This window comes from Thermobia domestica, chromosome 9 (assembly GCF_964235325.1).
Source record: "Thermobia domestica chromosome 9, izTheDome1.hap1.1, whole genome shotgun sequence".
NCBI classification, from domain to species: Eukaryota; Metazoa; Arthropoda; class Insecta; order Zygentoma; family Lepismatidae; genus Thermobia; species Thermobia domestica.
The window spans coordinates 1582036-1870393 of NC_137462.1; the positions used below are offsets into that span (position 1 = coordinate 1582036).

At 36.6% G+C, this 288358-nt stretch overlaps 1 protein-coding gene across 1 annotated transcript; it reads right to left on the reverse strand.

Annotated features, from left to right (window-relative positions):
* Positions 1-14608: 14608 nt before the first annotated feature.
* Positions 14609-204488, reverse strand: tnc (tenectin). The gene is made up of 11 exons (XM_081770436.1): positions 204202-204488; positions 130419-130515; positions 90555-90623; positions 58238-58435; positions 51473-51618; positions 48204-48351; positions 45298-45570; positions 32968-37494; positions 29272-29466; positions 21078-25755; positions 14609-16789 (listed from the first exon to the last, which is right to left on the reverse strand). Exons 2-11 carry the CDS (start codon positions 130495-130497, stop codon positions 16693-16695), a joined length of 10410 nt encoding a protein of 3469 aa, XP_081626562.1. The 5' UTR covers positions 130498-130515; positions 204202-204488; the 3' UTR covers positions 14609-16692.
* Positions 204489-288358: the final 83870 nt, after the last annotated feature.

The following is a 288358-nucleotide window of genomic DNA, read 5'->3' on the forward strand; positions in this document are numbered from 1 at the left end:
TATAAGGTATAAGAGGTAGGGTAAAACCTCTCAACAACACCATGGGCGTCTCTGGCATGTAACAATTGATTGGAAGGTTAAATCAAAGAATCTTCTAGATCTCAACTAAATTTACATCAAAATAGTGAGGTAAATAGAATTAAAAACCAGCGGGGTCCGTTTCTATTGCTTGCAGAAAATTAATCTTAACATTATTCAAGCACTGGTATAAAAATACCGGTAGGTCACTTTGCTACTTGTTTAGAACTTTCCATATAAAGCTAATTTATACTTGTGAATAAATAATGATTCTTTAATTTCTCTTTTTTCATTCCTGAACCTATTACAACCTGTTTTATATTATGTGTATGTTGCTTTAGGTGAAGTGACAACCTGACATACCGGTACCCTCTTCTTGAGACTTTTTTGATTGTGTAATATATTCTTTAGTTTGGGTATTATTATTGCGCTTGGTTTGATATGAAGAGTCACATTCACACTAAGCACGATAAGTACGCGATTTATTTAGTAAATTAACAAAATAACTTTTAAAGCCAGTGAGATGCTTGTCTATGCTCTTTAGGGGAATACTGGAAGCAGATATGTCTCGAAAATGTTAACTTCAACGTGCAACATAGTACACATTTTTGTTTATGGGTTTTTATCGCCAAACTTTACAAGTGAACTAATTTGGTTGTTGAAGAAGACACAAATATGCGGTTGTGAAGTACCATAAAAAAAAAAAGTAAGTGTGCACATGTTATTTGAGATCGCCATTTTTAGGAAATTTTACACATTATGACCTTTTAGTTACTTTCAAAGAAACTGATTCACCGTTCAATCTAAAAAAAAAAAGAAAGAAAGAAAGATTATTTAAATTTCAAATGAATGGGTCCAATGGAAACTTTATATATCCGCATATTATTATTATTATTATTATTATTATTATTATTATTATTATTATTATTATTATTATTATTATTATTATTATTATTATTAAGTATTCTGCCTTTTGGGAGGTCCTGGCACTAATGAGGGTTTTCCAATTTTAGATTTAGGCCTGGAAATGTTTCTTCCATCGCGTTTCTCGATTTTCAGCTTCCTCTTTTAACTCCCAATATTTTCCTCTATTTTTCAAATCATTGATCACTTGTGTTCTTCTTCTTCCTATTCCTCGCTTTCCTTCCATCTTTCCTTCTATGGCGATACGAAGAAGACAACTTCTTCACAAGATATGTTCAATCCAATTGGAATTTCTACGAAAGATGTTGGCTAGAAGCTTCCTCTTCTCTCCTGTCCGTTTTAAAACATCTTCGTTACTCTTTTTGTCTATTTTATCTTCTTCATCTTCCTCCAGCACCCATTTCCAAGCTCTCTAAATATTTCTTCTTCAACTTCCGTAATGTTCAACTGTCTGAAAGATAAGGTCCAATAGTCAAATATCAAGACGTCACCAAATGACCCTGCAATACTTGATATAGGAAACTGTGGTTTGCTTACTTTGCATGGAGCATTTAAGGAATTATGCATTTATTATTCTAAATAATACTAACAGTGAAATTAATGTTAGTAGAATTGTAAAGCCAAATAAACGTTACGAATCTATCGTCGAGAAGTAACTTCCTACTAACTTCAATGCAAACGATTGTGTCATATTGGTTGCTGGAACTAATAATTCTCTAAAGCATCCACCGGGAGTTCGTAATGTGCCCGTATCTGTACAGAGGTTGTTCAGCCTACGTTTGGCCGATTTCGTTCCTTCCCTCTCCCGGGCAGAATGGACTCACCCGACCTGGCTCGTGGCGTCCTACAGTGTTGTGCAGTGGCTTCTTGGGAACGGAGTTGTTTTTTCCGCGCGGACGACAATAACGCACAAAACAGGACCATTGTTGTGAGTGTTGTGTTAAATTTGTTACCAAGTGTGTGGGTTTCTGTAGAAAACGCGCTTGAAACCACTGGCAAAACAAAAACATTAAAACAATTGTATTGTTTATCACCACAGCCTATATATGATTTTCCACACAAGCCAACGGTATGGTAAACAGATCAATTTTTGAATTTGAGATGCAAGTGAAAAATCAAGTTTCTGAAAAATACAATCATGTTATTCTGTTAGTTTAGCTTCACTACGTAGACAAGGTTACACTAGCCGTGGCTTGCACCTAAATGTACAGGGTACAAGTAAGATCTATAACAGGATTATTGAGGCATCAAATGCTTTTTAATAGGTTATTAACTCTGTAGAAAAAAATTATCTTCCTCAGAATGTTTCGATAAGTTGTAAAACAGTAAAGTAAGTTATATTTGTTCTGGTATATCTTTTAGTACTTCGAACTTAAGAGTCTTCATCCCGGCGAAATTAAAATACCGCTAATTTTACAGTAATTATGTGATATCTTCAAATAGATAAAAGATAATTGAAATATGGAACAAGAGCGCCCTAGACAATATTATTTTGCGTCAGGTACCGTTATCACAAGTCACCTAGTGGCTTTCCGTTTTCAGCTGTTTAGAAACGCGAAAATAAATGCCGATTTTCAAAATGGCTCGAAATCGAAAGCAGATAAGTGAGTCGTGATAACGGTTTCTTATGTAAAATAATATTGTTTAGGACGCTTTTGTTCCACATTTCGATTATCTTTTATCTATTTGAAGATATCACATAATTACTGTAAAATTAGCGGTATTTTAATTTCGCCGGGATGAAGACTCTTAAATGATATAGATAATAATGTAATTTGTCAAATTAATGTTTCTAATCAAAAAGTGCTAGATGTAAGTGAATCGAGAGAAATGAATCTCTGAATCGTACATCATAATGTTCAAAGGCCAGAAAATAAATTAACTAAATTAAAAGTTACTTTTGAAAAAGAAATAGTGTACAACTGATGTATAGTGCATGTCGGAGCATTGGTTGAATAAAGAAGAAATTGAAACAGTCCCACTTCAAGATTTTACACTATCTGCGTACTGTTGTAGGAAAATTATATCTCGTGGCGGTATTGCTATATACGTCAAAAAACACCTACATGTCAAATGGTTAAAAAATTCCCATCAATTAAACGTTAAAAAAAAAAAAAAAAAAAAAAACTTTCGAAATTGTAGTACTTGAATTTTGTGATCGTTGAGATATGTTTAAATAAATCCCAAAGTAAAGTCCGAGAAGAAAAGTTTTTGTTCACGAGCTTTCACGTTGATGATGGTCTGAAACAAGGAGATGCGTTGTCGCCATTATTATTCAACTTTTTCCTGGAGTACGCTATAAAGAAAATCAAAGATAGCAACCAAGGCCTAGAGTTGAATGGTTTCACCAGGTTATGGCGTATGCTGATGATGTAAATTTAATAGGGGATGATAGGAGAACAATAGAAAGAAATGCAGAAATCTTACTAAACGCTTGCAGGGACATGGGTTTAGAAGTAAATGCAGAGAAAACTAAATACATGGAAGTTCGTTAGGATCGTAATACGGCGAATTATGGATGCATTAAAATATCAAATAATACTTTTGATAAAGTGCATACTTTGAAATATCTAGGATATAACCAAAACCATATTCACGAAGAAATTAAATGTCGACTAAAAGCAGGGAATTCGTGTTATTATTCAGTTCAAAATCTCTTGTCGTCGCGAATTCTGTCGAGGAATTTGAAGCTTAAAATATATAAAACGATTATCATGCCTGTTGTTCTGTATGGTTGCGAAACATGATCGCTTAGGGATCTACTCTGAGGGAAGAACATAGACTGAAAGTATCTGAGAACAAGATCCTGAAACGAATATTTGGAGAAAAGAGAAACGGGAATGGGGAATGGCGGAAACTTCATAACGAGGAACTACATAATTTATACCGTTTACCAAACATTGTTGGGGTCATCAAGTCTAGGAGGCTCAGGTGGGCAGGTCATGTAGCCAGAATGGAAGAATGTAGGAACGTTTTCAAAATCTTAACTGGAAGACCAATCGGAAAACGGCCATTAGGAAGACCTAAGTGCATATTGGAAGTTAATATTAAGATGGATCTCGCAGAAGGAATATACAAAGTAGAAACTGGATCCAATTGGCTAAGGATAGAAGTCAGTGGAGAGCTTTTGTGAGCGCGGCATTGAAGCTCCGGGATTTATAGACCACAGAATTAGTTAGTTAGTTTTTAATCTAATCCTTATTTGTCTCTGACGTACACCAAACAGTAATGTCAGTGAGTTTCTAAGTAGACTAGAAACGCTTCTATCTGAATTCCTGTCTTCTTAAAAATCATACGGAGATATTAATATTAACTCTCTACGAAACAATAGCAAGGAAAGAAGATATCTTATTTTGCTTTACACATCGTTTAATCTGAAACCTGTTGTAAATATCCCTACCCGAATGGAGAAAATAAAAATGTCCGATCTCGATCAACTTTTAATACCACGCTATGATTTCAAATCTTATGTTGATGTATTAAACCTAGGCTATTCTGATCATATTGTTCAACTTCTGCATTTTTGTACCGAATTAATTAACAAAGAAAGCGCAAATGTTGAAAAAGAATGGTCTGAAAGCAGTGGCGGATGTAGCCAGGGGCTGGGGGCATAGCTCCTCCCAGTTTTTTGAATGACGAAAATAATTAAAGCTATTATTTATATACTTTTGAAAGTTTATATTAAACGATACTTAGAGATGTAAACAACAGTTTTACATAGGGACAGTGAAAAATGTTACAACATTATACTTATCTATATATTAAAATGCTAGGTTTATATGTTTGTGGTCAAGAAAAGTTTATATGTTTGTCTCCCAACCTTTCGACAATGAGATCTTGAAAACCACCACAAGTGCTAGAAACGTGCCGTTTTCACTGGTCGATTCCAAATTTTGTGTCAATAGTCTGATTCTAATTGAATATTTTAAAAACGTGGCCGTTATTTCTTTATTACATTTTTTTAGGTGTACACTGGAAGTGTTGATTTTTTTTTTAAAAAAAACATCATATCCGACGAGTTATACATCCCAACACCACAGAGCTGTATATCGGTGTTGTATATCTCAGGAGTTTGTTTCATTGTCAAATGATAATGGAAAACGAAGGATAACCATTTCTGAAATCTAAGATGAATCTTTAGCCCAATGAACACAACATATCACTGGCCCAATGAACACAACATATCACTGGCATTATAATTAATATTGTGTGTGTAATGTATTTGCTTATTACATACTGCATGTATAAATAAAGAAAACACTGATCATACATGAATTTTTTTATTTATTTTATTTATTTATTTGCCTGTTTTGCATACAAATGAGAGTATTCTCGAGCACGCATACAGTTGTCAAAATTACAAAATAATTACATATATGGTATAGAAAAAACTTAGATAAAATAATACATACATAACTAAGACTTTTATAAGCTTATACAATCATAATATAATTAACAAAGAAAAAAAACTTTTATACATTATCTTCAAAAAACTCATTTACCGAGTAGTAACATTTATCTACTAAGAACTCGTGAAGATCCGATTTAAACATAGAATATGATTTGTTTTGTTTTAGAAAGTCAGGTAACTTATTGAAAATTTTTGTACAGTTAATATATACACTTTTTTTGAAAAAACGAGAAATTTTGGGGGATAACATGCAAATTATTAACGAATCGAGTATTGTATTTATGGACGTTACTGTTTTCAATAAATAAGTGTTTGTTACTTACGGTAAACAAGATAACTTTATATAGATACGCACAAGGTAATGGTAATATTTTTTGTCCTCGAAAGATGGGCTTGCAAGAAGATTTTGGTGACAATCCAAACACAACCCTTAGTGCTTTCTTTTGTAAGCGAAACGTGCTAATACATTCAGTAGAATAACCCCAAAAAATAATACCGTAAGTTATTAAAGAATGGAATTTTGCATAGTACACCGAAACTAAGGCCTCTGTTGTGACATTACCTCTTAATCTACGGAGGCCGAAACAAATACTACTTAATTTTTTGTTGAGCTGAGAAATATGCTCATTCCAAGTTAGTTTCGAACTTATGGTGACACCAAGAAATTTAGTTGAAATAGAAAAGTCGACTTTTTTGTTATTTACCATTACGTAAGGAATAAATTTATTTTGAAGAGGATAATAAAAATTTAGCAAGGAAGTTTTATCATTGTTTAGAACTAACTTATTGTTACTTAACCAGTTACTTAATCGTGAAAACGCAGTGTTTAGATTATATTCAATATCATGTCGTGAGTTACCTGTAATAATAACATTGGTGTCATCAGCAAATAATACACATTTATTAGGCAACATTTCACGTGTCAAATCATTGATGTAAATAAGAAAGAGCAATGGACTAAGCACTAATCCTTGAGGTACACCAGTTAGTATTGTACCTTTATAACTACTAAACTTACGCATTTCGCCATTATTTTCGTTCGTAATTTGAACTATCTGATACCTATCCTTCAAGTAAGACTCGATCCATTTATTGGCAGTTCCTCTTATACCAAAAAAGCTTAATTTTTTGAGTAAGAGATCATGATTTACAGTGTCAAATGCTTTAGTAAGATCAACAAAGAGTTCAATTGCCCATTTTTTATTATTTATTGCATGCATAACAGTACTAAGAAAATCGAAAATCGCAGAATCAGTAGATTTGCCAGTTAAAAACCCATGTTGAGATAATGATATTAGATTATTGGAACGTAAGTAATTCCTTATCCTATTTGACATTACCGTCTCAAAAATTTTTGAAAATACAGATAAAACTGAGATAGGGCGATAATTCTTAATATCGTAACGACTGCCTTTTTTGAACAAGGGTGCACGATTATAATACAAGGTACAAAGATAATTTAGAAACGCCGTCTGTCAGATTATGCAAGACGCAGCAAAATTTTAAATATAATGCAATAAAACTGTTCAACTTGTTACCTTTACATGTACGTAATTTGGAAAACAAGCAGTTTGTTAAACACATTAGTAATATATTAATAGAGTATTGTATATATAGTATTACAGAATTTGAGGAATGCATTTGTAATCAATAAAATGTAAATAGCTGGTAAAAATGTGAGGGTAAAGTTCCGTAGACGACATACTTCCTTAAAGGATTCAAACATGGTAGCAGTAATCAACTAAACCTGCAATTACCTAATCTACTACTACTATCGCTACTGTTACCATTGCTATTGCTTCTAAGGATCTTCACCCAAATTTGAAAGATGTAATTCAATAGAAGGCTTAACCCTAATAATGGTAATAATGGGCTTTTTGTTTATTGATATGTGGTAGTGCCAACAATGTAAATATGAAGTATATTTATTCTATGAAGTATATATGTAGTAATACTTCTATGAAGTAATTATGAAGTATATATGTAAATATGAAGTATGTAAATGTGAAGAATGCAAATTGTGTTATAACTGTTAGTAATAGTTTCAATTAGTTATTAACTGTCAATTAGTAATAGCCATAGTTTCTTTTTTGTTACATTTCAATAATTTTTACAATTTAAATACTATTCTGGACGAAGTCTATTGCAACTATGTTGTCTAATGACTAATAAAGTATTCTATTCTATTCTATTCTATTCTACTTTAGCCACTTTTAACCGTTGTGGGAAAATGCCTGATTGAAGGGAAAAATTTATTACATGAGTCAGGTGAGGAGCAATTATCGAAGCAGATTGTTTTATAATAGTGGACGGTACTTCATCAAGACCTGCAGAACTGCTATTTCTAATCTTTCCTATAATTGCTAATATTTCATCAATAGTTACCGGGGTAACAAAAATACATTTTGGATAAGAAGGCATATTTGAAGAACCACTTGTACCAGCTTGGTGCGATAGAGCACCAAGAGCTACCTGAGGAGAAGTTATAAAATAATTATTAAATTTATTTGCAATTTCAGCAGGGTTTGTAATTCTTTTATTGTCAAAAATGACGGGATTCAAATTAGCAATATTACCCTTCTTTGTATGTAGTCCTACCGACTGGTGAATAATATTCCACATAGTTTTAATTTTATTTCTGGAGTTATTAATCATTTTCGAATTATGCATTTGCTTTGCTGTCTTAATAACTTTCTTATATGTTATCTTATATTTTTTAACGTAATTTCTGAATACATCAGAAACATTTGTATCATTAAGCAGTTTAGCATACTTAATTAGATTTCGTTTGGAATTACGAATACCAGTTGTAATCCAACTCTTCTTAATTTTATTACATTTACTAATTGGCATGAGAGGAAAAGCTACATTAAAACAGTGCAAGTATACATCTAAGAAGGAGTTAAATTTTTCGTCCATAGTGGAAGCTGAATAGATTCCATCCCATGTCTCAAGAGCCAACAAATAACAAAAGTAACTAATGTTACTCGGTGAAAATAACCTTTTTTCAATTCTGGTAGAATTTTGCAACACTGGTAAGTTAGTTGATGGAAGCGATAAGCTAACTAATTGCGCATCATGATCTGAATAACCTGGGTTGAATATTTCAAGTTTGTGGTTATGACACTCTCTGCTTACTATTACTTGATCAAGTGCTGATTTTCCAAATCTGGTAGGCGTATTAACAATAGCTTTGAGATTAAATGAAGTTAATAAGTTTTGTAAATCAGTTTTAACTTTAGTGTTAACCATCCAATTTATATTTATGTCACCACACAAAATGATAATACTGTATCTTTTGCACAGATGGTCAAGAAGTTCAAGATTTCTAAAAAATACCCGTAAGTTACCCGAATTAGATCTATAAATACTACATATACACACTTATGAGCAAGACTTATTGCAACTACTTCAAAGTGAAGTTCCAGATTGAACATCGATACATCAACTTCATCAGCATTTAACTTATTATGAACGAATATACAAACTCCTCCATGAATCAAGTTAACTCTTGAATAATGACTTACCAAATCAAAACCTTTTAATTTTACAGATTTAATATCAGTACAGCTTAACCAATGCTCCGTGATGCAAATAACATGTGCAGTTGACAACACTGTCTCAACTAACACATCCATAAAGTCCAGCTTATTGCCAAGACCCTGCACATTGTGATGAAATACTTTAAGCTGATTTACTTTACAGTGTTTTACTGTATTGATATCTGTACCGGGTTTTAGGCCTGTGTTCAATGATAAAAAATTGTCGTCTCCTACCTTAGTTTCCTTGGTATGTACAATCCGCGGCAAAAAACCTGCAACATCAGGATGTAAGTTTATTGTGAAACTACGCCTAACAGCACAGGGAATGAACATAACGTCTAAGTGGAACGAATCACGCCAGGATAAACCTCGGCCTCCTCCCGTGCACACTTATTTTGGAGCAAAAGACTTCTTCATTTCACAATAAACTTATATGTTCATGTTGCAGGTTTTTTGCCGCGGATTGTAGCAATCTATCCCAATACAACGGTATTGCAATGTTATCTTTACTACACCCCATCTCACACACAAACTTTATTATTTCAGCACAAACATATTTCTTGCCAAACCTATTTAGGTGTAGTCCGTGAATTAGAAACTCCAACCGGAAGTAGGCTCAAATCTTGCGAGATATTGAAAACAATAATCGAAAAAATATCCCCTTTATGGTACTCATTGCCGATTTTTATCAAAACGTCTTTCACTTGTGTCTATAAGGGACATGTAACCCGCCTGGGTTCGATTCTCTTGTTTGGGCAATGAAAATTTTTATTTATGGTAAACTTAGTGGTTAGAGGGAACAAGCGCTTCACTCCGCAGATAGTAATAGCTAGAATAAAAGACATGCAAACCTCCAAGTTGGATCACGAACCAATTTGAACTCGAACTGAGGTTGCAGTCGCGCATACCCACCGTCTTTGGTAAGCCCGTTAACATCTACAGAGTACACACAAGTACCTGATTATAATACCCACAATTTCGATAGTGATTCGTGCAATGATTCATGCTGAAACGATAACAGAGAACAAGACAAATACATGAAGTAAATTTTATTTGATTAAAAACAAATCATATATTGGATTTACTCACGTGTACAGCTTTTACTATGTTTTTATTGATAAACCTATTTGAGTATGTACTCAGAACCTTTTAGCCCATTTCAAATTTTATTTCAAGAAATAAAAAAATAATGAAGAAATTGATTTAAAAGAAATTATGTACCGTTGTTTTTGGCTCGGATTAATTTGAACGATGTATTAACACTTAACACACGTTATTTATTTAACACTTCACTTCACTGGACTGCAGATTGATGAAATTTGGGGGGGGGACCTTGGAGTCATTCCCTGTGAAGAAATTCCTTACAGATTCATGTTCTTATTCTAATAATTGTTTTCTGGCTCCGTCCTGGTTACTGTGGCTCAGCTCTGACCATGATTAAGTTTGTGACTGAATCAGTAAATATCGAATAAATTGATAACGCAACGAGTGGAATTGTTCCTGCTAACAACTCATGTTGTCTTACCATGAAAGCTGATGAGTTTCATAGCGAAAATTAAATACCTTTTTGAGAAAACACTTGCATTCCTAAATTTTACGGCGTGCACTTATATTACTTTGAGTAATTTCCTTTACTTTTACATACGTTCAAGAGCTCCGTTAAAATTTCACGTTGAGACAATTGCATCAGTCATAGTTCACATTTGCATAATTAATTCAACAACATTTTGAACGATGATCCACAAATTTTAAGATTTTCTTAACACACAATGCATTTCTTGGTTCATCTATGCAACCATGGCGTCACGAAGCACACCTTCGTGCGTTCAGCATCAAGCGTCTGTATTCTTACACCAGATACTGACCACACTTATTATTGAAAAACACTCTGATAGATAATATACATATTGTCGAGTTTCATCCTTATTCGCCATTACAGTAACATAATCAAAGTGCTAAAAGTGATAGGGATAAGCATCGATGATGCTGGAATTGATTGGACTATTTTTTTTATAAAGTTAATGCCGCTTTACGTTCCTTTGTGCCATGAGCAGGCAATGCAAGTCACCACTGCACAGCGTTGCCAACACATTAAAAAATAGACAGTATCATAATAAGGTTTGCGTCAACGTATAGTGCATGGAGCCTTATTCCACTTCAGATGAGACTAACTAGGGAATTCAAAATGGAATAGGAGTGTGGGAGGACACACGCTCACAATGTACAAATGTGAGATGTGAGGAATGACAAAGAGATACATGCTCATATGTGAATGATGCATTGTGTAGAGAGTGCAGGTTCAGCTAGAATTGGAAAATCCTCCAATAAAATGAAAGATATATCACAAGTAATTCGGAAAGAATCTGGAAAACGAAAGTCCTTTTCTACGATAACTAGCGTAGTTTACCAAAGTACAATTGTTAGGAAACCGACTGAAATTGCTACTGTTTTTAATGACTATTTCACAAACGTGGAAAAACTAACCACTAACAACGTGAACACAAAAAAAATATCCAGCAAACAATACGTACGTAGGCAAAATGCTAATACTTTCAACAACTCACTGCTTTTACATCCAGTAACTAGCCGAGAATTCATAAATACTGCAGTAAAAATAAAAAATAAAAGTAACTAGCCGAGAAATCATAAATACTGCAATAAAAATGAAAAATAAAAGTAACTAGCCGAGAATTGATAAATACTGCAGTAAAAATGAAAAATAAAAGTAACTAGCCGAGAATTCGTAAATACTGCCGTAAAAATGAAAAATAAAAGTAACTAGCCGAGAATTGATAAATACTGCAGTAAAAATGAAAAATAAAAGTAACTAGCCGAGAATTGATAAATACTGCCGTAAAAATGAAAAATAAAAGTAACTAGCCGAGAATTGATAAATACTGCAGTAAAAATGAAAAATAAAAGTAACTAGCCGAGAATTGATAAATACTGCCGTAAAAATGCAAAATAAAAGTAACTAGCCGAGAATTGATAAATACTGCAGTAAAAATGAAAAATAAAAGTAACTAGCCGAGAAATCATAAATACTGCAGTAAAAATGCAAAATAAAAGTAACTAGCCGAGAAATCATAAATACTGCAGTAAAAATGAAAAATAAAAGTAACTAGCTGAGAAATCATAAATACTGCAGTAAAAATGAAAAATAAAAGTAACTAGGCGAGAAATCATGAATACTGCAGTAAAAATGAAAAATAAAAGTAACTAGCCGAGAAATCATAAATACTGCAGTAAAATTGAAAAATAAAAGTAACTAGCCGAGAATTCATAAATACTGCAGTAAAAATGAAAAATAAAAGTAACTAGCCGAGAAATCATAAATATTGCAGTAAAAATGAAAAATAAAAGTAACTAGCCGAGAAATCATAAATACTGCAGTAAAAATGAAAAATAAAAGTAACTAGCCGAGAAATCATAAATACTGCAGTAAAAATGAAAAATAAGAGTAACTAGGCGAGAAATCATAATACCGCAGTAAAAATGAAGAATAAAAGTTCTTCAGGATATGATGAGGTTCCCCATAAAAATTTTAAAGCAATCCTCTTGTGAAATTGCAGATACTGTATCTTATGTTTTATAGCAAATAACTCATTTAGTACTGGTGTTTTCCCTGAAGCATTGAAGTTAGCAGTTGTTAAACCCCAATATAAAAATGGTAAAAAAAAAAAAAAAAAAAAAAAATCACATGTCGAACCAGGGTCGGACTGAAAAGCTGTCGGGGGCGCAGACCTTCACTCAACAAAACATCTATTGCAAACATAAAGTGAGGACCTTGGAGATCAAGGGATCTAACTGAGTTTTAAATTAAAGTTTATTTATGCCCAGAAATGATCATTTCTCCACAATGAAATATACAAACTGGGAGGTGAACCACGACGAAATCCACTCATCGGTAGACCCTCGAATGGACTGCGATGTGGTTTATCTTCTAGTTTGCATATTGTTCTGCTTGGAGTCCTTTTCTGAACATAAATATGCCTTATTGTAAACCATGTACAACTTAGATCCCTTGTATTCTGGGGCCCTCAATTGAGCTGTCGGAAATCAGTGAACTAAATGCATTTTCAAGCTATCAGCAACCACGAGTGAACTATGTAGTTTTTCATGATTTGTGATAAATTAGCACTTTTGGAAACAATGGTAGAAAAAAATCCGATGAAAAGGTGATGTAAAAATGTGATATTCTGCATTTTTTGTGGCATCTGATATGCTGAGCTGTTTTAAGTTTTACATATAGTTGTTGCAGCTCGAAAATGCAGTTCAAAGACATTCTTACCTTACATCTGAAGTATTTTCAATTTGCACTATCATGACAGAGTTTGTTAATTATGGCATCATTATCACTTTACTTAGATATCCCTTTCGCATTGTATTAACAGGAACGATTCAAGGTTGCCTTGACCGAGATTCGACCTTAGTCTAAATTTAATACTCTTAAATTAGGAAAATTCTTGTTCACAACTTACTTGTGTAAAAGGGACGGTAAGGAGGAATTTGTACACTTTAAAGAGCTCTGTATAAGGAATACATGCGATATTCATATATGATTTTGAACGCACACGAGGGAGAAAACTTGCAAAGTTTGTTTAATTTGATTTCCTTCATCGCTGGTTCAATATCGTCCCACCCTCTTTCTTCATACTCACTAATTAATTCCTCACTATCATACTCACTCAGGACACCTCCTTGCGATATCCTGGACCAAACATCTGCAATAATGTTAGTTTTTCGATAAGTTTCCCTTTATCTTTGCTGGGAATTAACTCACAGATTTTGTTCATTGCATTTGAGGGTAGTTCGTGTTAAATCAGAAAACAGGCTTGGATCAAAACACGCCAAGCTTAGATAAATGTTTTTGTTTCGAAAATCGGTTGGTCATACTTTGATTGATTTTGTCGAGGACAACATTGAAAACACACAATATGAAGCTTCTCTCTTCTGTACTCCATATGATTTTATGAGATACCAATTTACCAATCATTTTCTTTACCTTAAGTACTCATTATCGTAGGTGTTCTAGTGATGTCTTTTGGGGAAGTCATATCAATAAATATATTTTTGTCTATACAAACTAAGGGAAGAAAATTTTTCCAAATGTTTCTAATTCTTCTATATAACAGTTATTACATTAAGTAGTTTTCTTCCCTTAGTTTGAAACAATAGAGTTTGATTTTTCCACTGTGAATTGCCCTAAGAGCCACCACTGGCATTCATACTTGTAAACTCACTCAGTTAAATTATAAGTTGGTAAGTCCGACCTAGTATATTATTCCATAACTAGCAAGAAACCTCTTGGCTAGTTGGCGCATGCTTGGCTTTTGGCCTTCTACGCTTGCCTTCACTCAATCTGCCTTTTGTTGTACTTGCAAACGATATTTTAGATCATTCGCAGAGATCACTGGTCATTCATTGCCCATTGGCTTGTCGCCTACGTAAAACGCTTGCGTCAAGCTTGAATCGAAGACTGAATGCAAGGTTGCTCCCATGTAACTTTGTTACTGGAATCCAGCTTGCGGCATGCTTCCACACTTTCCAGTCAAGCCGGATGCAAGCTTACTCACTTCCAATGTAAGCTTACAACAAGCGGTTTGCAAGTGTCTCTGCTACTAGAGTTGCTTTGAAATAACCAGTGGGTAGACTTCGATTCAAAGTTCTCTATCATATTAGGATAGTGTAATGACAAAATTAAAACACAATGATATACAATTATTTATGTATATATAAAAAAGAGTTTTATTTCTAGAAACAAGTTGGTTCCAAAAAATAGAACAAAGGGCAGATCTCTTGTTTTGTATCATTGTACCTTTTAACCCTTGTATTTCAACACACAGACACAGAGAACAGCCGGAAGCACAAAATTGAATGAGTTAATACGGTTAACAGTGTGATTCATTATGATCAAAAAATAGTTTATTTTCTTGTTCAATCGTTCAAAGTAAGATTACATGTAATATACATATGACACGTGAGGGCTGAAAACAAGCAAACATGAGCACCTGGGAGCCGTTTTTGTTTCAGAATACGGATCAGTAAAACAAATATAATGGACTAGCAAAATGAACATTTGCAGTTAATGTAACATTGATACAGATTCTTGAACCAGAATACAAAAGAACAACCATTCAATTTTGTACAAAAAAATCACACTGGTTAAAAAAAAACACACATAATTACAACATGTATATAAATAGTAAAAATACTACTAGCTAAGAATTAGGTCACGAACTGTGCCCTTATAATGTACAAAATATTCTGAAAGTTCGAGGAAGAGAAACATTATGCTATTTTAAAAAAGTCCCCCCCAAGTAATCTTTGTCGTGACGTAAGAAAATATAAACGAAAAAAAAAAATAGCGACGTTTCTCTTCATCAAACAATTCAGACTTAAATATGGACGCCACTTGCGAGGTAAAGAACTAGTGTTTCCTCGTTTAGGAAGAGTTAATTAATCATATTCACAAAATGACTATTCATTACATTAAGTCATCTTTCTTCACCTTCATAACAAATAAATTATTGTTCTTAGAAAGGCAAGGAATTCCTTTAAACGAACACCTGCCCCCACAAGTCGCGTCCCACAAAAATTGTCGAATGAGGAAGACCATGGAAAATCTAGAGCCTCAGAAAAATTATGTTAAAGGCCATTTTGTTTTTAGAATTTATAAGTAGGAACCTGGCACATTATGTTTTAAGTATGAAAGAAAAATAGAAAAAAATAGGCCATTTTGAATTAAAACCCACCACTACAAAATGTCTTTCTCTGTAGTAAGCGGTGTATCAATAAATAAATTAGAAGTCGAAATACTTCTAAGATTAAAAATGATTTTCTTTCCTTGGAATTCTTCTCCTTTATAAACCTTTTTTTTCTTAAAAAAAGAAAAAAAATGGAGAAATATTACGAAAACTTTTAAAGGCACATTGTTTTCTCTGCGTGAAAGAAAAATCTTAAAAAGTTTCGACTTCTAGGAACACAGAAGTTGTTAAGTCGAGGTGTCCATAAACAAAAATACTAACAATTACTAACAATCAATATTATTATTATAATTTAAAATGTCCTCGACTTGAGTTCAGTCTAGTACTCTCTGGTATTTCGAAGTATTTTTTTTAAACTATTGCACGCAAAAATATAATTAGTATAAAAAAAATGGAGTAGCAAATTTTGTCCATGAGAATACTTTTGCTTAAATATATCCTTATATATGTATATGAATATATCTATATAAAAATTCCTGCTTTTTGTTGTGGTAAATAATGACACATACTCACACACCTATCATGTACATGTCACACAGTGGACAGTCTAATGCCTGTATCACTCCTATGCACAGTTCTTAAAACAACACGCTACAGGCGAAATATATTATATAAAAACAGGCGATAAAAGGTAGGAAAAAAAGCATGATTATGTATATATAGTCGTTTTTTTGGCACCCTAGCTGGTCACCTTGTGTAATGGCAACTCTCGAAATACAGCTGTCTTCTTCTCATAGCTGGCCTTTCATTGGATATGAAAAAATCTTTTATTCACGGGTAAAACGAGGGGACAACCTCCCCTATGCAGTGACTCCATGACCACTCATTGTTACACTACAACGAACATAGTGCAGAGTCCGTGGATCAACATCAAAACAGAAGTCACTTTGAAGTGTTCATGTACGCTGCTGAAGTTGAGCACTTAATTCATTTTTTAATTTTTTAAAAAAATCTTTTATCTTGATTTTCATTTTCTTTTCTTTTCTTTTCTTTATTTATTAAAAATAACGTCTTTGGGTGATGCACATTTTCACCGCCTTCTACTCGCTGCTTGGATCATCTTCCGAAGCATTGGTTCAGGACTACAATTCCTCGGTTCACACTTCATCTTGCTATCAGCGCCACACCTGCAAAATAACAAAGTTTGCGTTAAAATAAGTAAGAATGATTCTAGAGTGTTACCACGAGCACAGCTACATAAAGGCAAAAAGGGGCAAATGGCCTTAACAGATGAAACTATACTTGTTTAATAATTGCTACTGTTGTTATATAGGATACATAATGAACAACTCAAATGTATATATCTTAAGAGCCTGACATACTAAAAATAATACAAAATTTACCATTTTCCTTTTACTTGTTTTTCATAAGTGAAAGGAGATAATGAAATGCAACTTACCACAATCGTAGATAATGTTATTCTACAACAAAAAATTTGAACCTGAAGAATTTTCAGTGTTGCCAGAATAATATTTCCCCCAAAATGTAAGTTAAGGCAGCGACTTAAAGAACGAACTCAACTGCATTTCATTACGTATCATGTTGTCTTGGAATCCTGTGAACTACTTTTTAAATAATAGTTGTATTTAGTTTGTAATAAACAAAATAGTTTTAACATATAGTCATTGAAATTAAATAATGTTATTTTAAAAATAGTTGACAGAATATCAAAACAACATGATACGTAATCAAATGCAGTTGAGTTCGTTCCTCTAGTCGCTGCTCTAACTTAGATTTTGGTGGAAATATTATTCTGACAACATTGTAATTTTTGTGGATGGTAACACTGAAAATTCTTCAGGCTCATATTTTCTGTTGTAGAATAACATTATCTATGATTGTGGTAAGTTTCATTTTATTATCTCCTTTCACTTATGAAAAACAAGCAAACGGATATCTATGATTGTGGTAAGTTTCATTTTATTATCTCCTTTCACTTATGAAAAACAAGCAAACGGATATCTATGATTGTGGTAAGTTTCATTTTATTATCTCCTTTCACTTATGAAAAACAAGCAAACGGATATCTATGATTGTGGTAAGTTTCATTTTATTATCTCCTTTCACTTATGGAAAACAAGCAAACGGATATCTATGATTGTGGTAAGTTTCATTTTATTATCTCCTTTCACTTATGAAAAACAAGCAAACGGATATCTATGATTGTGGTAAGTTTCATTTTATTATCTCCTTTCACTTATGAAAAACAAGCAAACGGATATCTATGATTGTGGTAAGTTTCATTTTATTATCTCCTTTCACTTATGAAAAACAAGCAGTAAATGTTACATTTTGTGTTTCCTTAGTATGTTAGACTCTTAAATCATCCTGAAATATTAAAAATCCTATCAAACAGTTTTGATTCTCGTTGACATCTTTAACAATCACTTCACCGTTTAACTATTATCGTACATATTCCCGGCCTTTCTGTGGAATTCTTCTAAGAGAGAAAGTAATTGAAATCATCACATCTCAAACTTTGCTTCTGTGAACGGGCAGGTAATTGAATTAATGTTACCAAGAAAATTACACTATCTTCTTTATAATCAAAAGCAGTATACATTGTATACACCAATCTTGAAATAGTTAAAAATCTATCAACTTCGTAACTTTTTTCTAAAGGATTGAAGTTAATTATAGTTCGAGAAGTAAGGATTTTATTTACTTTTTATTTTAAAATGGTTCCAAACGAAGGCAGGAACTGCCCGTATGTTTCCAGTTTAGCACTGATAAGGATGTCAGAGCAGATCGAAACTGTTTCACAGAATTTTTAGTTCCCCGGGTACAAAATAAAGAGCCATATTCCGCAGCGGTTTGAGTCCACACAACACAAAATCTACGTACTGATACGTGATAATAGTCATAGCAATTAGAATTGATTTTTGTACGTTTTGCATAGTGTTACGCTCCACAGTGTTTGAGAAGGCTGATATGGAGCTCTTTCATGGCTAAGCGGTTAGCGTATGCACCTTTGGCATGGGAGACCCGGGTTCGGTTCCCGACAGAAGCTCATCTGATTCAGATTCCACGTTAATCAATAGGTCCACCTCTCTCACTGCTGAACAGGGCGTTAAACTCAAAATAAACTCAACTCACCTAAAACGAAGGCTGGTACGGAATAAGACCCAATATCCTTTATATTTGACTTCTGTACTTACTAAAATTTGTTGAGAACTTTGTAACTACAACTATTATTTCTAACAATAGCTTATGTTATTAAAGTGGTTTTATTTTTCTCTAATAACATCCGAAGTTTGCTGAGAATTTCGTTTTAAAAATGGTGCCAGAAAATGTTAGATGCTACCTTAGTGAGTACACATCACCAGGGATTTATTTGTAGCCAGGGAAGCCTGGGAATTTCCCCCCTTCTAAATTTTGACTTCCCTGTCTCTAGGTTTTATTCAGTCTTCCCAGCCTGGAAAGATATTTTGCCCCCTTTCATAGGCTATACAATCTGTTTTTAAAGTACAATAATTCAAGTTCATGTTTTAATAGCAATTCTTCATAAATATTTCCCCCCTTCTACAAAATTCACAAATAAATCACTGCACATCACAATTATTATTTTGTTTTATTTAATGTCATTCACATAAATAGTACTTTTATATATATATTGCAATCAATTACATATATTGTAAACATAATACGTTATAATCAGTATGTTTTCTGACATGCTCTATATCAAGGTGAAATTTGCAGATGTATTGGTACACTGAACGCAAAAATACAAAACAATACAATGTAATTATCTGGATTCATTGTTAGAATGTATATCCGAGCCTCTGCACAGTGATTCCATTTAAAGGTCTTGCCAGACAGAACTCATTTTCTCAACTTTCTAGCACAAGGTGTTAATCCATTAAACTGGAGAAATAGTAGGCGTATTATTTTACTTTTTTAGGTCACTAGAGAACATGCATTCTTCGATCTGGCAGCAGAGGGTCAAGAGTTTCCATCACTTGTATGTGCTTTGTCGTGTGAGAATACAATGCTCTGAACAAGAGGAACAAATTCATATATGTCATATATTGCAGGAAGCTCAAGTCTGTCTGGAAAGTCAAGTCTAAGGTATTATAGGTAGCATATCAATCAGCTGAAGATATGTAAAATTTTCCAGAAGGAAAGAGTATACATTACTTTAAAAATATAAATCAATACATGAGTAAAAAATGTGATTCCTTTTAGGATTTTACTTAGATTTTTAGTTATGAGGGGCAGCAACTGGCATGGTTAATCTTACTGTGCTCGATACATACTTTCAAGTACTTTCCTATCTTAATAGTATTTGCTGCTAATAGCTGCTCATGCAGGTGCTAATCGTATTTTTCATTAAGAAAGTGCAATAAGTCGAGTCACACTTTGAGTACTGTTGGACTATAGTCATGAGCAAAATGAATGCAGTGATACGATATTTAACTATGTAATTGAATCGTTTAATCATGTAGTGGCAAAAATGAATCATGCAGTCAATAGACCAGACATAACACTGACGTCAATTTGAGATTATTTTAGAAGTGATTTTGGGAAAAGATAGAAAGCATGTGGACGCAATAAAGACATTTAATGCTGAAATATTCTGTTAATTAAATAGTAAGATTAGGTTTTCTGAGAAGCTTGTAAAAAATAGTGGTACTGAAGAATAACCATTAATGAATGCAATATAAGTAAGATGAAGAAAATTGTTGGGTGACTCCAGCAGAGAAAGTGCTACAAATACACATGGCTACAGCTTTTTTTTTTTTTTTCTGGTAAATTCTAGTGATTTGATATGGGTTGCAAACATTTGGTGAATATTTCGTGAAAACACGCGGCTCAATTGTTAAAAAGATCACTAAAACTACCTACACCAAGAAAAAAGAAAATATTTCTTCAAGTCAACGATACATCGATATATCATTCAGCAGAAGAGTCAATTGATTTTCTCGTTGTAAATAAATTTAACGAAAGACAGTACACTAACATGAGAAAAAGATGTATGTCTTCCTGTTCGCGATTTGAATAACGCACCATGTTTTAGTCGAGCACTGACACTTGTCCTATTCAACACTTGCAGCACAATGACTGCACTTCTGTACTGTAGCGTCTTGAACACAAGCGCCATCTGTTTGTGTGAACCGAACACCAGCGTCACCTCTAGACTTTCAGACCGCCATCACTAAGCTTATTGCTTTTCGATATCTACGGTTTCGAACTTACTGTTCCCACTCTTTCGGTCCTCACTAACTCTGTCAATATGCCTAATATGTTATAGTTTATAGGACATGTTATTGCTTATCTCGGTACCAGGAATCACCTCCCGACGTTTGTTACATTAAGTTTCACCCTGTATAGAAACTACAGTATAAAAGGGAGGAAACCCGTGGTATGTAAACCCGATAAAAGCAAATAAAATAACAAATATGAAATATTACTTACGTGCATTGCAAGCATGGCCCTGACGCTGATCTAACGATCTCTCCAATCCTGTAAACTCTGTTTTGTATGTAGCAGCCTCTTGCCGGCCGCTTATAGAAGTACGATTGTAGACTCGGAGGCATTGTCGTCGTCGTCGTCGTCGTGGCGTTGATGTTTGTCATGGACACTGGGCACTCGTACCTCGGACAGCAGAATCCTTCGATTGGCTCCTCATGACATCCGGGAATGGGTGGTGGGCAACTCTGCTGGAGACAAATTATATCACTGCGGAAACAGAAGCAAAAGTCACAAGGATCATCTCGTGGGATTTGTTGGGCAGAAACGTATATTTTCCCTCCGTAGCGGCAAGTACCTGGACCAAATGCACTTTGACCTTCATCATCATAATCTCCTGTATATGGTGGCAGATATCCTGGAGCAGAATATTGACTGTCACCGCTTGGTGGTGGGAGATAACCGGGACCCGACTCAACATCAGGAAATTCTTCGTCTGTCTGTTCATCGTAAGGCTCTTGTACAAAAGGACTCTCAGAAGTTACTGGACCAGCTGGCAACTTTTCACTTGTAACTTGCGGAGGCGCCAATTCTTCATCGGTTCCACTCAGTTCTTCTCCTGGTATTCCAGTTGGACGGACGAAATCTGGTTTCTTGCTTGTGACTTCAGTAATCTGAGGTTTTTCTCTCTCAGTGGGACTCTCAGATGATAGTGTTTCCTCACTTGTGATGTCAGGAGCTCCTGGGGTACTGGATGAAATCAAACTATCAGATGGTAACTCAGTAGGTTGTCTTTCAGCTTCGCCTAGTGGAAGTGGACCTTCTGAAGTAACAGTTGTTTGTTCTGGAAGGCCAGTCTTTGATTCCGTTGGCACTAAATGTTCCGGAGTCTCTGAAGATATCCTGTCCGTTACAGATGGTTCTTGCATAGTAGGAGATACTTCCTCTTCAGATACATGATCGTCGTGTGTAGATACCGCCTGCCCTCTTTCAGTTGTTGACAGAAGGTCTTCAGGTAAACGAGCCTCTTCGGTGGAAACGGACGATGGCACTTCTTTCTCAGTACTAGAAACTTCTTCGGTTGATAAGTGTTGTTCTGTCGAAGCAAGTTCAGGAAGTTGACTTTCCTCAGTTGAGCTTGCATATGCGGGTTGTTTCACAGTTGTCGAGACTTCTTCCGGATATGATGTCTGCCTCTCTGTTGGCAAAATTTCTTCTTCTGAGGTGGTAACAGAATCTAAAGGCTGTTTCTCAGTTGACGAGACCTCACCCTCAGGAAGACGTCCTTCCTCTTCCTCAGTGGACGGCTGAGAGGTTCCTGAGAATAAGTGTGTTTGCTCCTTTTCACTGGATGAGGTTTCTTCCTCTGGTTGTTTGGTGAAAGATGGTTCCTTTTCTGTCGACGATATGATCTCAGGGAGACGATCTTCTTCAGTGGAAGAGGGTTGTTCTTCAGTAGATGAGCTGTGCAACTCAGGAATACGTCCTTCTTCTGTAGATGGTGTTTCTGTGGTCACTTCCACTAAATGTTCTTCTTCGGTAGAAACAGGATATGACGGCTGTTTAGGTGTAGAAGAAGCTTCTTCCTCTAGAAGTTGTCCTTCAGTAGGACTTGAATACGTCGTTTGTTTTCTCTCATCTTCTGGAATTTGTTCCCCTTCAGTAGAGCTTACAGGCTGTATTTCTGTTTGTGAAATTTCCTCTTCTGGGAGACGGGCTTCTTCTGTGGTAACAGGAATATATGATTCTTTTTCAGTAGAAGATGCTTCCTCTTCAGGAAGACGTTCTTTTTCAGTAGAGGTAGCCAAAGATTGCCTCTCTGTTGTTATTCCTTCTGCTTCAGAAATTCGGCTTTCTTCCGTAGACGTCTGTTTCTCCGTTGTTAAGAGCTCTTCGTCAGTGATTTCTCCTACAGTAGTTGCAAATTCTTCTTCCGGTGAGTAAGGTTTTAGAGTCGTTGCTGGTTGAGTCGGTTGTTTTACTGTCGTTGAAACCTGTTCTTCAGAAATGCGTTTCTCTTCAGTTGTTGTTGGATAAAGAGGTTGTCTTTCAGTCTCCTCCTCAGTAATAAGATTATCTAGTGTTGTTGCTGGTTGTTCCTCTGGAACCGAAGTTTCTTCTCCTGGTGGAGGAACTTCTGTAGATGATGGGTAAGACGGGAGTTTCTCTGAACTTGATATCGTTGCTGGAGTTGTTATTGCGGATGCTGTTGATTCAGGACCTAGAGTTTCCACCGAAGGAACAGTAGCTTCTCCAAAGCGTTCATCTAACACAACTGAACTTGCTCCTGGTTGAACAGTAGACCTGATCTCTTCGGGAACTTCAGTAGGTATCTCGGTTTCTACGGATGGGATTCGACTGTACACTGAAGTGGTCAATTCAACTTCAGGTTCTTTTGTGCCAACCTCAGATACTTTTGTCTCTTCCTCAGATTCGGTTGTCTTTTCTGGTTCCGTTATGTATTGAGATGATGCAGGTCTTTGTGAAGTGGACTCTTGAGCGAAAGTAACGGATTCTGGTGGTAAGCGTTCTGTTGTAGTAACAGTTTCCTCTGAAACGTTAACACGATGATCTGCGACTTCTAACGTTGGTCTTCTTGTTGGTGAGTCCGTATACAAGGTTGTTCCTTCAGTAGGACCTTCTGGTTCTAATGATGCTTCTTTTGAAGGTTGTGTAGATGATGAAATTAGAGTGGAACTTGCTTCTGACTCTTCAATTTTGCTTGGCGTCGTTGTCGGCGATTGAGCAGGTTCAACTGTTTCTCCTTCAGCCGGCTCTAGTCTGGTTTCAGTTGCTTCTTCAGAAGGTTCTTTTTCAGTACTTTCTGATGTAACTAATGGTTCCTTTGAAGTTGTTTCATATACCGTTGGTTCCGTTCCAATTTCGGTTTCTCCTTTACTTGACTCTGACGAAGAGATTTCACTTTCTTGGGTTGGGTATTCGCTAGCACTGGAAGTGACATCTTCTTGCGACGTGGATGAAATTGTCTGAACAGACAGAGGAGGTAAATATGTTGGTCCAGCAGTGGAAACAGGTATACTTTGAGTCGATGCTTCTTGTGCAGTCGATCCAGCTATTTCGGTGATAGGTTCTTTTGACTCCTCTGGTTCCGTTGAAGTCTTCACAGTTGAACCTTCAGCAGGAATCTCAGTTCTTGGATACTCCGTTGGTTCTTCTGGTATTTCTGTTTGAGATGAAGGCAATTGAGTAACCTCCTCTGGTTGTTTGTCGGTGCCTTCTTCAGAAGGAAGAGGTTTTACAGTAAGATCAACCAATGGTTTCTCTGTTCTCACTGTTGGTTTTTCCTCTGGTCTTTCTGTTTCTCCGGAAATTTCAATTCGCTCAGTCAAATATTCTGTGATTGCTTCCTCCTTTATGGATACAAATTCCGTACTCCTTTCTGCTTCTACCTCTGAAGCCTCAGTTGGTTTTACTGTATAGCTCTCCTCTGGTGTTTCTGTTTCAACACCCTTCTCTGGTTCTTCATATGTTTCACTTGTGGATTCAATCGGCGCTTCCGTTTCCAATCGTTCTCCTTCTGCGAGGGTTTCGAAAGGTATCTCAGTCTCCGCTTCTTGACCTTCTACACTTGGTTTCTTCGTTGTCTGCACTTGTTCTTCTGTTTTCTCTGTAGATAGCAGCTGTGGTATTTCAGTTTCTCCTTCACCGGAGCCCTCTGTGGGTTGTTCTGTCTTTACTTCTTCTGGCTGTCCTTCTGTTTGTGACTCTGCTTCTAATGGAATAGGTTCTATCGGTCTTTCTGTATACGGTGGCTGAGTTATTTCTTCCTCTGTAGACTCAGTTGGTATTACTGTTTCTGCTTTCGGTGTTTCTGCTTGCTCTGGTCTTTCAGTGTATGAAGCTTGTGGTACTTCTGTTTTCACCCCTTCTGTAACTTCTTCGCTTGGTCGCTGAGTTTCAGGTGAAGTTTCCTCGGGAGTTTCAGTGCCTATCCGTTGTGGTAATTCTGTCTCTGTTTCTGTAACCTGTTCTGGTTCTCTTTCTGGTTGCTCTGTTTTAACTTCTTCGGGTCCCTCTGTGTATGACACAACTGGACTCTCCGTTTCCAGTGGCTCTCCAGTTGAGGGTACTTCCGGTACTTCTACTTCAGGTTTCTCCGTAGGTTCTTCTGCCTCAACCTTTACCGTTGGTTCAATTGGTGTCTCTGTGTATGGTTCTTCAGCTTTAATCTCCGATTCTGTACCTTCAGAGGGTTTGTAAGGCTGCTCTGTAACTACTTTCTCAGGTTCAGTGATTCCTTCCAGTTCTTTCTGAGGAACTTCTGTTTCCGCTTCTGTGGGTTCTGCACGAGATTCTGTAGAAGATTCTATTGGACTCTCCGTTACTTGTTCACTCTTTACTGGTTCCTCGGGAGCTTCCGTCTTCTGTCCTTCAGCAACTAATTCAGGTTCTTTGGTGTACTGGGGTGCTTCAGGAACTTCTGTTCGTTCTTCTGTGGTTTCACCTGGCCCTTCTGTGGAGACAGGTGTAGCTACACTTCCAGGCTGAGAAACATGTTCTGGCTCCTGAGAAGAAGTCAATGGCTGCTCTGTGGCCTGTGGATGTTTAGGTTCTTCTGTTGAAACAGTTCCTGTGCGATCAATGTCTTCCTTAGTTGGAACTGCCGGAGCTTCTGAGGCCATCATATGGCTATCTGACTCCAAAGTAGCCGTCTCCTCGCCTTCTGCAAAATAAATAATAAAATTATTGAAGTCAAAATAGCCCTAGTTCTTTTAAATATAATACTCATCGCTTAATCATGTGCCTTAATACTGCTAACATTTTTGTATACTTTGAAAATAGAAATTAGTCCATCTGGCTATTTCTTCTGGCAGTATTGACAAAATATTGATATAAGATCATTTTGACAGTTCTAGTGACTTCGTTCTGTAGATACCACGTACGATGGGAATATCTTAAGAAACTTTTGAATAATGTTCCCTTTTTTCTTTCTTTTCTTTTTTCTTTTTTTTTTTTTAAGTGTTTAAAGCAAAGTTTAAACTAACATATTAGAACGATACGGGCTAATGTATCTGACATCCGAGCTTCCTTAACTTCTGCTAGGCACCCTAAGAGATTATGAATATTTTATTAGACCTGGTACGTAAATAGTGTAAGGAAGCGAAAGGTGTACAGAGATTATATTAGTGATTGAAGCCAACATATTACGATTAATCATCATTATCATAGGTATTCTGCCATTATTGGCAGCTCACTTGCTGCAACTGGGAAGCTTCCATGCTCCACGGTCTTGCTCTAACCTCTTCGTCTTCACGTACGATTTTTCTGTTTTGATATCGTCTATTAATTGTAGTCTCCTTCGCCTCCTCCCTCTCTTTCCTGCCACCATACTTTCTAGCATGTCCCTCATGATTGACTTTCTTCTTAGCCAATGTCCCAACCAGTTTCTCTTTCTCTTCTTAATAATATCTAAAATTAATCTTTTCTCCTCCACTATTTCTAACACCTTCTCATTCGATTTCCGCTCGACCCCGCTAATTCGCTCCATTCTTCTCCACACCCACATTTCGAAAGCTAGTCGTTTCTCATCATTTTTGTGTAATGTCTATGTTTCTGACCTATACATTACAATACTCCATACGTAGTATTTTGTAAGCCTTTTTCTCAACTCTTTATTCAAGGTCCCACAGAATATTTTCTTCCTCCTAAAGGCTTCTTTTGCCATTCTTATCCTTACCTTTATTTCACGTTCACACTCTATATCATTACTAATAATACTACACAGGTACCGAAAGCTAGTCACCTTTTCTAGTTTCTCTCCTCCTACTTCTATATTTGACACCGACCGCTTCGTTCGAATCACCATGGTTTTTGTCTTTCTAACATTTATTTCCATCCCATATTCTTCACAGCCCTTCCTCAAATTTTCTAACATCTTATTCATTTTCTCTTCATATTGTGCAGCAAACGCCAAATCATCTGCAAACCGTATACACCGAAACATTCTAGCTCCTACTAAAATGTTGTCTTCATTTTGTAGACTCTTTTTCACTATATCTTCTAAATAGATATTAAATAATGTAGGCGAGAGACAGGATTACTGTCAAATTCCCCTTCCAATTGCACTCTTCTATGTCATTTCCTTTCCTATTCTGGCACTTATGTAAGATAAGCATTCATATATTAAGATATGCATACAAAAATTTTGAAACTCTATAAATTTGGTAGCTTGAACCCCCTCCAACCGCTTGATGAAATTATGCGTACACTATTGTAATATGTTTATTAAAATGAAACGTTTGATATTATGTGTCCAGCTCTGTAGCTACGTAGTATATTAATTAACCGAATTTTGTTATAGATAATAACTCCTTAGCAAACGAGTAATCACTTCGAAACACTTAAACCGAATAGAAAAGTTTTAAGAAAGTTTAATATTACTGCATTTTGATTGACAACCTAAAATATCATGTATTCTGGTCGAAGTGTGAGAATATACTAGCGTTCCATAGCTACATATGTAGGTCTATTTTTTCATTTAAAATGAATCAGTGGCGGTTGATAAGGGAAGTCAAGCTAAGCGATGAAAATTTTTGTAATGTCCTAACTCTTGTGCATAAGAATTAAAGAGTATTAGTAAGATATCTTTCCCATGCCTATAGTGATAATATATATTAACGATATAACTTGTCTGACGTGTCGTCACTAAAGTGAATTCACATTTTTTGCTTGTAAAATATTCCGTGAACAGCTTAGTGTAACCATGTGTTTCAAAAGCAACTTGCTAATGATTAAATTTTACACTGCTTCTGTGGATTTTCTTCACTCGAGGAGAGAGACACTATTTCAACATGCAGGGTTAGTATAAATGATTCATTTGTTTCGAAAAGGCTATATTTTCAAAAGTACTACACGCACACCCATGAAAGATATATCAAAAGAACAGTAAACTCACTAAGTTTGTATTGTGTGGCAGCACGAGTGCATTATCTTTTCAATTTGGCCGTTTTTCTTCGCTGAGCAAACTGTGACTGACAAATACAGGGTTATTGTAAATGTTGGACCCATTTTTAAAGATGTATATTTATTAAAGTACAAATCCAAAATGAACAATCTATATACCAATGGAAAGTGGAAGTTTCAGTTTTTTTTTTTTTTTTTTGCAATACATTATAAATGTTCAATGTGTCCACCGTCTGCCGCACCGCAAACATCTATGCGATAGCTGAACTCGTCACACACACGAGCAAGTGTATCTAGTGTCACTGAGTGCACGGCAGCTGTGATGCGGTTCCGCAGATCGTCCAGAGTTATTGATAAAATTGGTGGTTCAATACCGAATTTTGTACGAAATGCCCGCTGCACTATAATTTGTGACTCACTTCTTGCGAACCCAAGAACGCAGAAAACCTCCACGGTAGCCATCTTACTCACAACTGAGAGGCAAACGAATGGCGGCCTATTGCCGCGCGAACTCTACCGGCTGCTTCGGGAACCACCATTGTCCACCGAAACTTTCAACCTTCCTCTTTCCATTGGTATAAAGATTGTTCCTTTTGGATTTGTACTTCAATTATACGAATTTTTAAAAATGGGTCCATCATTTATAATAACCCTGTATTACCTGGATATGTTGCAGTTGTGGCTGTTCCCGCAACTCAGTGCTGACTTCAGGGATTTTGTCTTCAAACAAGATGGGGAACCCCCTCATTGGCACATCCCAGTTCCTGACTACCCAAACGATAAACTTCCGCATCGCTAGATTGAGCGTATTGCTGAGAATGACCTAGCTTTGTGCCCCTGGTCTCCCAGATCTCCTGATTTAACACCCTACGACTTTTCTGTGAGGGTAGGTTAAGGACCTTGTTTACCTATCCCTACTACCACAATCTTTAGTCGAGCTCAAAAAAAGCATCAGTGCTGCAGTGCAGACAATTGACAGGACTACGCTACAAAATGTATGGAATGAGCTCGAGTATCGTCTGGATGTGTGTCGTGTCACCAAAGGGGCAGGTATTGAACATTTGTAAAGAGTTATAAACTTGGTGAGTTTGTGGGTTTTTTCACGTATCTTTCATGTGTTTAGGTGTAATATTTTTGAAAATATACCCTTTTCAAAATGAATGAATCATTTATGTTAGAAGTGTATTACTAAATTTTTATCAACCTTCAAACTTTTCATTGCGATAAAGCATTCGTCATTATCAGTAATTTTGGAAACAGTTAGGAAAATACTTACCGCAAACGTACATAGGACAACAGTCATCATTTTGAGTGACTGGTTTACAGTTCTTCTCGTAAGACGGTGGAGCCGGACATTCGACCATCTGGCAGCGAATGATACTTGATTGGCAGTGACAGCTTAACTGGCAGGGCGTCGATGGTGGAATGGAAGAACCATCTTCATACGTCACTCCGTCAACAAGGCAGCTTCCTAATTTCAAAGAATAAGCGTCGTTAACGGGAGGGATCAAAATAGAGTGAAATACATCCACTATTTACAAAGAAAGAAATTTGTTCAGTTTTATATTCGAAAGCGGCAGTACCTTTCGCTTCGATCTCTATTTATTTTTCCGGCTTAGGAACTACGAGTTTATAATTGAAAACACAGTTTATGATTGAAAACACAGTTTATGATTGAAAACATAGTTTATGATTGAAAACACAGTTTATGATAGAAAACATAGTTTATGATTGAAAACACAGTTTATGATTGAAAACACATTAGAAAATACAGCGTGTCCAGAAAAATACTATCATACATTAAAGTGTTATTACGTCGCTTTAGAAAATCGTATTTAAATGAAATTGGACACATTTAAAAGAAAAAGTTATATATTTTTGTGCATGTCAACAATGGACAACAATGGACAACAATATTGATAATAGACGGGATCAAACACAAAAAAGTAAATTCACTCATGTTTATAAATTAATGAAAGGAGGAATCAACCGATTTATTTTACACACCACAATCCTCTGTAGGTAGTATATTAAACAACTTACAAAGAGTGAAAAAAGTGGCTTGACTGGACGGGGACTCGAACCCGTGATCTCCGGCATACCGTGCCGATGCGTTAACCACTACGCAATAGTCGATGTTTACTTTGTGAATAGTCGATATGGGTTCATTGTTGGATATTTAGCAGACAATTGATGTTTCTGCTGGAGATCACTTCGGAAACTTTTATGTTCAACATCAGGCTCCTACACACACGTCAATTTTGCAGTGGTACTGTGATTTTGTGGATCGTGACTGCATATGTTATCAAAGGAAAGACCATTCAACGAGAGCATCTGTCAATGTGTGAATTGTGCAACAAGCGCGGAAGGTATTCGTACGTAGCTCTAAGAAGTCTGTCCGTAGAGCTAGTCAGCAGTTGAACACCCCTAAATCCACTGTATCTAAGATTCTGCGTACGCCACTGAAGTTTCACTCCCTACAAACTGCAATTAGTGCATAAATTGAAACCTGATGATACTAAAACGATTATATTTCTATGAATATCGTATTGATGTCTGCATCGCCACTCGTGACTCCCACATTCAATGTCTATGAGCTAGAGTAAAAAATATTTTGAGTTTTTCTTTCAAATATGATCAATTTCATGTAAATACGATCATCCAAACTACAATAGTATTTTTATGGACATACTGTGTTTAAAAGCAAGCACTTTACAAATGCTACATAGTCAAAAGAAGGTACTACATAACTCTAATACTGAAACAGAAAGATGCCATTTTTAAACAGTAACGTATGTTTATAGTACACCTGCTCGATACACAAAGCAATATTCTTTCCACAGAAAGATCTGATTAAAAGTATTTTTCTATGCTATTTTGTACCATTAATTAACCTGCTTTTTAAACTGAAAATTTGATTCTGAAATGCCACTAATTATATTCATGAGGCAGTCTTATCTTATATCATAAATTGTTGTAATTTACTCAAAAGGTTTCAGTAAAGTTCTGTACGTACAAATTTTGTATCAACTGCATCTCTATACAGGTTTCTGAGTATAAATTCTATAATAGTCAATGAAAAATATTGAATTACGATTATTTAGAAATTCATTCCAATTTTCATGCATAGGATGAACCAAATTTTAAATACGCTAGAAGCTGAGCATCATACTTTTTCTGGTAAGTTTTTTTTTTTTTTTTTTTTTCGTTTATGGACAGTGGTCAATAGTTATCTGAAATTCCGTTACAATTTTGCTCACAGGGAAACTATACATCTGAAATTAATGATAATTCTTATTAACAGTGCAACACACTTTCTCCAAGAAAATTTTCTCATAGTTTTGAGAAGGGAAATTGTCTACTTTACTCCCAGTCCCACTGGAAAGGAGGGATCTAGTTGTACTTCTATGTCACCGAGCAAAGTAAAAGAAAACACTGAAACCACATAAATCGATTACTAAAACTCGTAATACAAGTTAAGATTGTTAATAAATACTGGTAAGTTTATTATACATCTAAGCAAAATGTCTTGAATTAGAAAAACAAAACACTCAACAAAGCAACGTTTATTTTAAAATAATAACTGTTTAACAGTGTCGCCAACTAACAACATATTGGCTTCATGAGGCTCTGTAAAAACAAGAGAGAGTTGCATCTAAATATAACACGATCCCAGAAAATGGTTAAGAACGCTGATTGGCTGATCAAAACGAATTCAACCAACCATAACAAAAGTTGACGAAAGTGAAACGAAACACCACGGATACATTTCCCTCCCTGGTACGGTAGAAAACACAGCTACAAATTAAGTCTTTCCAATAACTTGCCCTACTGTTCGTCAATTTTAAGTCCTTAGAACTTAATTTGAGCCTAGTTTTCTACCGGACCAGGGAGGGAAATAGATTCGTGGTGTTTAGCTTCACTTTTGTCAATTTTTGTTATAATTGACTGAATCCGTATTGATAAGCCAATCAGTGTCCAGAACCATTTTTCGGGATCCTGTTATATTTAGATGACATTCTCTCTTGTTTGTACAGTGCCTCATGAAGCCGATATGTTCAGTTAGTTGGCGACACTGCTACACAGTTATTATTTTAAAATAAACGTTTCTGTGTTCAGTGATTTTTTTTTTTTAGTTCAAGTTATTTAAGAGAGCAAAGCTAATATGAACCAATAAGCAAAATGTGCTTTTAGATAAAACATGTTGATATTAGAACATGAAATATGGTAACTGAATGATAGAATGTACGTTTGTGGAGCCCAGTGCAGCTTGTGAAATCTAGTTTTGACCAAGCCATTTGAGTTTTGTGGTGGAGAATAGTGGATGGATTACAGTCCCTTTCAACAGCGATACGTGAACCTACAGCTTCACGTGAAATCTGAACACGTGAGCTCCTGGCGCGAATCAACCCTGGGTCTCCTGCGTCCAATATGCGAACGCTAACCATATAACCATGAGAGCTTTTGCGGTGGAGGAGAGACCTTATATTCTTATAACGCCGATGGTTAAAAACAAAAATCCTAATTAATAACAACAGTTCAACAATGATTAATTACCTAATTATCAGGATTATCAAAGTCCAAGTTTTCAAACCAGCCAGCATCACAGTAGAATTTAGAAATTTAATGCTACTTCTTACTTCAGATGTAAGTACCATTCATAATACTGACACTGGAAATTTCTTACGTATGAATTTTCGTAACTACGGGAATGTCTGTATATATGCATGGATCGGAGACGTGGATACTTACAAAATGATATATTCATTGTCATTACTCGTTCACTTCCATTAAGTTCTGTTGCTTGTGTCTTTTACATAATATAACGACTGAACAACTTTTTTAATAAAGAAAACAAATGCAGAATTTTTGTTCTTGATTGTACAGTTTATAGACCTAAGGAAAGTTTTTGCGTAAATATATATGAATTCCAGTACCAAAGTAATATATATTATTTTGTGTAAAATCTTACCTTCTCCTGGAATAGTGCCACCTGGTCTAAATACAGACGGTGGAGTGGTTGTTGTAGGACGTGCAGGTACTGCCGTCGTAACGTCACCTGGGCCTTCTGGTTCTGCAGTCTCTGACGGAGAGCTGATAGATTCACCCTCTTCAGTTGCACGCTCAGCTTCTGGACTTGCGGCAGTCGTAGATCCTTCAGATGGGTCGTACATCATAGTAGATACAGATGATGGGAATGTTAGCTCAGGGGAACGAGAGCTGGACTGTACGTCAGCCTGCGGTGAAGTAGTTGCTTCAATCTCGCCTGGAGCTACAGAAGCTTCTTCTCCCAAGTGAGGGACAAGGGAGGCTGCCTCTTCCTCACTTGGTTTCAGTGTGGTTGGCTCTTCGTGTCTGGTGGGCTGTGTGGTGACAACGACGCCCGTGCTCTGATCCTCACTCAGTGTTATTGCCACGGCAGGCTCTTCGGTTACAATGGGCAAGATCTCTACTTCCGTCGGTGGGATGCTTGGTCTTTCAGTCTTTGGTGGTTCTTTAGGCGGTTCTGTTCCTTCAAGCAACGATGATTCTGTTTCACCAAGGGGTACGGGTTCAGGCTGTTCGCTTGGCCCTGACGTTGACGCTGGTAGTTTTTCAGTAGAAGGAGTTTCTGCAGGTGGCCTTTGTGTTGGGAAATAAGTGATTTTTTCTTCAGTTACTGGCTGTTCTTCGGCAACGGATGGAAGTGTAGTGACCTCTTGATCTGTTTCAATTCTTTCCTCTTCCGTTGAACTTTCTTCCTCTGCTGAGAGTTTAGTAGGTTCAGGTACTTCAATTGTTGGTACTTTAGGAACTTCGGTTTCTGGAATTACTTCAGATTCAGTTGTCACCGGTAGTTCAGGAGCTTCAGTCTGTGGAATTTCTTCTACTTTTTCAGTGAAAAGCAATTCACCAGGAGCCGGAGCTTCTGTGTACCGTTCAGTGGACTCTGGTTCGGGAGACTTGCTGCCTTCATCGTAGGTTTCCGTTACTTTTGGTTCCTCAGCTTCTTCAATGGTTTCAGTACTTGATTCAGTCTCTATTCCTGGCTCACTACTTGTGCTTGAAACAGTGCTATAACGATCTGGAATACTTGTAGTAACTATTTCTTCAGGTTGTTCTTCTGTTACTGTGAGTTCTGGGCTTCTGGAAGTGCCCTCTGGTTGCTCTGATGGCGAAGTTTCTGTAGGAAACTCTTCATCAGATATTTTGTCTGTAACCACAGGTAACTTTTGTGTTGTTTCTTCTGGTTTAGACGTTATTTGTGATTCAGTTGACTCTTCACGGTCACCTTCTGGTTTCTCGGTTAACGACAATTCGTCCCTTTCTTCAGTTACTGGTTCTTGAGCTTCTTCGGGAGGTAAGTAGCCTGAACTTGTTTCTGTTTTTTCAGTTGATTCATATTTTGAACCTAATGTTGTGACCTCTCCTGACTCAGTGCTTATTTCAACTTGTTCCTTGCGTTCTTCAGTAACGTCTTCAAGTGATTCTGGTTCCAAACTAGTTGCACTTGATTCGCTGGTGAAATGAGGTATTGATGTGACTTTTTCTGGTTCTTCAGATTCTTTTTCAGTGGAAATAATTGGTTGTTCAGCTTCAGGAACCCCGGATGTAGATAAGACTATTTCAGGAGCTTCAGTTTCCACAGGAAGCCTTCCTTCAGTAGGTATGGGGCTTGTTTTGTCTTCATCTAAAAGTTCTTTTGATGAAGTTGTAGCATATTCTGTCTCTGGTGCACCAGAAGTTTCTTCTGGCTTACGTGTTCCTGTAGACTCACTTTTTGTAGTTGTGACAGCTTCGGTTGGCTCATAGCTTTCAATCTTGTCAGTAACAGCTTCCTCAGTTCTGGATGGCGTTTCCTCGCTTTCACTAATGGACTCCACAGGCCCTTCTGTGGATGACGGTTGAGTTGGGACAGAAGTATCTTCGGGTCTTTTTGGTCCTTCCGTGGCTAGAGTTTCTTCATATTCTGGACTACTTACTTCCGTTCTTTCTGGACCCTCTGTCTGAGACGGTAATTCTTCTGGCTGCTCGGTCGTAAGTTCTTCATGACTTGGGACAGGCCCTTCAGTTTCGACAGGTGTTTCATCCACTCTTTCAGTTTGTGGAATTTCCTCAGGTCCTTCAGTTATTATTGGCTCTTTCCTTGCTGTTGTATATTCATATTCAGTTTCAGTAACACTTTCTATGGATTCGCCTTCAGTCGATGATGTTACTTGAATTCCTACTTGAACCTGAGTACTACTTGGTAATCTTCCTGGATAACTCTCAGTTTCAGATTCGACAGTTGAAACTTTTCCTAGTTCTTCCTCTTCCTCAGCTGATGGTAACTTCGTTGTATCCTCCACCTTCTGACCTTCAGTTGCGTATCCCTCTGAAGATGGCTCTTCAGTCTTCTGAGATTCTTCTTCGCCTTTTGGTGTCTCTTCTGTAAGTGATTCCTTATCATCATAAGTAGGCTGTTCAGGACCCTTATATGTGGTGGATTTAGTTTCTTCTAAGATTACTGGTTGCGTTGTGTATTCGATTCCCTTTTCGGTGGAGGCAGGAATTTCATCTGTCCGCGATGGGAAGGGTTCCTTTTCCTCTGGAGTTGTATCTGTTGGTACCTGTTCTTCTGGTGATGAAGTAGAATATTCTGGTGCTTTTGATGGAACACCTACATCTGTAACTATCTCCACTGAAGAAGTTTCAATTCTTCCAGGCTCTTGTGTCACTTCTGGCTCCTCTGAAGATACTTCTGCTTCTGTGGCTGTTTCCACTGAAGAAGTTTCAATTCTTCCAGGCTCTTGTGTTACTTCTGGCTCTTCTGGAGATACTTCTGCTTCTGTAGCTGTTTCCACTGAAGAAATTTCAATTCTTCCAGGTTCTTGTGTTACTTCTGGCTCCTCTGGAGATACTTCTGCTTCTGTGTCTGTTTCCATTGAAGAAGTTTCAATTCTTCCAGGTTCTTGTGTTACTTCTGGCTCCTCTGAAGATACTTTTGCTTCTGTAGCTGTTTCCACTGAAGAAATATCAATTTTTCCAGGCTCTTGTGTTACTTCTGGCTCCTCTGGAGATACTTCTGCTTCTGTGGCTGTTTCCACTGAAGAAGTTTCAATTCTTCCAGGTTCTTGTGTTACTTCTGGCTCCTCTGGAGATACTTCTGCTTCTGTAGCTGTTTCCACTGAAGAAGTTTCAATTCTTCCAGGTTCTTGTGTTACTTCTGGCTCCTCTGGAGATACTTCTGCTTCTGTAGCTGTTTCCACTGAAGAAGTTTCAATTTTTCCAGGCTCTTGTGTTACTTCTGGCTCCTCTGGAGATACTTCTGCTTCTGTGGCTGTTTCCACTGAAGAAGTTTCAATTCTTCCTGGCTCTTGTGTTACTTCTGGCTCTTCTGGAGATACTTCTGCTTCCGTGGCTGTTTCCACTGAAGAAGTTTCAATTCTTCCAGGTTCTTGTGTTACTTCTGGCTCCTCTGGAGATACTTCTGCTTCTGTGGCTGTTTCCACTGGAGAAGTCTCAATTTTTCCAGGCTCTTGTGTTACTTCTGGCTCCTCTGGAGATACTTCTGCTTCTGTGGCTGTTTCCACTGAAGAAGTTTCAATTCTTCCTGGCTCTTGTGTTACTTCTGGCTCCTCTGGAGATACTTCTGCTTCTGTGGCTGTCTCCACTGAAGAAGTCTCAATTTTTCCAGGCTCTCGTGTTGGTTCTGACTCTTCTGATGGAATTTCTGCCTCTGTAGCTATTTCCACTGAAGAGGTCTCAATTTTTCCAGGCTCTTCTGTTAACTGTGGCTCTTCAGAAGACAACTCTTTGCGTTCAGTACTTGATTCTGAAGTTTCCGGTTGAGATGTAGTTTTTTCTTCTGCCGTTAATTCTAGAGGCGCTTCTGTTGCAGGCTCTGTTTCTATCTCCACCTTCTCTCCTATGGGAACCTCAGGCTCTTCGGTCTCTGCCTCAACTGGCTGCGGTTCTTCAACTTCTGATTTTTCTGTATAAGTTGGTGGTTGTAATTCTTCAGAGGTAGAAGATTCTGGTACTTTCGTAGCTTCAGCTTCTAAAGAAATTTCTGTTCCGATAGCCTCGGACGTGAGTTCTTCAATTCGTGTTACAAGCTCTACCTCATCACTCGTAGACTTTTGTGTGGTCAATTGGCCTGGAAGTGTTACGGGTTTCTGTGTGGTCAATTGGCCTGGAAGTGTTACAGGTTTCTGTGTAGACGGTTCTTCAGATGCTGGTACTGGTGCTGGTGTTGTAGGTCCCTCTGATGACACCTCCTCGGCTGCTGTTGATAAAATTATTTCCTCCTCTGCTCCAGGAGAGGAAGACTTATCTTCCAGACGCGGTGTGGTACCAGAAGGTTCTTCAGGTAAGGAACTCACAGTGGACAACGCCGACCCTAAGATTAAATCTCCTGTTCCTGGCTCTTTGGGAGTAGCGACGGGTTCTTCCTCTCCTTCTTCTGGAACTTGCTCCTGTTGCTGAACCTCCAGAGGTCTTGCACTGGTTGTAGTCAGTAATGGCACAGTTCCATTGGCTACAAGAAACAGGAAGCAAAATTCAAATAAGTAAAAGTATAGATGAATTACATTGTACCTCAATATTAGTTGCGTCGTGGCGCGAGTGTCATCTGAATGATATAAAGAATAATATATACGTTTTTTTTTAAGAAATATCTGTTCCGAAAGTTAGAGAAATAATTATGTTAAAGTAAGAAATCATATATACATAGATATATAAAAAGGAAAACATATTGACAGGGGAAAGAAGAACTTCAGAAAAAGGTAATATTTTCCTCTCATATCATACATAAATTATATGAATAAATTATTTACTATACAACCATACATTTCTAGTCTAATACATATTTAATTATAAATAAAATGAGAACAACAAAGCAGACCTAAAGTAAAGCAATTCTAAAAAGCAGTGGTTTCTAATGATTGTGTTGAAGTAAAATCAGGATGAAATAAAACATTATCTTGTGTATTTCCGGAAAAAAGTACAAGCTAAGCCAACTAACATCTACAAAAACAGCTTTCTATTACATAGTATGTTGTTTATGTTTGAAGGGTTGTTCATTGGATCCATTTATCAGAAGTAGAAAAGAAGATGCTAACACCCAATAGTATGTTGTTTATGTTTGAAGGGTTGTTCATTGGATCCATTTATCAAAAGTAGAAAAGAAGATGCTAACACTCAATAGTATGTTGTTTATGTTTGAAGGGTTGTTCATTGGATCCATTTATCAGAAGTAGAAAAGAAGATGCTAACACCCAATAGTACGTTGTTTATGTTTGAAGGGTTGTTCATTGGATCCATTTATCAGAAGTAGAAAAGAAGATGCTAACACCCAATAGTATGTTGTTTATGTTTGAAGAGTTGTTCATTGGATCCATTTATCAGAAGTAGAAAAGAAGATGCTAACACCCAATAGTATGTTGTTTATGTTTGAAGAGTTGTTCATTGGATCCATTTATCAGAAGTAGAAAAGAAGATGCTAACACCCAATAGTATGATAGACGCATCCTAATGATGGAAAAGCGTTTTGATATTATTATTTTATTATTAATAAAACTACTATTGCTCAATGTTGTCAATTGCAGTAGCGTTCTAATGCGAGTTGCGGTCACTAAAAAAGTTCAGCACAAAACTCTCTGAAAAATCCACCTCACAATAAAAGTTAAGTATTTTTATCTTACATCGATCGTAATCAATAATGACACAAATCCATTGGTTACAAGAAGCCAGAAGAAAGATTCAAATAATTAAAACCAGTGGTCGAAGTGAGACGGTATGTGGTGGTATGCCATACCGTCTCTGATTTTTCAGTGATGAAAGCATACCACCTCTGGTTTTCACTGATCAAGACATACCGTCACTGGAGAGTACTCTGGTTTTTCAGTGACACTAAATATCTCTTAATAAATCCATTTTTTTACACAGTAATTGACGAATGAATTTGCACATAAAAATATTTTATTTCTTACTTAGAAATAATTTCTAAGTTGACAACACCGACATTTTTATCTTTTTCCTTCCTTTTGTTTTTAAAATGAGGTATCTTCAAAGAAGTTCATCTAGTTTATATTTTGATGTGCCTTATTGAATTGTTTCTTTCGTATGTATGTGTGTGTGTGTGTCTTATTGTCTTATTTCATATAGATGTCATGTTTTGAGCGGATTTAGGGGTTGTCTACTGTAAGGGCTTTTCTTCCATAGGTTTGGAATACCCCTCAGTCGAGTGGCGGTTCCTGGAGCTTTCCCGCAGGAAATTGTTAATATAAAAACTCGCTTTTTGAGCATTTTCGTGTATAATTCTCTATAATACAACATAAGGGATATTTTTGAATTTTTTACAAAGTTGTTGGCGAGAGATGAAAGGACGAGGAACCATACCTCCACCCAACCCCGTAACTAAAGTGAAGCTATGCAATGGTTTTCAGTCATTATGTAAATAGAAATGCAATCTTTTAGGCAACATACCCTCACTGTATTTCAACATTTAGATAGCCGGTATGTTGGATCAAAATCGTAATAAAACATACCACCTCTGCTTTTTTCCCCACTTCGAACACTGATTAAAAACTATCGATGAATTATACTCTAAATCCCCTACTAAAGCCCAGAAATCTAAATCCTAAATCCCCTACTAAATTATGCAAGTACAATGGAAGTCGTTGTACAGTCCGTTTGTTCTGAATGACTGAGATCTTAAAAGTAAAAGATGTATGACTGGCCAGGAAACGGACAGAGTAATATAGCAGTTAATATACCTGCACCTTAAGCCGAAAATCTGGGTTCGATTCCTAGCTTAATCATCCAGTATTTCAGTAATTAACTTGTATCTATTTTTGTATCAATTATTTGCTTCATTAGCATAATAGAACTACTGTCTATGTTTGCTTATACATTAGTATTTACTATAATGGGAGAACGAAACTTTGTACTCCAAATTGATCTTCACAATTTAATTGTAGGTGTGTGATTATTAATACAACATTTATTCCATAGAATATTACCCATCTCATTTTTAAGCAATTCATACTATAGGAAATTAAATAAAACATTGTTAACTTGTGTTGTGTTAAATCCTTATTGTTACCAATATTTCGTTCGCTTAATATCCTGCGGACATCGTCGGAACCTCAGCTTCACGCTCTTTCTACATCTTGTTGCTAGTTACCATCTTCTTTTGTTACAGATTCATGGAAGATGAATTTTAAGTACATAGAAGATAGTAATTAACAAAGAGATGTGGAACCCCGACGAGGTTCTCAGAATACCGTATTTATGCGATTCTAAGACGCAGTTTTTTGTCGACTTTTTTTTTTTCTTTGCCTCCAAAATCAAGGAGCGTCTTAGATTTGAGTTATGCAAATTTAGGCCAGATTAGATGGAGTTTTGCCAAAAATTGCTAATCCCGTTAGAAGGAAGATAGTGATGCTGATGAGGAAACATATGATGAACAGTAACGTGTCAGTGTTGTTTCTGTGAGTGTGAGTGCAAAACAGAAGAAAATAAACAAGTTTAAATAACTGCTGAATAATTATTTGTTTGTTTATTTGTGTGTGTGTGTGTTTGTGTCTGTATGTGTGTACATACTGGTATAATATGATAATATGATACCGATAATGGATTGCTATAAAACTGACGCAAGCAAATGTTTTACTATAATTACATTAAAAACAAAATACCAACAGACGTACATGAATACCGTAAATTCCAGCAGTAAGTTCAAGTTTTTTTTTTTTTTTTATTTTCTCATAACATTATTTGTTTTGCCATGTTTATTAACCCTATTTTTTTCATTCTTTAAAATCAATGCAATGTAGGGTTTTTTTTTTCGCCAAGGTTGCGTCTTGCATTCGATGATTTTTTTTTATTATTATTTTTCGTTCAAAAATTGGAGTGCGTTTTACATTTGAGGGCGTCTTAGATTCATGTAAATACGGTATTAGATGGGCAAATATCGGTGATAATGAATATTTAACGCAACACAAGATAACGAAGTTATATCTAATTTTACACCTTCAATAGGGCCACACAGTAAACGGCTTTTATTTTGATTGTAGTGCCTTTCTGCAGGTCGATTATTTTAACAAAGCTACGGATATTTCAGAGAGTATGTGCTGAACTTGAACTACCGAAGCCATCAAGAGTTATTGTTGTTGATTGGCCCAGAAGATAGATTCAGAAGAAACCATACCGTCGTGTTTGCGGTCCTGTCTGAACGATATCTCATTCACATATCTTATCTCCATATCTGAAATGACAAAGTCATCACTCATTACATGTTGATACCCAATATAAAAGATTGTCATCGGGAAAGACGTAGAAAAGAGTTTATTCTCATTTGCACACGTTTCGCCATCACATGCACACAGACAAACATACAGGTCACATGTATACAAGTGAAGAAATGTAAGAAATATTACTGGAAGAATTACGTTCTTAATCATATAAAGGATACGAATTTCCAGCATAAATAAATATTTTTAAAACAGGATAATATAAATTACAGCTAAAGAATTGGTCGTGGTGCGTAGAGATATACAGTATGTTAGAGTTATATGTTTCTTCTTAAAGCCACAGGCTCGATTATGCAGATATATGAGCATGATTATATATATGCCCGGACTCTGATTTCATCAACCTAGCTTTACCTACTCCTGCACTAGCAGAACTTTTACATGGTAAAGGCCTTTCGAAACTTTTTCCAATATACTTAGAATGATTGTAAAAATTAAGGAAAGGAGAAATTCTGACTCATGAAAGCAATCTTGACTTACAATAATGATCCAAAAATTATTCACTTTAATATTTACTTCCAGAATGATTCTCACATTTCTTCACGTTTCTTTTTCAGGAAGAAACATAAATGAAAGATAGATTAAGTGAAGATCTCGTGTGACCTTTTTACACTTCTAAGATTCAGATGTACGGTAACCAAGATAAGGAATAAAGTATATACATAATAGACAAGTATAACAGAAAATGTAAGAAATGTGCTTATTTAATGATAGTGTCAACAGAAAAAGAAGAGAAAATAATACAGAACACCGTAAACAAAATTCAATAAGTTCTATTATATACACAATATTATATACAGAGAAATTATTATTTATAAAAAAAAAAAAATTATTTCTGCAAGATCTTGTTGAATATACATAGCATTGTAAGAAGTAATCACGAAGTACCTATAATATTAGAATTGGATTATAATTAAGATATTTTTGGTGACATTAACTGAGATTAAGCACTTACTAATAATGAAAATTATAAATATTAAAGCTCTTGCAACAAAAGAAATACTGACTAAAGCTTAGAAACACATTGTATTTTAAGACTATTACGTGTTACAGTTTCTGATATCTACCATATGCTTTATCAGACACTGCATACACACTATTGAACATAAATGAAGGAGTGAAGAAAACTTATTAAGATCAATAAAGAAGAAGAATAGAGAAGCACCAAGAAGATTAATGAAGAGGAAGAAGGAATCATCTACGGAGACTGCGATATGTAAGAGAAACGGGGAAGAGAATGAAAGAAAGGATAAAGCAACATAAAAATGACGTGAGGAGAAAGAAAGATACCAACGCGATATACAAACATGTTAACAGGGATAAAATGGAAGTATTAGGGATAGAGAAGAGAATGATAATAAGGAAGTGAAAAGAAACAGATTGGATAAAGAAGGTAGGAAGAGATAAGCTGATGAACTGGACAAGGAGCTTACATATTAATGAATTATGGCAGAGAATTTTGGATAGCATAGACAGGAAGATGGAATTGAGTAAAGGACCTTCCTTATAAAGACCAAAAATGGCGGCATGTGATTGGTTGGAAAATGGACACGGAGACCTACGGGCTTGACTGAAGGCTTCAGCCAATGGAATTTAAATTTTTCGTAAGGATGACTTTATATATATATATGTATCTTAATTTATTATTCGATAGTTTGTGTCTGATGAAGAATATGGTAGAACACATATGGTATGGTAGTTTTAAAATATAGTGTGTTTTTAAGCTTTGGTCAGTATTTTTTTCGTTATAAAATCCAATCCAAAGCCATGGATAGTGTTATTATTCAAGTTCTCATCTAAATTGCATACTCACAAAATTACTCCTGTACAGTTTCGACAGTTCAAGTTACCCTCTTTTTCAACAGGACTTAGTCACTAACATGAACAGTAATTACTTCTATTAAAAACTTTTTTTTTTTTTTTTTTTTTTTGTAATGTGTGATAAAATTAAACTCAAGAACAAGAAAGTAAATAGATAAGTTTCATCTACCTGTGCGTATTATTTGTATTTTTAAACCTTAATGTATTAAACTCAAGAACTTGAAAACCTAATTTTTTTACGGGGTGTTTTCAGACACTAAAAACAAGAAACTTCTAAAATCTGATGAAATTCTGTTGAACTGCCGAAAAGATAGTAGCAACAACATTGTACAGGTATCATTTTTTGGTAACACGATTTAGATAAGTATTTGAACACTTATAATTATCATTATTTATATCCCATTGCATCAATTTCTTTCCATAAGAATATGTATTTACGAATAAATCTGAAATAAAGACAAAGAAATGTATTTGACAGTCAGGAATTTTTAAGTATGAGTCCTTAACATTAACTAGACATTGAAAGAACCTAACTTAAATATTTCATTTGTTTAATATATACTAACTATAAAAAATGTTGCATTAGGTAAATCTATATCTTAAGATAACATACTAACATTATCTCTATATTGCGAGCGGTGATAATATATAGAAAAAAATGTAAGCAAAAGGGTGGTACGCATTCAAAAAAGAAAGAAAAAAACTATATATATCTATAACTATATATATATATCTCCATCTTCAGCCTAGACAGAATTCGAAAAAGATTTAAAACGTGGGGAGAAGTGTGGATTGGTAAAAATGCTTAAAAAGGATTTAAAATCTTCTTGTTGGACATAAACAGATATTAATGGTGATTCACTTGTCATTGTTCCTTGTTGTTCACTGTCTTTAAGAGGATTCTTGAAATTAAAGAACCCTATTACATTCATAAAGAGAAACCTACACTCAATTTAGATAAAGGAGTCATAAATGCAATTTGGAGCAGTCTTTTTACTACATATTTCCGCCGTCTGGAACGTAATGAAAAAACAGTGAACAGCCAGTTACCATTAATATCTATTTATGTTCGACAAAAAGATTTATGCTTCTCATATTTTAAATCCTTTTTAACCGTTTTTACCCATTCATATTTCTCCCCATGTTTTAAATCGTTTTCGAATTGTGACTACACTGAAGATGGAGATACTGTTTTCCCAAAGTACTTCCTATGGAATGGGTTGTTTTCTGCAGTGAGTATTAGCGTTTTATTTACATTTTTTTTTCTGAACTTAATAACATGTTTAAGATAACACAATTGTTACAATATAGATATATATACTCATAATTAGAAAACCTAAGAACTGTGCTGTATAAGATTTGTTGTGATGGCATCACAAATGCCAAAACTACAACAACATTCCGCGAACTTTCTGATTGCTCCTCATATATATATATATACAAGGGCGCCCATGTTGTGGTTTCCAAGGGGGAGGGGGTAAGTATAAGCGACGTTTCAAAAATAGTTTCAAATTTTCCTGTTACTAATCTAAAAATTCTACTGGATTTTTGATATTCTGAAGTACAATTTCCTCTGGGGGGAAGCGCCCTACCTTGCCCCCCTGATGGGCGCCCTTGTGTATATATACGTATTTTAAGATAACATCCTTCAAAACAAAAATGTACTTAAATGTGTTTATCAATAACATATATATATATTTTTAATATTCAAGCTGAATTACTTTGATAAATATGAACACATTTTTTTTTCTAGCATGAACAAAAGTTTAGTAAAGTTTAATCAATTACCCTTTTCTACAGACATTAATATAAAATGTAGAATTCGTTAATTGTTCAAAATAAATTTACTTATCAATAATATTACCGGCTACAATAATATTAAGAATTTCACAGAATGTAAGGAGATCAGAACTCTCTTTAACACATTGCATTTCGAATGAGTTCAAACTTATTTAAATGTATTTATTAGCAAACTCTCAGTAAGATTTACGGAAATGGAAGTTTCTTTTCTCAGCTATGCGTAACGACATACTTTTATTAATTTTAAACGTATGCTCAACGATAAGATTACTTTGTCTGTAATAGATCTTACCATATAAAAAAGTAGATCAGCGCCAGACGTTTTGCTCTGATACTTAATACTCCACATGTAAGATGGTAGATCCTCTACATACCCTGATATCACTCTGGGTACATCATAAACTTACCGCATTCATATGCTTCTGGACAGCAATGTCCTTCTGGTGGAGGGATAGGCGTACAGTTCTTGCCCTCTTTCTCGAATGGAGTTCCACAGTCTTGTACAGCACACACGATGTCTCCTCGCATACAATAGCAGTGCTCGCAGGGGTTCTTGCTGTCGATTTGTGCCCCATCTGCATAGACCTCGCCCTCATGATAACAGTCAAGTGGACCTGGCGTCGTGGTCGTCAGTAGACCAGGCATAGTTGGTCGAACAGTTGTTTCCACCATGTCATAATCTACAAGAGTACATTATTACTATTAAATTAATAAAATGACAGATACATAAAATAGAATACAATGCAATAGATGTTTGTCCTCCGGTTTTATACAGAAAAATCTGACTCATCTACCTCTCTTTAAATAATCGTATTTTAATAAACGTAAGGAGTGGCGGCTCGTGAGGGAACTCACATCACTAAAAAGTACATTATTATCGCTACAACCTAAGAGGAAAAAAACAGTGGTGGAAGTGAGACGGTATGCGGTGGTATGCCATACCACCTCTGGTTTTTCAGTAATGAAGACATACCGTCTTTGTTTTTTCAGTAATCAAGACAATATTTAAACAGCCGGTATGTTGAGTCAAAATCATAATAAAACATACCGCCTCTGCTTTGTTTCCACTTCGAACAATGGACAAAACTAACCTAATATCCGAATTGTTCTATGGAACAATTAAAGCATTATAAAACTTTTTCCTTTAGCTTCTAGAAACAAATTGCAGTTTTTACTAATGTAACTGACGTCACGACTCGCCTCTGAACTTACATTATAAGAAATACATGAAAAAAATCACATTTACAAAGAACAAATTCAATTTGTGCAATTAACTTTCTACACTTAATTACAGATAGGACAATCATATAAATATTCATTGATCAATTAACAATAATAATATTCAGTTTCATTAAAGTTTAAATACTTTAGATTTAAACTTGTTTATTCTTCAATACTATGAGAAACTTATTATATAATGTGACGCCCAAAGAATATGAGAAAATGTAGTTGCAGAATTTTGTCTAATTACAAGTATGAATTGAAATGAAATGAAATGAAATGAAATTTTGAGATTTACGTCCCACGGTTATGCCGGTTAGGCTAAAGGAGACGGTGATAATGAGTAATGAATGAAATGGTGGAATGAAGAAAGTGGGAGGAAACGGGAGAACCCCGAGAAAACCCACGCACACGGTGTTTGTCCACCACAAAGTTCACTTGGCGGGAGCAGGGTTTGAACCCGAGACCCCTAGCACCAGAGGTGAACGCTCTACCACTGAGCCACCGCGGCCCCCACAAGTATGAATTGAATGTAAATGTTAACTACCTATCTTTTCTTTATAATGTCTTGGATAATATATTCTTACATGACGATATAGGACTTGATGTTAAGAAGTTGTTCTATTGTCTTTCAAATAGTACTCGTAGAGTGTATACCCCGAAGTATGATTCCGAGGTCCACAAAATTTCACATTGAATATCGAAAGAAAGATTCGTCAAACCACTATGCTTTTCCATAATATTTATGTTTCATTTCTATTTTTAAAAAATCTTAATAAAAGAAAGTTTTTGTTAAATACTGTAGCATTTCAATCAATACATGATTCAATGTACTGTTTGTAACATTTTTTTGTAATATTTAAATCAGTTCTAGCTTTGTAATAATCAAGTTACACCTTAATTGAATGCACTTGTAACTTTGGTATAAATTGAAGTACTAAAGTTAGTCTGTGAGTACGAACTATCGACGTTTTCTGTTCTGCTGTTTCCGATTTCTTAGCACTTGAGTTTATAAAATCTAGAACTATAAGGGTCTAATCATAGAGTGTAATAGCTATATATCAACTGAAGAAAGAGTTAAGAGTCTGATACTAAAAATAATACAAAATTTACTATTTTTTCTTTTACTTGTTTATTCATAAGTCAAAGGAGATAATGAAATTCAACTTACCACAATCATAGATAATGTTATTCTACAACAGAAAATATGATCCTGAAGAATGTTCAGTGTTACCATTCATAGAAACTACAGTGCTGCCAGAATAACATTTCCTCCAAAATCTAAGTTAAGGCAGCGACTAGGGGAACGAACTTATCTGCATTTGATTACATATCATGTTGTCTTGGAATCCTGTGAACTACTTTTGAAATAATAGTTGTATTTACTTTGTAATAGACAAAATAGTTTTAACATACAGTTATTAAAATTAAATGATAATGTTATTTAACTGAAAATTCTTCAGGATCATATTTTCTGTTGTAGAATAACATTATTATCTATGATTGTGGTAAGTTGCATTTCATTATCTCCTTTCACTTATGAATAAACAAGTAAAATTAAAATGGTAGATTATTATTTTTTAGTATTATTATTTAGTATTTCGTATTATTTTTAGTATGGCAGGCTCTTAAGCAAAATAAAAATATAAACAATGATAAGAAATCTTTATCTCCTGAAGCATTATTTGATGAAGAACAACATTCAGTTACATGCAAATTGTATCTGTCCTTTGATCTCAGCAAATGTTTTGTGTACAAATGGCATTTGATAATTTTAAGTATTTAATTTGTGTTCCAATAATTTAAGGTTCATGAAGTTATACGTTTTGTAGATTACATAGAGAGGCTACGGAAAAAGATTACTTCCTTGTACTCAGTGATTTTGTTTCCTCAAATAAGGAGACTCTTTATCACGTAATCCTCATAAAAATGTCAACTATTTCGTAAAGTTCCGAGGAAGGAGGCAGGAAATCTTCCAAACTGTATTCAAATTTCATAGAACAGAGGCTTAAGGTGGGTCTTTCTTTAGTTTTTATCTTAAGTTTAGTGGTTAATTTCCGTAATACATAGAGGGACTCAACGATTCACTTACCACATTCATACCTGACCGGACAACAGACGCCTTCTTGATAGACGGGGACACAGCCTTCGACATTCAGGGTGCACTCTTGCATCACACACGCGGTTCTGTTGCGGATGCAGTAACACAACTCACAAGGCTTCCTTGGATCAGAAGGTACCTAAAACAATGAGAATGTAGTCAGTAGAGACAACGTTTTTACAAGTATTTTGATTTTGTAACACATTATAAATCAGCTCTTTATCATTTACCTTAAAACTTAATTAGCAGAACGTAATAAGCACAAGACTCTTTTTAAGATTATAAGATTCAGTATGCAAATCCATTATCAAGCAAAAAAAAAAAACAATTCTTTTTTATTATTATTATTATTAATTTGCAGGCTACGTCTGATCTCAATAAGCAATTATAATTGCTATGACGATTATTGCAAGCTAAAACAGGTGTTGGTTTGACGCAAATGAATTTTGTAATGAGGCCCTTGGTATCCAAAACATAAGTTTTTTTTTTTTTTCTTAATTTCCTTAAGTTCACATCAGCCACTTTTGTGTTGAAGCCCCTTGTAAAATTTTCCAAGGATTCCTATGGGGGAATGAGATTTCCTTGAGTGCACATAAATGAAAAGATCGTTCATTTTACTATTTTCCACTCAATTTTCGTGTTTATAGACAAGTGAACAAGGTATATGCTTCTTTGCTTTGATCATGTAGTTTCAGAAATTGCCGGTAGATGGTAGGTATTGTATGTAGTGAGTTTTGTGTTTCGAAACGATAAGGTAGATGGTGTTTCAGCGCATAAGATTTTACAGTACCAATACAAAAATAATAAAAACTTGGACAACACTCTTGCGAACAAAATTTACCCTTCTTCAGAAAATGCCTAAGTAATAATAATAATAATAATAATAATAATAATAATAATAATAATAATAATAATAATAATAATAATAATAATAATAATAATAATAACTGTGGAATTGCATAGACCTTTATGTTATGTTATTTTTGTTACGTATTTATTTATGTTATAAAGGTAACCAAGAAAGTTCTATCGCTTTTTCACCCACCACCTTCGAACATCGATATGTCACCTAAGACGTAACTGTAAGATCGAAAATAGTCCCCATTAGCATCGACGACCTTTTTCCAACGTTCTGGAAGGACATGGATTCCATCGCGGTAGAATTTGGTGGGCCATGAAGCGTGCATTTCGCACCTCTATTAGGGATTTGAACTGGTGTCCTCTAAGGTGGTTGTTCGAGGAATGGAACAGGTAATAATTGAACGGTGCAGTGTCTGGGGAGTATGACGGATGCAAAGTGTTTCCCATCCAAGGCGTAGAATGGTGTCTCGGGTCATCCTAGCCACGTGGGGCTTAGCGTTGTCGTGTAACAGGAGAACCCCTTTGCGATTCAGAAGTGCTAGTTCCAGAGTTTTGAGTTTTTCTTGAACACGGCTCAACCGCGGACAGTACACAGTTGCAATGATACACTGACCAGCTAGTAGCAGTTTCCGATGCATGATGCCGCGAGCAGTCTACCAAACACACAGGAGGACCTTCTTCTGGCGCAGTACTAGTTTCGGCTGTTTTGGAACCGGTTCATGGGGTTCTAATCAATGATGACGGCACCGTGGAGCTTCGTACAGGACCCACTTCTCATCACATGTCAATACCCTGTCCAGAAATGGTTCCTTCCTTACACGAGGCAGCAAAGAAATACAGGTGTCTGATCGCGTTGCCTTCTGGTTCGGAGTCAAATCATTGAGGACCTATCAGCTCAACTTGTAGTGCTTCCCGAGTTGATGGATGTGCTGCCTAATGGTTTCTTCACTCACACTGAATTGTAGTCCGAGTTTCTCACATGTCTAGCCATTGTCCGCCTCAATTACTGCCTGAATATCTGCATTTTTGTACATGTGTTGGACTTCCGGCACGTGGTGCGTCTTCCGGCGCTTGTTCCGTAACCGTCCTTAAACTTGTTAAACCACCGCTGCACTGTCCGCGTAGTCAAGACACCGTCACCAAAGGTCTGGCATATCTTCTGCCCCGCTGCAGCAGCGTTTGACCCCAGTTTGAACTCGTACACCATACATGCTCATATGACGCTCTGTGGAGATCTCATGTTCACTCTGTTCTTACGTAAGTTCACGGTGTAGCTGAATTGCCACAACCAGGTAGTATGTTGGATATACCCACAGCAACAACTGACCTTCGCCTTATCTCCATTCGCATTCAACTCACCGTGTGAGGGTCAATTGAACACAGACCTCTACAAAAAGTGACAGAACTTTCTTGGTTACCTTTATATTTATTTATATTGTTTTCGGTGCATCATGCTACTATCATCCTCAGAACATAATAATTACAAAAGGTTAGAGTTTGTTAAATTTTGATGTTATTTGTAAAGAATGAGATACACAGTCCATGATAAATACCTTTAGTTAAACGTAAGATGATACCATATCGCACACCCGGTGGAAGACTGTTACAAGTCAAAAAAAAAAAAAAAAAAAAAAAACTTTTATGGGACAATGACTTTTAAAGTTGATTATTCTATCAAAATCACTCTCTAAAATACTGGTATTTCTGCTATCCAGAAGTTAATTTGTTTAGTTACGTTTAAGAGAAAATACCACCAGATGGAGCTCGCTTCTCTCTCTCTCTATTCTCTTTTGAGCGATGATAAATCAAAATTTCCATTTTCTTGAGTTGTAACACTCTTCCACCGGGTGCTCGATATGTTCCCTTTCTGTTCTTGTGAAGCGATGTTTAATTCGCTTCTATTTTCAATTATCGGGTATTTAAAAAAATGATATCACTAATTGGACACATATATTTATATCTATTTAACCGCCTTTTTCTTTTTTAACACGTTCCTCAACATACTGTTGTCAGATCTTTATTTCTGATTGTTTTTGCACTGACTGAGTGTGACATATTATTAAGTGTAAGTATATTTAAGTGTGACATATTTTATCATTATACAGGTAAGTAAATAATCATTTAGAGGAAATCTGTTTGAAGATGGCTAAGACTGTAACTATGGAAAGTCACGATATCTGAGTACAGTGTTTCTTTCAGAAACATTGTTCCAGGGAGGCACACTTAGTATTCTGGTGGTGTGCGGGGGGGGGGGGACACTGCTGATACTATTCTATTTAGTATTATATTATAGACGTATTATTTTGGTCTCCTCCGAGGGCAGTTCAATCTCCTTCTCCGAAAGAAAACAGGTCTGTAAGAAACACTGTCTGAGTACACGAAGGGTGTTTTGTATTTACCTGTGCGCCATCAGTAAAGAATGTTCCGTCGATTGTGCAGCCGTAGTTATCTGGGTGACCGACGGCAGTGGAGCCAGGGTGTTTGTGGTGGTAGTGTGGACGGTGCGTCGTGGTGGATGGACTGCTGCTCACCAATTGGACGGGAACTGAAAAAAATAAAATATCCATAAAAATAGCTATTTAATAAATGGCTGAAGAAATAAGCAAATGTTTAACACGAGCGAAACTGTTTTCTAACGATAACAATAAGATACAGATTTTTTTTCTACAAGAAGCTATAATTTAAATAAAAATAAAATCTACCCAAAAGAAATACTTATTATTAATAATCTGTATTACAGTTTCGGCCAGTGGTGTACGCAGAATTTCATCAAGCTGGAGTTCAAGAATGTAATCTCAACTTTTCAGGACACCCGTGATTTTTGTGTATATATTTTAATACAGGAAATGCTCATTTTTCCATTTCTTGCTCAAGGGTGGGGGGGGGGAGGGGTAAAACTCTGAATCTCCTCCTTGCGTACTCCATTGGTTTCGGCAATATATATATCATTCCCTTCACCACACACATTATTTTCATCATCAGACAGATCAGATTATCTTATACAGGGTGTTAGAAGAAATGTGCCACAATATTTTGTGAACAGATTCCTTACATCAGAATAAGAAAAAAGTTCATATGAACCTGTGGTCGGAAGTGCATACTTTCGTAGTTATAAGATGGCGAAAAAGTGAAAAAAAATGAACTTGAAAGGTCCATTGTTCCACTACTATAGGACCGATGGTAGTCGGGTCAATACATCACTGAAGAAGTAGTATGTGAATTATCCAAATATCCATCTTTCAGAACCTTCGGTACTTGCAAAATCATTTTTAGAGGCTGTTTAAGAGTACTTGATCACTCTCCACCTACCTCTCTAAAAATTGGTGTGCAAGTACTGGAGCATTCTTAAACATTGATATTTGGATATTTCACATACCAGTTCCTGGGTGACGTTTTGACCCGACTACGATAGGTTCCATAGTAGTGGAGCTATGAACTTTTAAAGGTCACTTGTTTCACGTTTCCGGTACACCGAAAACTACCCACTTTTGAGCTCAAGTCTATATGGACTTTTTTTTTATTTTCATGTGAGGAATCTGGACTCAAAATAATGTGGCAAATTTTTGGAACACCCTGTATAAGACAAATTGAAACATATGATGGGGATTAGACAGCCTATATGATATGTCTGATGATAATGTGTATCTGACAAAGACAATGATACAGTGCCGAAACTATATCAAGTTATTAATAATAAATATTTGTTTTGGTTAGATTTTATTTTTATTTAAGTTATGTATAGTTCCAGAGCTGGAAAAGAGCAACGTTTAAAAACTTACAATAGAGAAATAGATATTCAATATGTCTACATGTAAGTAATCGATAGTCGCAAGCTGTTTATTTCAGATTTTGGGTATTTTCTTATTCTAAGAAGATTTCTTTCAAAATTTGAAGGAAACGATATAATATACAATGTCGGCTCTTGAGGGAAAACACATTGCTAAAAGCTGAAACTAACTTATCTCATGTATTGATTCTAATATACAAGAATTAGAACTTTAAGCTCATTTTCTTCCCTTTGTTTGTAACAATGAAAGGATATTTTTGTTTTTAACAATGAGACATCCTATCGATAAATCTACTATAGATTAATATTTTTGTTAATTTTTGAATAACAAATATTTCCAAGTAGAAATATATCAACAAATGTGCAATTGGAAATATCCGAAAACTTTCGAGGAAACAACAATAAATTTTTCGTTTTTACTAGTGAATTAAGATTTTTTTTTCTAATTTCATATTGATTTGTATTATTGGAAATACTATCTATGATTCCTTTAGCTTAAGAAATATTCTAAATTTTAAAACTTAAATTAGAATTCCATAGTCTTCCCATTCATATTGAAATATTATTGGATATTGATTTTGGTACGGCATTAAAAATGTTAGGAGAAGTTATAACTAACTTTATTGCCCATGGAACCCGAAGCTAAAAGCCGTGTTCACACAAGCTCTCCACTGATTTCTATCCTTAGCCAACTGGATCCAATTTTTACTTTGTTTTCCTATTTCTGCGAGATCCATCTTAATATTATCCTCCCATCTGTGCTTAGGTCTTCCTAATGGTCGTTTTCCGATTGGATTTCCAGCTAAGATTTTGAAAGTGTTCCTACTTTCTTCCATCCTAGCTATATGACCTGCTCACTTCAGCCTCATAGACTTGACGACCCTAACAATCTTTGGTAAACCGTATAAATTATGAATTTCCTTTTATGAAGTTTCTGCCATTCCTCATTCACGTTCCTCTTGGGTCCGAATATTCGTCTCAGAATCTTGCTCTCAAATACTTTCAGTCTACGTTCTTCCCTCAGAGTAAGCGACCATGTTTCGCAACCATACAGACCAACAGGCATGATTATCGTTTTATATATTATAAGCTTCAAATTCCTCGACATCCCATGATTTTTTGAACTGAATATAACAACACGAATTCCTTGCTTTTGATCGATATTTAATTTCTTCGTGAATATAATTTTCATCTGTTAATATTGATCCTAGATTAGGGGAACTTATAGGAAAATTTAATTGTATTAAGCTACAGGTTACCACAAATTTAAAAATTATTAGGGCATTTACTTCAAATTTCAAACATATTTTCTGATAGATTTTGTGTTACACTTTTAACAAATACGTTGTTAATATGTATTTCTGAAGTGTTGTTTCAAGTTGTATTAGTAAGTTCATTCTATTTATACGGGACAGGTTTGTCACGAATTTGTTTATTGTAATACAACGCGTTGAGGTAACGAAGTTTATGCATAAAAAGAACATAATTTAGTTATATTGATACGAACGGTTTCAACAAATTCATTTGGGCTTTAGTTTGCAGTTCTTTCAACTATTAACAATTACACCTGGTCTTTCTTTCTTCCTTTCAGCATGTAATTCTGAGCTGCATGCGGTTATCTCCTAGATTTACACGGAAGAACATTTAAGAGATGAGAATTCTCAGACATGAGTGTCCATATATATATATTTTCTATAGATGATGGTATAAACATGGCAACTCTTCAACATAATACAAAGCTGATGTTGTCATTGGACAGCATAAAAATGAAACTACAGTTAGGAACCTATACCACGATACCGTTAGCCCTTGGCACCTGCTATCATTTTCTATTGCTTTTAACACAACATTTTTCTTCTCTCCCATCGTCCTTTGCGGTTTTTGTACATAGCCACAGCGTCTTCACTTCATGAGACCAATTAGTTGGCACTTCACAAAAAACAGTTCACTTCTTTTGCAGACGACAAATTACTTCCTCTTCTGTGGTCTCTCTCACTTGCACTCGCTTGCTGGACGCTGCATTCCAACCTTGATTAGATCATAAATAGACTGCAAGATGGCAGCACCTGCACTATCTAACAGAAGATTCTATCAACAGCATATGAGTTCACAAGTTTGAATGTGCAAAACAAGTTGAGCTCCTTTGACAAGGATTCTTTCACTGAGTAATCTTATGAGCTAGTCCATTACTAATCTCAATGAATATGAGGATCAATGAAAATTCACTCAAGTAGATTAGTTCTTATAGTAGATTTGTTTCCTTGTGAATGTAATCTGCGGGGGGAGCACGCTACATCTGTAGTACAAGTTTATCTCTCAAGCATAAAGTAGTAGGTTCGATTCCAAGACGTAATATATGTTGTTCTGTGTTTACTATTTCTAATTATCCTCTCTAGCCTTTTTAAAAAATCTTTTTATTGGCTTCTTCATGTTAACAATTGATTACGAAATACAATACCAAACTGTGGGTGGGTGGGATTTTCTAACTTTATTCCTGAATATGTGAAAATTCGGCAAGATATTGCATTTACTTTACAACAGTAAAATACAATTTCGGGGAGGCTTAACCCCAGTAGTCCACCTTAAATACGCCACTGTGAGACGGGACCTACTGATTAATGTGGAAACCAAACCATTGGGAATCGAACCCGGGTCTCCCACGCCAAAGGCACGTACGCTAACCGCTTAGCCACGAAGGAGCTCGTACTGGTCCAAATGAGATTTAATTATGGAAATTTGATACGAAGGCTGATTCGCTTGCCTTTGTTCCTGCAAAATGTCTAGCAACGCTGTTGTTTATATATTAGTGCTTCTTCCATGACCAAGTGTCTAACGCGTGTTTCTTTGAATTCAATTTCTGGTTGAGGCACTTGTATGCAGATCCAAGTGATGGTCGGATCCCACTTTAAGGAATATGACTCGTCTTGGGTTAAATTAGTAATTAAACGGTAATTAATAATTGAACGAATTGCTTTATTGATTAATTTAAAGATACAACTTCAGTTCACGAAGTAGGTTCTCTTAATTTGCAAGAAAGTGGCAAGGAATTTGTGAAACACTAAATGACACAAAAATTCGCTGTTTTCACCACAACTAGTGATTGGTGAAATGATCCACGGTGTCACTACTCAGTTATATTTCTAATTGTTTACAAACACATCCTGCTGCTGTTGCAAATGTGTAGAGAGAGAGAAAGGGGAGAGAGATAAATGCTTCCTTCATTAATTATGGTAATTTCGTTGGTGTCCTTGAGGAAATCAGTTGAGGTCTCCCTCATTAAGAGAGGCTTCTTCTGGGATTCACACCATTTAGTTCGCCTCGTGATAACAGAAACAGACAACAAGGTCAACAAATGGAGGAACAGTTTTCAGTTATAAATATTTAAACACAGTTATTACAAAGCAGCTATTGTTAATTAATTTTTTCCCACGCGATATTAACAGGGCTGCTAACAAGAGTTCCCAGTGTACATACTTGTACCATGTTACACAGGTATTAACATTCTTATTTAATACAAAAACCTTTGTTAATATTGATCCCGCAGTACATGTGAATGTTTAATGAGGTTCAAATTCATATATAACTTATGCGGCAAAGAGGAACATAAAGGGTGTGGTTCATTAACCCTAACTGGAATTTTTAAAGAGGTTTCGTTTTCTTTAAGAATGTCCTGAACGGAAGACAGTAAATCATATTTTCCCCCAGTAGGACAGGGACTTACTCATTTAAGTTAAAGATTACATGAATTTTATTACTGCATTTACCCGACTATAAGACGACCTCCTATTTTGAAGAATCTTCCTGAGAATTATCCTATTTTTAACAAATTCCCTGACTTTTCATGACCAAAGTTTCAGATTTCCCTGACCATTGAATAATTTAAGAATAAGGAGAAAGAAAGAAACCCCAAAATGAAATTTTTGAGTTTTACGTCCCACGATTATGCCGGCTAGGCTAAAGGAGATGGTGATGATGAGAAATGAATGAAAGAGTGGAATGAAGAAAGTGGGAGGAAACGGAAGAACCCCAAGAAAACCCACGCACGTGGTGTTTGTCCACCACAAAATTCACTTCGAGCGAGCTGGGATCGAACAAAGGACCCCATGCACCAGAGGTGAACGCTCTACCACTGAGCTACCGAAGCTCATCAAAACAAACCCCAGTCTCCAGCTTCTCCAGAACTGGCCTTGACCTCTCTCCACTTCTGTTTCTTTGTTTTTACATTTTTTTTTTAATACAAGAGAGTATAAATTTACAAACATATGCATTAGACCGATATTACACTTATTATTTCATAAATTCAATAACTGAACAATGGACCTAAATCGATTTTCCCTGACTTTCCCTGACCATTTGCTATTTCCCTGACTTTCCCTGATACATTTGTACTTTCCTGACTTTCCAGAATGTGGACACCTTGAAATTGTTTTATTGATACAAAATATATTAAGATACACCAAAATAGTTAACATTACCTATTGTAAACGTATGTTACTTATTGGTTGCCTAAAATATGGTGATAACAGAGCAACTATCTGTTAAAAATAGTACCGTAAATAGAAATAAATACGGTAGTTTACGATACATGCAATTTTATTTTTACACCTTTTTTAACCGTATTTAAAATTAAAATTACAATGACTATCTGATACAATGGAGGTATATTTTAACGTTCGGTATAACCTATCACACAACGTAAAAACATTCACCTCACATTCACATTCCGAATTACGAATTTGAAAAAAAAAATATCGTCTTTCATCGGGTAAATACGATACTTTTGTTGTTATTATTATTTAAGGATGACAATACTAAAATAGAAAATAAGTTTCGTCTGAAGTATTGTTGTATAATCCGAAAGTGTGTATATACAATCATGTTGAAAAGTCCTAATTCCCTGCCTCTCTCTTAAATGGCATAATTCGCAACCGTAAGTAGAAGATTTCAATTCTTTTGAATTCAAATAAAGATAGCCTATCAATTGAAGTGAAATAATAATTTGTCAAAGGAGACTTGCGTTTGTTGGTTTTAATTCGATTTATCTAGATGAATACAGAGTTTTTGAAGGAAAGACAATACCACGAGTTCTATTTCAACTCCCTTTCCATCCGCAAGAATTCTTTTCAGGAGCTCTTGAAAAATTGTTCTCAGTGTCCCTACTCTTCCGCGGCACTTTCAAAATCTTAAATAACTTAGTTTTTTTGGACAAAATATATTTTTCCTTCATTTAAAAAGCATGGTATTAAACAATATCATTCTGAAAATGTTCATACAAAATGATATGAGATGACATGTTAATTTTTCATTAGTGAGAGAATTTAAAGAAAGCTAAAACAAATGTAAGAAATACAAAAAAGTATAGTAATTGGCTCTTTACCTTCTGGACAAGTGATGATTGGACAGCACATATCTGGCCTCTTCTCAATGGTACAATCTTGCCCGATGGCCTTACTAAACGGGCACACTCGGAGGTAGCACATGAGCATGTTGTTATGGCAGGTACAGTTCAAGCAGGGCTCGTTCGTTATTATTCGATCTCCTTCGTCGTAATGTTGGAACATGTAGTAGCAGCCACCTACAATCAACAAAGAGATAACATTTCATCAACATTTTTTTATTAAGATATCATAATTATTTATTTATCACCTTGATGTACAGTCAGCGACAAAAATTCTTAACGATTAATGAGATAGTTTCGTAAATAATTTCAGAATGGAAGGACAATTTGAGTAAATTAAAAAGAATGTAATTGTCTGTACATTCCAGCCATACCACCGTTATTCCCAAAATAAATTTTACTCAAACGAAAAGAACTTTCGACAGATGTCATCGAAAATGTTAAATACAGAATATATGCTTACCTTACCACAATTATGATCACCTTGATCTAATACAATGTAATAAATTTGATTATTGTATTAAGGAACGTTCCAGCATAAATTGAATCAAATAGCTTGTCATTTAAATACTCCTAATTACTGTAGGAATTATTGTTAATATGACTCTTTTTAAATGTCTCTTATCTCTTAGTTTTTGCTGTAAATATATATATATAGTTAAGATAATAGCCAATCATAATATACATTAACACAATGACTAAAATATAGTAAACACTATAATAATTTAAATAAAATAATATTCTACAGATTACGACACAGTTTCTTTAAATTTTGTGAACTCTTCTATGGAATAAACTGTTCGCTGTTGACTAAGTTATAAGCCTTTATCGACAACTATTGTATGGGAGCTGTTAAAAGAAGCCCCATCACTGCGAAATTAAAATACCGCTAATTTTACAGTAATTATGTGATATCTTCAAATAGATAAAAGATGATCGAAAACTGGAACAAGAGCTCCCTAGACAATAGTATTTTACATGAGATACCGTTATCACGACTAACTTATCTGTTTTTGATTTCCAGTCATTTAGAAAATCATTATTTATTTTCTCGTTTATAAATGGCTGCAAACGAAAAGCTACTAGGTGACTCACGAGAACGGTACCTCATGCAAAATAATATTGTCTAGCGCGCTCTTGTTCCACATTTCAATTATATTTTATTTATTTGAAGATATCACATAATTACTATAAAATTAGCGGTATTTTAATTTCGCAGCGATTAGCCCTCTTAGACAGCTTCGGTCCTACAACTAAATAACTGTTTATCACATTGGTTGATTTACTAAAGTCATTGATCCACGTGCCATACTCATTGGTAAATTTCTTTCTTTGAAGTTTGCTAAAACCGTTCGTGATCTGAAGGTATTAATCACATCGGATCATTTGGATGGAATGAAATCGTAAAATGGAAGAAATGCTTCAACTGAATCAAGAACGTGTCTTATAGAATTGAAAAATAATTTGAAGTTGGAAGCCATAACTTTGAATACACTATTTAATCTTTTGATCTGTTAGCTTCATATAACTTAATGGATTGACAAGTTGAAACTGACATGAACTAAAAAAGTTCTTGTTTAAAAATTCACACCAGAATGGATCGTTTATCGAAATCTACAGATTTATAGAATGGCTTTTAATTTCCAAACTAGCAGCCAGTGTCAGGACAACCACTTTTGTAGGATGTAGGAAGTGGCGATGTATTAGAAGGGTCTTCAGTAAACACAAGTATTGTTTAAAAATACTTGAAAATAATCGATGAAGTTCATTACGTCATGTTGACGAAATCTTGTGTTTAAAAATAAGCTTGGCACCGGAGCTCAAATACTTGAAGGACAAGATGTTTATATTCATGGAGGAAGAAAGATGTTTCGTTTCAAACGATGATGAAGATTATGTGTGATGATTGTCTAAAGGAAGAAAACAAAGAAAAATCTTTCAATAAAAATAGGAAGATTCGCTGCTAGGAAAATTGCGTGCAAGAATGCAAACTACGATGAAGTAAGGCCGCCTGCCATCTATTGGTGGGGGAGGAAACGAACGCGGCCTTGTCCCAAGGACGCTGATGTAATGCTTTTAATTGGATGAGGATTATAGGGACGGACGGGGCAAAAGATCTGATAAGCATCTTTAGCCAGCAAGCACCAGTAGTTCCAGTCGATGATGCTAAAAGAAGCAAACGAAGATAACATCGGAAGAGCAACCCTGTCAAGCACCAAAAAACAAGTAACACCGGACTCTGCTACTCTGCGATTGTATGTGGTAGCGATATATCTAATCTAGTCACGCTGAAACAAGCCTGTATTCAGGATGAATACCCTACGTTGTACGAAACCAATATTAATAGTATCGTGTATGTAATATTAAACATTTTAGATGCCTATTTCAAGCACTGAATAATAAACTAGTTTAAATGTTTCTAGCTTAGTCTAGCTGTCATTTATAAGTAGGTCTACTTAGCGCCTCACAATTTGAGGGGCAATATGCTAATTTACTGTTGTTTTCATTTAACCTTGAATTTTGTTTAAGCCTCAGACTAATTATAGTAATCCATACAGAAATTTGAATATAATGAATTGATATGTTTTATACAGTACATTACGTGTGCTTTCACATAATCATTTAGACGAAAGAATCCTTTAAGAGGAACAGTTGAGTTAATTTTGAGTTTAACGTCCCGTTCAGCAGCAAGGCTACATAAAACGTGGACCTACTGATTAATGTGGAATCTGAACTACATGAGTTCCCACCGGGAATCGAATCCGGGCTTTAAGGGGAAGAAAAATATGTGTTATGTGTTTTTCAATAAAAAGGTAGGAAGAAGATTCACCAATTTTTTCTGGTGGAATATTGTGTTCTCTGGGGCAGAGTTATGGACACTATCTAAAAGCGATTGAAGATTTTCAAAATGTGAGTATCATTGTCATCATCATAGGTATGTTGTTATTGACAGGTCACTTGTCGAAACTGAGAAACATCCATATTCCACGGTCTTCAGGTAACCTCTTAAGTCTTCAGGAGCTATTTTTCTGTTTTCATACCGTCTATCAATTGTAGCGTCTTTCGCCCATTCCCTCTCTTTCCTAATACTGTATCCTATAGCACGTTGCTCATAATGCAGTTTCTTCTTATCCAATGTCCCAACCACTTTCTCTTTCTCGTTTCAATAATATCTAAAATTGTTCTTCCCCCCCACCACCACCACCACCATTTCTAAGACCCTCTCATTCGTTTCCCGCTCGACCCAGCTAATTCGCTCCATTCTTCTCCACATCCACATTTCAAAAGCTTCCAGCTGTTTTTCATCACTTTTGAGTAATGTCCATGTTTCAGACCCATACAGTACAATTCTCCACACGGAGCATTTTATGAGTCTTTTTCTCAAGCCTTAATTGAAAGTCCCACAAAATAGACTTTTCTTTCTCCTAAGGTTTCTTTCACCATCCCTATCATTGTTTTTATTTCACGTGGGTTGGAGAAGAATAAAAAATGTCTGGTTGAACTGAAATGTAGTGGAGAAGTGTTGGGAATAGTGTGGAGGAAATAATAATATTTAAAAGAGGAAGGGAACATTGTCTGTGAAAGAGTTGTACCCTGAAGGATCTGATAGTAAGGGAAGTTGGAAGGAAAAAGAGGGAATAGGCTACAATTGATTAAACATATTAAAGTGGACAATTGCAACGTTAAGAGAAGAGATTTGCTGCTGATCATACATAGAATGTTCTCAATTTGTAATCTGCTACTGATGTTAAAGTGCCAATGATAATGATGATAATGATATACATAATCAAATCAACTGCTCTTCCGTAACTCATGCTGCTAATTTGAAGTTTAGCGTCTCTTTCCAAGATCGAGGCTGTATAAAAGACTTCAACCTACAGCTTAACGTAGAGTCCGAATAACATAAGCTCTCACCGGGAATCGAACTTAGGTCTCCCGCACTAATCATATAGCCGCGAGAGAGTTCTATCATAACTTTCGTTGGAGATTTTCTTTAGATATTTTTATTTTTTGATTACAAAGAAGCCATTTTGTACCTTAGTTTCTCTTAAAAATCACAAGTTTTCTTCGTCACAGGAGGCCAATCACTTAACGTGCATTAGAAAAATTGATTGAATTACTGCAACTGCCAATCTTGTTTACTGTTATCTGAACATAAGATAGATCTTATCTTAATATCGTTCATAAACTGTAAACATCTTTCCACCCTTTTAATTCTTCCGTGTCTTCCATTTAAAAAAAAAAAAAAAAAAAAAAAAAAACTCCCTGAAAAGAGTCCTAACTACGTTTCGTCCTTTTTCTTATAAATTATATGTAATTTCATTCTCATTTCCTGCACTTTACAAACATTTCTTAATGTCTTTTGTACTATTCATCTATTTGTTTACTTTTCATACTTCTGCGTACCCGCACTTCGAACACTTCCAGTTATATTTCTGTCATTTATTCAGATATTTTTGGTTCATTTGCTTTGCAATTATTCCTTCTGGAAAAAATATTATGCTAAATGTGGCGCTTGTTTTCCAGCCAGGGCCGGAGATTTGGCCCTTGAATGCTGGGGACACGATAGCTTGAGAACACCAAGCAAGAAAAACTCAGGGGAAAAATTACATTTCCAGAAGCCACGGGTTTCTAGTCTATTTCTGTTAGTTTATTAATTCCTTTAAAATGATTTGGTAATGTAATTGACTGGAAACAGGCTCAATTTCGTATAGTACAGTGTAAAAATAGACAAAATAATTTGTTGTATCTAAAAATATTTCCATTTCCGGTCGCAGAAGATGTTACGAAAATAATGGTTGTTATGTTTGACAAAATGCTCCTTGTTGTACTGGCTGATGTGTAAATAGTTAATATGGAAATCTTAGAGTGCCGTATAGAAGTAGTGCATCCCTCTTTAGGCATTGCGTTAAGCAGACACAATATGATCCATCGAATACCTCTGATATATGCACTGCTAAACTATCTGCTGTATTTGCTGATTGACAGTATAGGACACATATCAAATGAATAAACAATAGCCCACTTCTGTATACGTTGAAGAATTTCCTGATTATTCGTCAACAAATACTAAGGTAGGTTATTATTTGTTCATTATAGAATGTATTTTAGGAGGAACAAAATACTATTTTGTGGGACCTTGAATAAAGAGTTGAGAAAAGGACTCATGCTTCGTATGGAGTACTGTGCTGTATGAGTCAGAAACATGGACATTACACAAAAATGATGAGAAACGACTGGAAGCTTTCGAAATGTTGGTGTGGAGAAGAATGGAAAGAATTAGCTGGGTCGAGCGGAAAGCGAATAAGAGGGTGTTAGAAACGGTAGAGGAGAAGAGAGCAATTTTAGATATTATTTGAATGAGAAAGGGAAACTGTTTGGGACATTGGATAAGAAGAAACTGTATCATGAGGGACGTGCTATATGGTATGGTGGCAGGAAAGAAAGGGAGAGGGCGAAGGAGACTATAATTAATGGACTATATCAAAACAGGAAAATCGTACGTGAAGACGAAGAGGTTATCGGAAGACTGTGGAACATAGAAACTTGTCAGTTGCAGCTAGTGACCTGCTAATAATGGCAGAATACCTATGATGATGATGATATATTGTATTCATATTTTGATGATTGGTTTATTTCCAAACTTTCCCACCTTGGATGACTTACAGGTGTACCGTGAAATATTTTGAAAGTGGAAATATTTAACGTCATTTCAGGATTTGAAAAGATTTACAAGCAAACAACAGGTTCGTCCATCCTTTAATTACGGAACTGTACATAATATTATATTTGCCTTCCCAAAACATGTATTTCACGGCTTTTTTTTTTTTTTTTTTCATAAATTGTCGTGAATTTAAAATATTTGTTTCATTTTCTTATGTACATTTATATTCAGAGTTGAGACTCCGTCGAAAGATCATGACACACTAAGGGCATCATGAACCGAAAAAGCGTGGAAGACATGGGCGTCTGTGGCGGGGGACAAAGGGGACGCATCCCCATAAATATTTTGCAGTACAAAATATTCAATATTTTATTCGAATTTAATTTATTTACTAAGGACAGAATAATATATAAATAATAATAATTATATTTATTTGGAATATAATTTTCAGGCTGTGAAACGATTATAACAGTTCTTGATATACCTTAGCGGATCCGTGAAGGTAAGCAGAAAGGTAACAAATAGAATCGAAGTTAATAAATAGGTTGGGCTAGGTAGTACCATTTAAATCACTTTCTTTGATGTCTCCCCCAAATTTTACATGCCAGAGACGCCAGTGGTGGAAGACACTGCTGTAATGAATCAAATCGTAACTGAAATGTAGCAAAAACAAAGTTTCCATTGGTCTCTTAGATTTTGTGGCAATGACAAGTTAGACAAGAATACTTTTTATAACTTAATAAATACACAATGCAAACTCCAGTGAACACTCCCGAAGGCAATTAGTCCCTTCATTCCGTCACTTGTTATCTCGATAGAAGCAAGATAGTATATCGCTGAAGAAATGAAATTTGCCCTACGGTTGGTTAATTTCCCGTTTAGAGTTGAACGTTTTTCTTATATAAACGGTACACGCTTGGCAGGTTTTGTGAATGAACTTGTTTATCTAAATAAAGAGTCTCGTTTCTCTCTTGCTATCTAATTATCTCCATTATGCAGACAGACCGCTGTTAATTTCAGTGAAGCAATGCATACACGTCAAGGACGTTATCCGTGAAAGGAAGTGTACATGTAGCTGATGCGTTTGAACTATCTACATCCAACGGGAAACGTTACGTTCCCTGTCTTTTCTGGCTCCCAGAAATCACAACTCATATGCTTCAGTGCTACCTGGAAATGGCTCCTATCTTAGGTATTAATTTGGTTTGGTTATTTATTTATATATTTATCATGAAATTCGTCACTCTAAGAGACAGTAGGCTATACAAAAATTTGCCATATTTTTTGTTAGAGTTCATAGCGTGAACCACCAGCATAGTGGCGTGCGCAAAGGAGAGGGTTTACCGTATTTAATCCCTCTCTCTTTCTACAAGATATTTTGGAAATATATAAATTTACCATATTATGAGAATTATTTGCCATATAATTTACATATTTACTAACGTTATTCGTATCCTGAAGCGATATGAATTTTGATATTCGTAACTCCCTATCCTTGATGACATCCAGTATACGCCACTGACTAGTAATCTAAATATAACAGGAAATTTATTCGGATTTTTTCTGTGAGGTCTAGCCAGTACCGTTGATGTGCTGGAAGATATTTTAAATATTAGAACCAGTGTTCGGGTAAGTAAATATGAAAAACTTCTACAATGTTGAAGTCTTTGATTCCTTCATAGTTATTTTTCTTTCTGTGTTATAGAAGATAAAATTTGCTTCATCCCCCCCCCCCGAAATATATATATATATATATATATATATATATATATAACTTCATCTTCACTTATCGTAAATAAAACTTGATTTTGACGAAGTGAGGCGGGAGAAGCGAAAGGATTCTAGGAAAACCCACAAACATTTAGTTCGACAACCATGAAATTTACCGTGGTTGAAACTAGAAATCTGAGTTCAGGAAATTAACACTCTAGCAACAAGCAACCGTACGGTAAATAAAGTTACCTTTAACGATCGGCATCGAGTCAAATAACAAAAATATAGAGTACAACATAGGTAAATACAGCTCACAAACAACTGTATGGGTCACGGTCACCATACGATCCCATGTTACCTTCTTATGTATTCTTAAATAGGTCTCCAATGACCGCACGACGTTTGAGTCAACTTTGAAAATTCTATTCCCTTGCCTAAGGTTGCCAACTGTTCCGATTCTAAAAGGACACTTGATCCTTTAACTTTTTATTTGCATGTTCTTAGCGAAATCCATTAGTGATAGAAAGTAAATTACATTGGTAAGATAATGTTTATGTAAAGAATGTAATTGATACAATTTGAATACTATTTTAAATAGTAGATGCACCACCTTGTTCATCTTTGTTGATGAACTACATAATCAGAATTCTACTTACAGATTTCTGTAAATCCTGAATTTTTATGGTTAAAAGCTTTCGACTCTCCTGAAGTCTTGGTCACGAAGGTTAAAGACAGGAAGAAAAAGAATAGAAACATCAAGGAATAAAAAGGAACTGACTTACCAAGGGGAAGAGTTGTGTTGTACAAATAACACGTTGTCCAGAGCGTAAAATCAATTGGAGATCGCTGACGCTTCTCTCCCCTTGGTAAGTCTGTTCCTTTTTATTCCTTAACGTTTCTATTCTTTCTCTTCCTGTCTTTAACCTCCGTGACAAAGACTTCAGGGGAGAGTCGAAAGCTTGGAACTATAAAAATACAGGAATTACAGAAATCTGTAAGTATTGATAGAATGATATTTAGAATTCCTGAGCGTGAATTTAAATATAAATATATAATCAGAAGTTCAAAATCATCTGCATAAGAATTGTTAAAGTAAGAAGACACGAGCCTTCATTGTGTAAAATAGTTTGTAATAATGTGTTGCATTGCATTGTCAATTTCCTTTTTAATTTCCATCATTTATTGCATCCATTCATTGTCATACAGCAAAATTGGATATGTTAGTTTAAAACATGAACATAAGCATATATACACAACTATTGCATATGAATTATTCTAAATTCATTAATATACCTTGTTATACTTTCAATTTTACGCATGCGAATTATCTTGGATATATTCCTCAACAAAATACAAGCACTGTTTTAGCAAATACCTTTTAAGTTTCATTCTAAAGCTGTTAACAAAGACCTGATTTTTTATACATAATGGAAGCAGATTGTATGGTAGGATACTTTTGTGAGTGACTGATTTATTGCGTGTTGTTTCTATTTATATGAAAGTGAATGTCTTCTTTACTTTTTGTGTTACAACTATGAATTTCTTTGTTAACAACTAATTCACTATTTCTCTTTTTGTATCAAAAGAAACACTGACCAAAGCTTAAAACACACTTTATTTTAAATTATAATAACGGTTTCGGATATCTAACATATCGTTCTTCAGACAATATCGAAAATAAGAAGGAGGATATGCTAGATATCCGAAACCGTCATTATAATTTAAAATAAAGTGTGTTTTAAGCTTTGGTCAGTGTTTCTTTTGATAAAACAATCAATCTAAAGCTATGGATTCTCTTTTTGTATGCCTTTTAATCTTTCAAACAAATACGTGGAGAGAAGAGTCATTATTTCAAGTTCCTTTTAGGAATAATTTCTGCATCAGGAGTTTCATTCTACTCCTGTTAGCATTCTTACCACTTGCTTCCGTATTCAAAAGATAAAATCTTTTAGTTTAACGTCCCTCGCTTATGCTCTTTAGGCTAAGAGAGATGTAATCTGAAGACTTGAAGGTGTACTTCGCCAGATCAACCCATATTTTATTACAGTTGTTGTGTTTAAAATTATCTTCAAAAAATGAAAAGCTAGTGCCCAAGTGAGACTCACATATATTTCGTATCTATAGAAAATTAGTAAAAAAAAAATCTCCAGTATTTTCATCAACACATCTCTTCAAGCCATTTTCTACAAAAACAAAGTTATGAAGAGGCCAGTTGTTCAACTGTTTCAAGTTTTGAACCCTTGCATTTACAAGATGGTTTCACAAAGTGATTCAATCTTCATCTGAGTCAATTATCTGTTGAGGAAGGTAACACAAGTGACTGAAACTGCCTAGCAGACGAGGAGAAAAGTAGCAGATCCACACTACCACTTTTTAAAATAATAGAAAGGTTTTTGATTAACTTTTCACTTCCAGTGTTGGCCATCCTTATAGGTTTGAAAATTTAGGTTGTCAACATGATTTTTGTTGGTTTAATGTTACGCCAAGCGAAGTAAGATTTTTGTTTTGTTTTGTTTCCAAAAACTGACCATATACATACAACGGGAATCGATCTTGTGACCAGCACACCAAATGAGGCCGTGCTAGTTCCGATGTGTATTGCAGCAGGTTTAAACTTATGTTTAAATAAATAAGGAGTATTGGACGTGTGCATGGTTTCAGTTGAAAATGTCTGGCTGACAGCATCTGTAGCTGAGCTCATCGGATGAAAGCATCAGCCTCGATGGCTAGTTAACGTCTGAGTGACGAATGGCACTTTTTTTTTATTACTGTTATTATTATTTACAAAAGAAGAGGAAAACGCATTTATTCGGTGCCAGCTTTTCGCTTTTTACAGAGAAACGGTTAGGTAAACATGTCAGCAGTGGAAGAAATGTAGGATAAATCATGCAAAACAAGCATTAGTCATTTCGTTTCGCAAGGGAGTAATGCCACTACATAAATACTTTTCAAGGTTGTAACATAAAATATGCAAGTAGACATCGAATTTACGCGAGTGAAAAATTAGGTGAATGCCAGTGGGTTACTACGTTTGTATATTTATCACCCCCCTCCCTCCGTTCCATCTCTCACACATATACACAAAGTTTGTATGTATTATTTGTATGTGTTTCCTTTCAAACTATTGATTAGCAATAACCAGAAATTCGAACATTACATGTTAACGCTAATGTGTTATTTTTTCTGTGCATTCGAAATTATATTAATGTTGTTCACACTCTCAGTGTAATTTAAGACGATTGAAGAAATTGCAGAATATATGCTGACAATCAAATTGTTTACATTTTCTATATAAGGTAAAAGTAACCAAATAGATAACGCAAGCTCCGGAGGTCTTGGATACGAAATTTGAATGGGGAAAAGGTTAAATTAACCAATAAGTTTTAGGGTAATAACAGCGTTAATCAAATGTTTGCTTTTCGACACTAAGCTTCTAGGATTGAATTTCATCAAATAAATTGAAAACTAACTAACTAACTCAATGGTCTATGGAACACAAAGGTTCAATGCCGCGTTCACAAAAGTTCTCCACTGACTTTTGCCCTTAACCAACTGGATCCAGTTTCTACTTTGTATACCTATTTCTGCGAGATCCATCTTAATATTGTCATCCATCTGCGCCTAGGTCTTCCTAATGGTCGTTTCCCAATTGGACTTCCAGCTAAGACTTTGAAAGCTTTCCCACTTTCTTCAATTCTGGTTACATGACCTACCCACCTGAATCTCCTACATTTGATGACCTTAACAATATTTTGGTGAACTGTATAAATTATATAGTTCCTAGTTATGAAGTTTCCGCCATTCCCTATTCCCGTTCCTTTTGGGTTCGAGTATTCGTTTGAGGATTTTGTTCTCAAATACTTTCAGTCTACGTTCTTCCCTGAGTAAGCGACCATGTTTCGCAATCACACAGAACAACAGATATGATTATCGTTGTATATATTTTAAGCTTCAAATTCCTCGACAGAATTTGCGACGACAAGAGATTTTGAACTGAATAATAACACGAATTCTCTGCTTTTAGCCGACATTTAACTTCATCTTGAATATGGTTTTCGTCTGTTATATAAATTGAATATATATTTCAATATTTCAATATTGAGTATATATTTATATATTTCTTATAAATTGAAATTGAATGAAACACAATTCCTAATTTATCGCTCCACCTTTGTTCCCGTAGGCTAAAGAAGACAGATGATTAACCAAAAGTGAATTGGTGGAATCAGAATGTGGAAGGAAACCACAGAACCTCAGAAAACCCACGGACACGATGTTGTGCACCATAAACTCACATGACCGGAGATCGACGCAAATACCCCGGAACGAAAGATGAGGACTCTATCACTGAACCACCGTGCCCACACATATAAATTATTTCGCTATGTACTTGTTCTTTGGCTCCACGAAATATTGTGTTCCACCTGTTTTTCAGAAAAAGAAAAAGAAGAAATCTCATTCATGAAGCTTAAATGGGAATAGCTTTTCAGGTGCGATATAGCACATTTTTTCTTTGACTAATCCGTCAAAAATAAATTTCAGTTTCGTGATAATCTTTAAACAAAACAGTATACAATGTTGTTTATCAGGTACTTAGCTTATAACTGGTCCTAGAATTTAGAATGAGTAATTTTCTTTTGTTTTTAGGATACTTTTATTCGAAATTAGTTGCTGCTTTACCTGTTATTGCCCTACATAAAGACGTCCTAAAGACAGATCTCCTGCTGCTGCAAGAAGACTCGTAAATCAAAAATAATGCTTCAGAAGCAAAACAGGGTAGTTTTCTTCAGTATGTATAATTTATCATCGGAATTACATGATCAGTGATTTTGATTCCGTATGCAGAATATTTTGTTATATTGCAATAGAGTATAACGATAATGGTAAATTCACATATACTCCCTTTGCTGGCTTAGTGGCTAGCACCCATACCTTTGATACACGGGGTTCTGGATTCGATTCCTAGTGAAAGACAATTAAAATTTAAACGCATTACGGTGTTTGGGTTTGACCTTAACATGTGGGCTACCAAGACCCTTTTCTGAGTTCGTCCCGTAGATACCATCTATGTATTTTTCCAATAGTGAACTTTTTTTTTTTTTTTTTTACTGCTTTTATGATTAAAGTTTATGATTATAAGACATATTATCAGACTAAATAGTTTTTACTAAAGGTATCACTAGGTGAGTCCTACAGTATAGATTGAATAGGGCCATGGAACTCACCAATGAGTTCTATGGTAGTTAATATGTTACAACTGTATATCCACGTCTCATATAGCAGTGTTTTGTCTAATCCTTTGGATTTCGGGAATCTAAAGCTCCAGGGAAAGACCATATTGATTTCTTACATGCTGCTACGATTATGTTTTAAAAAAATTGCTGGGGAAACATTGCATACAGCCGCGGTGCTGAAAGGAATGTTAAACTGCAACAAACAAATTCGTTGTTACACATAATGATCAACTGTAAACTCAGTTCTTACCTATCTAATGTAAAATTTGTTTCCTTCGGGAGAGACTCCCCACTTGATTTTATTCCTGACTCACAAGGTTATTGCTAGGTTTAATAGAATTCTCTTAGAACAATGTCTTAACGGAAAGGACTCGAGTTTTAATTCCTCTTGGCTCAGTGGTAGAGCGTTTACCTCTGGTACATGGAGTCCTTTGTTCGATCCCAGCTAGCGCCAAGTGATCATGCGCGTGGGTTTTCTCGGGATTCTCCCGTTTCCTCTCACTTTCTTCATTCCACCATTTCATTCATTTCTCATCATCACCGTCTCGTTTAGCCTAGATGGCATAACCGTCGGACGTAAAACTCAAAGATTTCATTTAATTTCATTTCAACTTCATACACACATATAATGATGAACAGTAAATTCAGTTTTTATCTATCAAATGTAGAATTTGTTTCCTTCGGGAGAGATCTTCCCCTCTTTGATTTTATTCCTGACTTACAAGGTTACGAAACTGTTAGATTTAATAAAATGTCCTAACGGAAAGGACTGGGGTTTCAATTCACCTTCTTCTCTCAAGTTGTATTCTTATGGCAGAAGAAACGACCGAAAAGTGGCCCTTGAAAGAAATTATATCGGCAAATATTTTAATTTTATCGCTTAAGCGAAGAAAAGTTAGCTATTGAAGTAAGTCATCTATACAGCTGTATTATGCTTTCTTCTCTTAATTTTTGCATCAGAATTTCTATTTTTACTGATGTGACGTCTGTCAAGAGCCGCCACTAAATTTATTATTAACTCTCTTTATGAAACCTTTGTGGACGGCTATAAATAAAAGTCTATGCCAAGACTAGCACCTTGAATTATGATGCATAACACCTGTCGATTCCCGTGTGTAATTCTCATACTTTGCTTGTGATATTTTACATGTTACTTTTTTGTTGCAACAAGGTTCTTCCGTTTGGGCATTACGTCAGTGTTTCATTACTTGCCCTCCAATAGCTAACAGGAAATCCAACGTCCAATCAGATTTGACAGGAAAGAATACGTTCAACTTGTAAGGTAAGTTTTGGAGGAAGAAGACCCGATTAGAAAGAGGAGGATAATTTGTTTTACCTTTCCGATTTAGAATTGATTGATTGATTTAAATTTTAAGGTCTCTTTTCAGCACAGAGGCTATATTAGACAAACCCAAGTGCTTTAAAGTGGGATCTGAACGACTACATGAGTTGTATCCGAGAAACTTCTATTTATTGCTAAACTATTGTCATATAGATAGGTTTCTGTATTTCTGTGGAACCCTTCTGAGAGGAAAAGTAAATGAAGCCCTCACTTCTCAAACTGTGATAAACTTAGCTTTCTTAAATAGACTTCATGATGATGGAAGTTAAATTTACTAAGCTGACATTCTATTTGAATACTACATTTATTAATCATGTTTAGGTTGCATTAGTTTAAGGTCACATGCATAGCAAATGGTCAAACAAATCCCAGCATAAATTGCTTGATTGTTGTCAAATATAAGAACTCAATTCTCGAACAGTACCGAACACCTTTTCCATTTAGTTTGTTATCACAGTTTTGATATGAATACTAGTCTTGTCTTTCTCAGAAACAAACTCCTTATCATTGAAGGTGGAAACATTTTTTTAATTTTTTGACAGATGTAGAAGGAAAATCAAGAAATAAAGATAAAATAGCTATTTGCACTGGAAGTGCAAACTAATATATTGAGAGTGAAGCTCGATATTGAATTCTATAAAGAGGATTACCATCTTTCCTCTACATGTGTGTTTGCTTTATCTTTCACTAACATAATAGATTATTACTTAAAGAAAAAAGAAAACAAGCACAACAGGATTGTATTCGTAGTTTAGGCCTTTCTGAGTGCGATTGCACTTTCCCTCTTCGTTATTTATGATGGGGTAGCATATTTAGAATCGTGGCTTTAAAGATTTGTTCTTTCTGGACAAGGGGGGGGGGGGAGAGCAAATGATGCCATTACACGTGGCGGCAAATTACCTAGGTTCGGCCCTGCACATGAAGGCAAGAATCTTCCAGTGTAGCATCGAAAGAGGTCATTGACAAAGATGTCAAAGTACATCGAAACTGTTTGACATAATTTTTAATTCACCAGATGCAAGGAAAGATCTTTTGTACTTGTGTTACTCATTATGTACTCTATATCACAGCAAACATGGTGTGTGTAGAATTTCGTCAAGGGGAATTCAAGCACTGTTTATTTTCCATAATATTTAGTTCCAGGGGCGGATCCAGGACCGACTTCTGGGGGGGGGCGGTGGGTTGTCATACTGCTACTTTTAAGGGCTCCAAACTTTGTAATGGGTTTTATTTATATATATAAAATAAGAAAGTTTCCTCTTCTGGGGGAGAGCGATCGCCCCCATCACCCCCTCCCTGGATCCGCCCCTGTTTAGCTCAAGGGGAGATTAAACTCTGAAACCTACCTTTCGTATGCCACTGATCAGCAATTACTCCCTCTGTAGATTGAAACTGGGATGTTGCGCATAACAAAGTCTAAAAGGTTAGCGGGAAACTGTTATCAACAAACGTTTCTGTCCATGGTTATTGGCTTATGTGTCGTTGGACGTTCCTAAACGATTTATTAAGACTCTGGTATGGAGCGTGGTGCTTTACGGATCAGAGACGTGGACATTGAGAAAAGCTGAAATTCAAGCTGGAAGCATTTGAAATGTGGTGTTGGTGCAGACCCATATCATTTACCGAAAGGAAAAGGAATACAGATGTACTAAAGGAAGCTAATGAAGGACGACAGATCATGAAAAAAAGGAAACAGCATGCTTGGCCATCTTATTCGGCACTTCGATTGGATCACCGTGCTGATAGAGGGAAAGGCAGAAGGAAAACCAGGAAGAGGAAGACCAAGGACAGAATATCTAGATGCAGTTACGAAGAAGAGATCTTATGAAAGTATAAAACAGCTCTCCCAAGAGAGATTAAAGTTCTAATTTCCATCTTGCCCACCAATCTATGGTTGAGGAGAGGAAGAAGAAGATAGCAATCAATTAGAAAAATATCTATGGCAATGGTGGATGATACATGGATGAATAGATAAACATTCGGAGAAGAGAAACTTCTTAACGTCACTGCAAAAGTAAGCGTTAGACCAGATGGTCACCTGTTAACTTAAGGAGTAAAGTATAAGGTTATTATGAGACAGCCCCATTAAAAGTGGAATTCTTCTTATGTAACTTCTTGTATCAATAGCTTCTGACAGAATTTACCGCCAGGAATATAGCTTTTATTGGGATAAAATAAACTACTTCCATTTAAGTTACAGGGAATTCTATTAAAATAGTTCTATTCATTCAGAATAACAGAAAGAAATGTTTACCAAAAAGTGTGTTTAACATTCCGACGCTTTTTCCAACAAGCAATTTGGAAGTGCGCCTTGAGTAATGAGCAATGGTTTTACAGCACAATCTCTGTATGTGTTTAAACAGTAACATGATCCTCTACTAATTGAAACCGAACACGAATTGGAATCATTAGAAACATTGTAGTCTTTGTTTTAAGAGTGGTCATCCGATATAAGATGGCGGCACAATTATTGTCTAACGAGGAAGAGTAGCTGAAAGTTTGGCAAATATTGAAGACTATTTATATGTTCTTCGGTAACTTTAACCACTTCTATTTGTGTCTGTGATGGTGTTGTTTTTGGACATTGCGTCACAAAAAAAGGAACAAAAAAGCATCGTTAGAAAGCGGATTCCCTGTGTTCAATGATGAAACCAGCCAAAGATTTAGACAAGAAATAAAGAGAAGAAAATTCGATGACATCACAAGTTTTGCCGGTTTCTCAAGGTCAAACACAGGTGGCACTGCTCATCTTTTTTTTTTTTTTTTTTAAACTCGGCGGCAGGACATCGGATGATGCAAATTTTGTGGTCTTCAGTAATTTATGATATTTATGATGAAGAAAAAAAAAATGTTCTGTAGAGAGCAGGACAACCTAGTCGTGGAAGGCGCCTGTTGAATCCTAATGGAGACATTGGCGCTTCGATGATTCACGTGAGCAACCGAAATACCTAACCACTATCTGCATATTAAATTTAGTTTTGGCTTCTTGATTTCACATGTGTAAGCCCAGAGGCAGTTTCTTAAATTATGGCTGTTCTTTCTAAAAGACACAACTAATCATGACATTTCTTGATTTTCTAAACACAATTTATAATGCGTGCTAAGAATTTTTAATTACTGGACAGCTGTACAAATAAAAATATTCCAATGGTTTTAACACTATCAAATCGATTTTAAATGATTCCATTTGTTGGATAAAAATGTGAACTCCTTTGCGCGTCAGACCATGAAAGAGCAATGGCCATAAAGTGGTATTTTACTTCGATGATTCGTACTCAGTACATCGACTCCAAATGTTGTTTGTCTAGTTTTCGGAATCAAAGTTTTCAGTGAGTAACTCCCAAATTCCATTATGATAAAGACCAGCGCTGGAAATCTGTACGTTACTAGGAATTGTTTAGAACTCAAAGCCATCACAAAAGATGAAAGGGAATTTAAACACCTCTGCAAGCTACCTAATATGAAATGTAATGTAATTTTCTTATGATGCACACATTGAAGCGGCCACAACAGCATTTAATCTGAAGAATGTCAGGTGAAATGATTTTGGTTGGATTTGAAGTACAACGTCTTTTCAGCACGAGATGTAGGCCTACATGTCATGGGCGCCCGAAGAAAATTTTCTACGGGGGGGGGGGGGCATCTCCCTGGTTGCTATATTACATTTGGTATTTTTTTTATTTGTATTACAAAAATCTTAAGAAATTTAAACTGTTTTCGTGAGCCAGGGGGCGGCCCCCTCGGGCGCCCATACTACAGGTTAACGTGGGACCGAATCACATGAGCCTCCACCAGGAATCAAAGATCAATCTCCCACGTATAACGATAATATCTGTATGTTACTATGAACAATGATCCGTAACATATGATATCATTTTCTTCTATGGTCAGATCTGCCTATTTATGTTATTTAGTTTGGGCCAGACATGAATATCTGGGCTTGTTACAGTTAACTTAGAACATAAAGGGTACACCATTCTGAATGTGCGTATTTTCATTTATAAAGAAGATATTTTGTAAAAATTGAAAAGGTAAATGTTAAAGTATCTTTCAAAAATATATAAATTCGTATATATCGTATTCTGTGTTATATCACTTTAAACAGTTAGTGAATTGCGTTTAAGTAATTCTTTATTACATAAAAAACGAACTTAGGACAAATATATAACGAAGTGTGAATTGAATGAATAAAAAATAATGTTATACGCGCCAAAGGTGCGTTTATGAAGTACTTTATATATCTATAAAGAAGTTATCGTGAACAGCCTTCTTACCTTACCCAAGCAAATCATTCCTTATCTAAACTAGCCGTAAAAATAGAACTTAGCCAAAGCCATCATTGCCTAGGCTAGCCAAACCAACCCTTACTTAATCTAAACTAAAACTATCCTAACCTAACGGTGTAATATTGTAAGATGTTGTTCAGTATGACCTGTTGAGATAGTAAGGGAAATATATTGTAGTCATTGCTTGTAATCTAAGTTAACGTCATTATGTTCAATTGCTTTCGAGAAGGCATAGAATAGCTATAAGAAAAATTTTATGTCCTGCTATTGTGAAACTGCATATATCTCACAACCATTGTAAATCAAACTGGAACGAACATGCAAGAAATATGAACTGTGATATGAGACTCTGCCCTTGTTTAGCGCAAAAATATCAATCTGAGAGGCATGAAGACTTAGAAAAAAAAAAAAAAAAAAAGAATTAATGATATCTCTCAGTAATAAATGAAAACTTCTTCCTTGTCCTTGCTGTCCTTTATGCTACTGGCATTTTTAAGAAAGTAATCTGATTGTATGTGTGTATGTTCAAGCAGGATTCTATATGATAATCTTTTAGTGGCGCAATTAACAAACGGTCAGTCATCAGTGCGAAATACCGGAAGATACAATCTCATGTGAATGACTCAAGGATTTGTGTTAATGATGTCAAAGTCCTCCCCTCGTTTCAACAGTTTCACAACTGGCAGATTAATTTAGACGGTAACCGGACGCTGGCTCCCAACTAGAAGTTTAGTAACCTTTTAGGTAAAAAAGATCTTTTTTAAAAAAAAAAAAAAAAAAAAAAAAAAAGACTGCATTCGTTGTCAATGCAGTTGCTGTACATGACATAAACAACTTGTTCCAGTGAACAATTTTGTTCTTCAGGAAGGCTGGATGAGTTATTAGCTTCAGTTAGAAGAAAGACACACATCAATCATCCAGTTGATTTGTTGGTTTTAGTTTTTCTTACGACGTAATTGCCGCCGCTGAGGCTTCTTGGTAATGACAATCATTACTCTTCGTAAACGAGAGAAGGGAATCACGTCGTGGATTCTGTGGAACCGACAGCTGCTACTTAACAAAGATATTAATAGACAGTCAATTATGTCTCTTGGGACTAATTGTTTCTCTTGAATCAATGGTCTGGACATTTTGTTTAACAGTAAATAGATAATGGCCATTCATTGACGTTCCTAAGCACTATTTGGCTTTCGTCTTCAGGGCAGAACCCAAACAGCGAAACCAGAATAGTCTTGTGGTTACATCCTAAGTAATTGTGCAATTCTTACATGCACCACAAATTATATGAATCTTTTCTTCGTAATTTGTAAAGCAAAAATACTTAACCTAACCTAAATGTTTCTGCATGAAAAAAAAGTGCAAATATGTCATACTTATACCATACGTATATTTCATGGAAAGTTGTAGAGAATAATAATGCCCGGTTCGTCATTAACAGGTTATAAGGAAGATAATTTATAACAAAGAAAACTGCATACGATAGGTTAGTATCTAGTTGTTGTGGGTCACCATAGAATAAATTATCCGTGTCCTGCCTGACGTTGAGCAATCATGTTTTGACTTAAATAAATAATAGATTTAGAAAAAGTGAAGAATCAGTTCTACATTTCAAGAGAATAACTAAGGATTTTCACCAATTATGATATAAAAAATAACGATCTCAGCCGTAACCATAAAAAAAGAAGAAGAAGAAGAAAGAAAGAAAGAAAACAGGGTTTCGAAATAGAACAAAATACATTTAGTCTAGAATACGAATACACATGTTAAAGTGCTGCGTATAGTCAGGGCAGGCTCTACCATATGTGCAACACGTGCATTTGCACGGGGCTGTAAATTTTGAGGAGCGGCAAAATCTGTCATAACTACTTTATTTAAAACAAATATTTCTTGATGGAAATAGACTTCATGATGATGGTAGTTAAATTTACTAAGCTGACCTTCTATTTGAATACTACGTTCGTAAATCATGTTTAGGTCGCATTAGTTTAAGATCACATGAACAGTGCTAAAGCAAATGATCAATGAAATTCAAGCATGAATTGCTTGATTGTTGTCAAATACAAGAATTCAATTCTCGAACAGTAGCGAACACCTGTTCCATTTAGTTTAGTTATCACAGTTTTGATATGAAAACTAGTCTTGTCTTTGTCACAAACAAGTTCCTTATCAATGAGGGTGGTAATAAGTTTTTAAAAATATTTTTTCTTAGCGGGTGTAAAAGGAAAATCAAGAAATAAAGATAAAAGAGCTAGTTGCACTGGAATTGCAAACTAATAAATTTAGATTGTAACTCGATATTGACTTCTATAAATAGGATTACTATCTTTCGTCTGCAGATGTGTTTCATCATTAACATAATAGATTATTATTTTTAAAGTAATACAAATAGATACATCAAGATTGTATTTGTAGTGTTTAGGTTTTTCTGAGTGCGAGTGTCTTTCCCTCCCCTTCGTTGTTCATGATAGTATAGCATACTTAAAATTGTAGCTTTTGTTCTTTTTGGAGAAAGGAGGCAGCAAATGGTGCTATTGCATAGGGCGTCGAATTGTCTAGTGGCGGCCTTATGGGTATAGTAGAAGAGAAAATAACAATAATAAAAGTAATTAAATGGAAAAAGAAATTAGGGTACTGAGAAGAAATTGTATTTTAAAGGACAATGATAGAAGGGATGATAGAAGCTAAAAGGGAAATAGTAAGAAAACACTATGATCAATGGACGATTTCCTCCGTTGGTAACATATATTATACACCAGTGGATGGTAACATGGGGTTACTGATAACCCCAACACTATAAGTGCATATTCTGCTAATATGAAGTATATATACAATAGCACAAATAGCTATTCTTGTCTTACTTAGTGGGTCAAGTGTGTCAGGCTCTAAATTTTTACGATATTCCCTGAATGATTGCTCCCTTCAGCCTTTGAATCCGATATGTATTTTCGCACTGACTCAAACTATACTTCAATATTGCCCTGTTAATTCCTAGAAACGCCACTAGTACTGCACTCAGAATTTTATCCCAACTCAGAAGAAATACGTTTTTCAAAGTTAAGATCGGATACGGTCACAACTGCAATTATACATAAAAGTGTTCATTGATTTTGTTACGAACGCGAATGGCAACAGGGGTGGTCAGTCACCCCAACACTCTCATAATTCACTAAAGAAAGGTGATGTGAACGAGGAACACATACACGCTAATAAACACAGTTGTTTCCAAAGTTTACATGAAGACGCACAAATCTGAGAATAGTATTTCTAGTATTAAAGAACAGAATAATCCGAGATGGAGTTACGCGTCATCCCTGTTACCAACGGAGAGTTAAAGTGAATAACTGTTAAAGTGAGAAACAGAAGTTGGTTGAGAAATATAGTGTGCGGAAGCTCCACAATTGAGGCGAGTGATTTGCCATCCTAGCAACAGAGACAGTAGAACCAATATGAGAAATGGAAAGCCAGACAACGTTAGCCCTACTCTGTAATTGTATTTGTAAACGAATTCAATTAACAACTTAGCATCTGCGAAAAAAATAAAATTGTGATTTGAATTGAGAAGTTGGTGTTCGGCTCCAATCGAAGTCGAACTTGAACCGTAATGGTGACGTAGTCAATGTCATAATACAGACAGGCGAATAAACGTCGATGTATCTTGTTATAGAACAACCACTGTTAGGCGAAATTCCCCTTCGAAGTAGACGGCGAAGCGAAATCGTCGAATCACGGCCAACAAAGGTCCGCTTAACGAGTGAGTGTGTTTCGTGCGGGAGGAGAAGTGTAACGATCCTTTTTATTCGGTCATCCACCCTCCTCATCGACTTCACGGAGGGAAAAAAAATGGCCTCTCAATAGAATAAGAGCTCTCAACAGTCAACAGAGGCAAAATGCGCGAGGGCAAGGTTACCATATTCTCACGATAAATCACCCAGCGCAGGGCAAGGCTTTTTGCACTCTCGTTTTCTTTATTACTCGCGTTTCAAGGACTTCATACGCTATTCATCGCAAACATAAGGGATGCGATAACTCTGCAAGATAAAGAAGTCAAAGTACTGTGTAGTTGAACAATCTAGGTACACGATATAATGAGAACAAATATATCGGTATTGTTTCTTTACAGAAATCATCTACTTTCTTCAAACAAACTTTTTCTGTCATTCCAACAATACTTGCATACTTGATAGGTACCATCGATGTTTTAAAGACATATTTCATTAATGACTTCCCACTTTTACATAGTGATTTGTTTCGTTATCTACCGGTAAGTGCGGGCGCCAATATGAATAGTAATAAACAGTGGTAAACCAGTAGCACAGGAGGGTTAGGAAGCCAAAGGCTATAGGAAGGAAGCTGTTTGTTGTCATTATCATTTAAAATACCTTGGACAAATCCGTATAAAGTGTTCCAATGCTCATGCCATATGCAAAGGAGATCATATCAGAAATTTCCAAATCATCGAGGCTAAGCTGCTAACTCACTTTGTAATGCCCCACGGAAATCAAAGCACCACCAAGTCAATAGAATTGACTAGTGATTTGACAGCCATCTTAATTCAACTGTTTTTAATTAGCCCTTTATTTCTTTATCGGTGGTATGAATGATAATTCCTTGTATCTTTTTACTTTCTTGTCAGAGGAGGAGTCATTGGCGGTAGCCTCTTCGCATTATAAGCAGGTTCATCTGAAAGTTACTAGATTTGAAGTTACTGAACAAATCAATCAGCAGTCCAAGTACTGTGGACTGATCATCCCATTTCACAGACCTAATATCGTTATTTTTTTTTTATCTGTGGAGATATGCAAAGCCTGGTCATGTAAAGAAGATTAGAGATGTAGGCAGGGCCGTAACATGTGGGGGGCAAGAGGCAACTGCTTCTCCAGGGAAGCTCCCCGCCGTTCGAGAGAGCCCATTTTAAGACAAAATTGTTTTACTTCATGTACGATACGAATATGAAATTATAAATGAAGCATCAAATAGGTTCACGACATTACATAAATAAAGCAGCACACAAAAGGTAAATAAAACAAAAATGAGTTATGGGCCCATTTCTAGGGCCCCTGGGTCTATTAGAGGCCTAGAAACAATATTTATTCTTAAGGCCTTGAGATTTGTCATATTGTCCCGTTAATCAATTTGTCCTGTATGGAACGGGCCAAGGGCGTAACTACGGGCCCCGAACACCTTGCCGTGCGGGAAGGCCCACAGGCTGCGGGGTCCATAAAGAGTAAGAGAAAAATGAAAAGAGAGGGGTCCCAAGAATTAGAAAAAACTCTTTTTTTTTTAAGAGGTCCAAATACGCTTATTAATGCTTTCCCCCCCCCCCCCCTCGGCCCCTCAGAAAAAATCTAAGTTACGACGCTGGATATTGGATATTTCTAAGAACGCACCATCGCGTTTCGGAGTGCGCTATTTATTCTCTTCAGAAAGCAGAAAATCATCTGAGGAAGGCACTACTATGGTTCCGAATCATAAAATAAACTTGTAGTATGTGTTTATATTCTGCCCATAAGCGTTGACTATCGTAGTTCTGTTTTAGACAAATAGCTTTTCAGTTGCTTCTCATTAGTGGTCCGACTCCAAAAATTCACTGCCTAGAACGGTAATCGAACCTAAGGTCATGCACACCAAGAGGTGACAACGAATCGGTTATTTACACGGAAGTAGGCATTGCTATCGAGACAGTTCACAGCGAATTGTAATATATACCCTCAAGCAAAGAGTCACCACGTAACACAAGGCATCTCTTCATTTGCTAAATTTTGTCGGAAACTTCGTTTCGAATTCAAGATCCTATCATTTCAAGACAGAGACACTGTTGCCATTTCATCACTTTCCTACTCAAACATTCACTTTCTCAGGCTCCCTCAATAATTACTGTCTATGTCTCTCCCTTTCCCTCATTCTGTATTATACGCACAATCCGCAACAAATTGAAAATTAGTGTGTCGTGAGTATGTCATGAATACTATCTACAGAATAAATAATAATAATAATAATAATAATAATAAAACTGCTTCACACTAAAACAAATTATGTAGACTGTAAGGTTTGTAAGGTTTCATCTTTTTTGCCTAAGCACTTTTGGCTACAATACACCTGGTCCTTCTTTCGTTGGACTTTTTATAAATACATTTTCTGTTTGTGGTTTCATATGGAGCTATGCATGTTCATACACGAACGATTTCTATTTGTAATAAATTCTTGTTTTATTAATAACGTCCCAAATTCAGGTGATGTGAGATTTAGTACTGAAAACATTAACAATGAACAATGAAAATAAAATTTTGATAGAGCTTTGAGTCACAACATATTTCTTTAAAGGTACTATTCTTACATTCAACAAGGGAAGTGAGAATATACTTATGTCAGAATCAGTGTTGTAATGTTAGAATTGTTGATAAGTATACTCGTATGCTGGACTGGCCCATTACACCCCTGGCCAGAATGGCTAATCACGGGATTTGAAACCTGTATCTCCCGATTATGAAGTGAGAGACTTAACTTTCATATATACGCTCAGTTACGCTGTTGAATAAGCATATAGAAAAAAAAAATACAGATCTTTAATTTAACTTTGTACACTAACGTCTTTCAGGCTAAAGTCAACAGATAATTATGAATTACGAGAAGGGCGGAAGTAGCTATATTGACCAAGGTTAAAAAACTATGTCTGGATCCTGAGATAAAAACTCACCAAATATTTCGTGTGGAGTATTGTATTGCACAGGGCAGGAATATAAACACTAAGCAAATTATATTTAAAACAATTGTTTTTCAGAAATATGAGTGTGGAGAAGAATAGAGAAAATCAGTTGAGTCGAAAGCATAATCAATGAAGAATGATGGGAATAATAGGAGACGAAAGTACAATGAGGAAGAGAAGACCAGAGGAACATGACAGAGAGAATAGTAGGAGGAAAAAGAGAGTACGCTAAGACGAAGAGATTAGTTGAGGGCCGTAGTAAATAAAAAGCTTCACGGTTCGAGGTAAACATGGTCGGCTCTACCATACGTGTAACACGTTCATTTACACGAGTCGGCAAAACCTGTCATAACTATTATTTAAAATAAATATTTCTTGTTGGAAACAGACTTCATGATGATGGTAGTTAAATTTACTAAGCTGGCCTATTTGAATACTACATTTATAAAGCATGTTTAGATCGCTAGGTCACATGGACAGTGCTCTAAAGCACATGGTGAAACAAATCCCAGTATGAATTGCTTGATATCAAATACAAGAACTCAATTCTCGAACAGTAGCGAAAACCTGTTCCATTTAGTTTAGTTATCACAGTTTTGATATGAAAACTAGTCTTGTCTTTGTCATAAACAAGTTCCTTATCATTGAAGGTGGAAACAAGTTCTAAAAAATTAACAGATGTAGAAGGAAAATCAAGAAATAAAGGTAAAAGAGCTAGTTGCACGGGAATTGCAAACTGATATATTGAGACTGTAGCTCGATATTGAATTCTGTAAAAAGGATTAGCATCTGCTTTATCTTTCCCTAACATAAAAGATTATTATTTAAAGAAATAAAAACACAGGCACAAGATATAGTATTTGTAGTGTTTAGGCTTTTCTGAGTGCGAGTATCTTTCCCTCACTTTCGTTGTTCATGATGGGGTTGCATACTTAAAAGGATGGCTTTTAAGATTTGTACTTTCTGGAGAAAAGGAGGGGGCGGCAAATTGTCTAGGACCGGCCCTGGCGGTAAGTGACCTACCAGTTTAGCAAGTGAATGATTATGGAACCTAGCGGAATGACAATGTGGGATAAAACGAGAAAAAAAAACATACACACGATGTTGTCTACCACAACTCACATGAACTCGAGTCGTTCCGGGATTCATTAAACCAGAGGTGAATGCTCTACCACTGAGCCATCCTGGCCTCGGTTTCATGAGAGAAAAAATGGAAGAACATCGAGAAAACTCATAGATGTGAATTTGCGTGAGCTGGAATCGAACCAAAGTCTTTTCGCATCGGAGCTAGGCCTCTACTCCTGAATCACCACGTCCTTTACAATGATCTGTGAATACCCCACATCATCAGCACAAAGCAAGGCTGTGAAATTTTCTTTGAATAATAGTAAAGAGAAAAAATAAATATGTAAATAATAAAATATTTATAATTGCCAACTCTAGAAGAATACTATTTCTTTATATTTCTTTTTCAAGTTGAAGAGATTTGTGTATGCATTCGAAGAGTGAAGAGGTTGCATCGAACGGTGCATTGTACCCAAAAGATTTTTCCTGTTCCAGTCTCCATCCAGTCATGCACCTTGTCTCGATGGCCATTCAACTGACGGGTGTCCTGCGGTCGCCATAAAGGAGGCATGTAATTACTAGTTTAACCGCAACGGCGCCTTCGTCGCTTCCGTTATTAATGCGACTATTAGGAAGTTTTTTTCTTAACAAAATGAGTATACTTTTCTCCCATTTGTCTCTGTGCTCCTCAACATAACAGATAACAGACACTGCATTTACCTCACAAAAGGCAGGACCAATTAGGAAGCAGAAAGAAAATTGTTTCCTTCTATCACGAGGAGTTATCATTAAATGCAGAAATGTATTTTCAATTTCAGTTTTTTCAGTTATAAACATAAGCGTAACTAGAGTGGTGCCAGGCAGTGACCAGTGGGGAATCTAGAAAGTAAAAGCTTCGGGGAGGGGGGACACAGCCAGAACCGAGATTATGATAGATATATCATGAGTTTATTATAAACTTACAAAAATATATAAATAATAGATTAACTTACTTTTGTCACTGAAAAACTGGGGGGCTAAGCCCCCCGGCCACGGACTAGATCCGCCACTGGCAGTGACGACGCTAGAGGGGTCAAGGTGGCAGGTGACCCCTGTTAGCATAATCTATCTGCCCACTGTGTTTTAAGGTAGATGTGTGTTTAAGGTAGGTCAAAACTTATTTCGTTAAAAAATAACTGCCCCCTCCCAAAGATGACTCTCCCCTCCACTTTGTCCCCACAAGAAATTAAAGGTAGCGTCGTCACTGATGCTAGACCTCCTTAGAACATTGCTGCCGCCTCCCAAGAATATCGTTGAATCACCTTATAACCATTGACGTAACTAGGATAAATTGTTGTCAATATTTCGATTCTATCCTATTTACGCAAATGGTTATAAAGTTTATAATTATCTCGTGTTAGTCATCACTAGTCATTTTTAGATTAATAAGGTATCAGTATATTTTCAATAATTAATAGAAACAAAACATCAATATACCAATCGGCAAAAAAGGGCCGCCATTTGGGGAGGTGAAAGGTCCCTATATTGCCTTTGAAAACAAGAATTTTTCGAAGTCAAAAGCAGTGGCAGAGCATCGAATGCATTACAGTAGTTCAGATTTCGCTTTAAACGGTGGAGCAGAGAATTATCCCACTCCTGGATTGATAGTACGCGTGGTACCTCAGCTATAATCTGGAATTAGCAGGGGCGGAACAGGACCTCAGAGCTCCTTCCTGGTTTCCAGGGAACTCCCGGATATGGGATCATCTCTGCCGGGTCCTGGTCAAATCGTAGGACGCGGTGTTGAGACGCCTCCAGTCAGCAAAACGTGGAAGCGAGCTTGCTCCTGGTGTTCACAGTAAATAGTTGGTAGAATCCAACTTGCTAGGAGAGCTTCCTCCATCAGTAGACATAACCTGTAGAAGGCTATCGGAATATCGCGTTAATTGGCGTGTTCCTTTACTCTTCTTCGGAAAAATTTTGTAGTAAACGCACTGAAACTTGGACGAAGTGTGTTGCTGCCCAATTACAACTACAGATCGATATAGAGAGATGAGGCACGAAAATCTGAATTATTATGAAATAATTTATGGCATGAAAATGTGGGAGGAAAGGGGAAGCTCGAATAAACACATATACACCGTGTTCTTCAAAATTCACATGGCCTAGTATCGAACCATGGACCTTTCGCATCAGAAGTGAGCGCTTTACCACTAAGCCACCGTGTCTCCAATCACTTCATTGTAGATGTCATCCCATATAAGCAGGTTGTTGGCGAAAGACGTAAATAACAATAAATCAAAATATATTGTAACGGTTTGTAAGATTTTTTCATTATAAATGAAATAAAAAGAAAATAGTTTCACTTGATGTTAAAAATTAATCTTCTTGTGTTGAAATTCTATTTGAAACTTATGGGCTCTTAAAGGCTTAAGGAATGTTGGTAACTCGTCTTAACTCGGAGATCCATAAGAAATCTTCCCTATCCATGTGAAAAGGCTGCAACATCCTTGAACTTGGGAAATGCAAGTAACAGAGTGAAGTGTTATCGCTCGATGTCTGCTGCATTCGACACACACGACTTCTCACTTTTCCACACAGCAAATCGACAGTGTTGCTAACTCACAGCGCACTTGCAAAAACAACTATACCGTTAGAACTCAATGATATAACAACAATACTATTGTGATGTGCTACATATTTGAAAGAATACACATTGAACGATCAATTATATAACCAGTTGGTATTTAATTAATGATAAAAAACAGTTAACGGTAATTGGGTTACTATTTGGCCAAATGATGTACCATTTCTATCCTCTGCTTTCATTTTTTTTTTTCGTGTGTGTGTTTTTAGTTTGTTCCTCCTTGTAGATAGAAAGGGTTGTTAGAAGCAGGATTATTTTTGTACAGTCACCGTTCAAAACAGGATTTTTAGCTTTCTTTTCCTTCCTTGCACTTACAGAATGTGCATGGCTGAATAGCTGATCAAAGTTCAGTTAATGTGAATTAAGTTTTAATTTTCAGCAGTTCCTTCACAGGCACAATATTTCAGAGAAGAAAAGGGCTTCAGTTTTAATATGAAATGAAACTTCTTTCTATTTATTCTTGGCAAATTGTCTAATGTGTTAAATTATGCGTTCTTCCTTCTGCGCCTTTCAATATACCTTAAGACGGGGTTACTTTGCACAAGATTTAAGGAATTTTAAAGAAAATCGCATGTAACTTACAGACGTAATGCTTTAGCACAATATATTTTAAACATATAATAGTGTAACATGCCTAGATAGCTAGATATATAAGGAAAGCATTTGTGCAAGTGCATTAGAAAACATTTAGTATGACCATAGTTATTGAAATATAAACTTTGGTGTAAAATAACCCCATAGATGGGAATACTTTGCACAACATACGGAAAAGTATATTCAACATACGAACATAATGTTTTTTTTTTAACAAAAGAGACACTGACCAAAGCTTAATACTTTACTTTATTTTAAATTATAATTTGTTACTGTTTCGGATATCTAGCATATCCTTCTTCAGACACGATCGAAATTAATGAAAATAAAGTAAAGTATTAAGCTTTGGTCAGTGTCTCTTTTGTTAAAACAATTAATCCAAAGCCATGAATAGTCTTAATAATGTTTTTGTGCTATGTTTTCTCTTCAGTATTTATACATTTCACTTTTTACACAAAATTGCATGAATCTACAAATATTAATATTAGAATGATGGTACTGATATCAGTTCTTAGTATGAATTGAACTGATTTGGCCTTGGTTGCTCTTTATGTCCGAGAATATCATCCCAAACGTAATCAGTGGAGTATTTATGTGGTTTGGGACTTTCAGACTGAAGCCCACCCAAATTGCATGATTTAATTTTCTTTTTTTAATCTAATGTTAGTCATTCTATGCGTATAAGCTTCAAGCCCTCTCAAAATTCTAGTGATCACAAAAAGAAAGAAAGAAAGAAAGAAAAAAAGAAAAAGAAACTAAATTTTCCTGAGTGAAGCTCCTCTCAAACTAATTTTCTGTATCCGCCACTGTTTATAATTTATTTTCCAACAAGAAATCCATCCCGGTATTTACCTAAATAGGAAATGTGCCTAAAATTAGAAGGCAGGAGGTACCAGCAGTAGTCATTTCCTATCTAAGGGGTTACTTTGGTTTCCTTTCTAAGGGGGAGGTTGAAATTGCCTTCTCCCAGTTTTATCTTTTTTTTTTAATGACTTTAAAACGTTTCACAATTCAATTTCAACTATTGCTTCAAAGCCCCATTATACACAGTAGTATTCTACGAAACTGACTTAACTTTGACGGAAATTCTTGTAGGTGATATCTTTTAAATTTAGTCGGCCTTTACAGTGATTACTTTCCATACCTCTACAACAACAAACCCTCCCGGTAGTTAGAACTGAAGTTAACCGCCAACATTATAGTCAAAATACAGTTAGATGTTCTGTCTTACGGTGGCAATTGAAACTTTCTCTTTACAGTTCATGGTTTTGCCAACAGAGGACTGTGAGACACTTTTCATATTTTGTGCAAAGTATAGCTTTGTCTGAACTCGAAAACCGTAGCTTTGTCTGAACTCGAAAACTAGCTTTAAATTTCAATGCATTGTATAGACAACTTAGTGATGCCCCCTATAACCTAGGTGCTGAACAAAACGCTCACAGCTAAGGGGACGGTCTAATTATAATATTTTCCTTCTTCTTTTCTATCTTGAATTTTTACTACCCTCCCTTCCCCCTGTTTTCACCCTGCTCCAAATAAATCATCGAAAAACTTCCACTCTAGGTCAATCACCTAATACGCTTAAACACTGGTTTAAATTAAAAGTTCAAATACCAATTTTCTTGTCTCTAACTTTAAGAGATTCCGAGATATTGATAAGTTATTTTAATGATTGCGATCCCAATTTTCTCTCCCCTTCCACGTCGAATTTCCAAAAATCCTTCCTTAGTGGCACCTTACGTCACATATCCCACATGTTGTCCAAATTTTATGTTTGTAGCTTATGTAGTTTGACCAGTCAGTCAAGAGCTCTTTTATGTATGGAGAAATAAAAGAAAAATGTACAATAAAAATATGTACAGGATGGCCCATAAGTCATTGACGAAAATCCATTTGAAATTCCCGATAATTATTTATCAATCAGGAGAGTTGTGTTATAACATTAAGTTAGCCTACCTAAGCCAAGTGACCAAAGTGCTTTCCATAATTAAAGGGTTCGGGAGAAAACAATCATAGCCCTAATTTATAACCAAGTGAGTTAGCTACAGAAAAACAATTATAACACTCATATAAGCTGAATTATCGAAAGAATTCAAACAACACCGTATTCAGCATGCTATTTTTTCTACCTTGAATTGGGGGCCACGGTGGCTCAGTGGTAGAGCGTTCACCTCTGGTACATGGGGTCCTTGGTTCGATCCCAGCCCCCGCTAAGTAAACTTTGTGGTGGACAAACAACCGTGTGCGTGGGTTTAGTCGGGGTTCTCCCGTTTCCTCCCACTTTCTTTATTCCACCATTTCATTCATTACTCATCCTCACTGTCTCCTTTAGCCTAACCGGCATAACCGTGGGATGTAAAACTCAAAGATTTCATTTCTATCTTGAATTGTTTCCGCAATTCAGCTCACATGAGTGTTATTATTGTTTTTCTGTAACTAACTTACTTGGTTTTAAAATGAGGGTTATCATTGTTTTCCTCCGAACTCTTTAATTTTCAATGAGACTGCACAAAACATTGTGCTACAGTCATAAGAGTTTCTTCTGTAGTCACCCATTTAGAGCTACCTGGTCTAAAAAGATCCACTATAGAGCCAATGTTCGGACTTTAATTGATGGAAATTAAAGGAAATTGTATTGTACTAAAACGTTAACATTACCGTTTTACTTAAACCTAATAAATACCTTGGAGTAATCAATGGTGGATCAAGGCTGAATGTTTGAGGGGGCGGTCGTTCGATGTCAATAGATTTTATTTTGCATTTATAATACAAAAGTGAACATTTTTAGGATATGTTTTATTTTTAAAATAAAAGAAATATCCTATTCTAGGGGGAAACGATCGCCCCGATCGCTTCCCCCTGTCTTCGCCCCTGTGAGGAATGAAGGCCTAACAGATGCTTTCATGAAATCTAAAGATGAATACATAGATATCTAAACATTTTCCATTTAATTATTGATATATTTTATAAGTATCCTCTTGTATATAAAATTGATTGGATCTCTTATGAAAATATCAGCTACTTAACCAAAGTTATATATCAGATGTATGCACAGTCATTGTACTCACCGCCGTTTCCATTGCCGTTGTAGTAGTCATCGAGGTGTTGTTGAGGCTGCTGCTGATCGTACACTGGAGCTGAAAGAAAAATAAACAAATTAACACTATTTTCTCGACACTAAATTTGCTTTATTGATCTATTCAAATAAAGTTTAAGTAATCACAAGAATGTATTATTTTATTCAAATAAAGTTTAAGTAATCACGAATTGTATTATTTTATTCAAATAAAGATTAAGTAATCACAGGTATGTATTATTCTATTCAAATAAAGTTTAAGTCATCACGAATTGTATTATTTTATTCAAATAAAGTTTAAGTAATCACAGTATTGTATTATTTTATTCAAATAAAGTTTAAGTAATCACAGAAATGTATTATTTTATTCAAATAAAGTTTAAGTAATCACAGGATTGTATTATTTTATTCAAATAAAGTTTAAGTAATCACAGAAATGTATTATTTTATTCAAATAAAGTTTAAGTAATCACAGTATTGTATTATTTAATTCAAATAAAGTTTAAGTAATCACAGGATTGTATTATTTTATTCAAATAAAGTTTAAGTAATCACAGAAATGTATTATTTTATTCAAATAAAGTTTAAGTAATCACAGGATTGTATTATTTTATTCAAATAAAGTTTAAGTAATCACAGAAATGTATTATTTTATTCAAATAAAGTTTAAGTCATCACGAATTGTATTATTTTATTCAAATAAAGTTTAAGTAATCACAAGAATGTATTATTTTATTCAAATAAAGTTTAAGTCATCACGAATTGTATTATTTTATTCAAATAAAGTTTAAGTAATCACAGGTATGTATTATTCTATTCAAATAAAGTTTAAGTAATCACAGTATTGTATTATTTTATTCAAATAAAGTTTAAGTAATCACAGTATTGTATTATTTTATTCAAATAAAGTTTAAGTAATCACAGTATTGTATTATTTTATTCAAATAAAGTTTAAGTAATCACAGTATTGTATTATTTTATTCAAATAAAGTTTAAGTAATCACAGAAATGTATTATTTTATTCAAATAAAGTTTAAGTAATCACAGGATTGTATTATTTTATTCAAATAAAGTTTAAGTAATCACAGAAATGTATTATTTTATTCAAATAAAGTTTAAGTAATCACAGTATTGTATTATTTAATTCAAATAAAGTTTAAGTAATCACAGGATTGTATTATTTTATTCAAATAAAGTTTAAGTAATCACAGGAATGTATTATTCTATTGAAATAAAGTTTAAGTAATCACAGGATTGTATTATTTTATTCAAATAAAGTTTAAGTAATCACAGGAATGTATTATTCTATTGAAATAAAGTTTAAGTAATCACAAGATTGTATTATTTTATGCAAATAAAGTTTAAGTAATCACAGGATGAGGCGAAAAACGCTGAATGGTGTAATGTTTATAAGAATTTTTTGGCATAAGAGGCCATACGCCAAGAAACATCACGTCGTTCTGTGATCCAGCTCTTTCGAAGTCGAAAAGATATGGTGGGAAACGGTTAATGTTGTAAGAGTTGAAGTTGCATCCTTTAATTGTATCAGATTTAAACCCCATTCATGCTTCGAGGCCATACGTTAATAGTAGTCCCTGTCCTTCATAACCCAAGTGTTGCAAAGGACTCAAAACACAAAAACTTGAAGACTTGTAACGTACGTTGGAAATCCTCTCTGAAGCTTGAATGACATGTGTGAATTAGCCAAACAAGACTCCTTAGTGGCGGATCTAGCCCCCCCCCCAGATTTTTGAGTGATAAAAACATTTATATATTTTTGAAAGTTTATAGTAAACTCATGGTGTACCTATCATAGTCTGGGTTCTAGCTGCCCCTACTCCCCAGGTTTTAAGTTCTAGATCTGCAATTGGGACTCTCACTTATTTCATTTTATTCCTCCTATCGCCCCCATCGGTATTCTAGTGGCTGCCGTGCGTGGTTTTAGTGCACGAGAGCATGGGTTCGATTCTCGGTGCGAGAAAATCGAATACACTACAGTGGTTCAGTTTCTATTTTCAACTCTAGGTCTTGTTCTCTTGACAAAAGACGTAAATACAAATGCATTAATTAATTTCTTCTAGAAATAAGAATATAGAATTTTTCAAAGCGAGATCGGTGCCATTTCTTTTTCTTTCTTTTTGGATCAAACAATCCAATATATTTCAATCAAAAATTTTCTTGTACGCTTTATATCTGGAAAACTACATACAATGTAGCCAAACGCAAATTATCACTTAACTCAGTATAATGTGCTTATTCCGTAAAAAATACGAAAATTCGACTTAGGGGCAGTTCAAAAATTTTGTGGCCCCCTGATCCAATATCCAATATATATTTTTTCATTGAATTTAATTTTTGTAGGCCTTATATCTGGATAACTACATACAGTGTAGCCAAACCCAAACTATCACTTAACTCAGTATAATGTGCTTATTCCGTAGAAAGTACGAAAGCTTGATTTAGGGGCCGTTCAAAAATTTTGTGGACTCTGATCTAAGATCCAATATATTTTTTCATTGATTTTTTTGTAGGCCTTATATCTGGATAACTACATACAGTGTAGCCAAACCCAAACTATCACTTAACTCAGTATAATTTGCTTGTTCCGTAGAAAGTACGAAAACTCGATTTAAGGGCCGTTGGAAAATTTTGTAGCCCCTAATCCAAAAACCTATTATTGACCAAGATCGCAATCTTTTAATGCATTTTTTTGATCACTCCTAAAATTCTTGTTTAAACAACATGGTATGTTTAAAATACTTTATAGGCCTATGTAGCACTGAAACCAGCAACAGAAGCTTCAATTTTATTCATGCAATAATAGCTTTGCACCATGATTCCTGTTCAGTGCAAATGTGAACATATTCCCAAAGCAGGATTTACAATTTATGCATACTACTCAGAAAGAAGAAAATCAAATAAATCGTTAAAAAAAAAGAACAAAAAGAAAGAAGAAAAACAGAGAATCTGTTGACAACATTATCATCAGTTTAAGAATGTGACTCACATTGACATGGAAATGGTTTTTGACTTGTCTTTTCCAGACGAAATATGCGATTTTTTAAACAAAAGAAAAAAAGGGGGAATGAACATATTAAAAACAAGGAGAAACGTCTACTATAATAAGAAAACATTAAAAATGTTTCACTCCAGGCCAAATGAGAGCAACAAGTGACACTGCTAATTGCTGGCTACGTCCCTGACCCCTGCCCAACGAGGTCACTGGCATTGTAGCAAGGTCAGGCAGCCATCTCTGGTTCAGTGCTTCGTTTGTGTGCGTATAGCATACGCACGTGCGTGTCTGGGCTGAGGTTTGACAGGCGGAGAACAAGTGTTTTTTAATGTGTGTATCTTGTCCAGAAGACGTCGTGGAATGCAAATACCATTGATTTGTAGTTTCAGAGTATTTCGTCTTTGCAATGCTTTATGGGTGGTGCTCAGAGTTTCTCAGGCGTTCATTGTATCAATGACAACGCGAACAAATAAATAATAGCATTGAAGAACAATAGACTTCCGTGCGTTTAATCTTCCATTAGAACATGTGTGGAGCTTCTTTTACCCAGAGAATCACACGCTTTTCCCACTAATAAACATTTATATGATTTCAAAGGCCCAAATTTTAAACGATCAATATCATGTATGGTTTCAAATTCTGTATTAGACGACCACTGTTGTAGGTTTGATTCGTAATGGGAAATTGGGAATTTACCTATTTGGCCCAGTATCAATATCTTTGACATTTTACGTCTCTTTTTCAGCACAGAGACATGGGCATGCGCGTCATTTGGGGAAAGCAGGAATTCACAACCTTCTGAAAGAAGATCTCTCCAGCAACAAATACAGCAATTGCACGACTTGGAACCACAGAACGACAAGACGAACCTATGAGCTGTACAACAAGGGGACAGCGGCAGCTGCCCCCTTCTGGTACAAATACGTTTGCCTACCACTAAGCCAATACATGGCGCGGTGGCTCAGTGGTAGAGTGTTCACCTTTGATGCTTAGAGTCCTCAGCTCGCGCTAAGTGAGTTCTGTGGTGGACAAACACAGTATGCATGGGTTTTCTTGGGGTTCTCCTGTTTCCTCCCACTTTTTCATTCCACCATTTCATTCCTTTCTCATCATAACTGTCTCCTTTAGCCTAGTCGGCATACTCTTGGGATGTAAAACTTAAAGATTTCATTTCATTTCTAAGATAATACAAATTAAAGACAATGGAGGGCATGGACGCTGGTTCATAACCTTAAAACACCAAAGAACCGCCGAGGAATGCTTGTCTGTTACTTACGCACATTTTAATAAGCCATTTACCTGTTTTAGCCAGATCAGTGGAGTCCAAATTAACGGAAATGTTCTATTAGCAAAATGCATACTTTGACATATTTCTGAGCGTCAACATGCTTTTGACACACTCCGTGTCATTGTGTGTGTTAGCCACTTAGAAATCGAAATTGGGACCGTCCAATCAAACAAGGATCTACATTATAATATTCTTCACTAAAATTACAACGAATGACTGCCAAATAAAACTGCCATTATACATTGTTAGACTTCGAAGCTATGCCATGTTGTCTTGGAATCCTGTGAACTACTTTTTAAATCATAGTTGTATTTAGTTTGTAATACACAAAATAGTTTTAACATACAGTTATTAAAATAAAAATAATAGCAAAACAACATGATACGTAATCAAATGCAGTTGAGTTCGTTCCTCTAGTTGATGCCTTAACTTAGATTTTGGAGAAAATGTTATTCTGGCAACACTGTAATTTCTATGGATAGTAACACTGAAAATTTTTGAGGTTCATATTTTCTGTTGTAGACTAACATTGTCTATGATTGTGATGAGTTGCATTTCATTATCTTGTTTCACTTATGAATAAACAAGCAAAAGGAAAATGGTGTATTTTGTATTATTTTTAGTATGTCAGGCTCTTAACTCTCTATTAGAAGCGAAATTGAAAAAAATCTGTTTCATTTTATTTCATTTATTTACTCCATCTAACCAGTACATGGTATTTGGAGGGTTCAGTTCACATGTATACTCATATCCAAAATGATTGTCGCACATCTATAACTGTCTTCTTGTGGTAGAGCGTTCACCTCTGGTGCTTGGGGTCTCGGGTTCAAACCCTGCTCCCGCCAAGTGAACTTTGTGGTGGACAAACACCGTGTGCGTGGGTTTTCTCGGGGTTCTCCCGTTTCCTCCCACTTTCTTCATTCCACCATTTCATTCATCCCTCATCATCACCGTCTCCTTTAGCCTAACCGGCATAATCGTGGGACGTAAAACTCAAAAATTTCATTTCATAACTGTCTTCTTGTAAGAATATAATTTGATAATGATTTTGCAGGGTACTTTTAATACTGATACCATGTGTATAATAGGGAAATGTATATTTGTAGTAAATTTCATAGGAAAAGAATTATAAATACGAAAATTAGAATGAATAAAACAAAATGTTACTAATTGGACAAGAAAGATTTATTTTCGGTTTATTGTTCTTATTTACTGTTCTTTTGACATGAAATTTTCCACATACATGTCTTTGAGGATTATACACATACTAACATTATAAGAAATACCGGGCAAATTCGTTATCAAATTATATTCCTACAACAACATATTTATAGACATGCGACAATAATTTTGGACATGAGTGCACATAGTATTTGCACAATTCATGTTTTAAGTTTGATTGTATAGAGCAATAACGGCCACTGATAATGAGAATCGATTTCATTTATATAGATTCTGTGTTGGATGAATAGGTTCCATATGTTCACCATTATCTCTACAAAAACCGGGCGCAGTACAAAACCGCGCTTGTCATATCAATACTGATCTCTATAGAAAGAGATAAAAAAAACGATAATACAATATATATATATATATATATATATATATATATATATATATATATATATATATATATATATATATATATATATATATGTGTGTGTGTGTGTGTGTGTGTGTGGATTCAGAACCTCAAAAAAACATTGAATTTGGAAGTACTAGAAGCAGTAGTGATTTCAGAATTATTCCAGGAAGACTTTGAATACATGGGATTAGAAAATAGTGCAAAATTACTGATGATACACATTGAGCACGATTAGAAATACTGCCCCGGGGAGGGGGTGAGTTTCTTGGCTTCGGAAAGGAATTTCTTCGCGCACCATCCTTGAAATCACCATAGGCTAAATGCCTCTTACAACTTCTGTCAATTGATCCCCATGGTCCCCAATGATAGCTCATGTGACTCGATCCCACGTTAAGCTATAAATCCATGTCTTATATAGCCTCGCTGCTGAAGGAGAGTCCAATCCATTTAATCAATGCTTCTGATACAGCAAAAACAGTAAGAAATAGCAAAATCGTTTGGCAGGAAATGTTTCTATTAATCGACGTCATTCTAGTTTTTTTTTTTTAAAAAAAAAAAAAGAAACTATCAGCTCGAATTTTGTGTTTTTATCAAATATGCAGTGTACTTTACCTACTAGCAAATACTTAAGAACCCTTTGGGAAAACAATGTTCTCATTTTTTTTTTTTTTTTCAGAAAAAAAGGCAGATAAAGAGACATAGATTTAAAAGCAAGGAGATATGAACGGAAGATAGGAACAGTATCTGTAGGACAGTTTAACGATGGATATCACTGAAGCGCATACTAAACTTCGTCCACTTTCCTGGTTGTAAGGGAAAAAGTCAAAGTGACCATGTACGATGACTACTGACACGTGAACTTTGTCGTAATCGTCAGAAAGAGTTTTGTGAAAGTGCTTCTGTTCATAATTTATTAGTTTTCCGCAGAGAATGCCTCTGACCAACTGCGAACACAGCTTTGGGAAAGAAATGAAAGTCTTAAAGTTAGTAGTACTCAACACTAAACACTAGTTATGTTTTCTTCCTTTCTTCTTATACTTTAAGTGAAATGAAAATAAGTTTTTCATATAACGTTCTACGACTTGTTACTTGGGTTTCAGTTTAGTGTTCCTTTTTCAGCATCGAGGCTATATGAGGACCTACTGTTTAATGTAGAATCCGAGTCACCGTAGTGTCTTCATATTTCAAGTCTCTCTCTCTCCAGCAATCGAACTGGAGACCATCTTCACAAAGGTATCTGCAGTAAGCCACTAAAGCAGGAGAAGGGTTATACTGTTTTATGGTTATACTCTTTAGTCAAGAAGTCCCTGGGGGGCGCGGTGGCTCAGTTGTAGAGCGCTCACCTCTGGTGCTTGGGGTCCCGGGTTCGATCCCAGCCCTCGCCAAGTGAACTTTGTGGTGGACAAACACCGTGCTCGTGGGTTTTCTCGGGGTTCTCCCGTTTCCTCCCACTTTCTTCATTCCACCATTTCATTCATTACTCATCATCACCGTCTCCTTTAGCCTCACCGGCATAACCGTGGGACGTAAAACTCAAAGATTTCATTTCATTTTTTCAAGAAGTCCCTGTCTTGTTTACATGGGAGTCTCTCTTTGTAAAACCTGAACACATCATTCAATCCTTCTTCCTACTCTTGGTCATATGTGTGTTTTGTCTGACCCCATGTGCGATAATAATAATAATAATAATAATAATAATAATAATAATAATAATAATAATAATAATAATAGATATTTGAAGTACACTGTTGGCTTTGTTAGCTGAACGAAATATGTTAGAAGGATAGCCTTGTAACCATAACAAACTGCGTGTCTTTCTCCACCCGTTAAGTTACATAAAAGTAATAGTAGTTAATTTGACAAGTGATAACGTATGCTGCGCAGCTATTTAAATATCCTCGTTTCCTTTAATTCTCTGCAAGTGTACAAAAAACAACAGAAGGACCACAAGACAAACAAACTGAAAAGATTGATATCAGTGTCAGGACGTGAGTTCAAGACCCCCAACGTACCCTCCGGTGGAATGAAGTGTATGATAAAAGTCTCGACGTTGGAAGAACCCACCTGTTGCAGTCGCGCGACCTCATGGTTTAACCGGTTCCCAATCTCACCGCAGCAGGATGTCTGTCACAACAGGTGGACTCCCTCGACTTTGCGCCAATCTTGTTCTTGTTACAACATAGAAAAAAAAACTTGATTTTGAGCTTTTGAAAGAAATGTAGTGCTGTAAAGTCGAAGGGGAGAAACAGGAGTGGAATAATGTGGTTGCACTTTCGTTCACCGGAAATACGTTTCCCTTTACTTTTGTTTTCATTTGTCTCTTGTAGTAGTGATTCTTTGTTCTTCCTTCGTTCAACCTGTTAATTGGAATAATCCATTTAAAAAACTGGTAGTGTTCCCGTTCTCAGTGTTTCCAACCAATTGGTACGCAAACATCTGTCTTCACTGAAACGTATTAATTTGAACACATTATTAAGATGTTTTATCTTCCATAAATGCGGATCGAACCTCTACCTGTTGTTTGCAAAGTGGATATTGTATTTATAAAGCAGAAGAATTTTTTGTAGTCCCTATTAATTAAATATTGTCCAACCTCTGTAAATAATAGTAAATAAATAAATAAAATAAAAGCACGGCTTTTATGAAATGCACTAGGGAACAAGAAAATAGTGAATATGAAAATTGGAGATTTGAAGATTTGAGAACGGATCATTACCAAGATCAAGTATGCAGATGATACAGTTATTATATCTAGAACCGAAGGAAGACTACAGGAGATGATTGGCAAAATAGTTGACACTGGGAAACTACATGGAACGGAAATCAACATTGAAGAATCGAAAGACATAAGAATATCCCGTGGAAATGCGTCCTTACGGGTCAGAGTAGAACAAAGAGTACTTGAAGAGATCGACCATTTCAAATATCTTGAAAGTATTTTGACGAGAGAGCTTACTGCACCAGAGAGATCAGGTCGAGAATTCCCAAACCAAAGAAGCATTCAACAAGAAAAGGTCACTCTTAACTAGCAGCCTTAATATTGGACTAAGGAAGAAATTGGTCAAGTGCTATATATAGAGAGAGCATTGGATTTATGATTCAGAGACTTGGACATTATGGAAGTTAGAGAAGAAATGCTTAGAGAGCTTCGAAATGTGTTGGAAGAAGATAGAGAAGATAAAATGAACAGAGAGAGTAACAAACGAAGATGTTTTAAAACGAATAGGAAAGAAGAGGACGTTTCTATCCACCATCCTTCCTAGAAAGGCAATTGGATTGAACACATCTTGCGAAGAAATTGTCTTCTTCATACCGGCATAGAAGGAAAGATGGAAGGAAAACGAGGAATAGGAAGAAGAAGAACACAACTGATCGATGATTTAAAAATTAGAAGAAAATATTGGGAGTTGAAAGAGGAAGCTGAAAATCGAGAAACATGGAAGAAGCATTTCTAGGCCCAAACTGAAAATTAAGAAGATGAAGGGGGAAAAAAACCGCATTAGTTCCAGGACCTTTCAAAAGGTAGAACGCTTGATAATAGTATACTAGGAGAAGATAATTTTTAGTGGTAAACATTGGACGCTCTTTTCAGGAATCTTGTACATAAAGAACACTAACATTTTTGTAAGCTGGAGATATACCATCTGTATGAAGAAACAGAGTTATTGCAAGGGTCCACTCCCAACGTATTTAACCTTTGACTTTCCTCTCTGACATTTCACTAATTCCGGATGAAAACTTCCTGGCGTTCAAACGAAGGTAAAATGTCTTCATACGCATGCTAAACCATATTTCATTTTCTCTTTTCCTGATTGAGTTATATGTGTTGTATATACAAGTACATTTGACACTCAGGAATAATTCACTGGAATGAAGAAATCTGGTGATGTTTCTTTGATATTTGACGTTTTCTTCTCTCCAGGGGTGCGCCCAGAAATTTTTGTTAGAAGGAGCTCAATACTACAAGCCACTACATCTATGTAGTATTTGGGGGCGCGGTGGCTCAGTGGTAGAGCGTTCACCTCCGGTACTTGGGGTCCCTGGTTCGATCCCAGCTAGCGCCGTGTGGACTTTGTGGTGGACAAATACCGTCCTCGTGGGTTTTCTCGGGGTTCTCCCGTTTCCTCCCACTCTTCATTCCACCATTTTTCACTCATCTCTCATTATCACCGTCTCCTTTAGCGTAACCGGCATAACCGTGGGACTTTAAACTTAAAGATTATCTATGTAGTATTGAACGAGTATTATTCTCCTCCCGAAAAGACGATAAGTAATTGTAAAATACTTCCATTTACATTTTCAGAAAAAGTGATTGAACAAGAATGTTTTTTGTAACAGAAAGAGTACAAATCAAATTTCATGCTATGTTAATCATTTCTCTGTTAAACGATTACAGTTTTTTTTGATAAAGTGAACAAATTAATGTTGAGCTAGGAAATTTCGGGGGATCCGGACCCAGTGTACCCCCCGTGGGTGCGCTACTGCTTGTCTCTAAATACGGAAACTGCCAATGACAGAAAGAGTTCATCTACTAGAAACAGTTACACTTTCTGAGATGAACCTTAAGTCTTATCTCGTACGCATGAGCGTAACTATAGGCATCCCTACAAGAAGGTTGACCTCCTGGAGTTTGGTAGCCCAGTGGTAGAGCGTTCACTTCTGGTGCATGGGGTCCCTAGTTCGATGTGAACTTTGTAGTGTTTGATTTCTCTGGGTTCTCCCGTTTCCTCCCACATTCTTCATTCCACAATTCCAATCATTTCTCATCAATACTGTTTCCTTTAGCATAGCCAGCATAATCGTGAGACGTAAAACTGAAAGATTTCATTTTGGAATATCGTTGAACCTCAGGTATAAATGATAACTCCCCCCCCCCAGCACCAATGTTTGTATGTAATCCTGTCATTAATAATCAGAAACTATAATAGTAAGAGGAACCAAAACATAACAGTAACCAGAAAAGAAGTGAAAGGAAATCAGTCAGGGTCAATAATTATTTAAAGGCACCATTTCGGCATTCATGTGATGGTACTGAGGGAAAACTGAAAAATGCAGTATTGCCGGTCACCGGATTCAAGCACAGGATCTTCTGATTGCAAAATAGGAACTCTTAACTATTCGTTTACGCCCGCTTGGTAAACGAAATATAGAAATTAATAACCTAGATTGTAATTTGGAATAAAATAAAAGTGTTTAGTCGTAGATTGCAACACTGAGCGAATGTCTCATAGATTTTGTTTGTGGTTGACGGAGTAGTGAGGCCAAGGTGACAGCGAGAGAAGAGAAGAGACTCCATGGGCAATTGAATATTTTAAAGACTCGGCTGTTTTCATCCATCCTCAACGGCCGCCTTCATTAGCTCTGAATAACTCTCTACTCTATACGGCGGAAGTAATTTCCAACACTCAAAATCAGACAATTTTCATAATCAAAATATAAAAACAACAAAACCTTGATTTTTTTTACCCTCTACAATTCAGAAGGTCGATTTGCAAAAACAAAAAGAAATGTAATGCTAAATTGATTTTAGCGAAATATGTAGTGTGTTCGAGTTATGCAATAGATTTTGTAATTATATGATTGAATTGAGAGATATAAAATCATCCTGTAGTTTATGGAGAGACGTTTAATTGCGGAGTTATCAGCTTTGGGGGAGGGGGAAGTACGTGGACTGACAGAAAAATGCAGAATGCCACGTGAGAAAACGGTAGCGGAATGGCATCTATTGCCATCTGGTGGTTGCTCCAGGTCTCTTCAAGGCGAGATAGCGTGGTGGGGAGGAACCTATTCTGGGAAGGGGGTCTAGGAAAATTCGGTGTAGGAAAATTCGGTGTAAGAAAATTCGGTGTAAGAAAACTCGGTGTAGGAAAATTCGGTGTAGAGAAAATTCGGTGTACAGAAAATTCGGTGTACGGAAAACTCGGTGTGGGGAAATTTTGGTGTAAGGTAGATTCGGTGTAATACATATTGAATATTAACACTTACGATAATTTGCGACATTTCATATTGTGAAAACGAAAACCATATAATGTAACGAATAAAATGTTATTGCCTATTTCAAGAAAAGAAAATTTATTTTTCTGCCTTGAGACCTCTTGCATGTCTTTTGCGGGGTATTACTATAAACTACTTTTCATCACACAATGAATCCGACACTTTTTGTCAGAAATAAAACAATTACAACTATAAGTTCAGAGAATAGTTATAGGAACAACTAAAAACACCTTTCCTATATAGTATATGATAGAACATATACAAAGTGATTCTTTTAAAACACGGATTTCATTTGGGTCTAGAATTTCCAACTGAAGTCCGATTTTCATGCGATTTGTGGCAAATGATCAAGGAACGTTGCGAGATTTATGGAACTATGCTTACTGGTTTAAATTCATTTGGGGTAATATCGGCCACACCTCTAGAAAAGCAGCAAATATTCCCTACTGTGCCTAATTTGAATTAGGTGAGGTGCGGAGTGGAGATTTGAATTTCTTCGTTAGATGGCAACCTCGCGACGGTCAATAAGAAACAGGAAACTGGGCTGTTGTATTGAGAATTATGCTGTGCTACTGTATCAATATGATCAGAACACAGTTACAATAATGTATTTTTTGGAGCAGCGTGATTTTATCGTTAAAAAGATGTTGGAGACCGGGATCTGTTGTTGCTACGCAAACGGCAGTTACACGCAACTTTGTCTCACGTTGTGCCCCAAACAGGAACATAATATGGTCGCTAGTGAATAAATTGCAGGAAACAGGATCGCTTCTGAGTAAGGCAGGGAAGCATCGAACCCCGCTGGCGGATGTTGTGGAAGATGTCAGTTACCGACTCTTTAAGTCACTCAAGAAATTTCTCTGTCGTTTGTAGCGAGAAACCGACTTTTCAACATGTGATTTATGTGTGTAACCACTAACATTTAATTTTGGGGGGCGTGGTGGCTCAATGGTAGAGCGTTCACCTCCAGTGCTTGGAGTCCCTGGTTCGATCCCAGATCGCGCCGTGTGGACTTTGTGGTGGACAAACACCGTGCTCGTGGGTTTTCTCGGAGTTCTCCCGTTTCCTCCCACTTGCTTCATTCCACCATTTCACTCAATTCTCATCATCACCGTCTCCTTTAGCCTAACCGGCATAACCGTTGGACGTAAAACTTAAAGATTTCATTTCATTTCACTAACACTTAATTTGTATTCTTTAATTTCGCTTCAAATATCCAATATCTCATTCGAACTGTAACGTACAATGGCGAATATTTGCTGTTTTTCTTGCGGCCTGCTCGATATTACCCCGGATGAATTTAAACCAGTAAATATAGTCCCATAAATCTCCCATCCTCCCTTGATGATTTGCAACAAACCGCATGAAAACCGGACTTCAGTTGGAAATTCTAGAGCCAAATGAATCCGTGAGTTTTGAAAGAATCACTCTGGATATACATATGTAAGATGCAAAAATATATTGATCAAAAAAGTCTTAGTGGAAAGGGCAATATAAAGCAGGATGGTTTTATCAGATAATATTTGTACAAATAGTTGCCTTCTCCTCCAATCAGACACTTTAATTTGTTTGCCTTAAGTTAAGGTAAACAAGTACTGCAACCCTATTGACTCCTTATTGACTTCTCCTCCAATCAGACGTAGGTGCTTGAGTTGATGCATTTATTTTTACACCTTTGAGTAACATAAATAACTATATCGTTTTTGAAGAATTTAGATGTAAATATTTATTTATAAAATAGACATAAAATCGTCAGAACATTTTTGAAAAGTCTACAATTTTCAACTTTACCCGTCCAGTAACCTACTTTTTTCTTTTTTTTTTTTTTTTAAGTAGAAAATTCTAGGAGACATCCTCCAAAACAGCATAAAAACTTAGGTTTTAAATTAAATGTCGATTGGTAGCGATGGTTGCTTTGCTAAATCACACGAACGGACATCGAAAAACCAATTTCCCGTCATGTAAAGGCCATGAAATTTTAAAATCCGTCGAAATCTAGAATTCAAATTATTTCACGATCACAATTTTTAAAAATTTCTTATAGCAGACAGTATTAAAAATACGGTCTACACAAAATTTGAACTTAAAACTAATACGCTCATTTATCCTCAAAGTTGAGTTTTTAATAAATCCTAAGGTCTACTACAACGAATCTTTCTTTACACCGAACATTCCTCACACCGAGTTTTCCGTACACCGAATTTTCTGTACACCGAATTTTCCTACACCGAATTTTCTTACACCGAATTTTCCTACACCGAAATTTCCTACACCGAATTTTCCTGCTCCCCTGGGAAGGTTGATCTATCCTAATGGTCTTTGCAACCTCCAATTCAAACTCTGGTCGTGGTTGGAGTTGCCACACTGAGAAAAAAATTGTAGGTGGCGTACTTAAAAATATAGGTTACATGCGTAATTCCTGTCGTTTTTGGACAACGTACAGCAGACGTATAACTGAAAACTCATGTTTTATAATACTTTCTGTATAGGTGTTCCATCTATACGTACTTTCCGTATGAAACAAGATAGGCGGTCAGGATCTCATATACAAATGGACGTATATAGCATATAATTGAGGAATGTAACATAAGTATATGCATGTGATATACGGGAAACTGTTAGATGTCAGACATCCTGTAACGGCATGATGTAACATCTAAGGGCAGTGCATATATAGCATATGGATAACGCGTGCTCCATACTGATTTCTGTAGTAAGCAAGAGTATTCCGTATATTTGTACAATATACCGCTGTCCGGAGAACGAATTTTTCTCAGTGCATGTTATTTGTAGGTCATCCGCTTCATAACCTCGGTACTGCAGAAGGAAATATAACACAAATCTCAAACCTTCTCTAGTACATTAAAAAACCTTTCACTCTAACGTGAGAACGAAACGGAATGCTACCTATCGCTATGGCCAGACAGAAGGCCTTTGCTTATATGATCTATCTGTCTGTCCAGGTCTCAGTTCGATTTAAAAAGCTTCCCAATTCATTACAGGGGCGCATCTAGGACGGACTTCTGGGGGGAGCGGTAGGTTGTAATACTGCTACTTAGAGCTACTTTTAAGAGCTCCAAACTCTGGAATGGGTTTTATTTATATATAAAATAAGAAAAGTTCCTTTTCTGGGGTGGGGGCGATTGCCCCGATCACCCCCCTGGATCCGCCCCTGATTCATTATGCTGAGTCAGCACCAGGCGCGCACTCAGAAATTTTTATTGGGAGGGGTTCAAGGTTTGGCAGGTGGCGGCACAATACTACAAAGCCACTACATCTATGTAGTATTAACGTATATTATTCTGTACCCAAAAAGAGGATCAGTAATTATAAAATAACTCTGCCTATGTTTTCAGAAAAAAAAAATGGTAGAACTAAATTCTTTTTATAAGAGAAAGACTACAAATAAAGTTTTAGATCAAATTTTCATGTTACATCAATCATTTCTCTGTGAAAGAAATATAGTTTTATTGAGAAAATGTACAAATGTGTGTTGAGAAAATGAAATGAAATCTTTGAGTTTTACGTCCGACGCTTAAGCCAGCTAGGCTTTCCTAAAGCAGACGTTGATGATGAAATCATGATTGAAATGGTGGAGTGAAGAAAGTAGGAGAAAACGAGAAAACCCACGCACACAGTGTTTGTCCACCACAAAGTTCAGTTGGCGCGAGCTGGGATTGAACCAGGGACTCCAAGCACCAGAGGTGAACGCTCTACCACTGATCCACTGCAGCCCAAAAATGTATGTTGAGTTTGAAAGTTTCGGAAGGGTGTCCGAACGTGGTGGACCTCCCGCGGGTACGCCCTTGGTTAGCACTGAATGTTATGTTAACCACCGAGAAACGAAACTCGGGTAGCCTTTGAACTATAGTGGAATTCAAAATAAATTATGCAGTACTATGCGGAGCATAGACGTGGATATTATGAAAAAAGCAACGAAAATCAGCTAGAGGCTGTCAAAATGTGAGTGTAGAGAATAATGGTGAAAATTAGGTAGAAAGAAAAAACAATAAGGAAGGAAGCATGGTAGCTCAGTGGTGCTGGTGTAGTATAGTATCAACTATTCCAATGAAGAACATGATAGATCTTAGAGTGATTTGTAAATATTCCTCCACATGAAGACTCTGATGCCGTTGTCCTTAACGAATAATTATAAAAACAATTTGTGTCAAAAGAGACAAAGACCCCATGCAGCAACGTGAATGACGAACAATGTTTCCATGTTGCTGAGCAGGGAGTGGTTTCTCCTTCCAACGACATTTGAAGGCTTTTGGCACTAATTAAATCTTCCGACAACTGGTGCTTGTGTTCACTAAGATGCCGATTGTTATTGGATCCATTTACTCAATACTTGAAGGTCATCTAGTCAGCCGGGATGACTCACACAATGATGTGCGTGTGTTCATGCCTTGATCATCGTTTCAAAAAGGTCAGCTCCTCGGTTGGAAAGACAACGCGCATTCTTGTTAAGAGGAAGAAAAGCAACTCTCAAAACACGAAAGAATGGGAGGTTCTCTTCTTTGCTTCTCATCAACACTCAAGACAATTCTTTAGACGTCTGTCTTTTAAAACATATAAAGAAGAGAGGAAGTAATTTTCAGCTGAGACTTGAAATTAAAATAATACTAATATTATCATTTCCAACTCGCCAATGTGTGACGTAGGAGAGGGCTTTTTACTATCAGAGTCAAGAGAAAGAGAACAGGTTGAGCAAAGAAGAGGGAAAGCGAGTTGGTGGAATTGGAGAAAACAAATATTGCCAGCGTTCGATAAGTTATGAATCAACGAGTAATGTACCTGCGACACCACTTAATACCCCCTGTTTGCTTGCCACCACTGTCTTCTAACAACACTAGATCTGCTGCCTTCTTTCTACTGTTTGTGTGAATTCGAGCAGCAACCTGTAACGTCACATGGCATCTAGATGGAAATTACTGTTGCTACGATGTCCCGACAAAGCCTAACAGTTTAGAAAAGTGCCAGCCCTGCAGTATATGTAGTTTCAAATTATTGTAAGCTGGGTGTAAATACAAAAGGCTATTGAAATTTATTTATAACGCTTGCATATACTGTATTTATGAATTTTGATAGGGAAAAATATCGTTTTCCTTAAAGATGTAGAAATCTACTGCTATGTTGTTTGTTTTACAGTAGCCAGTCATGATTTCAGATTTCCTTCAGTGGGAATTTCCATATACAGGGACTTAAAATGATGCTGCGAAAATAGTGGTCTTCCATGTTGAGCACTATCGGAGATATACTGCTGAGGAGATTTTCGTAGCTCCGGGGATAGGATTTTTTTCTTTCACGCCACCCCTGAAATCATCACTGCAAGTGGTAGAAGATAGCTGAAAATGCCGGAACTCACCAACTTCCCTCACGACACGAACTGTGTACTTCAGTAGTACAACAGGGACACGGTTCCTCAGTGATAGTGCTCTTACCTCTGATGCGTGGGGTCCCTGGTTCGAATCCCCAACCAAGTAAGTTTGTGGTGGACAATATCGTGCTTGTGGATTTTCTCGGGGTATTCCCGTTTCCTCCCACTTTCCCATTACACCAATCTTCCATCATCTTTCACTTGCTTTAATCATCTTTTCCCTTAGCCTAACAAGCATAAACGTAGGACGTTAAACAAGGATTTCGTTTCTTTTCTTTAGTAGTACAATCGCACATAGCACAAAGGCATCCAAAGGACGTCTAAAGGGCAACAGTGCTATGGTATCGGGATCTGCTTCGCACTTCCCAATTTTGCATGTGGACATTCCTTGGGGATTTTGTGGAACGTAGTGAAAATGGAATTTTCTATGGGATTCCTATAGGGCATTTCTGGGCTCTTTGTTGGAGGATGACGTAAAGACTTTCGGACATCAAATATTGTACTGTGACATTCATATTGCCATTGACTTCCAAGGAAAATCAGGTAGATATTTACATTATTCATAAAGTTTCTACGCTGAGAAAAATCCGTTATCCGGAGAGCGGTATATTGCACAAATATATGGAATCCTTATGTGTACTTACGGAAATCAGTACGGAGCATAAGTTATCTATCTTACGTCATTCCATTGCATATGTATGGCATCTAACAGTCTTCCGTATATTACACACATATACGATTTTATACATACACATGTAACCTTCATTTTTACGTACGGTACTTACATTTTCTTTCTCAGTGTACTGCGGCCTGGATGTCCCGGGACAGATGAGGGACCTGCGGAACGACCAAGAAAGCCCTATGGACATGTTTACCTGTAAATGTTTTGACGGAAATCAAGATTTTTCTATATAAAGTTCCAACCACGTTAAAACCTGTTTTTCAGAACAAATTATTTACTTGAGAATTTGTTGCTGAGAGAAACAATATACTTTAAACTTCATTTCCTCCTTCTGTATCCAATCCAAGTTCACTTTTTGTGTGTGTGATAGTGTTCGTTTGATGAAGCAAATCTTCAAGGTCATGGAGAGAAGGAAAGGGAAGCAACGCGGAAGAAGAAAGGAAAAACAGAAGAAAGTGATTGACAACGGCTCTAATTTGAAGATGAAGCGATCCAAGTCAACAGCCATTCTCTATATTTTCCATTTTTGGTGAAGTGATTCTGTTTGTTTACAAACTATTTCATCAGTAGACTCACAACACAAAGAATCATTAAATACAAACAAACGACAAGCATCAAATTCTGTTCTTTTCTGTTCAAACGACGGGAAGATTTGTCTTAAAATTTTAAAAGGCTCACTATTATAGTCTTTAGTTCTATTCTGAAGAATTCTTGATTTCATGCACTTTATGAAACAGGGTGGTTTCTGTGGGGTTTTATTCCAGTTATTTTCGTTTCCATAGTTTAAAACTTCCAAATTATGCTTTGTATAAGTATAGAAACTGTTATAGAACTGGTGTGTTCGTCTGTCTGTCTGTCTGTCGATAGAAATAAGAGCAAAAACTTGAACAGGTATCCTAAACACAAACACACAGCTATCCTAAAGAGAAATCCTAAACACAAACAATATTTGCTCCTTGGACTTGTAGTTTTCTTTCTAGGTTAGGGCCTGGAAATGCTTCTTCCACATATTTTCTCACCTTCAGCTCCCTCCTTTAACTCCCAGTCAGAATCAGGGGCGGATCCAGGACGGACTTCTGCGGGGGGGGGTCTATAGTAATACTGTTACTTTTAAGAGCTCCAAACTTTTTATGGATGGGTTTATTTATGTATAAAATAAGAAAGTTACCTCTTCTGGGGGGGCGATCGCCCCGATCGCCCCCCCTGGATCCGCCCCTGGTCAGAATAATGTACTTCATGTGGTACTGATATATGGGGTGATAGACAACTCTGAATGAAGTTCCTGGGGCCGCGGTGGCTCAGTAGTAGAGCGCTAACCTCTGGTGCGTGTGGTCCCTGATTCGATTCCAGTTCACGCCATGTAGTCTTTGTGGTGGACAAACACCGTGTGGGCGGGTATTCTCGAGATTCACCCATTTCCTCTCACTTTCTTAATTCCACCATTTCATTCATTTCTCATCATCACCGTCCCCTTTGGCCCACACAGCATAATTGTGGGACATAAAGCTCAAAGATTTCATTTCATTTTTATTTTTGAATGAAGCCCTGGATGAAGTGGGGAAGAGCTTAAATCGGAGACTTTAACTTGGGAAATGTGTTGTCACCACATCGCTGGATCCACTCACCGTTGATGCTTCGATCAGAGTCATTGTCTTCTTCTTTCAAGTATAAGTAAAAAGAGTTCATAACAGTGACGACGCTAGATTTCCCTCCCCCGGTGACTTTAGGTCCTAATTGACCCTCAGACATGTGTTGTAATATAGGTCGAGTAATAGAAAAGTACAATTTTCGGTATACAAAAATTATCTACTATCTCAAAGAAAATTTCTGCCCCTGCGTTTTCTCCCTCGGCGTCATCACTGGTCCACGGATAATATGAGATAAGATTCTATACTTTTTGTTAAGGAAAAGAGTGTTACCATGAAATAGCATATCCTTAGAAGAAGAAAGAAAATTTAAAAGAAATGGAAGATTGTTAAAAGGAAAAGAAGATAGACGTTGATTGTGGCTTGCGTAATTAAATTCTTTTAAAAAGGAAAGAGAAAGGAAGAAAAAAGTGAATAATTAGCCCTATGGAAACGGCCACTGTATGCTCTTTAATTGATACCTGTATTTGGGTATTACTGTACATCACTTTCTTGAATTTGGAATGTACTGAAGGTGTGATAGTTATGCTCCGCTTTGCTCGCCTTTACCCTGAAACCCTAAGGAGCTACGGTAGAATGGGAATCGATCGGAGGTCATCCGGTTGGGAGATATATTCCTTAGCAAATACGCTACTGCGGAACTACTTTGGATTAGCTCCTCAATTGTCATCACGACGCCACATGAGTATCATTGCGAACATTTTCTGGCTTTGTCGAATTATCACCACCCAAGTGCTACATAGCATAACATACTCATAGGACGTAACACATGTACCATCACGTACCACCACATACACCACTGGCCCCGGGATACTTAGGTTCACAGCAGGAACTTTAAATGCAATAAAAAGTGAAATCTTTAATGTAACGTTGCACAAGTTTATCCTTTAGGTTAAAGAACACGATCAATAATAAAAGTAAATGGTTATGAAATATTGGTGGAAGGAAAATGTGGAAGGAAAGAAAAGAAATTCGACACACTTAGTTTCCCAATACAAGTAGACTCTTACTAGAAAATTATCAATGGGTTGCACCTGTCATAAAACAATATTTGTAGTCCAAAAATTCTCCTCTGATTATTGAAATACCCGATTGGACTGCTAGAAAAATGTTCGCAATGTGATGTTCATGTTGCGTCGTGACCACAATTGAGGAGTTAATTGAAAATAGATCCGCAATGTTCTGGATATCCACAGAATGTTCCTGGAAGTTCCACTGGCCAAATTGGATATCCAAGGAACGTCCTGGGCACTGAAAATACTTCCTAATGCTTGACTTCAGTGGCCACATGAAAAATGGAGATGTGAAAAAAGCGTGTCTTGAAACACCTCCCCAAACAGCCTAAATGATGTGAAACATGATGATGGCATGCCTTAAAGTCATCGAGAGGAGAGAGTGCGTTTCTTGTGTGACAACAACTGTTTGTAAGATTATAATTCATAAGAAAATAGGGAGTAATTTATTCTATTACATCATCATCGACATCATCATTATATTATAAAGAGAAAATCTAGGTTATACAACAAGCGAAGGCATCGCACAATCAATGGACATCTGAACAAAAACAATACATTTTGTGTTTTATTATTACGAGCGAAAGCAGTCGTCAATTTTCAAGCACCAATGACATGGCCTTCAGTAGCCGAGGTCGTGATTTACTGCACGAGAGCAAAGGAGTCATTCCTCACTGAAATTTTTCTCCTAACATAGGACACTCATTCAGACAATATTTTAAATCAGATTGGCTACAGAATCTTAGGAAGACTTAAGGTAACTAAAGTCTATGATTTGAAATGTCGGAATAAGAAACCACTGTTCTTTCTAGTTTTTTGATTTGAAATGTCGGTGGTGCCCTTGTCCCCCTCAAGCGAAGTCTGAATTGACGCTCTTGTGGTGGCAGTCGTATTGAACCTGGGGCAGGTATGCCACAAAGTGGCAACCGATGACTTCTTATGGGGCACGTAAAATTTAAAATAAGTACTATATATATATATATATATATATATATATATATATATATATATATATATATATATATATATAATACTAACTTTTTACTCTCTCATTTTTATACTAAATCATGTCATGCTGAGTTATAACAAACAAACATTATTTATCAAATATAAACAAAATTTCCTGAAAGCCCAAAAGGAAACTACCCGTACGGATTTTTCACAAGAAACTACCTATACCATGTTATAAAATTCGTAATGAAATACTGATTTATATTATTATTATTAATAATAATAATAATAATAATAATAATAATAATAATAATAATAATAATATTTGTTTAAGGATCTCATCGATTAGCCTATTGACTAGTGCGTATGCCTTTGGTAATAAATAAACGAAAGAGGAAGCATATGAGATGTGACTATAGAGTTTAAAGTGTTCAATGTTCTCCGACTGGGAATCGAACCCCTAATCCTGAACCAAGTGAATGCGTGCTAGCCATTAAACCAGTGGGGAAGGCTGAAGGGGTTAAATCATTGTTTGCCGCTTTATCCAGTATAAAGCAGGATTGAAGTCAATTTTATCTAGTGAAGACCTGAGTGTCAAGGGGGGGACTATAGCCCACTTGGATCCGCGCTTGTGTGTGTGTGCTTGTTTGTAAAGGAGGACCAAAAACTCATTGTGCCAAGAGGCTTCACGTTAATTAATTAATGATATTGCAGTTTCCATATTGCAAAAATTTACTTAATCATAGGGATAAATTTTAATAAATCTCAAATTATGCTTAATAATGCCTCTAATGTGATGATGACGTAATGATGAGCCAAGCTAATGAATAATAATTGGTTGAAGCGAAAGAAAAAAATATTGTTATAGCCGCACCCACGGTAGAAACTGGAAGGCCGATCCGATACCCAATTCTCCAGAAGATTCCAGCTGCCGCCGTTGCGTAGGTGAACTTGACTTCCATCCATTCATAATGACGCTTCTCCAGGTGCATCCCGTGCATGCCAAGGTCAGAGAAAGTGTTATGCGCTTGATTCTCTCTCTCCGCCTTCGTATAACACGCCTCTCACATCCATGGTTATAACAGGCGTTCGTTCTCTTTCAGAAAAGGTACGAAGGGTTCGCTGACAGATTTACATGTCACAGTGCGTTATCACATGCACCGATTCGGGTAATAAAAGAATTATACAACTGCTGCACGCGTATTATTCACACATAAACCATTGTGTTGCTTAATGTTACGAAAGGGTAAATCGAGTTCATACGAAATGAGCCATTTTACGTAATTTTGTTTAATCACATGTGAGAGACTTCGCAACGTGTAGCACACAAGACACTCGTAAAGGGCGGTGCATACACTTACATTCATTTAGTTTCTTTCCGCTTTCTGTAGTCATTATTAAACAGCGTTCACAATTAAATTAACGAGACAAATTGCATGATCATCGTATAGAACCGGTGTCGTGTTCTTGTTATTCAGTTTTTTAGTACGCGAGATACTGTGGTGGGGAACGGCCTATAGTGTGAAAACGGGTTTATGTGCCTGGCAGCTGCTCTGGATTCAAACCCCGGTCGTTTTCTAAGCTTAACGTTGCACGATTATGCACCGAGGCTAAGGAAGACGGTCAAGGGCGTAAATAAGAGGCCAGCAGACCCCGCATTGCGGGGGACCTCAAGCCATCAGGGGGCCCCAAATCGTGAAATGGGACGTAGAGAAGGGCCCCCCCTCCACGCTGCCTGCGGGAGGGCCCCCAAGCCTTTAGTTACGCAACTGAAGACGCTGATGATAAGTTGGATGATACTAGTGGAATAACGAGATTGAAGGAAACGGGAGAACCGCGAGAAACTCCACACACACGGTGCTTGTCAGCAACAAAGCCAACTTGGCGGAAGTTGGAATCAAATAAGGGATCCTACTCACCGGAACTAAGCGCTCTACCACTGAGCCACCGCTGCCACCAAACTCCGTTCGTGGCACAGAATCCACGTTAATAAGTATTGTCCTTTATAACTTTAGCGTTGCATATGGACGACTTAGGGTCGCCCATGAGACGAGACGAGACGAGACAAAATTCGTGTTCAGATACGGAGCGAGACAGGATATTTTCAACAGAGACAGATACACTTTCCGATACGAAATATTACTTTTGTGACACCTTTCGAAGACGAGACAGTCTCATGAAGTTCATTATATCAAGAGCATCTAACCCGACGTCAGTTTCCCGAAAATAAATTGCATTTCACTTGTACACATTTGTTTTCGTGTATTGTGTCTTGCTTGTATCAAAAGATGAACCGTTTCCTGGTCCATTTGAGGCAACAACGGGACCTCACCACATTATCAGGATGATAATCTCTCACTGCATTATGATTATTGTTGTCAGTGCTTACATCGACAATATGTTAGACAATTGCAAACAGAAATATTTATTTTGTGTATACATTGCTTAATTGACTAAGCACTTTTAATACCTAATTTCCCTCTATTGGAGGAGGGAGAAGAGACTGTTAGCAGCTGTTCTACCATCTTGGAGTCAAAAGTAGAATATTTGTTTTATATAATGAAGTATGCGAATTGATATACACACCTTGGTTTCTGATATGGCATGTTGTATGTAGAGATACTTAATGAAAAGATAGATTGACCCCACATATAGCAAAACAGGTCTACGGGATCCACAGTCCTCTCAGTGGTAGAGCGTTCAACTCTGGTGCATGGGGTCCCTGGTTCAATCCCAGGTCGCGCCAAGTGAACTTTGTGGTAGGGAAACACCGTGTGCGTGATTTTCCTCGGGATCACCCCGTTTCCTCCCACTTTCTTCATTCTATCATTTCATTCATTTCTCATAATCACCGTCCCCTTTAGTCTAACCGGCATAAACGTGGGACGTAAAACCTAAAGATTTCATTTCATTTCTGTATTTGTATAGAGCATCCATTTTCAAAAATGGAACTTTTCCTGAGGACATCGCGATATCTCGGGGCCAGGTCCCTGTGCTGTGTGGGATACATAAGGAAACTGTATTGCGACAAAACGTGGAACGCGCACAGAAGAAAATTCTGATGTAATTTGACTTTTTATACAGAGATGGAACTGATATACGTATCTGCCTCAAGTGTTTTAGGATCAAGTGACTTTGGTTTCAACAAAATAACACTCTGTATTACCTCGTATTTTATATGTGATATAGTTACTTTGTGGACATGGGCGCCCGAAGGGGGGACAGAGGGCCCGGTCCCCTTTGGCTCACGAAAATGTATACGTAATATAACAAATCATTTATATTAAATACCAAAATTACCAAACGTAATATAGAAACCATAGAGATGCCCCCCTAGAAAGTTTTCTTTGGGCGCCACTGTTTTGTGCAGTCTGAAGTCCCATTCAGTACCAAAGCAATATGTAACATAAAATAACAGCTTAAGAGTGTTCATCCCGGCAAAATTAAAATACCGCTAATTTTAAAGTAATTATGTGATATCTTCAAATAGATAAAAGATAATCGAAATGTGGAACAAGAGCGCCATAGACAATATTATTTTACATGAGAAACCGTTATCACGACTCACTTATCTGCTTTCGATTTCCAGTCATTTTGAAAATCGGCAATTATTTTCGCGTTTCTAAACAGCTGAAAACGGAAAGCCACTAGGTGACTTGTGATAACGGTACCTCACGCAAAATAATATTGTCTAGGGCGCTCTTGTTCGATATTTCAACTATCTTTTATCTATTTGAAGATATCACATAATTACTTTAAAATTAGCGGTATTTTAATTTCGCCGGGATGAAGACTCTTAATGTGAAATTCGAACCACATAACCTTCAATCGGGAATAGAGCTCGGGTCTCCTCGCCGAAGACGCGTATAGTAACCACAAAACTTGGAAGAAGTTCATTTGTTGTGTAGAGGAAAACCTCCCTCGTACATGACTTCTCTTATACATCCTTTCGTTTTTCTCCTAACAGTTTAAACTGGGAAGCTCTTGAAGATGAACCTGTTGTTTATCAGAAACAAAATCGTGCATCCAGGTGATTTTCTGCTTTCTATTATGTATTTTTCTCCAGAGAATGAAAGACGCTGTAAATTATTTTGTTTTGTTGTCAGTCAGGGGACCGCTGTTAGATTGTCTCGTTGCTCTTAAATTATTGTGTTAATGAATTGTCTCGTGAACGAATAATTAGAAGTAACTTCCTGAGAACTTTTTTTTTTTTTTTTTAAAAAAAAGTCCAAAATGTCTTATTACAAATCCACGATGTTTTCAAGGATCAAAGAATTTGTTTTTGTAAGGAAGATAACATTTAGTGGGTCTAATTGTCTATTAGGCTCCGTTTACATCTGTTAATTTTCAGTTGTAATAGATTTCGGTTTAAATCTGGAAGGTAAACATTGAATCGCAGCCTCTGAGCGCATAATTAGCTGCCTCTTTCTTCTTCTTAGGTTTAATACACTACACATGTCTTAATTAGTAAGCATTTGCAGCTCCGACTAAGAAGGAAATGCTAACAAAAATAACATCCACGCATCGCAAAGCATAACATTGGTTCTTCCTTCCAGTCGCTATTTTCTAGGTCTGTTGGCCTACCTGTGGTCACCCATTCGGCCTTCGTACTCTACACATAATTGGTTCATAAAAGAAAAGGTGGGAGGGCGGCGTCCCCACCCGTCGGGTCACTTGGCACAGCGTGGATCGAGGTTTGTGAATGAGACCTCGTTTCATTCATATCAACTGGACAGCTTCCTGCTTCGACACTTGTCTGCTACCGAGGTTTTGGCTTTTGGCAGCCTTCCACCTTCCTCCATGCTTTGACGCGTGAGAGAACCCACATCGCTGTCTCTGCTTTGCATAGGAAAACAACAAATCCAGCTGGAATTCTAGTGCACCACAAACGCCAAGCAATTCTCATTCTGTGTGAACGTGGGAGAGTTAGTGGTGTCCTATTTATGCTCTTTGAAGTGCTGACGTCATACTTGTTCTATGCACTCTTTCGTAAAATTGCTTTCGAGTTCATCCATTATAAACACAGTGCAGGACATTGGAATGCCAGTTTATGTCTTTATTCATATTTTAGGGTAATCATCCCGGCGAAATTAAAATACCGCTAATTTTACAGTAATTATGTGATATCTTCAAATAGATAAAAGATAATTGAAATATGGAACAAGAGCGTCCTAGACAATATTATTCTGCGTGAGGTACCGTTATCACAAATCACCTAGTGGCTTTCTGTTTTCAGCCGTTTAGAAATGCGAAAATAAATGCCGATTTTCAAAGTGGCTCGAAATCGAAAGCAGATAAGTGAGTCGTGATAACGGTTTCTTATGTAAAATAATATTGTCTAGGGTGCTCTTGCTCCACATTTCGATTATCTTTTATCTATTTGAAGATATCACATAATTACTGCAAAATTAGCGGTATTTTAATTTCGCCGGGATGAAGACTCTTATGGAAGTATTTTAGAATTATCTCAAATTATTCTCTGACAGAAGTCCTACTCCAAGTATTGTTTATACCACAGTCCTGTGTCCTTTCTTAATTTGCGTTGAGTTGAAGCTTACACAGGCAACTGATCGTAATGTTACGGTTAATAATCGGGCAAGTTGTTTTAGCTTCCGTGTATTTACGGAAAGTCTTCAGAGTCAATATGAAAATATAGTCACCTTTGATAAATGTTCCTCAGAGGTGTTCCACCATTATTGTGTTCGAGTCTGATAACTTTCTAGTTCTACAGTACTGAGTTAACATCTTTGTTCTGGCGTAATAGTTGTCCATTTTAATAACATCCATTACTTTTGGCGCCTTTAGCTTTTCCCTTGCACCATATTGTTTATCACGCCCTTGAGGAATGAAGTTTCTTTTTAGACAGTATCACAACCATTTTCTCTTCCTCTTTTGAATTACACTAGACATTACTACATCCTCTTCTATTATTGAAAACAGTCCCTCATTCATTTCCGTTTGACCCAGCAAATTTTCATCGTTCTTCTTTACACATATGTTTCAAAAGTCTGATTTTTATTCGAGCAGCCTCATAGCGTACGTGCCTTTGGCGCGGGAGACCCGGTTTCGATTCCCGGAGGAAACTCATATGGTTACGCTGTAGGTCAACGTCTCATGTAACCTCGGTGCTGAATGGGGCGCTAAACTCAAGTCATATCATATCTGACTTTTACTTGTCATTTTTTTTTATAGCGTCCATGTTTTTGTCTGATAGAATACAGTACTCCTGATACGAAATCTTTGATCAGTCTTTCCCCTTACTCTTTACTCAAACCAGAAAATATATTTTTCTGCTACCTAAGCGTTTCTTTCGTCTTTCCTTTCCTTGCTTTTATTTCACACAATATGTCTTTGATATGTAACATTACCTAGACACAGGAAACTGTTCTATTACCCCCCCCCCCTCTCACACTACTGGATTCGATACAAATCGCTTCCTTTCCAATTACCACTGTTTTTGTTTTCTCCTTATCCTCTGACGACGGTGAAAAGTTAAAAAAAAAGACAAAAAACTGCAACTTGATGGAAACCCAAATGCTCGAAGCATAATGGTATTTTTAGGAATGAGAAGCGAGTACCTCGTCGAATACAAATGAATATTTTTTTGTTGTTGTTGTTGTTGTTGTGATCGTAACGGTAGTCGCGACGTAAGACCTAGTGGATAATCCATCGAGTGACCGTACTTGAGAATGTGGTGGAGTGCTTGAACCATTCTGAGGCAATCGCTATCAGGAAATGAGCGTGTTCTCAACACTTGTAAAGTACACAAACACAAGACACGCTCTCTGTTTCCCATGTGAGTGAGAGAGGATGACCCGCGAGGGGCCTGACTCATCCGTGCAAACGAACGTAACGGCAAGAACCATATGATCTGCCGCTGAAGGATTTGTCCCAAGCAGGTTAATGACTCAGGTTTTCAACATCTTCCGTTGCTCGTGAGCGAACTCTGGGAGCACCGCGTTAAAAAAAAAAAAAAAAAAAAAAAAAAACCTACTAATGAAGGCAGCATCAATTAGTCCCCTCTCATTTCAGAATACAACGAAGAAGATGAAGAAGTGTATAGACAGGAAGGAAGAACAGTTGTCGTGAGGATAACATTTCTTATTGGATAACAATTTCCTCCCTCCACAGCGGTTTTTTTTTTTCATTGCTTTCCTAGTTCAAGAATTTTTATGTAAACCTTCCCCCCTCTCCCCCTCTCCCCCGTTTTCCACTCAAAAGTTCATTAACCACGACACGTTTGGAGCAGGACACAGGACGTGAATCTCTTCAATTCCTTCCACGCATTGCTCCTCAGGCTTGTAATGGAATGGAGTTACCAGTGCGCTGTACATACTCTTGTTGTACCTGTGCGTCAACTGAACTCAACGGGCCACAGACACTTTTTTTTTTTTAAGAGTTTCAAACATACTTCGTTTTTACCTGACAAATTCATTTATTGCTCTTTATTTTAATGATTTCACATATATTTTCATAAATTTCCAATAAAAAACCAAGATTTGGTGTTTTTGTGCAATCAATTACGCAAACTAACTACATACACTTATAAAATGTCTCAAAGTTTTGAGCAGTAATTTCAGAAACGAAAGTGGAAAATAATATATTTTCTTCTAGCGAAAGTTCTTAGTCCTAAATAAAGTAAGTTAATTCATCTATTGATCAATTTGTATTAACGTCCGTTGTCCATTGCGAGAATATTTGGCAAGACTGGATTAAGGGGGGCTTAGGGGGCTGTAGCTCCGGGCCTCCACTCTGATCAAAATATCAACTGACTATCTAAAAAGATTCATAAAGATACAATCAGGGCCGGATTTAGTGGGGGGGGGGTGCAATGGTAAGAAGTTAGAAGAGAGAGTAAAGTGAGAAGTTAGCAGTGAGTTTTGCAAAATCAATAATTTAAGTCAATTTTCTGAAGGAAAAGAATTAATCGAGAGCAAACACTTAGCATTTCCAAAGGAATTCCTGATTCACATCACAGAAACCTAATGGCATTTAAAAAACACAAATTTAATTAAAATGTACTGGTAATTATTGGTACACCCCCCCTTCAGATAATCCTGGATCCGGTCCTGGATACAATCATCATCATAAAATAAAATATGAAACATATTCCCTTAACATCCCTACTATACTTCCAGAGAAATGTATTAGGCGAAGTCAGCAGGGGCCACATATTTTTCTAGCCCCGGAGCTTCAGACGGGTTAACTCGGTCCTGATATTTGGGCTCGCTAACCTTAACGGGCCTCACGTTCAATTTTTGAGTTCGAGTGCCAGACTCGCGAACGTTGAATTTGCGAGTTTGAACATCTGAAGTTTTCTTTTCAAGGAGGAATAAATTCCGCCCCCACCAGGAATTGAAGCCTGTCCGGTCCGTATGGTAGATAGATGCCTTTCCGAGTACACCATCTTGGCTCTAAAATAAATCAGTGTACATTAATTCCTGACGCATTGAATCAGATACTTTTCTAGGGAAGAGAGAGACTTACTGTGGATCTAAAAATACTATAGACCTGAATATCGGCTGCATCTAATTCATGCAGAGTTTTTTTTACCTTTACATTGTAAATCAAATGGACTTTATTTTATTTTTTCAAAAAGAGAAAAATCATTTATAATCCTGTTGTGTTACCTTGGGGGACCAATGCGACAGTACCCTTGAAGACTTACCACCTGCAGCCCTTTTCGAATTACGAGGAACGAAGGGCGATCTCCAATACCCTTCGAGGGCTAATATAAAATAACAGAATGCTTCTACGCTTTATCAAATGAATTATGAGACCCCGCCTCATCTCTCGGAGGTAATAAGTCATTTCGGATGACTAATGAGATGCATGTTTCAACAGTTGTGACGCTGGGTGTTTTTTGTATCCTTGAGCGCTACGCCTAGGATACAGATAATGGAAACAAGAGGAGAGGAGAGGGAGAGAATTGGTAAAAACAGAGAAAAGTTATTTGCTGTTTTAAGTCGTGTTAAGAAGGTGGGAAGCATCTTAAAAGATTGAGAAGGGAGAAAGTGACAAAGCAGGGTTACCACATCTCAGATTTTTTTTCTTGTCATAACAAACTTATAGCAATAGTTTCAAACGAAACAACAAATAAGTAGGGATGCGTACGAGACGAGTCGAGACAGGATTTTCCTGACAAAATTCGAGTCGAGACACGGTTCTTTCAAAAGAGAAATATACATTTTTCGAGTCAAGACATCACTTTTTAGCACATTTTCGAGACAAGACAGCCAGAAATCTTGTCTCGTGCGCATCCCTACAAATAAGTACCAACAACTTTTTTTTGTTTTTATTTTGTAACAAATAATACGTGGAAAAGCTCTAAAATTTTTTTTCGAGAGAGTGTCTCAACCAGGAATCGAACCCTGCATGCATCTCACGAAAGGCGAGATTATTGGCGATTGTGCTAATCGGGGCCACAATATTCTGTCATCATTGCTACACAACGGCCCTCAAGTAACGTCTTTCATTGTGACGACAGAATTACCATCTGTATTATATGATTAAAGTAATGCTCGAAGACATCCTTCCTACCATTTCCCTTCAGAGTTCTTACCTTCGTCGGCAGGAAATTTTAAAATTATCCGATGAAATGAATCTCTCAATGAGCGAAAAAAAATCGTATTTGTTCGGTTAATCCCATACGTCGCTAAGGATACCGGACTTTTCAAGAAGTAGAAATTATGAGAAAAACGCAATGTGATCATAATCTTATTTCTTCCCTTCCCTCTTTAACTTTCTGTCATATTCTTAATGTGATCTTTTTTTTTTTCTAATTCTCAAATAGCATTCTAACAAATATCTTTTCCTCTTTTTGACGGTCAGTATCGGTTTCCTCTCGCTGAGTTTTCCTCAAAATTACTCATACATTTTCCGTTCCATCCACTAATCGCGTCTTCCCCATATTCCAATTTCCAAGACTTCCTCTTATTTTAATAATTAAAATTATACTCGTATAAATATATAATTGTACCAGCGATAATTCTCATATGTTCTTGTTAATTTCTTTTACTTTTTCTTAAACCATTTGCGAATATTGTACTTGTAATCGTGGACAAGAATATGAAATGTGTCTTTCCGTATGGCTATAAATTAAAACAAAAATATACGCAGTTTGTCTTATAGCGTATAGCGTAAATTATAAATATACGTCTTATAATAGAATCTCATTATATCATAAATAAAATATGCCTCTGAAATTTTGTCGTTTACATAGAACAAAATATATTGTTACGTCCTTAAACAGGTTGCTAAGTCGCTAGCAAGTGTGTATATTCTGTGGTATGATCCACAGTTCGTATCTCCATGAGACCATATTTAGTTCGTATTCCAAGTTCAACTGTAAATCCATGTCTGTAAGTCCATTCCAAGTTAAAACAAATCAGTAATTTTGTTGGCCATAAGACGAATTGACTTGGAGTTTAACATCCCTTTCAGCAGCGAGGCTATATGAGACGAGACCTACTGATTAACGTAGAATCCGAACCACATGTGCTCCAGCGGGAATCGAACCCGGGTTTCCCACGCCTATGGTAACCGCTTAGCAACAAAAGAGCTCTTGTTGGCATTAAGGAAACACTCAAAGTACTGCTAAAATTTGACATAAACAACATAGGCCTAAAGATTAATTATGTCATCATGTCATAAGTATACCTGTATTCAATAAGTGTATGTCATGAAGCGTTTTGTACAAAATTTTATTAATTTTATTATTATCAATCAAAACACAGCAGTTTCACCTGTATAGCTCGTGAAGAAGTTTGGTTTCAATGGCGTGATATTTTCTCAATTAATACAGAAAGCGGAAGTGGTATAGATTTCTAGTACTTCCGGTTTTAATAGAGAGACTAAAGTGGAGATGCAATACATTCTTGAGACGGTTAATTGATTGCGGAAAACACTTTCTCGCTATTAATTAACATTTTTGCTCTATAGTGATCAAGATCAAAACCGGACCTGATTCATTTCTACCATTAACACCTTCATCAACACAGGCCCATAGCCAGCCCAAATATATAGGGTGTGTCCGGTTCTAGTTACGGGGGGTAGTGATCCAATTATATTATAGTTCATCACCATATTATAGTTCATTTGCAAGCCTAGAAAATTTTAGGGGGCAGAAAAAATTTAGGGGTTCCTGAACCCCCTAGAATCCCTGGATACGGGCCTGCATCAACATACTTGACCCTATATATGCTATCAAAATTGATAGGAAAATATCAGGTAATTCCGGGGGTAAAAGTGGATCTAAAAGCTAGGAGAACGCAGGGCCGTGGAGCGGAAAATTAACGCCCGGGGCGAGAGTATACGACGGCGCCCCCATACATATATTCCAAGCAATTTTTTGTATCTTTTTTCCTTTTTTCTTCCGAATTTTTCGCTCCCTTACTTCGGCGCCGGGGCCGTCGCCCCGCTCGCCCCCCAACGGCATGACCCTGGGGGGACGGTAGGTAGCGGCTTGACATTAAGCCGTCCCCCTGCCTATCTTTGCCCATTGTAATTTTTTTAGGAACTGGGGAGACGCCATACGTATTTTTTGGAGGTGGGAGGACGGCGTCCCCTCGCGTTTCCCCTCACTTTTACCCCTGAGTAATTCTTAACATTTTCTTGTCACACGTATGCAAAGACAGGAAACATTCGAAGGACTTTTGGTAGACCAAAATTCTTCAAAATAACGTATGAAAATGTGTTAAAAATTGTCTCTTTTCTTCTACTACAATTCTGTTGAGAGTTTTCTAGCTCCTACGTTGTTGAACAAATTGAATGTTTTGACTTATATCCCTGGCCACACTGAGTGCAAGCAGTGAATCAAGGTCTAGTTCAAACGATACATTAATATTAATGAGCGCAGCAGGTCGGCCGCTCTGGAACAGATCTTCCTTTCCTGATTCAGCTATTTGAACCAAAATAATAATAATAATAATAATAAGGTTAAAAGAAGATCAAAAGAAAAAAAAAATAAATGCAGACCGCTTTCATTGAAATGGTTCGTCTGTTCACGTAACACAGGCATATACAGACTTTAAGCTTTATGATTCAAGGAAGACATAAAAAGAAAAAGCAAAATGGCCTCCGCTATAAATAGCATGAGTATAGCTAACAATGTGGTATTAAAGAGAAGAAAAGGAAAAGAGTGAAACACCTTTTAAATGTAAGGCTAATAAATTATTGAAGACAAAACAACAGTGATCATCGCTTATCTTTTCAAATGACTATTTCTTTTTGTAGAAACGTGACGGTATTGTGTTTAGGAAGAAGATTCAAAAGAAAGAAAAAAAAATCATATGGACCTCAAAAATGGTGGAAAGGGGCCTGATATCAAACTTACATTTTCTATGGTCGCTGTATGTGGCTCCCCCTAGTGTAGAGCTTGTCTACGTGACCTTCCACGCGTACAGGTAAGGGTATGAAATTCACATTCGATCCTTAATGAATTCCCTCCCCAAATATGACAGGTAGATTTCCCTTTCTATTGCATTACTGTGAAGCTTCCATTATGGAAAGGTTAAAAAAGTAAATTTAAAAATTCGATTCGCATAACTGATATTCTTGGATTATTTATTTGCTTTATTAAATCTTATATTTCATCAAAGTTCAGCTTTCACGGTAAATTTACGACACTTTCTATTAATTTAAATTTGACATAATTCAGTTCCATAAAATCAAGGGGTAAATATTCGGGATTAGAAATGCTGATAGGGTTGCCAACCTTTGAAAATGGAAATACCGGAACCCTCCTGGTGTACATATACTATTAATATTGTGACATCATCACTCGTCAAAAATGTTAACAATCTAAGAGTAGTTACTTTACATAAAATTGAGCAATTCGGAGTTAGAATTTAATAACTTTAGTTCCTTTTGAAGCATTTAATTAAACTTACTGATTCCAGTTTTGGTTGAATCGGCACATTTAAATTGTATAGTCTACCATCAATAAGACATTGTATTGAAAAGAGAAAAGCAAATATCCCGCCACTGTAAAACTGTAAACATTACCGCAGTGCCATTAGATTTGATATTTCTTCTGAAATTAACTCTAATTGAACCTCTTTTGACAAGATTACTGTTTGAGAATCCTCAAAATGGTAAATTTTTACAAAATATTCTTGGTTGAATTGAAATTTAAAGTGACTTTCAATGCCGAGGTTCTATTATACATGAACCTACAGCTTAATGTAGGATTCAAACCCTCACTGAGAGTCGAACCCTGGTCGCTCAGTGAGAAGGCACGTACGGTAACCATGTAGCTATGAAAGAGACATTTATAACATTAAGCATCCGGATTATAAATTGTGAAACATTTTGATGTATCCATGAACTGAATTTTGCTTCAATTAGAATGCTAAATACGTATTACTTGTTTTAGTTTTGTAGATTCAACCTGGCTAGCATTTCAGTATTAGTCTACTATCAGCCTTCCCCCTGTCTAGTGGCTAGCGTGTGCACCTTTGGTGCTCAGACTTAAGGGTTCCACTCCTGCTCAGAGATTCTTGAAATTGGATGCATTACGGTGGTTCCGATTCCACCTTAAACTGTGGGTCCGCATCTCATATAGACTCGGTGCAGTAGGGAGACGCTTAAATACGACCAACCAATCAACGAAATTCCTTTTGGGTTGAAGCTCTTTCGGCAAAATTCCACTGTCGTCATTATCCATCAGTATGATAAGAATGTGAAAATGTATCGCAGTAGAGTAAAGCCCAGATTACCCACGAGAGATGACCCGCAAGTGCCGCATTGCTGGAGTCATGCTGAATTATTTTTCGTAAGTAGTCGCTGAGGACTGATATTCCGCATGCAAAGAGTACTGTATGTTCTAAAACACAAAAATAAATTGCATTGTTGTAAAAATCAATATTTCCAGCAATAGTGCACGTTTTGAAGTGCAACGCTATACTGTGATAAACAGAAGCCCGTCCTTGTAAGGTATGAAAAACAGGAATTGAAAAGAGTAATTTGCTGTACTGTACATATTTTTAAAGTTTTATTATGTTTTTAGTACAATAAAATAGTCTTTATGCTGAAATACTGTATGTTTTTCGTGTTTGCATCACATTTTTAGTCTTTTTTCGGGTTCTCTCGATTTTCACTATGTGTTGTGCCCTAGCCACCCAATTCTGCGAAGAGTTCCTTCGTGGCTAAGCGGTTAGCGTACGCACCTTTATCGTGGGAGATCCGGGTTCAATTTCCGGCGGGAGTTCATGTGGTTCAGATTCCACGTTAATCAGTAGGTCCCGTCTCATATAGCCTCGCAGTTGAAAGGGACGTTCAACTCAAAATCAACTCAACTCAACTCATTTCCGCGGATAATCGTGGCTTTACTGTAATTGGAAAGAGCCAATTTTGTCCGGCCCAGAATATTAATCATGGGCGTATTACTCTTTAGACTCTTGAGAAAATGTCGAACGGACTGCTAAAAATGTTTCCAACTCTTTATATAACAAAATACATCAGAATTACTGTTATAATGTACCGTTTTACATACTGGGTTCCAAAAACCTAATGAATACCAATTGACTGTCATTTAAAGAGAAATGTGTTGAAATCAAAATGGAAAGTGAAGCCGCCTAGAACACGGAAGGTTAAGAGGATCGCTTCATGTTTAATGCAAGTAGAGGCAGCTTCTTAAGAGTAAATGTCGATCCTTATGTAACGGATAATTGGTGTTTTGATGTGTCAGTCGAAAAATCATGGCTTCTCCGCATAAATTCTCCTTGAGCAGCAAGGAAAAGTGGGTGGACAAAATTTTCACTTTCAGGTGACACTGCTCCGAAGGGCAGGCACGTTCAATGGGAAGATTCCACAACAAATTAATTCTTCACAGAACAGAAAGGGAAATCCTGCCGTAACGAGAGCGTTCTACAAGGTCACAGCTAGTGACATCTAATGGGAAGGAGCAGAGACATAAACATTGTTTACAATTAAGTTACACGAGGAACACTATATATTATCCGAGTGTTAATCGTGGAAAGTTATCTTATTAACATTTCACAGGCGAAGACATACAGCCCGACATCGTTTCCCACGCAACGCACGGAAACAAAGGGCGATCACTTATTGTGTGATGGAGTCGCTTATTATTTAACCGTACGTTTTAAATCATTCTCGAGGTTTTGTTACAAATTAAAAACCTTCACTTATGTTAATATACATTAAACTTGAACGGAATAGACCCGTTTAAACAATTCTTGACGTTATTCCCTCAATATTTACGAATATTTTGTCTATACACTTTTGAATAGCACTCCATTAATAGGAAAAATAAAGGATGTTAATGACCTATACTGACAAACTGTAAGAGAAATTTCTCATATCAAAATTAGAAAAAATAAAGTTCATTTGCACCTGTGGACGGAAGTGCATAGTTTCAAATCTAGAAACGTCAAAAAGAAAAAATGAAATCTTTAAGTATTACGTCCCACAATTATCCCGGCTAGTGTAAAGGAGATGATGATGATGAGAAATGCATGAAATGGTGGAATGAGGGAAGTGGAAGGAAAAGGAAGAACCCCGAGAAAACCCTGGCACAAGGTGTTTGTCTACCACAAAGTTCACTTGACGCGAGCTGGAATCGAACCAAGGACCACATGCACCAAAGGTGAACGCTCTACCACTTTTTTTTTTTTAAGTCAACTAACTCACTGAACGTGTCTCGGTAACTTACTTAAACTACTTATTATTTAATTTTATTCGCTTTACTCATTTACTTGACTTTTTTCCAATCACCTAGAACGGCAGGGACACAAACACAGAAACATTGAGGACAGTTAAAATCAGAAAGACTCTCTCACCGGGAATCGAACCCAGGACCTTGTACACCAAAGGCGAACTTGCTACCCACTAGACCAGCGGGGAGGGCACCACTGAGCCACCGAGGCCCAACGTCAAAAAGTGTGGAAAACAGATATTGCAACACGTGGGGCGATGCTTTTTTTATTTTTTATTTTTTGGACGGTCCTAGCTCTGAGACCAGGGGTGCCCACAAAGGAGGGCTATGACGTAAAGTGCGTCATTGAAATATTTGGGGGGGGATTAAAATCGATATAAATATGTTTGAGGGGGGGGTAAAAATTAATCGAAAAGATTTTTTTTCATGGAAGAACACCTATGGATAGACAATTGAGGGGGGGGGACCACTGCTGAAACTATGCACTTCTGTCCATATGCCTACATAATCCTTTCTTTTTAAAATTGATTGAGAAATCAGCGCTTTGAATTTGTCAGTATACTTGATTAACACCCTGTGTATGTTTCAGGAAAACGAAACAGGGAAAATGAAGCTCAAAAAGTTTACTTCTGCTGATTTAGTTCTTATGGTGTTTTTTTTTTTTTTTTTTTTTTTTTTTTTTTTTTTTTTTTTAATGTATCCGAGGCGGGCAAAAAGAGACGTTTAAGTCTAAATGTTACGGGAAGTCACTTGAGCACTATTCGCTAAAGAACGTACCATGTAAAGAGCAACATGTAATTGCAATTTTATTTATCTTAGGTTCGGGAGAGTATTTGACAAATTCCGAGGAAGGATCCTCCTGCTCCCCTGTTACCAAACACACATTCACGTATATTGAAGGAATCTTGCTTCCTGGGAATCTCCCATAACTATACAAGTAAAGATATTAAAAATGAGAACGAGTGAACTGAAACAAGGAATGCTACGGGGAAAAAAAGATACGGAAACACCGAGAAAATAGTTTCAATTTGTTTATTTAAAAAATCCACAAATAACTCACGACTTGAGTTGGAAAAGGTTCAAAGTGACAAAATATGAACAAAAGTTAAGAAATGCCACCTATTCTAGCTTTGGTACTTCTTGTATAAAATAACAGACAAATTCTGACAAAAGCATTTACTAATAAATAATAGCGTTACAGTTTCGGCAATGTATCTTTGCCTTCAGACCCATTACTCGTATGAAATACAATTTCTAGGACAACAGCTTATGTATCTCAGAATATGAGAAGAGGTCGTTGGTTCTTAGATAATTGTATTTCATAATGTATCTTATGAAGGCAAAGATACTTTCCCGAAACAGTAACACTATTATTTATTACATTATATATGCTTTGGTCAGAATTTGTGTGTTATTTGATAAAAGTTAAGGTTGTCAACTACGCGCGTCATCTTTCTTTCCAATTCATTCATTTATATTGGCAAGTATTGTCTTTTATTTGAAATGAACGCGGATTCTAATAGTTTGATTTTACCAATTTCTTATTCACGCGTGTTAAGGTGTCTCTTGATTTCTCACAAAATTGAAGAGACCGGTATCAAGAAAAGGTGGTGGGGAACGGCCAATAATGTGAGAGTTTATCTTGCACATGCACCAACTGTACCAGATCTTAGCCCCGATTATGTTTCGGAGCCCACGTTGATGGTAGGTTTTATTCTTCAAACGTTTGATGTTGCATAAGGACGTAAGAAACACACACGGATCCTGTCTATAATATTATTTGTTTTAATTATTTTTATATTTTGATACTACGTTATGTAGGGTTCATTTATAATTTATTTATTAATTTATTTTTTACAAAATTGAAGATATTTAAGGGTTTGAAAAAAAAGCAAAATCAAACCGTTGAAAATCCCCGTTCACTTCGCGATTTACTCGCATAAACCTCCCATACAGTACCGCCAATGCATAGGAAGTACTAATCATAACTAATTAACTAACTAACTCTATGGCCTGTGGAACCCGAAGGTTCAATGCTTCGTTCACAAAAGCTCTCCACTGACTTCTATCCTTAGGCGACTGGATCCAGTTCCTACTTTGTATTCCTATTTCTGCGACGTCAATCTTCCCCCCATGTGCACCTAGGCCTTCCTAATGATCATTTTCCGATTGGACTTCCAATTAAAACTTTCAAAATTTCCTACTTTCTTCCATTCTTCCCACCTGAGTTTCTTAGATTGTATGACCCTAACAATGTTTGGTAATGGTATAAATTATAAATTATGTAGTTCCTAGTTATGAACCTTTAAATTATATTTGCCAGGTGTTAATCATACCATATTTTAAATAAGATACCTGGAATATGACAAAATAACCGAACTCTACAATGTTAAATAATAAAATATGGACATCATTATAATATAATTTGTGAATCTTGCAGTGCTTTCCACTTACAGTCCTATGTACAGATTAATATAACTGTGACTCACGACTGCTGTAATCGTAAGACAAGAGAATAATGTTAAACTAATGTATTCTATGTTAGTAGCAATCTTTTTACCTTTCTGTTAGTTCATAAAACTCTATTCACTCACTTAGTAAGGCACAGAAACTGCAGAGAATACTTACCAGCATGTACTACTTGTAAAACCACAAAGAAGAGAACCACTATATGTAACGGCCATTGGCCAGAATTTAACTCCGCCATTGGCACACCCTTCCACTCCTGGAAAAGAACAGAATGAGACAATCAATATATGTTTTAACAAAACAAGATCAAAATTAAAAGAACAGAAAGTAGAACGAGTAAAATAATGCAAAATATTTTTGCGGAGGGGTTCAACGTCCCATGGTTATGCTAAAGAAGACGGTAATTAAGAGAATGAACGACGTTTCATGTGAACCAGTGCGAAATTCAAGGGTATACTATTGACTTGACAGTGCAGTTTGGATTATTTTCTTAAAGGAATAAATCGATTCTAATCAACTGAAAGTATGCAACCCAACTAACTCTGATGTGAAGCGTGTCGTCAACTTTAGAAGGTTGATGCGCGTATCGACAGGATCGGAAACTCATTTTTGTTTCATTAAGTTTGCGAACAAGGAAACATATTTTATTAAATACGTACTTCTTTTAGGGACCAAGACAGTTGGATTGCTAACCATTTTATTTTCCTGTAGATTACAAATAACCAGAAGTAACTGTATCCGTAATACGTAGCTAATAATGTTCGTTGTACAAAGATAAAATATGTATAAAATCGTTCGAATAACAAACAAGTATATTTATAAGTTCTATAGTATTTTATGATGTTTTGTAATGAAGCATGATATGGGGGGTTCTTCCTAGAGTTATTTATTTCACATAGAAGTGTATGGCAGACAGTTTATTTCACAAAACATATTCTGGTTTAATAAACATTGTTAAAATAGAATACTTCAAAAATAATGTAAAACGATTATGTAATAATGTAGAATAATGTTTACTGTTGAACGATTATTATTCAATTACGTTTTCCAGTATTTTTCTAAAATTGATTCCATGAAAAAACAATACTCCTCCCGGAATAAATATAAAAAATTAGGTTAAAGTGATAAAAGTGCAAATATTGAATTTTTCAGAAATGACGGACTAATGAGCTTGACAAAAATGAAATCTTTCAGTTTTATGTCCCACTATTATGACGACTAGGCTAAAAGAGACGATGATTATGAAAAGTGAATGAACAAAGTGGAAGGAAAATGGAAAAACCTCGAGAAAACCCATACACACGGTGTTTGTCCACCACAAAGTTTACTTGGCGCGAGCTGGGATCGAACCGGAGACCCTATGCACCAGAGGTAAACGCTCCACCACTGAGCCACCGAGGCCCCCTAATAAACTTGATAGTAATGAGGGAAGTACTACTTAAGACATTTATCTTTGTATCGGTGAATATGCAAAATACTTCGAAGCAACAGAAGATAGTTAAAGGTTTACGTACTGTAATGGTGGACCAATTGTTGTGTATATCACGCACACAAAAGAAAAGTTTCGAGCTGACATAGTTTAGTGGTCAGAGTTCTTACTTTGTAATTTGGAGGTTCTAGGTTCGAATCTTGTGGCCGAACGTGTTGATTGGTATCTTTAAACATAGTTATCAGATTTTTTCTTGCTAATAATTCGCGAATGGCATCAGATGCTGTAACTACGACTTTGTCAATTACAATAATGCTTCGACTATCACGATTATTGTTTCACGAAAAATAACACAATAATCTGAATAGATAATGTGTGCAAAATGAGTGATAATTGTCAAGATTGTTTCAAATCCATACATTAATTTCATATGTAAGGATATTATGTTGAATCTTAAGTAAAATATAAAAGTTAATTTTAAAAAATGTAATCCTAAATTTAGTCTATCTTTTAATTTTTATTTTTATTTGAACTTTCTAATTCACTTGTACTGCTGCTCGAGAGGTAAGAACGAAGCGCTTCCTGGAGAGTGGCAACTCGAACTAAACCTATTTCCGGTTGCATATGTAGTGGGATACATCTCGCGGCTGTGATAACTCGAATTTGGAGCGTTAACAATTGTAATTTTGATATCAAATTATTAACCGAGATAAATCGAGATTCACGATCATCAAGACCGAAATAATCAAAGTATTTGTCTAAACACAGAGACTAATTAAAAGAAACAAACCACGATAGACAGAAACAGGAACACAAATTTTTTCCGCATTCAATCCACTGCTCAAACTAACGTCCTAGCCTATCAGTGGCGGATCTAGAATGTAAAACTGGAGGCGGCAGCCAGAACCAGGTATCATGAGTCTAGCTTCAATTATCTTTGTCATTCAAAAGTTGGGGGGCCTAAGCCCCAGGCCCCGGGCTGATCCACCACTGTAATCTAGTTAAAACTTAAGGAAGCATCGAACTGCATGACTTAAGAAAGAATTATTATGGAAAATAACAACATATGCAGGAACTCTTCTTTGGTTATATGGTGCAGAATACCTAGGTTAAGTTCGATTCTCGGCAGCAGCTAGTGTGGTTTGGATTCAATGTTGAGATGTAGGTTGATCTCAGCCTTAGTGTTGAAAGGGAAGCTAAGCCCAAATCTAACTAACAGCAACATATGAACAGACAAAAACCTCTGGAATTCAATAGACAAAATGTAATCCATCCATATTTCCCATGAAGTTCCGGCTAAGTGAAAAAACATGTAGAAACACTTAATCAAAATCATGTGAAGTTGAAATGAATCACGAAAGGTAACAATAGAAGGATACCCTTCCTAACAAATAGCCTCGTGATACACGACACACATTGATAGAATTTGTGTCTTTGCAATTCAAAAGTGCATTACAGCGCAAGGAGCGGAATCGAGTTTCTTATCCTGACAATAAGTTCACGCCTCAAATGCAAATGACAACACACATGCAGAGGAAATAATTGTGTTCAATTTAAGTCACGCGTTATTCTTGGGCATATTGTAAGAATCCCTCCCTGCGGTAGTAATGCATTTGAGTAGATTACAGTATAAAATAAGCAGCGAGTCAGTTTGTCCATTTGCATCCTCTTCAATTACTCCATTTTCCCTTTTAATAAATACAACAGCGTATGCAGATGACTTCTTAACACAGATCAGGTCCATTTGCCATACCTTGGATTGTGCAATGGACGCTGAGCTATTAACAGACATTTATTTTTGCTTTGTATTTCAGTTGTTATCGAGCGGAAGAGCCCAGGCGGGAATAAGGCGCTCTTTGTTCTGTCCCGTGAATGACTCTACACTTTCAGGTTGACAAAGAGAAAATATTAGTTGGTAAGTGGTCGCAGGGACATTAGATCTATTACGGGGGCACTTGTGTTTCTCTCAACTTTCATTTTCATAATTTACTCCTAATGTAGGTTAGTTAAAGAAAGTGTCTCGTTATCAACAAAGGACGCCGTTACTCAATATATACATATATAATGTTTTTGTTACTATAAAGGAGGGGGGACATGGAATATGTAATGGTAGAATAGAGCCAATGAACCATTTAGAAATCAACAACCTTTTATTATTATTATTATTATTATCCATCCACAAAATATGCAAACATAATTATCTTTTCACTTAGAGAAGATACAAAAGTGAACATCTAAAAACAACAACATGAGATTTTCAGAACATTTTTTTCTCCTTCATACAGATACAAAATAGACGTGTGTACCTATTAGCTAATAAATAAATCAATGATTGCCAATGTCCGATTCGTTCATTCAATATAGAGATCTCTACACCAGCTCAATATGTAGGTCAAAGTAAATACAAAAGTGATTTTTTTTCTTCCTCTTCTTGGTTGAAACAAAACAAAATCGCTAGCGAATGGTTACGCTGATTAACGAGATTGTAAACATTATTCTTATCATTATTATAGTTATTATTCTGTCATCACTAGAGAGTCAGTTACGACAGTGGCGGCTCTTCAGGGAAGTAATATAAGTAAAAGTTAAGAGTCTTCATCCCGGCGAAATTAAAATACCGCTAATTTTACAGTAATTATGTGATATCTTCAAATAGATAAAAGATAATTGAAATATGGAACAAGAGCGCCCTAGACAATATTATTTTTACGTGAGGTACCGTTATCACAAGTCACCTAGTGGCTTTCCGTTTTCAGCCGTTTAGAAACGCGAAAATAAATGCCGATTTTCAAAATGGCTCGAAATCGAAAGCAGATAAGTGAGTCGTGATAACGGTTTCTCATGTAAAATAATATCGTCTAGGGCGCTCTTGTTCCACATTTCGATTATCTTTTATCTATTTGAAGATATCACATAATTACTGTAAAATTTGCGGTATTTTAATTTCGACGGGATAAAGACTCTTAAGATTTTATTGCTAAAAGCTGGGAGAAAAAACGTTATCGAACGTTCTATTTGTATACAGGAATTAGAATATTTAGGTTTAGAAAGCTCCTGATGCGCCTGTTAGAAACAGGGCATCCCAGCCCTGTGACCACGTGCACGCCGCTGGGCTAGACGTAGTTCAACCAATCGCCAGCAGATGGCTCTGGAGCAGACTTAGGCCCACGAATGGGCCGTTACGCCAAGTGGCTTCGAATTAGAAGATTAGGTAAAGTTTCTTCCCTTACCTGACGATGAAATTTTAATTATTTTTAACGATATGACCTTCCTCCAGAGCCACCACTGAATTGTGACATAATCCATCAACACAATTTCCTTTACCTCCTCCTCTCCTCTTCCACAAATGGTCCCCGGGTTCGATTCCCGGTAGGTCGAAAAAGTGTAAAAGCCTTTTCAGACCATCTCGAGTAAGGTTTTCCTGGGTTTTACTCATTAACAACAGACAAATATCGGGATGGTACCTAACATATATGTCCAGACCCAAGGGCGCCGATTCCAGGGGGGCCCGGGGCCCCTAAAAGCTCATGTGGGCCCCCGCATTATATTTACGAATATACAATATTTGACAACTTGAATGCAAAATTTGTCTTAAAATTCTGATATATGCCTTCTACGTCTGAATGGGCCCCCCAAATTTACAGAAAAATCGGCGCCCTTGTCCAGACTGCTTCCTTCCTTCCCTTTCCTTTGATAGTGTGATCGCCGAGGGACATTATTTTTCATAAGTGACGGAATAATATGAAAATAGATACCGAAAGCCCAGAAATCTACTTCCTATGACTTGTGGTTACGACATTGGGCCCTTATTATTTGAAAATTTACCGAAAGTCGTTTGTTTATTTCCATAACTGTTCCAATTAAACAAAACAACATAAGAGGAAGCTTGTTTATGAAGGTCAGGACAATATTCATTCTTTAAGAATTAAAAAAAAAGTGATGAAATAGAGTTTAATTAAAACATTTTTTTAGTGATAAAAATACTTCGACATTGAATAAATGTTATTTTTTTAATGTTGTTTTTGTTACCTTGGAATGTCAGAATGTTATATAAGTAAATTTCTTACTTTGTGCAATATTCCGATCTCTTCTGTATGCCAGAGGTTATATGCGTACATTATTTAATTCATACGATACGTTCGCTGATAAAACTTTTTCTCTTCCTATAATGGCGTAAGGTTAACAAGGCTTTTTCCTTACACAGAAGTTTAGCAGCAGTATTTTCAAAGAACAATTCAAAATGTTCTTATTATTTTCTTTGTTTCAAAAAAACTAGATTTGGTTTTATCAAAATCAATGAAAGTAAAATATAATTCACTTAAGAGGTCTAATCACTTCCGAAATTAAAATACCGCTAATTTTACAGTAAGTATGTGATATCTTCAAACAGATAAAAGATAATCGAAATGTGGAACAAGAGCTCGCTAGACAATATTATTTTGTATGAGGTACCGTTATCACGAGTCACCTAGTAGCTTTCCGATTGCAGCCATTTAGAAACGCGAAAATAAATCCCAATTTTCTAAATGACTGAAAATCGAAAACAGATAAGTTAGTCGTGATAACGGTATTTCATGTAAAATATTATTGTTTAGCGAGCTCTTGTTCCACTATTCGATTATCTTTTATCTGTTTGAAGATATCACATAATGACTGTAAAATTAGCGGTATTTTATTTTCGGCGTGATGGGGCCTCTAAAGTTGTGTTCAATTCAGATTTACTGATTTATTTTTATACTTTGTCAAAAAAAAAAAAAGAAAAAAAAGTCTTTGAATCTTCATTTTCAAAAAGCAGTGTTACTGCAAGGTGCCTGAGTTCCTGTAGTTTGAAAAATATATTGTTTTATTTTCAGTCAGAGGGTGAATGAGTAGTTAGCAGTTGGGGGGTTCGGGGTCCAATCTCGCAGTCGACAATGCAAGAAATTCCTTCTGAATGTAAGAAATGTTTCAGAATAAAAATTAAACTATTCTAAGTGCAGGAAACTTTGTTTCAATCACGCTGGGACGATGGTGTGGTCCTACCATTCAGTTTTTTTGGAGGTGAATTAGTAAATTGGGGGAACGGCTTCGTATACTGTGAGGATTGATTTTGTGTAATGACCTGTGCACTGATCATCTGCGCCGGTTTTAAGAACTCTTTAGTGGTTGAGACCCCACACTATACGTGGCGGGAAGGGTGACTCAATTGTATAGCGCTTACTTCTGATGCGTGAGGTTCCTGATTCGTTCCCCGGCGAAGTAAGTGTGCGGCTGACAACATTGTGACAAGAGGCTAAATTCCGAAATCATCCCTCTTGTCTACCAGCTGGAATAATTACTAGTTTGTGTTTCTAAAAAGGCAATGATTCAATATTTACAAGCATATATTATTTCATAATGCACTTGATGGGGCAAGGTCTCTGAATCACATCTTGTAGAGCACGGCAGCTAAGCATCTAAGGACGTTCCCACCTACAACACAAGAGCAAACAAGTTGTATTCACAACAGTTGTAAAACAAATCTCCAACTCCACTATTAGCAGAGCTCATTTGGAAGGTTTTTGCAGCTTGTATGCTCAAGGGGCGTGATCAATTGATTTTATTTGATTTTTTTCTATTTTAGAATACTCGTCAGCATTTGTTCTTTTTTTATTTCGTACAAAACTAAAATAAGAATAAGATTTTCCTGAATCCGCCCTTTTCTAACAACAACCACGTAATGCACATTAGTAAACATTAATTCACGTTCTCAGAAGCGGAAGGGAAGGCCACGCGCTGACCCTCAGCTGTTCCACTTTCACCTCTGACGTAACAGCAGAAGGGTTCAAACGTAATCCTATTCCCAGTGATCATGAAATGGTGCTCGAATCTTCCTAAGCATAAGTTGAAATTGGAATATCGAGGGTGAAAGTGGTGGAGAAAGTACATACAAGATAGCAAATTACCTTTAGGGTATGAAAGGACATGTGAAGCTATTTCATATATAAGATCATGGATGAGTGGATACAGTTCTCGCCTCTTGTGTGGAAGATCGGAATTGGTTGATTGATTGATTTTTGAGTTTAACGTCCCTTTCAGCAGCGAGACTATATGAGACGTGGACCTACTAATTAACGTGGAATCCAAACCACATTAGCTCCCGCCGAGATCGGAATTGGGTTCCTGCTGTAAGCAAATGTTCTAATCCCACTTTAATCAAAAGCTTAAAGTGTCACAGAACATTGATGTGAAAACGAACATTAAATTTGAAATAAATTATTTTATACTAGAAACAAATTTCACAATATCATTAGCATATCATCATATTTATTCTGCCATTATTAGCAGATCACTTGCCGCAACTGAGAAACTTCCATACTCCACAGTCTTTAGCTAACCTCTTCGTTTTCACGTATGATTTCTTTGTTTTGTATACGTCCATCAGTTGTAGCCCCCTTCTCCCCCTCCCTGTCTTTCCTGCCACCATACCCTCTAGCATGTCCCTCATGATATATTCCTTCTTAGCCAATGTCCCAACGACTTGCTCTCCCTTATTTTAATAATTTCTAAAATTGTTTTATTTCCACACCCTTTCGAACAGCCTCTCATTCGTTTTTCGCTCGACCCATCTATTTCTCTCTATTCTTCTCCACACCGACATTTCGAAAGCTTCCAGTTGTTTTCCATCATTTTTGCGTAATGTTTATTAGCGTAAAAGCGAAGTAAAATCGTTCAAACATGAGAGAAACACGAACCAATACATCTGGTTCAGTTCAACAAAGCCACATGGGTAAATGTGTATCGTCATGCGTAATATTCGAGAAAATCAAGATAAATGAATTTGTTCTGAAGCCTAAGAATTAATACCGTATGAGATGCACTCTACTTAGTAAGATGAAGCTGATAGGGAAGTAGACTCTTAATAAATTGTTTGTTATGACTTTAGCAAAATGACAGTACATGAGTATAGTTAATGAGATATTAACTTCTAAAGTTTAATCCCGGTGAAATTAAAATACCGCTAATTTTACAGTAATTATGTGATATCTTCAAATACATAAAATATAATAGAAATATGTATCAAGAGCGCCCTAGACAATATTATTTAGCGTGATGTACCGTTGTCACAAGTCACCTAGTGCCTTTCCGTTTTCAGCTGCTTAGAAGCTCGAAAATAAATGCCGATTTTCAAAATGGCTCGAAATCGAAAGCACATAAGTGGGTCGTGATAACGGTTTCTTATGTAAAATAATATTGTCTAGGGCGCTCTTGTTCCACATTTCGATTATCTTTTTTCTATTTGAAGCTATCACATAATTACTGTAAAATTAGCGGTATTTTAATTTCGCCGGGATGAAGACTCTTAAGTCACCTTCTTCAGAACTGTCCAGATCAGACACTGCTTGACTTCGATAATATGACGGAAAGTGGTAGACCTGTGCGGTTATGTCATTGGCTATAATAATGACAATAATAATATTAATCATAATAATAATATTAATAATAAATGAGAATATCTCTGAATGGAAATAGTATTGGGTGTCGTCATACCTTGTCCTACATTAAAGAAATTCTTCCTGCTCCATCCGATTGAATAAATGAAGCATCGCTGTGCGTGGGTGTGAGAGAAAGATGATCCTCAGTCGCCAAGGACTCCGCTTCATGAATTTAATTGTCTCCTCATTATCTGAAGCGTGCATTTCAAGGTCATTGTTGCGTCATCATTCTTTCTCTCTCTCTTTCTGAAGTAAAAGAAGAAGAAAAAACAGTGGAAAGGCACGAATTCTCCAGCACTCTATTGTTTCTCCACAGCAGAGGAACTTTTTTATCTCCAAAAGAAGATCCGGTTCAAATCCCTTCTATGGTCATCCTAAACGTAGTGATAGGAGGGTTGCTGGATCAGTAAGCTGTTATTTTGTCATAGAGCTATTTTTGTGAGATATTGTATTTGATCTATAGTAGAAAATTCAATAAATAAACTGGTAACTTCAAGAGAATGAACACGGGAAACTGGTAGAGAGAATCGAAATGACCAATAGTAAATCCAAGGTGAAGGAATTTGATGCACTCTTTTAAGAAACGAACTTTTGACGCTACTTTGCATCAAAGCTTCAATCTCTTCCTTTGATCACTTTTAAACACTGTTAGTCAAAAATTTGAAACATAATGGTTCATTATTCTAATATTGGCAGTATAGTTAACCTTAACTAGGAAAGGTCAGGTGAAAAAAAAAATTAATAACAATGGAAATCAGGCTTGAAATATCCTGACCACAAATCCGCAATTTATAGTATCGCTTGAGTCGGCTTAGCTCTTCGGAATTTGTGCGACGGAGTTTTGCAGGAGCATGGCGACTCAGTGATAGAGTGTTTATGTCTACTTACTCAAACCCTTGGTTCAAACTCGAGTTCTGTGAGTTACACTCATATATAGTATATACAAGATATAAGATCCAAAGTGCCCGCTTTTCGCATGAGAAAAGTGCATGCAAAATGTTGAAAGTAAAGAAATCGGCAAATACCAGTATATAACAATGAACACAATGGCTTCGGCATTGCCCCAGTCAATAATCGACCATGCAACATGCACCACAACAGAGTAATGTGGGTTGCCTCTATCACAGGCGGTATGGTTCAGTGGACATGTACGTATTCTAGTTTGCTCTCCGAATCACCATCAAGTCGAAGAAACAGCTTCATAAGCGATTGGATTTGATTTGTGTAGCTTCATGGGAAACTTTTCTATGGGAGAATCTGATTATGTACACCCCTATCTTATTTTATTTGTATATAGGCCTAGAAGGGTTAAACTGTGCAATATTAAACTAAAGATATTAGTATGTTATTTTTTTTACTTTGTAATTAGAAGCGAAATAATATCAGCAAATAAGAAGTAAATTTGACCGCAATTTTTTTGGTAAAAGAATTCAAATCACAATGGCAAAGGATAGCAGAGAACTCAAAGAAATCTCACTGCAGTCCTCTGAATAGGATTAAATATGTTCATCTGTTTTTGTGAATACCACTTTGTGGCCAAAGAAATAAAACCACTTTGTGATCTGTATGTGTATGCCCCGAATTCCATTCCCTGTAGGGTACTTGCATCGGATACAAAACTTGACACATATATCGTGTATAAAGCTCTCAATTGGTCATTTCGTTGGAAGATCATTCTCATTTCTTTTATTTAATTCCATCCATGGATAAGAATAAGGGCTTTTTACATTTTTTTCCGTGGTCCAGCGTAGCATAATCGCTAAAGTGAACTATCCCAGGTTCGATTCCCGGTGAGGGCACTCGATCTAAAAAGTGTAAAAAAAACTTTTTCAGGCCAGCCAGGTTTCCCTCACTTACACCAGGCAAATGCCGGGATGGTATCTAACATAATAGTCTTAGGCCGCATTCTTCCTTCCCATTCCCCGGATAGTGTGATCGCCGAGGGGGTCATCATTTCTCATACGTAAAGGACTAACATGGCCATAGATGCCAAAAGCCCAGAAAGGGATGCTCACGAGACAAGATTTATGGCTGTCTCGTCTCGAAAATGTGCTGTAAAAGTGGTCTCGACTCGAAAAATGTATATTTTTCTATTGGAAGAGCTGTGTCTTGACTCGAATTTTGTCAGGAAAATCCTGTCTCGACTCGTCTCGTCCCTAAGTCCAGAAATCTAAATCCTAAATCCTTGTAATAAAGCTTCTAGTAAGGAGATCTAATAGTTGCAGACAGCAAAGACATATGGAATGTTTATCTTCGTTACTTTAGTAGAGATTCATTCGATTTCCCATAAAAGACGGCCACCCACCAACAACAGACAGTAAACAAACGACTCCATTTCCCGTTGATTATGATAATCACTCCGGAGAGGAAGATTCAGAGACAAACACTAATTACAGCGTTTCTCTGTTTTAAAACTCGTAACTAAATAAACAAATGCAATAAACAAATGTTAATTTTTATTCCGCTAAATAAACATTTTTATGAGATATCACGTGACTTCTTCTTTACTATTGCGCAAACTGTGTTATGTAGATGTCTGTCTCCACTTCCCCTCTCCCTTACACCTTCTCTCCTTAAGCAAGGTTTTCCATGAATACATGAAGTGTTGTCTGATGCTTCGTTAACTGTATGAGTCTCGTAGAAGACCTGTTTGTAGTTCTAACTAAACCTTGGAGAGAATCGCACATAAAATGGGCCCGATTTTATCATCAGTTGAATTATTTTTTAAAAATATAACTATAAAATAAAGAATATTTTCTACAATGAAATGAAATCTTTAAGTTTTACGTCCCACGTTTATGCCGGCTAGGCTAAAGGAGACGGTGATAATGAGAAATGGAATGAAGAAAGTGGGAGAATACCGGGAAAACCCACTCACACGGTGTTTGTCCGACGTTTTTTTGGGGGGTCCTCCTGTTTACTCCCACTTTCTACAATGCACCATTTCATTCATTTCTCAACATTCCCAACACCGTCGTCTCTTTTAGCCTATTCATTTTTCAATTCCCAACAATCAATACGCCAAGTAGTGCATATATAATTTCCCGTAACAAATCAGGTTATTTTTCAGAGTATACAAGCGACATTATTATCACTTGAAAACTCATAAATTTTTGGACACCACGATACAGATAGAGAGGCACCTTAGGGATACAATTCCTTGATCTTAAAGTATTTTTTGGTGTCTCAGTGGTAGCTCTCCCTGCTGGTCTAGTGGATACCGCTTGTTAATTTCGTATAAGTGATACCGAGTTGAATTTCCGGATTGAGAGCCTTTGAAATTTTTACTATCCGTGATCGTGTCCGTCTTGTGTCCGAGTATTTGAAAAAGATCAATGGAAGAGTCAGGAAAGTGGTAGAGGTCTCACCTCTGGTGCATGGGATATCTGGTTCGATCCCAATTTGGGCCAAGTGAGCCTAGTTTTGGATAAATACCGTGTGCGTGAGTTTTCTCCCGGTTCATCCTTTTTCTCCAATTTCTTTATTTCAGTTTTATCACCTCTCTCAATATTACAGTCTCCCTTATTTTCAGAACATGATCGTTAAGACGTTAAACTCAAAGAAAAAATAGACCGCGGTGGCGCAGTAGTAGAGCGTTCACATCTGGCGCATGGGGCCTATGGTTTAATCCCAGCTTGCGTCACCTGAGCTTTGTGGTGGACAAACACCGTGTGCGCGCTTCTCCCGTTTCCTCCCATTTTCTTCATTCCACTATTTTCTTCATTTCTCATCATCACCGTTTCCTTTAGCCTAGCCGACATATTTGTGGAACGTAAAATTTAAAGATTTCATTTCATTTATTCCATATCAATATTACAGTCTCCCTTAGGACATGATCGTAAAGACGTTAAACTCAAATAAAAAAATATTCTTGATGTTCACTCATCTTTTATTTTGATACAAACACTGGCATCTAATTTAATAATGGTATCTATCCTAAGGGTGCCGATTTCTCTGTAAATTTGGGGGACCTATTCAGATGCAAAAAGCATATATGAAGATTTTAAGACAAATTTAATTCAAATTATGCTAAATATTGTAAATTTACAAATTCAATAGGGGGCCCACATGAGATTTGGGGGGCTTCGGCCCCCCAGGATCGGCGCCCTTGTTTATCACCATATTTGAACTACCTGAAAAATCTGAGAGAGCACTAAAAATGCTCACGTTCTTCCAACATTTCTCCCTTTCTCTGTTGGACTCCTGTAGATAACCTCCCCTTCCTCCGCCAAGGTCACTCAATCACAGCAGTGGAACTTCCTCACAAACAAAAGACTGACTGCAGGATGAGTGATTTGTAACAGATAAGAAAGGAACATACAATTGCATAATGCACTTCCTCCTCCGCAATTAAAAGGCTATAATTAAACTAACAGTCAAATCACGTGGGAAAAATACGATTAAATTATACAACAACAGACGGATTTTTTTTTCTATAGAATTTCATCCCAAATTCCTTTGTGAATTGATGCAAGGAATGCAAAATAACTCTCCGAAGAATAACAGTTGCGTAGATTTCATGTTTGTACATTGTATACTTACAAGTACTAATTTTATTATTATTATTATATGGTCAATGCTATTGAGAGTTAGAGCTCCCTCGTGGCTAAGCGGTTACCGTACGCGCCTTTGGCGCGGGAGACCCGAGTTCGATTCCCGGCGGGAGCTCATGTGGTTCGGATTCCACGTTAATCAGTAGGTTCACGTCTCATATAGCCTCGCTGCTGAAAGGGACGCTAAACTAAAATCAACTCAACTCAACTATTGAGTTATGTAATCAACTCTGACACAAATATAGACATAAGTTAAAATGAAGTAAATAATGATATACATCTCGAAAACTCATTATATAGGGTATTTCAAAACAATACCGACAACCTTTGGGAGGTGATTCCTGACACCAAGATAAAACGAAAAGTATAGATCAACCTGGGTACATAAATGTTTCCTTTCGGAGTTATATGCTGCCAAAAACATTAAAAAATGAACTTTAAAGGTTCATAGCTCCATAACTATGGGACCTACCGTAGTCGGATCAAGATTTCACTTACGAACTAGTATGTGCCCTATCCAAATATCCATGTTTCAGAATCCTGAGGTACATCCACAACAATTTTTATAGAGGAAGTTGGTGAGTACTTCAAATTATATGCCCGTAGCCAAACTCCCACAAAAAAAAATTGTTTCGTGAGTACCTTAGGATTCTGAAACATATATTTTTGAATAGAGCACGTACTAGTTCCTATCGAACCCGACTACAGTAGGTCCCAAAATTTTGGAGCTATGAACCTTTAAAGTTCATTTTTTAAACGTTTTCGGCAGCCTATAACTCCGAAAGGAAGTATTTGTGCACCCAGGATGGTCTATACTTTTTTGTCTTATTTTAGTGTCAGGAATCACCTCCCAAACGTTGTCGGTGTTGTTTTGAAACACCCTGTATATAGCACTTCGTGTGTGAGATGAGAAATGTCTCTCGTGTCATCACTCATCAGCAACACTTGTTCACCGAAGTCTTAGATCTGAAACACTGTTTTGATGTTACATCAGTGGCGGATCTAGAAGGTAAAAATTGGGAGTTCAACCAGAATCCAGACTATGATAGGTATATCATGCCTTTACGCAAATCATTTTAATTCGAAATCCGTTTATGCACTTCGTTAGCAGGAACTAGGAATAAAAAATGAATCATTCATTTCCCCAGTTACAGTAAGATATGAAGTACGAACTATCAATTAATAAATTGTAGGGATTTATAGGTAAGGTAGCTAAAGAGATTAGTCACAAGACATTGCGCTTTATATGGTAAAAAATTGTAATTAGCATTCAGACTAGAAATAGTCGGAGAAAATAAACGTTGAATATGAATATACACCTCAGTACTATTAATGATATCCTAGAAATGCTCTATGAGGCTCTATTGATAGAATACTATTGTTGTCACTGGGGGGGGCGGTGGCTAAGTGGCAGAGCGTTCACCTCTGGTGCTTGGGGTCCCTGGTTCGATCCCAGCTCGCGCCGTGTGGACAAACACCGCACTCGTGGGTTTTTTCGGGGTTTTCCCGTTTTCTCCCAGTTCCTTCATTCCACCATTTCATTCATTTCTCATCTTCACCGTCTCCTTTAGCCTAACCGGCATAACCGTGGGACGTAAAATTTAAAAATTTCATTTCATTTTATTTTATTTTTGTCACTCAAAAATTGGGCGCCCAGGCTTCCCTGCTCCCGTGCTACATCCACCACTGTGTTACGTCATTCATAGTACAAAAACTTTTAAATTGACAAACTGATTGTACGAACACAGTGAAAAGCATTTATCAACGTTTAAAAGTACGCAAGTCAATACACAATATATGTGCTAATAAATATGGTCTAAATGTTGTTATATCACAGCCTTCGTGGGACTCTCATTAACAAAAGAGTTCTTATACTTCTAAATGAAATTCAGAAAAGAATCATAAAATCATTTTTTAAAAATTATCTGACAATTATAATTTTCTTTGGTTTTTTACACAGTTTTTAAAAGCTGTAAGGAAAACTTGGAAAGTTTTTTTTTTTTTTTAATGTTTGTGAATTTCCAGAGTAGGCAAATGCATAATTCAAAGTTGAAACTCGAGAGAACTTTCTCATCAAAACATGATGACATTGTAAAATGAAGTCAGTACCCTGAAAAACTGGTAAGATTTTCTTTTTCAGGATCAGAAGCCATAATGAAACAAACGAGGAAACCACGAATTTCTAACTATTCATTGGTTCGATTCTCGTGTGTAATAGATTGAGAAATACATCATCAAAAAATAATTGCTTTCTACACGATTTGCATTGGTGCAAGTAATAAATTCTTCTGCAGTTCGGAGATCAAATCCATTCACACAGAAAACACTTTTCTTACTAGTAAATTATTATTTTATTATTAACATAAAAGTCATGACACACTGATTATGAAGTATGGAACAAGAGTTTGTTACGAAACCATAAAAATCATAATTGATAAGAGCAGTTGAGGAAAGCAGCATTTATGTATGTTAAAAACATTAACCTTTTTTTTAAAAAAAAAAAAAAAAACATTATATGATATATATTAACAAGACACACGTGTTCTATAATGAGAATGCCACGCCTAACTGAGCAAGTACGAGTCTTGCTTCATTCGTGGCAATCGAATTATTATTATTATTATTATTATTATTATTATTATTATTATTATTATTATTATTATTATTATTATTATTATTATTATTATTATTATTATTATTATTACAGTACAACCCCTCAAATCCGAACTAATTGGGGCTGAAGTCTGTTCGGATTTCGGGGGGTTCGGATTACCCGGGAAATAATATTACGTACTTATTTCGTCACTGAATTGGCGGTAAAACAACGACTGAGGTTAGACAGGGTGGCCAAGTGGTCGAAAGGGCAGTGACCTTGACTGGCGGGTGTACACTCATGTCCAAAATGATTGTCGCATATCTATAACTGTCTTCTTGTAAGAATGTAATTAGATAATGATTTTGAATAAATATTAAGTCTAAAAATGTTAAAACCTTAAAAAAAACTAAATTTGTGTGATTAAATCTATTTTTTTTTATTTTCCAGCTCCCTGAGAACGTGTTCGGATTTGCCGGGTTTTCGGATTACCGTTGTTCGGATTTGAGGGGTTGTACTGTATTATTATTATTATTATTATTATTATTATTATTATTATTATTATTATTATTATTATTATTATTATTATTATTGTTATTATTATTATTATTATTATTATTATTATTGCAATGATTATGCTAAATATTTACTACGTTCGCTGGAAGATCAATTTTAGTTCGTCATCATATTTAGATCACTCTCCATGAACTGAGAAACGTCCACGCACTCCGGCCATCAGATAACCTCACGTTCACGTAGCACATTTCTCTTTTAATACTGTACCGTCCATCAATTGTAGATTTATCGCTTTCTCCCTCTTTTATCTTCCACTGTTTATTTTATCATGTCCCTTAGGGCAGTGGTTTTCAATCTCTCAATATTCGCGAAACGGCAAATGATAGAAATATGTTGAGGAACTGAGAAATCGAAAACACCATATTCCTAGTTACACAAAGTAGAAAGTAATTTCACAGATGAGTCATTGAAAACTACTGCCTTAGGGTAGAATTCCTTTATAGACAAGTAAACAATCTGTTCTTCTTTTCTTTCTGTTAGTTATTGCCAATATTATACATTTTCTATAGTACTATCTCCAACTGGAGTACGGGGGCTCAATGGTAGATGGCTTCTCTCTGGATTGATCCTCTGGCCAAGTAAGTTTATGGTGAACAATATCGTGTTCGTGGGTTTTCTCGGAATACTCCCGTTTCCTCCCACACTCTCATTCCACCAATTTTTCCTTCATCATTCACTTGGCTTAATCATCCATCTCCCTTAGCCTAAAGGGCATATGCGTGGGACGTTAAACTGAAATATTTCATTTCAGCTTTACTCTGTCTCCAATATATATCTTCATTGACTTTTCACTTGACTCAGATGACTTTCAGTATTCTTTTGTACTTTCATATTTTGAAAATTAATCGTTTTTCGTCGCTTTTGCGTGCAATGCTGATTTTAGATTTCTCCCGGGAAGCGGAGGACCTTTTAGTATACGGAAGGTGAAATGTAATACTGCGAAAATATTGGTAATGTACATTGAGTATGAACGGAGATATGAATCCGGGAGGAATATTACCTCTTATAGTCACCCTCACATACATCACTATTTATATGTTTATTTACTTACTTGCCCCGCTAGAAAACAATATTCCATACGAAAGAATTGACGGTAGCTCAGCGGTAGACACCTCTGGTTCGACGAGTATTTGGTTCGATTCAGATTATGTGAATGAGATAATAGTTTTTTTCTCTGGGTTCTCCTGTTTCCTCCGACATACCCATCCCACTAATTCGTTTTCTTTAATCATCCATCTCCTATAAGCTACAAGTCATAAAACTGGGACGTAAGAAATTTCATTTCATTTTTTAATTCTTCTCCACTCCTACACTTTGAAAAATAATAGTTTCTCGTCCCTGTTGGGTGTACCTATGGTTCTTCTCCGTGGAGTACAGCACTCCATACGAAAGATGCGATGGATCATTTTTCTAAATTTTTATTTAGACTCACAACATACTTTCTTCTTCTTCTTCTTTCTGCATTCCTATCCTTGCTTTAATTACGTTTTTATTTCATGTCTTATTTAAAAAGAAAACTAGATACTTGGCGATAATAATATTATAATTTGTCATTGTTCTACATTCTTTCCTCTTATTTCTACTTTTGAACCTTCCTGCTAGGCTAGTGGCTACGTCACGGGCCTTCGGTGTGCGGGGAACTTGATTCAATATCCAGTGGGAAAGCATTGAACGCATTACAGTATCTCGGATTCCATCTGTAGGTCCACGTGTCATATAGCCTAAGCACTGAAAGGAACTCTAACACCAACCCAACCAACTTCGATGGAATCACCACTGTTTTTGTCTTTCTGTCGGTCATTTTTATTTTATACTTTTCGCATATTTTCCTTAGATTTTCTATCTTATTAATTTTATTTTCAGATTCCGCTACAAACAGCACTTTAGACTAGTTCAGTGGTTCTCAACCGATATGTCGCGGTACACTAGCGTGTCACGCAGTTCTCTAAAGTGTTTAGCGAAATTTTTAGAATTTAAAAATCCTGAAGAATTTGATAATAATGATTTAAAATCGGGACAGACTGTCAACACCACCAGCGGTAGCAGTAATGCTCGGTGCTATAGAGAGTTACCATAAAAATTAATTGGTTTCACTGTTATATTAGATATTATTATTATTATTATTATTATTATTATTATTATTATTATTATTATTATTATTATTATTATTATTATTATTATTATTATTATTATTATTATTATTATTATTATTTATGAAAGAAATATCAATGTCCTGGATGTTCAGTAAACTCGGTCGTGAGTAAGAAAAGGTTGAGAACCACTGAACTAGTTCAAAAATTTGCATATGTTATAATTATTTTTTAAGGGTCAATCAGAATATTGGAAAGAAAATATGGTGGAAAAAATATTGTAAGATGTTCCTAATTCTTTTGTTTCATTACGTGACTTGACCAGAAACCCTTTGGTTTGTATAAACTTTGTATTTGTTCATGTTAGACAAAAATATTTCAAAATGTGGAAAAAATATTAAAGAATATCTAGGGTATAAACGTTGACAAATATCGCAAGAAGAAATAAACCCAGAGACAGTGAATTGAAAAGTAAGCCATTTTGCATAAGAGCATTGTATCACGAGAAAATATTACCCATGCGTTACACAATCGAAACCAAAGGGATTCCCACAGATTACACGACATATAACATACATAATACAACACATGAGCATGCATTCCGTTGTGCGAAGTCGTGATCGCCGTCCTCGGAATGCCTAAGCACCTTGCGCAGCCTTGTTTTGTGTGAGCGCTAAATCTAAAACATTTGTTTGCAATGAATTTATCATTACAACTCCCCTCCCCCTCCCCCTCCCTTTGACCCTGCAGTCCCAGGTGGAAGAGAGTTGTCACGGAGAGAAACAAGGGAGGGAGACATGTCTTCAGAACATCCGTTGAATGTGAAGACCCCTTTCCTTTGCTTTGGTGTAGGACAATCAACGACGGCCATAACTCCTTCTCTTGTGGTCACCAAGGGCGTGGGGGGAGGGGAGGAGAGAGGACATTTTTATTTTGGTAGACGAGACTTTTTTTGTTTCGTATGCACAACCAGAAGCCAATATGGCTAGCGATAAGATCTATTACGGTCTCGATAGCACGTTTATTAGGAACATCATTTTCCCTGGTTTGACGTCCGAACGGGCGGATGTGATCGTTGCCTTACCAAAGAACACATGCTAACGAATAAATCCTTCAGCGGAAACTTAAAGGGAAGAATTGGATTCAATCTGCAGTTTACAATGGTATCAGGCAAAGTAATGGGATTCCGTCACAGTAGTATTATATGATGAAAACTAACCTTAGAATCTTGATACAGTATATGATTAAAACTCTTTTAATAGGATTTTAGAGAAAAAAAGAAAAAAAGAAATTGATTTAGATTACACTTCATTGACCGCATAGGAACATGTAGGGCATTGACATTATAATGTTAGTAGATAGTAATACGGCCAGGCTCCGAATTACGACCAGACTTTTATGTACAAGGTGGCAGGTTCAATTCTCGGTGAAAGAGAATGGAATGTATTATGGTAGTTCGGATTCCACCCTAGCTGTTGGTTAACTCCTCGATGTCGAAAAGGGGCGCAAAACTTGAATAAATATTTAAAAAAAAAATTACCGATAAGGGGTTGAACCCGGAATAACTGAGGGATGCACAGATTACGCATCTATACAAAAGAACAAAAGTTCTGTGTACAGGACAATAGGATATGGATTCGATATATTTTGTTGCACAGGTTCCAAATTTCAAAACCCCAGGGCGATCGGCCTTGAGATTTTTTTTTTAATGGGCGAAAAACTTGAGCAAATTTGTATAGGGAGGATACAAGTATAACACAGCCTTACAAAAATCAAACGTTTTGTGCAGCTGACCTCAGGAGATGGATTCGATGTATTTTCTTATACAGCATCCAACATTCGAAACCCCAGGACGATTGACCGTGCCAACTTTGTTTTGTGGGAGAAAAACGTGCCCTCCCTATCCAAAATCGCTCACAATAAAAATTGAGACGGTCAATCGTCCTGGGGTTTCGAACGTTGGATGCTGTATAAGAAAATACATCGAATCCATCTCCTGAGGTCAGCTGCACAAAACGTTTGATTTTTGTAAGGCTGTGTTATACTTGTATCCTCCCTATACAAATTTGCTCAAGTTTTTCGCCCATAAAAAGAAATTGACTCGGTCGATCGTCCTGGGGTTTCGAAATTTGGATTTTGTGTAACGAAATATATCGAATCCATACCTTGGGGGCCGCTGAACAGAACTTTTACTTTTTGTGTGGGTTGTTATCATGGAATATCAATCTTCACATTGTGGACCGTTCTCCCCATACTAATGCACCTCAAAAAGATTTGAATTACTGAACCAGAGCAACGATTTCAGTTTGATTGTCTACTGTGTGTGTGTACTTTTCCCATTTCCAGAGAGATGGTGTAACGTTCAATACAAATCATATGGTTACGTTGCGTTTAAGAGAACAGTTGTTTATTGATAGTCCAACTTTATCTGTCGTTCTGTTTGTCGAGTGTGAAAGGAAATATTCTTTTGGTTTAGCCTTCACCTTGAATCGATAACGGTTCCTCTCTCTCTCTCTCTCTCTCTCTCCTGTTAGACACACAATCTGATGAGTTCTCAAGTGACAGAGACGAAATTGGGAATGGAATCTCCCTCCGTCCAAACAAACCCAACTGAATACCAAAAGCTTCAGCGTAGAATGACAAAGCTCGTCCCCTGCTCTTTCAACGCCTCCTTTTCCTCTGATGTAAGAGGAATTGTTGGAGAGATTAGGTTAGAAGCAAAGGGCATCCGGAGAATATTGACAGACGAAGGATTGGGGAGGGAATCATTCAATATGGATGAGGGCTTCTGCAGGGGATGGGACATCAGACATCAAAGAACACCGTAAAAAATCAATGAGAATGTCATAGAATTAAACAAATAACATCACATCACTATTCAACTGTAAAATACATACACGGTGGTCTCACAGAGATATTAAAAAAATCACTTCACTAACTCCACTTATGTGAATCAAAACCCTCTTATAAGTGAATAATAATAATAATAATAATAATAATAATAATAATAATAATAATAATAATAATAATAATAATAATAATAATATGCCGATACCAAGCCATACCACAAATACCAGCCAAGTCCAGTACTTAAAAATGTTAAATACAAACTCTAGTGGGATCGAGAAATCATAACAGATGTAACGGTACCTGCAAACAGACCCAACATCACTGTTATCAATCAAATAGAAGACCAAGAAGTAACCCTCATAGATGTAGCATTCTCATAGACACACAACACAGGTACAACGTTCAGTACGAAAATAATATAAGCAAATATAAAGACCTGGCTGACGAAATCAAAAAGTTTGGGAAATGTCAGGAAGTTACAGTAAGACCAATGATTATCTCAACTACAGCAATTGTCCCTGAAAGTACTGTAAGACAACTTCAACACACAAACGCTAAACTTATCCTAACAAATCTACAAACATCAGTATAGTATTACTATGCACCTGTTATATGGTCAGAAAGTTCTTTGGAGAAGAAATCTTAAAATAATCTGCACTTGCCAGGAATGGCCATCAGATTACTAAGCTGAAACCGGGTTAAACTGAGATACAGTAATAATAATAATAATAATAATAATAATAATAATAATAATAATAATAATAATAATAATAATAATATACTAAAATTAACTAAAGAATTCATTCTTAAATAAAAATAAATTCTAGTAATATAAAACAATAAAACAAAAATATTTCTTATTAATAATATGTGTTACATTATAACTTATCTGATAAAGGCAAGTATATGTTGCCGAAACTGTAACACATTATTAGCAATAAGTATTTGCTTAGGTGAAATTTGGTTTTTTATTTAAAGTATACTTTCCGTATGAATAGTATTCAGCAGTTATCCATCGGCAATGGGGATACCAATCCACATTATCCATGATGAACTGATGTAAATCCTGACACATCCTCCTCTGAGGACCTGCCATTGAACTCAAGTTTCCCAGCTCCACTTACCTATAGCTGGATAGCGCGTTGATTCAAGCATGCTGGCCTTGTATGAATTGCACATTTGGCACATAATTTCAGTTATTAGCCGAAATAGTTAAAAAGGCTTCAACATTTCTCTCGATTGCTCCCTAATAACACACTTTGTGTCACGACATATTTCCCTTTCCTTGGGCATCCTTGTTCGGCGTAATGAATATTTGATTGTAAAGATAAATTTGGTATAGGGTTCTATTTACTGTGATATTTAAAGACATTAGGGTGATTCGGATTCTAACTTAAGAGGCCCCATCACCGCGAAATTAAAATACCGCTAATTTTACAGAAATTATGTGATATCTTCAAATAGATAAAACATAATCGAATAGTGGAACAAGAGCTTGCTAGACAATATTATTTTACATGAGATACCGTTATCACGATTCACTTATCTGCTTTCGATTTCCAGCCATTTATTAATTCAGCATTTATTTTCTCATTTCTAAATGGCTGCAAACAGAAAGCTACTAGGTAATCGTGATAATGGTATCTCATGTAAAATAATATAGTCTAGCTAGCTCTTGTTCCACTATTCGATTATCTTTTATCTATTTGAAGATATCACATAATTACTATAAAATTAGCGGTATTTTAATTTCGCAGTGATTAGGTCTCTTAAACTGTAAGTTCACGTCTCATATAGCCTCGGTGCTGGGAGGGAAATATAAACTTCAAGAAAGAACAAAAAAATGATTGTAAGGATTCAATTTGTTTTTGTTTAAAGAAACAAATTCACAAAAGAAATAATTTAGTGACAATGTAGGTACGAAATTAAATTATTAGCATTTTCGTTTTTCACAAAGAATTTAATGAGGCATTCATTATAGACATCTTAGATTACATTGTGCAGGGGCTGGGATCGAATATTTCTTTGATTCGCACAGCGCAAGTACAAAAACATTCCAAAACCGCGGGGTAAAGGGGAAAGGTGCGGTAATATGAATAGAAATAATCCTGAAATCAGATATATCAACCTTAGCAAATGAGACGCCGATTCATATTGCATAATGATTACTCGCCGTCTCTGTAATCAACTGCATTTGTTGATAATGCTGCTCATTCAACTGGAAGGTGTGTGTGTATGTAAGAGTACATGCATGGCTTGTGTGATGGATGACAGAAGCAATCGTGTGAAAATAGTTAGCAATGCAGCTCCTTCATCGGTACAACAGACAATGCGTACGTGAGATATGATTGATGCACGGATTGCACTTCTTTCAGCAATTGTGCTGCATCAGCATCAGTAGGCACCTTGTAAAGTAGTGAAAGATAACAGGCCAGTTGTAGACTAATGGCACCCCTTATGCACTGTAATATTTTGCGTTCCTCCCTCTGTGATCCTTTCATATAGAATTCCACGGAGCTCCAAGTCTTGCTGAACCACCCCGCAATACCTTTTAATTCCTTTTTGGGTCAAATGTCAAGAAATGTTGAAACGTGTCTTTAAGAGTCTTCATCCCAGCGAAATTAAAATACCGCTAATTTTACAGTAATTATGTAATATCTTCAAATAGATAAAAGATAATCGAAATGTGGAACAAGAGCGCCCTAGACAATATTATTTTACATGAGATACCGTTATCACGACTCACTTATCTGCTTTCGATTTCGAGCCATTTTGAAAATCGGCATTTATTTTCGCGTTTCTAAACGGAAAGCGGAAAGCTACTAGGTAACTTGTGGTAACAGTACCTCATGCAAAATAATATTGTCTAGGGCGCTCTTGTTCCATATTTCAATTATCTTTTATCTATTTGAAGATATCACATAATTACTGTAAAATTAGCGGTATTTTAATTTCGCCGGGATGAAGACTCTTAATTATTTTATATGATAAACCTAAATACCAAATTTCAAGTCTCTAGCTTCAAGAAATTTCGAGATGTAGGTATTCTATTCTAACAGTTGCAACTCTTCTCCCTCTTTCATCCCACCTCTATCCTAGAACAATATCAAAACGCTTAATCACGTGACAGATTATTTAGAATGAAAAGTCTATATACAGGGTGTGTCCCAAAAGTCATCAAATATACTTTCTAGAAAAGAATTTATTAACAAGATCTGTACAAACTGTTATTATTCTTCAAAAGTACTCTCCATGTGCATCTACACATTTTTTTTTCCAACGACTCTCTCATGCCTGGTAGGCCTCTTCGAAGGCCTTGACGGGAATCTCCTTTATAGCTGGATACCCTCAATGCTGTCAAAACGGTGCCCTTTGCGTACTTTCTTGATCTTAGAGAACCCGGAGCGAGGTTGGGACTGTAAGGTGGCCGCAGCAGCCTTGCCACATTATGCTTCGCCAGGAACTCACGGACGCGCAGAGATGTGTGGCTGGGCGTATTGTCGTGATGCAGCAGCCAAGGTATACGTGATGTCTTTTCGCACGCGAATGACTCTTTTCTGCAGCAGTTAATGAGTTTGAGCAGCACTTTTGTCGGGTTTTGTGCAGAACTGATCATTCAACATTGTTCGAAAGTATTCACTATGAAATGGTCTCAAAACAGGGGTGTATTAAATCAGCGATCTTGACGCTACCATTGCTCAGAGCAAACTAGCCAAAAGTACATTTGAAAACTGAGAGTCTCGCTCACTTAACTCAACACTATCGAACGTACTGCGACCTGTTTTCATTACTTTTGGGTGACACCTTTTGTATCAATTCTTTGAGTTTTACGTTTCGAGGTTATGCCGTGTGGGCTAAAGAAGATGATGATGATCAGAAATGAATGAAATGGTGGAATGAAGAAAGTGGGAGGAAACGGAAGAATCCTGAAAAACCCACGTATACGGTGTCTATCCACCATAAGTCTACTTGGCACGAGCTGGGATAACCACGGACCCAATGTACCAGAGGTGAACGGTCTACCACTGAACCACCGCACCCCCTACTTTCAGAATTGTCTTTCCTCTTTGTAACTTTGATAATATTTTATTAGTTTTTTATTGCACGCAGCTTTCTCAAGATTCTTTTCCATACCCACATTATAAACATTGCTGAATTCAGTAAGATTAAGTATATTGAGTCTGAGTTTTGATATTGCAAACAGTTTATTTATTGATTTTGCAAATTTCCCCTTCAATTTATACTACTACTCCTTTCCCCCCGGGGCCGCGGTGGCTCAGTGCTAGAGCGTTCACCTCTGGTGCATGGTGTCCTTGGTTCGATCCCAGCTTGCGCCAAATGAGCTTAGTGTTAGACAAACACCCTGTGCGTTGGTTTTCTCGGAGTTTTTCCGTTTCCTCCCACTGTATTCATTCCACCATATTATTCATTTCTCATCATCATCATCTCCTTTAGCCTAGCCGGCACAACTATGGGACGTAAGCCTTAAAGATTTAATTTTTTCCGCCCCCCCCCCCCCAATACTATGTGTCTAGCTTAAAATGGTAATGACCTTTTTTGCAGTTGTTTTTAAAGTTACAGAATCAGTAAAAAGAAAAAAATACTACGATTAACCAAGAATAGTCGTCTTCTTAATTGGCTTAATGAAAAGTGATTTTTTTATTTTAAAAAAAGCCTGGTGTTTGTTTTTCTCGTCCACTTTTTTTTATGAGATAAATGAGTGTTTGAGAATTAAGTTAGTTAGTTAATTTCGTCGTTTAACTCTTCTCTACTTTGTCTTCTGCACAGCATAACATTACATGTCTTTGTTTGTTAAGAGAAAAATAATTTTTACAGCTGACACGTTTCAACTCCGGAAATGTTATTTGTTATTAAAATTCCTGCTTTGGCTTTTTTTCTCTTTCTTTCTTTCTGCAGCTTTAAAAGTCATTAACTTTTTTTTTATTGTTGTTGTTTTGCATTTACTTTCAGTAACTAAAATTGTTTGTTAACTTTTTTTATTATTATTTATTTATTTATTTGTGTAAAGTGGAAAATGCTTAGGAAACTGGTCATTCAGCTTTAAGTCTCTTAGAATCTGCTTTTTTGTTCGTTAAATTCTTTGGAGTGTTCTTCTCATTAGACCCTGTTTTCTTGTGATTTAATCTCGCTTCCATCGGTGCAATTACAACAAACCATACACGCAACACAAAATTTTCCTTTTCTTAACAAAAAAAAAAAGAAAGAAAGAAAAGAAAAGAAAGGGAAAGAAAGAAAAGGAAAGAAAAAATCAAATGAAGCATGTATAAAAAAGAGTAAGAAACTTGTTTATTGGCAAATGCGTTATTTATAGCTTGTTGAATCATGTTTTGAATTTTTTTTATGGATGTTTCTGATCTATTATATACATACAGAGTGTTTCAAAAGTCCTCTGACATAGGGTAACTCTGTTATTATCAGAGTTACAACAAAATGTAAGAGGAGAAACCGTCTCCAAATACGATGTTTTCAATCTAAAGTGAAGGAGTTTTTAAAAACGGACGAGCCATTTGGGCTGTACACTCTTTATACGCCCAATGTTAAATCAAAATGCTACGTTCCCATTTATCTTGACTCACAACATAAGTGAATGAAGTTACTGTCTTTTACTCTAATGTGTGTCGATGGCCAGCCCCCAGTTCAAAAATGCTCCCATTCACCAGAATCTTACAAAATTTATCCACCTCCCGGCAAATGAGGTGGGATGATTTTGATGTCTTAAAGATCTTCAAAAAAAAGCATCTTTATGCACTCAAAAGGTAGCCATGGTGACTCAGTGATAAAGCGTTTACCTCTGGTATGGGAGATCCCTAGTTCAATCCCCCGTCAAGTAAGTTTGTGGCGGACAACATCGTGTCCTTAGTTCTTCTCGGGGTACTCCAATTTTCTCTCACATTTACATTCCACTAATTCTTTCATCATGATTCACTTGCCTTAATTATCATATCCCTTAGACTAAAGGGTATAATCATGGAACGTTAACCCTTGCACTACGAATGGGGGTACTTTGTGCTCACCACAGTATGTTTTCTGTAATTACCCTTCTAATCGTTTCTCTAAAATTGTAAACTAAAATATGTTTTTGCTCAACATGTTTAGCTAAAGCGTATATCTTACGATTTTGCAAACTGAACGTTAGTATGTCTCATAAATTTGCTGCTTTAAGTTGGTGGTCATAAAGAATCCCCCCCCCCTCCCGTTGGTAAGAGATGTGATTGACATTAGAAGTGTCACTCCTAAATGACTGTATAATAAAAGCTGTTAGTCTTATCCCACTTCGGTTACTGATGATTTTTGTGAAAGTTTCTTTTGCGATATATATTTAATCTTAACTCCTTACCGCATGCCGTGCCATATATGGCACATACTCTTTTTTTTCACTTTAGCTTTTGTGTGATTTATCAAAGGCACCAAATGACTGTTTTGCCTGCTGTGTGAGATATTGACGTGTATGAATAAGATATTTTGATGTCAACTGGCATGTTCTTTGTGAGTTGTAAGTGTGTCATATATGACACATACTTATTTCTCGTCGGAATTAAGTGGAAAAATCTAAAATTCAAATTTTAATTTATTTTTCAAGTTCAAATATGAGGATTTCCAATACTGATTTTTTTTTCGCTAAAAGAAAAAATCATGCAGAAAGGGGTTAAAAGGTAGGAAAAAATTACTCCCTTGGTAGTCCCCGTTACAAAAAATACCTAGGTAGTGCGAGGGTTAAAGTGAAAAATTTTATTTCACTTCACTTTTATCCACTCGTGACTCACACTGGGAACTTTTAATGAAAAAGTAAGCTAACAGTTAGTTTCTTTTTTTAACCTTTTTTTTTTAAAAAAAAAAAAAAATCTAATGTCGTTGGGAAAAGAAACATGATCCTTGCAACAAATAAGAAGGCAGAACAGAAACATTTGAAATTAATTTTCCATTTTCCGGCGTTTGCTGTCAACATCAATTAAACAAAATTTCGTCGCTAGATGAAGAGAAGAGAAGAGAAGAGAACATAAGGTTCTCATTCCGGCAATCTTCATTAAGTTATAGCTTCTTGACGCCCAGAAGAGGGTCTTTGTCCTCTGCCGAAATCTCCTTCTCCTGGACTTCTTGGCTTCACGAATGGTCTGCCAAGCGGAAGCTCCTTTTACTGGCAGCGATGCAAACTATCTGCAAAAGTCACTAACCTCTGATTATTAAATGTTCTTTGGATAAACCATAAATATTAATAAAAGCCAGCGAACATATTTTTAACATTCCGTTATGGGTTCTAAATAGGAGAAGCCGCAAACCTACGCTGCTGTTAAATTTAATTTTATATTTCGCTACACAAAGCTACTGAAGGACAGAAAATCAGCACAAGAAAATTAAGTTCTGGGTGGAAAATGTCATCTTAGAACAGAATTAAAAGTATGCTTACTTTGTATGTTACGTGTGTTACTTGACAGAAAAATAAGCACAAATTGTCTTAAGAATTATTTTTTTTATTTGTATTAAAGCATGCTTGCGACGGGGTTTTAAATCCTCACAGCCTACGATAAAGAAATTTTGGTTAGTTAGTTGCACTTTCACGCCTCTATTTTGAAGTACAAAATATTCAATATTTCATTCTAATTTAATTTATTTACTAACGACAGAATAACATATAAATAATAATTATTATTATATTTATTTGGAATATAATATTCAGGATGTCAAACGATTATAACAGAGTTCTTGATATACCTCAGGGTGTCCGTGAAGGTAAGCAGAAAAGTAACAAAGATGATAAACTGGTTCTGCTATGTAGTACCATTTAAATTACTTTCTTTCATGTTGCCCCCAAATTTTACATGCCAGAGACGCCAGTGCCTTCACCACCGAGGCTAAATAAAAAGTGGTCCTACAATAAGGGCGCCAATTTCTCTTTAACTTTGGGAAGCATATTCAGATGTGTCTTTGATTGCAGACAAGGGTCTAAGAAGGCATATATGAGAATTTTAAGACAAATTGAATTCAAATTATGCCAAATATTGTATATTCATAAAAAATATATATAACAATAAAATACATATTCAAAAAAATACATGGGGCCCCACATAAGCTTTGGGGTCCGGGCCCCTCAGCTCCCTGGGAGCGGTGGCGCCCTTATCCTACAGTTTAAAGTGATTTTCTAATCACAGTAATGCGTTCCGACTTCAAAGTTTTCCCAACGGGGCTCGAATCTGACATCTCGTGTACTTAAAGAAACATTAATATGATAAAAATAAATTATTAAAAAAATATTTCTATTTCTGCGTATCTCCCTCCCCCCCCCCTCAAATGACTGAAGATTTATGAAAGAAATTCATGCAACAGTTAAGAAGGGTAAGAGATGTGCCTGTTTGTGATCTTTGCAATAAGAAAATGTGTGTTAAAGAAACAATTGAAGGACTCGCCACACAAAAGTAAAACTTCACCTTGGTACTTTTTCCGTTCATAACCTAGAAGACGTGGAATAACATTCGCCTCCATTTTATATTTTGGTTCAAAATACAGTCAACTGTGTTCTGGTTGAAGATATGGAAACTTAGGGTTTGATTTACCTCTATTTTACACCAAGAGCAGCAGACAGAAGACAAGCAGCAGACAGAAGATAAATAGACAGAGGTAAAATAAATTTGTCTCTTCTTTGCAACAATGTCCTTGAGGTAATAAAATTATAAGTGGAGGGAGATAGGAGTTTTTCCGAAACAATCTGTTTACTGTGTTTGTCATGTTTGTCAATCTCGCGCTTTTTCATGAAAATTTCTCGAAACCATGGTTGTTCTGGTAGAGAATGAAAAACACAAGCTTATCTTCCAAAATTTTCTGGCACACTGGTAGTATTGGACAATAGACATAGCGTACTCAATGGAGCTTGAGTTACAAGATTTTGATTACTAATTTCATGGACGCTATCCAGAACATAAATAGGGTCTTTGTATACGCACTTTATACACTGTTTCCATTAGGGATTGCATGTCCCTTCTATCTTAGAGGTTTTTGTATTACGTTTAACGATCTGTGACTGGAAACCTCGCATTACTAACCGCGACTGTTTATTACTATGTTTTGGCGCCAAATATTATTTTTCTCAATCCTTAGTCTTTGTTCCTTGAGCCTCAGTGAGCAACTTTAACGTCCGTACAGTACGATGGACGAAATTCTGCTTTAACAGATTTTTACTTTTAATTCTCTTTTTATGTTAGTCTCGGAGTCAAAAGGTTTAGCATAGAGTGGTGACACACATTTTCCACCATTCATCTCATTTTCAGTTTCTTCTTCAGTCTGCTATGATTTCTTACTACTACGCCTGAATACTTTTTTCATTTTCTCTATTAATTTTACAATTTATTATATTTCCACCAGACATTGGATCTTATCTACGTTCACTCTGAGCCCGTAATTACATTGTTAAATTGTAATGAAGCGTAACACAAGAAATACATGATAGGGTAACACCGGTTGATATTAACCTAATATATAAAATTGAATTTAACTATGTTTATGATTTCGTAACTCTTGCACCATCCGACCGATCTAGATCGAATTTTCTAGTTACGGGAGTGGAAAGGGATATATAAATGACCGAAAATGACCAATATTAGTGTCGAATCCATAGTTTTCAGCGTCGCTGAGACGATCAGTGACACTTCCGATGCCGTTTAAATCCAAAATGAAACGTATTCTCCCCGTGCGAAGAACGGATGTTCTGCTAATACAAGATAAATAAAAGTAATAAAAAAAAAATAATTACTCAGTATTATATATCTTAATAGCAAGCGTATACTTTATTACGCTTCTCTGAGATTTAACAACTATCTCTTGGCAGTACATTTGACAATAGTTCTTCGTAAATTTACTAGAAACACTTCCAATATGGATTTTATTGTGGATTTCTTTTTCTGAACGAGAATGATTAGCGTACGAGCTACAGAAGAGAAAATGTGTTTTAGAATCCTATTCTTGTGCTGCAAGGAAATACAATTCTCGTATTATAGATACAGTGACTTTTCGAGGGGATTCTATTATGAGAAGAGAAATTCCTATATTTTCTTGTTACTCATATCTCTCGAATGACGCCATTAAGTTTGACTTTGTACAGTTGGCAACGCTGTTTCTGTTATGGGAAAATAAGTAGTGAAACGCGATCTGTTAATAAATACGAGAAGTGTATCATTCGCCCCCAACCCCACAGGGGATGAAACGAAGACCTACCCCACACAGAGAATGAGTGTCTCTCTCATTGCACCCTAGCGTATCCTCTGTCTCTCGTAATACAGTGGCGCTGGATTCTGTTGCAAAGAGACATTGGTGGTTCGTGGATAATATTTCGCGTGGCGTTTCCCTTGGCCACTGTGTACAGAAGAAGCATTATTCTGTTGCCAGCCCCTCAGCTGATTAAAGCGTGACTCTTAACAACAACGAAAACATTCCCACTCATTACCTTTTCAACGAAAGATGATTATTAAAAGAAGTGAACAACCGACCGTTTTCTTCATCAGAGGATCCACTTGTTTTATCTTCAAATCTGGCTGCAACATCTGCTTCACTTCCTCTCAGACGTACTTCCGTCTCAGCCCTAATCGTGTCCCATCGAAGAATATAATATTCAAAGCTTTTTTACACACGTGCATCCAGTGGCAAAGTCCTTACTTTAATTCAATTTCTTACTCCTGCCGCGTAAAATGGTTAAGCTTCAATTAAACATTATTCATCGGTAACACACTGAGAAAAATCCGTTTTCCGGACAGCGGTATATTGCACAAATATACGGAATCCTCTTGCTTACTACAGAAATCAATATGGAACATACGCTATCCATATGCTACACACGCACTGCCCTTAGATGTTACATCATGCCGTTGCAGGATGTCTGACATCTAACAGTTTTCCGTATATCACATGCATATACTTATGTTACCTTCGTCAGCTATATGTTATATACGCACATTTGTATGTGAGATCCTGACCGCCTATATTGTTTCATACGGAAAGTGCGTATAGATGGAACACTTATACAGAAAGTATTATAAAACATGCGTTTTCATTATACGTCTACTGTACGTTAAGTCCAAAAACTACAGAAATTACGCGTGTAACCTACGTTCTTAAGTACACCACTTACATTTTTTTTTCTCAGTGCAACTGTTCCAAGGTCAATAGCTGAAAAATGTTCCTTCCTACTGGTCTAGTTGCACGTGGTACCCGGTTCGATTCCCGGTTTGAGAACACTGAGTGCATTACGATGGTTCTGGTTCATCTTAAACTGTAGGTCCACATCTTGGCCTACCTCGGCGTCAGAAAGGGACGCTGAATTTCAATGACCAAACACACAATCAAAATGATGTTGAGAGCTAGGAATTCGTGCGAAGGACATTGGAGCTGAAAATGATCATTTTATACACATAAACATAGGAAATTTTATATTTCGTCCGTTGATAAATATCAGAGCCAGAAAGGAAAGAAATAGCGACAAGCGACTTTCTGACATCAATTCAGCGTCCCAAGAAGAGGCTTCAATTCCATCCTTATCTCGCTATTTCAACCGGAAGTGGTTGAAATCTACTATTCACGATTTCAATATATTGATCCCTTCAAAGCAAAAATGGCGACAGCAAGAAACAGTTTCTTTGATATGACTTTAGTAGGGATGCGCACGAGACGAGTCGAGACAGGATTTTCCTTACAAAATTCGAGTCGAGACACGGCTCTTCCAATAGAGAAATATACATTTTTCGAGTCAAGACATCACTTTTACAGCACATTTTCGAGACGAGACAGCCACAAATCTTATCTCGTGCGCATCCCTAGACTTTAGTGTCCCAAGTAACGGTTCAATCTCTTTATTGAAGCCGGAAGTTGCAGAAAAATGACGTTTCTGATTTCAATGTATTTTCGTAGAACAAAAACCAGTAATTGTATTTTGATTTACATTCAGTCCCAAGGGTAGTGCTTACTTAAATCAACTGTAATACTTAAATTTGCAGTGTAACAAGTAACACCGTTCCTTTTACTTGTAACGAAAATCAGTGATATACTAAATCCCTGCGTGATTATATGATATTTTTACACAATAGAATTTTTAAAAATCGTTTTAGAAGTCCTGAGATCGAGAACAAACCACCTTGCTTCCTGTATATATATATATATATATATATATATATATATATATATATATATATATATATAATTTCTAAAAGTTCCCATATTCTGTTGTCGAGGGAGGAAGAAAGATTGGTGTTGTAGGTGCTGTGTGGAGGTGTGATGTCGTCCAAAGGCGCAGTGGCTGGAGCAACGAACTATCGTTGGAAGTGAATGTGCTGACGACGCTGCTAAAGTAATCACGCGCAAGAAGAGGAGTCAATGGCCCCCACCACCACACACAAAAAATTAAAATAAAATAAAAGCCAGAAACAAGTGGGAAAAGAAGACAAATGAACAGCGAGCGAAAGAAAGGAAAAAAAAAAGCCACAGAAAAGAAATGCTCCATTTTCGCGTTCGTCACTCAGCTCCCCATAGCAGTCCTGTTACAACTGCCCGGAGGCCATTTTGGTTATATTTGGTTGGTCAACAAGGAGGAAGAAGAAGATGATGAAAATAATAAAATAAAAACAACAAAAAAATGTTAATAACAAACTTGGGAACTACTGTTTTGCCGACCTCGCCGCTAGAGGCGCCACAGGCAAGGGAGGTCACGGTCAAGGATAGTCAACTTGTGTGCACTTGAAGTGACCACATTCTCCACTCGATATACTTAATGGATTAACGGGAAGCGTCTCATGTGACAACCCTCTCGGCTATGGAGCATCTCACAAGAAAAATGATCCGTTGCTCCAGCGCTGGAACAATCCAGTGGCCTTCAACGGATTCACCACCTGTCCAGTCACTTCCACATGTGACGTCACACAGAGAGTGTTCCATTATCTTCCGGTACATTAAACTTAATTATGAGATTAGTTCGGTAGATGGAGCGTTCATTTCTGGGGTTATGCTTCATGAACCATAGGCATATATCGTGATGTTTTTTTTTTTTCTGGAAAATCCCTTCCTTCACTTATGAATTCTATTAAATTTAATAACTCTTTTGCTCACATTCCTTTATGTGTGTTACAATCCTTTTATCCCTACCAACAAAGCAGTAGACATCTTGTAGAAATTCATATGTTCCGGAAACTAGTTTACTTGAGGGATATTTCTGGGCTCTTCGCGGCAATATTTTTCCCTGAGAGACACATCCTATTGAAATCTAGGGGATATCATGTGCGTATTCCAGCTATCCTGAAATTTTCTGCCATGACAGTGGATGTCCCCGGACATCTAGTGAACCTGTGAGCATGTGCTATGTATAAATGTTTTGGTAGGGGAGAGGCTAAATGGTTAAAGTTGTCGCTTTCGGTGAACCAGCCCCAGTGGAAGTTCATATGGTTCTCATTCCACTATTATCTGAAAGTCCATGTCTCGTTGAATCTTTAGTACTGTAATCTCAAAACCAAACTTTAATCCATACTATTTATATAATCAGTAGCATATTTAGGGGGAGGGCTTCCGGGCTTAAGCCCCCCCCCCCGAAATCTTACTTACTATAGTAAAGTATATGAAATATCTTGCAGAATTTTTAGATTTTCAGGCAAAGCCCCCCCCGAAAGTTTGCAAAGCCCTCCCCGAAACAAAATCGTAAATACGCCACTGTATATAATATTACTCAAACGTTTTTTTAGAAGGAAACACTTTCATTAGAAGGAATCTTCTACGAACCATTCTATTCTTGTCTATTTCCAGAAGTAAATTTATCCTTTTTTCTGTGTGGTAGACAAACACCGTGTACATAGGCTTTTCCGGGATTCTCCCATATATATACTAAAAGATTACTAATTAAGCTCCATTTATTTTACCTTGATACTAACATAAGAAAATCATATAATTCTTTCAAAAATATATAATTGAAGATTATTAAGAATGTGTTATAAAGTGCATAGGTTAATACATTTTACTAAATATCGGTCCTGAGAGAAAAAGTGATACAGCTTATTTATCTGATTTCCAAATTCTGTTTCAGATTCTAAACTATTCACTTGCGTTTTCCTTTACTTATTTATTCCTTCTTTTTAAACTAACGCTCAAAATAAGAGATTGATTGATTTTGAGTTTAACGTCCCGTTGAGCAGCGAGGCTATATGAGACGTGGACCTACTGATTACCGTGGAATCCGAACTACATGAGCTCCCGCTGGGAATCGAACCAACCACACAGATAAACTTCAGAGACAATTTTTGGTCCGCGGATCATAGTTTGAGAAACATTGGTGTAGGGAACTGTACACTAATAATTATGCGAGTGGGTGTTGAATGTGGATGAGATTCTTGTAGGGGTTGTGGTAAAGGTCAGGAAACCCGACGTATTTGTCCTAACATGAATTATAGTGTGTGAGTGTAAAAGTGTAGTGCATGTGTAGTAATGTATGTGAGAAAAAACGTGTCGGCAAAGAAAAAACGAGAAAAAAGAAAAAAAAGAAACCAGGAATTCCAGTTGTAATAAGGTATTGAGAAGACACTGAGAAGTCAGCAATTACAGTGAGCAATGCTAGAAGGGAGCAACACAGCTTGTGTGTAAATTAGTGTGAATAAAGAATACTTCTTGGACAAGAAAAGAAAATCCATGACATGAGTTCCGGTATGAAAAGAAAAGAAACAAAATCAGCTCTACACACTAATAAGATGAATTTTAAAAACTAGAAATAGAAACCGGAAAAGTTATTATATTGCGATATGTGTACCTTCACATGTATGTGTTACTAATATGTATATATAGTACTAGCAGAATGCCGTGCTTCGCATGGAGAGATTACATTTCATTTTCGAGTACTAATGGGGCTGAATTTGGATTTAAACGCCATTGGATGTGTCACTATTCATCTCAGCAACCCCAAAAACTATGGATTCTGCACTAATATAGGCCATATTCGATCATTTTTATGTATCTCCCCCTCCTCCTTCCTCTATGTTGTACCGTAAAAATGAAATGATATAAACCATCCGAGACCCGAACTTCATTTATATTGAAAATTTGATCGAGATCGATCGAGTGGTTCAAGAGTTATTAAGTTACAAACATTGTCACTTTCATTTTTACAAATATGGATAGATCAATAGAGATGGCCGTCTCCGAGTTGTATTATTTGTTATCTCAAATTTCAAGCCTCTCCCACCGGAAATCAACCCTGCAACCCCTAGCACCCCCTATCGGGAAGAAATATAGGTAACAGAAAATGAAAGAAGATCTGATGCTTTCGAAATATGAGTGTGGAGAATAATTGGGAAAATTAGCTTCAGTTAACGATTGTCAAAGAGAAAACTGTATTCTGAGGGTGATGGTAGAAGGAGAAAGAACAGGTCTAACAATATGCAAGGGGAGAGGGCTACTTTCAACCTTATCATTTTTTTCTAACCTATAAACTCACCTCCCCCTGCACCATTGACCTTGACTAAAAATGGTTTTGCCGGTATAAAGTGCATAATTTAAACGGTGTTGAATGTCTTCTTTAAGTTTTATCCGATTGATTCCTATGGTGAGCTCTTTTCTTGTTTTGTTCGAAGTGAGCTGATTTCTAGTCCAAATCCATTTAACCTTTCTAGGCATTTGAACGAAATCGTAGGCGAACACGTTAGAGGCTCTGGTGACCCCTCTAACTATCACAGAGTCATGATTGATACATCGTTGGAAAGCTTATGGAACAGAGATTCCAACGAGATAGCAACATGAATTATGGTTCTAGACCAATTCAGTGAAAATATGTCTTGGTTTATATGGAAGCGTCCTGAAAATAAATGTAATAATTGACCAATTAGCTCCCTTCTCCCCCATACAAGCAGCAAGTACACATACAGGGTATTACCATGTTGTGGACTACTTTTGCTTCAAATACTAATTTTTATGAGTGTGCCCCAAGAAGGAAATGTCCCCAAAAAACTTGAGTCAAAAAAAAAAAAAAAAAAACACGAACTTTAACCTCCCCTCCGCTGTGGTATTCACCACTTACTTAAAATGCATATCGACGGAAAGCTTCATTCTTCAGGAACACATTGATATAAAAATTATCTTTTTAGCTTAATTAGAAGCTGAGCTAATGAGGTTTAAAGCCTTAACACGTGAGTTGCGGCAATTGGCGTTTCAAGTTTAAACATTCCTTACTTTATGAAAACTAAATGTATGACTTTTATACTTACTATTTAAATCTAGTTGATGTTATATTAAATCATGATGATGTAAATTTAATAGGGGATGATATGAGAACAATAGAAAGAAATGCAGAGGTCTTATTAAACGCTTGCATGGACATGGGTTTAGAAGTAAATGCAGAAAAAACTAAATACATGGAAGTGCGTCGGGACCGTAATACGGCAAAATATGGATGCGTTAAAATACTAAATAATACTTTTGATGAAGCGGACACTTTTAAATATCTAGGATCAATATTAACGGACGAAAATCATATTCACGAAGAAATTAAATGTCGACTGAAAGCAGGGAATTCGTGTTATTATTCGGTTAAAAATCTCTTGTCGTCGCGAATTCTGTCGAGGAATCTGAAGCTTAAAATATACAAAACGATAATCATTCCTGTTGTTCTGTGTGGTTGCGAAACATGGTCGCTTACTCTGAGGGAAGAACATAGACTGAAAGTATTTGAGAACAAGATCCTGAGACGAATATTCGGACCCAAGAGGAACGGGAATGGGGAATGGCGGAAACTTCATAACGAGGAACTACATAATTTATACGGTTTACCCAACATTGTTAGGGTCGTCAAGTCTAGGAGGCTTAGGTAGGCAGGTCATGTAGCTAGAATGGAAGAAAGTGGAAACGCTTTCAAAGTCTTGACTGAAAGACCAATCGGAAAACGACCATTAGGAAGACCTAGGCACAGATGGAGGACAATATTAAGATGGGTCTCGCAGAGATTGGAATACAAAGTAGAAACTGGATCCAATTGGCTAAGGATAGAAGTCAGTAGAGAGCTTTTGTGAACGCGGCATTGAACCTCCGGGTTCCATAGGCCATAGACTTAGTTTTTAGTTAGTTATATTAAATCTAAATGTAATTTAAACTTATTTTGAGAAAGTAAAAGACATTCAACAACACTTGAAGCCTCAAATAAAGCAACGGGCTTTAAAAAAAATGGTGTAGATATCACCACTGTTAATATTTGTTTATAAAGTATTAGAGTGAACATTTCAACTTGCTTTTTCAACTCTCTAAAATTTCTCATCATGACGCCTTCTTTTGGCGTCACTGCTTCAATGTGTTGTTATTGCTTCACAGATTTTGTGTAAATACGTAAGAATTTAATGTAATAGGGGGCAATTACCCACGAAAAGAGCGGAGTCTTAAAACTGATCTTAGCGAAGCATCTATTTGTTAGAAGGCAGAAAAAAAGGCAAATTACGGCAAAGCACAATTCATGAACAAAGAAGATGAATCCGATGCTATCGGCTAATATTCTGATAGCCTCATCTTCATTTGGCCATCAACAACGTTTTCTGACCTTGTTCTCATCTGCCTACCAATGGAGATATTTTAAAAGAACTCTACGTACGTATTTTTTATATAAAGAATTCCAATTGAGTAGTAATAGCATTACATAAAGCGATGGATATTGAGGTAACCAAGGCTAAGGCAATGGAAGCCCCGAAAGGTTGCAATCAAAGGAAAGGAAAGGTCAACAGCGACCGTGACCTACAGATCGCTCGCAGACACCTTCCTTCCACCACAAACTCCAGGAAGACAACAGGAATATTATAATGAGAGGCGTCGACACCTTACATTTTTCTTCTTGAAAGACGTAAACTTAATCTTATCCTACACCAATTTCATGCTTTTACAATGTTCCGTTTCTGTTTTTACGTTCTAACAGAACACAAGGAGACCCAAAAACAACTCTTTTTTGGTAACATTTCTATGGACGTTACATATGATATTTATAACCCATAGGCACTGCCCGCCAGTATAGAGGCGAACATCCGAAAATGAAAACTGCCATGAGCACCATATGTGGAGCTCACCTTATTTCTCTGTGGGGCCATGAGCACCATATATGATGCTCATGCTTGATATCACAAATTACTAATCTATTCAGGTTCTTGAGCATCATATATGATGCTCATTGTCACAAATTACTGTGAGATCATGAGCATGACATATGGTGCTCGGCTCCCATTGGTACATTTTCGAGAGAAGCAAAATATCGCGACAAAAATGTAACATGACTATCCATAATTGAGCCAAACGTAAGAAGAAATTTATGGCCTCCTGGGACCAGTACTCTCAAATCACCTTGGCAATCAACCTAGTTTAACGTCCCACGATTATTCCTGTTACTCTAAGGGAGAGGGATGATTAAGGAGAGGGAACGATGACGAAACAATTGGTGGAATGTCAATGTACAAGGGAATGTAGTACCCCGAGAAAGCAAACGAACACAGTGTTGCCTAGCTTGAGTTGAGTTGATTTTGAGTTTAACATTCCTTTCAGCAGCGAGGTTGTATGAGACGGGACCTACTAATAAACGTGGAATCCGAACACATGAGCTCCCGCCGGGAATCGAACACGGTCTCTCACGCCAAATTAACGTATGCTAACCGCTTATCCACGAAGAAGGTCTACGATGTTAGCTAGCATTCGTGTCTGTGCTGCACAGAGTTCCGGATTCAATTCCTGGCGAGAGAGCGTTCATGGTGGTTTCGATTCCATCTTAAACTGTACGCTTCTGCTGTACCAACCAAACAAATAATGAACTCCGACCAACCCACCAATTTATAATCTCTGGTGAAATCTTAATTGCTTGTGGATAACTTAGAGATACGATTCCTATATTAAACATATATTTTAACGTTTAACCAAAAATATCCAAAAAGAGACATCTACCAATCGTTTGATCTCATTGACCTCAACAAAATGCAATGGGTAAGCGTAAATTCTCATGCGTAGTTTTCGACAATCATCACATATACGTATATTCTACCATTATTGGTAGATCACTTGCTGCAACTGGGAAGCTTCCACGCTCACTCCATGGTCTTCCGCTAACTTTTTCATCTTTACATAAGATTTTTCTGTTTTCATATCGTCCATTAATCGTAGTCTGCTTCGCCCTCTCCCTCTCTTTCCTGCCACAATACCCTCTAGCACGTTCCTCATGATACAGTTTCTTCTTAGCTATGTCCCAACCAGTTTCTCTTCCTCTTCTTAATAATATCTAAAATTGTTCTTTTCTCCCCTCTATTTCTAACAAACTCTCGTTCGTTTTCCTCTTAACTCAACTAATTCTATCCATTCTTCTCCACATACACATTTTGAAAGCCAGTCGTGTTTCATCATTTTTGCGTAATGTCCATCTTTCTGTCCAATACACTACAATGCTGGACGAGAAAAGTTAATTTCTACGTAAATGTATAAGTTGATGATGTACACTCATGTCCAAAATAATTGTCCCATATCTATAACTGTCTTCTTGTAAGAATATAATTTGATAATGGTTTTCAAGGCCACTTTTATTACTGAAACTATGTGTATAATCGGGAAATGTATATTCGTGGTAAGCTTCATAGGAAAAGAATTATAAGTACGAAAATTAGAATGAGTAAAATAAAATGTTGTCAAATGGACGAGAAAATTTTATTTTCGTTTTATTGTTCTTATTTACTGCTCTTTTGACATGAAATTTGCCACATACATGTCTTTGTCGACTATACACATACTAACATTATAAGAAATACCAGGTGAATTCATTATCAAATTATATTCCTAGAACATATTTATAGACATGTGACAATAATTTTGGACATGAGTGTACATCACGGGTGGCCTACGCGTGGACCGTGGTCTACTAGTTATCCTACGAGATGCGAAAGAGAAGAAGAAAAGAAAGAGGAAAAATGACTTGGAATTTTAGTAGTATGTACTTAAATTCTCTTCCTGCTTTAGGAAGTGGTCCTATAATGTTACTCATGATAGGAAAATGCATGTGCACATGCTCAAAATCAAGGAAAAGCAGGGTTTATTTTTGAAGATTTTCTTACATCTCGCACCAACGATGGTGGCGCTTCGCGGCTGGTTTGTCGACCTCACTCGTACGTACGGGAGGAAGTGCCGTCCTATACTCACGCCCCGGGCGCTGATTTTCCACGACATTGCACTGCATGTTTGATCCCCAATTTATTTCCTAAGACATATCTATTTTAGTTGTTGTGCATAATGCACTCTGAATTATACAATTTCAGAAACAGATTTTAGTGATAATATACTTTATTTATTTTCTAATTAAACAATACAGGTACTTGTGCAAATACTCTTTTGAAATTTTATTTTAGTGAATTGAATAAACGTTGTAAACACGTTGGTAATAAGACAGTTAATAAACAGACCAATTTTCTTCTAACCCTGGTTTTACAGCCTTGGAAATGAAAGAGAGAAATGGTGCATTGTACTTCATGTTCCGGTTACGCATTTCGCACATACGCATTACTTCTTTAAAAAAAAGTTATGATAAACATATCCACATATTCATTACGGACTAGTTTATTGCTTCGTATACAAGGGAAAGAATGAAAAAAAAATCTTCTGTAGACAGTGTTGTAATATTTCAAGAACATCCGCGTGTTGTTGCAAGTGTAAATATGTTTGTTTGCGTTTCTTCTTTTCCTAGAAATATGTACTTGAATTTTATTGCTCCGTTACAAAAGTGAAAAACTACATATGGAAAACAATATGGGATTACTTCTTTATACGGAGAGATAAGAAATGGAAGCGATGTTTTCTACAGGGTTGACACTGTCTGCTCTGAGAAAGAGACGTATGCAATCTTTCTGCTCTGATTTCGTTGTTCATCTTCGTCTTCACTGAACAATGACGTCAATGGCGTAGGTCAGTACATGCCACTGCGACGTCCTCCCTTGCTGCAGGCTAAAACCACGACCGGTGAATTCAATTACATGGCCAAATTAATTCCTCGACTGGTTCATAAAACTTCGCAGCACAATCAGTCGGACAAGTTTTTAGTAACCTGTTCCTTGTTTCCTAGCCTTCGAGGTGGTATGTTTTAAAATAAAATCATAACTCAAATATTACTAATTTGACTGGTGGTGAATGTTTTGTAAATGAATATTTCAATATTATAGGAAAGTTTGTCTGGTTGGCGACACCAGGGCTATACGAGACGTGGTGCTACAGTTTACATGGAATCCGAACTGCTGTAAGTGTTCAAATTTCAAGACTTTCCCACCGGCAATCGAACCCGAGATTATGTGCAGTAAAATCGCGTGCGCTAGTACTATACCAGTAGATGAGACTTTATGGAATAGAAACAATATTGGTTAGTAGATGAGACTTTATGGAATAGAAACAATATTGGTTAGTAGATGAGACTTTATGGAATAGAAACAATATTGGTTAGTAGATGAGACTTTATGGAATAGAAACAATATTGGTTAGTAGATGAGACTTTATGGAATAGAAACAATATTGGTTAGTAGATGAGACTTTATGGAATAGAAACAATATTGGTTAGCAGATGAGACTTTATGGAATAGAAACAATATTGGTTAGTAGATGAGACTTTATGGAATAGAAACAATATTGGTTAGTAGATAGGACTTTATGGAATAGAAACAATATTGGTGGCATATTAGCACCCATGAAAGCAATTCAAATTTTCTATTAAAAATGTATAACTTATACAAAGGCACTGTAAATCAAGGCACTAAAAATGAAACGAAATATTTCAGTTTAACGTCACACGATTGTGCCCATTAAGCTAAGAGAGACGATGATTAAGGCATGTGAATAATGGTAAAAGAATTAGTGGAATGAGAAAGTCGAAGGAAACGTGTGAACCCCGAGAAAACCCACGAACATGGCGTTGTCCACCACAAATTTACTTGGATGGGGATCGAACCAGGGACCCGATCACTAGCGCTCTACCACTGAGCCACCATGTTCCCCATTTAAGCAGTACGAGCGTTGAATATACGGAATTGGAAGTGGCAACAATTGAGTGTTGAAGACATGTAGGTCAGTGGCGTAACTAAAGGCTTCGGGGCCTCCCCGCAGACAGTGTGGAGTGGGGCTCCTTCTCTACGTCCCACTTCGCGATTTGGGGCCCCCTGATGGCTTGAGGCTCCCCCTACAATGCGGAGTCCGCGGGGCCCTTATTTACGCCTCTGATGTAGGTGGTGGAGATGGAGAAGGACATGTAAGGAGAATTTATGGGACTCCATGAGGGACCAAGAGGATGAGCATTCCTGTCCAACACTCACCTCCCTTAGCTCACATACTGTTGTTGGGTATCTCGTTTCATTCACTCCTGTTATGCGGGTAGGCTTGTATTCAGGATATTCGTTCTTTATCCCTGCCATATAAAATACTAATAGTAGCATTTGATTCTGTAGAGTGTGAAATTAGAACAGGAAGTTGGAGAGGTGAACTTGACTAGGAATATATCAGAAACTCAAGCTGGCAAATTTAGATACTTCAGCAAAATAAACTTTCCCTTCTATTTCTGTGTTATATTCTTACCTTTTTTGTATTAATTCAAAATATGAAAAAATAGTAAATAATCAAAGAATAGAAAACAATGGCGAGAGCGAATTGACTTTGGTTTAATATAGCAGGCACCTTCTCAACCTATGTACGCGTAGCACTGGTGGAACGCTTGCCGATGTTGAAAATGAAATGAAATGAAATCTTTCAATTTTACCCCCCACGCGTATGCCAGCTAGGCTAAAGGAGACCATAATTATGAGAAATGATGGAATAAAAAGAAAGTGAAGGAAACGGGAGAACCCCGAGAAAACCCATGAACACGGTGTTTGTCCACAACAAAGTCCACTTGGCGCGAGCTGGGATCGAACCAAGGATCCCATGCACCCGAGGTGACCGCTTTACTACTCTTATCTCATATCTTAATTTTTTTAAAAAATTAATTGATTCACCAAATGTACCTCATTAACTTGTTTTAACTACTTATTACTAGGTTGCTACTTATTTTACTCGGTTAACTCACTTTTTCAATAACCTAGAACGACAAGGACACGAACACGACAGTTAAACTTCCAAAGGCTCTCCCACAGGGAATCAAACCCGGGAACCCGTACAACAAAATCGCACGTGCTAGCCACTAGATCAGCGGGAAGGACGCATTGAGCCACCGTCCCCCCGCCGATGTTGAAGCTACGTACATCTTACGATGGTATATAATTAATAAGCCAATGGAAGAGGTTGAGCCACCCCGGCTTAAAACGAAAAGTTAAAAATAAGTTATTTAGGCAGGTCCGGAAAAATTAGTTAACTTTTTTCAAAAATGGTACAGTGCTTATCTCTGGTACGATGCCAGTCCAGGTGACCGTGTTTTTTTTTTTCAGATATTTCTCCCATTTCCACCCACATTTCCATTCTACCAATTCTTCCGTTATCATTTGCTTTCGTTAGACCAATCATCTGTCTCCATTTACTGATAGGACATGATGACTATCAGATTCACTCCCATATTATGAATTGCCCAGAGGGCGCACAGTGGCTCACTGGTAGAGACAACATCGTGGTCGTAGGTTTACTCGAGGTGCTCCTGTTCCTCCTATATTTTCATTCCACAAATCATGCACTTCCCTTAATCATCGTCTCCCTAGGCCTAAAGAACATAATCGTGGGACGTCAAACTGAAAGACATTGCCTTTCAAAGAAATATATAAATTGCCCATTTTTTTCCAAAGTAATTCAACTGAACTTAATGAAGATTCAACTGACTAGTTCAGTGGCTAGCGGGCTCTCCTTTAATGCACGGAGTCCTGTGTTATATTTCTGGTAGGAGATCCTTGAAATTTGAATCCAGTGAATGATTTGGATTCCGTCTTATACTGTAGATCTACGTCTCATATAGCCTCAGTGCTGAACTCTAACCAATTAAACACAAATTACTGAAGAATGCACAGAAGCTCCCACATTCAGATGTCACACTCAGTTTCATGTTTATAAGTTATTTTGTGTCGCTTGGAAGCTGTAGTTTCCTTTGTAAAAGCATCAACTGATTGAATTTACGGGCTGTTTCCTGAAAATAATCCACATTCCGTAGTTGTTGGACATTCTTTCTGTTTGTTCGTGTTAGTATAAAGTATAGTAATGTCTCCGCCATAAAATTACATTTCTTTCTTTCTTTCATTCCATGAACTGTCCATGGCCATCGGGCCAACGTGGTGTTGTTGTAATTTGCATGTGTTTCCCGTTATCTGTAGCTGTAAAAGAGGAATCACCCAACTCTTCACCTCCCGCAGCGTCAACCAACAACAAAAGTGATCTTTTTGTTGCGACAACAATCACTCGGAGGACTTTTGTTGTCAATTGTAAGTCTACATCTTCGGTTGCTTTGCACGTTTTTTTTGCATCAACACGTCTTTCTTTCAGTGCCAAAGAACGACACGCCTTTTTCTACTAACTTAGTGTTTTTGTTCGCAAATACAACTTGGGATGACGCAAACTCAGTTCACGGGATTTAACGGGTGATCTATTTGTAAGCAACGAGTGCACTGACCCACTGCAAGGACTTCCAAGAGGGATTGGCACTAGTAACTGAAGGAAGCATAGATGGTCCGATAGCATATCATATTAAAAGTAAATATTTGACATAAAAACAGGTCCGGCTTTATAGTTTATGGTTTATTTATTTATTTCACAAGGAAAGTAAACCGATGTATGTATTTAAAGATACTAACTTCTTTTATATATATATATATATATATATATATATATATATATATATATATATATATATATATATATATATAGGGTGTTAGAAAAATGTACCACAATATTTTAGCAACAGATTTCTCACATTCAAATAAGAAAAAAAGTTCATATGGATCTTTGCTCAAAACTGGATAGTTTTGGAGTTATAGTGCGCCGAAACCATGAATTAAGTGAGCTTTAAAAGTTCATAGCTTTATTACTATGGGACCTATCGTAGTCGGGTCAAGTCATCACTAAGGAACTGGTATGTGAACTATTCAAATACCCATATTTAAGAATGCTCCAGTAGTTGCACACCAATTTTTAGAGAGTGATCAAGTACTCCCAAACACTTTCTAAAAATGATTGTACAGTACAAGTACCGGAGGTTCTGAAAGATGAATATTTGGGTAGTTCAGATACTAGTTCCTCAGTAGTATCTTGACTCGACTACGATCGGTCCTACAGTAGTAGAACCATGTACCTTTAAATTTCATTTTTTTTTTACATTTTCAGCTCTCTCTCTCTCTCTCTCTCTCTCTCTCTCTCTCTCTATATATATATATATATATATATATATATATATATATATATATATATATATATATATACTTCTTCTTCTAAGCCTTTCTCCCAGTTAATATCAAAATCAGGGAGAGCACTTGCCCCCTGAAGGTCCAAATGACGCTACTCGAAATAAAACTTAGTGAGGATGACCGCCCACCGACTTGTATCCTGGGACGTCTACAGGCCCGTAGCCAGCCCCAAAATTTAGAGGGGCCCGGTCGAAGTTTGGGGGGGGGGGCCGATCCAACCACATTATAGTTCATCACCATATTATAGTTCACTTGTAAGCCTACCATGAAAATTTTAGGAGGGGCCAGTAAAAATTTAGGGGGACCCGGTGGATACAGCCCTGGACGTCTACAATAGTACTACAAAACTTTCCGTTTAACGTCCCACGCATATACCCATTAGGCTAAGGGAGACGAATGATTTAGGTAACTAAATGATAATGGAAGAATTGGTGGAATGAAGCGGGAGCACCCCTAGATAACTCACGGACACGATGTTGTCCACCACAAACTAACTTGGCTGGGGATCGAATCAGTGACCCAGTGTACCAAGGTAAGTACTCTACCACTGAGTCATCGTGCCCCCACCACCCTAATAGTACTAACCACTGTGAAGCAAAAGCAATAATATTAAGAGTGTTCATCCCGGCGAAATTAAAATACCGCTAATTTTACAGTAATTATGTGATATCTTCAAATAGATAAAAGATAACTGAAGTATGGAACAAGAGCGCCCTAGACAATATTATTTTGCGTGAAGTACCGTTATCACAAGTCACCTGGTAGCTTTCCGTTTTCAGCTGTTTAGAAAGGCGAAAATAAATGCCGATTTTCAAAATGGCTCGAAATCGAAAGCAGATAAGTGAGTCGTGATAACGGTTTCTCATGTAAAATAATATTCTCAAGGGCGCTCTTGTTCCACATTTCGATTATCTTTTATGTATTTGAAGATATCACATAATTACTGTAAAATTAGCGGAATTTTAATTTCGCTGGGATGAAGACTCTTAAGCACTATCTTACGTCTGGTTAAGAAACTCTTTTAACCAAGTTTGAATTTAGTCCTCACTGGTCTAGTAAGTAACATATGCGAATTTGTGCATGAGGTCCCGGGATTGATTCCTATTGGGAGAACATCGAAAGCAAGTAACTAATTTACAATGAGAGAACTCATCACAGGCGTACAACCTATTATTATAGGGGTAAACTATCCTCTTTTTAATTGAAATTCAGAGGACGAACAATCGAATGTGAGTTTCATCCTAAATTCAATGAATTCCATCATATGATATTGGACATGGCATTACGTAATTGCATATAAATCACCAAATGTCACATTTGGAATCTCTGATGGCTCGTAAAATGTTGTTTGACACCTTTTTTTATATATATATACGAAGACCACCGCCGTTAAACACACCCAGATTCTTGAAGCTTCTGAGTAAAAGGCTAGCACGAATTGCCCCTGTTTTTTCCATACAAACTGCTCTGGCCACACAAATAATCAGTTGTTGACAATGCGAAGAGCATAAAATGGGTGGATTCTTTTTTCTTGAAAAGAAAACATTAGCTCCTCCGCACAACAGAGTCGTGATTTAAGGCAACAGAACGTTCAATTGTTTTTTTCGGCGCTCACAGAATAACAATCGCGTTCGATTTCCCTACTTTCAGGAGGAGCACAGTGACCTGATGTGCAGATATCGGAATCCTTCGAACAAACTACTACTGGTCTTTGCAATAATCGAACCAGCTGCAGCAATGGACATTCAAATATAGAGACAAAATCTTGAAGATTGGAACTTCGTATACATTACACTTTGGATTTTTTATTTTATTTATGTAAGGCGTCTTTTTCCAGCCTCGAAGCTACAGCTCAACATGGGATCCTAATTACATGTGCTTCCGCCGGAATTAAATAAGAGTTTTTAAGAACCGCGGTGGCTCAGTGATAGAGTGTTCACCTATGGTGCGTGGGTCCCTGGTTCCGTACCCGCTCACGCCAAGTGAAATTCGTGGTGGACAAACGCCGTCTGCCTGAATTTCCTCGAGTTTGTTCTGTTTCCTCCATCCCACTATTCCATTCATTTCTCATCATCACCGCCTCCTTTAGCCTTCGCGACATAAGCGTGAGACGTAAAACTGAAAGATTTCATTTAAAAATACAGGTTCCCTACCAAACAAAACATATAGGCACAAGGGAGCTTACAAAGGAAAGAGAAGAACACAATGCTACGTATAAATTGTAGTGTAGATACATAAACATACATCATACGAGTGCCATGCCGTGGAAAATCAGCGCCAGGGACGAGAGTATATGACGGCGCCCCCGTACATATGAATAAGGTCGACAGGCCAGCCGCGAAGCGCCACCATAGTTGGCGCTAAGCGTAATAAAATTTTCAAAAATAAACTCTGCTTTTCCTTGATTTTGAGCCTTTTTATTACTTTTTCCTTCTATTTTATATATATATTTTCCTCCTGAATTTTGCGCCACTTACTTCGGCGCCCTGGGCCCATGCCCCACTCACCCCCGCCCCCAGGTATGGCAGTGCATCATACGCTTAGAGAGAGAGAGAGAGAGAGAGAGAGAGACAGGTAAACTACCACAATCGGTAATAAGGCGTTTACTTATCCACAGAAACGTTCACAAATGTTGAGGGGCTCATTTTCTTTATTCAGTTGTGATATTTTAAAGTTCGAAATTCCTGACACCAACAAAATAATCATAACTAGCTAGAGATTATTTTTTAAAGGATTTACCGACTTCGTAAACAATCTTTTGTGACAAAAAATAAAGTTTAGTTTATTGATAATACAAGAATATTACGACTTTTGGATTGTTACTTGACTATTTTCATAAAACGATGTTGACAAGAGTGAGGGTCCTGGAAATTTGTCTCGGGTCCATTGATATCTATGGACAGCCTTACTTATCAACTGTATGCCCCCAACTAGGTTGCCGGTTGGGTCATAATATATTTTTTCCCTTCTACCGCCGCGCCGTTCACACGCAGCTAGATTTATCCAACGTTTGTAAAAAGGGGTGCTGCAAGAGGTGAGTAGTTCCTGAAGAAAACCTATGCACACGGTGTTTAGTCCACCACAAAGTTCACTTGGTAGTAGGTGGGATCGAACCTTGGACCCCACGTACGAAAGGTAAGCACTCTATCACTGAGTCATCGCGGTTTCCTTATGCCAATGTGAGGGTTAATGTTATATGGTGGCATATACACTCGCCAACTGCAATGGATTTAAGCCCAGATAGTGGTCTTGAAACGGTGTTAATAGAGGGTCCCCTCCTTCATATTCCGGATGTTGTATAATTACGAGAAACAAAAAAGCTTAATTTTACCTAGCCGTTCTTTCTCAGGATACTTAAGATTTTTGTGTCCATTTCTTATTGTGGTATATTTTTATTTTTGGATCAAAAGATTCAATATATTTCAGGCAAAAATTTTCTTCTATGTCTTATATCTGGAGAACTACATACAGTGTAGGCAAACCCAAACTATCATTTAACTCAGTATGATGTACGTATTCCGTAGAAAATACGAAAACCCTATTTAGGGGCCGTTCAAAAATTTTGTGGTCTCTGATCCAAAAAGTCCAATATATTTCAGCCAATCAGAAATTTTCTTGTACGCCTTATATCTGGAGAGCTACATATAGTGTAGCTAAATCCAGACTATCACTTAACTCAGTATGATGTGCGTATTCCGTAGAAAATACGAAAACTCAATTTAGGGACCATTCAAAAATTTTGTAGCCCCTGACCCCAAAACTAATTATCGGCCAGGATTGCAATCGTTTGATGCATTTTTGGACCATTCCTAGAGATCTTGGTCAAGAATTTAATAATTTTTTTTTGATCATTCCTAAAATTCTTGTTCCATAATATTTTGTAGAAAGCAATAGAACTAAAACCAGGTATACTCCTTCCCGAACGTGAGTATGTTAAAATACCTTATACAGTATTTTTTAAAAAATGAAAAGAAGAGTGGAAACATTACAAAAAAAGCGTTTCCCTCTCTCTCTCTGTTTAAGAGTCTTAATGAAAACAAACTCAAAATGTCATTAACAATTTCATTTGTTAAAAAAGAAAATAACTTTTCCTTATGCTTAGTTGAAACGTGATCCCTCATAAAACTTGTCGGAACAGCCACACTTTACGAGCTGCATAGACAGAATCCAAATAACAAAGTGAATGTACTGTGTGTTTGTTTGTGAATGTGAATATGATGTGTTTGCTCTCTTTTGGAGCGGGTCAGCAGCATCTATTGGCTTTCCTTTTCGTCTCCAAAGCTCTTTTGCAATCTGTGTGACGCAAGAATAACAACTCACTTGCTCGAAATATTGAATCTTCACATCAGTTCCTGGCGCACTACATGAAAAAAAAAAAAAAATCTTCTCTTTCGTTTGTCAACTGTTTTTCGTTCTGTCGCTCGTAATACAACACGTTTATTTTTATGATTATTTTTACTGAGACATATTCTGTCATGTCCTGCTGTTCGGAAATCTCCCATCCGTCTGTGGGACAGGGAACATTTGTTCCTCTGGACTGTGGGAGCCATTCGCAAGGTTGTCTGAAATATACTTTACTACGAGATATTTATGTAAACGACACAAGAGAATAAAACTGAAACGTTCACAGTCATTTGGTTTATATGTGGCTGACACACAGCCATTTATGAAATCGAAAATTATTTTGCAATTATAATCCGCTAAAGCAAATGTCAATCGTTTTTATAAAATTTAATATTCGAACAAAAATTAATGAAACACGCAATAAGGAAATGAATTTTTTCCCTTTGCGCACAGATTACGTCAATATGAAACTAAATGTTATTGTTTATGTGATATGTTAGGGCTATACACTGGTTTTATTAATATGCAGAAAAGGTTTGAATACTGAGTTTCCTATATTGTTCAACAAACAGCTTACAACAGCTTAAACACCGTTAGCTGTATACCCGCTAAGGCACTGTTGCTAACATGTGGCTTTGTTACTTTATTTTGAACTCTGCTTTAATATGACAACTGTGTTTATTATTCTTTAGACAAGTTTCAATTTATTTTATTTGCATACCAATCAGAGGGATGTATATGCACCGTTAGTGTTATTTTTTTTTTTAAGCAGTTTTGAAATCTCCAGTTCCAATCCAGCGACTTTAACTCTGAGGTTTCTGCGTGTCTTTTCCTCAGTTATACCAGGACGAATGCTGGAATGGTATCTCTAAGTCTATAGAATTAAAAGGATTGCCATTGGATTCTGGTGCCAAAAACAGTAAACTTTTTCTCTATTATTAGCATATAGTGAAAGAAAGAAAGTGTCTGAAATTGAGACAGATACCAACCGAAAAATCTCATGGAGGTAATCAAAACAATATGCTAACTAACCAACTACTCTATGGCTTATGCAACCCGAAGGTTGAATGCCGTGTTCACACAAGCTCTCCATTGATTTCTATCCTTAACCAACTGGATCCAGTTTCTACTTTGTAGTCCTATTTCTGAGAGATCCATCTTAATATTGCCCTCCCATCTGCGCCTAGGTCTTCCTAATGGTCGTTTTCCGGTTGGAATTCCAGTTAAAACTCTGAAACCGTCTCTACTTTCTTCCATTCTGGCTACATAACGTGCCCACCTGAGCCTCCCAGACTTGATGACTTTAACAATATATGATTGAAGGTAAATCCTTACGCATAGTTTTTGAGGGTAAAAAATCGACCAAAATGTGCTATAAGAGAACCGCACCATATATTAAAGTGAAACTGATGCTAAAATATAGCCCATCAAGCTTTACATCAAGATGACAGTACATATTATTAATAGGAAGAAGAAAGAAATATTTAAACTTAACATCTGACGATTATGCACGTTAAGATAAGGAAGACGATGAATAAAGCAAGTGAATGATGCTGGAAGAATTTGTGGAATGAGAATGTGGAAGTACCCCGAGAAAACCCACGGACACGATATTGTCTACCAGAAACTTACTTGGCCAGGGAACGAACCAGGGACCCCACGCACCAAAGGTAAACGCTCATTTTAATATGATATGAGCCACAAATCATTAAATCTTAAGCATAATTTTGAAAATCTCTTATTCATTAGGATAGAGACGAAATTATCATAATAACAAACACAGAGATTGTGGTACTAATTTTCTTGTTTCGGTTCATACATTTTTAGGAACCATTTTCGCCAGTCGTTAAATTAGGCTTAGGGGAGGCGCGGTGGTTCAGTGGTAGAGCGTTTACCTCTGGGGTATGAGGGTTCCTCGTTCGATCCCCGTCCAAATAAGTTTTTGGTGGACAACATCGTGTCCATGTTTTTTTGGGGGGCACTCCAGTTTCCTTCCATCTCCCATTCCACCAATTTTTCCATCATCATTTATTTGCTTTAATCGTTGTCTCCCTTAGGCTAAAGGGAATAATAGTAGGACGTTAAGCTGAAAAATAAAATTAGCCTTAGGGATTGACATTGCGATGTATGCCACTCAAGAACTATTTAAGAGGCCTCATCCCAGCGAAATTAAAATACCGCTAATTTTGCAGTAATTATGTGATATCTTCAAATAGATAAGACATAATTGAAATGTGGAACAAGAGCGCCCTAGACAATATTATTTTGTGTGAGCTACCGTTATCACAAGTCACCTAGTGGCTTTCCGTTTTCAGCCGTTTAGAAACGTGAAAATAAATGCCGATTTTCAAAATAGCTCGAAATCGAAAGCAGATAAGTGAGTCATGATAACGGTATATCTTGTAAAATGATATTGTCTAGAGTGCTCTAGTTCCACGTTTCTATTGTCTCTTATCTATTTGAATATATCACATTATTACTGTAAAATTAGTGGTATTTTAATTTCGCCGGGATGAGGTCTCTTAACTATTCTTTATTTTTTACGATTCACCGTTTCCGCTGATTTTCTGCTTGTTGTTTAACAGAGTTTAATATGCTTTCGCAGCATGAACCTACCTACGTAAGATCCAAACGTCAAAAGCTCCCACTAGGAATAGAATATGGCACCAAAAGGCGGGAAGTTTTACCGCGTGTATTTAACCAGAAGGGTACCATTATGTACTACATGCAATTTATCTTTCCTAAAACGAAGAAACCTTACATGTTACATGAAAATGGAGCCAAAAAAAGGGAAAAAATACCTTTTTCTTCCCATATCTATTTACTTCTGACTAGAAGGTTGCCGAAAGAAAAAAAGAATTCGCAGGTAAATTACAGGTAAGAAAAAAAAAAGAAGGAATTCGCTTAAAAGATGTAAAGAAAAGGGAAAGGAAACCTTGTAAACGTAAGAAGCGAAAAGGCTAACAATTGTTCCCCTGAATGCAAAATTGAAGTTTAAAAAAATCGGACACAGGTATACCTTCCTCGTATTACAATGCAGCAGGTAACATATATTGCGTGAATTTCCCAGAGATATTTATTACCGTTGTTGAAGGATTTAATGACTTTATTTTGGCTACTTCCAGAAATCCTTTTCTTTTATTTTTTTAAGGAAAGATTTCTGTCGAAAATACTTTTAAAAAGGAGTGATACCTATTCAGGTGATTCTTTTGTATGTTTTAAAGGGACAATAGAATGTTGTCAATTGTGACGTATGATGCAGGTCGCATTTTAAGCCTTTTTCTGGACCCCCTTTGACAACCAATATTTATGACCGCCAAATACATTGCACTATTTGCCTCATTTTTTATATTTTTTCAGACAAAACAGAGAAAAAAAGTCTGCCAGAAGGCAAGGGATAGATTGTTCATAGTGATCCATATAATTGGTGACTTGGACGTCGGATGCAGGTAATACATGTCACGACCGCACTGGCCTATTGTTCTGTGCTCGCTGCCAAGGTGAAGAACGCATTGTTGACCAATTTAGAGGGGGAGGGAAGAAGGAGGAGGGGAACCAGTGATCTGTTGCAGATGACCCCAGTCTTTGGTTTATAATATCGACTACGTACGCCATTTAGGAAAGCTTATCTCCCATGTTGGATAAATTTATGTAAAGAAAAAGTTTGAAAACTCTATTTAAGAATACCGACCTAATGAATTTAACCTCAAAAGCAGAAACAAACGCCAATAGAGAAAGAGAGAGGTAATCGCTCTCTCATTCTTAGCTAATGTCTTCATAAATCAGCGATTAAATATTTCGATATGAAAAGATGAGTTGACCTGGTAATACTGAGGTCAATAACTTCATCAAGAGTCGCCATTTCGATACTCGTGACCTCACTGGATTCAGTCTGCACTGCCCTCAATTCAGAGAACAAGAATTTCTCATATTCTTGTATGAGAAATAATTACATCCATGGGTACTGTAATTTGATTTTTTTTTTTTAATGCTTTAAAATTGTATTTGTTGGTCACATTCTTTTCTGTACATTCGAGGATAAATCGAAGTGGTCGGTCTCTTATTTTCAACGAACTTAAAAATTTCGTTATTGAATTCTCTCTCTCTATGTGTGTGTGTGTGTGTTATTTGCGAATTTTTCAATTTTGAGGCCTTCATTCGATAGAGGATCAAAAACTATTTTTCGCGTCACTCTTACCATTTCCGAGATATTGGCCAAAAAAAGTTCCAATATCGGGAGATTTAAGGAGCCAAATCCTGGGAACCGTAAGTCATAGAGGGAAGATATTTTGCGAATTTTTCAATTTTGAGCCCTCCATTTTGAGCATGTGTCTTCATAAAACAACATATCGTAGAACATTTAACAGAACTCTTAAACAAAACACGTGGAAAAAATCAATATTCAAAGAAATTATAAATGGATAGATATATTACAAGAATTATTAATGAGTATAATAATGAAGTACATAGAATTATTGGTATAAAACCTGTAGAAGTTAATAAGAAAAATTAATTCTTTTTAAGTTTTTTTTTTCTGGCAATAGGGGGGGGGGGGGGACTCGTGAAGCATTCTCAACTGGTTTGTTCTGGATTCCTTATATTTTTGCAGTCACAACTATCCACTCAGCATAGGGAGCGTGAGTTCCGGGTATTGGGACGTTCTATTTTATCCGGGTATTGGGACGTTCTATTTTATCCGGGTATTGGGACGTTCTATTTTATCCGGGTATTGGGACGTTCTATTTTATCCGGGTATTGGACGTTCTATTTTATCCTGGTATTGGGACGTTCTATTTTATCCTGGTATTGGGACGTTTTATTTTATCCGGGTATTGGGACGTTCTATTTTATCCGGGTATTGGCACGTTGTATTTTTGCCAGTAAATATCCTGTAGAAGTGAAATGTGCTTTTATGTCTCTGAAAGAAACTTCCTGTGGAACATTTCTGGACTCTTTGCCAGATAATTAAGGTCAGCTACGACACAAAAGTTAAATATGCGTCGTAAAAGTGATATCTTCTCCCGGAGATTGTATGTATTTCTATTGGACCGGTGGGGATATTCGCTCGAAAAACTGTAAAAGCTTTTTCAGGCCAACCATACTGAGCGAGGTTTTCCTGGGTTTTTCCTAATCTGTACTAGTGATGGCCATTTCCGGAAATCACATTTTCCGTTTTCCGGAAAATTTTCCGTTTTCAATTTTCCGGTTTCTGGAAAAAATATCTTCCGTTTTCCGTTTTTCCGGAAAATGTGGCCATCCCTAATCTGTACTAGGCAAATGCCGGAATAGTATCTAACATAATGCTCCCGGGTCGCTTCCTTCCTTTCTTTCTCTCCAGTTCCCTGAGTAGTGTGATCACCGAAGGACATCATCCCTCTCACGTGACAGACTAAGATAGCTATAGATGCCGAAAGCCCAGAAATCTAATTCCTAATTTCTAATCCTATTTCTATTGGAAAATATCTCTCTCATATCGAATCTTGTCCCGAAAATTTTGTCTCACTTTGTCTCATGAGCAAGTGTATAGATAATCACAGAACAAATTCTGGACGTCCAAATGTTCTCCTATGACAGGTATATTCCACAATTACAGATTTATCCTTAATGCTTCTACTGCGAGACTCAATATCCTGGGTTATGATGGAACTTGTGGGAAGTCCATGGAATTTTCCATGTATATATTGTGCTATTTTAGTGTAACTCGATTGGGAGGACCTACAGCGTATGAAGGGATGTGTTCGGCCAGAAAGTTCTTCTATCTAATTCTCTGATTTGTTTCTCCGAAACTGTTCCTCCACGGTTTAACTCAAATACCTTCAACTTTTCTTCACGATGTGAAATTAAAATACCGCTAATTTTACAGTAATTATGTGATATCTTCAAATAGATAAAAGATAATTGAAATATAGAACAAAAGCGCCCTAGACAATATTATTTTGCGTGAGGTACCGTTATCACAAGTCACCTAGTGGCTTTCCGTTTTCAGCTGTTTAGAAACGCGAAAATAAATGCCGATTTTTCAAAATGGCTCGAAATCGAAAGCAGATAAGTGAGTCGTGATAACGGTTTCTTATGTAAAATAATATTGTCTAGGGCGCTCTTGTTCCACATTTCGATTATCTTTTATCTATTTGAAGATATCACTTAATTACCGTAAAATTAGCGGTATTTTAATTTCGCCGGAATGAAGACTCTTAATGCGAAAGGAAATGGATGATTAAGAAAGGATTGCTGGAATAAAAGAATGGGAAATTAGAGAAACCCGAGAAAACCCACGTTCAGTGTTATTAATCACAAAGTAACAGCCGGAGTCCCTCATATCAGAAGTAAAGGCTCTATCCCTGAACCATTGTTATCCCTTTCACGGCGCTTCTTTAATTGAAATCATTCTGTTTCATCATTAAGATCGAACTGGAGACCGTTCTTTTAAAGTCAGGCTTGCAGACCATTTAGCTACAGGGATATATTGGTGATAAAATTTAATCTAAAACTTCTCAGAAGCAGAGAATTTGTAATAATGTAGCCTAATGGTTAAAGTGCACGCCTATTCAGAGGGTAGTCCCGAGTTCGATTCCTGTAGTTACATTATTTCCTTCATTGAATTAAGAGATAGGGAAGTCCGGTCAAGCGAACTAGAAACGTTGATCTCCGACTTAAATGCCATCTATGTGCTAACGGCAGGGATTCATGGCCATCTTCCCAAACTAAAATAAAAACTTTCCATAAGAAAGAAAAAGCAAAGTGAAGTGCACGAGAACAAACGTAAATTAAAAAAAAAAATTGCAAGAAGTCCTGAAAGCACGTCCATCGCCAGTGATTTTGAAATCCCTCGGTCGGTCACCAACAGAGAAACGTGATGCTTGTGGAACATTTCACTCCTCTCGGTTAATAGCCGCAACAGAATACAAGTACATGGCGTTTGGAATCTCTGCAGAAAGATGTTGCTGGTAGAACAGGAACGTATAGGCCTACGAACTAAAGGTTTACTGGTGTTACTGTCTAGAAGGGGCTATGACCTGCCAGACGGAGCTTTAATTCAGTGATATGTGGTTACTGCAATAGCTGGTCAAGAAGGGTCGTTTGAAGAGAGCGAGGGCCGCGGTAGCTCAGTGATAGAGCGTTCACCTCTGGTGTATGAGGTTCTTGGTTTGATCCCACCTCGGGCACCAGTAAGCTTTGTGGTGGACAAATACCGTGTGCAGGGTTTTCTCGGGGTTCTCCCGTTTCCTCCCACTTTCTTTATTACACCATTTCATTCAAATCTCATCATCATCGTCCCTTTTGGCCTACACGGCATAAGCATGATACGTAAAACTGGAACATTTGAAGAGAGCAGATAACCTTCTGGACGATTTTTGTAGGCTTAAAATACTGAGATTTACATCAAATCAGAATAAAGTGGTGAGAGGATTAAAAAAAGAAAAAAGAAAAACGTAAAACACTACTTATATTGATGGAAAATATCCTCTCCCTCCCATCCAAGTAAAACCTGAAGTGACCTTTCTGACCCCTATTGTTCGGCTTAAATTCTTCAGGATTTGATATCATGGAATTAAATTCTCAGCAGCTATTACTTCATATACAAATTCATAATGTAATGATACAGATTCAAGATTTTACCATCTAGACTTCGTGGTGCCGATCCAGCAACGTTCAGTTGTTTTTACACTCTCGTTTATTCTTTGATTAAATGAAATAGAAAGAGAGAGAGAGAGAAAGAGAAAGTGGAGTCGATGCAGGTTGAAACCAGATCGTTTAGTGTGAAGAAAGTGATCGCGTTACATAAGTGTTTACTTGTGACCGCCGCGTGAAGCCAACTGACAAACAAACAAACAAGGCAATGAGAAAAAAGGAAGGGAAACAAAATAGTTACAAGGTTACGCCTCCTCTGCGCGCAAGCAATTAGAATGAAACCACAAGTTCAGAAACCATTCCTTCTGCTCTGAACAGCATTTGGGCCGTGAAGGACGTCGCTTCTATACCTTCAACAACAGCACATTATAAATAGGGGTCGCCTTCAATGATTATAGGGAAGACATTAGGGAAATAATTTATTCTGGAAGACTTCAGACTTTCGCAATTACAATATAATATTCAAAACTTGATAGTTAGTACGGAGAATATAATTTAATGTTTAACGAACGTTCCTAATTTTTGTTTGCAATTGAAAGTCGAGGGTTCAAATATGGTGACCGGCTATCTTACCCGAATATTTCTCATGTTATTCTTAATTTGAAGTTTAACCGCCTTTTCAGAACTGAGGCTAAATAAGATGTGGACCTACAGCTTAAAGTGGAATCAAGATCATATAAGCATCCATCGGGATCGAAAGCGCTTATGCTAACCTCGATTCCATCGTACGAATGCAGTCAAATTTCTTTCATTTTGTTTCTCATAATTTGTGATACGTAATTATTGTATTGCTTTCTGATTTCGCAGGTTATATCTGAAAATAAGTTAGGAAAATAAATGTTATGGTGTCAAATGATCAACGATTTTGTATGATTTTGTGACTCTATGATGTTACAATCAAATGGCAAACATTTTTTCTATTCATAGTCCCCACTTGAAACTGTTCTGTAAATTTACAACGAACAGCTGGCAAACTTTCTGTCACTCTATTGCCATTATAATACTGTGGTGAGTACCACAAGGAATATTGTTTATATCAAATTAAAATAACGTCTAAAAACATATTTGTCCACGTATTCTTGATATAAATAACAATTAGGGAATTTTTGCTAAAATATGACTAAGTACTCCATATCACAATGTTGATGGTCCATCTCAGGAAACAAAGGTCTATTAACCATAATATTTCATGTGCAAACTAAACTCTTCAGGGTCTAGCACAGTAACAAGTTTAATCAAGATTAGATAAGTGTCATTGATCACCTACGGTATATACATCATTTGTAAAAAGAAAAAAGCGAATAATGGGCGAAAATATGCAACGTACAACGTTTCAGCTTCATAACGTACATTTCTACAGACAGCAACAAAGGATAGAAAAATTGTCTGAGAAAGGGTGTGTTATAGAGTTGAAACGATACACGTCATATGTTTCTTACTATAACTCCTTGTGCAACAGCCCTTAGAAGTCCAGGGTTTACCAGCCGGTCTGTGGTACTCGTGCCTTTGGGGTTGATTTGTGGTCAACACTTTGGTTTACCCCACTGTTAATGCTGGCTTCCTAAACCGGAGTTAGCTATTTATTTCATTTAAGTACATCTCCAATTGTACTCATGAAGCTGGGTGGACGCCGTAATGCTAACCCCGTGTGATGAATACGAAAGGTTACCCATATTTCGTTTGGCCATACCCTACTCCGCTTAGCTTAGCTTAGCCTTTCTGTTCACGAGAAGCAGCATTCCAGTACAACTGGGGCATTAACACTACTTACTGTAACATTGCATATGTTTTCAACTCTTGACTCAATGAAACTTACTTTGAAAATAAAAAAATATAGGGGGGCACTGTGTCTTAGTCATAGAACGCTTTCCTCTAGTGCTTGAGGTCCCTGGTTCGATGCCCTGTCAAGAAAGTTTGTGGTGGACAACATCGTATCCGTGGGTTTATCGGGGTACTCCCGTTTCCTCCCACATGCTCATTTTACCAATTCTTCTACCATCATGGGGCCGCGGTGGCTCAGTGGTAGAGCGTTCACCTCTGGTGCATGGGGTTTTGGGTTCAAACCCTGCTCCCGCCAAGTGAACTTTGTGGCGGACAAACACCGTGTGCGTGAGTTTCCTCGGGATTCTCCCGTTTCCTCCCACTTTCTTCATTCCACCATTTCATTCATTGCTCATCATCACCGTCTCTTTTAGCCTAGCCGGCATAACCGTGGGACGTAAAACTCAAAGATTTCAGTTCATTTCTTCTACCATCATTCACTTGTCTCAATTATCTGTCTCCCTTAGCCTAAAGATCGTAACCGTGTAACGTTAAACTGAAAGATTTCATTTCATTTCATGAAAATATAGCCTACTTAAAAAGCTGATCTAAAACGATACATTTTTTTTTTGTTTGTTTGTTTCGTATTCTTTCTCTAGGTATCGCTTCCCTTCCCATATCCCAAAACATACTTTTATAACGGAGATGGACTGTATAGAGTCCTGAGTTTCCATTTAGGATTCCTGATTTCTCTTCACGAAGGAAACTCAGTTCTTTGGCCTCCACGTTAAACTGTAGGTTTCCTCACATATAGCTTTGGCCCTGAAAACTCCAAACAACCAATCACAAGGGAGATATAACAGTAAAAATTGAAATAATTCATCGGAGGCTGTGAAGTCCACAAGAATTGAAAAATACAAGAATATAAATTTTAAAACAGAAATATTAGTTGGATAGCAACGAATTGGTTAAAAGAAACACCGCTTTCGATTTATGCAAAATAAATAGAAGTGGACAATATGGCATCAGTATTACATACAATTGTTTGTAAGTCGAAAAAAGAAGACAGACAGACAAAAAAGAAAAAAAGGTATGACTATTGTGTAAGTTCGGCTAACTTACATAGAGATTGAGTGGGCGATCCAGTCAGAGAGTCCTCCGCAGGGAGTCTTCAATTGAATGAGTCAATGATATATTCTTTGCTTTTCGTGGTATGTTGAAAAGTAAGGAGGGGGAAGCGTAAACTACACAATTGTATTCTTAGAGTGTGCCCACAATTACTGCTTAGATCCATAGATATGGTAAGTAAAGTAATGAACTTTTTTTTCTGTCAGCCTTTTCTCGCGGTCGTCATGGCGAACTGACTGTCTGCAGTTACACAGACAGTGAAAAAAAAAGGGGGGAAAAGAAAATATAAAAAAATGGGCGCGGTGCTCTGTAAGATTCCGCCCTGCCCTGTGAATCTTTGCTTACACTAGGTCAGGAAGCTTGCCCCCAACTGACAAAGTTCCAACGCATTGCTGGGAGCTACTTCATTCAATAATGAACACACATTTAACACACGTATTTACCAGTGTTTATATGTATATATATGCATGTACAAAAGGTGAAGTTACAATAGAAGTATTCGTGTCTACATACTTAAGTTGATAGAGAGCCTAACGGAACATATAAGAATAAAGTTCACATATGGATGTCTATTCATACAAGTGCATTGTTATTTAAAATGCAGGTAGTTGCAAGGCACATGCCAATTTCCGTTACTAATAGAACAAAATAACCTCCACTTGTTTCATTTTGTTTCATTTGTTTCTGTCTGACCCATCACTCGCTCTGTCTCAATGAACGAAACGTCTCCTCAATCAACCTGTGTGGAATGTGTTGCCACTGGTTTTACGAACTCTTTTTTTTTTTTTTTACATTCATTGTTTTTCTGGAGGAGACAAGGAGGTCGTGTTGAATGCATTAAACGTCCTCTGAATTTCAACACCAACTGCTGCACCGGCAAAAGCAAGGAAGTCCTCGCGGCAACACAAACAGTCAAACTAAAATGCATCCCTTTTTACTAGGAATTAACGACTTATCCTCTTTCTCAAAAAAAACTGTTGAAGCATTAATTAAGCAAACTCAGGGCATTTTATATAAGTAAATATGAGTCAGCTGCTTTTTAACTATAAACAGCCAACAAACTTTTAAAAAAAGAAATTCTCTTCCGGATTAAATCTCAGCTGAACTTTGTTAAATGTTTGCTTAATTAATAAAAAGATGAAGAAATGTTTAGCGAGTGCGTTTTAATGCATGTCACTGATAAGAGCTTTTTGTAATTATCATAAAGTTTTCCTTCGAATTTTATGCTCTCAGAGAATTTACCAAACAACAAGACATGTTTTCTTCAACCGCTTCTGTTCTGGAGTCATTTCGAGGTTTGTGACTTAAACAAGATAATTAGCAGTTAATTTGGACTTCTTTCCAATTTTATCTGCTTAACTCATTTCATGTTCTTTTTCTCAAAATAAATAGAAGACGTTTCTCAACTGCATCTTGCTTATAAACCGTATTTTAGTGTAAATAATAGTTTGCTTATAAATTGTATAAATAATTTTCCTTAAAATTTAAATATTAAGAGGCCTCATCACAGCGAAATTAAAATACCGCTAATTTTACAGTAATTCTGTGACATCTTCAAATAGATCAAAGATAATCGAAAAATGAAACAAGATCTCCCTAGACAATATTATTTTACATGAGATACTGTTATCACGACTCACTTATCTGCTTTCGATTTCCAGCCATTTAGAAAATCGGAATTTATTTTCGCGTTTCTAAGTGACTGCAAACGGAAAACTACTAGATGACTCGTGATAACGGTACCTCATGGAAAATAATATTGTCTAGGGCGATCTTGTCTTTTATCTATTTGAAGATATCACATAATTTCTGTAAAATTAGCGGTATTTTAATTTTGCAGTGATAAGGCTTCTTAACACTTTACCCACAAATATGAGATTGTTTAAGGAAATACAGTAGAAAGGAAGTGAGAATACCTCGTACAACAAGTGGTCTTCAACGTATGACCCGCGAACCACGACTCCGACCTCTTCAAAAAAAAAAAAAAAAAGTAGTTAATACGAGAACTGCTAAAAGCTGTTGTAAATATTACAGCTTAGTTTAATGGCCTTTCAGGGTTATTAAAATTATCAATGTGACCCACATCATCTGATGAGTTGAAGACATTTTATAAACATGAATAGTAAAATCCAGAGACTTTTAAGACTTAATTTACGTTCCTCTCCCCGAATTGTATTTATTTATTTATTTATTTTGGCAGTATCTAAAGGTGTAGTAGAACCTTCTTGTGATACCCGTCAACAGAGGGAATTGCGAACAGCATTATTGCTCGAGATCATGATGCAACAGTTTTTAGATGCAATTTGTAAGAGTTAGGTGCAGAGTTCCTTAAAGCGTATTTTCCGAAGACTGATGTCACTTAATACACTTTTTCAATTTTCTTTCTTTTTACAAATCAAATTATTCATCAAAAACTGCAAATTAAAATATCACGTCTTCAGCATAAATGCTATAACTGTGCAAAATAAATAAATAAATAAATAAAAACTGAGAGCTTCATAAAGCAATGACTTTTAATGACGCTGCGAAGTTTATAGAATTTCTACATCAACTAAAAGAACATCTTTCAAAAAATTCGAACAACAATTCACTGACTTCACTCTATTAAATTAGTCAACACCTCAGCCACGCTGAGATCTCCGAAGTGAAACTAGATAATACCAGATGGTCTTAAGAATGCGGGGTTTGCCCAGTGTCGTTAAGACAATTTGAGGATATACCTGAATGAAAGACGTAGTGGACTTCAATCCAGAAAAACAAAAAAAAAAAAAAAAAAAAAAAAAACTACCAAGTTGGCCACATTTTACCTAATTTCAAAACTGGATTTCTGACTAGTGGCTCTTCTAAATTTCATGCCAAGCAGTACAATTACTAAATAATTAGGGGAATATATTATTTGTTCAAATATTAGAGAAGACATTATAAAAAATTATTTGAGATTTTTTTCGTGTGTGTTTTGCCTCCTTACGCAATTTCGACATTATGTAGTTGGCGTCTGCACAGACCATCATGCAATATCATCTGCCTCAGCATAGGTCGTTCCTCAGCACCATCTCTCCGCCAAGAGAGGTGGATTGCAGGACCATGTCACGACCTTGAGATTGAGTCAATTCCAAATTTGACAGTGCTGCAAATCATTAAAATACAAACACATTTTATGCTACATACAATACGAGGTTTATGACTTTGATTTTCAAAGAAAACGCTCCGCTATTTTTGAGGTCGAGATCAGTTGAATGGATGAACGGTTTTTTTTTTTTTTCAGAATAATCAAGTGAAGATATTCAAGGAATGTTTGAACGGAACACCCTGTATAAAATTCTGAAGGATTTTCCGTACTTAGACGATTTATAGAGATTCAGATTAAATTGCATTCGAAACACGTTATGTTTAGAGTAAGAGCCTTGCGTACCGGGGTCGATTCCCGCCAAAGAGACTAGAGGTTTGTTGGATTAAAGAATCCAATATATTTCAGTCAAAAATTTTCTTGTAGGCCTTATATCTAGAGAACTACACTCATGTCCAAAATTATTGTCGCATATCTATAACTGTCTTCTTGTAAGAATATAATTTGATAATGATTTTGCAGGATACTTTTAATACTGTGACTATGTGTATAATCGGGAAATATATATTTGTGGTAAATTTCAAAGGGAAAGAATTATAAATACGAAAATTATAATGAGTAAAACAAAATGTTGCTAAATGGACAAGAAAATTTTATTTTCGTTTTATTGTTCTTATTTGCTGCTCTTTTTTATGAAATTTGTCACATACATGTCTTTGCCAATTATACACATACTAACATTATAAGAAATACCGAGCGAATTCGTTTTCAAATTATATTCCTACAAAAACATATTTATAGACATGCGACAATAATTTTGGACGTGAGTGTACATAGAGTGTAGCCAAACCCAAACTATCATTAACTCAGTACGGTGTGCTTCCGTTAAAAAAAATTACGAAAACTCGATTTAGGGGCCGTTCAAAAATTTTGATTTAAAAACTAATTATTGGTCCAGATCACAATTTTTTGATGCATTTTTTTAAATCATTCCTGAAATTCTTGTGTTCATTACCATTCATAAGACATTTATGTGAAGTTAAATTAATTATCAAGAAGAAAGCACCAAAGTCCTTTGAATTATTAAATTTTAGTACATTTTTTTTAAAGAAAACGTTCTAATTAAACAACTTACTTAACTGTGAATATTAGGTAACTAAAAAAAAAAAGCTTAATTTTGTGTAGTCGGTCAACAAAAAGACATCCATATTTGTTTTTGTTCTTTACCTTAAGGAGTCATGAAAAATACATCTGTTATTTTTTTCTCTCTATCTTTGGTTGTTCAGAAGCTCTCAATACACTAAGATTACAAATTAAAAAATAAAATAAAATAAAATAAAAGTAGGAGCAATTGAGCAATCTTAAACTAAAAAAATAAGCAAATATTCGGCTGAACTTGATAACAATAATTATTACAGTCCGTTAGCCAAATAATAAAGCATAAAAAAAGAGAAGTTTTTATTTTATTTTATTTTTGTGAATCTTGGTAATTCTTTGTAGCAAAGTAACGCTCCGCTGAAGGTTTGGATAGCGGTTTGTTATTTGTTAAGAGAGAGAGAGAGAGAACGTCTGGATGCATGGGTGCTGTTATCTTGTCCACATTCGAGAAGACGTGCTAACCAAAAAAGCAAACACTCTGCACAAAGGATTACTCCCCCCCCTCAGTCCCCCCGACTCTACAACATACGGACACCAACAACACCCCCTCTTCTCCACAAACTTCTACATATATATACAATTCCACACACAACACAAGAATCGTTAAACGGATTTTTTTTTGTGTAAATATATCTGCTTTAAATATGTGTACATATTAGTGATAATACAATCGTGAGCATGTAATATGTTTGTTGGCATTCCGGGTTTGATTACCACCAAACAGCAGTGTTGTTCCGTAATAATGAATAAAATGGCCTACACAGAAGATTCCCGCAGCTAGGTAAGGGCCATAGGGAGTTTATCCCACCCTTATGGTTTCTGAGCTTCTGGAACTATGAGGTGAAGTTTATAAACCATATTAGTAAATATACTAATGTAAATATGAATTCTGTATGGCAGAATTACTGTGAATAGTAATGTTCCACTAAGCTCTTAAGCTTCTTAACCAGGTAAGCATTTACAGTATCTGGGCATGGGACCGATTTATTGTCATTTTGACAAAAGTCTATAACACTTTTCTCTCAATTTAACTGGGCAGTTTTCGGAATGATAGCTCCAGTATTTTCTGAGACATTTACTTCCTTTCGTGCTGTTTGGACAACCTGATTATCTCGGACTCGTGGGGAGCTGAAACATTATTTGAGTTGATTTTGAGTTTAACGTCCCTTTCAGCAGCGAGACTATATGAGACAGGACCTACTGATTAACGTGGAATCCGAAGCTCATGAGCTCTAGCCGGGAACCGAACCCGGGTCTCCCACGCGAAAGGCGCGTACGCTAACCACTTAGTCACGGAGGAGCTCAGCTGAAACCTTTGGAATAAACAAATGCTACCGAAAAAAAAAAAACTTTTCGAAAGCTGCTTATGAGACAGGGTTTATTCGTCTATTTACTGAATGAAATATAATTAATATCATTCACTATAATTTCGTTACTAATGAAAGTATTTTACAACACCAAATTGCAGTTCATTTATTTATTGGTCAGCATAGTTTCCATATCTCTTATCCCTGGCTTCCTGTACTGGATTGCGCTGTATCTTAATTTAAACCACTTCTTCCCACTTCTTCTTCAACTGCTTTTTGATGAGTGGTCAACGATAAAAATTGTTCTTTTTTTATTATCGGGAATTGAACCTGAGACCACGTGAATCAAAAACAAGCGCTGTTTGGTAGGTACATACTTTACCAATTACACTATGATGGCTCAAGAAAAGAGGTTAAAATTGTCGTTTAAAATACATTTTGTGTGTGTGTATGTGTTTTAAAATTATTATCATAGCCTCCTGCTAACACCAATAGAGAACTGGAGAAATCAACTGTCATAAAGGGCCTCAAAATTTGTTTTGATTGATTTGTGTTTAACAATGTTTTAAGCACTTTGTATGGGACACCAAATAGTCCTTCAAGTAAAGACCGAGTCAGTATTCCATTGATTGATTAAGTGATCGGAATTTAGCAATCCTACGAGCACCGAGTGTAAATGAGACGTAGATTCATTACGTAGTTCCGAAAGACATGAGGTTCCGCTGGGAATCGAACCCGGGTCTTCACTCCGAAGATGCGTACGCTTACTATATAGCCACAAGGGCTGGCAAGGACTGTCACCAGATATCGAGTCACAGAACGCCATTTGACCAGGAAGGAGAGAAGAAATTATTTCCGAACAATAGTGTACAGAGTACTCTATTGGCCATCAAATGAAATGAAATCCTTCAGTTTAACGTCCGACGATTATGTCCTTCAGGCTAAAGGTGAGGATGATTAAAGAAGGTGAATACTGTGAAAGAATGGGTGGAATGAGAAAGTGGGAGGAAACAGGAATACCCCGAGAAAACCCACAGACACAGTGTTGTCCACCACAAACTTTTTTTTGCCAGGATCGAACCAGGGACCCCATGCACCAAAGGCAAACACACTACCACTGAGATATCGTTCTCCTCTTAGTACTCTATTCGAGTCCTTAGAGTGAAGCATTCTGTTTATTCAACCCTATCATTATATTCCTTGATATGTCTCGAAACAAGTATAATAAAGTAATTATTTCGTTCACAAAAATAATTTCATTAAAGAAAAATCTGTTCCTAAAATTTATTTCCCACGTAAAGACGTATACAGATTACTTTATAATGATTGCCTCAGGGCCGAGAAGTTAATGTCGACATATATAAGCTCCTAGAGGGAAACCACTAACCACAAAGAAACGAGAAAAACGTATTTCGGAAGGTGAACATCCTTAGTTTTGGGCACCAACTGTAAATTATGGGAAGAAAATTTTAATTACTCTGTTAGCAACACAGTTCAGTGGCTTGATGAAACAGAAACATCAACAGGTTTTGTTTTTATGGCATATTCATCTTCCCTATTATTATTATTATTATTATTATTATTATTATTATTATTATTATTATTATTATTATTATTATTATTATTATTATTATTATTATTATTATTATTATTATTATTATTATTAAACAAATTCTTTATACAGAAATAATTACAATAAACAAAAACCGCAATGATAATAATACAAAAGCGTGAACAAAATGCCTCCGACTATGTTTAAATGTTCTATCCTCACATTTTCATGGCAGAATTGAAAATGAAATGAAATCTTTCGGTTTAATGTCTCACAATAATTGTGAGACATTAAAATGTGAGACATTAATTATTATACCCGTTAGGCTAAAGGAGATGATGATTAAGGAAAGTGAATTATTATGGAAGAATTGGTGGAATGAGAAAGTGCAAGGAAACGGATTAATTCCGAGGAAATCCACGGACAGGATGTTGTCCACCACAACCATACTTGTCCGGGTATCGAACCAGGGACCCTACCCATTAGAGTCACCGTGCCCCATGACAGAATTGAGATAATCCTTGGAGAAATATCAGGAGGGCTGGCTATCGAAATCGGTACCGGGACCTGCTGATTGCAAAGGAACGGTTTACGCCCGGTAGGTAAATGTTTCTATCGCATTGGGATCTTTTTCTTCTGCAACAGCAAGGTTATGAAGGACGGGACCTAACAATAACGTGGGCTCCTAACGACAACCGGTGTCTGAATCCGGTGTAGTTGGTAGATGCACAGCATAGGCCGTTCCCCGGATAATCTTACCAACTCACCGGCCCGGCTACTTGTTAATTGAATAATGTATGGTTAGCACACCCGTCCGTATATAGCGTGATATTATTAAGTTTAAGCAACTCCCTAATCGCCTCACGACACTGAATCGGTATAAGAAAAATGTTATTTCCGGTAATGTAACTCGGAACCATTTACAGGGGTCACAGAGGTTACTGGTAGAACGTTAACGTATGGTGCGTGAGGTCCTGGTTGGCTCCCATCTCGCACCAAATGGGTTTATGGTGAACAAACATCTTGTGCGTGAATTTTCTCCGGGTTGTCCCTTTTCTCCTACTTTCTTCATTTCACCATTTGATTCATTTTCATAATTACCGTCTCCCTTAGTCACGATACGCAATCGTGCAACGTTAAAGTAAAAAATATCGTAAGCACTGGCATAAAACCAACCCTGCACATCACTGAGTAACAGCGAAGAAGCATTAGATGGTTAAAAAAAAGAAGAATCTAGTATCGAACTCACAATCCTACGGTTCACAGTTATCATAGAGAGAAAAATAAAATCCATTTACAGATTGCAGAACACCAGTATCTCAGATTAATTTGTCATGTTTAGAACGTTAATTACATATCTATGTTCCAAAGAAACAAGTAATAAGAGAAAATAGTGCAGAAAACAAATACCTTCTTTGGACTTAAATGTACCGATAGAAAGACCAGATAATCAATCTTGAATCGAAACTGGTTGTGTAACAAGCAATAGTAAGGATTGCTTGTAATTTTGTGATCAGCTCTAATGGATTCTGGAGGACTCGACATGAACTGTTGGTTCACTTCCTGCCAACGACATCTATTTAGTCCTTCGTTCATTACTCTTCCCTAACACATACAGCAAAGCGACCCCTGAACCTTCAATTTACATGGAAGCCCAAGAAAACCTGTTATTCCTGAAAGCACCGTTCGAGCATGGAGCTCTCAAAACTATCTTTAACATTAAAAAAAAAAAAAAAAAAAAAAAAAAAAACTATCTCAACACAGTAGATGGAGCGTAATATGTAAAAAGTGGAGTTAACTGCCAAGAAAATTTGCGTGGAAAACGGCCTCTGGGGCTTTCTGTTGTTTCTCTGTAAAAAGTTCTTCGCTTCAGGAAGCCTGAACTGCATTCCAGGTTCGCGTTTTCTCATGCGCCGCGCCACAGAAAGTGAATCTGATGGTTTCCCTTTCTTTAAGAGTTCTTACATCACATCAGCCGTCCGACAAGTGGCCTTATGTGTTGGCATTCGTTTGTTATTCATCTAATCTTCTCCAAATGCACTTTCTAAATGTTGAAGACACAAATAATTAATACATCGTCATTTGGCAAAAAGATATCTTTTCTTTGAAAAGTAGGCTTCGAGTTTTAAATGGATGCTAAGAAAGCCTGAGAGTAATATTCGAAGTCCAAGTAATAACTTTATAAGTTCATCCCTTGTTTATTTGCCGATGACTTTGAGGCAGTAGCGCCATTTCAAGTTTGACCTCGGGGGGAAGAGAGGACAATATGAGTAGATTTTTAATTTTCTTATTAGTATATTATTATATCATTAATTAAAATGTATACTACATTCCTTGCTTTCCTTTTTCGCCCTGGAAGGTCCAAGTGACGCCACTGATTTCAGGCAATGCTAACATTTGACAATGGTAGTGTACGATGTTCATTCATTTGCTTCTATGCACTCGTTCTTTGAGATTGATTAATCACGGATTTTCAAAACGTAAAGCTTGAGAAAAGGCCGACGTGGCTTGGTAGCTTAAAAGTATATTCTTTGACTAATCTCAAGTTCTAATGCTGGTCTAATGACTAGAGTCCATGTCTTTGGTACACGAAGTCCCGGGTTCGATTCCCGGTGAAAGAGCATCAAACGCACTACATAGTTCCGATCCCACTTTAAACTTAGGTGCCTTTCTATATAGCTCGCCACGGACTAACGACTTAAAAATACAAATCAAGGAATCAATTTGAATAACCCTAAGTTGTTTGATTCTCTATATGGAGATCAATACCACAACGGTATACTTAGGAACTGAGTCAATATTTATAAAATATTTGCTTAAAAAATAGAATCAGCTTATATTCATTCCCGTGTAATTTATTAATTAGACTAAACGATCTTGAATCAATTCCCGACTGAGATCACAGATTATTCACTGTCCATCCAACATCTTGAAGTAATTGGGTGGCTGCTTCAATTATAAAGTATGGAATTCTGGTTTAGAGAACACGATGACAGCCAAAGAGCTGATCACATGTATCACCTAACTAAACACCATTTCGACGGCCACAGCCTTCGTAGTATTTAACGCTACAAAATTGACCTTCAGAATGTCTTAAACAGAGATTCGAACTCCGAAACATAATTCGTTCCCACAATGGCATTTTTATTCATGAAAGCAACTGGAAAGACTCTAGACTGTATTTTATATGGTACTCGTAGCTGCGTTTCTATATATTTGCAAACGATGTCAATCTATGAATAATCTTGTTGATGAGGATAAACTTCGGGGCTATAAACACGCAAATTTGGGTTTAGCAGTCCAATCTTTCAATTTAATAAGTCATATTCTTACTTTCCATCATCTCGTCTAGAATTCGAACCCAGGTTCTTTTGGTTTATGAAATTCCACTCAATAGCAACGTTTCGAGCAAAAGTACAACAATAGTTCAAATTCTTAGTGATTTCCTTGAGCTTTCGTATTTTGCTTTGGTTTATGTAACGTCAAACGTATGAAGGACATGAACGTTTGCTTCCAACCACGACTTTGAATCTGGTGCACAGAACCCTCACTTCGAATCAACCCTCATTCACAGTATAGATCGTTCCTCACCGCACTATCTAACCTTCAAGAGAACTGCATCACAGGGGCAGTGAGTGATATCATGTTAATAACTCAACTCTCTCATGCATATAGTTAATGCTGCAGTATGAACTCAAAATGGGCTAGAGTTGGATGATTTAGGTAATAATTACAGTTCTCGACAGGAAAGCCCAAAAATTTAATTTTAAAATCATCCACTTTCGTTAATCATCCATCTTCTTTAGCTTAAAGAACATAATCGTGGGACGCAAAACTTAAAAAAAACTATTTTTTAATTACGAACTCTAAACTTCTTGGTTTTACGGAATATGGTCTGCCCTATGACTTGTAGTTAAATTATATGTGCTCAGCCCATCATCCCCAGCCCCATAAAATCTCACTATGTCTTTCCTCAAGTGGATGCTCATTCGCCCGTAGCACAAAAAAATTCTGAGTCCTTGCCGAGGGCTGAACCTGAGACCACTGGCGCCAAAGGAATATATTTGCTATTTTTATTAAATGTGACGTCGTGAATGAAACAAATAAAAATATATGTGATTTCAAACTGCAACGTTGCCAACAGAGATTCACAGATACATGGGAAAACGTTTATACAGTGCAGCAACTGTAAATAGCAAAGGAATAATCTGAAATTACCAAAAATTGAAATTGTTGCAGCGAATTTTCACATAGGTATCAAATACGGGTCTATAGCTTATGGCCAATATAGTACAGTATGTTCTCTACTAACAAGTACTAAGCAGTTAGTGTACGCGACTTTGGTATGGGAAACCCAGGTTCGATTCCCGAATGAAGTTCATGTTGTTCGGATCCCACATGAAGGTGTAGGTCCGTGTCCACATAGCCTCACTGCTTAAAGACACGCTAAAGTCAAAATCAAATCAAATCAAATTTTCTAAGATTAGCCACTGGAAGTCCTTTTCGCAGAGAAGAGAAACAATACGATTTTATCCGAAACACCTTCACAAATTTAGAAATACGATCTTATCGGTTGAAGTCAAGAAATACTCATAATCAATGGGATTTTATAGGAACAGGAATCCACTAACACGACATTCATGCGTAACGTGATTTTCTTCCGAAGTGCACAGGAAGTCCCTTTATTTATTATAAAATCACTCAAATAGCTGTGTGTCCTGGGTTCGATTCGGTTTAAGTCACTTCACAGCACAAGCATCAGTCCTGGTTAGAGTTGGCATCCTCGTTTCTTGTCGACCGAATGAGGTACACTTCTTTCAAGTTTCGAAGTCCTTGCGTAAAAAGCACGGTTTCATGTTAATCTATAAAAACACTTTTATTAATGCATCTGAAACAAAAGATCATAAAATTTCATCCACTGTCCATTCTTTGGTTTCATCGCAGGAGATGGAAGCCTGAAGCATCTCACAGAACACAGGAGAAACATTGTCACACAAGAATTATCATAATGGGACACTAAGAGACAATTTCGCTTTCTTTGGACGCTGGAGAGGTTCGAACACGGTACTTACCGCTTCTCGTTTTCGGTCACTGGGTGTTGCAGTTCCCCGCTTTCAGTTCGATGCTTAGCACACAGTCCTTTGGGTCCTACGACGGCTGCACCACTTAATCTAAGTGAATGGGAGATTCGAGTGAGGTGAGGTGCCTGAAAACACGGACCTCAGCGGGGGCGAGGTAAAAACTTGCAACCACGAACTAGAGTGAACTCAACCGAGGATACGCGCCTCTACTTTAAATACTCGGGCGCACTTCGAGTAGGGCCCTTCAGCGGTTTCCCCCCCGCACCTCAGCTGTGATTGGGCTAGCGGCCTCGTGGCCTCCGCCTGTGAGTATCTCCCGCCTCGGGGGAGAGAAGAAATCGGAAGGAATGCAGCCAGGGCCCGAGTCGCACCGAAACAACCCGAAGTGAGGTAATACAGCAAACATGACGTGTCTTCCTGGCCCTTCCCCTCCCTTCACACACGTAAAGGAACGTTACGTTACGTTAGATTATTTCTTTCTCGGCACTCCTCCCCCTTCTCGGACGGTTAAGGACTCCCTGCAGAGACTCCATGAAGCGTCAATAGTGCAATTTTCGGGAATTCGCAGCGATTTGTACCAAAGGAAACATTCAACCGAGATGGTTGCCTCCGAAACAGACAAGTTGAAAGGATTTTTTTTTCTGTTATCTAATTTGCAAACGCTGTTGGTATCGGGAGAGGGAATAACACAAACTATAAAGCAATTGCCAACTGTCAAAACATGAACACGCTATGATTTCTGGGAGAATAACTCAATTAAAAGTTGATGAAAATCAGGAAGTCTTTGGAAGGTGATTTCATCGCTCGGGTGGAACAGTAGCTTCAACAGATTTTTTCTTCTTTTTAGTAAAGAACACAGAAATGAAAAAAAAGAGATAAAAGTGATGTTAAAGGAAATTGACGATCAAGCCCTAAATTGTTACTGCGGGGGTGGCTTCTGGGGGATCTTCTAAAATCCTATTACAAATGTTGCGTTATTTTTGCTTGGGAAAGAGGATTTCCGACAGTGCTCCTGGCATAGGAAAATTGTTCTTCTTCTTTTTGCGGTCAGAGGGTTGTTCAACAAACATTGAGATTTTTTATGTTGGTGAAGAACGATCAAGATTAAGTTTGGGCAAAAAATACAAACTTGTCAGTAATTTTATTCAATTTTTTGTAACAGTTGGAGAATTACAGTGGAGGAAAAAAAAAACAAATATTCGGAACATTTATCGTAATCTTATTCCACAGTATATTTTCATGTTTGTACCCTTTAAATATTGAAAATTCAAAAGTAACTAACTTGATGGCTTAATCAACACTAAAGCTGGGACCGCGGTGGCTAGTGGTAGAGCGTTCATCCCTGGTGTGTGGGATCACTGGTATGATCCCAGCTCGCGTCAAGGGGATTTTGTGATGGAGAAACATCGTGTGCATGGGTTTTCTCGGGATTCTCCCGTTTTCCCCCACTTTATTCATTTCACCATCACATTCATTTCTTATAATCGCCGTCTGCTTTAGCCTAGCTGGCATAACCGTGGAACGTAAAACTTAAATATTTCATTTTATTTTATTTCAACACTAAAGCTAATCGTCACAGAAACAATTAATCCTTCTATAGATTGTATTTCGTGTCAATCTAATCCCATTAGAACATTTATTCCTCATCTTCCCAATATTTTATTCTTTATTACCTAAATATTTCCTTCTTGTTCTAGGCAAGGAGTATTCAACCATGCCTCGCGACTCTCTAGAGCATTCAGTTGTAGAGTGCAACTGGACAATTATGAGTTAAATTGAATGTTGGTTCTTCAATGATGGAAAGAAGGTAACATGTGTTGAATGTTTTTTTTTTCACTGCATCAAGCTTATAGAATTTATAATTGAAATTCTTTAAAATTGTTTCTACAAATTTTGAGGCAGTGATTTTTAAAATCAAACTTCCAAATATGTATAGCCTATGAGGCAAGTTAATAACGATATACACTAAACAATAATTCTATTTATAAATTAAGAAATATCCCAGTCTGTGAGTAAAACTAATATGCAGAGTGCAAAACACTTGAGAGTTGCGGGTTGCATAAATATCCAGGAAACACTTGAATATTCTTAATGTTTATTATAAATACAAGACGAATCGGCCCCTTTCCCGCTAATTCCTTATAGGATAGTTCACAGCCAGGTTAATAGTTGCCGCTAACTGCGTTGCCTAGTACTTCAGGACAACAGATGTCGCTAGTGAGCAGGCAATTGCAGAGAGTCAAAGGTTGGGAGGAACAACTAGTAATTATAAAAATGAAGTAGGATCTAAGATGTACATATGCTATGTTTGAAGGTGTCATACCGACATTCCCCTGGTGAATGTGAAGAAAACCGTGGAAAGGACTTTAGTTAGTATGATCAGTTGTCGTATTGGAATTAGTCTCCCGACTATGAAGCAAGATCACTAGCCAATTGTCGCTCAATATGAACATTAGTTGCAATCGCATAATATTCTAGTATATAGGAATCTACCTACCAATTCATTTGAAATAGTTACTAAAGACGTTAAAAAACTCGACGAAGTAGAGAGATGCGACCTTCAAACCAGATATTGCAAGCAGTGTTTCTTTCAGACCTGATTTTGGGGAAGCACTGCCCCCCACCGGAGCTCTGAGAGTGCCCCCCGGAGCCGACCAAAATAATACGTCTATAATATAATAATAAATAGAATAGTATCAGTAGTGCCCCCCAGGAATACTAAGTGTGCCCCCAGAACATTATTTCTGAAAGAAACACTGATTGCAAGCTTCTAATATATACACATAGGCCAGATTGCAGTAAAATTGAAAGATATTTTGGAAAAAATACCTTACCATGATAATGATGCGATCGACACATTAGCCTAACAGAGAGCGCGAAAGAAATCTCTTTAGCTCAGCCTCCATAATGATGTCCAGTCAAATCAATTATAATTTTATAAACTGAAACTGAATGTTATATATTATTTTATGTATTGAATATTTGTTTCCACTTCCACCTAAATGTTGATTATTCACTTTATTGTCTTAAATTTTCTGAGATTATTAGCGGCAAAAATGCTAAATACGGTCCTGCCTGGAATAGCAAGAATCACAATAGGGTTGCTTGAGACGCAAGAATTAAGGCTGTTCCGTATCGAGGAGATATCGTGAAAGTGATGTCTAGTCTCGGAAAGTCTCTGTTGTAGAATAACATCCATAATTGTAGTATATTGCATTTCATTATCTCCTTTCACTTATGAAAAAACAAGCAAAAGAAAAATGGTAAATTTTGTATTATTTTTAGTAAGTCAGGCTCTTAAGCTTAATAATTCTGGAATGAAATAAAATTTTACTTTAACGTCCCACGATTATGTCCCTTAGACCGAAACATAAGCATAATTAATGAAACTGAATGATTATGACATTACATATTTTGTTCTTTCTCATCGGGAATCATGTGCACCAAAGGTACACGCACTAGTTACTAGATCAGCTAGGACGGCCATAGTTTTAGGTTTAGCAACAAACACTCGTTAAATAATGCTATTTTATTAACCAATTCGAAGCTTTAATATTAAGATCTCGTCTAGAGACCCTTGTATATATTAACACTGTTAAAATTCAAATAATTCGATTCTGTATTTTTCGAGAGATTTCATTCGAATAAACAAATAACTATTTAAATTATACATAATTAGGAAACTAATAATTATGTTATTAACAAATATTCGAACACTAAGAAGGAAACTAAAGGACGTTCGACTAATATTTCGGAAATTTTTAGGAGCAACAGTTTGTGCATTTTAATATTTTTAAGATCGGTAAATTACTGTGAAACAACTGCTATAAAGTTGTCAAATATGTAGCTTAATGTTTACAATAATAAGAAATTGTGATTTTTGGTTATTATTATTATTATTATTATTATTATTATTATTATTATTATTATTACTTATTGGTAATCATTATCGTTTTACGCCTTTCGAATTTCACGTTGAGATACCTGCACGAAATGTACCTACAGGCACGTAGCCAGGATTTCGTAATAGGGGGGGGGGGTCCGTGACGAAATACTGTAGTTATCACACCAGGGACTAGATCATTCTGAACTATTTTACTGGCAACATATATTAATTCGATCAGCCAGGATTTCGTAACGGAGGGAGGCGCGTGACATGAAATACTGAGGTTACACACCAGGGTCTCGATCAATCCAAAGTATTTTACTGGCAACATACCTGTTGGTTTGTTAGGACAATGGTTTGTTAGTAAGTATTTAATAACAAACTATGAAGAAATCTCCAGTAAAAATATTTTAAAAAGTATTGTAAAAGATATAGTCTTCCGAGGTCATTAGAACTCAGTTCTTCTTTCTTCTTCTTTTTCTTATCTTAGTTTAATGCCATCAAGGGATAGCAACGAGACCTATAGTTATAAAGATAGAATCGTTTCTCGAACCAAGGTCAACTATTTTTGAAGCTAACCTCCGTAAGAGAGAGAGAGTGTGTGTAAGGGTGTGTTTATGTGCAAACGGTAACATGAAACCTAACCTTATGATTCTGAGCAGGCTGGTAGCCAGCCCAAAAATGTAGGGGCCCGACCCAACCATATTACAGTTGATTTGTAAGCCTACCGTGAAAATTTTAGGGGGGTAGCAAAAAATTAGGGGGGCCCGGCCCCCTAGATCCCCCTGGATACGGCCTGATTCTGAGTAAAACGAATCATAAGCGGAAAAAAGCACTTGCAATGTAATTGAGTATCATTAATTCCCCTCAATCATCACTTACAGGACAATGATTCATTGATTTTAAAAGGATGCTAATGAGTTTGCGCCTTAAGTATATGCAACCGGCATTTACAGTTAGGTTGGTTGGGTTGCATGACAAGTAGGACATGACGTTTTTAAGCATCGACCAGATAAAAAAAAAAAAAAACAATGTATTGATTTCACCCATTCATATTCTGTGGTTGATTATATTGAATTTAGGATCCCATTCAATACCTAGGCTATATGAGACATGAACCTAAAACTTAACGTTGGATGTGAACTACATTACCTTCAGCAGAGAATCGAAGCCAGGTCTCCCGCGCCAAAAGTCCGAACACTAGCCATAAAGCCAACGCTCACGTATAGGTCGAAATAGAGTATGATCCCTTTATAACTTCGATCACTAGCAAACAAACAACAATTTTATTAAAAACGAGCTATAATTTTGCTACCAGTAACCCACACACTAAGCTTGTAAACTTGAAAGTGGTGATATAACGGGAGGTATTAGAAACTGGAGATACAGCGAAGTCAATCGGGTAGTTTGGCCAATACCTCGCAGAAAATTACATTAGGAATAAAGACTTAATATTAACACTGAAATGAATATTTATTTTATTTGTTGGGAATAAAACAATAAGAAAAAAGTGTCTAGGATATGTCGTACTATAGAACAATGGTTCTCAATCATTTTTGGTCACGGCGCAGCCTTCTGCGTCAGACTGTCTCTCGACCAGTCAATTGTTTATAGACTTGTAGTTTTAACATTTGTTTCTTTACAGGCCTCTTACTTAGTGTGGTACGATAAATTATTCAATGAGAAATGCACCGAAGACTTTTGCAGAAGATATATGGATCAATTTGGATCATTTGTAGATCGCTCACCTCTGGTGTGAGGGGTCTCTAATAAGATCCAGGTCATCTGAATTTCTGGTGAACAACATCGTGTTCATGGACTTTCTCGGAGTTCTCCCTTTCCTTTCACACTCTCATTCCACAAATTTTTACTTTGATAAATTGTTCGTCTCCTTTAGGCTAAAGAGAATAAACGTGAGACGTAACACTAGATATTTCATTTTCAATATCTTTGGTAAAAAAAAAACTAACCGGTTTGATAGAAAATCGAACTCTTTTAAAATCAAAATCGGTTTTTTTGAAAGTTTTCAAAAACAGAAAACTGAATAATGTGCTTTTGTGCTCGCCACTGATATAAACTAACATTAATATTAATAAGCAACATATGTAATTAGAAGTTAACACTGCATCTAAAAATATAAAACTTCAATGGAAATCAGGAAAGAAAGAGGATTAAAATTTCTATTCGTTGCAAGTTTTTGAGTGAGTTCTTATGATATTTTAATATAATTCCTTCCAAAATTTAGCAAAGGCAATGTTAAATAAGGGTTCAGTTATGTTACCATTTCACAGACATGTTGAATATTTATATGTGAATGTGGCATTTTGTACAAAATTTTTATTGTTGATTTTTGAGAATAAAAATAACAGTTGAACTTGGTCTAATTCTCCGCAAGTTATCGCTGCCAAATGTGGAGATTGAATATTTTTAATTGCAGTGCAGTTTACTTAATAAAGGAAAGAAAATGGTATGGCTGGCAAGAATGATTAAGAAACAGTAAATGATAGCCTGATAAGAATGAGAGGTTAGATGAAAATATATATATATCTACTATTCCATGGCTCTTTTGTATTTTCCAACTTTTACTCCACTCAGTCTGTGACTGGATTGAACGAAATGTTGATTGAACGAACGATTGAACGAAATTGAACGAACTGAAATATTTACATTGGTTACATCTCTGATTAGGAATTAGATTTCTGGGCTTTCGGCATCTATGGCCATGTTAGCTTGTCACGTGTGAGGGATGACGTCCCTCGGAGATCACACTATTAGGGGGAAAAGAAGGAAGGAAGCGGCCTGTATATGTAAATGTCAACGTTTATTCTTACTTTTATTATATTCGTGTATGAAATAATAAGAAAATTGTATACGTTAGTGTAAACGTGATTATTTGTAAGACTTATGAGGCTTAGCTTCGCAATGTGAAAGAAGACAAATTCAGAAACCTGAACTAAGTACGTTAATATGTTTTGATCTTTTAGAGGAAGATCTCCACTTTCAGGCAAAAGATTATCATAATATTTCGTAAACACTTGACATGTTCTACTGTAAAATTTTAAACTGTCTTTGATTTTTCTTCTTGACAAAATGCCTCAGCACCAGTGGTGCCAATTTCTGTATTACTTAGGGGGCGTTTAGGTATGTTTCATCGTCAGACTTAGTTTAACAAGACATCAGTGAGGATTTTAGTATAAATACGGGGAGCCTATAGGTTAAGCTTGAGGCTGAAACTCTCTTTGCCTTCCAGGATCGACACCCATGCTCAGCAGTACGCCGAAATGTGATGTTTGATCCCAGATCATATAAATTTGTGCTGGACAACAACGTGTCAACGGGTTTATTGGACCCGATACTTCTTACATTTCGTTCCATCAAATATTCACTCCAATTTATCACCTTTTCCGTTGAGCCTACAGAGAAAATCTGCCGTACATGGAACTATACTAGATGAAATTCAAGTCTTACAACATTGTCAATAAATCTAAAAATATAGTTTATGCAGTTAAGCAAACATACTTAATGGTGTAGGAGGGAGACCGGTGTGATAACAGATAAAATCCATCTTTGTAGTTTCTGGAGCTTCCAGTTCGAGGAAGTTAAAGCCGAACATTTTTATTTAATTGCTGCGAATAAAAACAATTCCATACATAAAAAAAATCATTGATAAGAACGACCGCTTTGCCATTGTTTTATGTTTTCATGGAGTACCTCGGAGTTTCCACAAGAGACAAGGACTTGGTGGGAGTCCTCGTTCATAGTATCCGAATCTCGGGGCAGACGGAATGTCTATGAAGGGAGGAGGACTTTCAGTCCCTGGGGACCATACACATAATTATGTGTCAGCAGAGACTCCCCAGTCACTAGTTTATTACGTGGTACACCGTCATCGACAGCGGAATGAAAATTCTGAAGCGGGAAGAAGGGAGCTATAAAACTCTCGTTCCACCCGACGACTCCAAAGCGCAGTCAGTTTGTTACAACTCTCTGGAGCGGAAATATTTTTCAAATGATAGGATCATTAAATATTTAATATTGTCATAGCTACAGTGTATGAGAACAAATCACAGCCAGAAATCACAGTAACATCGACAGCCGGTTATTCATTATAATAAAACGGCCAATGCACGGGAGTATTGAGATCCCATATTACAGGCTCTGAGATGGAGGGAACTAGAAGTCAGTTCGTCAGATGCGTCATCTATAGCTTCATACAATTGTAGTTGCTCCAAACAGACATGCACCCAGAATTTTTTGTTGGTAAGGATAGTAGCTTTATTTTTTTTTTTGGGGGGGGGGTCCAATGCTACAAGCCAGTATGTATATGTGTATGCACCCAAAAGTAATTGTAAAGATACGTAATTGTAAAATACTTCCACGTATATTTTCAGAAAAAAAAAATGATAGAATTACATTGTTTTATAAGAGAAAGATTAAAGATGAAGCGTAAAATGAAATTTTCATGATACATCAATTATCTTCTTGTTAATCAAGTATAGTTTTATTGAGGAAATGTACAAATAAATATATGTTTAGTTAGAATTTTTTAAAGGGCATAATAATTCATCTCCCTTAGCCTAAAGGGCATAATCATTCATCTCCCTTAGCCTAAAGGGCATAATCATTCATCTCCCTTAGCCTAAAGGGCATAATCATTCATCTCCCTTAGCCTAAAGGGCATAATCATTCATCTCCCTTAGCCTAAAGGGCATAATCATTCATCTCCCTTAGCCTAAAGGTCATAATCATTCATCTCCCTTAGCCTAAAGGGCATAATCATTCATCTCCCTTAGCCTAAAGGGCATAATCATTCATCTCTCTTAGCCTAAAGGGTTTAATCGTAGAATGTTAAGCTGAAATATTTCATTTCATTTTCCTTTTCACTAGAGAAAAATATTAATCATTCATCTACATTGTTTGGATGTCTAAATGAAAAGAAAAGGAATTCTGGAATCGCAACTCTATCTTCTCGAGTAAATCTGGCAACGTCGGAAGATAGAGCTTCACTGCGATTGATCAACATTCATCCAATAGTCATTCCTTATAAATAAATGCAACTTTAAATTGTGTTCCTGCTCTAAATAGTGATGTATTTTCCCATTTTCTTCCCCTTAGACTAATTAAGACTTTCTCCAGCGGGAATCAAACCCAGTCTACTGTGAAATAACTATTACTCCTTAAATTCCGAAATACCATTTATGCCAACGTAACAGCAGTGTTATATATTACTATTGAAACGAACAACCCCCAATAGGACAACCCTTCATTAGAAGTCTTTAGTTGTAAACAAGCGCTACTCAAACAGAGTACAAAATGACAGTAGTCGGTCTCATGGGAAACCCGTGGGAACTGTCTGTGTATATGTGTAGGTGACAAACGACTCATGTGGGAAGTGATACACATTGAGCTAATGAAAACACAGAAAGTAGAGCACTTAACAGCCTGAAAGCGAGAGTTTGTCTCTGTTTACACATTGTTCAAACGGTATCCGTTGCAGGTCAAGTTCTTCAGTCAAAGACATTACAAACAGTTGACATTAAAGAGAGGGAAATTGGGTTATTCACTGTCCTCATCCAGTGCATTGTGCGGAGTCACGCCCTTTGTCCTGAGACACCTTCTTCGATTAATGGCGTCACCTACGTCTCATGTGTTCATATGAGACTTCAGAGAAAGCCGCTACGGCCTACTCCAAATAGTAGGTAGCCATGTTTCTCTCTCTGTCTGTACATGTGCAGGATAACGACCGCTCTTCACCACCTCTCTCAACAAACACATGTATTTAAACTTTTGTCAAATTCGTAGAGAACCTTCATTTGTTGAATTTAAGCGTGTCTCCTCAGCATCGAGACTGTAGTCTTAAGGTGGAATCCGAATTATTGTAATGCGTTCAATTCTCTCCTACCGAGAATCGAACCCTGAACCATGTGCACCAAAGGCGCGAACCACTAGACTATAAAAGAGGCAGTCCCGGATTCGATTCCCCATGAAGACACTCCGTCATAGAAGTGTAAAAGCTTTTTCAGGTCAGCCACCCTGAATGAGATTTTTCTGGATTTTCCTCATTCACAGCAGGCAAATACCGGGATGGTACCTAACATATAGGTCCCAGGCCACTTCCTCCCTTCCCTCTTCTCGGGTAGTGTGATCACCGAGTGACGTCATCCTTCATACGTGACGGGGTAATATGACCATAGATGCCCAAAGCCCAGAAATCTAATTTCTAACTCTTAATCCTAGAAGTGAGGGCTAATACTTTTGTCTTCGAAAATAAAGTTAAGAGGCCTCATCCCGGCGAAATTAAAATACCGCTAATTTTAAGTAATTATGTGATATCTTCAAGTAGATAAAAGATAATTGAAATGTGGAACAAGAGCGCCCTACACAATATCATTTTACATGAGATACCGTTATCAAGACTCACTTATCTGCTTTCGATTTCGAGCCATTTTGAAAATCGGCATTTATTTCCGCGTTTCTAAACGGCTGAAAACGGAAAGCCACTAGGTGACTTGTGATAACGGTATCTCAGGCAATATAATATTGTCTCGGGCGCTCTTGTTCCATATTTCAATTATCTTTTTATCTATTTGAAGATATCACATAATTACTGTAAAATTAGCGGTATTTTAATTTCGCCGGGATGAGGCCTCTGAAATCCAACTTTAGCTTAGCGTTACACGATTATTTACTTTTGGGTAAAGGACACAGATGGTTAATGGCAGCGAATGATATTAGAAGAATTAGTGGAATTAGAATGTACGAAGAGATGGTATAACGCCGAGAAAGTGGCTCCATCTCTGGTACGAGGGATATATGGTTCGATCCCAGGCATTGGTGTTTGTGGTGGACAACATCGTGTCCCACGCTTTTCTCGGGCCTATTAAATTTCCTCCCAGAGCTCCTTCGTGGCTAAGCAGTTAGCGTACGCGTCTTTGACGTGGAAGACCTGGGTTCGATTCCCGGCGGGAGCTTATGTGGTTCGGATTCCACGATAATCAGTAGGTCCACGTCTCATATAGCCTCGCTGCTGAATGGGACGTTAAACTCAAAATCACTCACTCACACGTTCTCATCCCATTAATTCTTCCGTAATTATTAACTTTCGTTAATCACTCGTCTCATTCAGCTTACAAGCATAGCCGTTGGACGTTAAAGTGAAAAATTTTATCTAATTATAGCTCGGCACACATTGCACAATAAACTTACTTCAGAAACTAAAACAAACTTACCCGATTTTCGTAACTTAGGACAACTGAAGCTGTTGCTCTTACACAGGTTAGAATAGGCGACTCCTTCGGCTGATCCTCTATGACTCCTCCGAGAAATCTGTTCAACTGGTTGCTAGGGTTCTTCGTGAATTACAAAAACGACAAACGAGAATTTAAATATTAATAATAAACGTCTCAGAAATGGACAAAAGTTTTGAAACTTTTTACATTCTATGATAGCATGCATATAAATATGAATGAGGGAAGTGTCAATCCAGATGCGAAGAGAATTTTTTTTTTTTCATGTGATCTACAGGAAATACTCCCACGTGAAGTCTGTCGAGACGGTTCCAGAAATTATCAGATGATGGATTTCCGAAAATTGTGCATTTTGAGAATTAACAACCCCCCTTTTTTTGCCTTATGTGGAATAACAGAGTACATTGTTCTATATTTCTGGGAGTCCCTGATCCTCTCAACATATGTTTGTGGGTGAAGAGCAGCGGTCGCTCCTTTTAGAAAAAAAATAATTTTGGGTGTGGCTGAGAATAGTGGATATAAACGGAGGTTTTCGGTGGTGGTTGTAGTCTTTGACGTTGGGGGAAGTCTCTTCTTTTCATGTTGACCGCCAGAGCTCCTTCTATTTCCTTCCTTCCTGTTTAATTGTCAATGGCCATCCGATACCATTTCCGCATCTGTCCCTTCGCATTCATCTCACTTAGATAGCCCCGCTCTCATTTCGGTTACGCACTGACCCTCGTCACGGGTGGCGCACAGTTGCCAACTCTAACAAAATCCACAGAGAAAAAGAGGATTCGCAATCATGTTCTGTATTATCTGATTTTTACTCAAGATTTCCAAACAAAAGATTTCGTCCATAAAAAACAGTCGTGTTACGCAAATACGTAGCATAGAAACTTTCCATAGCCCTCTTCAATTTTTTATTGTGACGTGGTTTCGGGTTCAATTCTCGGTTAGAGAACATTGATCGAATTATTGTGGTTCAGAGGCCTCATCCTGGCGAAATTAAAATACCGCTTATTTTACAGAAATTATGTGATATCTTCCAATAGATAAAAGAAAATCGAAATGTGAAACAAGAGCGCCCTAGACAATATTATTTTGTGTGAGGTACCGTTATCACAAGACACCTAGTGGCTTTCCGTTAGCTGCTGTTTAGAAACGCGAAAATAAATGCCGATTTTCAGAATAGTTCGAAATCGAAAGCAGGTAAGTGAGTCGTGATAACGGTACCTCACGCAAAATGATATTGTCTAGGGCGCTCTTGTTCCACATTTCGATTATCTTTTATCTATTTTAAGATATCACATAATTACTGTAAAATTAGCGGTATTTTAATTTTGCCGGGATGAAGACTCTTAAGTTCAAAAACTACAGGATTTACGCATGTAACCTACGTTTTTGTGTTCTCAACTATAAAGGAAGGATAAATTATTGACAGCGGATATTGATAGTATGGAACACTATTAGTTTAAACTATAATTTTGTAGCCGTGCACGGAGAAAAGAGTAACGACAGAATTTGAAAACAAAAGTGTAATACAAAATGAAAGAATAGAATTAAAAATAAATTATAATAGGAATAATGTAAAATTTCTAACGTCATTATTTGGGTAAATTTTTAAACAACATTATTAATAATGTTGGAGTGACGAACAAGGACCAAAGAAGATCACTTTCAGTATAGAAAGTTATTAGTACGAGGTTAAGTCAAAAATTATCTACAATTTTGACAGAACTCTTTCTCATATTCTTCACCTCTGTACTCGTTTATTTTATTATTATGCTATTATGGCCTTCCTATGAAAGTTTGATCCCAACTCCTCCTTTTGTCTTCCTTTTGTTGCACAGTGATAGGGTTTTTGTGGTCGCAAGGTGTATAAGGAACCCTGACTAATTTCCAGAGGATGTGCCACTTCATCAATAGTCACTCGTCTGTCTTAACAGAACTATGTCACGTGCAGGCTTAATGTTGTGATCACTTGTGGCCTTAGATGGTCGTCCTCGTGCGTATAACATTTCTACGACCATTTTTGAAATTTTTCAATCCTTTCGTAGACTTTCCATTGCTGCAAGACAGTGTTCCCGTTTGTGTCGAAAGTATTTGATGGCCCAATGATACACCTTCCATTGTTCTTCCTTGGTGCAAACTTCTAATGGAGCGTCCATAATCTATCTGCAACAAAAGGAAGGCAAATGGAAGAATTAGAATCAAACTTTCATAGCATGAGCACAACAGTATAATCTAATCTAATCTAATATAAAAAAATAAAGACTTTGTTTGTTTGTCTATCTGTCTGTGTGCTGCCTGGGAACCAGACGAGTGGACCGAGAGTTACCAAATTTTGGTCACGGGTACCTCGGCCCAGGCCCTAGATCAAGACGAAGCCCTTTTTTCTAAATTTCAAACTAGGGGGGTCTCAGGGGAACGTTTACCGGAACCGGCTTGGGAACCGGACAAATTGACCGAGAGTTACCAAATTTTAGACACGAATACCTTGGTTCAGGCTCCAGACCAGAGTTAAACGTTTTTGTCAAAATTCGAACCAGGGGGGTCTCACGGAAGGCGTTTACCGGGACATGTAAAAGTAGTAGAAAATAGTCGATATTAGTGTCGAATTCATAGTTTTCGCCGTCGCTGAAATCTATGGGGAAACAAACTCCGATCGCATTAACTTCCAAATTCACGCTATTCTTCTCCGGGCCGAGGGTTCTCCCGGGGGGGGGGGGGGTACCGAGACATGTAAAAATAATCAAAAATGATCGATATTAGTGTCAAATCCATAGTTTTCGCTGTCGCTGAGATCAATGCTGACACTTCCATTAGCGATGACTTGCAAATTCAGCTACAATTGTATGAGGGCCGGGGGTCGGCGGGAGGATACCAAGACATGTAAAAAAAAAATAGACCAAAATGACCGATACTAGTATCAAATCCATAGTTTTCGCGGTCGCTGAAATCGATGGTGAAACTCTCACAGGCGTGGACTTCCAAATACAGCCCCCCGTGCGAAGCATGGATATATTCAACTAGTAATAAAATAAATGAGGGCAGAAGTCAGTGCAAACAACACAAGAAGAGTTAGAAAAAATACGTCAAAATTGCGAATAGTTTTTGACTTACCCTCGTAAAGATATTTTCTTAGTAGTTTGGCACATTTTACAATTATTCTACTGTTACAATAATATATTTCCCGGCTGACATAGTTGGTTGAATACTAGTTTAGTGACCCTTTCAGCAGCGAGGCTATATGAGACGTGGACTCACAGGTACTCGGGTTTCGGACAGTGAAGATACTTACCTAATCATATAAAGAAAATGTTTAATTATTTAAATGCATATGTTGACTTTAGGTCTTTTAATAAATACATAGTTTTTAATTGGAAATCATTATATTAAAAATTGATTGGAAGATCCAACTGTTTTAAATCGAAAAGATGAGAAATGGGCTTAACGTAATTGATTGGTAAACTTGGGATTTCACTCTTTAACACGAGAAGCTTCCAGGAACACGTTAAGAATGGTTATAGATATCTCAGCAGATAAAGAGTGGTTGCACAGCGTAATTGTCTTCGTTGAAATCATCAATCCCATCACATTCCGTTGTTAGCACTCGTTTACCACAAAGCTCCTGAGGCAAGCAATAGAAGATGATCTACCTGTCTGTATACATTGTAAGAACAACAATAGCAACATAAATACATGTCGTCATTACATCAGTGTGGAAACCTGATCACCCAATGATACTTAACAACGATCACCACATACCCTGCAGAAATACTGAGTCACTCAGCCAGTGATCAAAATTCCCATATCGCAACGTGCGATCTTTGACATTCAATTGCTTCATGAGAACTGCTTCTCCATTCTAAAGAAACTACAGATCATAAGCTTCCTGACACGAAGCCCACAGCCTTTGGCTGGTGTTATCCAGCTCTCTTGGAAGCAAGCTATTGTGGTGGGGAAAGGGCTACATTGTGAGGACTGATCTTGTATAATACTCTATGCGCCCGCGCCAACCTGTCCATCATAACCTTGGCGTTGCACAAGGTCATGAAACAGAAAAACGAACTGGAACAAATCCAATTCCAAAACAGTTAAATGGTCAGCCGGCAAATTTTAAGTTCGGGAAGATATGGTCAGCGCCTATTCCCTCGCGTTCACTAGTGGATCCAGGAGGTTCGTTTCGGCTGGCGAATCGCTGAACGGTGAACATTTATATTGAGGAAATATGTTAGCAAACGATATATCTGATTAGTAGCTCCGAGTGGCGAAGTCGCTAACGCTCTCCCCTTTGGTGCGAGCTGTCTCGGGTTCGATTCCAGATGGGATCACTTGGTCTCAAAAGTATAACAGCTGTTTTTAGGCCAATCATCTTGAGTGAATGTTTTTCTGGGTTTCCCCTCATTCACACCAGACAAATGCCGGGATAGTACCTAACATAATGGTCCCAGGCATCTTCCTTTCTTCCCTTTCATCGGATAGTGTAATTGCCGAGAGATGTCATCCCTCATGTACGTGAAGGGCTAAATGGCCATAGATGTCGAAAGCCCAGAAATCTGATACCTAATCCTATATCTTATTTGTTGTTTCTATTAGAAGCTTTTATATATGATATGCTATAATAATTAATCATAATATGAGACAAGCACGCAGTCCAATTAATCATAATTGGACGAAGCAAATATACGAGGAAATTCTCACTTGTCTCTTTCATTTCTGTTTATAGATGGATGTAATATTATGATCCACTGAAAGGGAAGAATAGTGCGGAAAATGTAATTTTAAAAGTAGGAGAACAATGCCCACTTCGAGAACTTAGCACGTAAACATTGTATTAACTACCGTGTATAGCTTAATTGAATCACATCTTGCCCGGTGTCCTTGGTTCGATCCCAGCTCGCGCCAAGTGAACTTTGTCTTTGACAAACACCATGTGTGTGGGTTCTCCCATTCTGTCCCACTTTCTTCATTCCACCATTGCATTCATTTCTTATCAGCACCGTTTCCTTTAGCCTTGCCGGCATAACCGTGAGACGTAAAACTTAAAAGATTTCAATTCATTTTCATTTGAATCACATGGGGACGGTTTAAAACCTTACAATGACGTTAACATCTGTATCATTTGTAGGGAACTCTTACGTTAAATTAGTATTAGTTAGGAGGGAATAGCTTTTTGGGGAGTAACCGTCCCCACTGCCCTCTCCTTGAACAAGAAGTCCAAATAATGGATGCTTGGAACTTCAAACAATTGGTTAGAGAAAGGTCTTCAGAAGCTGAACATCGCTGGCTAAAGTTCATATAGATAAATGGAAAATAGCCTATATTAAGAAGATGGACACATCATTTGCTGTTTAAGAGGCCTCATCCCGGCGAAATTAAAATACCACTAATTTTACAGTAATTATGTGCTATCTTCAAATAGATAAAAGATAATCTAAATGTGGAACAAGAGCGCCCTAGACAATATCATTTTACATGAGATACCGTTATCACGACTCACTTATATTCTTTCGCTTTCGAACCATTGTGAAAATCGGCATTTATTTTCTCGTTTCTAAATGGCTGAAAACGGAAAGCCACTAGGTGACTTGTGATAATGGTATCTCACGCAAAATAATATTGTCTAGGGCACTCTTGTTCCACATTTAGATTATCTTTTATCTATTTGAAGATATCACATAATTACTGTAAAATTAGCGGTATTTTAATTTCACCGGGATGAGGCCTCTTAAGCTCTATGAATATGTCTGAAAACATAAAAGTGTAAATCATTATAGTATGCCTTCTCGTAAAAACGAACAGTTAATATTGATTGTAAATAATTAACTTCTTCAGAACCTATTGACAAAAGTAATTTTCTTAGAAACAATGCAGGGATTAGTATTATCATTATCTATTCTGTTTCAGTCCTCTAATGCACTAACTCCTTGAATACATTATAAAATTTTTAAGTAAAATTACAACAAATTGACAAATATACTGTCAGAATACCCATATTAAATTACACTGCCCCCACCGTATTTCATATGTTACACCAGATTGTTACATTATTTAATATAAACGTTATAGATGTATATTTGCCAGTAGTTTCTTTGTTTTCCATTGAAAATTTTATAATTTAGTTTATTCTGTGATCATTTCAAATAACATATACCAAACGTATCAAGAACGTGTTTTCACTCAATGATACGATTCGTAGTTTTTGCCCGTGCAATGGCAACACTGCGTCGGTCAAAGTTACGTAAAAAGAAAAAAAGAAAAAGGAAAAGAAGCGTGTGAGGGGAGAAAGAATAGAAGGTTAGTTTTCGCTTTCTCTGACTTTGAACCTGGCTCCTTTGCACTTGGCCAATTCGAAGGGGAAAGTAAAAGCAACCCCCCTTTCCCTTAGTCCCAAAGGAGTTGGAGGGAAATGATATCGAAGCTTCTATGACAACAGATCAAATTCTCTCGAGACGAAAAGCCCTTCCCTTTATTATTTTCATCCGATGACATATAGAGCTCCATTTACAAAATACGACCTCCTTACTTGAGGATTCCCTCAAATTTCCCTTAAGAATTTCATTAGTTCTAAAGTAATTCATTACTCTTATGGTTTTTATATCAGAATTTATTATTAGACTTCCACACTATGTTATGAATGGCAAGAGAAATCATCCAAAAACACTGTCAACAGGTATCAAAGAAAAAACGTCAGAGATAGTGAAAAGTGGTTTTTCGAATGGGTTCAGCGCAAGGGCGCCGATTTCTCTGTTACTTAGGATGGGGAGGGGATTCAGATGTGTGTTTGCTGCAGACAAGCATCTAAGAAAGCATATATGAGGATTTTAAGACAAATTGGATTCAAATTGTCAAATATGGTATATTCATAAAATACATATAATAATAAAAATACATACAGTGAAACCTCTACTAACGGACACCTCTATAAAGCGGACACCACCCATAACGGACATATTTTGTAATCCCCAAACACTGTAATAGGAAAAAAACATATTGGCAAACCTCTCTAAAGCGGACACTCTCTAGTACGGACACGGACAGTCTTTCTTGTCTTTTATAGGTATTATTTACCTCCATATTAGGACACTTTCTCTAGAAACAAGTTGTAAAGTGCAGTAAAAGTACACTTTTAGTAAACCATACGTATGTCACCAAGGAAGTAAGTGTGGGTGCGACAACATTTTGCTTCCTCAACTGTCTGTTCAGCAACCCAGAGGAAGGGTCTCTGTTTCACAACACCCTTATATCCATTGCTTGCATTCCAGTCCCACCTAACCTGCTTCAGAAACACACACATAATTCTATTGTCCCGCTGGAATCTCTAACCAAACAGAAAACAAGTTTGGTATTTTTGACATAGGTACGCATATTGTCTTTTTTAAGTCATTGCTGGACTGCAATTAACTCACAAATTAAAGCAACACACCGAAAACGTAGTAAGTAGCGATAAGTGTAAAGCGCAGAGAACTATAACATTTTATTCCTATGTTGTGCCTTGAATTGGATGGCGCAAGGTAATGCAGGTACAGTAACATTTTGGTAATATTCATAAATACGTGAGTCATGCAAAAAAAATATAATTGCATATTACCTTGTTTATTAATTTACGTAAGAAAATATTGAGACCTCTCTAAGACGGACACCTCTCTATAGCGGACATTTTTTGATTCCCCACGGCTGTCCGCTTTAGGGAGGTTTCACTGTATTTATCAAAATACGTGAGGGGCCACATGAGAATTGGCGACCAGGGCCCCCCGGCCCCAGGATCTGCGCCCTTGATTCAGCGTAAAATAAAAAGATAGTTTGTAGTTCCGTTTGCTTATGGTATAAAAGTTGCTGTTTCGTCTCACATGGTCTAGTGAAAATCTTGTGTTGTCTCCAAAAATCCATCTGTTTCTACTGTAAGAGTTCTAGAGACACTTGGGTGAAAAAGTAGAAAAGGTTTTCCAGACGAGCCATCCTGAGTGACGTTTTCCTGGGTTTTCCTCATTCACACCAAGCAAATGCTGGGAGAGTACCTAACATACAGGTCCCAAGCCGGTTCCTTCCCACCCTTTCCTCGAATAGTGTGATCAAAGAGGACGTTATACCTCAAACATGACGAGTTAACATGGCCATAGATGCCGAAAGCCCAGAAATCTAATTCCTAGTTCTAATCTAGCCCATGAGACAATACCGGACGAATGGCCATAGATGGCGAAAGCCCAGAAATCTAATTCCTAGTTCTAATCTAGCCCATGAGACAATACCTGACAAATGCAAATAGATGCCGAAAACCCATAAATCTAATTCCTAGTTCTAATCTAGCCCATAGATGCCGAAAGCCCATAAATCTGATTCCTAGTTTTAATCTAGCCCATGAGATAATACCGGACGAATGGCCATAGGTGCCGAAATCCCAGAAATCTAATTCCTAGTTCTAATCTAGCCTATGAGACAATACCGGACGAATGGCCATAGATGCCGAAAGCCCAGAAATCTAATTCCTAGTTCTAATCTAGCCCATGAGACAGTACCGGACGAATGGCAATAGATGCCGAAATCCCAGAAATCTAATTCCTAGTTCTAATCTAGCCCATGAGACAATACCGGACGAATGGCCATAGATGCCGAAAGCCCAGAAATCTAATTCCTAGTTCTAATCTAGCCCATGAGACAATACCGGACGAATGGCCATAGATGCCGAAAGCCCAGAAATCTAATTCCTAGTTCTAATCTAGCCCATGAGACAATACCGGACGAATGGCCATAGATGTCGAAATCCCAGAAATCTAATTTCTAGTTCTAATCTAGCCCATGAGACAATACCGGACGAATGGCCATAGATGCCGAAAGCCCAGAAATCTAATTCCTACTTCTAATCTAGCCCATGAGATAATACCGGACGAATGGCCATAGATGTCGAAAGCCCAGAAATCTAATTACTAGTTCTAATCTAGCCCATGAGACAATACCGAACGAATGGCCATAGATGCCGAAAACCCAGAAATCTAATTACTAGTTCTAATCTAGCCCATGAGACAATACCGGATGAGGCATAAGATTTTTCTTGTCCCGTCTGGGAAATTTTATAGAAGACTCATCTTGATTCCTGAACAATTCTTTCCGTCTCGTCTCGATTCTAGAAAAAACTTTTCTCATCACGTCTTGAAATTTTTCTCGTGTCGTTTTGTAAATTGACATACAAAGTTTATGCTTTGATTTTTTTTTTCTTAATTTCATCTACAAATTACCAGAACCCTTTCGTGTCACGACAGGACCCCGAAAAGTGTGATATAACAACATTTAAACTAGATTTATTATTTGAGTATATTATTTAATGCCTTGAGTATCTTTCGGTCCCAGGTTCGATTCCCGGTGGGGGCACTCGGTCGAAAAAGTGTAAAAAGCTTTTTCAGGCCAGCCCCCCTGAATGAGGTTTTCCTGGGTTTTCCTCATTCACACCAGGCAAATGCCGGGATGGTACCTAACTTATAGGTCCCAGGCCGCTTCCTTCCTTCCCCAATCCTTTCTTCCTTCCCTTTCCAGGGATAGTGTACTCGCCAAGGGACGGGCTAAATGGCTGTAGAAGCCGAAAGCCCAGAAATATAAATCCTACATCCTACATGCCTTGATTATCTTTAAACGTTGATAAATGATCATTATGTTCTACAATCACTTTATCAATTTATAGTATTTATACTATCAAGCATGTAAGACTGGAACAGTTCTAATGCTTGGGTGTCATGTGCTTCGGATTGCACGTTAATCAGTAGGTCCAAGTCTCATATAGCCTCGCTGCTGAATGGAACGTTAAAATCAAAATCAACTCAACTAATTCTTGGGTTAACTCGTGATACCGCCAAGACCCATGAAATGTTTCGTCTCGTCTCGGAAAGAAGACGAGAACTTTCATATTTCTTCTCTCTCTTCTCGAATTAAAAGAAAACACTTCAAGTCTTGTCTCGTTTTCGAGACGAGGCGAGAAATTTCTCGTTAAAAAGTTAACTGATTCACCGAACGTGCCTCATTAACTTGCTTATCTACGTATTACTATTTTCTACTGAATTTTACTTGTTGTTTACCTGTTTAACTGGCTTTCCCAGTAACCTAGAACGACAGGGACACGAACACAGAATCAGTTGAAGTTCCAAAGGCTCTCCCACCGGGAATGGAACCCGGGACCCCGTGCACCAAAGGCGCACGTGCTAGCCACTAGACCAGCAGGGAGGGCAACCAATAAACTGTGTGTCCCGTTTTCCAGTTGATCGCTACAAGAATTATCTTGGCTGAGTTCCTTAACGACTCAATCCGTTAGTATTTTAACAGGTAACGGTGGCGATCTGTAGCCCCTACAGCATACATGTAAGCAGGCGCAAATCCAAGGGAGGGGCTGTAGGGGCTATAGAGCCACCATTGATGCTCAGGTATACACTTGATAAATTGGGCTTCAATCTTGCTTTATACTGGGTAAAGCGGCAAACTATGGTTTAGCCCCTCCCTTGATCATATCCTGGATCCTCCATTGTATGTAAGCAATTACTTTTAATCCTGCTTTTTGTAATTTATTAGAGACTTTAATGTTTACTCTCTATTTTATATATCATATACATGTAAAGGGAATTTTGAATTTTGGTTTTTGCAATATATACGTAAAGTGACTATTGCGGCAGAACGAATACTTGACCAGATATTAGGATAAGGAATGTTCTAACAATTATTAAAGCAAGGAACATTTCAGTAATTATTAAAGTAATCGATATTCAAACAAACTTACTAGACTAATAGAATTTCATAAACATTCAATAAGTATACATTTACATGGGTCAATTCATATACGATATTGCATAATAGTAATGTAGTAGTATATACACCTATATTTATATTAATAGACATGCTCAAAAGAAAAAGGAAATCCATTTAATTAATCAAAAGGTTACAAAAATATATTTTATATATTATTAATTAGCAGAAATTGGGTGAGTTTGATGAGAGGAGGGTGGTTACAGAAGGAAGATTTCTTCCAGTGCCTTTCCCGGTGGAAGCGTTCCTAGCATCGCTGCTACGTTCCCTCTTTGCACAGCCATACTTAATCTCTGTATAAGAAAGGCTGAAGCTCGAGTGTCGCCTGTTTTGAGAGTTATTCGGCGCCCAACTTCTTTAATAAAATTTAGTCCTTCATGACCCCAGGAGCCACAAGTTTCGATGGCGATGGTGATGAAGTGGTATTTGTCCAGGAAGTTGTTAATATTTTCGTCTCTTTTCAGATTCTCTATGAGTTGCGACCATCCCAGCTTTTGTGGAAGAAGTAGGAAGATTAGAAGGAGCTAGAGTATCGGCACTAGACTAATAAATATTCTATCAATTAATATGATAAGAAAGTCCAAACAATTATTGGAGTAAGGAATATTTCAATAACCATTAGAGTAATGAAAATTCTATCAATTACCATGATAAGGAGTATTCTAACAATTATTGTAGGTAGAAATATTTTAATAATTATTAGAGTGAGGAATATTCACACAAACTTATCAGAGTAATGAATATTCTATCAATTACTAACATAAGTAATATTGTAACAATTCTTATGGTAAGGAATCTTGGAACAATTTTGACAGCGCGTGTGTGCTACGTGATTCCGCTCAAACAGACGTAGAGAATGAAAGAGTGGTTCTCCCTCCATAGCTTTTCCCTTCCCCCTAGAAATTATTGTCATTATATTGTGTTGATCCCTTGGGGTGAGTGGGTGGCGTTCCATCAATGCGTGTGCGAAGGGGATATAGATTGTGTATTGGCAGAGGTTTTCTTCTTTTGTGAGCCAACATAGCAGAAGGCAGAAACCTCTGAAAAGGCCAAATGGATTGGAGAAGGGAACACAGCAAACAGTTTCTATTTTCATTCAACAACAGCCAAGCTCCCGCCGACCAAAAGCTTCCATGAAATTGCCAAAAGAAGTGCACATGGACGGCCGTAGATCAATGTTTCACCTATCCAACTGCACGAAGTTCAAAGACCAACATTACATCTGGACTTCTCTTTTAGTCATAATAATGTATAATTATTGTTTCACAATTAAAATTAAACTAATTACATCAATGCGCATCCTATTCCGGTAAATTTTGCCTCCAAAATTAGAGTTCAATGAATGACTCATTATATGCATTGCAATATACGGTTGAATGGAAGAGGGCTTGATTGATTCACCTTTTTCGAAAATGGTACGAAAGTCGAGACGAGCATATTTTTAAATCCGAGGTGAGAGGATAAGCATATCAATTAATGTGTTGTTTTCGAGACGAGACGAGTAAGGGCCTATCCGATTTACCATAAGGACTATACTGTGTCACGTGATCAGGTCAAAAGTCACGTTGGGTGCTAAATCGAGTCTGGAGATTCCAAATCCAGATGTTAGATATTTCAAGCAAGTAACCTCTACGTGTGTCGCCCTAGGTAATTCGAAGAAGATGCATATACTTTATTCAAACAACTTGACTTTTGACAATGTTCTATCCATATTTATTTTATGTGCTATACATAGCTTTTAGGCTGTTTGTTATGTCTTTGCAATAAGCTTTCAGTTAACCATCTCCTTATTATACTTTTTGAGGAATGTGGATGACTTAATTTTTTCATTAATTTTCCATTGATTTTAGTGTTCATGCGTCATGATATTTGACTATGTTCCATCCATTTTAGAACAATTTGCTTTAGGAATATAGAATCTACACACTCTCTTTTACATTTGAACTGAATTCCAGTCATTTCTACCAAAGTATATTCACATCATTGTAACCGCATCAGAAAGTCGCGGTCGGAAAGAGAAGGAAGATGTTAACGGATTGATTTGATTAGCAAAGTCGATCGAGATAATTACAGTACGAAAAACATCATATCCTTTAAATATAGGCAACCAGCAATGCTCTGTTACTGTACAGGTTGTATAAATGTTAGGGAATGTCATATATTTTGAACGGAGTATTGATAGACACAGTTACGTAGGAAGATGTTAACGGATTGACTTCGTTAGGGAACTCGGCGAAGATAAGCACTCTAGCTATCGTTTGCGGAAAATAGCATTTAAAAAATCGGATTCGTCCAAGAGTTTTCGTGTAGAGTAACGGACAGACGTCCTAACATTACAGTATTATAAGGCAAGCATTGCGTGATCTTAATATGACTGCAGCATTTACAACGTTTTATAAAAATATTAAATTCGAATTTTCGATAATTCTGAGACAAAATGGTCTATAACATTAGTTTTGTATAGATTAAGTTACACCAGATTAATAATATGATGCACAGATAAAGCTTACTAACTTCTTGGGAAGATCAGGCTGAGATTTACATCTAATGATACACCGTTTCTCTTTTTGACAGTATATTTTCTTAAAATAGTTACCGAAGTTCAAAACATATTAAAGGATCGAATGAGGAATGTATTTTCAAGTTTCCATCACTTATTCAACACGAGAATATTCAGCGATTTTTAAAAAACGTGCAGGGATATTTTTTTAGTTGTCTTTAGCCTAAATAATATGTCTATTGTTCTGAAACATGTTGGCTTACTTTGAGGGAAGAACACAGACTAAGAGTATTTGAGAATAAAGTCCAGAGACGAATATTCGGACTCGAGGACAACGGGAATGTGGAATGGCGGAAACTTCATAACGAGGGACTGCATACTTTATATCGTTTTCCAAACATTGTTAGGATCATTATGACTAGATCAGAATGGAAGAAAGTAGAAACGCTTTCAAAGTCTTGACTGGAAGACCAATCGGAAAACGACCATTAGGAAGACCTAGACTTAGATGGGAGGACAATATTAAGATGGATCTCGCAGAAATAGAATATAAAGTAGAAACTGGATCCAGTTGGCTAGGGACAGCAGTCAACAGAGAGCTTTTGTGAACGCGGCATTGAACTTCCGGGTTGAATTGAGTTGATTTTGAGTTTAACGTCCCTTTCAGCAGTGAGGCTATATAAGACATGAATCTACTGATTAAAATGGAATCCGAACCACATGAGCTCCCACCGGCAATCGAACCCAGGTCTCCCACGCCAAAGGTGTGTACGCTAACCAGTTAGCCACGAAGGAGTTCCGACCTCGTGGTTTCATAGGCCCTAGAGTTCGTTACCCTAAACAATTTCATCACATACTATTATAAACTAAACAATCTTCATCTCTTCTATCAAGTAAGTAATTGATAAAAAATTAGAAGCCCGATATTTCTTAAATGCTTACTACAATGCATTCCGTGTACCAGTGGTGCCGATTTCTGTATAAATCTCGGGGGACATTCAAGTTTGTCAGATATTGCCTAACAAGACATCAATCAGGATTTCAATATAAATATTGAAGCATAAACGAATTTCTAAAATGAAAGTAAATGAAATAATCTCTTATAATTATGCCTGTTAAGTTAAGGGAGACGATTATTATTAAAGCAAGTGAATGATGATGGAAGAATTAGTGGAATGAGCAAGTGGGAGGAAACGAAAACGATGTTGTTTAGCACAAACTTACTTGGTCGGGGATTGAACCAAGGATTCAGCACACCAGAGGTAAGCTCTCAACCGCTGAGCTACCGTGTTTCGCTGGCTTGGATTCTCAGTAAGTCCGTTAACATAGACGTTAAGGAAAAATGGGGAAGTATGAAAATAATCCTATTCCAGCTTACTTAATGTTTTGTTGCACTTGTAGCTGAAACGGGTAAACGATTGATTTCAAATATTTCACTTGGATCAATATATAAGTATATGTTAACAGATTAACATATCGGTGATAGTATACAAATAATACGCTGTTGAAACTTTGTTCTCACAGCAAAACTCTATTAGTGTTTGTTAACAAGTTATTACGTCAATATATTCAACATTAATTTTGTTCGTTTGCTCAAATTTATCTAACCTACATATTTTTTAAAAGAAATCTTTGTGGGTGGGGAAGGTTATATAAATAACAAGCTAAATATATGGAAGGAAAACCAATAACATGTAAAGTGCAGAGGCGGTCTATATATATTTTGGCGAAGGTGTTGAGATCGAGTGGCGGACAACACCTTTCCCCGGCGGTGGAGCTCCTTTGTTTTCAGTTGTTGTTGTGTTTGCAAGGAAATTCGATTGCTTTTAAAACCTTCGACAACTACAGGATCAATACTTTAAATTTGACCTTCACTTTTTTAAAAAAAGCATCTGTTCATTACTCTAATTTCTTTAACTGTTCTGCCGAAATTGTTTGCTGTGCACTCGATGGTGGATATCAGTGAGACCCCAATGCCTGATTTAGAAAGCTGTGTAATGTAATCTCAATTCTAAAATGACTGTCTGGAGTCACTGTTATGGATTAATTGGATGTCATTTTTATTTTCCCTTCACCTCTGATTCTTTCTACTGGTAAATCGGGGCCACTGTGGCTCAGTGATAAGATCTTTCATCTCTGGTACATGGAGTCCTTGGTTCGATTCCAATTAGCAGTAACCAATAAGTGAGATTTGTGGTGGACAAGGACTCTGTGCATGGGTTTCCTCGGGGTTCTCCTGTTTCCTTCCACTTTCTTCATTCCACCATTTCATTCATTTCTCATCCTCACCGTTGAGCTCCCTCGTGGCTAAGCGGTTAGCGTACGCGCCTTTGGCGTGGGAGACCCGGATTCGATTCTCGGCGGGAGCTCATGTGGTTCGGATTCCACGTTAATCAGTAGGTCCACGTCTCATATAGCTTCGCTGCTGAAAGGGACGCTAAACTAAAATCAACTCAACTCATCCTCACCGTCCCCTTTAGCCTAGCCGGCATAACCGTGGGACGTAAAACTTAAAGATTTTATTTCAATTTTTCTCTTGGCAAATCATTTTGAATCTCTGTTCGCTTAGTACTGTTGAGAAAAATTACAGAATGACACAATTTGAAAAAGTTAGCAAATTCACGTCCAATTAATTGGAGTAAATATCTGCTGTTAGCATTACTCCAACAAAGTAGATTTATAATATTTCAGTGAATTGATCAGTATTTATGTCCTTCTCAAATAAAATGAAAGGAAACATCTAATTTTACGTTCCATGGGTATCCCTTTAGGCTAATGGAAACGGCTGATTAATGAAAGTGAATGATTATTATGAAAGAATGATCCATTATCATACGTATTCCGCCATTATTGGCAGGTTACTTGCGGCAACTGTGAAGCTTCCATGCCCACGATCCTCTTTGTCTAAGCGTACGATTTTTCCTTTTTGATATGATCTATCAACTGTATTCTGCTTCGCCCTCTCCCTCTCTTTCCTGCCACCAATCCTCTACCACATCTCTCATGATACAGTTCCTTCTTAACCAATGTCCCAACCAGTTTCTCTTCCTCTTCTTAATAATATATAGAATTGTTCTTTTCTTCCCCACAATTTCTAACACCTTCTCGTTCGTTTTCCACTCGACCCAGCTAATTCTCTTCATTCTTCTCCATACCCACATTTCGAAAGCTTGCAGTCGTTTTTCATCATTTTTGCGTAATGTCTGTGTTTCTGCTCCATAGTACAATACTCCACACGCAATATCTTACGAGTCTTTTTCTCAACTCTGTACTCAAGGAGTCACATGGTTGGTTTAAATAAAAACGGAAACACACATACTTGAATGGGCCACCAGAAAGCTATTTAGAAATCTGCCTTACTGCTATGGGATCCAGTCCTTCTTAACCCCTATATTGCAGAAAGGAATAAAAGAACAACTCAAACTCCAGCGATGGGGGAAAACAAAGTTTCTTTGAAGTAGGATAAATTTTACAAAAATTAATAGAGAAACTCACAAATGGCAATTGAGAACGCTTATGCTCGCGTCAATTTAAGACAACTGTGCACAAAAATACAGGAAGTGTTACAGCAATTAACATCCATGCTTTGTTTTGGTCAGTGAACAATTGACTAGATTGTAAACCATTTATATTTTTTAAATGTATTGTTAGTTAAGGGATTCACTTGTAAAACATTCCTGAAAATTTATTAAGAAAAGAAGTTGGCAGACGTATTCTCTTGTTGCTATATAGTTAGTATTGATTATAGCATCAGAATCTGCTACTGTTAATTACAAAAATCAATGTCTGAGCGTAAAACATTCCCTCTGATAAACGGATTTGAAAAGTCTTGTTCTGTTTTGAAAGCCCGGTTGTTAATGATATTTTTATTGTCTTACTAATAGTATAATATTTCTTTTAAAAGGAGTGAAATGATTGGAAGGAATCTTGTTTTCACGTCAAGGACATCTCGTATCTAAAAGAGCGCTTTGTTGCTTCTTCCGAGCGATGATAACAAATTGGAACAGGTGCTAATAGGCGAACGACACAGGGTTGCCATACAAGTACTTAAAAAATATGTTTTTATATTTTTTAATGAAAATGAAATATTCCAGCTTAACGTCCCATGAATGCCCTTTAGGCTAAGGGAGATAGATGATTAAGGCAAGTGAATGATAATGGAAGAATTGGTGAAATGAGAGAGTGGGAGGAAACGGGAGTACCGCGAAAAACCCACCGACACGGTGTTGTTCAGCACAAACTTACTTGGCCATGTTCATAGGCGCCGACTTGAAGAAAATATTGGGGAGGTCAAAACAATGAATAAATATATCATCATATTCAGCCGTTTTCTATCAACTGCTTGATGACCCTTCGCCCCCCTCCTTAGTTCTTGGTAAGCTGCATCCACTCTGCTGCATCCAAATTCACGACCTAATGCAAATTTGCCTAAAGGTTTAAAACAAATTCATGTTCAAAATCTGGGAACTTCACTGCAAGTTGGCGCTCACATTGATCTTAACTTGTCATATCAGTGCTGCCAGAGTGTTGGTTGAAGCTTCAGCGCTCCAGTCTACACAGTTTTGAAAATGGCGTTTTCTATCGAATAAAAAGGTTCTTCCCATATTGAATTAAAAGTTCGACGAAGTCTACGACAGAAATTCTTGCTCCTCTTTGTTAATTCTTCCTCGACTGAATTATATTGGAGGGGCGAGAAACCCCACCTATAAATATTGGGGGGCCAAAAGTGTCTTCCCCCAAAGTCGACGCCTATAGCCATGTTTGAAGTACGGACCCCACTCACCACAGATAAGGGCTCTAGCACAGTGCCACTTATCCCCTTAATATGTTTAACCTTAAAATAGTTCTTATATACTCTATTATATATATACTCTATTACTTCCTGTACCAGTTAAAAAAAAGTAAACACTCTCCCTTGTAAACGCTCCGATTTCTGTATAACTTTTAGAGAACGGGGTATTAGGTATGCATGTTTCATTGTCATATATTCAAGCAAATATAACAATGTTCTGGGGCCCAAGCAAACTTGGGGAGAGCCTCTGGGCCCCAGGAACGGCACCCCCAAGCTCCTTCGTTCATAATGATTAACGGTTGGATTTGCACCGAGAGTTCGGATCGGATCCCATGTCAATCCGTGGGTCCATATCTGATATAGTTTGCTGTGTGCGTCCTAAACAGGAATTTTTAACCAACCAAACTGACTAACCAGTCAGCAAATGAAAGGGTAGGTTACATGAGAGCTTGAAGGGGACAGGGTGGGGTCCGGGCCTCTCCTGGCTCACGAAAATGTATACGTAATATAGCAACCGTGGAGATGGCCTCTTAGAAAATTTTCTTCTGGCGCCCCCCTTAGCTTAGTTGCAATTTACTATAATAATTACATCAGTTCTGGAGAGGAAAGAAATCTATTTATTTCTTTAACAGATCTGGGAGATCAGTTTACAGCGTGACCAGCATTAATTACCAATAGGAGTGACGGGAAAGAAAATCGATCAAGACTTATGTGTAAAAGTATAATCCTGGCATCTGCATAGCGGAAGTGAGAAAAAGAAAAACTGAATCAGGATGGACGATTAGTGAATTCGAACTGGGACTGATGATAACTGAAAACATGCCCTCTCGGATGATATACTAGCGCCGACAGTCAACATATTGAAAGGATTGTTTGAGATTATGTCCTTTTCAGCATCGAGGATACATGGGATGGAATCTTATTTTTAAAGTGGGTTCCGAATTATTAACTGGGATTTATATCCGAAGCAAAGTACCCCCAATGGGAAATTGAACATAGGACCACGCACATACAAAACTTGCGTGTAAACAACTCTGCCACGAGAAGACACATACACACTACGTGATGAAATGCAAAGTCATGGGGATGTGATTTTGTTATCTAACATTAAGCGATCTTTTATACCGGTATATATATATATATATATATATATATATATATATATATATATATATATATATATAAGCATTACTGTTGTCCACCAGGATACGCGTGCAACATCACAAAGTTTGCCTTTGGAGTGAGAAACACGGGTTCCCAGTGGTAGTCCTTGTGAATCGAATCTCATGTTAAGCGTATCATATAGTGTCGGTGTGATGAGAACTTATGTTAATTTGCAAATACAACAAAAATTGTTTTGGGGTCAAAAGATCCAACATATTTCAATCAAAAATTTTCTTGTAGGGCTTATATCTGGAGGACTACATATAGTGTAGCCAAACCCAAACTATCACTGAACTCACAGTCAGTATGATGTGCTTGTTCCGTAGAAAATACGAAAACTCATTTTAGGGGCCGTTCAAAAAAATTGTGGCCCTTGATCTAAAAACTAATTCTTGGCTAAGAACTCAATCTTCTGATGCATTTTTTTTTTGGGGGGGGGATCATTCCTAAAATTCTTCAAAAAGATTAAACCAGCTGATTGAAATTTTTACAAACTCCAATCATGAATGACTCCTGATGGATTGTAATATAAGATTTCGTTATGTTAAATACTAAATTCTTACACAATGATCGTTTTGGTATATTGAAATTAATATATTGGAGTAAATTACAATTATCTGTCACTGAGTTTACTGTCTTGTACAAATATATTTGTTGAACAACGTCTGCTGTAAAGAGAGTGCATATCAAATTTATGTAAAAGAGAAGGCTAAGAGATCTTATTTTTAGTTGTTGGCATATGATACAATTTGAAATAAAGATGTTTCAAAAATTTTAATTGAACTCGTTCCATGTTATTTGCCTGTAATTTATGAATAGGATCGCAAAGAACACAAAGTATTCCAACTTACTTCTAACCATCGCTATAAAGAGTTGTTTTAAAGCTGGAATATTATGTAGATCTCTTGTAGTCCTTATTAAAAAGCTTATGGCCCTGTACGACTCTGTAATAATTTTGGTTATGTAACATTTAAGTGTAAACTTATGATCTAGTAACACACCTAAGTCATTAACAGAATATGCTCTTTTTAACTTTTCGCTATTAATCTTATACTCAAAAGATGGACAGTTAATTTTATTTAAAAACGTTATAACATTACATTTTTAAAGTTAAAATATAATTTGTTCCTGATACATCATTGCAGACAACTATTAATATCTCTTTTTAGTTCATGTCGATCATTATTCACTTTTATAGCTTTAAATATTTTTATATCATTGGCATATAATAAACATTTACTATATTTTACAACACCTGGTAAAACATTAATGAATAATGGAAATACCAATGGGCCCAAATTTGAACCTTGTGGTATACCTGAATTAGCTACTTAAATAAAATATTTTACAAAATTATAATTGACAAAATATGTTCTACCTCGAAATAAGAGATCATAATATTTATCAAAGAGGTTGAAAATCCCATAACCAGAAGCTTATCTATTAAAATTATATGATTTAACTTATCAAATGCCTGTTGAAAATCCGTATAAATTACATCAACGTAATATCCATCATTTATAGTACTTGTAATAAATTGTAAAAAAAAAAAAAAAAAAAAAAAAGTAAAATTGGTCAAAGTTGAGCGTCCTGCACAAAAACCATGCTGAAAAGGTGAAGTATAGGATTTGACATGCCAGAAAATTCTATTAAATAAAATTTGTTCGTAAATTTTTGAAGGAACTATAGTTAGGGCAATAGGTCTGTAATTTTCAATATTCTTAGAGTTTCCTATTTTTAATATCGGTGTTATTTTACTCAGCTTCCATTTATCCGGAAACGATTGAGTTTCCAAAATTAAATTGAATATCAAATATAATGGAACTAATAAAGGTTCAGCACAGCCTTTAAACAAATATGTGGGAAGTTCATGCTTTATTGATTGCTGAATTTTAATATTAGAAATATGTGTTATTGCTAAGCTATAGCTTATAACTGATTCATAATTTTCATTCAAAGTATATGTAGGTGGGCTAGGATCATAACCACTGCCAAAATTCTTAGCGAATCCATTTGCAATTTCTTGAGGTGAATTTAATGAATCATCCTTATATTGCGTTACAGAAATATTAAGTTTTCTTTTCCTTTTCATCAAAGAAGCATCAAAAGATTGCGATCTTGGCCATTGGGTCAGAGGCACAAAACTTTTGAACGGCCCCTAAATCGAGTTTTCTTTTTTTTTTTTTTTTTTTTTTTTTTTTTTTTTTTTTTGAATAAGCACATCATGCTGAGTTAAGTGATAGTTTGGGTTTGGCTACACTTTATGTAGTTTTCTCCAGATATAAGGCGTACATGATTATTTTTGATTGAAATATATTGAATCTTTTGATCTAAAAATAAGAGTACCATAGTATTTTTCATAGTTATGGCAACACTAGCTGAAGGTAATAACCTATCATTTTCAAACCGATGACACGAAGAACAGAATCGTCAACAATAATGGCCAACAACAATAAAAACTGTTATTAATTAACAGAGAGACGTTAACAATGATTCAGTGAAAACGAATTTTGTAGATGAGACGAAGATAAAAAAAAAAGTCGCGTGTGGTGGTCTGGGGAAGGATTTTTTTCCCTGCCTTTGAAGACATGCCAGTAGCCACTTTTCCTTTCAACAGAGGGATAAACCCACCTTTCAAGGTCTGACTTCCAAGGGAGTTGATGAATCGAACGCTTTTTAACCCCGTCTATAAATCATAGTAGGGGTGAAAAGGGTTTCCATAATTTGTATAATCTTGTCACAATTAATCAGTAACACCTTCACTTTCTTTGGAAAGGGAAGTATGCCAAGGTCTCCCGAAGCGTTTCTACACTTAAAGAATATATTTCCATGTTTTAAAGTCTTTGAATGTTTTATCGGATTTACTTATATACTAGCAGGTCGCGTCGTTTCAATAAGATTCAGAGAAAATCTTCATAAACCACGACCATTCTTTAGTGGATAACGTCAGTCGGTAGAAACCAAGTGCTCGGTTTCCATTGCAGAAGACCCTGATTTGTTTCGCGGAGATAGATTTTTCGTGATTGTCCGCCTGTTTTTATCGCTGAAGATTCTTTTCAGTGAAATCTTTTATGTCCGACTGTCTGTTGACACAGCGAGGCAAAAACGGTAACATAGCAAGAAAGTGTTTTTAATTTTTTTTTTTCTAAATGCAGCCAATGTCCCAGGGGAATAATTTCCATCTCGTATTTTAACAATCTAATTCCAGTGGTTCTCAACCTAATTCCTACCACGACCCCCATTTTATCACATCCTTTTCCAGCGACCCCCTCATAATTTCCGGTTTGTAATAAGTTTGTGAGAGATTTTTAATGTACTTATTGAGGAGATCTCACGATATTCACCTATTTCCTATAATAATAGAATTCACTTCTTGTATATAGTGGATACAATAACTTCCCTAAAAACGAATGGATTAAAGCCAAATCGAGTCAGTTTATTCATATTACAAATATCGAATCCGATCCGTCATAATGTTTTAAAATGGAGGCCGTTTGAAAATTTTAGAACTTCATAACTCCCTTGATTTTGGGTCATATGATAAAAAGAATTATTTCTAATTTTGGTTTAAAAGCTTGGACAGTTGTTAAAAAAGTTATTGAATATTTTAAATGACTTGATAAGGTGCGACACGAAGATTGAACCAGACATTGCCGCACTAGTGAAATCACACTATGCTCAGGTATCTCATTAGCTTTCAATTTTAATTGTATACCAATGTGCAGGTTTTGTTCCATTTGAATTTTTCTGATATTTCAATATGCAGTTCTCATTAGTTTCATATCGTTCTTTCATTTAAATTGTTTTTTAAACAACTCTGCGCCTGTTGAAAATGTTTAGTAGATCTATTTTTTGTTTTCTTAACAGTATGTTAAAAAAAAAAAATAGAAATATGCCTACCAGAACCAAATTCAAAATAATATTTGAAATGATTTTCCGGTATTAGATTCTAATTATCTCTTCCGCTTATGTTCGCGACCCCCGTGAAACCCTTTCGCGAGTTTCTGGTTGAGGAATCCTGATCTATTCAAACTAGCAGTGGTACTCGTAAATATGAACAATTTCAATTTTCAATGTTGTTTGTAAAATATATCATGTTATGCTGCAGTTACTAAAGAAACATTTTCTTGTGAAATAGGATCTATGTATGAATATGTATGGAGAGTATTCTAGAAATGTCGCCCACGAACAAGAGGGCGCTATTCTTGAGGTCAAAACAAAGCGAAAATCCTATATAATGACATACCCACTAAGCCCTCCTTCAGCCGTTATAGAGAATCAAAATTTCACTATGTAACTGCGTCGCAGATTAACTCGAAACAAAAACATAGTAAAAAATATGGTTAGGGTTAATTCAACTCAATTTTAACACGAGGCAGTGGTTCCAGCGTGACTACCACTATGCGGTGTTAATTCAACATAGACCCCACGGTGTTGGAGTTTAACACAGGGAGTGGGTTGCGTTTTCCCATGAATGTTACTTTGTGATGGTGTTGCACCAACCAGTATCACAGTGTAGTATGTTAATTATTTTGTGTTAATACTACAGCATGTCAAGTATTAGTATAACATAGTCCCTGTGTTATTTCAACATCATTTTCTTGCTATTTTAACACACCACCTGTGTCATAATAATTCAAGATCAACGCCATATAAGTAACACCGGAGTTCAACACCTCCTGTATTAAAATTCAAGGTCAGACGACCAGATTAACACCAGTTTTGGTGTTAGTTTGACTCCAACGACACCTATTTGGGTGTTGAAAAAACTCCTTGTGCGGTGTTAATGTAACCCTTCCTCGGTGTTGGAAAAGCTTGCGGTATTTCTCCATCTTTGAATACTATAGTGCTGCTAAAATGTCTTGAGCCGTAACAAAAATGCAAACTAAAGCTAACACCCTCGACACATCCACACGTTGAACCAATTAGGGTTCAGCTGTTGCTAAGCAAGAGAGCCTTAGCGAAAAACAGTGGAATTCCTTCAGCCGATAACAGCGCTTGAACCGGAAGACTGGGTGTCAAGTCAATGTGGTATATCTTTAGCTAGTTACAACCAATTCATCGTGTTCGGAAATAACGAAACGAACGAACTTAACGAAAAAAAAAATGGCAACAGATTAATTGGTGAAAATCGTCAATTTCATCGTTTCCGAACGCGCCCTTTCTTGAAATGCCCTGTTAAAATGTTAACAGGGCGAGGAAAGAAACAAATCCTAATTTTAAAATAAGAACACTTCATTTAGAAAATCGTCATAAATGTTTTATTGCCCTCCCTATCATTTATTGTGATGTATTACTTGATGGTGTGAAACATAATCTTCACCGACATCTTGTACAAGAATGATATGAAACTCTCACCTATATCCTTATAATACAAGGATTGCTTCTTTAATCGCGCTTCTACTTGTTTCCCGCCATTTTTGAAACACAGTCTCCGGTGTTGATTGGTGAGCTCTAGTGCTGTGTAGAAGTGACACAGTAATACGGTGTTGTTTTTCGCTGTTGACATATTTCTCCAGAAACGTTATGTAAAACAATTGGCAACACATCGCGCGGTTTGCATGTTGAAAAATTGTGAACACCTGGATTTGTTTAAGTATTTCTTTCTACTGTGTTTGTCTGTAGCTTCAGTATATAAACCTTTATAATTAGATGCCCAACATATTTGGCAATCACGTAGAAAACAACACCGAATATTCTACACTTCTGTTAATAAAACACACAAGCTGTGTGTCTTTTCAACTACCGGCATTTGGCACACAACTCCAAATGGAGAGTGAGATGTTCTAACCACCTGTTTGTGTTATATTTTAACGCAATCGTGTTAAAGATGTGCCACATTGACTTGATCCCTAGTCTTCCGTTGCAAGCGCTGCTATCGACTGAAGGAATTCCACTTGCTTTCTCTCGCTTAGCAACAGCTGAGCCCTTATTGGCTCAACGCGTGGGTGTGTGAGGGTGTGAGCTTTAGTTCGCATTTTTGCCACGGCTCAAGACATTTTGGCAGCACAATAACTATAGACATGTCATTGAAATAACACAATGATTTTTTGCGGTGTAACATTACTCTACGAACCCATCAAACAGTTACATCAATTGTTAAGCTAATAAGTGATTCCAGTATCAAGGTATGTGGACTTTAAATTCCATCTGAAAAGAATCGATGTAACTATTTGATGGATTCGTATATCTGTTCTGGGATTCTTTGTCTGTGACGTTGCCACATAGTGCAATTCACGTCTCTAGACAACGATCAATGATCCGAAAGGTACATAATTATAAATACAGTATTTTTCGCTTTATTTTGACTTGTAGTGCTCTGTAGTCTGTGGGTGCTATTTTTAGAACACCGGATATATATATATATATATATATATATATATATATATATATATATATATATATATATATATATATATATATATATATATATATATATGTGTGTGTGTGTGTGTGTGTGTGTGTGTGTATAAGACTTCGCCCGAGGAAAGTCATTCTGAAAAGTAAACCATCCCTTGTGGATTTCTTCATATGGCGCATTCTATGGTTATTAGTGGCTTGTTTATTTATAAGGTACCAACAAAACTGCATAAGTTCTGCTTGAGAAAACTGAAAAGAAAAACTCACCCCTAAGGGTAGACTACATTTCGTTACAATTTTTGTAAGAAGTAATCCACACAACATTATAAAATTATTAATTAAATGTTTAATTGAACACCTGAATTGTATAACATCCCAAGTCCACTCTTTTTCTTCGTATTTTGCGTTTTTTATGTTAGCATTAATATTTTAACCCATTTGGGACCAAATTATTATTTTTTTGATTTCTTTCACTTTAAGAATTAAATTTAGTTTATTATTGCCTAAGTATCACGAAAATATAACATTTTGATTTTTCCTACGCATCGGATGTGACTTACGCCCTGTCCTATAAATAGGACGCTGGTCCTTTCTGATATACTAGAAAGGCCATATTCCTAACTAATTGCATTCTATTGCTTGAGTGAAGCAATTCAAATTTTTACCACTAAGTGCCTCAAGGCATTGAGTGATCACGGCCGGTCTATCGAACCACGAAGTCTTCCTGATTTATATATATATGCGTGTGTGTTTTGTATTGATGTTTATTTACCAAAATTATACAAAATAAGATATATGACACATAACTAAACATGACGTACAAATGCCAGTATTTAGAACACTAAACTGTTACGTTTGAAGTTCAGATAATTGCTATTTTGTAATTTCGATCTACCTGTGCTAGTTTGTTACACGTGTTTGGCTTTGATTCAAAGTTTATTTTTCTTTGCCTTCTTGGTATTTCACGAAACGCTTTGAAACACAATGTAACATTACACTTTTCAAAGTATGATAATGATATTCAAGTGCATCTATTGGCATCTTTACTTCTTCCTTTCCATAATGAAGTAACCACTTCCAGCGAGGCTTACATCATTGCATACATTTGAAAATGTGACCGCCAAGTTTGATATGTATGATAGATATACAGATATGTTGCGTGTAAATTTCCGAAGATTCATATTGAACTGAGTTGATTTCGTAAACATGATTATGAGTGTACGATCATCATGTTAATAATTCGTGAAAATATCACCCAATATCACTTCTTGCATCTTATATCAATTCTAAGTTTTTGAAACAGTCGACACCTCCCATATGGTTATTGTAGGATAACATGAGGCTGCTCAATTCTAATATGTTCATCATGTAGTCGGCTCCACCTCATCGTTCACGAAACAGGATGTATGTTGTCAGAATTTGTGCCAATTACAACACGTCAATTGTCATTCCATTTGGCAATGAGAACTTACCATCCCAGTCGAATCTGCATTCATATGAACTCCCTGTATATGTATTTACTCAACTCTTGAATCAGTCAATGGATACTGAGACACACGATTGCTTTGCAGAGTACCAGTTGCTCTGAATCCCAATTCACGAAGATGTATTAGCAGATCTCTAATTGCGAAAAAATTCTCAAAATATAGCAGATGGCTATTCAGACCATTTACAATATCTAGCATATTGAAAACCACTCTGGAATCTTAAGAAAAATCGTATTCTATATCATGATATATATTGTCGCTAGCACTATCCTTTATTTTCATATCCTTTCCATAGCACAGATCAAATTTTTATAACAAGTTTTATAATCGTACAACAGAAAATGATGATTGTTCTTTATATGTACATCATAACGAACTGTTTCCTTCACTATAGCTATATTGCACTGAGTCACTGTTGAAAATACAAAAGAATATCTCTGCAGGTGATTTGTTTACAACATTTCTCTTTTAGTTCGCTGAAGTTTCTGTTAGTTTGTACACCAACTAGGGGAAGCTTTGTGTATGATGCGTATTTTTGTTTCCAAATTTGAACATCATTATTCAGCACTTTTCTTTTTCTACCACTTATTTCTCTACTGTAGTTACAGTAAAGCTTAGATGCAAATTGCATTCAATTGAGAAAAGTAAAAAAATGTAGTATTTAAGTATTGAACAATGAATGATAAGCGTAAAAACGCGAAAAATCAAGGGCGTCAGTTTATCTATACATTCGCTTTTATTACTTAGTAGTATATTGCTTTGGACCAGCGTCCTATTTATATGACACTAATGTTTCAACATCTATAGCACCGAAAGTAATAACAAAACTAAAATAACTTTTTTATAGTCTGATTGTCGCGTATCTATTGCTGCCTAATACATATAAATTGAACGCTTTGTTTGTATTAAAAACAAAAAATAACGTTGCCCGAAACATACCCAAATAAAATAACTTACACAGATAAATTTAAGCATCCGTCTTTTACAGAGGGAAAGGAAAAAATGTATCAAAAAATTACATTGCATTATGACAGGTCTCCAATTGCTCCCTGTAATTATCAGAACACGAAAACCTTATTCTTCTTTGTTATAAAAAATAAAATATCAAGTGTCCTAAAAATAGGACACTGGTCTCAAATGGGTTAAGGACTATTCACTTGCATAATAAGTAAATCCAAAGCAAAACCCTTTAAAAAAATACAAAATAATTTCAGCTAAAGAGAATAGCAAGCCAAGTATAATCTTCGTCTTTCTTCTAAAATCACAAAAGCACTCCAGTGGACTTGGGATGTTCTGCAATTCAGGTTTTCAATTATGAAATATGAACGAAATTGTCTGAATCATTCTTGAGGGAATCCTCCGAAAACAGAACTCAGTGGCAAGGACAAACTATTTCTAGTGGATTTTTTTTATAGCACAAATGAGTTATGTCATATTTTCAGGTTACTAATGAAATATGTATTTCTGAAATATGAACATGCTGTTTCTAAGAAAATCGTCCGAAATGAGCTCACTCCAAGAATAAAACACTCCTTGTAAACACTCCTATATATATATATATACAGTATGGCGCTAAATTCGTTGTACAAAAGCAGAGGAGTGATTCCTGAGAGTAAAACAAACAAAAAAGTTCCAATAAACATAGGGCGAAACCCCATCGTTTACATGTTATAGGCTGCCGAAAACATGAAAAAAATGAATTTTAAAGATGCATAGCTCCAAAACTATGGGACCTACCGTAGTCGGGTCAAGACTTCACTTAGGAACTGTGCCCTATCCAAAAATGCGTGTTTCAGAATCCTGAGGTGCTTCCACAACAACTTTTATAGAGGGAGTTTGACTACGGGCGTATGATATAAAGTACTCTCCAACGACCTCCATAAAAATTGTTGCGTGAGTACCTTAGAATTCCGAAACATATATTTTTGGATAGAGCACATACTAGTTCCTAAGTGAAGTCTTGACCCGACTACAGTAGGTGCCTTAGTTTTGGAGCTATGAACCTTTAAAATTCATTTTTTCATGTTTTCGGCAGCCTATAACACATACACGATGGGGTTTTCGCCCTATGTTTATTGGAACTTTTTTGTTTGTTTTTCTCTCAGGAATCACTCCTCTGCTTTTGTAAAACGAATTTAAGCGCCACACTCTCTCTCTCTCTCTCTCTCTCTCTCTCTCTCTCTATATATATATATATATATATATATATATATATATATATATATATATATATATATATATATATATCGAAAATGGCTTATACAACAGCACAGGTTGTTAATGGAATACGTACTAGTATATGAAAAAAAAATCGTAAGAGCTGTTTTCCAGTATTTTTTTCTTTTCACCATCAGTAAACCACCATTACTTTTGGGAGTAGTAAGAAAATTAAAAAAAGTCCTTATAAAGAATCTTTTATACATAAGTATATATATATATATATATATATATATATATATATATATAATTAAAATTTTAATTTTTAACGCCTTTTTTAGGCATCTGTGGAGTGAATGAGGAATATTGTTTGCTTGGTGAATTTTTTTCCTTCAACCTTCAGAAAATAGAGTTAAAACTATTGCTTTTACAAAACCTCGCTTTCTTTTAAGCTCTCAATGGAAACAAGAAGGCAGAAAGATTAGTCAAATGTTGCTATTTTCACGGTTAGCTTCTCATTTTAGATTGTGTATATATACAACGAAGGGGAGTGAATCCGCCTAAATCCGGCCCTATATATATGTGTGTGTATATGTATGTATATAAAAGTGAACTTTAAAATTTATTGCGGATACTTTAAACAGCGCGGCTTCTAGATTAGACAACATATTTATACGTTGGAACTGACATTCAAGAATCACTTTTTCGGTATGTAGGGGGTGTAAATGCTTTGAAATATCGAATTCGAAACGAAACAATGATCATTACACTTTTTAGTGTCCTATCGAAAGTAAACGAAGTTATACATGTATACATAGAGAAATTATTATTATTATTATTATTATTATTATTATTATTATTATTATTATTATTATTATTATTATTATTATTATTATTATTATTATTATTATTATTATTATTATTTATGCAGCTTGCTATCCATAGATTCCATCTATGTCTGTACAGTAAAGACAGATTTAGCGAGAAAGGGTTTTCAGTATTTGTTCTATGTCTGAAGAACACGGTTCTCTTCCATCCCCAACACTATCCACAGCTGATGTGAAAGGAATCTAAGATTTATGTTTTCAATACTAATTCTCATAGAGAACAGTTTTTAAAAAATCTTTGAAAGCTTTCAGTTTAACGTCCAACGATTATGTCCTTTAGGCTAAGGGAGACGATGATTAATTCAAGTGAATGATGATGAATGAAACGGTGGAATGATAATGTGCGAGGAAACTGGAGTACTCTGAGAAAACCCACGGACAAGATGTTGTCCAGCACAGACTTACTTGGACGGGGATTGAACCAGGGACCAGGCTCGAAGCTGATCCATGTTGAAAACTTGATCGAGATCTGTAGGGGGGTTCAAAAGGTATTAAATTACACATATAGTCACTTTCATTTTTAGATATTTTTATATATCTCCTTCTCCTCCTCCTCCCGTACGTTGCTCCGTCAAAGTGAAATGATAAATACCATTCCAGGACCGAACCTGATCTATGTTGAAAATTTGATCGAAATCGGTCAAGAGGTATGGAGTCACAAACATAGTTACTTTCAATTTTATATATTAAAAGATTGCTGACTGTTGTAAGAAAGGAAGATGGTTGATGTAGTAGAATCTAAAGTGACCAACTTCTAGAACTTTTTTAAAGCTAACATTTTATGCGAGTCTTATAGCACTCGACCTGTTCCTTATCCTTTTGTGAGTCGGAATCTGCGAGCGGAGCCCTGAGTTCGTAGTAAGTAATGTTCCCATGAAAAGATCTCTGTTGGCCAAATGAGTTGACCTTCTGGAGGTTAGTTGCTTCTTTGTTTCTCTGGTGGACGAAGTCAATGCGGCGTCAGGGAAGTTACGAAATGGCCGTAACTCATCACACGAGAAATGGAATTGAGTTCTTAAAAACCGGCATTTCTCTCTCTCTCTCTCTCTCTCTCTCTCTCTCTCTCTCTCTTTGTGCGTTCATGACCTCTGCAGGTGGAAAGAAGAAGAAGTAAAAAGAATGGGGAACGAAATGACAGAGAAAATGTTGGATTGGAATGTTTGTTTTAATCGGTCGACCACAAAAATGAGCTCCTCACAGGAAATATACGGGTAGGAGATCATACACAATCAAGTGGAGTAGCTCCCAGGTCATAGTCACACATACACACACGCTTCCACATATGAGAGTGCGTACGTGAAATAAGGAAATACAAAGCCTCAACTATGTAATGAAACTTAATGCTCATGCACTGGAATATGTGCAACACTGCAATCAAAATTGGTTTGTTTACGTGCATACGCAGTCAGTTCAGGCTTCCCCGCTTCTTTTTGAGATCTCTTCACTATTATTATTATTATTATTATTATTATTATTATTATTATTATTATTATTATTATTATTATTATTATTATTATTATTATTATTATTATTATTATTATTATTATTATTATTATTATTATTATATGGTGTAAAGTTTGTTTCATATACCAATAAGACGCAATACTATGTTAGCAAATATGTCGTAGATGGAATATCTCTGCAGAAAGTTGAAAAGATTAAAGATTTAGGCATAACATTTGACATGAATATGAAATTCAACTATCATATTAATGACATAATACATAGAACACGAAAGACTATAGGGTTTGTATTTAGACAGTGGCCTGAGTTTAAAAATGCAAACACATATGTCTATCTATATAACGTACTTATGAGACCCAGATTAGAATTTGGTGCAATTATATTCCACAACATTATGTAGCAAACTTGAATCGGTTCAAAAATGTTTCATTAGGCTATTGTGTAGAAATAAGAAAGAAGATTACTACTCTCATAGTTATGATTACTGGAACGAATACTGAGGGTTGCAAGAATTACATGTAAGAAGAAAAATGATAGAGAAAAACTTTATTAAGAAAATTTTAGATAATAGATATAGTAGCGAATACTGCCTACATAATATAGGTATAAGGGTATCAACATATAATCTTAGGAAAGCATCGGAAATGGTTCCCATGAATAAAAATTCTATAATCTTAAGAAAACTGACAAGTTCTTTTAATATATTATCGGGATAATTGCATTTATTGAACAGACGTATAGATTTTATTAGGTATGTATATTTCATATAGTATATATGTATGTTTGACGATATCCTTGTTTTAAGGACAATTTGAAGAAAATTGACTAACTATTTTAATGAATGATGAAGTAATTATGTTTATCCAGACAAGATACAAGTCATAAAATTATGTATATATTATAAGATAGACAATGATCTCCTATCGTCGAAACAAATGAATTGTTAATATTAAAAGGAATATAAGATGTGTGTTATAACCCTTAGTTCTATGACTAAGTGCTGGCTGTTCATGGCACTAAAATAAATAAATAAATAAATAAATAAATAAATAAATAAATAAATAAATAAATAAATATATTATTATTATTATTATTATTATTATTATTATTATTATTATTATTATTATTATTATTATTATTATTATTATTATTATTATTATTATTACAAATTATGCTATGAATAAATATGGAACTTTACGAAGACTATGTCCATTTATCAACAGTTCTCACAGCAAAAATGTTAAGAGATACCGAAAACCAATTTTCTGCAATCAATTCAGAGATTCCAAAAGGGTGTTCCATCTCGTCCTTTAACTCTCTGTTCACACCGGAAGTGTAGAAAGCAGCCATTTCCGGTTTCAGAGTTGGTCATGATAATACGAAAACGTCAATAGATAGTAATAATCGTTTTTTTTTCTTTCTTGAACCGTTCCAACATCACAAGAATAAAATTCACCTCTGCTTTTTCTCTCTACTAAAACCGGTAGATGTTGATTTGTTTTTAACGTTCCTTTCAGCAGCGAGGCTATACAAGACGTGGACCTACAGTTTTGCGAGGCATCCGAACCACATGAGCTCCTGCCGGGAATCGAATATAGTCTTACTACAACCAGTAGAAATGTACTACTAGTACAGGTTGCAATACTGATCATTACTGCCCGGATTTATATGCAAAATGCGTTTATAGTAACATGCAGAAACGTATGGATTTTTTTTTTCTTTCCGACGGACTTGCAAGGATTCGTTTGAGACTCATTTGTTGGTGCATATATACCTAAGTGCATATTTTGAGTGAATTTCGATGTGCGTGCATATTTCGTAAACTTTGCAGGATACTGCATATTTCCGAATTTTATTGCTGCATACTATCTCTAATTTCAATCCAGGTATTTTCAACACTAGTGCACTCCGAATCTTCTAAAGCCGAGATTCTATTCGAAACTTCAATCTGGTATTCCTCTCTTGCCTGGCTCTCTTCTAATTTCTTTCAATTGAATCTCCGTTTTCGGACAATGAATATTACCTTTATTCAACGATAATCTCTCCCGTATTATCGCCACTACCAGGTAGTGATCAGTGTCACAATCAGCCCCTCTAAACGACCGGACATCAATTATGCTAGATTGCCTTCTTCTATCTACTAAAACGTGATCAATTTGATTATGTGTTTTTCCGTCTGGTGATTTCCAAGTGTATTTATGAACGTCGCGATGTGGGAATTTTGTACTCTTCACGATTAGATTTTTGGATGTTGCAAAGTTCACCAATCTAACACCGTTATCATTACTTTCCTTATGCAGACTTTCGTTCCCTATAATCGGTTTGAAAATATCCTCTCGTCCTATCTTCGCATTGAAATCCCCTAATAGAATTTTCATATGGAATCGCGGGAGTTGGTCAAATATCCGTTCCATTTCTTCGTAAAAACTGTCTTTTATATCGTCATCCTTATCTTCAGTTGTCATCATCATCATAGGTATTCTGTCTTTATTGGCAGGTCACTTGCCGCAGCTGAGAAGCTTCCACGCTCCACGGTCCTCCGCTAACCTCTTCGTCTTCGCATATAATCTTTCTGTTTTTATATCATCCATTAATTGTAGTTTCCTTCGCCCCCTCCCTCTCTTTCCATCCACCATACCCTCTAGGACATCCCTCATGATACAATCTCTTCTTAGGCAATGTCCCAACCAGTTTCTCTTCCTCTTCCTAATAATCTCTAAAAGTATTCTTTTCTCACCCACCAATTCTAACACTCTCTCATTCGTTTTCCGCTCGACCCAACTAATTCTTTCCATTCTTCTCCATACCCACATTTCGAAGGCTTCCAGTTGATTTTCATCACCTTTATGTAATGTCCACGTTTCCGCCCCATACAGTACAACACTAGGGTGCAGCGTTTTACCACTTTTTTTTCGGAACGAAATGTAATACCTGGCAAAAGTGGCCCACGCACATGGACATTTCAGGTATAGATTTTTTTTCAAATCAGATAATATCTTCTGTGAGAACTAATGCCTCAAAGTTTCAAAATTTCGCTGAAAATTGCAAAAAATACCAAAATTGTTCATGAATTTTAGTTATGTTAAAATAAACATATTTTTGGATTTATATATGCCAGATGCTACGAAAACTGACATTCAAGTCTCAAAATGCCAGTTATATGCCCCTGAGGTGGGATAGGGGTGCCTCCTCTGGGTCCCGCAAAGGGGGCAAATTCAGTACATTAAAGCGGTTTTGCAGGTCCTCGCTCACCTGGTCATATAGCCTGTTCAAGCGTCTACCACGTGGATGTGGCTGCACCTAAGGCTCCTCCGCCAGCCCTACCCAACCAACCAACCATATATAGGGATGGATGAACTAACCAATTCGTCACTGTCAGGAACAACTTTCACAAATTGGGACTTTGATTGCAATTTAGACACAGCTTGCCTAGAAAGTAAGGTTGACCTGATCATCCCGTCCCTAGCATCACTGCCACATACTCGGGAGGCTGCTTCAGTGACTAATTTCACTATCCGTTCTACTGCCATCGTGCGGGTGGAGGACTATTCTGGCACAGTGTTGTTAGAAAGTGAAAGTTTGTCCATGGGCTATTTGTTTGATACCGTCTTTAGAACTGTTGGTACAGTTATTGAAACATCAGTGCTTTCCCAAAAGATCATTTCAGTGTTATCTTTCGCCTCAAAATTCAGTCTGGGAATGATGTTATATCTAATAGTGTTATGAAGATTCTCTGCTTCGTGTTTTCGAGCACTAAGAATCTTATGTAATACATCTTGTCGGACAGCAAGTAGACCATCAGTTATCATGGCGAAAAGAACATTCTCTGGGAGTGCGAGAAATGCATTCGTCTGAATGGATGAACGGATTACAGCCTGGTATTCATTTGGTAAGTATCTAGACCTGTGAAAGACGTGACAAGGACCATTATCAATGGGAGACTTGAGATAAGTATCACAGGTCTTTACTGAGTTTTCTGAGCTCTTCTGACTATGATGAGGTAAGTCACATTTTATTGGTTTCAATTACACCATTGGAAGCTTTTCACAGTCAGATAGGTTTGAACCTATGGGACCTGTGTAAGAATAGGGGCTTGAATTAGCGCCAATATTCGTGAACAGAGCTCGGAAAGACAGTTCATTAAAATGCAAGAAACAAATAGCCTGTTAGTTCCTTTAATTTTCGACGAATACCTCCCTTCCAACCAGTGTTAGTGTTTGTTCCATCACATCCAAGAACCTCAACTTCATCAAAGCCACCTTCGATTTGGTTCATGATGTACTCGAAAATAGCCGCGGTCTCGTCATGGCCAAAGCCAGAGGATGGTGTCACGTCACCAACGTATTGAGAGTTAGGTTCAGCCACAAGTGATAAGTGCTCTTCTGTAACGATGCCTGCGTGTGTTTTAGTGTCTTCCCTTTGACCATCAAAGTATAGGCTTTTAATGGGATCATCATTTCTAGAATGTTCTTTTAAATTCCGAGCAACTTTAAGTTTCGCATGCCTTATTTTGCTCCTGTCCACAATAAAAGCAGAGTTATGTTGCTAGATTGTTGAAAAGTTATAATTCCAGTCTTTAAAGCTGACTGAAGCACAGTTGATGTTATATGTGCCGCAGCCCTTTCGTTTACATTGTATCTCTGAGCAATCATAGCAGTTTCAGTCAAATCTAGCTTCGGTTTAGATGTTCTGTCTCTGGGTTTGGTCTCTTCTTCATAAGAGCTTTCCTCTGCTTTCTCTTCAATGTCTGCTTCATTGTCACTGAAGTCATTTTTGTAATAAATAAGATTGACTGTCTTAAAAAAGAAATACAGAATTTTCTGTGAAAATAGTGTTTAGCAAACTATTATCTGTAACGGCCAATTCATATAAGCTGAAGGCAACAGTAACCAAATATAGCGCTTGAGAAATGGCGCCCAATTTGAAGCGTATCCGGCTCGTTCCTGATAGTGACGCTGAGTTACGCAGATCGGGACAGAAGGGTGTTGCAGTATTGTGAGGTGGAGGGGTGGGAGTGTCATGGTGAAAAATAACGATGCTCTGCTACCACTATGAACCACCAGTAGAAGGAAAAGGCAAGGACGAAAATAGCTGTAGAAACGCTTGATTGTACTGAATTTGCCCCCTTTTTCGGGCCCCAGAGGAGGCACCCCTATCCCACCTCTGGGGCATATAACTGGCATTTTGAGACTTGAATGTCAGTTTTCATAGCATCTGGCAGATATAAATCCAAAAATATGTTTACTTTAACATAACTAAAATTCATGAACAATTTTGGTATTTTTTGTAATTTTCAGTGAAATTTTGAAACTTTGAGGCAATAGTTCTCACAGAAGATATTATCTGATTTGAAAAAAAATCTATACTTGTAATGTCCATGTAGGTGGGCCACTTTTGCCAGGTATTACATTTCGTTCCGAAAAAAAAGTGGCAAAACGACCCACCCTAGTACAACACTCCACCCGAAGAATTTTATGAGTCTTATTCTCAACTCTTTATTCAAGGTCCCACAAAACAGACTTTTCTTCCTCCTAAAGGCTTCTTTCGCCATTCCTATCCTTGCTTTTATTTCACGTTCGCACTTCATGTTATTACTAAGAATACTATCCAGATATCGAAAACTATTCACTTGTTCTATTTTCTCCCCTCCTACTTTTATATTTGACACAGACCCCTTCGTTCCAATCACCATGGTTTTTGTCTTTCTAACATTTATTTTCATACCATAGTCTTCAAAGCCCTTTCTCAGGTTTTCTAACATTTTATTAATTTCCTTTTCAGATTCTGCAACAAGCGCCATATCGTCTGCAAATCTTATGCATCTAATCATTCTACCTCCTACCGAAATGCCGTCATCAGCATGTAAACTCTTTTTCACTATCTCTTCTAGATAGACATTAAATAGTGTTGGTGAGAGGCAGCATCCTTGTCGAACTCCCCTTCCAATTGCACTCTCTTCCGTTAGTTCTTCCCCTATTCTAACACTTACTTGTTGGTTCATGTATAAGTTCCTTATGAGTCTTCGATCTTTCCATTTAAAGCCTATCTTCTTTAAAACTCCCAACAACAATTCCCAATTCACGCGGTCAAAAGCGTTTCTAGATCAATAAATACAACATACATCTCTTTCCCTTTTTCTATAAATATGTCACCGATCGCCCTTAATAATCCAATAGCATCTCTTGTGCCCTTACCTCTTCTGAACCCGAACTGCTCCTCCTCAACTTCTTCATTTGTTCTTCCATATAACCTTCTGTTCAGTATTCGGAGCAAAATTTTAGCTGCATGAGATTTGAGACTAATAGTTCTATAATCCTCACATCTCTTTGGGTTCGATTTCTTAGCCATCTGTACCATGATCATTTTCAGAAAGTCTTTTGGCCATTCTCCTGTTTCATATATTTCATTGCATAGCCGGAACAATTCTTTTTTTCCTTGTCTCTTGTATTTTTAATGAATTCGATTATCTATTCCGGTTGCCTTTCCATTCCTAATCTTCAGTTGGGGCATGTACATTTAAAACAATAATATCACACCACCGTCCCTTAAGAGTAATAAAAGAAAGTCTGTCAGTAACAAATTCAACCCGTTTAATTGCTGGTAATATTCGTTTGTGAACGAAAAACCCTGTTCCTAACTAGTGATTTTTATTTCCTTCCCCGTAAAAGGACGTAAAGAAGTTAAAGAAACACAAATCTCCGGATGTAGATGAAATTCCGGCTGAGTTAATTTTAGCTGGAGGCGAAAAATTGTAGAACAAGATACACAAACTCATTCTCCTTATCTGGAACAAGGAAGAATTGCCACAAGAGTGGAAAGAATCAATCACTGTTCCAATTCACAAGAAAGGCGACAAAACTGACTGTAATAATTATCGAGGCATTTCTCTTCTGTCAACATCCTATAAAATACTTTCAAATATTCTATTAGCAAGATTGACCCCATACGCAGATGAAATTATTGGAGATTATCAGTGCGGATTTAGACGAAATCGATCAACTATCGACCAAATATTTACAATTCGCCAAATACTTGAAAAAAAGTGGGAATACAATACCCCGGTACATCAACTATTTATTTGATTTTAGAAAGATGTACGACTCGGTTAGGAGAGAAGCATTATACAACGTTCTTACAGAACTTGAAATGCCGAGAAAGCTAATTAGATTAATTAAGATATGTTTAAATGAATCCCAAAGTAAAGTCCGAGTAGAAAAGATTTTGTCCCCGAGCTTTCACGTCGAAAATGGCCTGAAACAAGGAGATGCGTTGTCGCCATTATTATTTAACTTTGTTCTGGAATACGCTATAAGGAAAATCAAAGATAGCAACCAGGGCCTAGAGTTGAACGGTATTCACCAGGTTATGGCATATGCTGATGATGTAAATTTAATAGGGGATGACAGAAGAACAATAGAAAGAAATGCAGAGATCTTATTAAACGCTTGCAGGGACATGGGTTTAGAAGTAAATGCAGAGAAAACTAAATACATGGAAGTGCATCGGGACCGTAATACAGCAAATTATGGATGCGCTAAAATATTAAATAATACTTTTGATAAAGTGGATACTTTCAAATATCTAGGATCAATATTAACAGAAGAAATTCATATTCACAAAGAAATTAAATGTGGACTAAAAGCAGGGAATTCGTGTTACTATTCGGTTCAAAATCTCTTGTCGTCGCGAATTCTGTCGAGGAATTTGAAGCTTAAAATATATAAATCGATAATCATGCCTGTTGTTCTGTATGGTTGCAAAATATATACACTGAGGGAAGAACATAGACTGAAAGTATTTGAGAACAAGATCCTGAGATGAATATTCGGACCCAAGAGGAACGGGAATGGGGAATGGTGTAAACTTCATAACGAGGAACTACATAATTTATATGGTTTACCCAACATTGTTAGGGTCGTCAAGTATAGGAGGCTTAGGTGGCAGGTCATGTAGCTAGAATGGAAGAAAGTAGAAACGTTTACAAAGCCTTGATTGGAAGACCAATCGGTAAACGACCATTAGGAAGACCTAGGCGCAGATGGGAGGACAATATTAAGAAAGATCTCGCAGAAATAGGAATACAAAGTAGAAACTGGATCTAATTGGCTAAGGGTAGAAGTCAGTGGATGGCTTTTGTGAACGTGGCATTGAACCTCCGGGTTCCATAGGCCACAGAGTTAGTTAGTTAATTGCTGAATACTAGCATACCTGAGAATATATCACAAGAAAGTAGGTTATATTTAAAGTGAACTGACTCACTTTGTAAACGCAGATGTAGAATAAAATGTATAGAGTAATAGAAGACAGTGTTGTATCCTATCCTAAATTAGTCCACCTGACTTGTCTTGCACACGGTCTTCATTGCGTAGCAGAAACAATCAGATATTAATGTCTAGCAGTAGACGCGCTTGTGTCAAATGTAAAGAAAGAATTTGTGAAAGATCCATCGCGCGTACGTATCTTTCGCGAAGTTGCGAAAAAATTTTCAGTACTTTCTCAACCAGTGGAGATCGTGGCTAGAAGGTAACCGTATTATGCAGTTAACTAAAATCAAGTGAAGACAGTTTTGGACTCACTAAGTCCCGATAATGTAGCCGCTATTTATGTGTCTCAAAAATGTATTTTCTACAAGTGACGTTGAGAACAAAATTAAGTATATTACATAACAACTTCTCGAGTTTACCTGAAATTATCAGACAGTTGGAATCCCGTAAGAATGCTTTGCAGCATTCACTCTCCTTGTCGGGTAAATTATCGCAGACTTTGTCCAGTGAAATAACTTGCGAAAATGGAGTCAGATAAACTTTGACAAGTATTAGGCAAAAATCCCGGGTACAAAACAATCTGTGCCATTGCAAATGTACTTAATGATGAGAACATGTAAGTGGAAGAAAATGTAACTTAGGATGATATTTGTTGTTTTTCACATGCAGCAGTAACTTCTGCTGATGTAGAATGAAACTTTTCGACCTACAAAACGTTTCTTACAGATAAACACAGAAGGTTGACAGCAGTCATTCTTTCAGAAAAGCTGCTCCGGGGGATACACTTACTATTCCGGGGGCACTGCTGGTACTATTCTATTTATTATTATATTATAGACGCATTATTTTGGTCTCTTCCGGGGGGCATTGTCAGAGCTCGGGGGGGGGGGAGTCCCCCCAAAAAAGACATGTCTGAAAGAAACACTGGTTGATAGAAGAAAACCTAAGGTAGATGTTACTAGTTCATTACAAAAGAAATTGACATTTTATTTTCTTAGTGTATATTTCAGTGCATATGTTAATTCTTTTAAATGCATATTTTAGTGCATATTTTTTATATTTTTCATGCATATTTGTATGCACATTTTGGGGTTTGTTTGTGCATGGAAATCCGGGCTCTATTGATCATCGTATAGAGAAAGCCAGTGTAGGGGGAGGGTAGATACAAAGCACTTTCTGATATGGGTTGGGCACTCGAGGATTATATTTGATCCCCATTTTGCCTCTTTCTACTGTTGATGTTGATTCTCAGGTTAGTGTATCTTTCAGCAGGGAGGCTATATGAGACGCGAATCTACAACTTAAGAAGGAGTCAGAACCACCAGAATGCGTTCAAAGGTTTTCAAGGCTCTTCCGCTGGGAATCGAACTCAAGATCCCATACACTTATTTTTCTCGCGCTAGCAACTACACAAGCACGGAGGACCTCAAACAATATGAATACTATACCTAACTGATTTAGGAAAAGTGTTATTCGCGAAAGTTTCAAGTATTCACCATTCGTTGTAGCTGTACTTGTGAAACCCTTCCATTGTAGAGGAAAAAAACGAGTGTGTGTGTGGCACGCGCGTGGCTATGCATATTGCATCACATTTTAACGGTCCAAATTGTGTTGAGTCCTTTGTCAACTCTTTTGCGAACTCAGTCAATGAACAAAAAGCCAGAGTTCGCTACTGTCGCCTGTCATTGAGAGAGAGACAAATTGGCTCCCCCCACCACTAGTCTTTTGCTGACGCCCCAGGTCAACACATTGTTGCATCGAAGAGGTTTTAAATATGTTTTTTACTACTGTTATGCGTACACTTCCTGAAACATGTTTGCGTTCTGTTTCCTTCGGGGAATTGAACCTCCTTCCATTCGAGACCCGAGGAATGCGTTGACAAGATAAATTCGTTGTCGACACAAACACTGGCTGCTTATTAATACCAATGCGACCAACAAGAAAGACAGAAACACTATTTATGTCACTGGCTGTTGCTATTGGAAGCCTGACATTTCATTGCAGCTCATCAAATGAATAAGAGAGATGCCTTCTCTTTTTCGCAGGCATAACAGCATTCATGGACTACTCGTGTGCAGTAACTGTATCCTATACTAGGGATAGGCTGTGCGATTGTCTAATATAATATTTCTTATATAACAGAGCTCTGTGTAGGAAAGAGGTAACCACCAAAAGTACCGGTTCTCAATTCATTTTTCTATGTGATTCTCAATCTGTCAAGTAAGTTTATTGCACTCGTTAACTTCATGGAATAATTATAAATAAAGAACAAATGAACCTCTTCTTTATGCAGAAAGCGACGCCACTGGTTAGATGGCATGCTTTCAAGATGCTAATTTGGAAGAAGTTAGCGGAATGAGCGTAACATTCAAGGGCCTAACTTCAAGGGATTTTAGGATCGAGATTTCTGGGCTTTCGGCATCTATGGCCATGTTAGCCCGTTACGTATGAGGAATGACGTTCCTCGACGAGCACACTATCCGATGAAAGAGAAAGAAGCGGCCTGCGACCATTATGTTAGGTACAGTCCCGGCATTTGCCTGGTATGGGTGAGGGAAACCCACGCCACGCGGAGCCACAATTCTAAAACTAGTTTGAAAAGTATACTTACAAATATCTTCAAATGTTGACACTTTTACTATAAAGGGCACTTCAAAGATTCCAACTTTGAGATATTTTTTCTGACTTCATGAAAGAATATATTTAAAAATAGTTCCACTGAATCCAGAATAATCAAATTAGTATAATATGAGCACTTATAAATTTATCCAACCTTTATCATTTCCTACTATTAACATGAATGCCAGTTCTTTAACTTAACACGCACAAAACATGCAAATCTAATCTTAATTAGAAGCAATTCTCTGAATATTTGATTTAGCTGACAATTGAATAACTCCTGTTGATTGAACCCTGATAACTAACTGTTATTTCAGTTGGTGAGGTTCATTGCTTTAGAAAAGTGGGTTTCAACTAAAAAAAAAAAAATGAAATGAAATCTTTAGTTGTACGTCCCACAGTTATGCCGGTTAGGCTAAAGGGGCGGTGATGATGAGCAATGAATGACATGGTGGAATGAATAAAGTGGGAAGAAACTGGAGTATACCTCGAAGAAACCCACTCACACGGTGTTTGTCCACCACAAAGTTCACTTGGCGCGATCTGGGATCGAACAAGGGACCCCATGCACCAGAGGTGAACGCTCTACCACTGAGCCAACGCGGCCCGGAGAGTCAACCGAGTGAGTGATAGTGCCAAAGAGGTGGGGTTCAAGTGAAGGGCCTATATACGAACCGTGAGTAAGAACTAGAATGAGAGGAACTTGCACTTAAGAATGTTATGCCAAATAGACAGAATCTTATAGATGAGTCAATGAATAACAACCAGAATCTGAGAATAAATGATAGAAGTAAATTTAACTGTAATTGAAATGAAAGTTCGATAGAAATATTTCCTTTTACAAATATTATCCATTTTCTATTTACAGAGGAAGCAGTAAGGAGGGATTTAAGTACAGAATATTTTATTTCGATTGGTCTAAGAATATTAAGTTCCATCGCATTCAGAATGATATGGCTCTTCGAAACGCAACAGGCAGTTATAAAATTAAAATAAAATCTAATAAGAACGTTGGATTAAAACCAATGTTGAAAAGGCGAAAACAATAGAAAATGGGTCATTAAGGAAAAGGTTAACCAAAAAAACGTTTCTTGTGAGGTTTTTAATATATAGGGAAGAAATATGTATATTAGGACAAGTTGCTAAGGACTGGAAGGGATCATAAAGTGAATGGGGAAAAGAAGGAAAAAGTCCTGGGTTGAAGAAAAATCTAGTGAAGAACTGTTAGTGTAAATTACGGAAAGATGAATATTACATTTGCTTAAAAAGAGGAAAATAAACTGATTTGGACATTATCGGAGAAGAAATTATGTTACTACAGATGTGATAGAAGGTATGGTGCAAGGTAAGGGTAACAGTACTGTTGATAGTTAAAAGGAGGGAAATAAACATATTTGAGATAGAACATATTTGAGGAGAAAATGTCTTCATATGGGTATGAAGAAGTTGAAAGGGACTGTTGGAAGAGAGGAGAACAATGTCTATGATAGAAAGTGGATAACAATCTGATAAGAACATTATTTGAGAAGAAATTTATTGTTAGGGATGTGATAGAATGTATTCTCCATCAGGAAGTCGCGGTCGGAAAGAGGGATTGCCGCCGTCGACGGTGGCGGGCCGCCGGAGACAGCCGGTTCCGGTCCCCGGCGGCACGACCTTTGCCGAGGCGGCAAGTGGTCGAAAATCGTATAATATAATGCCCTTTGTCGACTCTTTGCCAACTGTTGCCGACCGTCAGGGTCGGCAAAACAGTCGGAAAGGCCTCTTTCCGACCCTCTGCCGACTTCTTATGCCGGCCTCTTTTCGACGGCGGCGCCGGCGCATTTAATGCTCATTTCCGGCTGTTTGCCGACTGCTCGGCAAGGCAACTATTCGTCGCGGTCGAAAATCGCGCGGAAAAACGCCAGTGTCCGGCGCCGGCAATCCGACCGCGGCATCTAGTCGGCATGGACGAATTGTCCGACTATAGGCGGCAGGATCCTGATGGGGTTGTACAAGGTAAGAGTAAGTGTTGTAGGGAAAAAACAGTACTCTTGATGTTAAAAGTAGGAGAATAAAGTAGTATAGACATAATTTGAGGAGAAAATGTCTTCATATAGGTGTGATGAAAGAAATAAAGAAAATAACAGAAAGAGTTGGAAGAGAGGAGAACAACACTGGCGATAGTTGGAAACAGTATAAATATCTAGTTTGGAGATTATTTGAGAAAAAAATTGTGTTATTAGATGTATGATAGAAGGTATGGTCAATGATAAGAGTAAGTATTATAGGAAAAAACAATACTGGAGATAGTTTGAAGGAGAAAAATAAACTGGTTAGCACATTATTGGAGGAGGAATTGAATTATTATGGGTGTGATGAAAGGTATAAAGAAGGTAAGAGTAATTATTGAAGAAGAGAAGAGCAAGGCCAGTGATAATTAAACTGAGATAAGAATATGATTAGGACATTGTTTGAGGGGGGGAAAACTGGTTATTAGACATGTTGTAGAAGGCATAGTAGAAAGTAAGTAATTGTTGGGGGAGTGAAAAATAACAATGGAGATAGTTAAAAAAAACAAAACAAAACAGAAATCTACTTTCGACGTTATTTGAAAAGAAATTGTGTTATTAGGGGTGTGATAGAAAGTATGGTAGAAGGTAAGTGTTGCAGGAGAAAAAGTACTGAAGATAGTTAAAGAGAGGATCATAGTCTGGTTAGAACATTATTTGATTAGAAATTGTGTTATTAGGAATTTGATAGAAGATATGGCAGAAGATAAAAAATGGATGGTTATGATTAATGATATGATTATATCAAGTAACAAACTGATCCTATTTTTAAATACAATTTGCATTTTTGCGTTGTTCTTTGCTGTATTTGAACACTAATGGAATGTCAGGAGGTTGCCAACCAATTGCTGTAATTTTACCGAAAACTTCACAAGGTAGGCATAGAGGGTTTGCATCAAAATTAAGAGCTCATTGCATGTAGCTCCAGTGGCGTACACAATTTCATCAAGTGGGGATCATGTTTCCAAGTTAATATCGCTGGTGATTTCAATACTACTAGTATAAATAGTAATATTTATTGATTACGTTCCCCATACGTTCTTAAGTTGGACCACTCCGTTCTTGTCTCGTGTAGTGTAGTCGCTAACGCTCTCGCCTTTGTGGGAGCAGTCCCGGGTTCGATTCCGGGTGGGGCACTCGGTAGAAAAAGCGTAAAAAATCTTCTTTCTGGCCAGCCATCCTGAATGACATTTTCCTGGGTTTCTCTCATTCACATCAGGCAAATGTCGGGGTGGTTCCTAACATATAGGTCCCAAGCCGCTTCCTTCCTTCCCCAATCCTTTCTTCCTTCTCTTTCCTCGAATAGTATGATCACCGAGGGACATCAACGCTCATACGTGACAGGCTGACTGACACGGCCATAAATGTAGAAAGCCCAGAAATCTAAATCCTAAATCCTAAGTTGACTTTCATACGTCAACTTAGTCTCATAAAATATCGCTACGATTTTAACGATTCTACTTAAATAAGATGTTATAACTTAATAAAATGGAAGTTAACACCAAAATACCAAGAATTTTCATACAGAAAGCTACACAACTTATAATTGCTTCTTGCAGGGGCGGATCCAGGACCGACTTCTGGGGGGGGGCGGTGGGTTGTCATACTGCTACTTTTAAGGGCTCCAAACTTTGGGATGGGTTTTATTTATATATATAAAAGAAAAAGTTTCCTCTTCTGGGAGGGAGCAATCGCCCCGATCGCCCCCCTGGATTCACCCTTGGCTTCTTGTACAGTGTGTATGAGATAATTACGACTCAATTTTGTGTAACATTATCCCTTCTTGCCCATGACGTATGATTTTTGAATTCATATCTTAATACAATGAATCTTTACTTTTCCATGGGGGTCGCAGTTTCTCAGTGATAGAGCTCTCATTTCTGGCGTGTAGGATAGCTAGTTCGATCCCAAGTCTCTCAAAGTGAACTTTATGGTTAACATATTCAAGTGTGCATAGTTTTTGTTGGGTTCTCACGTTTTGTCTCACTTTGATCATTATAACATCATCACTATTTCGTAGGTGCATATTCATGGAATGTTAATCTGAAAGAAAAAAAAAACTTTTCCATAATATTTTGTGGAAAGGAGGGGTTAAACCTGTTAATCTCCACTTGGGTATGTCACTCAGATTCGTCAAATATTCGACCAAAGTTAGCAGGAGTCCAATGTAAAGAGTTCGGGCAAATCATTAGGTCTTTGTGTCATTTTTTGCATATTGGCGTTGGAGACCTGGGTTCGATTACCGGCATTAGCTCATGTGATTAGGAACCGACGTTACGCTATAACTCCACGTCTTATATAGCCTCGCTTCTGAAAGGAGCACTAAAAAATCAAACCAAATCAATCAAATTTTTAGAGTATATTTTTTGGAGGGGGTACTTGGGGCCTAATTCACACCCTCATGAAGAAGATCAAAGGAACATGGTTGCTGCATTATATTTTAGCGTTCTTTTCAAGAGAAAGAATATATGAAACATAGATCTACAGCCCGACGTGGGAACTGAACCATATGACCTTCCTCCAAGTATTGAATTTGATTCCCCCGCGTTTAAGGAACGTATACTAACCATTTAGCCACGATAAATCACTGAAAAGCAAAAGATGGAAATAAAACCTTCTCTACTTTTCCTCTACTGAAAGAACTAATAAGAATCGAACCCGGCTCCTCATTATTACTCATACTGCCCACTTCCTGTTGTTCTGCTCTTCTGTTAATGGTTACCTGATATTTTATTTGGAAATAATACATACCATGGTCGACACGAACGTCACTAGTTTTGTCAGAATGGAAGAAATTATTGTCACTCAGGTAAAAAGAACACTTGAAACTGTGTTCATTGGAAATCATTTGACTACTCTTTCAAGTACTTTCTTGGAACAAGTTTCACAATGAAGCTCAATATTGTGGGGGCGGAGTAGTAACGGATTTCCCTTCCTCTTATGCATGAGTTAAGACGTTCATAAAATACGTACGAGTAATAGATTCTGAAATTACACTGAAAACAAAAGTGTTCTCAGTACTATATTTCTAACCTAGCTTAAAAAAAAAAAAAAAAAAAAACTCTGGATTCTGCCTATGCAATACACATCATGCAAATAGGTGTAAGTATCGTTTGACAGGAAAATAAGACTTCGTAGATAAAAGCAAGTTAGGAGAACAAATGAAATATACCATAATGTTTCATTTTACGTCCCACAGTATTGCTCATTAGGCTAAAGGAGATGTAAAATTTATTATTATTATTATTATTATTATTATTATTATTATTATTATTATTATTATTATTATTATTATTATTATTATTATTATTATTATTATTATTATTATTAAAGTATTCTGCCTCTTGCAGGTCCTGGGACTAATGAATTTTTTTTCTTCTTAATTTTCAGTTTGGGCCTGGAAATGTTTCTCTCATGCTTCTCGATTATCAGCTTCCTCTTTTAATTAACAATATTTTCTTCTAATTTTCAAATCATCGATCATTTGTGTTCTTCTTCCTATCCCTCGCTTCCCTTCCACCTTCCGTTTTATGGCGGTATGAAGAAGACAATTTATTCGCAAGATGTGTTCAATCCAATTGTTCTTCCTACGAAGGATGCTTTCTAGAAGCGTCTTCTTATCTCCTATTCGTTTAAAATATTCTCATTGGTTACTCTGTCTGTCCACTTTATCTTCTCCAATTTCTTCCAACACCACATTTGGAAGCTCTCTCAATATTTCTTCTGTAACTTCCGTAGTGTCCCACTCTCTGAGCCATACTCAGCATTTGACCAACTTAATCCTTAGACCAATATTAAGACTGCTAGTTAAAGAGCGATCTTTTCTTGTTGAATGCTTCTTTACCCATGGTAATTCTTGACCGACCTCTTTGGTGCAGTACACGTCTTTCGTCAAAATACTCCCCAAATATTTGAAATGATCGACCTCTTCAAGTTCTCTTCATTCTACTCTGACACGTAAAGGCGCATTACCAAGGAATATGACTTTCGATTTTGCCCCCCCCCCCTTCCTTTAGTGTCAACTATTTTGACAATCATCTCCTGTAGTCCTTCACAGTTCTAGTTGTAATAACCGTATGATTAATGGAAGGGAGTTATTATGAAAAAAATGTGTAATAAGAATGTAGAAAGAAACATGGGACGAAGACAAAACGCACAGACACAACAGTATCCATTACAAACTCACTTGTCTTAAATCGAACTAGTAACCAGATCGTGCGATAGTTGAACAATTGACCATTGAGCCACGGTGCTTCCAAGTTGGGAAAACAATAAAACAAGATCTTGAAAAGATAATTATAATAATTGACAGTGGATTAGTTTGTACAGTTAGAATCTAAATGCAGATATTTTTATTTCTGTGGCGATGAACCTTCGAGCTCCTTAAGAGGCAGCAGGAATGGATACAATTTGCGTGGACTGAGAGCTTCTATTTAACATGGGCTATAAACATATTTCATTATACAGAATTCTGTATATTTTGAGTGTATGGAGTTTAAAGGGGCAGGATTAGTTACAGCATGTATAAATTAAGATATTCCATTTATCGGGATAAATATAGGGTGTTTCAAAACAACACAGACAATGTTGGAAGGATGATTCCTGACACCAATATAAGACAAAAACTACAGACCAACTTGAGTGAACAAATGATTCCTTTCGGAGTTATAGGATGCCGAAATCATGAAAAAATGAACTTTAAATGTTCATAGCTCCAAACCTATGGGACCCACCGTTGCCGGGTCAAGACTACTTAGGAACTAGAATGTGCCCTAACCAAATATCCATGTTTCAGAATCTGCAGCAATTTTATAGAGGTAATTGTTGAATACTTCAAATTATATACAAGTAGCCAAACTCCCTCTATAAGAATTGTTGCGTTTATGCAACCAACATTACATCTCGGTTATGCTGTCTTACATAACCGCACAGGATAAACATCGAGGCACTGGAGGAATTACATTATTCTTCCTCTGCTTTCATTGAGGTTCTGACTAAAGATCCGGGAATAATGGATACCTATAATTGGTATATAATAGTTTCAAAAAGACACAACCTTCAGAATTTATTGATTTACTTTAGGAAGTACCAGACGCAGCCAATGAACCTTTTTTTCCGTCACACTGAAAAGTAGGAAGGATTTTTATTTTTTTAAAGGAAATTTTACAGAGCAGCATCACAACATTTATTTGGAGACAATGGAATATAATAATATCAATCAGAATGACTGGCAGCAGGGTTCCACTCCGAAACTTCTTAACTCCGAAGCAAAAGGGTTAAGAGAAATGACAAATGCTACAACAAATAGGAGGAAGGGGTATAATAAACTAATTTTGAAAATTCGGTGGGGCTAATAACTATTGCATATTGATGTATTATTATTATTATTATTATTATTATTATTATTATTATTATTATTATTATTATTATTATTATAATAATAATAATAATAATAATAATAATAATAATAATAATAATAATAATAATAATAATAATAATAATAATAATAATAACCTCAGACCAACACAGGTAGTTACGGGTTAATATCGGCAATCTAAGCCCATGTGTATGAAAAGTATACATATAAATCAATAATTATTTTCATATAGTACACGTATTTTAGTTTTGTATAAATGGAAGAATGAGTGGTATATTAAGAATGTAGGTACTAAATATAAAGGGAAGAATGAGCCTGATATTAAGAATGTAGGTACAAAGCATAAAGGGCAGAATGAGTCTGATATTAAGAATGTAGGTACAAAACATAAAGGGGAGAATGAGTCTAATATTAAGAATGTAGGTACAAAGCATAAAGGGGAGAATGAGTCTGATATTAAGAATGTAGGTACAAAGCATAAAGGGAAGAATGAGCCTGATATTAAGAATGTAGGTACAAAACATAAAGGGGAGAATGAGTCTGATATTAAGAATGTAGGTACAAAGCATAAAGGGAAGAATAAGCGGGATATTAAGAATGTAGGTACAAAGCATAAAGGGAAGAGACATTTTGGTAGACAAGAAGATTGGAAAATCATATAAAGCCTTAAGATGATAAAACCAATCGTCACCAGATTGACCTAACGCTCGATAGGATGTTTGTTTCTGTGGCAATTATCTTTCGAGCATCTGAGTTATTAGATTGATCATGTGACTGAATTATTTGTGAAATGACCGACATGTTTATCTCCAGCGTAAATTCTGAAACTAAACGAGAAACTACGCACAAAAGAATACATTTTGGTTGTAGCTAGAGATTTAAAAAAATAATAAAAATAAAATTCGAAAATCGTTTTACAACCTAATAATTTCCCTAACATATCGTTAAGGACAAGGCCATTGGACGCCTTATCTAGTTTTTTTGTTTTTAAATTTTTGTCAGCGTCTTCTCTTGGCTGGACGTGACGCTGATGACGTAAGCATGCATGAGGAGAAGGTGGAACATGGAGGCGCGCTTCTCTCACGACATTTCAACATTTCCACCGAAAACAATAATTGTTTACATTACAACTGCATGACTTTTAAGAAACAAAAAAGAAGAATAAATATAAAGATTTTTCCTGGTTTCTGTAGCTATTGAGGAAGACAATTTGTTGCCACCTTCGCATGTAACATCTTCAAAGTAATGTTCCAGAAAAGTGGCCATGATTTGACAGGGACTTTCAGCAACACATATTAAAGAGCATATTCCTTTATTTAAATTTAAAAAATAAAATCTTTATGTTTTACGTCCCACGATTATGCCGGTTAGGCTAAAGGAGACGGTGATTATGAGAAATTAATGAAATGGTGGAATGAATAAAGTGGGAGGAAACGGGTGAACCCGGAGAAAACCCACGAGCACGGTGTTTGTCCACAACAAAGTCCACACGGCGCGAGCTGGGATCGAACCAGGGACCCCAAGCACCGGAGGTGAACGCTCTACCACTGAGCCAACGCGCCCCCTTATTTAAATAAATGTTAACACATAGAAAAGGGGGAGATAAAAAGGTTCTGTACAACTTTGGAAGAAAAATGTCTAAATTCAGCTAATATTTTTTCATCAACATTGTCATCTGGAGCTCAAACTCATTGCAACGATAATCCATTATGTACAACCCGTTTAAAATCTCAAATTAACTACTCACAGATATAACGCCACGCCATAGTTATCGTGAAAACGGGCTCAATATATTTTATGAAGTTAGAGACTGGATTGTTGGTTCTCAACTGATGTGTCGCAACACCTTGGTATGTCACGTAGCAGGCCGGTAGCCAGCCCCAAAATTTAGGAAGGGGTGGAAGAATTTAGAGGGGGCCCGATCGAACCATTATTATATTTCATCACCATATTATAGTTCATTTGCAAGCCTACCGTGAAAATTTTAGGGGGGCCCGTAAAAATTTAGAGGGCCGGCCCTCTAGAACCCCCTTGGATACGGGCCTGTCTTATAGTCCGCTAGGGTGGGAATTTAAAAATTATGAAGAATTTAATAATAATTAGTTAAAATCTTGACAAAATGTATTAGTCAACATTTCCAGCGGTAGCAATAATGCTCAATGCTATATAGTCATTATAATTAGATTTACTATTATAATAGATATTATTATTATTATTATTATTATTTATAATAAAAATATCAAACATGTCTGTCGCGTTGTGCTGGACATTCGGTAAAGTGTGCCGTCAGTTAAAAAAGGTTGAGAACCACTGGAGTAGATGATTGTCAGAAGGGACTATATATGGAAAATAAGGTGGATATCCCAATAATTTTACCCAAATTCAGGATACTTCTGAAGTATTATGTTCACCTCTAACATGAGACATTGTCTGAAGAACTCAGATATTTGGGAGTTGAAACTGCTGAGCTGTTTCTCTGATCTAATCTAACATTAACATAAGATTAAGCCGTTCCTAACTATATACGAAGCAATAATCTGACAGTTGAAAATTACTTGGAAATCTGTATTGAGAAGGGAAACTACATCACGGAATTATCAACGTTACCGACCAATCATAAATGCTGTGATGCTGGTTATGATTGAAGAGTTTCTGTAGAAAGGGACAAGTATATGGTGGAAGGAACACAGCAGACATCTCACCAAAATACTCACAACATGATAACAGTGCAATGAGTCCTCCTCTAAATGTCATCTGTTTCTTATTTTGCTTCGAGTATACTGCCTCAGTACTTAATAATGAGTTTTAAGCTAGTTCTAGACTTTTGATCTTCATAAATCAGCTCATATTTGTTGAGGGCAGAAAGAAGTATGGTTTATTGCACATGCACTCATCTAAAAAAGAAAACAAAGAGCTGAAAAAAGAGATATAAATGGCGATGATCTTTTGAAAGAAAGTTTGTTACTAAGGAGTGATGTATTATGGCTTGTGAAGTAAACAAATAGCTAAAAACGGAAGCCTGTTGATTTAGGTCAGTTACCAAGTAAGTAAGGGAATGTCTTAACTAGTAAATAAACATTTAACAGCTGCCGCAATCAATAGGATGCGAACCTACGCTCCCAAAAGATGCGAACCTACGTTACGCTTTGTATTTTAGTTAAAACATTCCCTTACTTACTTGGTAACTGACCTAAATCAACAGGCTTTTGTTTTTAGCTATTTGTTTACTTCACAAGCCATAATACATCACTCCTTAGTAACAAACTTTCTTTCAAAAGATCATCGCCATTTATATCTCTTTTTTCAGCTCTTTGTTTTCTTTTTTAGATGAGTGCATGTGCAATAAACCATACCTCTTTCTGCCCTCAACATCATTGCAGATTGACATTTCAGAATCAGACAATAGTTCTTTTGTCTTCCGCAACAGTCGTCATTTTCAGTGTCAGTTCTTCCTCCGTTGACATCTTTAGCCCATTCCTCGTACTACTGTCGCAAAGGCTTTCATTAGGCACTTTTTATAAATATCTTCTTCTCTAGCCATTGGAATAGGCTTCAGGTAATTCCTCGCCCCGTGTAATAGTATCATTCACCCTAGAAAGAACGCATATTAAAAGCCAAGATTTTAAGTACGTCACCCCCCTCACAATTTTAGCTGCATTAATGAAAAAATAACATTTACTGATTAGTAATAGTAACCTATTGATAATAAGAGTTGTAGATCGGTGATAACGTATAAAGTTACAGTTTGTTTTCCAGGAATTAAGTTTTAACTTCAAATCTAATTTAAAGAACTTTTTTTTTTTTTAATATGTATCAGTTTTGTATGCTACCCATCCCTGCTGAAAGTAAATGTTTTACTATAACCCACTTCTCTGCCTTGCTAAAGTTCACGTTTGTAGGTTCAAATTTCGAGTCTACACTACAGTGAAAATAAGTTTAAAACGCCATATTTGGTTTATTGTCCGACAAAATAATGTATACACAGTATAGTGTAGTATACAGCATAGTAAATGAACGCGAAGCAAATCGTTGTGTGAGCACATTTTTATTCATTTCAAAAAATTAGAAGGTGAACAATCTGACGCGTGTTTAAAAGACCATACTTTCCCGGTGTTTCCACATAAAGTTAATAAGGATGTAATGACAATCTTTTGAGATAGATGAGTAAGCACCTCAATGAGTGAGTGTAGTGTGAAAACTGTAATTAACCGACTTTAATATGCTTATGACCACCCATAACTTGAACATAGGCGGATCGATTTTAAGATTACTTTTTGTTTAAAAAAATACTTTTCCTTGTGGTCTCTTGTAACCTTCGTAAGAATCTAACGATAGTCTACAGAGTTACAGGGTGTGCGTAAAGTCTCGCAACCCAATTTTTGACGCTTCAAAATTTTTGAACCACAAGGGCGAATGAAACGGAAGTCCCATCCAGGGAAGGCTTGTCCTTGTATATATTCTTGAGACACAAACCGTGTGGTTGGGTTCGACGTTTGACGAAGATAAAGATTTTTCCCCACAAAACATGAATAATTAGGAATTAAAGGAAGTTGTGGCTTTTTTGTGCACAAACGAGAACCTATGGGGAGGCTGGGTACTATATACCATTCTGAAACAACAACGACACATTGACACCAAATGTAGACCCCACGGCAGTGATAACGGCGTGTCGTAACAAAAAACACATCTATTTTTCGGCATTGTTGCGTAACATGGCAACACTGACCATACTAGACGGGGTCAATACATATGAATGGCTACTAAACGGCGTGACAAACATCTTGGCTTTGAAGGCGGCGCTCCAAGTTCCCTTTAAATGCTGCTACCAAATGAGAGACCAGCGGTATTGCCACGTTTATTTTACACATCCACGTTTATCCCCTGTCACCTGATCGCGCTGTAGTTTCTCTGCTTACCCATAGCCACACCCCTTTACTACTTGGCAACGTCTCGCCAGAGCTTGCGTTTTACTCGTTTAGCTGAAATGCCAAGATGTTTATCACAGGCCTTAATACCTACAAATAAACTGTTACAAACAAACAAGAAAATTGTAAATCATTGAAGAAATGTAAAATCTATCTATGGCTGGTCAAGACTTAAGAATTTTGTAAGTATCTAACAGTGATCTTCAGAGCTAGAGTGTGAAACTCTTCAACGGCTACCAGTGTTAATATCATAATTAAACGACTTTATTCCGGACATGTTTACATATAATTCCGTAGAGAGCAGATCGAATTACACATATATATTAAACCATTTATCTTGACACGCTCTTGTAACTGTTACGTAATAGACAAAAACACTCAAATTTAGTATCATGCAAATATCGGCAGCGGGACAACTTTTGGCCGCTCTGTAATACTACAAGATCAACAGTGTTGCCAGCACAACATAAAGTTGGATTTTTTAAAATTGCACTGCGTCAGGTTATTAATTAACTCTATGGCTTATAGAACCAGGAGGTTGAATGACACATTCGGAAAAGTTCTCCATTGACTTCTGTCCTTAGCCAATTGGATTCAGTTGGGTTATGACCTGTTTCAAATCTACATGTTAAATGAAAACTTACAATGTTGGCGATCCTAAGATCTATCTGTTGTTTCGAATCCTCTCAGGAAATGAGTGTTAGCAGTGACGTACACAGATTTCATCAAGAGGTGTTCCGGTATCAAGTTTATATTATTTGAGAACACGCGTGATTTTTGTATATTTTATCCAAATAGGTAAGTAAATTTTCCATAACTTGTTGAAGGATGTTAAAACCCGAACTCTTTGTGTACGCGACTAAGTGTATTGTAGTATTCTTTCACCATTTACTTCATTATCGTCACTTGTTTCATACTATCTCCTTCAGCAAAAAGAGTAGAACAGCGTAATATGTACAAACGTTAACGTGATAATGAATTTTGAGGGCACAACCTAAAGAAATATTTGTCCGTAAGTTGATGCAAAGACTTCCAACGTGGAGTTCTCTAGATTTGGATTGTTGAAATACACGTTTGTGTTTTATAAATAAATGGAAATGTCTAAATATATGCAACCCATTCAACAAATGTGATGGTTGGGTTGCATAAGTTGTAGGGTAAATGCTTAGGATATTTATAGTTTGTTCTAAGAATTTAGAAAAATCTGTATAGAATAAAGAAACGAAATAAAAGTAAACAAGATGAAAACAATGGAATTTGCAACAAAGGAAACTGTGATAAACATGGAAATCTTAGAGGCAAATTTTTAGTAGCTGATTCACCATAGTATATAAATCAAAGATCTAAAAATTTTACGCTAATGGCGCTAGTACGAAAAAGCGACCAGGTGTAGATAAATATGTAAGCCCGCTTTTAATACTATTTTGAGTATGTTGAATATAATGGAACTACTTTTAAGTGCATCCATTCATGACGTCATGAGAAACATAGTCTCAAACTTGGGACTTTTGAGGTAGTGCTTATCCCAATATTAAAAGTGCTCTTGACGGCGTGGACGGATATGTTTAAGAAGAGTTTAATCGGATTCGGCATCGTCAAGATAATATTAAAAGAGCAACTAGAGATATATCCATGTCTGGACATTTTACTGCTGGCATTAGCGTTAGTTCTTTTTGCTGGTAGTGCTCTTCCATTGACGTCAGAATAACTACAGTATAAGAAGCAGAAGAATGTTGGAAGTATAAAAATCTCTCCTGAATGATATAGATATAATAATATGAATAGTCATAAAATGTTCTAATTTTAGGTCAAATACGAGGCAAAGGTTGCATTCACAACTAACAATATTCACAGGACCACTTTGCAGTGTGTTTGGCACACTTACACTGAAACATACGAGAGTCATTCAATATATATTTCCCTAAAATGTAAAATATTTACTTTTTAAGGTACATTTGTAAACTATACATACACGTATAGATTAGGGATGGCCACAAAGTTCCGGTTCCGCGAGGAACCGGTTCTCGGAGATTAGGTTTTAAGAACCGGTTCCGGACGTGGATCCGAAAACCCGGTTCCAGAACCGGGTCTTAGTAACCGGTTCCAGATTTGGATCTGAAAACCCGGTTCCAGATTTGGATCTGAAAACCCGGTTCCAGAACCGGATCTTAGGAATCGGTTTCAGATCTGGATCTGAAAACCCGGTTCCAGAACCGGATCTTAGGAACCGGTTCCAGACCTTGATCCGAAAGCCCCCAAAGACCCTTAAAGGAGGTACAAAGTTTACCTTCAAAACACTGCAAAGAGGACCATGCGCTTGTGCCCTTCCCGCATAGAGCCACTGTGCCCCCAGAAAAAAATTTTGGTCCACCAGTGGGTGTTTAGCCAAATGAGTTGGCCAGTTTGCCTGTTTAGCGAATGAAAAAAAATGAAATGAAATCTTTGAGTTTTACGTCCCACGGCTATGCCGGTTAGGCTAAAGGAAACGGTGATGATGAGTAATGAATGAAATGATGGAATGAAGAAAGTGGGAGGAAACGGGAGAACCCCGAGAAAACCCACGAACACATTGTTTGTCCACCACAAAGTTCACTTGGCGGGGCTGGGATCGAATGTTTAGCCAATGAGTTTGCCAGTTACCCAGTTTATTTAGCCAAATAAGACAAGCGGCCGCCGTCTGGGCGCCTGCCTGTCGATTCCACCATTTCATCTAGCACACTGTTCACAGCCTGCCAGCAGCTCGGGTTTAGCGTTGGGATGGTGACAAATTTTCGGTTTCAGCGGAACCGGTTCTGCGAGAAACCGGATCTTGGGAACAGGTTCCAGACATGGATCCGAAGAACCGGTTCCAGACCTGGATCCGAAAAACCGGTTCCGGAACCGGATCTTCTACAACCGGATCCGTTCAGACCCGAAAACCGGTTCCACCAGGAACCGGTTCTGGCCATCCCTAGTATAGATAGGTCCTTCTTCACCTCTCCACGTAATTACCATTGAGATTCGGTGGGGTGCTGACTGCCACGGGTGCTGACTGCCACAGCCAATTATTGGTGCTGATTGCCACGACTGGCGCTAATTGCCAATATCAAGGTGCTGACTGCCACGATGGCGTGCTGACTGCCACGAGCCTGACAGAAAGTTGCTAGACGTAACATTACCGGACGCCAAGAAGCATGAAAGAAACTATATGATCCTTAGGATCGTGTTGTTCAGACCAACACCTAACAAAGGTAAAGGAGGTCTCTGCATGTACACTTATGTCCAAAATTATTGTCACATGATTATAGATAACGAATTCGTCCGGTATTTCTTATAATGTTAGTATGTGTATAATCGGCAAAGACAAGTATGTGGTAAATTTCATGTCAAAAGAGCAGTAAATAAGAATAATAAAACGAAAATAAAATTATCTTGTCCATTTAGTTACATTTTATTTTACTCATTATGATTTTCGTATTTATAATTCTTTTCATATGAAATTTATCGCAAATATAAATTTCCTGATTATACACATAATATAAGTATTAAAAGTGCTCTGCAAAATTATCAAATTATATTCTTACAAGAAGACAGTTATAGATATGCGACAATAATTTTGGACATGAGTGTACTTTCAGTTTTGTCAGGGAGCGGTGCGTACAAAATTGGTATGATTTATGTATTCTCACTTGAACTCCCTATGTCAGCATGAACTGTGTACAGCTGTGCAAATTGTTTCGAAAACTCTTGAAAGTTCCATCAAAAAAACACTGCTGGCTGTACCTCACAAGGGAAGTTCAGGAGAAAGCACTAACCTGCAGAGAAACTAAGCATGCCATTTGAAGTCCCAATTCATGCTGATTATAACAAGCTAATAAAATTCCTGTACGGTTGAGAACGGTTCGAGATATTCAACTTGGAAGTTTATATGAGAAAATGAGGATATACGCATTTATACGCGTTAAGTACAACATAATTAGTAACGAATATTGACATACGAATTGAAAGCTATCGGAAATAACAAAAAAAGTGTTTCGCAATAACTAACGGGTTTGTTAGATATAATTAGTCATTACATTGTTCACAATAATCATAGGTTAGGGATGAAAATTGACCACTGTTGTTCTTCTGTTTTATGAAGAAATGACGCAGGCAAAAGACTCCCTTGCACCATGAGCATTTTATATGTGCAATTGTGTTGCATTTGTCAAGAGAACAGTTCGCAGAACTAAAGCAAAAAGCAAATTCGACAAGTGATTCAAAAGTTAAAGGCCTATAATTTGTTCGTAACCTGCCTTGCAGAACGCAAACTGAAACAATCCTATGTATCGCGGTGATCGGAAGTGATTCGTATGGACACGAACTTTATTTGATTGTTTCGTTGGTACATTGTAACGTCCGGATGAAGAAGTTTCATACTATGTACAAATCTCCTGCTATAATCTTTGATTGATCGGAATCAAAACACATCAAATGGTTGCACAAATCGTGGGCAATTCTTTGGTATCTTCTCAACCATTAGGTCTTTGCCATCCGTCATGCAACTTGTAATGGACAATTTGTCTGTGAATGGACCCTAGTCATCAAGCAATAGCAATTTCAAACCATCAGGCTTCGTCATGGGTGAGAATACTTAACGCATTGAAACGTGGATCCACTCATTTTTTCATATAAATTTCCAAGCTGAATATCTCGAACAGTTCTCAACGTACAGGAGTTTTATTACCTGTTGTAATCAGCATTAATTGGTCCTTCAAATGACATGCCTATTTGTCTGCAGGCGAGTACTTCTCCCAAACTTCCCTTGTCAGCTGGCTTGAGACCATCATTTCCATTAAATAATACAATAAAACAATTAATATAAACAATGAAATGTGCAAATTGTACATATAACAGAAAAGACAATCCCTTTATAAACATCCAAGTGTATGTCGTTCCACTTAGTGAGCAACTTTGTAACTTATAGGATGCTACATAGATTTGCTGTGATGATTACTAAATTAATCCCTACTAAATTAATTAATAATCATAAATTTAGTATGAGGGATTAATTCCTCTCTTTCCAAATACAGTTTCTCCCAGGCTCGTGGCAGTCAGCACGCCGTCGTGGCAGTCAGCACCTTCATATTTGCAATCAGCGACAGTCGTGGCAGTCAGCACCAATAATTGGCTGTGGCAGTCAGCACCCGTGGCAATCAGCACCTATCCTGAGATTCAGGCATTTATCTCACCGTTGCACTGATTTGTCCAAAACCCTTTGCAGAAAATCAAGGCTTTGGCTATTTATCACTCTCCTCACTTCTTCGTCACTAGTTGACAGAGGACCTGAATTTTAATCAAAATTACGTTTAGAGGTGAGGAAGAATCCGTCTACACATATGTGCATAGTTTATAAATGTAAGTTAAAAAAATAAATATTTTACAGCTTAGGAAAACTTACATATTGAACTACCCATGTACATCTGCAAAAAGTAAACATAGTAAACAATCTTGTGAGAACCATTTCCTTTGAAGATTTTTTTTTTATTTTATTTGAAAAGAAGAATAATTCCACGATGCTATAAAACAAGTTTCTAATACTTTAAGAAAATCTAGAATTTGCCTTAGCACTAGGTATTTTATTCCAAATCCTTATGTTCAATATCTCTGTAATACAACTGAATGTATTTACAAAAGAGGTAGCTTTGTACGGATGACAATAAGTTATACAAACCAGTTCGAGTTAGGAAATTCTTTCAGAGCAACTATTTTATTTGGTATCATCCATACGTTATATGTTGAGCAAGGAACAACGAACAGACACAATTGTAATAATGTTTCAAAGTATTATTCCCGCACTTCTCTTTTATATGTTATTCAACGTTCTTAAAATGTTTCATTCGAGTATTGCACGTTACGGGACAGAAACATGGATACAAAGCATAAACGACAATAAAAGACGGGATCCTTTAAATTGTGGGTGTGGGGAAGAATGACAAAAATAAAAGGGACTGTTCATTTCTTTATTTTATTTTAGCGTTTCTTCAAGAATCGAAATTATGAGATACATGAACCAACAACTTAAGATGAATCCCAACCATCGTAATGAATACGGTCCTCTTCCGCTGGTAATCGAGTTGAGTTGATTTTAGTTTAGCGTCCCGTTCAGCAGCGAGGCTATATGAGACGTGGACCTACTGATTAACGTGGAATCCGAACCACATGAGCTCCTGCCGGGAATCGAACCCGGGTCTCCCACGCCAAAGGCGCGTACGCTAACCGCTTAGCCACGAAGGAGCTCCCGCTGGTAATCGAACCTGACACACCATGCAAGATAAGCGTAAGGACTAGCCCTACCCACTCACTCGTCTGCGGCTGGCAACTCACTCGTAATATCAACATACGTATGATGATAGATGCTCTGAACGAGAGTTAATACATATAAATTGTATTTGTGTTACATCTTACAAAAGCTAAACAAGAAAGAACTTGAATCGATTTGTGATAATGAGGAAAAAAGTTTAAATGAAGCGAGTATCTGCTTTAAGGAAATGGGGATATCATAGAGCAGTGGTTCTCAACCTAATTCTTTTCACGACCCCAATCTTATCCTCTTGCCAGCGAACCCCTTATAATTTCTGGTTTGTAATAAGCTTGTGTTGGATTTTTAATATACCTATTGCATGGATTTCACGATATATATCTATTTCTATAATAGTAGAATCCATTTCTTGTTTATAGTGGATACATTAACTTCCCTAAAAACGAATGGATTAAAACCAAATTTGGTCAGTTCATTTATATTACAAGTATCGAGTCCGACACGTCATACTGTTTCAAATTGGAGGTCGTTTGAAAATTTTAAAACTTTGTAACTCCTTTGATTTTGGGTAATATGATAAAAAAAAATAGTGTTGGTCATATGATAAGAAAATAAAGTTTCTAATTTTCTATAAAAAAAATTCGACAGTTGTTAAAAAAGACTTGATTATATGTGTCACGAAGATTGAACCGAACATTGCCGCACTAGTGACATCACATCATGCTCAGGTATCTAATTAGCTTTCAATTTTAATTGTATTTCGATATGCAGTTCTCATTAATTTCATATCGTACCTCTTTCATTTAAATTGATTTTTAAACAACTCTGCACCTGTTGAAAATGTTTAGTAGACCTATTTTTTGTTGTTCTTAATACTATGTATAAACATAAAAATGTGCCTATCACAACGAAATTCAAAATAATATTTTTGTTTTACCTTTTAGGGGCGAGATAAACTACTTATTTTTTTAATACTAATGAGAGTGAGCGAATTTCACCCACACTCCGTTGTGAGTAGCTATTTTAAATTAGCTTAACCATTGCGGTGTTGTGTAATGTGTAAATAAAAACATAAATGTATTTTTTGTTTAAAAGGTTTACTGTGATTTTAATTTTTTTTAGAAATTGTTGAAATGTGAGTGTTTAAGTGTTTGAATAGATTATATGATTTGCCAAGGAATGTAATTGTACATATGAGCAAGACTAACTTTAATTTTTAATTGGTTTGTAGCATTTTTGTCGCTTTTTTTGTGGTATTTGAGCTGATGTTTATAAATGGTGGCGATGAACTTGATTAACTTGATGAAGGTGATGATTTGAAGTAGTTGTGTTATATTTTTTGAGTGGCAACAAACAACCACACCTGATTAGTAAAATTTTGAAATTGAATGAAGATTTTGTTTGACCAATTCCTGACAATGATAGAGTAAAAAGACCCCGGATTCTGTCAATTCTAAAGTTTTATAAGATTTGACACTTTTGTGTTTTTATTGTTTTAGTTTTGTATTTGGTTTTTTGACATTAGATGGTTTATTACTTTATGTCTTGCTCAATATGTGTATGTAAAAGATTTTTTTGACAACTTGTGCTTTTATTTAGCATTTTTTGAAAATACGCAGGAAATTACAAGGTTAGTTGTTTCTTGCATTTTGCATTGTAATATATCCATGCGTTTGCATTTACATTTTTTTGAATATAATGCTTTTGTATTGTTTTATTTTTTTCTTGTTTTCGGTGCATTGGCCTAATTGAGTATTGTACATTGAACTTTATAATTTAGAATATTTTTTTCCGATCACCGAAAATCAAAATGATACAACAATATTTATAAATATTTTCCAGTATTAGATTCTAATTATATTTATGTCTTTCGCTTGTCTTCTTGATCCCTATGAAACTCTATCGCGCTCTCCTAGGTTGAGAAACTCTGCCATAGATATACTCTTAAGTTGTACAGCAACCGTTCGACATACAATAAATGTTGAATCGATGTATTGTGAGAAGTCCATTGTCCTTGATCTTTGTTGAGGTTCTTTCTTCTTCTTCTTCCCCCCATTCAGATGATTCATGCACTTTCTTTCTCTTTAGAAACCTCAAAATGACCGATTAATCTCGCAGCCACACAACCATTTCAACCTCATATATGATACAACCTCGGCATTATACATCAGAATCCAAGTGGTCTTTCCCTGCTGGTTGTAACTCAGTAATCCTCTTGTTTTGTTTGGTCAGCTATTTCTTTTGCGGGTTATTTCTCTTTGCTGAGACAAAGAGTCAGTGATTGGAGATGAGTAATGATGTCTGAAGGAAGTTTCTCCGTTGGCTGAGACAGACATTTCCATATGTAAGGAAAGAAATAGAGATAAGTCCAATGGTGGTGATATACAAGAGAAGTTTCTTCTGTTTGTCACAGTTGAAATGCACATTTTCCTTAAGAAATTATTATAATAAAGAGAACGGTTATACAGTTGTAGATTAAGTCACTAATAATTAAACAAATTTTCTATTCTTCCCTTCCTAACTAATTGTAAAACTATTAAATGAAATACTAATATACCTTAATTGAAGCGAGCCTAGGTAAGCTTTTACCATGCATTCATATGTTTGTCTATCTGTCGCTTCCACTATAACTTTCGCAAAATTTACCGGATATTAGTGAAAATTTGCATATGCGTTCTTTCAGACATACGAAATACAGTAAGTATCACGATTATCACTCCACCTAAACCAAAAGTGCTTGAAATTTACTACTATTTCAGGTTTCAATACTGATTTTCAAAGAGCAAAACTTGTAAGGTATATCGAGATGTAGCTTTCTCCAATCGATTCAGTTGGTTCTACTCCTTCCTTTTTATATAATTCAATATCGAGCTTCAATCTTAATATATGAGTTTGCAATTCCAGTGCAACTAGTTCTTTTATCTTTATTTCTTGATTTTCCTTCTACATCTGTTCAAAAAATTATTAACTTGTTTCCACCTTCAATGATAAGGAACTTGTTTGTGACAAAGACAAGACTTGTTTTCATATCAAAACTTAATAATTAAGTAAATGGAACAGGTATTCGGTACTATTCGAGAATTCTGTTTTTGTATTTGACAATAATCAAGCGATTCATCCTGGGATTTGTTTGACCATTTGCTTTAGTACTGTCGATATGACCTTAAAGTAATGAGACCTAAACATGATTTATGAATGTAGTATTCAAATAAAAGGTCAGCTTACTAAATTTACCCTCGTTACGAAGTTTGTTTCCAACAAAAAATGTTTATTTTAAATAATATAGTTATGAAAGATTTTGCTGCCCCTCGGAACTTGCCACCCCGTGCAAATGCAAGTGTTGCACATTTGGTAGAGCCGGCCCTGATGGCAATTGAGGGGTCTGGTTAATACGGCTGAGCGTAAAATTTAATTTGAAAGATTTCATCCTAACAAAGAAACAGAAAAACAATCTAGATTTGAAGAAATGAATGCATTGTATAAATATATTTTTTGTATAGACAAAAACTGGAAGTTAATTGAAGTGATTGGGTGCACGTGGAACAGGAAATAGCAAGCATAATTTCTACCTATCTTTGCTATAGTACATAAGCAATCGACGAACAGCGTGAAACTGTAATAGATAAGTTAACTAAACTTTTCTTCTTATTACAGCGTCTGCAACATCTGTAGCAACGAAGAAGTAGTGCACGGCCACCATTGTTTGATGACATAATTGACGTAACAAAAAGAATTGACTCCGTTTCTGCCTCCAGTGTTAACAAATGAACATCACTTGAGCTGCTCCAGATTCGCTAATGATTATCATTGTGTGTATTCTTTCCTCTTGAGCAAAGAATCTGCATCCAATGTTTGATGTAACAGTTGTAAAAAAGGTTTTTAAAGTGTTCCATTTTAACATAAAATGAAGTGAAAGCGTCTTCTCTTCTTTGTTTTGTAGTCAGACTCAAACAAAGTTTATGTGTTCACAAATCTTTGCTTACCAATCTTAGCATCATTTCATCACATACTTTATAAAGTTCTAGAAAAATATACCTAAATTTCTGTACGTAATTACTTAGTACTGTAAAAAAAATGTTAACGAATTAGTCTGTTCTCTTGTGATTGTCAAAAAATATAGATACAAATTCTACAATTCTATAGGGCGTACAACAAACAAAAATATCCCAAAATGAGACAATACCAATCGAAAGAAATGAACAAAATGAAAAATGATAACGTCCAACCATTATGCCTATTAGGCTAAGGGAAAAAATGAAATCTTTGAGTTTTACGTCCCACGCTTATGCCGGTTAGGCTAAAGGAGACGGTGATAATGAGTAATGAATGAAATGGTGGAATGAAGAAAATGGGAGGAAACGGGAGAACCCCGAGAAAACCCACGCACACGGTGTTTGTCCACCACAAAGTTCACTTGGCGGGGGCTGGAATGGAACCCGAGACTCCAAGCACCAGAGGTGAACGCTCTACCACTGAGCCACCGCGGCCCCGTTTAGGCTAAGGGAGACGGATGATCAAGGGAAGTGAATGATGATGGAAGAATTGGTGGAATGAGAAAGTGGGAGGAAACGTGTGTATCCCGAGAGAACCTACGAACACGATGCTGTCCACCACAAACTTACTTAACTGGGGATCGAACCAGAGACCTTAGGCACCAGAGGTAAGAAGGTCTACCATAAAGACACCATACCCCCCTTAAACAAAATGGTGACCAGCAACAACGATTTCTGAAGAACTTTGCGGGTGGGTGGTATTGTTATAGGTATATCGTGATCAAACATTAGAACATAGATCCAATAAAATGTATCTAGATCAGGGGCGGATCCAGGGGGGCGATCGTCCCCCCCAGAAGAGAAAACTTTCTTATTTTATATACATAAATAAAACCCATCCCAAAGTTTGGAGCCCTTAAAAGTAGCAGAAGTCGGTCCTGGATACGCCCCTGATCTAGATAATAGGAAGGTCAGGAAATTTTGGAGATTCTTGGTACCCCTCGGCTCCCTCAGGATCGGCACCCATGTGTGACTGTAAATTGAAGCGCTTTGAGGATAAATGTGGTATGTAACAAATTGAATATGATGCGAAAATTGACTTACACAACTTTGCCTGTTAACATACCACCTTCATCGTTTCTAAATATCTGCACTAGGACGAGGACTCACCAAATAATGTGTTAAGTAGCATGAGTAGCATATAACACGTGCATGAACAGCCAGAATGCAATATTTCGAAAAATGTAACATAACACCTTTATCCTCCAAACGCTTCAATTCTTATGGAGTTTTCGAGACAGGTGGAATTGCGATAATTTTTTTTTATTTGTGTGTGTAAACTTAAAAAAAGTAGATGCTATACCTAAAGACCCCGACTATTAAAATAAAACTAATCGAGAAGTATCCAGTGACCAAGTTCTTCATTGTGACTCAGACGACGGAAGACAATAATTAATGAGGTATAGCGAAAATTATGGTTAACTCCTGAACTTTAAGTTTTGTTCAACTTCTATAATGGTGTCCGACGAGGTGACATACACGTATCTCAAGCCATAAGTCACTTTGAGCTGAAGAAAGTGACGTATTTGACAGTAAATCTCAATGCGTAGATTTCGAAATAATCAAGAAAAACTTTTGTGGCAGTAAAATGTATGTCGTTCTTAGCAATAACAAGTGAAAGCTTTTGTTCTGCTGCATAAGATGGTTTAGTTATTTATGTATTGTTATTTATCTATTATAAATCTTTCACTTTTACGTCCCACGCTTATGCCGGTTAGGCTAAAGGAGACGGTGATGATGAGTAATGAATGAAATGGTGGAATGAAGAAAGTGGGAGGAAACGGGAGAACCACGAGAAAACCCACGCACACGGTGTTTGTCCACCACAAAATTCACTTGGCGGGGACTGAGATCGAACCCGGGACCCCAAGCACCAGAGGTGAACGCTCTACCACTGAGCCACCGCGGCCCTTATTTATCTATTATTTATTTATTAATGATTCTTGTTTATTTATTTATAATTGTTTATTTATGTATTATTTATTTATCATTATTAAATGATTCTCCATAATTTTTAGGATAGGATATTTCTAGAAATTTCTAAATAATGAGCTCAATCAAATTCTTAACTGAAACAACAAATTACACGATTACAGAAACTTCCGATTGTCCGCAGAATTGGGTGGCGCTGCAATCGCAGATAAGCAAATTCCGTAGATGATTTTGGAAAATGGCTGGAAAAGAAGATAATTCAACACGAAATTATAGTAGGGGGCCTATAGATACTATTATGACGTAATAAACAATAGTTTTCTGTATATACAAATTTGTTGGTTTATTTTTTCACAAATATCGGTCAATTTTTTTTTGTGTGTAGGCCCGTTAAAACTTCTCTTCTTTATTTGCAATGGAATTAGTTTTTTAAAAACAGTTTCATATATATATATATATATATATATATATATATATATATTGCTTAATTGGGATCGTGGCAAGTCTTATGCGAGAGTAGTAAGGAATTGGGGATGCACTGATGAACTAACATTTGAGCGAATTAAATGAACAGACTCAAATTTATACCTTTTAATACACTGATTTATTCCCTTCCTATTGTGAAATTAGTCTATTGGCCTAGGATGAAAGTTATATCATTCTCAGAGAGACCTAGTGTACATACCTCTTTTCCTGTCCATACCGGGCCCACTACTTCTCCTTTCGTTGGATGTCTTTTCACTTCAGATCACAAAGACGTCGGACCGAGGTTCTTACCAGAATCATCCTTAGCCTTACTGTAGTCTGGATTTTATTCAGAAGTCACTTCCTAGGTTCAATTCAGCAGTTTTCTATCATTGAACCCGGCAGTACACTAAAGAATGCGGAATCCAGACAGGGTGGTATGATCAGGACAGAGCAATGTACTCAAAGAAAATACTGTAAAACTTCAATGGATCGTTCTCTCCAAGTATGATACAAACATTCTCCCGGTGGCCATCGAATACCAACCGTATTCGAATTTCATGTATAACAAGAAAATAAAATAAATAAAATGTACACAGAATAAGAAATATCACTACAAAGTTCAATGTTTAAGAGAAAATAAATGAATGGCGTCCATAGTCTGAATTGATAGTTCGCAGACATACTATTGCTATACAGTCTATGCAGATGTAAGAAAACTGAATTGAAATGTTAATATACACTGTCTTGCTGAAGCATGACATTACTGAATTAATTTTAAAAAGAGAATATTATAATAATCACAAAGTAGTAATAATAATTATCACCATCACCAAATATCACATAACACTGTCACACTAATGTTTTAATCACAGAGAGCAGGAATAACGTTATCTCTGTTCACTATTAAGAACACAAGGATGAGTTTAATTCTAAAAACTTCATTAGGCTGGTGGTATTCATGAAAGTTCATAAATACGTTTTTGTACCACAATTGATGGAAACCAGTCTGTGCTTCCACTAAAGGTCTTATTCACGAGCACACCGGTTGATATTAGCGCAGTCTATGGTGAGTGAACACAAGATGTTATGCAGTGATGATAATTCTTAAATATGACAATCACATATAATCTAACAAAGATATACATAGTTCCATAACTATCTCTTGGGCCAAAAGGGCATCGGAGTATGCACCACAAAGAGCTCTCAAAGTACACATAACTCTCACCGTTAGGCCAAATAAACTTTATGACACTTGATTAAGATGAACGAGAGAAGAAATTTCAGAGTATGCCTTATTAATTATTACTTTAGGTTCTAAATAATCTTCGTATATAGAAAGGGGTGGAGGAAGGCATGGCAACGGAGAATCTTGGTTTGATATAGGAAGAGAATCCGTTGTTGTTTTAATTACTGGCTGAGATATCGTTAGTTTAGGACGAGGTGATTGAACTGTTTTCGTTTTGCAAAAGCAACAGACATTTCTCAAGCAAAATCGAAAAGTAGAGAGAAGCAGGAATGCAAAAAGAAGGAACAGTAGTACTGACCAAGAAATTGTGGAGGCCAAATGAGCTGGTTTGTCTAATAGAAATGCACTAGCCCTAGATATTATAGGTTTGTACGAATCAGAATTATTTTGACCTGTGTTCTGGTTACTGGCTGAACTACCCTGTGCTTCGTTCTCCCGGTTAAAATAATTCTGAGTTTGCGGTTTTTTCTTCTTGTAATTATTGTTATATTTTTTCTTATCCTTCATGGATGATTCAAGAGCTAACACAAGATTCTGCATATTTTCGCACACTTTCTCAATATCAGTTTGGGAATTAGAGATGCTAACCTCACCCTTACTCGTCTCATTATGGCTTTGAGCTAAAGCTTGTTTAACCTCCCCTAATTCTTTAGAAAGTTTCTGTATTTCATTGTTATGAAAAGAATTTTGAGCTAGTACCGGTGGTTGATAAGTAGGTGGTAAATGATACGAAGAAAGAAATGAAGAATCGTATTGCATCTGCGGAAATGAATGAGAATTCCCCTGTACCTGAGGAAACATTGGTGTCTGACCAGACATCCAAGAGCTACCAGGAAAATTGTAAGGTATTCCCTGCGGAATGAAGGGATTTTGTGCATAAGCATTAATTTCTTGCTGTTCTTCCTTAATACGTTCACTTAACATTGTTTCTTTTCGATCTACACTGTTCAACTGCTTTATTAATTCGTCCACTGAGCCAAAATGCTTGTCGGCAACTACACTCATGTACTTGGACCTAAGACCGTCTATAATATACATAATTGTTTGCTGAACGGTAGCAGTGGGCAAATACAATGCAACTAATCTGGCTTTTCGAATGGCATACATTTGTGGAGATTCACTAATAGATTGCTTAGCCCTACGTAACGTGTCTTCTACTGTTAAAGGCGAAGATATGCCTCTAAAAGTAGAAATCATGTCTTTCTTTACATCGTCATAAGATTTTCCATCATATGTACTTTCCTTCTTATAATTTAAGAACCAATCAAAAGCTAAATCTGTCAAACAAGTAGGCAAAACCTCTTTCAGTTTGTCATTATTCCACTTATAATATCTTCCGGCGTTTTCTAACTGTTCAAAAAATAAATCTACTTTATGAGGCTCATAACCTGTATAAGACGGAATTTTCACTAACTGTCCTATACACTCCATAAAATTATTCCGATTTTCACTAGTCATTTTGCTACGTTGTGATTCTAATTGTCTACGAAGTTGCCCCCTCGTACGTACGCCACTAAAGACCTCCGTGGTTATTGAAACAGAATATTCCGCTAATACACACAAAAGGAAGTTTCAACTCAGCACATTCATAATAGCGTTGGCAAACGAGGCCTTTAACACAAAGCAAGAGAAGAATTCATTACTACGCATAGAAGAGGAAAAAAAAAAGGGAAAAAGACAACGAATATTACTCGAAAACAACACGACATACGAGACAGTTCAAACAGCAGATGCTGATTCGTCAAAAACAAAAGAAAATAAGAATAATTTATACAACAGCCTTTGCAATGCCAATCATGAAATGGATTCTAAATAAATTCATATTTTATTCTAACAAGGTTGAGTATTATAAGCACTACTAAATAATGGGGAAAATCAGAAGAGAGGAAAATAAATAAATAAATAAATAAGTGCTTAAGACCAGCATTCCACCATGCTTAATTGGGATCGTGGCAAGTCTTATGCGAGAGTAGTAAGGAATTGGGGATGCACTGATGAACTAACATTTGAGCGAATTAAATGAACAGACTCAAATTTATACCTTTTAATACACTGATTTATTCCCTTCCTATTGTGAAATTAGTCTATTGGCCTAGGATGAAAGTTATATCATTCTTAGAGAGACCTAGTGTACATACCTCTTTTCCTGTCCATACCGGGCCCACTACTTCTCCTTTCGTTGGATGTCTTTTCACTTCAGATCACAAAGACGTCGGACCGAGGTTCTTACCAGAATCATCCTTAGCCTTACTGTAGTCTGGATTTTATTCAGAAGTCACTTCCTAGGTTCAATTCAGCAGTTTTCTATCATTGAACCCGGCAGTACACTAAAGAATGCGGAATCCAGACAGGGTGGTATGATCAGGACAGAGCAATGTACTCAAAGAAAATACTGTAAAACTTCAATGGATCGTTCTCTCCAAGTATGATACAAACAATATATATATATATATATATATACAGTGGCGGATCCAGGATATGATTAAGGGAGGGGCTAAACCATAATTTGCCGTTTTATCCAGTGTAAAACAGAATTGAAGCCCATTTTATCCAGTGTAAACCTGTGCGTCAAGGGGGGGGGGCTATAGCCCCGTAGCCCCCCCTTGGATCCGCCCTTGTATATATATATATATATATATATATATATATATATATATATATATATAGATAGATAGATAGATAGATAGAAACGAAGATCGTGAATAAATCTCCCTTACATAATCGACAATTTATTATACTCCTAAATAATTAAAATGATGGCACAGATGGCTCAATAGCAGAGCACTCATCTCCGATGCTAGGGTTACCTGGTTCGATCCCAGAGCAATTGATTTTTACAACGAGATACTTTGTATCGTTTAATAATTACTTGTACCTTGGGCAGAAAGTGCCCATACTCAAGCACTATACTTGAGATAATGTCAATTTAAAATAACAAAAGAAGAATGTTTTTGATATATGTAAAAAATATACATTATTGTATAATTCGTTGCTATGTAGCTGTTTATAGATACCTAATCAACACGTATGTTTGTAAGACAGTTTTGAGTAAAAATACGTTAAAAGAGTATCAACTAATAAACCATTTAATACCGATCATCGACTTGAAATTTCGATAGAAAAGGTGAGAATAATAGTGTATATAATTATTGAAGATATTTTTATGTGTAAACAATTACTGCCACACAAGATTCACTGATATCATTAGCCGAACCAGGTTGACGACTACCTTTGGTGAGTCGTTGTAAAATTTTTGGTTTACCTCACCCGGGAACTTTGTAAATTCTTATCCTGAAGTATAAAGTAAGGGTGAATTTACTTCTGTAATAAGGTTCATGACTACGAACTTTACTATACTTCGAAGTGGTAAAATAATCACAAGAAAAATGATGATCGGTGAGGTAATGGAAAAAGAAACTGGTGACAGTGATAACGAAGAACAAAATACAGCTCCTGTTGTACCCGAAATGTTATCGTTAGAAGACAAAATCTTAATGGCTTTACAGAGACAAGAACAACGATTGGAACAAAGTTTAGCCCAGATGTCTTAAAATTTAAAGCAGACTTCCAGTAAACAGTATGAAGAATTAAAGCAGACTTCCAGTAAACAGTACGAGGAATTAAGTAAACGATTGGAACAGACATCCGGAGAGACGAAACAATCTATTATCCAGGCGGTGAGTGACATTACATCACAGTTCGATGAAAAGCTAAGAAGAGTATCTGAAGATTGCCAGGATAATTACAACCATACAATTCAAGAAGTCAACTGTGTAAAAAAGGATTTGGAAGTAATAGAATCTTCTATACGGCAACAAAAGATTCAGGTCACGGATAATTCTACCAAAATACGTGCGAATACTCAGTTGATATCTGCATTACAAGAGGAAATCAGGATGCTACAAATTAAGGACAACGCATACCAAAACAACATGGTTAATGATCATTTGGAGTTCCCTTGTTCACAGGAGATGACCTCGCAGTCACCTGTAGCAGATCAATGTGAACCTCGCATTATCTCATCTTCTAGTAACCCATCCGATGAGGACATTATTTTGGAAGAAATTCATCCAAGGAATACAGATGGGCGTAAAAGAGATGGTGGAACTACACATCATGCAGTAGGTAGGAATTGTCACTCAACACGAACACGGAAAGGTGAAAGAAAGGTAAAGTTAAGTGTAAAGATGAGTGAAATACGTGCGATGAGTAAGTTCAGTGGT

Excerpts from the sequence above, each read along its gene's own strand:
- tnc (XM_081770436.1), bottom strand. The coding sequence starts at position 130,497 with ATGGCGGAGTTAAATTCTGGCCAATGGCCGTTACATATAGTGGTTCTC. Across the intron at positions 48,352-51,472 it reads TCTTTACTGATGGCGCACAG|GTACCTTCTGATCCAAGGAA; the intron begins GTAAATACAAAA and ends TCATTGTTTTAG. Across the intron at positions 29,467-32,967 it reads TGGCACTATTCCAGGAGAAG|GAAGCTGCCTTGTTGACGGA; the intron begins GTAAGATTTTAC and ends CTTTGAAATTAG.